General features: G+C 50.8%; 79 protein-coding genes and 1 non-coding gene across 80 annotated transcripts; 42 read left to right on the top strand and 38 right to left on the bottom strand.

Annotated features, from left to right (window-relative positions):
• Nucleotides 1-3,573: 3,573 nt before the first annotated feature.
• J4E92_010357 (uncharacterized protein) lies at nt 3,574-4,332 on the bottom strand (the record flags this gene model as incomplete). The annotated part of the gene is made up of 2 exons (XM_051501695.1): nt 3,574-3,828; nt 3,878-4,332. Coding segments are annotated over 2 exons (710 nt in total), but the record flags the coding sequence as incomplete, so codon positions are not given.
• Nucleotides 4,333-4,979: 647 nt separating this feature from the next.
• On the top strand, nt 4,980-6,046 carry J4E92_010356 (uncharacterized protein; the record flags this gene model as incomplete). Its single annotated transcript, XM_051501694.1, has 2 exons — nt 4,980-5,184; nt 5,241-6,046. 2 exons carry the CDS (start codon nt 4,980-4,982, stop codon nt 6,044-6,046), a joined length of 1,011 nt encoding a protein of 336 aa, XP_051348165.1.
• Nucleotides 6,047-6,199: 153 nt separating this feature from the next.
• On the bottom strand, nt 6,200-7,420 carry J4E92_010355 (uncharacterized protein; the record flags this gene model as incomplete). Its single annotated transcript, XM_051501693.1, has 1 exon — nt 6,200-7,420. The coding sequence occupies one exon, from the start codon at nt 7,418-7,420 to the stop codon at nt 6,200-6,202; it is 1,221 nt and encodes a 406-aa protein (XP_051348164.1).
• Nucleotides 7,421-9,009: 1,589 nt separating this feature from the next.
• Nucleotides 9,010-9,426, top strand: J4E92_010354 (uncharacterized protein; the record flags this gene model as incomplete). The annotated part of the gene is made up of 1 exon (XM_051501692.1): nt 9,010-9,426. One exon carries the CDS (start codon nt 9,010-9,012, stop codon nt 9,424-9,426), a length of 417 nt encoding a protein of 138 aa, XP_051348163.1.
• A 322-nt stretch (nt 9,427-9,748) lies between these two features.
• J4E92_010353 (uncharacterized protein) lies at nt 9,749-11,784 on the bottom strand (the record flags this gene model as incomplete). The annotated part of the gene is made up of 2 exons (XM_051501691.1): nt 9,749-10,437; nt 10,488-11,784. The coding sequence occupies 2 exons, from the start codon at nt 11,782-11,784 to the stop codon at nt 9,749-9,751; spliced, it is 1,986 nt and encodes a 661-aa protein (XP_051348162.1).
• Nucleotides 11,785-12,270: 486 nt separating this feature from the next.
• J4E92_010352 (uncharacterized protein) lies at nt 12,271-13,529 on the bottom strand (the record flags this gene model as incomplete). Its single annotated transcript, XM_051501690.1, has 2 exons — nt 12,271-12,417; nt 12,471-13,529. 2 exons carry the CDS (start codon nt 13,527-13,529, stop codon nt 12,271-12,273), a joined length of 1,206 nt encoding a protein of 401 aa, XP_051348161.1.
• Nucleotides 13,530-15,265: 1,736 nt separating this feature from the next.
• On the bottom strand, nt 15,266-17,490 carry J4E92_010351 (uncharacterized protein; the record flags this gene model as incomplete). The annotated part of the gene is made up of 3 exons (XM_051501689.1): nt 15,266-17,233; nt 17,345-17,401; nt 17,464-17,490. The coding sequence occupies 3 exons, from the start codon at nt 17,488-17,490 to the stop codon at nt 15,266-15,268; spliced, it is 2,052 nt and encodes a 683-aa protein (XP_051348160.1).
• A 321-nt stretch (nt 17,491-17,811) lies between these two features.
• Nucleotides 17,812-19,349, top strand: J4E92_010350 (uncharacterized protein; the record flags this gene model as incomplete). Its single annotated transcript, XM_051501688.1, has 4 exons — nt 17,812-18,069; nt 18,130-18,304; nt 18,353-19,200; nt 19,254-19,349. 4 exons carry the CDS (start codon nt 17,812-17,814, stop codon nt 19,347-19,349), a joined length of 1,377 nt encoding a protein of 458 aa, XP_051348159.1.
• A 399-nt stretch (nt 19,350-19,748) lies between these two features.
• J4E92_010349 (uncharacterized protein) lies at nt 19,749-20,232 on the top strand (the record flags this gene model as incomplete). Its single annotated transcript, XM_051501687.1, has 3 exons — nt 19,749-19,838; nt 19,892-19,923; nt 20,124-20,232. The coding sequence occupies 3 exons, from the start codon at nt 19,749-19,751 to the stop codon at nt 20,230-20,232; spliced, it is 231 nt and encodes a 76-aa protein (XP_051348158.1).
• A 487-nt stretch (nt 20,233-20,719) lies between these two features.
• On the bottom strand, nt 20,720-21,342 carry J4E92_010348 (uncharacterized protein; the record flags this gene model as incomplete). The annotated part of the gene is made up of 2 exons (XM_051501686.1): nt 20,720-21,100; nt 21,154-21,342. 2 exons carry the CDS (start codon nt 21,340-21,342, stop codon nt 20,720-20,722), a joined length of 570 nt encoding a protein of 189 aa, XP_051348157.1.
• A 406-nt stretch (nt 21,343-21,748) lies between these two features.
• J4E92_010347 (uncharacterized protein) lies at nt 21,749-22,418 on the bottom strand (the record flags this gene model as incomplete). Its single annotated transcript, XM_051501685.1, has 2 exons — nt 21,749-22,195; nt 22,248-22,418. The coding sequence occupies 2 exons, from the start codon at nt 22,416-22,418 to the stop codon at nt 21,749-21,751; spliced, it is 618 nt and encodes a 205-aa protein (XP_051348156.1).
• A 1,138-nt stretch (nt 22,419-23,556) lies between these two features.
• On the bottom strand, nt 23,557-26,598 carry J4E92_010346 (uncharacterized protein; the record flags this gene model as incomplete). The annotated part of the gene is made up of 1 exon (XM_051501684.1): nt 23,557-26,598. The coding sequence occupies one exon, from the start codon at nt 26,596-26,598 to the stop codon at nt 23,557-23,559; it is 3,042 nt and encodes a 1,013-aa protein (XP_051348155.1).
• A 500-nt stretch (nt 26,599-27,098) lies between these two features.
• On the top strand, nt 27,099-28,424 carry J4E92_010345 (uncharacterized protein; the record flags this gene model as incomplete). Its single annotated transcript, XM_051501683.1, has 1 exon — nt 27,099-28,424. One exon carries the CDS (start codon nt 27,099-27,101, stop codon nt 28,422-28,424), a length of 1,326 nt encoding a protein of 441 aa, XP_051348154.1.
• A 279-nt stretch (nt 28,425-28,703) lies between these two features.
• LOC1 (60S ribosomal subunit assembly/export protein) lies at nt 28,704-29,407 on the bottom strand (the record flags this gene model as incomplete). The annotated part of the gene is made up of 2 exons (XM_051501682.1): nt 28,704-28,982; nt 29,066-29,407. The coding sequence occupies 2 exons, from the start codon at nt 29,405-29,407 to the stop codon at nt 28,704-28,706; spliced, it is 621 nt and encodes a 206-aa protein (XP_051348153.1).
• A 272-nt stretch (nt 29,408-29,679) lies between these two features.
• Nucleotides 29,680-30,304, top strand: J4E92_010343 (uncharacterized protein; the record flags this gene model as incomplete). Its single annotated transcript, XM_051501681.1, has 3 exons — nt 29,680-29,775; nt 29,828-30,192; nt 30,241-30,304. The coding sequence occupies 3 exons, from the start codon at nt 29,680-29,682 to the stop codon at nt 30,302-30,304; spliced, it is 525 nt and encodes a 174-aa protein (XP_051348152.1).
• A 385-nt stretch (nt 30,305-30,689) lies between these two features.
• J4E92_010342 (uncharacterized protein) lies at nt 30,690-31,210 on the bottom strand (the record flags this gene model as incomplete). Its single annotated transcript, XM_051501680.1, has 3 exons — nt 30,690-30,823; nt 30,892-31,105; nt 31,175-31,210. 3 exons carry the CDS (start codon nt 31,208-31,210, stop codon nt 30,690-30,692), a joined length of 384 nt encoding a protein of 127 aa, XP_051348151.1.
• A 371-nt stretch (nt 31,211-31,581) lies between these two features.
• J4E92_010341 (uncharacterized protein) lies at nt 31,582-32,401 on the top strand (the record flags this gene model as incomplete). Its single annotated transcript, XM_051501679.1, has 2 exons — nt 31,582-31,731; nt 31,784-32,401. 2 exons carry the CDS (start codon nt 31,582-31,584, stop codon nt 32,399-32,401), a joined length of 768 nt encoding a protein of 255 aa, XP_051348150.1.
• Nucleotides 32,402-32,758: 357 nt separating this feature from the next.
• On the top strand, nt 32,759-33,113 carry J4E92_010340 (uncharacterized protein; the record flags this gene model as incomplete). The annotated part of the gene is made up of 3 exons (XM_051501678.1): nt 32,759-32,790; nt 32,857-32,971; nt 33,036-33,113. The coding sequence occupies 3 exons, from the start codon at nt 32,759-32,761 to the stop codon at nt 33,111-33,113; spliced, it is 225 nt and encodes a 74-aa protein (XP_051348149.1).
• A 298-nt stretch (nt 33,114-33,411) lies between these two features.
• Nucleotides 33,412-36,076, top strand: J4E92_010339 (uncharacterized protein; the record flags this gene model as incomplete). The annotated part of the gene is made up of 5 exons (XM_051501677.1): nt 33,412-33,487; nt 33,540-33,683; nt 33,793-33,860; nt 33,909-34,375; nt 34,426-36,076. 5 exons carry the CDS (start codon nt 33,412-33,414, stop codon nt 36,074-36,076), a joined length of 2,406 nt encoding a protein of 801 aa, XP_051348148.1.
• Nucleotides 36,077-60,156: 24,080 nt separating this feature from the next.
• Nucleotides 60,157-61,400, top strand: J4E92_010338 (uncharacterized protein; the record flags this gene model as incomplete). Its single annotated transcript, XM_051501676.1, has 3 exons — nt 60,157-60,450; nt 60,497-60,738; nt 60,794-61,400. 3 exons carry the CDS (start codon nt 60,157-60,159, stop codon nt 61,398-61,400), a joined length of 1,143 nt encoding a protein of 380 aa, XP_051348147.1.
• A 2,814-nt stretch (nt 61,401-64,214) lies between these two features.
• J4E92_010337 (uncharacterized protein) lies at nt 64,215-65,021 on the top strand (the record flags this gene model as incomplete). The annotated part of the gene is made up of 3 exons (XM_051501675.1): nt 64,215-64,352; nt 64,404-64,526; nt 64,575-65,021. The coding sequence occupies 3 exons, from the start codon at nt 64,215-64,217 to the stop codon at nt 65,019-65,021; spliced, it is 708 nt and encodes a 235-aa protein (XP_051348146.1).
• Nucleotides 65,022-65,564: 543 nt separating this feature from the next.
• On the top strand, nt 65,565-67,550 carry J4E92_010336 (uncharacterized protein; the record flags this gene model as incomplete). Its single annotated transcript, XM_051501674.1, has 1 exon — nt 65,565-67,550. The coding sequence occupies one exon, from the start codon at nt 65,565-65,567 to the stop codon at nt 67,548-67,550; it is 1,986 nt and encodes a 661-aa protein (XP_051348145.1).
• Nucleotides 67,551-67,751: 201 nt separating this feature from the next.
• On the bottom strand, nt 67,752-69,768 carry J4E92_010335 (uncharacterized protein; the record flags this gene model as incomplete). Its single annotated transcript, XM_051501673.1, has 3 exons — nt 67,752-68,314; nt 68,365-69,415; nt 69,763-69,768. 3 exons carry the CDS (start codon nt 69,766-69,768, stop codon nt 67,752-67,754), a joined length of 1,620 nt encoding a protein of 539 aa, XP_051348144.1.
• Nucleotides 69,769-69,915: 147 nt separating this feature from the next.
• Nucleotides 69,916-71,047, bottom strand: J4E92_010334 (uncharacterized protein; the record flags this gene model as incomplete). The annotated part of the gene is made up of 3 exons (XM_051501672.1): nt 69,916-70,153; nt 70,202-70,818; nt 70,868-71,047. The coding sequence occupies 3 exons, from the start codon at nt 71,045-71,047 to the stop codon at nt 69,916-69,918; spliced, it is 1,035 nt and encodes a 344-aa protein (XP_051348143.1).
• A 799-nt stretch (nt 71,048-71,846) lies between these two features.
• On the top strand, nt 71,847-73,862 carry J4E92_010333 (uncharacterized protein; the record flags this gene model as incomplete). Its single annotated transcript, XM_051501671.1, has 1 exon — nt 71,847-73,862. One exon carries the CDS (start codon nt 71,847-71,849, stop codon nt 73,860-73,862), a length of 2,016 nt encoding a protein of 671 aa, XP_051348142.1.
• Nucleotides 73,863-75,355: 1,493 nt separating this feature from the next.
• Nucleotides 75,356-77,054, top strand: J4E92_010332 (uncharacterized protein; the record flags this gene model as incomplete). Its single annotated transcript, XM_051501670.1, has 3 exons — nt 75,356-75,494; nt 75,545-75,938; nt 75,989-77,054. The coding sequence occupies 3 exons, from the start codon at nt 75,356-75,358 to the stop codon at nt 77,052-77,054; spliced, it is 1,599 nt and encodes a 532-aa protein (XP_051348141.1).
• A 355-nt stretch (nt 77,055-77,409) lies between these two features.
• On the top strand, nt 77,410-78,300 carry J4E92_010331 (uncharacterized protein; the record flags this gene model as incomplete). The annotated part of the gene is made up of 3 exons (XM_051501669.1): nt 77,410-77,889; nt 77,942-78,084; nt 78,138-78,300. 3 exons carry the CDS (start codon nt 77,410-77,412, stop codon nt 78,298-78,300), a joined length of 786 nt encoding a protein of 261 aa, XP_051348140.1.
• A 152-nt stretch (nt 78,301-78,452) lies between these two features.
• Nucleotides 78,453-79,775, bottom strand: J4E92_010330 (uncharacterized protein; the record flags this gene model as incomplete). The annotated part of the gene is made up of 3 exons (XM_051501668.1): nt 78,453-78,854; nt 78,920-79,161; nt 79,208-79,775. 3 exons carry the CDS (start codon nt 79,773-79,775, stop codon nt 78,453-78,455), a joined length of 1,212 nt encoding a protein of 403 aa, XP_051348139.1.
• Nucleotides 79,776-80,510: 735 nt separating this feature from the next.
• Nucleotides 80,511-82,378, top strand: J4E92_010329 (uncharacterized protein; the record flags this gene model as incomplete). Its single annotated transcript, XM_051501667.1, has 2 exons — nt 80,511-81,054; nt 81,276-82,378. 2 exons carry the CDS (start codon nt 80,511-80,513, stop codon nt 82,376-82,378), a joined length of 1,647 nt encoding a protein of 548 aa, XP_051348138.1.
• A 1,608-nt stretch (nt 82,379-83,986) lies between these two features.
• Nucleotides 83,987-85,388, top strand: J4E92_010328 (uncharacterized protein; the record flags this gene model as incomplete). The annotated part of the gene is made up of 3 exons (XM_051501666.1): nt 83,987-84,250; nt 84,308-84,690; nt 84,740-85,388. 3 exons carry the CDS (start codon nt 83,987-83,989, stop codon nt 85,386-85,388), a joined length of 1,296 nt encoding a protein of 431 aa, XP_051348137.1.
• A 287-nt stretch (nt 85,389-85,675) lies between these two features.
• Nucleotides 85,676-87,518, bottom strand: J4E92_010327 (uncharacterized protein; the record flags this gene model as incomplete). Its single annotated transcript, XM_051501665.1, has 2 exons — nt 85,676-85,774; nt 85,998-87,518. 2 exons carry the CDS (start codon nt 87,516-87,518, stop codon nt 85,676-85,678), a joined length of 1,620 nt encoding a protein of 539 aa, XP_051348136.1.
• A 602-nt stretch (nt 87,519-88,120) lies between these two features.
• Nucleotides 88,121-89,963, bottom strand: J4E92_010326 (uncharacterized protein; the record flags this gene model as incomplete). The annotated part of the gene is made up of 6 exons (XM_051501664.1): nt 88,121-88,239; nt 88,574-88,693; nt 88,744-88,883; nt 89,033-89,310; nt 89,361-89,440; nt 89,672-89,963. 6 exons carry the CDS (start codon nt 89,961-89,963, stop codon nt 88,121-88,123), a joined length of 1,029 nt encoding a protein of 342 aa, XP_051348135.1.
• Nucleotides 89,964-90,321: 358 nt separating this feature from the next.
• Nucleotides 90,322-93,164, bottom strand: J4E92_010325 (uncharacterized protein; the record flags this gene model as incomplete). Its single annotated transcript, XM_051501663.1, has 5 exons — nt 90,322-91,860; nt 91,914-91,939; nt 91,986-92,179; nt 92,227-93,087; nt 93,133-93,164. The coding sequence occupies 5 exons, from the start codon at nt 93,162-93,164 to the stop codon at nt 90,322-90,324; spliced, it is 2,652 nt and encodes an 883-aa protein (XP_051348134.1).
• A 794-nt stretch (nt 93,165-93,958) lies between these two features.
• On the bottom strand, nt 93,959-94,459 carry J4E92_010324 (uncharacterized protein; the record flags this gene model as incomplete). Its single annotated transcript, XM_051501662.1, has 2 exons — nt 93,959-94,346; nt 94,419-94,459. 2 exons carry the CDS (start codon nt 94,457-94,459, stop codon nt 93,959-93,961), a joined length of 429 nt encoding a protein of 142 aa, XP_051348133.1.
• Nucleotides 94,460-95,168: 709 nt separating this feature from the next.
• Nucleotides 95,169-96,035, bottom strand: J4E92_010323 (uncharacterized protein; the record flags this gene model as incomplete). The annotated part of the gene is made up of 5 exons (XM_051501661.1): nt 95,169-95,205; nt 95,260-95,516; nt 95,568-95,846; nt 95,901-95,959; nt 96,014-96,035. 5 exons carry the CDS (start codon nt 96,033-96,035, stop codon nt 95,169-95,171), a joined length of 654 nt encoding a protein of 217 aa, XP_051348132.1.
• A 256-nt stretch (nt 96,036-96,291) lies between these two features.
• J4E92_010322 (uncharacterized protein) lies at nt 96,292-98,471 on the top strand (the record flags this gene model as incomplete). Its single annotated transcript, XM_051501660.1, has 2 exons — nt 96,292-96,998; nt 97,052-98,471. 2 exons carry the CDS (start codon nt 96,292-96,294, stop codon nt 98,469-98,471), a joined length of 2,127 nt encoding a protein of 708 aa, XP_051348131.1.
• Nucleotides 98,472-98,754: 283 nt separating this feature from the next.
• On the top strand, nt 98,755-99,341 carry J4E92_010321 (uncharacterized protein; the record flags this gene model as incomplete). Its single annotated transcript, XM_051501659.1, has 2 exons — nt 98,755-99,226; nt 99,277-99,341. 2 exons carry the CDS (start codon nt 98,755-98,757, stop codon nt 99,339-99,341), a joined length of 537 nt encoding a protein of 178 aa, XP_051348130.1.
• A 300-nt stretch (nt 99,342-99,641) lies between these two features.
• J4E92_010320 (uncharacterized protein) lies at nt 99,642-101,075 on the top strand (the record flags this gene model as incomplete). Its single annotated transcript, XM_051501658.1, has 2 exons — nt 99,642-99,841; nt 99,893-101,075. 2 exons carry the CDS (start codon nt 99,642-99,644, stop codon nt 101,073-101,075), a joined length of 1,383 nt encoding a protein of 460 aa, XP_051348129.1.
• Nucleotides 101,076-102,410: 1,335 nt separating this feature from the next.
• Nucleotides 102,411-103,187, top strand: J4E92_010319 (uncharacterized protein; the record flags this gene model as incomplete). Its single annotated transcript, XM_051501657.1, has 2 exons — nt 102,411-102,615; nt 102,703-103,187. The coding sequence occupies 2 exons, from the start codon at nt 102,411-102,413 to the stop codon at nt 103,185-103,187; spliced, it is 690 nt and encodes a 229-aa protein (XP_051348128.1).
• Nucleotides 103,188-103,342: 155 nt separating this feature from the next.
• On the bottom strand, nt 103,343-104,693 carry J4E92_010318 (uncharacterized protein; the record flags this gene model as incomplete). Its single annotated transcript, XM_051501656.1, has 2 exons — nt 103,343-104,345; nt 104,404-104,693. The coding sequence occupies 2 exons, from the start codon at nt 104,691-104,693 to the stop codon at nt 103,343-103,345; spliced, it is 1,293 nt and encodes a 430-aa protein (XP_051348127.1).
• A 416-nt stretch (nt 104,694-105,109) lies between these two features.
• On the top strand, nt 105,110-108,901 carry J4E92_010317 (uncharacterized protein; the record flags this gene model as incomplete). Its single annotated transcript, XM_051501655.1, has 3 exons — nt 105,110-106,376; nt 107,065-107,133; nt 107,187-108,901. The coding sequence occupies 3 exons, from the start codon at nt 105,110-105,112 to the stop codon at nt 108,899-108,901; spliced, it is 3,051 nt and encodes a 1,016-aa protein (XP_051348126.1).
• Nucleotides 108,902-109,389: 488 nt separating this feature from the next.
• On the bottom strand, nt 109,390-110,886 carry J4E92_010316 (uncharacterized protein; the record flags this gene model as incomplete). Its single annotated transcript, XM_051501654.1, has 2 exons — nt 109,390-110,645; nt 110,694-110,886. 2 exons carry the CDS (start codon nt 110,884-110,886, stop codon nt 109,390-109,392), a joined length of 1,449 nt encoding a protein of 482 aa, XP_051348125.1.
• A 3,867-nt stretch (nt 110,887-114,753) lies between these two features.
• On the bottom strand, nt 114,754-119,229 carry J4E92_010315 (uncharacterized protein; the record flags this gene model as incomplete). Its single annotated transcript, XM_051501653.1, has 3 exons — nt 114,754-114,936; nt 114,988-119,155; nt 119,225-119,229. The coding sequence occupies 3 exons, from the start codon at nt 119,227-119,229 to the stop codon at nt 114,754-114,756; spliced, it is 4,356 nt and encodes a 1,451-aa protein (XP_051348124.1).
• Nucleotides 119,230-120,050: 821 nt separating this feature from the next.
• On the bottom strand, nt 120,051-122,147 carry J4E92_010314 (uncharacterized protein; the record flags this gene model as incomplete). The annotated part of the gene is made up of 4 exons (XM_051501652.1): nt 120,051-120,757; nt 120,810-121,338; nt 121,390-121,814; nt 121,862-122,147. The coding sequence occupies 4 exons, from the start codon at nt 122,145-122,147 to the stop codon at nt 120,051-120,053; spliced, it is 1,947 nt and encodes a 648-aa protein (XP_051348123.1).
• Nucleotides 122,148-126,083: 3,936 nt separating this feature from the next.
• Nucleotides 126,084-127,817, top strand: J4E92_010313 (uncharacterized protein; the record flags this gene model as incomplete). Its single annotated transcript, XM_051501651.1, has 4 exons — nt 126,084-126,260; nt 126,390-126,723; nt 126,969-127,228; nt 127,467-127,817. 4 exons carry the CDS (start codon nt 126,084-126,086, stop codon nt 127,815-127,817), a joined length of 1,122 nt encoding a protein of 373 aa, XP_051348122.1.
• An 837-nt stretch (nt 127,818-128,654) lies between these two features.
• On the top strand, nt 128,655-129,476 carry J4E92_010312 (uncharacterized protein; the record flags this gene model as incomplete). The annotated part of the gene is given in 3 exon segments (XM_051501650.1): nt 128,655-128,878; nt 128,897-128,993; nt 129,144-129,476. 3 exon segments carry the CDS (start codon nt 128,655-128,657, stop codon nt 129,474-129,476), a joined length of 654 nt encoding a protein of 217 aa, XP_051348121.1.
• Nucleotides 129,477-132,032: 2,556 nt separating this feature from the next.
• On the top strand, nt 132,033-132,104 carry J4E92_010311. The gene has a single exon. It is a non-coding gene; the product is annotated as a tRNA-Ala (tRNA).
• A 976-nt stretch (nt 132,105-133,080) lies between these two features.
• On the top strand, nt 133,081-133,894 carry J4E92_010310 (uncharacterized protein; the record flags this gene model as incomplete). The annotated part of the gene is made up of 3 exons (XM_051501649.1): nt 133,081-133,132; nt 133,314-133,736; nt 133,785-133,894. The coding sequence occupies 3 exons, from the start codon at nt 133,081-133,083 to the stop codon at nt 133,892-133,894; spliced, it is 585 nt and encodes a 194-aa protein (XP_051348120.1).
• A 916-nt stretch (nt 133,895-134,810) lies between these two features.
• J4E92_010309 (uncharacterized protein) lies at nt 134,811-137,934 on the top strand (the record flags this gene model as incomplete). The annotated part of the gene is made up of 4 exons (XM_051501648.1): nt 134,811-134,875; nt 134,931-136,795; nt 136,848-137,099; nt 137,843-137,934. The coding sequence occupies 4 exons, from the start codon at nt 134,811-134,813 to the stop codon at nt 137,932-137,934; spliced, it is 2,274 nt and encodes a 757-aa protein (XP_051348119.1).
• A 7,153-nt stretch (nt 137,935-145,087) lies between these two features.
• On the bottom strand, nt 145,088-146,466 carry J4E92_010308 (uncharacterized protein; the record flags this gene model as incomplete). The annotated part of the gene is made up of 2 exons (XM_051501647.1): nt 145,088-145,844; nt 146,015-146,466. The coding sequence occupies 2 exons, from the start codon at nt 146,464-146,466 to the stop codon at nt 145,088-145,090; spliced, it is 1,209 nt and encodes a 402-aa protein (XP_051348118.1).
• Nucleotides 146,467-149,654: 3,188 nt separating this feature from the next.
• Nucleotides 149,655-152,323, top strand: J4E92_010307 (uncharacterized protein; the record flags this gene model as incomplete). The annotated part of the gene is made up of 3 exons (XM_051501646.1): nt 149,655-149,906; nt 150,497-150,707; nt 152,049-152,323. The coding sequence occupies 3 exons, from the start codon at nt 149,655-149,657 to the stop codon at nt 152,321-152,323; spliced, it is 738 nt and encodes a 245-aa protein (XP_051348117.1).
• A 1,855-nt stretch (nt 152,324-154,178) lies between these two features.
• J4E92_010306 (uncharacterized protein) lies at nt 154,179-156,762 on the bottom strand (the record flags this gene model as incomplete). The annotated part of the gene is made up of 3 exons (XM_051501645.1): nt 154,179-156,535; nt 156,583-156,615; nt 156,663-156,762. 3 exons carry the CDS (start codon nt 156,760-156,762, stop codon nt 154,179-154,181), a joined length of 2,490 nt encoding a protein of 829 aa, XP_051348116.1.
• Nucleotides 156,763-156,993: 231 nt separating this feature from the next.
• J4E92_010305 (uncharacterized protein) lies at nt 156,994-158,689 on the top strand (the record flags this gene model as incomplete). Its single annotated transcript, XM_051501644.1, has 2 exons — nt 156,994-157,145; nt 157,195-158,689. The coding sequence occupies 2 exons, from the start codon at nt 156,994-156,996 to the stop codon at nt 158,687-158,689; spliced, it is 1,647 nt and encodes a 548-aa protein (XP_051348115.1).
• A 2,888-nt stretch (nt 158,690-161,577) lies between these two features.
• J4E92_010304 (uncharacterized protein) lies at nt 161,578-162,369 on the top strand (the record flags this gene model as incomplete). The annotated part of the gene is made up of 1 exon (XM_051501643.1): nt 161,578-162,369. The coding sequence occupies one exon, from the start codon at nt 161,578-161,580 to the stop codon at nt 162,367-162,369; it is 792 nt and encodes a 263-aa protein (XP_051348114.1).
• Nucleotides 162,370-168,073: 5,704 nt separating this feature from the next.
• J4E92_010303 (uncharacterized protein) lies at nt 168,074-169,978 on the top strand (the record flags this gene model as incomplete). Its single annotated transcript, XM_051501642.1, has 1 exon — nt 168,074-169,978. One exon carries the CDS (start codon nt 168,074-168,076, stop codon nt 169,976-169,978), a length of 1,905 nt encoding a protein of 634 aa, XP_051348113.1.
• Nucleotides 169,979-170,785: 807 nt separating this feature from the next.
• On the bottom strand, nt 170,786-172,940 carry J4E92_010302 (uncharacterized protein; the record flags this gene model as incomplete). The annotated part of the gene is made up of 2 exons (XM_051501641.1): nt 170,786-172,307; nt 172,354-172,940. The coding sequence occupies 2 exons, from the start codon at nt 172,938-172,940 to the stop codon at nt 170,786-170,788; spliced, it is 2,109 nt and encodes a 702-aa protein (XP_051348112.1).
• A 398-nt stretch (nt 172,941-173,338) lies between these two features.
• Nucleotides 173,339-175,213, bottom strand: J4E92_010301 (uncharacterized protein; the record flags this gene model as incomplete). The annotated part of the gene is made up of 2 exons (XM_051501640.1): nt 173,339-174,871; nt 174,992-175,213. The coding sequence occupies 2 exons, from the start codon at nt 175,211-175,213 to the stop codon at nt 173,339-173,341; spliced, it is 1,755 nt and encodes a 584-aa protein (XP_051348111.1).
• Nucleotides 175,214-176,866: 1,653 nt separating this feature from the next.
• On the bottom strand, nt 176,867-178,239 carry J4E92_010300 (uncharacterized protein; the record flags this gene model as incomplete). The annotated part of the gene is made up of 2 exons (XM_051501639.1): nt 176,867-177,473; nt 177,524-178,239. The coding sequence occupies 2 exons, from the start codon at nt 178,237-178,239 to the stop codon at nt 176,867-176,869; spliced, it is 1,323 nt and encodes a 440-aa protein (XP_051348110.1).
• A 907-nt stretch (nt 178,240-179,146) lies between these two features.
• J4E92_010299 (uncharacterized protein) lies at nt 179,147-179,910 on the top strand (the record flags this gene model as incomplete). Its single annotated transcript, XM_051501638.1, has 2 exons — nt 179,147-179,774; nt 179,828-179,910. The coding sequence occupies 2 exons, from the start codon at nt 179,147-179,149 to the stop codon at nt 179,908-179,910; spliced, it is 711 nt and encodes a 236-aa protein (XP_051348109.1).
• Nucleotides 179,911-180,203: 293 nt separating this feature from the next.
• Nucleotides 180,204-181,910, bottom strand: J4E92_010298 (uncharacterized protein; the record flags this gene model as incomplete). Its single annotated transcript, XM_051501637.1, has 1 exon — nt 180,204-181,910. The coding sequence occupies one exon, from the start codon at nt 181,908-181,910 to the stop codon at nt 180,204-180,206; it is 1,707 nt and encodes a 568-aa protein (XP_051348108.1).
• Nucleotides 181,911-184,354: 2,444 nt separating this feature from the next.
• J4E92_010297 (uncharacterized protein) lies at nt 184,355-185,824 on the top strand (the record flags this gene model as incomplete). Its single annotated transcript, XM_051501636.1, has 1 exon — nt 184,355-185,824. One exon carries the CDS (start codon nt 184,355-184,357, stop codon nt 185,822-185,824), a length of 1,470 nt encoding a protein of 489 aa, XP_051348107.1.
• Nucleotides 185,825-186,282: 458 nt separating this feature from the next.
• Nucleotides 186,283-187,364, bottom strand: J4E92_010296 (uncharacterized protein; the record flags this gene model as incomplete). Its single annotated transcript, XM_051501635.1, has 2 exons — nt 186,283-187,304; nt 187,358-187,364. The coding sequence occupies 2 exons, from the start codon at nt 187,362-187,364 to the stop codon at nt 186,283-186,285; spliced, it is 1,029 nt and encodes a 342-aa protein (XP_051348106.1).
• A 3,757-nt stretch (nt 187,365-191,121) lies between these two features.
• J4E92_010295 (uncharacterized protein) lies at nt 191,122-191,842 on the bottom strand (the record flags this gene model as incomplete). Its single annotated transcript, XM_051501634.1, has 2 exons — nt 191,122-191,559; nt 191,591-191,842. The coding sequence occupies 2 exons, from the start codon at nt 191,840-191,842 to the stop codon at nt 191,122-191,124; spliced, it is 690 nt and encodes a 229-aa protein (XP_051348105.1).
• A 373-nt stretch (nt 191,843-192,215) lies between these two features.
• J4E92_010294 (uncharacterized protein) lies at nt 192,216-193,445 on the bottom strand (the record flags this gene model as incomplete). Its single annotated transcript, XM_051501633.1, has 1 exon — nt 192,216-193,445. The coding sequence occupies one exon, from the start codon at nt 193,443-193,445 to the stop codon at nt 192,216-192,218; it is 1,230 nt and encodes a 409-aa protein (XP_051348104.1).
• Nucleotides 193,446-193,954: 509 nt separating this feature from the next.
• Nucleotides 193,955-196,204, top strand: J4E92_010293 (uncharacterized protein; the record flags this gene model as incomplete). The annotated part of the gene is made up of 1 exon (XM_051501632.1): nt 193,955-196,204. One exon carries the CDS (start codon nt 193,955-193,957, stop codon nt 196,202-196,204), a length of 2,250 nt encoding a protein of 749 aa, XP_051348103.1.
• Nucleotides 196,205-198,124: 1,920 nt separating this feature from the next.
• Nucleotides 198,125-198,750, bottom strand: J4E92_010292 (uncharacterized protein; the record flags this gene model as incomplete). Its single annotated transcript, XM_051501631.1, has 2 exons — nt 198,125-198,223; nt 198,277-198,750. The coding sequence occupies 2 exons, from the start codon at nt 198,748-198,750 to the stop codon at nt 198,125-198,127; spliced, it is 573 nt and encodes a 190-aa protein (XP_051348102.1).
• Nucleotides 198,751-200,720: 1,970 nt separating this feature from the next.
• On the top strand, nt 200,721-201,617 carry J4E92_010291 (uncharacterized protein; the record flags this gene model as incomplete). The annotated part of the gene is made up of 1 exon (XM_051501630.1): nt 200,721-201,617. One exon carries the CDS (start codon nt 200,721-200,723, stop codon nt 201,615-201,617), a length of 897 nt encoding a protein of 298 aa, XP_051348101.1.
• Nucleotides 201,618-202,513: 896 nt separating this feature from the next.
• Nucleotides 202,514-205,054, top strand: J4E92_010290 (uncharacterized protein; the record flags this gene model as incomplete). Its single annotated transcript, XM_051501629.1, has 3 exons — nt 202,514-202,712; nt 202,770-203,458; nt 204,074-205,054. The coding sequence occupies 3 exons, from the start codon at nt 202,514-202,516 to the stop codon at nt 205,052-205,054; spliced, it is 1,869 nt and encodes a 622-aa protein (XP_051348100.1).
• A 937-nt stretch (nt 205,055-205,991) lies between these two features.
• On the bottom strand, nt 205,992-206,723 carry J4E92_010289 (uncharacterized protein; the record flags this gene model as incomplete). Its single annotated transcript, XM_051501628.1, has 1 exon — nt 205,992-206,723. The coding sequence occupies one exon, from the start codon at nt 206,721-206,723 to the stop codon at nt 205,992-205,994; it is 732 nt and encodes a 243-aa protein (XP_051348099.1).
• Nucleotides 206,724-207,441: 718 nt separating this feature from the next.
• Nucleotides 207,442-208,563, bottom strand: J4E92_010288 (uncharacterized protein; the record flags this gene model as incomplete). Its single annotated transcript, XM_051501627.1, has 2 exons — nt 207,442-208,453; nt 208,505-208,563. 2 exons carry the CDS (start codon nt 208,561-208,563, stop codon nt 207,442-207,444), a joined length of 1,071 nt encoding a protein of 356 aa, XP_051348098.1.
• A 3,680-nt stretch (nt 208,564-212,243) lies between these two features.
• On the top strand, nt 212,244-214,015 carry J4E92_010287 (uncharacterized protein; the record flags this gene model as incomplete). Its single annotated transcript, XM_051501626.1, has 2 exons — nt 212,244-212,655; nt 212,703-214,015. 2 exons carry the CDS (start codon nt 212,244-212,246, stop codon nt 214,013-214,015), a joined length of 1,725 nt encoding a protein of 574 aa, XP_051348097.1.
• Nucleotides 214,016-215,674: 1,659 nt separating this feature from the next.
• On the top strand, nt 215,675-217,138 carry J4E92_010286 (uncharacterized protein; the record flags this gene model as incomplete). Its single annotated transcript, XM_051501625.1, has 1 exon — nt 215,675-217,138. One exon carries the CDS (start codon nt 215,675-215,677, stop codon nt 217,136-217,138), a length of 1,464 nt encoding a protein of 487 aa, XP_051348096.1.
• Nucleotides 217,139-218,836: 1,698 nt separating this feature from the next.
• On the top strand, nt 218,837-220,889 carry J4E92_010285 (uncharacterized protein; the record flags this gene model as incomplete). Its single annotated transcript, XM_051501624.1, has 2 exons — nt 218,837-219,041; nt 219,151-220,889. 2 exons carry the CDS (start codon nt 218,837-218,839, stop codon nt 220,887-220,889), a joined length of 1,944 nt encoding a protein of 647 aa, XP_051348095.1.
• Nucleotides 220,890-221,165: 276 nt separating this feature from the next.
• J4E92_010284 (uncharacterized protein) lies at nt 221,166-222,834 on the bottom strand (the record flags this gene model as incomplete). Its single annotated transcript, XM_051501623.1, has 3 exons — nt 221,166-222,099; nt 222,158-222,616; nt 222,830-222,834. The coding sequence occupies 3 exons, from the start codon at nt 222,832-222,834 to the stop codon at nt 221,166-221,168; spliced, it is 1,398 nt and encodes a 465-aa protein (XP_051348094.1).
• A 208-nt stretch (nt 222,835-223,042) lies between these two features.
• Nucleotides 223,043-224,410, bottom strand: J4E92_010283 (uncharacterized protein; the record flags this gene model as incomplete). The annotated part of the gene is made up of 1 exon (XM_051501622.1): nt 223,043-224,410. One exon carries the CDS (start codon nt 224,408-224,410, stop codon nt 223,043-223,045), a length of 1,368 nt encoding a protein of 455 aa, XP_051348093.1.
• A 181-nt stretch (nt 224,411-224,591) lies between these two features.
• On the bottom strand, nt 224,592-225,912 carry J4E92_010282 (uncharacterized protein; the record flags this gene model as incomplete). The annotated part of the gene is made up of 2 exons (XM_051501621.1): nt 224,592-225,803; nt 225,859-225,912. 2 exons carry the CDS (start codon nt 225,910-225,912, stop codon nt 224,592-224,594), a joined length of 1,266 nt encoding a protein of 421 aa, XP_051348092.1.
• A 1,640-nt stretch (nt 225,913-227,552) lies between these two features.
• On the top strand, nt 227,553-228,602 carry J4E92_010281 (uncharacterized protein; the record flags this gene model as incomplete). The annotated part of the gene is made up of 1 exon (XM_051501620.1): nt 227,553-228,602. The coding sequence occupies one exon, from the start codon at nt 227,553-227,555 to the stop codon at nt 228,600-228,602; it is 1,050 nt and encodes a 349-aa protein (XP_051348091.1).
• A 5,111-nt stretch (nt 228,603-233,713) lies between these two features.
• Nucleotides 233,714-235,561, bottom strand: J4E92_010280 (uncharacterized protein; the record flags this gene model as incomplete). Its single annotated transcript, XM_051501619.1, has 3 exons — nt 233,714-234,506; nt 234,558-235,084; nt 235,133-235,561. 3 exons carry the CDS (start codon nt 235,559-235,561, stop codon nt 233,714-233,716), a joined length of 1,749 nt encoding a protein of 582 aa, XP_051348090.1.
• Nucleotides 235,562-236,341: 780 nt separating this feature from the next.
• On the top strand, nt 236,342-239,122 carry J4E92_010279 (uncharacterized protein; the record flags this gene model as incomplete). Its single annotated transcript, XM_051501618.1, has 4 exons — nt 236,342-236,344; nt 236,431-237,907; nt 238,458-238,470; nt 238,819-239,122. The coding sequence occupies 4 exons, from the start codon at nt 236,342-236,344 to the stop codon at nt 239,120-239,122; spliced, it is 1,797 nt and encodes a 598-aa protein (XP_051348089.1).
• A 467-nt stretch (nt 239,123-239,589) lies between these two features.
• Nucleotides 239,590-241,173, top strand: J4E92_010278 (uncharacterized protein; the record flags this gene model as incomplete). Its single annotated transcript, XM_051501617.1, has 2 exons — nt 239,590-239,882; nt 239,931-241,173. 2 exons carry the CDS (start codon nt 239,590-239,592, stop codon nt 241,171-241,173), a joined length of 1,536 nt encoding a protein of 511 aa, XP_051348088.1.
• Nucleotides 241,174-241,994: the final 821 nt, after the last annotated feature.

The raw sequence follows: 241,994 nt of genomic DNA, 5'->3' as shown, positions 1-241,994 counted from the left end.
ACCCTAACCCTAACCCTAACCCTAACCCTAACCCTAACCCTAACCCTAACCCTAACCCTTACTCTACTAAATATAGTATTAGAAGACCTTAGCTAAGGTTTACTAGTTTTACTTCTATTCGCGATTTTAATTAAAAGTATCTAAAGATTCTTCTTTTTAGTATTATTATTATTAATAATATTATTAAAGTTCTTAGTAACACTATTATTATTATTAATATAAAGTATAGCTAGAAATAGAATCTTACTAGATAGAGTAATAGGCTTACTCTAATAGAGTACGTTCTAGTTATACTATATATATCTAGTCTTACTATACTTATAGTAAGTATTATAGTTTCTATACTTCTTTTTATTCTTAGCTATACGCGCGTCTTAAACCTTACGTTTAGTGTAGTAGTTTAACTACTACTTCTACTTAGAAAAGTAATTATCTAAAGCTTATTAATAAAGCTTTATAGTTATAGATAATATAGTAGCTACCTTACTAATATAAATATCTTAGAAAGCTTTATTAATACTTTATACGTAGTAAAGAAACTTATCTAGAGTTTTATTATTATTAGAAACTATTACTATTATATTTCTAAAGCGTATATTTATTAAACTACGTGCTTTCTTAATTAAGATCTACTATAAATAGGTATAAAGTATATTAGCTACCTCTAGAAAGCGCGCTTACTATATAGTAAATATTTTACCTTACTTCTATTATAAGCTATTATCTATTAAGATAGTCTTAGTCTTACTAAACTAGTTATAGGTAAGATAGATTCTATTAAGTATATTAAGATAGTTTATATATATAGTAGCCTTTATCTTCTTAATAATAAGCTAAGTATTACTTATAATATACTACTTTAGGTATATAATATAGAAGGCTTTATTAGATATAGTAGTATATTTATTAATAGTAGTCTTACGCTATTACTTATAGTTCTAGTTAGTATTACTATAGAACTTAGTAATATTAAGTATTTTATAAAAGATAGGCGCTATCTCTAGAGAATAGACGCTACCTAAAGAGCCTAAGGTAGCTATTATTAGTAGTAGAGAAAAGATATTAGAGCCTAGAGAAGTAGCTCTATATAGATTTAGTGCCTATAGTAGAAAGCTTAGTAGAAAGTACTATTAGCCTAAGTTCTAAAAGAATTAATTATAGTTTATATAGGTATTCTAAAAGTTATATAGTAAAGAGGTACTTTTATAAGTATATTAGTTAGTAGTATTATATCTATAATAGGTATTAGAACGCTCTTAGTTAGAGTTTAGTTACTCTAACTAATCTAACTAATTCTAATAAGAGTTAGGTTAGTAGCGTTTACACTATAAGAATAAATAGAGCTTATAACTAGGCTTATAATATTAGAGCTTAGTAAAATAGTTTTTATTCTTACGCTAGACGCTTTATAAGTTAAGTATTACTTAGTTAAGCTATTACTAGAGGTAGATAATATTCTAGTTCTTAGCCTTACGTAGCTTATTAAGTTTATTAAATATATTATTATACTCTTTAATCTTACTTTTATACTTATAGTACTAGACGTTAGTATTACTATCTACTTTTTTAAACTTCTTAGTTAGAGTATTAAATATAGTATAATTAACTATATCTTTAAGCTTATCTTTAAGCTTATTAACTTCTAAGAGTATAGTATTATACTTAGAGACTATTACTTTATAAATAGAATATCTAGTAAGCTTACTAGCTTTAATAGACTATAGTTATATTATAGCTTTCTAGAGGCGCTTAACTTCTTTATACTTAGCTTAGTAAGCGTTATAACTAACACTATTAATAGCGCTTTAGAATAGTTTAACTACTTCTAAGAGTTTCTAGATATATCTACTTTTATTCTTAATATTATAGGTAGTGTTATAAAAAGTAGTAAGAAGCGCTATAAAGTAGAAGTGCTAGTTAACTAGCTAGTCTATAGCTTACTTTCTAAAGTTCTATATATTAGTAATAGTTAAGATAATAACGCTATAGTACGTACTATTACTAGTAGAGTAGTCTTAACCTACTTAGATTATATATAATAGAATACTTACTCTATTATTAGAGCTATTATTATATTATTAGAGTTTAATCTAGTTATAAGAGTTACTATTAGAGTTATAGAATAGAATACGTATTTAGTAAGTATTATTCTATAAGCTCTTAATAGTAATATTACTAAATTTAAAGTAGATATAAAAGTTCTTAGTGTTATTATCTAGAATTATAGGTTCTTAGTAACTACTATCTAAATCTACTAGCTAGAAGAGTTATATATAAAACTAAAGAAATAAGCTCTTATATTACTAATTAGGTAGTAGTAGAGAGTATATATCTTAAGAGTTATCTATAATAGTCTAGAACTATATAAAGGTATTACTAAGAGTATTACTTCTAGAGAAGGTACTAGGCGCGTTAAAGCTACTAGTAAACGCTATAGTAATAATAGACGTATATAGAATATAGATATAGTAATATTATAGAGTTATATTATTAACGTTATATACTACGTCTACTTACTTAATATTTACTACCTTCTTTATTTACTAGTAGAATAAGCTAGTTCTCTACTAACTCTATAATCTAATATTATTTATATAACTAAGCCTAACACTTCTATAGTAATATTCTCTATTAATAAATACTAACTATTATAGTAGTAGGCTTCTAGTAGACTCTAATCTAGGCCTCTCTTATATCTTTATAGCCTTTATTACTTTAGTATACTTTTAGTAGTATCTAACTAACTAGCTTATAAGTTCTACTTTATAGTTAAATAGTAGAGCTCTATAAGCTTATTATTACTAGTACTATCTTATAGTGTTATTTCTAAAAGAGTATATATATCTAATTTATATACTAAGTGTAATAGTAATTACTATAGTGTTAGAGCTTCTTTAGCTTATATAAATTATACGTAGTTATTATTATAACTAATTATAATATAACTTAAAAGAGTAGAGTATAGAGTCTAGGTATAGGTAGTCTTAAATATAGTATAGTATAATAGATATATTATAAGTTAAAATTATATTATTAGTAAGATACTATATTATAGAAATAAAGAGCTGTATAGGTAGAGTTTTAAAGTTCCTCGCCTAATACTACACTCGGCCTAATTAGGTAGAGATTATAGGTTTAATCTATAATAGCTATACTTTTATCTAGTATAAGTTAAGTATATATAGCTTTATAAGTAGAGTAATAAAAAGCTATAGCTTTAGAAGCTATAATAAAGTAATAGAGTATTCTAGTATTGTACGTAATATTACCTTACACGTAATAGAGTTAACTCTAATAGAAGGTAGACTACCTTAGACGAGCCGTGCAGAGAACTAACTACTGTAGCTACGGCTGCTTACGCGCGCTGGCTATTAAGCAAAGTTACATGCCGAGCTTCGCCTTCTTAAGCTTGTTAGCTGTCGGCATTAATGCGTATACGTTGGGCGAAATGTTGTGAGCGGAACAGTCATAAATGTCGATGCATGGAATTATTTGCGCGGGGCTCGTGCGACGGGTAATGAATCTCTAGACTAACTTCACCACCCCGATATCTCCCCAGTATACACAACCAACTTGCCGCCGTGCTCCTTCTTCGTAGCCTTTGCAAACACGCGCATCATGCCTTCACAGGAATCCTTCACCGACACCGGCGCCTTCTTGCCTATACCCAAAGCCTGGGACGCGCCGTTGCCCATATCCGTCGCGACATGACCCGGGTCGAACGCGAAGCAGTTGAGCCAGTCCTCCTCGGCGTTGATACGAATCGTGTACCAATTGAGCGCTGTCTTGGTCGGCGCATACGCTGCGTTGGGAATGGGCAGGTGGTTGCTAGGGCATGGTCAAACGGGTGCGCGAGAGAAATGTCAAGTTTACTTACACCAACAAGCCTGCCGACGAGCCCATAGGCAGAAAGATTGGCTCGCGCGTCGACTTCTTCAGGAGTTGGCGCGTCGCTTGGTATAGCGCTATCACGCCATAGACGTTGGGTTCCATGTGCGCCCTGATGTCCGCAATCTTGACTTCTAACACAGTGGGTAAGATGTAGCTGATGCCGGCGTTCGCAATCACAATGTCGAGGTGATGGATTTGGTGCTCCTGCTGCAGCTCGGCAACGGCATCATGCGCGTCCTGCTCGACGCTTGCGTCGAGCTTCACAACGATGAGCTGGCTGTCGGAACCCTTGGGCAGGTCTTGTAGCGCATGCGCGGTCGCGTGCTCCGGGTTGCGCACTGCGGCAATGACGGTGTGCGAGGGCTTTGCCAGAAAGCGCTCGGTAAGGCCAAGACCGATGCCTCGGTTGGCGCCCGTGATGAGGACTATGGTGGAGGACATGTTGGTGGGACGGGGTTGCAGCTTGCGTTCTCGGGCGTTGCTGGCGAATTACAATTCAGGTAGAGTCGGTTCAAATGAATAGAGGTAGATCTCTGGCTCCACGATAGAATATCCATATCTTTCTCTGCGGGTGGGAAGATACTTGTAGCTTTGGGACCTTGGGCCAGATAGGCTATACGAACATCACGAACGTGCGAAAAGGATAAGGCGCCCAACGCGAGGATGACATATCGGCGTACGAACGGTTGTAAGCCATGTACGAACTTCGTACCTGCATGTGTAGGATTCATCGCCAACAGCCTTCCGATAGTTGTCGCATTTCTAAGCATGGCGCTACCCGCCAAGGTTGCGTAGCGAAGTCGAGCCGCAGATGCATTGACGCAAGGCTGTCACATTGTTCGATGATGGTAGCGGAAGCGTCGCGCTTGGGGCACGCGCTCGATGTCAGGGACGTAGGTATCGTCCTGCAGCACGATCTGATGTCGCGTGTGTGGGAGGTTGTGGTCGCAACGCTAAGGACGCGTAGGCGCGACTCGAGCTTCCAGCGCGCGGGATGGTAAGGCTGACGTCACCACCAACCCACCTCAAAACACAACAGGCACTATCGTCACAATGGCATGTTTAGATCCACGACCCCGCGCTCTCTTATGACAAAATCCACCATGAAGCTCGATCCGGCAGTCATCAGGCTCCTCGGCCTGAACCTTGACAAGACACACGTCTCTTCCGCAGGCGGAGGCGGCTCGAGCTCGGCGTCGACGTTGAAGATCACGTCACAACTCGACGATAGCACAGAGCAGACATTCTTCATGAAGACTGGGAGCGGGAAAGAGGCCGAGGTCATGTTCCAAGGTAAGCGCAACGTCTAGCACTTCCGGGCTGGCTAATCAACTGACAGCGCGATGAAGGCGAGTACGCATCCCTCCAAGCCCTCCACGACGCAGTACCATCTCTATGTCCTCAACCCCTCGGTCACGGACGGTTCGAATCGCAGCCATCCACATCCTTCCTCGTGACTGAATTCCTTCACCTCACGGGACGATCGAGTTCAAAGTCGAAAGCGCCATCGCTGGCAGCTAAGCTCGCAAAGCTACATACCACGCCCGCGCCTATACCAGAAGGCTGTGACAAGCCTGTGTTTGGGTTTCCGGTGACAACGTGTTGCGGAGATACACCACAAGATAATAGCTATAAGGGAAGCTGGGCAGACTTTTATGCGGAGAACCGTCTCAGATGCATCCTACGATGCGCGGAGCAGAACGGGAGAAGGGACAGCGACGTGAAGAAGCTGGTTGAGCAAACCGCGACCATGGTAGTACCCCGCTTGATTGGTGATGACCATCTCAATAACGGCAAGGGAGTTACACCTGTCGTTGTGCATGGCGACTTATGGAGCGGTAATGCAAGCGCAGGCGTCATTGGCAATAAGAAGGGCGAGGTTGAAGACGTGGTGTACGACTCATCGGCATGCTACGCGCACAGCGAGTTTGAATTAGGCGCCATGAAGATGTTTGGTGGCTTCGGTGGGAGTTTCCTGGAAGAGTACCATCAGCTGTGTCCAAAGACGGAGCCCGTGGAGGAATACGAAGACAGGGTGAAGCTATATGAGCTGTACCATCATCTCAACCATTATGCGATGTTCGGGGGAAGTTATCGGAGCGGCGCGGTCAGTATCATGAGAGATCTTATCAAGAAGTATAGTGGTGAAGGATAAGTCGAAGAATTGAAGGAATGACAACGAGTGGTCAAGTATCTACAGTTGAATATACCCCAGCTTCCTATCGCCCCATCCTCAACGATCGCACATGTCTCGTCTTGTAGCTCACACGGACCAGCAATGCGAGGTTACAAGACAACCTCGATCCGCCTAGGCAAGCCCAGCGGCCTGGATAGCGAAGGAAGCCGCTGCATCTGCACTGCTGCCGTAGCTGAGATGACTTCCAGTCGCACCGCCATCACCACCTCCACCGCAGATTTGATCAGCAGTACCGCAGAACTGCTTGATCTTGTCGGCAGAAAGACCGCTGATAGCCTGACGCTTCAATGGGTCTCCGAACATGACAGCACCGCTAACATCAGTGGCAGAAAGGCCCTTGCTGAACGCATTGTGAACGACCATGGCACCTTGAGAATAGCCTGATACGATGACCTTGGTGTCGGGACATTGAGACTTGGCCTGCTTAACCAGATCGGCCATCTTCTGACCACCGTCGCCACCGAGGTTGGCGTTACCAGCAGCAGAAGCAGCGTAGTCTACACCCTGGACGGTAACACGGTCGTTACCTAGCTTCTGGCGGATAGCCTTGAACATGGGTGGTCCGGACACGGATCCGACGTTGCCCATCTCTCCGGTACCACGTGCGAAGACGATGGTCATATCGGTGCAGCAGTTCTTGTCCACGATACCGTTTTCGCTTCCTCCGAAGGCGTTGGACGATCCAGATTGGGGCTTGCAATCTGTGCCAATCGTGCCGGCGCCACCAGTGTTGCCTCCGCTCGTTGCTGCAGGTGCTTCAGCGGCACCAGTCTTGGAAGGTACGGGAACAGCGGCGTCAGCTGTTGTCGTAGCACCACCAGCACCGCCTCCGAGGCCTCCAAGACCTCCGAGACCCCCCAGACCACTGAGACCCCCCAGACCTCCACTGGAACCTCCACTGGAGCCTCCGCCTAGGCCGCTGAGCCAGCTGCTCAATCCCGAGCCACCTGTACCGGTGCTGCCTCCACCTAGGCTGGGAAGGCTAGTCGGAAGTGAGAAACCTCCACCTCCGAGGGAGGGGATGCCGGTTGGCAAGCTGAATCCTGATCCTCCTCCAAGGCCACCAAGGCCACCAAGTCCCGAGCCTCCACCAAGTCCACCAAGTCCTGAGCCTCCACCTCCGAGAGAGGGGATGTTGGTTGGGAGGCTAATTCCTGATCCTCCACCAAGCCCACCCAGTCCCGAGCCTCCACCAAGTCCACCAAGGCCACCAAGACCAGAGCCTGATCCACCAGTCGGTAGCGAGAAGGATGGTAGGGAAGGAAGCTGAGGATGCGGGAAAGCAGTTGCAATGCTAGCAAGAGCGAAAGCTTGAGCGGCGTAGAACTTCATCTTGCGATGGTAATCAATGAGTCGTCTGTATCTGTATAGACCGCGTCGTTTGAAGAAAAGAATGTAGGTGCACAGCACAATGAAGAACAAGACAGGCGCGGAAAGCGAGTGTAGTAGAGATGGAAGCGAAAGTGCGGATCGAAGTCGATGCCCATCAAACTTCTGTCGAAGACGTCCATCTTATACGGAAACATCCACGGCTGCCTTCCTCGGAGGACCATCGCAGCGAGTTGGCGCCGTGGAGTTTCGAAACATTGCTTCTGCGGCGGAATGTGATGAAAGGAATGCCATGGCGTTGTCCATCAACGCGACCTCGGGACGTTATTGTGGAGTCGTGGCCCCGTTTCGCGGGAAGAGGCTGATGTGTACAGGGAAGCATAGCCACGATCCCAACGTCTCCATATCTGATTACTGAATCTGTCGGGTGATCTCTGCGTGTTTCGTGTTTCGCTGGCATGCGATTGGGGAGGGGAAAAGCGTCTGTTTCTGCGATCAAGGATGGATGTGGGTGCATGACTCTAGTAACGGTCTCGATCATCGAGCAGGATTCTCGTTGCGGTGGAGGCGGATGGGATGCTGGGGTAAGGGCTGTAGCAACCGCGACACGTGGTACATGTCATGAGTTTTGGATTTTGTGCGCAATATCCCCTTCGACATCCCGCATCGCGTCCAGATACCTATGCGACGGCACTTCGCCCACATGTTGGAAGCCGAATGTACAATCTGAGCTAGACACAGTCTTTCGGAGTGGTTCACGCAAAAGATTCCGCTGTCAAAAAATGTGCGCAAACTCTAACGCTGCTGCGGAACCTTTGCGTCGTTGTTTCTCAGCAAGCCATGTCGGCTCGGCCTTCTTCCCTTCCTCAATACCTTGCATGTTCTGGAACTCGCCAGCGATTGAAATGTGCAAGATGGCATCATCCGCTAAGAATTCCAAGCATCCTTCATTTACCAGCTATGATGTTCGCAACAGTGTAAACGGAAGGTAATTAATCAGAATCCCGTAGGACTGTCCCATCCATGTCGACGATGCGACGTGCGACCCGGGCCTCGGCAGCCACCATGTGGGCCGTTTCACGATGATGCTGGTGCAACATCAACCATGAATCGTCGACGGGTGGGTTTACTAACATTTACCTCTATCGACCCAATCAGATAACCGTCGTCTACCTTACATCCGAGGCTGGCTTGTATGCGTCTCAACGTCTGGTAAACCTTCTTTTTTAATTCGCTATCGCGCTATCACGTCGACTTTGCTCGCTGTAACGATTAGATGGCGAGGGCTAAGTGAAGAGGACGATAACATCACAACATGTTGGCTTCTGTCGACTGATCGTAAGTGCATGTGTCTGCAAGCGTGATCTATACATCTAGTCTGCGCGTGAAGACACGATGTTCGTTGTAGAACAAGCTATCGTCTCCAACGGCCCGCTAGCTCGGTCAATCACTCCCCGCCTCGCATGCCTGCACCAACCTCACCCCGCAGTTAGCATTCACCCCATCCCTCCGCGCCAAGTCTTGCACCACCCCATCACCATCACCAACTCCCCTCCCAAACAAAACCAGGGCGCATCCATTCCAAAGCCATTATGATAACCGGCATCCACCACATCAACCTCGTAGTCCCACCAAACACACTCCACCTAGCCACCGCCTTCTACGCCACAACCCTCGGCCTAACCCCACGCGCAGTACCACACCTGCAACGCGAGACGCTCGCGTGGTTCGACATTGGCAGCTCGGGTCAACAAGTGCACGTCGCGATCGGGAAGCCAGAAGACTTTGCCCATGCTTCGTCTCGGCATCCGTGTTTCCGGGTTGGTGGTGTAGAAGCGCTGAACGAGCTGAGAGCGAAGATTTGGGAGCATCATGAGCGGGGTGGAGAGGCCGCGCCACTGGAAGCAGATAGACCTGGTGCGAAGAATAGTGGGGCGGAGGGAGTGGAGTATCCGACGAGGTTTTTTGCGAGGGACTTTGCGGGGAATAGGTTGGAGTTCAGTGTATGAGAAAGCAATACTGAAATGGAATTCGACTTTCGCTTCAACGCCACAAGAACGCCGCCACGGGAATCATGACTACGTATCGAACTGCGTCATGGAGAACCAGTCGTCTCAGACCAACAACATTACAGCGACCAAACCAGCAAAAGTCGTAAAGTTGGGTAGATCGGATCTTTGCGAGGACTTTGCGGAGAATAGACTGGAGTTTAGTGTATAGGGGAGGGAAGGATGGATGGAATTTGACTTTCGCTTCAACGCCACAAGAACGTCTGTCGCCGGGAACCATAACTATACATCGAGCGAACTGCATGATAGACAACATGCCATCTCAGACCAACGCCATTACCGCGACCAACGCAGCAACACTCGCAATAGCAGGTAGACTTACACCCACCACCCCCGCCCCACCCTTCGCATTCAACTTAACAACAGCCCCAGGAAAACTACACGTCAACCGATCCGGATTCTCATCTCTAACCCCATACATGCCCATCCTTTGCACGCCATTCGGACACGCAAAGCCCATCTGCGCCGGGCAGCTCCTCACAATATCAAAGCACATGTCCTCACACGGCTTGAGCTCTTTATACGGACCCGGCTCAATCTCCTTGTCGATGTTCGGGTTTCGAGACTGGCTAAACGCAGCGCTGTCGTTAAACCCCGGTATCATATCCGGCACGCTCCCGTTGGCAAACGGCGTCTTAATATTCCGCGGTACGAGAGACGGGTCTGTAGCAGTCCAATCTTCGCAGCGAGGCATGAGGACCATGCAGAGCCAGTTTTTGTAGGTTTTTGCGCAGTCTTCGCAGGTTACGGCGAGGGAGTATTGGGCTTCGGAGACTGTGTCGCAGGCAACCTGCGCTAGGGATTTGTTGAAGTTGTCGTAATATTGACGGGCTTGGTTTTCGTAGATCTCGGCGAGGGCCGAGTCGTTGAGCTTGAATTTGGTGTTGGAGGGGACGGCGTAGGCGACCATGTCGCAGAATTCGAGGTCGAAGAGGACTTGGCAGGAGTCGTCTTTGCGTATTGTTAGCATGATTATGTGGACTGTAGTGTGGAATACTCACCAGCTTTGGTCGTCCAGTTGAAAGCCTGAAAGACTCTGCCTCCGCCTCTCGTCGTGCCCGTGCCAGGAATGGTGAGTGGCTGCTGGCTCCCTTCAATGACCACGAATCCGTTGTATGTCTTCGCACTCTGCAGGTTCCTGACATGAAATTGGCTCTTGGGCATGTTGTCGTCACCGCCGATCTTATTGAACTTGGTGGTGATGCTCGTGTCGATGGTGAAGTTCCTGGTCGCATTGACATTAAACTGCTCCTTAAGCGCACAGTAAGAGCGTTCCAGGCCCGTAACTGGAGTCCATTCGCCGTCCGGAAAGGCGTACATATGGAAGGGGTTCTGTGCCCTCCATCTATCAACCTCCACTGTGTCGTTCGAACTGCTCAAGTTTTGTGATATGAAGAGGGTGGACTCGCTGTCCGTGTCGATCATGTAGAGGAAGGGTGTAGCGTCGTCGTAGCTATGGTAAGGTCCGTCTGTGCTTGCGGCGAGTTCGAAGTGCCAGCTCCCAAACCAGTCTTCCTCGAGCTTGGGCGCCCCGATACCGATGTATACGTCCGAAGTGGTGTTGAGCTCGAAGCTGGCGTAGCCTCCATCGAAGAGCACGCCCGTAACATTGGTGAGAGTGTCTTGTGTCGCATCGGGGCCTGGTTGCTTATTGCGCGGCGATGTAGAGACGTACATGACCAGCTGCGGGTGGTTCTTCCTTGCCTCCTTCGCGTCTCCATTCGGCATAGGTTGGCGGCAGGTATTAGCCGTGAGCCAGACGCGACTGTTGCCAGCCTGTCGCTTTGCCAGCTCTCCCATCTCATCGTCACCAACATCGCCTTCCTTTCCAGGTGTCGCATCTTCCAAGCCAGCTTCGTCAGAGGCGTTGTCTGTTCCCCGTGCTTCCAGAGCATCCAAGGGACCATCGAGCACACTCCTCAGGCGCAATTGACCCTTCTCAAACACAAAGTGTAACGTCGTTTCGGGATCGATGTCCTTTTCCGTCTTCTCGTTATTCTTCAGCGGTTCCGGCGCATCTGTCTGCCGTCCAATCAGACTCCGGTCGAGATAGCTGAACTCCGGCTCGTAGCCATCGCTCTCTTCGCGGTCGAGTCCCCCATCTCCAATGTGTGGTATATCTCCGCTGGTAAAGGCGTGCAGCGCGAGGCTATCAAGGGCGTCATGATCAGGTGTCGCAAGAACTTCGGCGGCATGGACAAGAGGCAAGGAAGGCGTCCATAGCGCAATACAGGCGCCGGTAGCGACGAGGTATGCGAGCAGTCGCGACTGCAGAGGTGAAAGCTTGGGGCGTTGCATTGCCCTCTCCGCTGCCTTATCGATAGAACCGGGGCCGCATGGGTGAGTGGTGGGCGCAGAGGGTGCGCTGGGAGGGGAACGAGCGTCGGGTGGTCGCACGTGTAAAGAGAGCGATGCGCGCAAAGGATGATGTAGGTCGGGAGGTCTAAGGGCAAAGAAGGTTTGGCGGGGCGTGGTAGTACTCTGGCTGTCAGGAAAGTATGGCGCAAGGGTCTGGTCGCGCGCCCTGCCAAGACATGTAGCTTCCCGAGTCCAGCCCCCACGTGGGCGGCATCGCTCTCACGCCCGACACCATGTCACTATGTTAGACACGGAATCACCTGGGCACTCATTGGATACATGCACAATGGTCATGTACACGTTGATTGATATATACAGTTCTCATGAACGAGATGCGATCGCGGCTATATACAGTGCATCCTCTCGACAACCTCCCTTCTGACAAAAGCCTGGAAGAAAGAACTACGTGTCCTGCTCGTCAAACGCCTATGCAAGAGCGGGGCTAGCGTTCTGGAGCAACATCGCAAAGTAGTCCTGGAACCAAGTACCCGCCTCAGGCGCAGGCTTGAACGCAGAGTCCTTGCCGCAGAAGCCATCGTAGCGGGCAGCAGATTGGTCGGATGTACCGTCAGACTAAGTTCTCGTTAGCACTCGCTTTCTCAGTTGTTCACAAATATGTTACATACCTCGCCACCGGGCTTGACCCAGACAAAAGCATCGACAAGCGCGTTGTCGGTGTTGGTAGTAGGACGGATACCGAAGCCAGCACCCTTGACGTTGCACCAATCTCCCCAAGCCTGCTGGCCAGTAGGCTGCTTGCCGCTGCGGCCAGTGTCGACAATGAAGTGAGCTGGGAAGCCCTCGGCCTTGAGCAGGGGAGCAAAGGCGTTGATGTAGCGCTCCTCGTCGCAGTTCTTGCTGCCTTGGGTAATGGAAGGGCAGGTAGCAATGCGAAAGGCGTTGTAGTTGCTAACGTTGGTGACGATACCACGGACGGCACGGGGCGAGCCAGCCGCCTTGTAGACCTCGGCGTAGAGCTTTGCGGCTGGGCCAATGTTGGCGTCCCAGCCGAGCCAGCCAGCGTGGCCTCCGTCGAGGTACATGTCGACGTTGGCGAAGTTGAGGCTCTTGAGGGCGTAGGCGGTGAGTTCCTTGTAGTAGGGGGCAGCGCGCGAGCACTTTTGGACGCCCATGTTGGTGATCATGTTGGCCAGGGAGTCGGGCTCGATGGCAAGGTTGATCTTGACATCAGGGTACTTCTTGATGATGGCGGCAATCTTGTCGATGTACTGCGTCTTGTACTTCTCTACACCACCATCGTCGATCTTGAGCTCACCGTTGGAGGCAAGGGCGGCGCAGTCACGGTCGGGCAGATCGTAGACGACGAAGGTACCCATCAGCTTCGCACCGGCGGCGTTCTTGGCCTTGATGTCTGCCAGGTAGGTGTCCATAAGAGGAACCTTGGCCATCGTGTCCATCCACACGAACGAGCCGACCTTGGCCACGGCGGAAGCAGCGGGCTTCAGAGATGCGGCAAGAGATGGCATGGCCAGGGTGTAGACCTCGGAGGAGTAGTATGGGTTGGCGTAAAAGTCCTTCCCAGCGAAAGGGTTTCCAGTCGCTGCCGGAGCTGCCGTTGTCGTCGTGGCGCGAGTAGTAGTGGTAGCCCGCGAGGTGGTCGCCTGAGGCAGGGCCTGAGCCACGCCAGCTGCGAGCGCAGCAGTGAAGAGAAGGCTAGACAGCATCGTGGCTAGAGAAGAGAGTGTAATGAGGAGTGCGTGAAGAATGGAACCTCTGGCGGGCACGCATATTTGTATGCTGGAGCTCAACCCCGGTGCTGGCGATCATGAAGTCTTCATCAATATCCAAATTACTTCAGCCGGTGTGAATGTCCGTGATGCCGCCGCTGATAGGTTTCAAGTCTTCTCCAGACAACGCTCGGTCATTTGATATGTCCAAGTGGTACCTGCGCCCCCGGATCTTCTCGAAGCCCGCGAAGAACGTCCATGCTCATGACTCGGCCCGCCTCCACATTTGATGAAGGTGTATTGCTGCGGGGGTCCTACAACGGGTACTAGGCAATGCACTCCGGCTGCCGAGCAGGGTTCCAGGTCTGTCAACCGGTGGCTCGTGGGGTGGATGCTTAGAATGACTTGTCGTCTGCTGGAGCGAACGCAACTCTGAGGCTGACTAGAGACGTCTAGGTACTAGATCGCTCTTGACTTCATATCGGAACGTTGTCGCGTTCATGGCGGTCGGTCGTTGCAGCCACAACGGTACTTAGCGTGGCTGTAGACGTGAAGGGATTGGTGATGTGGTTGGGCACAGTCGAGCGAAGGCGGAGCTCGGCTGCTCTGGGCCACTAGCGCGCTTCCACACCAGACTTACGTTGCCTTACACCTAGACATCCTTCCTCGGACCCCATTGCGATGCAACGATATGCCTTCAAAGTTGCTCGACGTCGCGACGTCAAATACGCCCCAAAGAGGCGCCTACCTGCAACCCGGTTCAGTATATGAAGACAGGGCTCAGTGCTGCCTGGCGAGGTTTTGTTTCCCGGTTCACTTCGGCCACATTAATCTAATCTGCTGCGGCATGTATATTGCTCGCGCTGCCAACCAAGGGGTCATATGACGTCTCACGAGTAATCGCCTGCGATTCCGGAGACTTGGGGCGAGCAAGTTGTTAATCAACTCTGAGCATAATGTTCACTGTTCAGGATTTGGCAACGGGAGCATGCGTGGACTAGCAGCATACTGTGGCGACAGATAGGGAGAAATCAACGGAGTCCTACTTTGGGTACGTTTGGCCTTCTTCGCCACATCTCCACGCACAGGTCATGCGTGGATAGCATGTAACTTTGACCTGAAGGTTTGTGGGTGCGCGCCAATTTACATTTCTGATCACTGGAATACGCGTTGTGCCTACATGCGGTTGTACCTATGCTGAGCCAAAGATGAAGCATTACTGCTTACTCGGCTTTGACAGCATCTGCTTTCCCGTGCGCACGATCAAGATGTCCCAAAGCATACATTGACTTCCCTCATGAACTCGTGGACGTTATAAATGCTATGTCTACTTCTCGCACCGCTTGAGGTCAAATCACAAGAGAGTAGTCTCATCGTAGACTGAAGTACGTCTGACAAGTATTGTCAGGCGCGTTATGCTACGCTTGCATCAAATACTCTAGCCAACGAGTCAAAGATGCGATAATGTTTCCGATGTCATTGAAGTATATACTACAGATTGTGATCTACAGCAAAGATCACTTGTCAAAATCTTCCTTTCAGATCACGTAAGCTGGTACGAAAAGAATACCCAATTGCAATGCAAGAAATAAACGCCGCCCATATGCTTGAAAGGGTATCGTTTGTACCGAATGCTTTTGATGGCTGGACGGAACCAGACCTATGCATGCCCCCATGAAACGCCAAATCCATCGTTCTCCTTACGTAACGACGGGCCGTGATATTCCTCTTCTCTAAGCAGAGACCAGCGGCCCGTGGAAATCTCTCAGTGTAGCGACGAGGTCATCTTCGCGGGATAGCTGTAGCAACAACTTCTCTTGCACCTCTTTCCATTTGCGAAGGTCGTCCAACTCGCGTGGGCTCAACCACTTCTCTTCATTGCCGACTACGTCGGATCGCTCGGCTTTGGTAAGGGTAAACTCAATCTTCTCTCGTTCGTATTCTATACGTTGGAGGATGCGGACCATGCCCTTGTAGGTGTCGTGGAGTAGCTTTTCGCGGGCGCGCTGCCGATCGTACCAAACGAGATGTAGGGAGTGTTTCGCTTCGCGTCGGTCGACTTTGGGAATCTCCTGCGTCTGGACAAAGCCCTGGATGGTGAGGTCGTTGACTATGCCGCGAACGTCGGCGGCGGGCATCATCATGACGTTACACATGGCGCGCTCGTCGAGCTTGCCCTTCTTCTTCAACGCGCGAACCAGTTTCACGCCCAAGGATCCCTTCCTTGCAGAGATGGTGTTCTCGATCTCGGTCTGTATCATCTGCCGCGCGATCTCGTCGAACTCAATATGCCATTGCGAGAATCCGGCGCGAGAGTGCCAGGTGACAAAGTGGAAAGGGTCTTCAGCCAGCATCTGTATGTGCTTGTCCACGACCTTGGTCCTGTCTTCCATATTGAGGGTTGCGGGGTCAACTGGCTGTGTCCAGATAGTGGCTCGATTGATGTGCCCTTTGCGAGTCATTTGCGCCGCTGCGTTCGGATCGAGGCCTTCGAAGATGTCCAGATCGCGCTCACGGCTGAGCTTTGTGGCGACGTCGCGCGCGGTTACGAGGAAGCGGGGGTCGATGGAGTTCTCTCCAGCTTCGCCGGCAGGTAGCGGTGGGTCAGGCCACTCTTCCCAACAGCGGGGTGTCTTGGACTCGAGCATGCGCAACATGGTCTGGTAAACGCGCGCAGTGATAGAACCAAGACGTTGTTGTACCAGACTCACCAGCTGCTCCGTCCGCATGGCGACCGCGATCTTCTCCGGGTTAACGCGAATAACGAGGTCGTCGTCCGATGATGGTGCCGCCCATCCGTTTGTGCCGTTCGCACCGTTGATCTTCACACGCTTGTTGGAACCATTCGTCTGTCCGTTTCGGGCAAACTTTGGGACCGTCAGCCATTCGTCGCGCATTGCCCGTTTACGCTGCAAGGTCCCTCTGTGGACAATGTCCTTGTCTTTGGTGCCCGTGGGTGTGACGCCATTGTTGTCTTGCTCGATGGACTCCTGGTAGAGCATGTCGTGCATATCGCCGGGGGAGAGGTACTGTGTTTCGGTGACTGTCCTGATCCAGCCGCGCTCCATCAGCCGCTGAATGATTTCGTACAACTCCTCGAAGGAGCCGATGTCGCTGTCATCCTGTTCTTGTCCGGGCTCTTCTGGAGCGCTGTTGTGGGTCACGCTGTCCACCTTGGAGGGCTTTTGCACGCCGTTGGTCTTGCCGTGGCCGTTGGTGAGTTCGGTGGGGTCTGGTTTCGCGTCGTCCAACTCAGAGGGTGTGCCGTTCGTAACGCCATTCGTCTTCGCTGTTCCGTTGACGTGAGTGCCGTTGGTCCGTTTCCGCTTTGAGCCGGCTCCGTTGACCGCGCCGTCGTCTGAGTCATAGTCGCTTCCAGTTTCAGTCGGGAAGTAGGCTTCTTTCAAGTCGGCGATGCGTGTGTGGCCGAGCGCGAGCAGGTTGGACATGATGTTGGCGGCCTTTTTGCCGTCGCGGTCTTGGACGAGCTTGACGATCTTGCCGAAGCGGACGATTGCGTACGAGTTTTGCCAGTCGATCTCGTAGTAGGTCAAGGGCGCATCGTTGCCGGAGTGGAAGATGAGGTGCTGCTGGAGGAGAATGACGAGGCCGTACTTGATCTGGCGCGGATTCAGGTAGGAGACGCGTGCGATGGATGCGAGACTCTGGCGTCCGTGGCGCGCGAGGATCGAAAAGACCCGCTATGAGGAGTTAGAAGAGTGTTCTTGAATGCGCCCGTCGCATGCCTGGATGCAGAAGAGGACTGCGCCCGAGCGCGACGATGCGCAGGGACTTGGTTCGACAAGACATACTGCCGCGAGTTCGCCGTAGACATCGTTCACCAGGGAGGTGCAGAGTTCAGCAAGGACCTGCAGAGTGGTTGGTTATGATTCATGTGACATGGGCGAGGCGCATCGGCGGCGCGTCTTACCGGAGTCTCTCGCTGGTTGTAAGACATGATGGAGCCTAGATATTTGCCAGATATCTAGGGTGGGGTAATGCTACCGGGGAGACATTGGCGACGCACAGGGAGAACAAAGCTGGTATAAAGAGAGAGCGAGGGTTGAGCAGCGACAGTCTTAGCGACTAGAAAATGATATCGGGTGGGGTCCCAGGCCCAGTCGAGCTCCGACCAATGGAGCGGCGGTCGATGGCATTACGGGGCTTGGCGGCCTACGAACTTTGTGACGGGCATCTCGACATCCGCACCACCAGACGCATTCCATCCATTGCCGTCCCCCGCACACCACCCAGCCCTCCGCCCGGCGCCTACACCACGATGCTCTCCCGAACGACCGCCTGCCGGGGCGCGCAGCGTGCAGCCCGCCAGCAGCCCGTCGCCCGCTGCCAGCGCCGCGGCCTGGCTGCCCCAGCTTCAGGCTCCTTCAACTACCAATCTGGCGAGGCCAAGGGCGTCAAGTACGCCAGCAGAGACTTTGCCGGCCCCACGACGACGCTGGCCCTGGTCGCAAAGGCCGGCACGCGCTTCCAGCCGCTGCCCGGCCTGACCGAGGGCCTTGCCAACTTCGCTTTCCGGGTACGCTGAATTGAGACTGCCGATGCTATGGAGAGCGAGACTGACGCTCCGGACCTCTAGGGCACCGAAAGACGGTCGACGCTGCGCATTGTCCGCGAATCCGAGCTCCTGGGCGCCAGCCTCAACGCCCACCACTCGCGCGAGAACCTGGTGCTCGAGGCCAAGTTCCTCCGCGATGACCTGCCCTACTTCGTCGAGCTGCTCGGCGAGGTCGCCAGCTCCACCAAGTACCAGCGTAGGCTCCACCGATGATTGAGACGGATGAGGAATTGACACACTGCAGCCCACGTCTACGCCGAGGAGGTGCTCCCCATGATCCACTTCGCCCACAAGAAGTTCCTCGCCAGCGTCACCGACATGGCCACCCAGTCCGCCCACAGCCTCGCCTTCCACCGCGGCCTCGGCGTCCCCACCGCCTCCGCTGCACCCACGCCCTACACCAAGTACCTCGACGCCGAGACCATTGAGTGGTACTCCAAGATCGCCTACGCGAAGCCCAACTTCGCCGTCGTAGCCAACGGTGCCGACCACGGCGAGTTCTCCAAGTGGGTTGGCGAGTTCTTCGAGAACGTCCCCAGCGCCCCTCTCCAGGAGTCCAACACCGGTGCCGACCAGTCCAAGTACTACGGTGGTGAGGAGCGCATCGCCCACGACAGCGGCAACGCCATGGTCATTGCTTTCCCCGGCTCCAGCTCCTTCACCGGCAAGTTCTACAAGCCCGAGATTGCCGTCCTCAGCTCTCTGCTCGGAGGCGAGTCTGCCGTCAAGTGGTCGCAAGGCTTCACCAAGCTCGGCCAGGCCGCCGCTCAGGGTGCCAAGGTCAAGACCACCAGCGCCATCTACTCCGACGCCGGTCTCCTCTACACCACCATCACCGGATCCGCCAAGGCTGTTGCCCAAACCGCCCAGGCCGCTGTTGATGCCATCAAGAAGATTGCTTCCGGCGAGATCTCAAGCGAAGAGGTCTCCAAGGCAAAGGCCGCCGCCAAGTTCAAGGAGCTCGAGCACGGCCAGGACATCCGCGCTGGTCTCGAGCTTACTGGTAACGGTCTGATCCACAACACCCAACCGTACCAGATCGACGAGGTTGCCCAGAAGATTGACGGCGTAACAGAAGAGTCCGTCAAGAAGGTGAGTCTTTACACCATCATTGCCCACGTGCTATGTGCTAACATCTACGTCAGGCTGCTAAGGAACTACTTGAGAGCAATGCCTCAGTATCATCCGTCGGTGACCTTTTTGTACTCCCCTACGCTGCGGATCTCGGCCTGAAGGTGTAAATGCAGTGATTATGTAGCGCAGTAGATGTGGAATCTCGTTTGTGTAACATTATCTTGTGATAGTCCCTGATAGATGCATCTCGTATGAGAATTCTTTTGTTCAGACTCATTGTAATTGATCCGAAAATGTGAATTCTTGCTATGAGATAGTTATCAGGTTTTCAATCAATGAAGAGCCTCGACGGTCATGAGTGTGGCGTTCAGTATCAAGCGTCCCACGTGCCAGCGCGTCAAACGCACAGACCCACTCACAGGCATCGACGTCAACAGACACGTCTAACCACGCATCCATCCCCCGCTCCACCCAACGAGACCCCGCACATCGCACCCACTCCCAAACCTTCCTATACATTACTCCCCGAGCCATCTCATCGTTTTCGCAAACACCGAAAGCACGCCATGGCACCCACGCTCTACCCCCGCGGCACCGTCAAGAAGATCGTCAAGGCGCATTCCAACAGGCCATTGAGCAAGAATGTTGATATACTGGTACGTTGATGCGATGAGTAGGAGTGGAGATGGGAGACTGACGTGCGACGTAGATATATTTGAACTATGTGCTGTTTATGCAAGAGTACGTACCTAGATTGTCATACACTCCACGATACGATGCGATGCGATGCGCTTCCTTCGATTCCCATCACATTACGACACGGTGCGACGAAGGTCGGATATTTTCAACAGGCACATAGCTAGGGAACGCTTTCGTGCAGGTGATGGACGCATATGAAGCAGGAGATACAGGAAGAGGACTTGGGCTGACAATACCCGCAGACTCATCAACGAAGCGAGCATTAAGAGCAAACAACGCGGCGAGCGGGGACTATCTGCAAAGAGCGTGAAGAGGGTTAGCGAGGATGTGTTGAGGAAGTACAAGGGTTGAGTGTTGAGGGTTTGAGGGCGTGGGCGAGGCGCTTGCGGGTGGATGAGCTGACTGTGGACGATGGGACTGCGGCAGATGGCATGCTGTCGTCAGACTTGTCTTTGGTGGCTGGTTGGTCAACTTGAGAGGCGTTTTGGGGGCTTTGGTTTGGTGTTTGTGATACCCGAGTATGTATTCATGGCGTAATAGGAATGGTATCTCTTTTACTCGTTGCTCTCACACATCCTACGTCATGTTATCAAGGCGATTTTCGACTATCAGAACACGCTTCGCGACTACTTCACAGACAAAACAAAGGCATGGGATATTGGAAGATTTTGCTTGAGAATCAGCTACAACTCCTGAAGTTTCGTTGGACGTTCACATCGTGGTGTTGCAGATTCCCACTCTCTTCATAGTCGAGGACACGGTAAGCACTGCGAACCAGCCAAGCGTTTTCGCGTGGAGGTTGACACTGAACGACTGCACCTGTGACCAAACCAGTTGGCTAACCGTCCGTAGGTCTGTTGAGACTGTACAGGGAGCCCTTCGCATCGAAGTTCTTGAACTTGCCCGGCCAGGAACTGGTGTCTTCTCTAAGCCAGGGAGCGAGTAACTTAGCTAGGTTGGCAGCCTGGAAGTGGATTTCTTCCTGCGTCTCCTTGTGCAAGTGCGGGATCTCAGACCTGGTCCAGACGTTTATGGCTCGGTGGAAACCCGCTGCTTCGGCTAGCTGGAGATCGAAGTCGGTAAGTGGAGGAACTGCCAGCTGCTGCGCTGGGCCCTCGTCCGCTTCCTTGATCACCTTCATCTTAAGTAGTTCTGATGCAAGCTCGATGCCGAAGTAGTTGTTGAGCCAGGTACGCGGCAGTCCGTTCCAGAGGTTGTACTAACGCTGTGTCAGTCGCCATCACTACGACGAGGTAGGGTGAGAGAACTTACATCGAATTGATCAGGGCTCTTGGAGGCGATCGTCCTGCGCTCGACACTGAGCCCGGCTTGCTCGGGCACAGCTTCAGGTCGCACGTTGTACTCAACGATGGCTTCACGCGCAGCGACGTCGAACCTGCGTTGCATGTGTGCAACCTGACGGGGACTGAGAGGTAGGTCGATTTGATGGGGATCAGACATAGAGGGCGACTGAACTGGTGCGTGGATGTTGGAAGGTAGAGTTGGAATTTGATGTTGTGTGTGGGTTGAGGAGCAGAGGTGAGAGCGCGACAGATTGCTTAGCAGGCAGGCGCGTCTTAGCGTGGATATCGGACTCACGGTGAGTCTCAATTGGAAAGTCACGGTGACCGGGCGCGCGTCTTAGCATCGTTTCTGGGTTTACACATATGGGGCTGTAAGGGCTTAAAGGTATTATAATGCATACACCATCTTATCCACTGTTCACGCAGAAAACGACGTCTTTGTGACCTCCTAACAGTGACATGTTTGATCAAATAGCTACTCGGTTTTCGCAAGAGTTATACACCTCTTCCGGCGTAACGAAGTATTCACCTCTCTAACTAATAGAGGAATAAGACGAAACCAATTAGCTCCTGTTCAAGATGTTCAAGAACTCATCGTAGTAACTGATTTGCGGTACAAGATCCCTTGGTCCAGCTGTTTGAAGGCTAAGCCGGTTCGGACACCTGAGCCCACTCTGGAAACCGCTGAACTTGCCAGGCAGGGAACTGGGATCCTCTATGTTGTAAGGCGCGAGTAAGTCGGCTAGCTTGGCGGCCTGACGGCGCAGGTCGCTCTGGGCGTCGCTGAAGAATATACCCTGGCGAGGCAGATTGCTCCAGATGTTCATGGCTCGATGGAAGCCAGCTGCTTCCGCTATCTGAACATCCAAGTAGGGCGGCAGGGGGACTGGAGGCTGCTCCACTGGATGGAGCTCCACTTTGATCAACTTGATCTTAACAAGTCGTTTGCCGAGATCTTCTCCAAAGCACTCTTCGATCCAAGCGTTCGGTAGTCCGCTCCAGAGGCTGAACTAGAGATGTTTTAGTGATACGTTCACTGTGAGGCAGTGGGGCTGAACTTACGTTGAATTGACGAGGATTCTTAGCAATGATTGCCTTGTCGGTGCCGTTGAGCTTCGCCTCCACGGGCACAATCTGGACTCGCGCGTCGTATGCTTTCATCGCTTCGAGCGCCGCAGTGTCGAACCTCTTTTGCTTGTAGGTGGTGACTGCAGAATGAACAGACTGCGCCATCGTTTGGTCGAGGTCAGGTATTGAAGGCGACGACAGTGGTACGTGGATGTAGGAAGGTAAGATTGGATCGGAACAAGAAGCCTTGTTTGAGTCGAGGAGAAGAGGTGAGAGCGCGTCCTGTTTTTTGTAAACAGAAGCGTCTTAGCGTGGATTGCGAAGTCGCGGTGATCGCGCGCGCGTCTCGACATAGCATCTGGTTTTTCCGATCGCAATCTGTAGTGGCTTGAGCACTTGATCAGTCTCGAGCAGCGCAGATCGCACACTCTCGTTGGCTTTTTGCAACTCGTTTCGCTTGGAAGTGACCTTGTTAATTTGTATTGTGAAGCTGTCAATTTGGCGCTGCAACTCGTCTTGCTCGGAGGTAACCCTGTGCTCTTGATACTGCAAGGATAAAAATACAAAGTCAGTATATGTCTGGACAGCACTTCGTAAGGTCAGAGTTTTTATTCTCTCGAGCGGGAGTTAAATCACTTGACTTGCTCTTCCACTTCTTTTCGTGCTGATGTAGCATCCTCAACTTGTTTGCTTAGCATAGCGCACTTGAGACACGGCTAGTTGACTTGCAGCTGCAACTTGTCCCGTGTGAATGTGGTATCGTCAAGTTGCTGCTGTAGCGTAGCATACTCGAAGCACTGCTTGTCAATCTGTTGCCGCAACTTGTCAAGGGTCGTCTTGTGGACTTGAACTGGTTGATGGGCAGAACCCAGTTGGGATGAGTGGAACTAGTCGATGGCACAAGTGCGGTGAGATGACTAGAACTGCAGCTGAGTGGGCGTACATTTGGTGAGTGACGGAAGGAGGAAGGCTCAAGTATGAGGTAAGTGCGGCGAAGACTTGTCCGGGCGGAACTTGGAAGTGACGCATCATCGGGTGGCCGTCGGCAGTGTCAGAAGAGATGGGAAGGCGCAAGGTAGCAATGGCGGAACATCAAACAGTGTCCATTTTTCTTTATCTCGAGGGTGACACGAATGCATTGAACGCCGCGCATCATCGTCGCGCATAGACTGCACATGGTATCTCGAACCCTTACAGTACATGATGAAGCCCCGGCCATATTGCGCCAACAAATGCAAAAGACAATGCTTCGAAAAAGAAATGTGAAGGAAAGAAGCCTGCACAACCACATCCCTCCACCTAACTACCCCACAACATCGATATCGCCATCAGCATCGATATCCTCCTCACCCTCAGCATCAACATCACCATCCGCATCCACATCATCCGCACCCTTCAACGCAAGCGGCAACTGGCCCCTCACCTTCTCAAACTCCCTCGCCGCCATCTCCGCCTCCACCATGAGCCCATTCCGTCTATACGTGTTAATACACAAACCCGCGACGACAGCCGCCCACAGCGGTCTATGAACTTTAACCGCCTGCGACCTCGCCGCACGAATAGCCTGGATACTCTTCTCGCCGACGGTCTCAGCGAAGAAGCGCGCAACAAAGTAACACATCATCATGGCGACGAACTCGAAGTTCTGCGTTCGCTTTGAGATCTCTTGGGCCATGCCGACGGCGGACTGGACAGTCTTTTTCTGTTGGAGGATGGGCGCGTCTTCGCTGTGGTAGGCTTGTACTAGGCGGAAGGCCATGCGGATGTATTGGTTCGGGTGGTCGTCACAGAGGGGTTTGATTTGAGCTAGAAGGAGGGCTGCTTGGAAGTGTTGGGGATGTGAAGCATCGCGAAGAATGAGAAGACGATTCAGGGCTGCCATTATTGCAATGTCTGTTTTGGCGGGGGTTGTGTGACCCTTCTCTGGTATTGCGAGGACGTCCGAGGACAATGCTGCTAGTGTGGAGTTGTGGGATCCGTTAATCTGGTCGGTGATGGCGGAGAAGTAGGCGAGCGTACGAGCAAATGCTTCCTGGTTGTTGTATGGGGTCGTCGAGATTTTCTTCTTGAGGAAACCTAGCGCATCGTCGGCGGTTGCGCAATCGTTCCTAGTCCGCGCCATGAGGCCGATGGCGAACATGGAATACCAATCCAGTACCATGTTCCACTCAATGCGTGAAAACGCGATGGATATAGGTACGCCGTTGTAAACGCGTCGCTTCGCAGTCCCTCGGAAGCGCTGATGTGCTTCTTTCATGAAATTCAGGCCCTTCTCATGAACATGTTGGTCCAGAGCACAGATGTGGAAGCACAACGCTTGAAGATCCTCCTTCGGAAGCCATGCAAATACCAATTCGTCCTTTTGCTCCGCGTTCTTTCGGAAGATGCCAGCAGTGTCGAACGTGAGATGACCTCCAAAACTCCGCTCAATGAGAACAGTGAAGACGCCGCTTTGGGAGCCGCCCTGTTCGTTTTTGTCGCCTAGTATGGATTCCAGAAGCGCGGTAGACTTCTGTGGGTTGGGGCTGCCTTTTTGGATACCGCTAGCGATGTCAATAATATCGATGAGAGTGCCAAACGATCCTAGCTGCTTCGCTGACACTTGAAGCTGCAGGCTTCTGGCTGCTGCGATGGCGCGTTGGGCTTGTTCGAGTCGATCGCTTGCACCCGAGCGTAGATGGACCATGGCTTCGAGTACGTGACAAGCCACGTAAATGGCTCGATCGCCCCGCCGGTCCGCGTGATCTTGTATAGCATGGAGTTGCTGGAGAGCCAATGCCACCTCGACACGACCCGGTATCTGCAGTGCGAGCGTGACTTTGAGAAACCGCAGCGCATACACCCAGGCAATGTGTTGAAAGGTCTCGGCCTCCTTTATAGGCTGGTCGAGTGACTTGAGGCCGGCGCGGTGATTGGTCTTGAACTGATATCGTGCTTGGAGATGGAGGGCAGCAAACTTCAGGTCTTGCAGGCGATGGCGTCCACAGAGCGATATCTGTTTAGACAGAATCTCCTCGATCCGACTGGAGATGTCCGCGGCCTCGATGTCCGTCTCTTCAATCATCAAGCTGGCGTACCTCAACCGCAGCTTGGCTTCGTCCCTAGGCGGCATGTTGAAGTCCTTCAGCACAGTATCCATGCACCCCAGGGCAGTGGACATTAACTTGTAGTATTGTCTGACATCGGCCTCCCTCCTTTCCCTGATGAGCAGCGATCCCATGCCTCGAGCAATTGCGATGTATTCGTCCGCAGCCGTGAGCAGCAATTCGGAGAGCTCGGCAGGAAGGGCCTTCTGAGGAGGATGGGCACGCTTCGTAGGTGTAAGCTGATGCAAAGACGACGTTTTCGGTATGACGACTTGGGGATGCATGCGTGGTTTCGACGAAGGCGGCTGAGGGAACGGACTGCCATACTGGCTCGACGGCGTCCGAGACTGTGGGGGTACGCGCTGGTGTTGTGGAGTGGACTGAGAGGGTCGAGGTTGCTGAGGGGTAGACTGTGGGGGTCGCGGTTGTTGAGGAGTAGACTGCGAGGGAGGGCGTTGTTCTTGAAGCGTGGGTTGTGAGGGCATACGCTGCAGCTGGGGCGTCGACTGTGATTGTGAGGGTCGTTGTTGCTGGGATGTCGACTGTACAGGGCGCTGTTGTTGGGGTGTCGATTGCGGAGGTCGCTGCTGTTGAAGGGTGGATGGAGATGGCATGTACTGCTGCTGAGGTGTCGACTGCGAAGGTACACGCTGTTGCTGAGGCGCCGTCTGCGGCTGTAGAGGCGCTCGAGACTGGGCTTGACTGTGCGAAGGAGTGACGACGGGTCGCTGCTGTGGCCTGGGCCCGTTCTCTTGAAATGACGGCGACCGCTGCACTGGCTTGGAATTTGGCGTGTTGGGTGCCTGTTGTCCGCTATACCGCCGCTGTTGGTCACCCGAGCCGTCTGTTTGCGCGATGCCTGTGCTGCCTGTTCGCTGGACCGGCACCTGGACATGTCGGATCCTTGGGGGCTGCATCTGCGGCATGGGGGCATATTGCTGCGTCCTCGGCGGAATGACAACTTGAGGCTGCCGTTGATACTGGGGTTGCTGCTGTGGTGGCTGCATCTGGGGAGGCATTGGCGCATATTGCTGGCTCATGGGTCGGGGCATGCTGGGCTGTGGCGGCAGCTGGTACTGCTGTGGCTGTGACTGAGGATATCCTTGCGGCGCCTGCATCTGCATCGGAGGGTACTGAGGGTAGCCATGCTGCTGGTAGACATTTGGCTGCTGTTGTTGCGGTTGTTGCGGAGGCGGCGCATACGGATTGTACTGGCCGTTGGGATAGCCCGGTGGCTGCCAGCTATATCGCGGATCCATGGCGGAGGATGGTCAGGAGGCGGACGGTCACCGAGAGTCGAGGTACAGGCGGTGCATCGTGGGCGAAAGCGGGGTGTCGACGTGAGGACGTGTAATGGGCAGTCGCGAACTTGGGCAATCGCGAACGCGCCAGCGCCGTTGAGCGCCATTGGCCCACAGACGCGCGCTTGCTACACCAACACATGCAGCCTAGTCGTAGCCAGACCGAGGCCCAATTCTTTCAACCTTACGTACGTATGCAGTTCTAGATAAGACTTTCAACATCTCTTTCTCAAGATCAATTCACATGGAGGGTCATCCTAGACACTGAATTCACCGAGTACACCAACCATACCAGCAATTGATCGACTGAGTGGGGGTATCGTGAAAGAGCTAAGGACAGGACCGAAGGCGTGTAATAGTGCTGAGGTGTGATTCCAATCCGTGGTGTCTTCAGAACTCACACAAAATCGCATCGTCTTCTCGAATTCAAACCAGATACCAATCCCACCAAACCCATCATGTCTTGGCTCCTAGGTCACAGCAAAACAACCTACACCTCCCATGCCTCGCCAACACCCCTCCAAACCAAGACTGGCTCGAAAACAAACCTCAAAGAGATCGCCGAATCCTCAATCCCACCATGCCGTCTAAACCCCTTCCTCTTCAACGGCCACCTCCAGACAATGTACACAGCCGTTAAAGACCCCGGCCCAGAAATCTACTACAAGCGACAAATCTTCGACTCAGACCACTCCGTCTACCCCGGCACCTTCGCCGTAGACTTCGTAGTACCAAAAGAAGAAGGACTCGCCTCCGCTACGCGAATGACTGAAGAGAAGGACACAACCGAACTCCCCGAGCGAACCACAAACTTCACGTCTAAAGAATGGGACACAATAGGCAGTCCAGACAGCACGCCCATGCTAATAGCCCTCCACGGCCTAACCGGCGGCTCCCACGAAGTCTATTTACGAGAAACCCTCCAACCACTCCTCACATCGCGCACGCAACCATGGGCCGCATGTGTCGTAAACGGCCGGGGCTGCGCCTTATCCAAAATCTCAACGCCCCAACTCTTCAACTCACGCGCAACATGGGACCTACGTCAAACCATCAAAACGCTACACGCGCTCTTCCCCAACCGCCCCCTCTACGCCATAGGCTTCAGTCTCGGCGCCAACATCCTAACCAACTACTGCGGCGAAGAAGGCGCGCGCTGCACCCTCAAAGCCGCGGTCTCCTGTTCGAACCCGTGGAACCTAGAAGTCTGTAACACAACCCTCCAATCAACCTACCTAGGCCTCCACATCTACTCCCGTACCATGGGCAAGAACCTCATGAATCTTTTCCACCGGCACCGCTCGCAGATACTAAAGAACCCCGGTATCGACGAGACGGCGCTGTTGGCGAGTAAATATCTGCATGAGTTCGATCGACATGTCCAGTGTCCTACGTGGGGATATCCAACTGAAGGCGCGTATTACAGGGACTCGCAGTCTGTGGATGCGGTGTTGGCGATCCGGATTCCCTTTTTGGGGATTAATGCGGAGGACGATCCGATTAGCAATAAAGCGGGATTGCCGTATCAGGAGGTGTTGCAGAATCCGAATACGTTGTTGTGTACGACGGATTGGGGCGGTCATTTAGGGTCTTTCCAGTTGGGTGGGGGACGGTGGTTTGCGAGTGCTGCGGCGGCGTTTTTGGAGAAGATGTTTGCGGAAGTGGACCTTGATGCTACTAAAGGTGTTGACGAGGGGGCAGATGTGAATATGGGAGGGTTGGAGGGGAAGAAGTATCCCATCTTCGATCCGAATCATCGGAGGTTGATATTGCCTGAGGCTTAGAATATTGAGTTGGGATTTGGAGATTGGATTGGATTGTAAATTTGTTTGGGTATCATAGACTTTTAGATATCGTAGATCGCTTGTAGACCTGATGTGTTGCGTGACATATGACGCCCTTCTTCTCTGCCATGCTTTTATGCTCGCGTTTGCTGCATGCGCTGCCTACCGATACTGGCCTTCTCGATATCGTACACGATGTGTATCCGCCCCGTCGCAATGTCTGTCCATCTGCTTTGCACCTCCCCGTCAAAATCGAACTCACGCCCACAGATCACTCCTTCAACCAAAGCTGACCCTCTTCCTCTGCTTAAACTTGCGATCCTTCTCCTTGATTTTATCGCCCTCATCCTTATTCCCACCAGCACCAGGCTCACTATGCCTCTTCCTCTTCTTCTTGAGATCCTGTTTCCTCTCCTCGAAAGCCTGGTCCTTGTCTGATTTCCTCGCCTCGGCTTCTTTCCGCTTGGCCTCGCGTATCTCTTCCAGCTGGCGTGTTTTGGCGATCTTGGACTCGAGGTGGCCTTCCTTCTCGGCGTTGACGACGGACATGATGGCCATCTTGAAGACGTTAGTATAAAGCGAGAAGGTTGGGGAATTAGATGGTAGAGGGACGGGATACGGGACGAATGGGATTAACATACCATACTAGCCGGATCATCAACAAACTTCTTCCCCTTCTTCACACCCTTTGGTTTCGCAATACCAGCAGGTATAATGCCATTCAGCGCCGGGATATCCAGTTCCTTCTCTGTGTAAACCCGCTTCTTCTTCCTGCCGTCCCTGGAAACAACACTCTTGGTCTTTTGTTGGCCACCCGGTTTAGCCAAGGACATGGACTTTTGCTTGCGCTTCGATATGCCCTCGGGCGCGCTACCAGTCGGTTTCGCAGATTTCGCTTTCGGTTTGTTGGCGCCGGATTTCGCAGGGCCGGATTTGCCTTTTGAGGAGGTCTTGCCCTTGGTGGAGGGCTTGGAGAGACCCATTTTAGCGAAGAAGGTGGTGCGTGGGTGAAGTTGGCGCAAAAGTTGGTGTTGGTTGTAAAGAAGTCTGGAAGTCTGGAACTTTTCGTCGGCGGTTGGCGAGCTGCAGATGCCGACCGACCAGGCACGGAAGTGCCAAGGGCAGGCGCGACCGAGTGGACCGCAACCTCGACTGGCGCAACCGCAACTCCAGCAGCTAGCTAGCTCCTTGCATCACACCCACACCACCAACAAACCCACTCCCCACCGAGTCGCACACGCATACGCACGGCATGATGGAGGACTCGAATCGCCTCTTCCGCTTCCCCAAGCCCGCGTGGATGAACAGCGCCAACACGCGGACTGCCGGCGTCTACATCGCGGGAGCCTTGGTGCGCGCCTCTCGCATGCCACACATACACACCTACTGACCATGCCTCGCAGTTCGCCATGGGCTTCTACACCCTCATCGACATCTCAGTCTGGTCCAAGTCGGCCATGAACGGCTCCGAACCAACCGTCCACATCACCTTCGTCGACTGGATCCCCGGCATCTGCAGCGCCCTCGGCATGCTCGTCATCAACAGCATCGACAAGTCGCGTCTCTCTGCCGACAGCTTCTCCTACTCTGGAAACGGCGTCGCGTGGAAGGCGAGGCTGGTGTTGTTCCTGGGCTTTGCGCTGTTGGCTGGTGGGCTTGCGGGCAGTGTTGTGGTTATGGTTATGAAGTTTATTGTTGTCGGGCATACTTGGCCGACGCTCTGGCTGGGCGTTGGAAATGTCGTTGCTAATGCGCTTCTCATGCTGAGGTGAGTACCATATGCGAAGTGTGCGAGATGACTGCTAACGTTGCGTAGTTCCGCTGTGCTCTGGATTGCGCAGAACATGGAAGACGAATACACCTACAACCTGGCGTTGTAGGCTACTGGCGGATTAAAGGTCAGGACTGAGGACGGATATCGCGCGTTCTGTATCTGGGCGCGCGCATGGAATGGACATAATTATGTACGAGTATTTGAAGGGTCGGGACTGTTCGTCGTAGGCAGCTTGTTGTTTCATGCCAGTCATTCAGCGATTTCGAGTTATCATGTTCCAATACGGACAACCAAAGTCATCCTATGCATTATGTTCGATATACTTGTACAAAAACGCTCAGCAAACTATGGGTACAACATAAACATGGGGCAGCACCGATCCGAGTCTTCCGGCTGTCAGCATTTGCTTTCAACGCCCTCAACATTCCTCCATTGGTCGCGCTGGACCAGATTGTGTGTGCGGTTCCTCATTACTGAGTCCCGCCGGCGAGTCAGAAGTCTTCTTGCTCCTGGAAGAACAGGGTGAAGCTGATGATGGTCGCGTATATCAGAAGACCGCCGAAGATGGACATGGCCGCTGCGCCGCCTGCGATCTCTGCCGAATGCCATAGCAGTGTTGGGAGGGCTGTCAACGTGTTAGCAGTCTGCCAAGATACCCCCAGAATCGTCCCTGTGCCACCCGGGTGTACTCACCAATACCCATGACCACAAAGAAGCCCGTCAAGAACCGTCCAAAGTCGACGACACCGTTTCCGGTGCTTTCCATGAAATCATCGCGGTTTGCTGCGCGCCCGCAGAGCCAGTTGGGCAGGGGCGCGATTACGTAGGTTGCGACGACGAGAAGCGTGAGGTAGTTCTTGAAGAGCGCGGCGGAGAGGATGACAAGGAGGAAGCCGATCGCCAGGACCTAGTATGACGGTGTTAGCAAGTGCATGGTAGACTGGCAAGCGCGCGTGCATGCGACAGGCTGACGTACGAAGGACAACCCTATGATGGTCTTGATGCCGGCCATGGTGAATTCGTAGAGGGTTGCACGTGACGATAATGTGTTGCAGAAGTATGCGCCGACGTCGCCTTGGTTCGATCCTCGGTCCGGCGAAGATGCGAGGGTGCTGTGATGGGGGTCTGGCTGCTAGACGCCTGGTGGTGAGGTTGCGTCGCACGCGCTAAGGGCCTTGCCAAGCTTGGAGCTTCTGGAGCTCATCGTCGTCAACAGCGGGTGCCTCCAGCTGCAACACCACACTCTCTCGGTACTCGTCCCACGCCGCACACTACATCTACGGTTCTCGCTACCAGCCCACGGCGCGAATATATAAAACCCTGCGGCTCGACTTCCTCTTGTAACCTTCCACACCCACTTTACACCCCACTCCCGCCTTCAACATGTTCCGCAACAACTACGACAACGACTCGGTCACATTCTCACCACAAGGCCGCATCTTCCAGGTGGAATATGCACAGGAAGCGGTCAAGCAGGGTTCCGTCGTCGTCGGAATCGTCAGCAAGACCCATGCAGTACTTGCCGCAATCAAGGTAATTACCCACGCTCTCTCAATTATACCAACAATTACTAATAGACTACTAGCGAAACGCCGAAGAACTCTCTTCCTACCAGAAGAAGATCATCACCATCGATTCGCACTTCGGTGTCGCGCTCGCCGGTCTCGCCTCGGACGCCCGTGTGCTCTCCAACTTCATGAAGCAACAATCACTGGCGTCTCGCCTTACATACGACCGCGCGATCCCCCTCTCTGAGATCACCTCCCGAATCGCAGACCGTGCCCAGACCAACACCCAACAGTACGGACGGAGACCCTACGGTGTGGGACTGTTGATTGCCGGCGTCGACGCAAAGGGCCCGCATCTGTTCGAGTTCCAGCCCAGCGGTGTCACACAGGAGATGGTCGCATGCGGTATCGGTGCCAGGAGTCAAATGGCGAGGACATACCTTGAGAGGCATCTTGACGACTTCGAGGGCGCAAGCAGGGAGGAGTTGATCAAGCACGCACTGAGGGCGCTGAAGGAGTCGCTGTCACAAGACAAGGAGCTGACTGTCGACAACACCAGTGTCGGCATCAGCGGTATCGGCGAGGACTTTGTGCACCATGAAGGTCAGGACGTCGCGGAGTGGCTGGACGCTACTTTTGAGAACAGGGAAGGAGGCGACGATAACGCCGAGGGCGGAGAGGCCATGGAGTTGTAGGGACGCGTCCAGTCTGCAAGACTCAGTATGGCCGCTTGGCGAGAGAATGTAGATTCATGATGTAGCCGTCTGGCTATGAAAATATAATGAACACATTACGAATTGTTGCATGTCTTGGAGTGTTTCAGTGACAGCTTGGAGGTACTCAGTGTCTTTTATAGTCGCTTTCCACCAGGTAAAATATTACGTTTCCGCCAGGGTACAGTTTACCCAAAACGCTTCCCGTACCTGATATGTGCACGTGATCTGCAGCTCCGAGCCGCATGCGCGAAATCTCGCCGGAGCTCAGCAACTTCAACACCTGCACCCGCAACCCAAACCCCGTCCACACCCACGAACCCGCATCCTACCATCACAATGGCATTCGCGTGGAAAGCCGCCGGTCTCACGTACGCCCTCCCACCTCTGCCGTCGCTGCAGCCCCAGATTTGGACCCGCCATTGACTGTTGAACAGCTACAACCGCTACATTGCCGTCGCATCGCGCGTCGTGCGCCGCTCGCTCAAGGAGGACAAGCGCATCGCTGCCGAGCGAAGGGGCGAGAGCGAACTCCGCTTCGCCAAGTGGGAGGTGAGTGCAGGATGATGGGATGGGATGGCTTGAGGAAGTTGGGCTGGGCTAACGGAATGGGCAGAACGGCAAGCAGGGCGAGCTGAAGGAGCTCAACGCTGCGGCGCTCCAGGCACAGGCCGATGCCGCCAAGACCTCGTAAAGCAATTGAGAGGAAGGGACATGGCATAGACACGATGGAGTGGCATGGACAACGGAGGAGAGATGACGCTTGGGGACGATAGACGTATAAGCTGTACTATCAAGCTGGAGCGGAATCAAAGCCAATGCACACCAACAATTGAGCCGACATTCACTCTCCCCAGTAATCCCATGCGCTTGTGAGGTTGAAGTGAGATGACGGTCGTGACTACCAGTAATGTTGCCGCTTGCCTCGGACGCGCGCCTGTCCAACTCGGCTGTCACAAATCTTCCCGCATCGGCATCGACTCCACCACAACATGGCAGATGCGTCTAGCAGCCACAGCACAGCCCCCACCCCGGATCATGACACAGGTGTAGCCGTTGACGGGGCTGGTAATTATTTCTTTTACTTCTGCGTAGAGCAGTCGATGCTGATGATGCACAGGCCCCTCGCATGCGCAAGAGTCTGCGCCTACCATCTCGGCCTCTACTTCCGCTAATTTACCCTTGAGACAATCAAGACATCCGGTGGCGGGGACGCAGCCAAAGATTCATGATGTGACGGAGAAGTTCACGGGGGCTTGTAATGGTGAGTTGCGATCTCAGGTACATGGAGGGGCATGGCGGGGCTGCCTCTTCATGTCGTACTCTGATGGTAGCGACGATATGTTCAGGCAATAAAGACTAACGACATCCAGCTCTCGAAGTCGGTCAACTTGTCAAAGATGAATACTTCACGCTGTTTGAGTCGATCGGGGCCATCGAGGTACGCCTCTCGTTTCAGAAATCAGATTCTATTTCTTACATGCAACAGATCATGGACCCCAAAATGGACAGCGGCTTCCTTCAGCCCGGGGAAACCCTAGAAGACGACTACGACACTCTGGCTCCCCTTCTACCCGAGGAACTGATAGGCATCATGGACCAACTACTCTGCTACGAAATGGCCTGGCATACCGGCTATCCGTTATCCCAAACCCTCTTCACGTCTTTGCACATCGATAAGCTGCTCTGGCCCGAGACTAAGATCCTCGAGCAGGCGCAGTTCTACCGTGGAGAAATCCTGCATGAAAGACGACCTGGACCGTTGCTGGAAGTACTGAGAGCGTATTGCCTGGCGTTGATCAAGGGTTGCGACTTTGTGATTGCGAAGATTACGGGCAGGGATTACTTTGAAGAGGAGGACTTTTGTACGCATACGTATAATCGGGTGTTGTTTGTTAGTGTGCCGATGGATGTGTTTTTGAGAGAGTTGGATGCGACGAGGGAGACGATTGAGGAGTATGCTCCACCGCGGACTAGACAGTCGACGGCCTGCTGACACATTGTAGTCCCGACTTTGAGATCAACGATGCACTTCGGAAAGCCATTAGCTCCAGGCTAGAACTCCGGAAAGACTTCCTTCGCGCTCTCGACCTGGATCTCCCGCTCGATCAGATATCCTATTCATGGCCACCAATCCTTCAAGGTATCGACTCGTTGAAGAACACGCATCAGCTTGGGAAGACTGTGCCTGGTGCTTTCAGTCCGAAGATGCAACGTCGTCTCGCGTCCACAGTACCCCCGCGGCCAGTGGTAGAACTCGACTTCAAAGACGCGTTGGAGAAGCTACATCAGATAGCCACCGACTGCGCAGAAGCCACGCGCTTCCCCGCTCTGCCCCAGGACCCCCTCGAATACCAGTCCTTCTTATGGCACTTCTCCGCTCGCTCACCCCCGCCACTGACATACGCCCGCTCCTACCTAGCAACTCTACTCTTCCACCCCGACATCCTCAACGCCTCCGTCTCCCTCCCTCTCGTCGACGTAAAGACACTAGTCTTTCCGTCTTCACCCGTCATAGACCCCATCAACTGGACAATGTCACCACCACGCAATGCCCTGATCCCCAAACCCCCACGCCTCCAATACGCCATGCTCATCGACGAATTCGTAGACCGCGCCGGCCAAGCCTACCTCGATCTCTGGGTCGCCATGGGCCAGAACCGTTGTCGACTGAGACGTATGTTGACTCACGTCATCACGGGCTGGGACCTCCTGCAAGCCGACGCAAGTTCAATCGACATGGACATTTCCTCCGCGGCCGCCACTCTCGGTCAGAGTGCCCAAGTTATGGATTTCTCCCTCTCTACCTGGGTCTACCACAAGAAGCTCTGGATGATAGAAAAGGTCATCTTACTCGGTTTCGAACAGGATATCTACTTGCCGGATGAATACGCGGGCATGTACCTCTTCCTCTCGCTCATCGCTACACGACGGAAAGAGTTGCTGAAGAGAGTGGAAGCACACTACCTCAGTATCTCCACCGAGCTTCTCAAATCACGACGGTTCAGAGAGGTACAGGACGTGGAAGAAGCGTCACCTTTCCTCGACTCCCTGCTCGCTGAAACAGAAGGAACAGCGTCGTTAGCCTTGGCCCTCGCCCGCTTCTACGTCATCTGCGCCTACCTAGGTAAACTACCCATGCCTCGCCGCACTCCGTTTTCCACGGAGAAACTACGGTATGAACTCAGAATGAAACCTTTCCTCGCCTTGCAACCACCCGAAGCACCGCCCTTCGACGATTTCAAGGCGTATAGCCAGCCGTACGGACCGGTGCCTTCTGCTTCCGAACCACCACCTGAGGATTTTGTCAAGGATATTCAAGATAAGGATAGCCAGCTCTGGCAAGAAGTAGACGACCGCATCAAGGCGGCCAAAGCAGCATTTGCCGAATACAAGAGGTTGGGTGTTGCGACGGCGAAGGCGGAGGGTGTGAAGGCGAGTTGGGAGGATGAGGTGAAGAGGATGGTGGCGAGTTGTGTTAGTTTGGGGTTGGCGGTTAAGGAGATTAAGGATTTTGTGGTGGTTGGAGAGGGTGGTGAGAAGGAGGAGGAGGGGAGGGGTGATGTGGGTGGAGGATTCAAAGTGGAGATTCCGGAGGCGGGTATGGGGAAGAGGTATGCTGAGGGGTGGATTGTTGGGAAGGTGGTTAAGTTGTGAGGTGTTGGGGATGGGATTGAGGATGCTGAATGTATATGGAGGTTGGGATGGCGATGAGGGGTGGGTAGATGGATTAGTGTGGATGTCATGATAGACTGAAATAAGCCTAAGAGATATTCTTGATTGCACGTTGAGGTCCACCGGTTTGACCAATGTCTACATGTACACCACGAAAATCTCTTTGTATTTACTACGATTAACGTCGTCTCCTAGCCTACACGTACTCGTCCTGGTGTCAAACTATACGAAAGGACGGGTCCGGATTCACGATACCGTCCAGCGAGCGAGAAGCTCGTTCACGATGTCTTCTCCATTCTCCTCCGTAGACTGTGAAGGGGCTTCCACATCCCCGCGCCGGGGTGGTGCCACCAGAGTCGCTGTAGCCCAGGAAGAATCCGCCTTTTCATGATCGGCAAGAGTGAGTTGAGGCTCTTCATCTTTATGCACGGGCAAAATCGTGCCTTGACCATAACCAACCCTACGCGATGGCAGCCGTGCAGGTGATACATCAGCACGTATCCCGAAAGTCTCGGAGTCAGACAAATCCCCTAGATCCTGCGCCCTTCTTTCTCTCGCTTCTTGAAAATGACGCGTGATGTCTGATGACGAAGAGTCTACTGATGGAGTGTCATCAGGATTATATTCGGGCTCCGACTCGCTGTCTTCTGAGTAGTAAATCCTCTCATTGTTTGGGTCGTCGACTGCGCTGTATAGATGGCGGGGCAATGGTGGCCCACTGAGTGGATTTTTCCAGGTATTGGCGTTGCTGGGACGCAAGGGAGACGCTTGCACGGGGTGATGTACTTGTACGCCGACCGTTGACACGAAAGGGGTGTCGGACGTGATAATCCATTTCAACGTCTCAATGTTCAGCATGCCAAACACACTGGAAACAGTGATGTTGCGCTGCAAGCGGAGATATTCCACCTTCACGGTATGACGAGGAGGGAACGTTTCCTTTATCAGCGCTTGCTGCTCCAGAGTAAGCTCTGACATTGCGATGTGCACATCTTGGCCCTCATCAGTGTACGTTTTGATAAGTCTCTCGAGCGACTGATCAGGTAGATCCATTCGATCCAACAGGAGACACCTCCCCCACCCTGTTGCAAGCCCTTGGGCATGATTGCTGGTGTACCCAGCGTAGCAGCTGGGTTTTACCCGAGGGACAAAACGAGGGAGACGAGCCACAGGAGGCTGAGGAAGCACTGATGATGTTGGCGGAGGGCTAGGAGGACTAGGAGGAGGAGGATATTCGAGAGGGGGAGCGAAGATATGGGAGATAAGCCAGGGAGGAGAAAGGTTTCCAGGTGGTGGCGGCGGCGATGGGTGGCTCATCGATGCTGTACTCCTAAACAAGGTGTTCACCTTTGACGTGGAAACATTCCTGGCTAGACCTGAATCTCTTCGCTCGGCCGACGGTATATCTATATCTTCTGCCGTTGTGTGTGTACGCGCGCTCGATCGATCAGCTACCGTCTGTTCTTCCGATACACTGTCATCGATAGACTGCCCAGAAGCGTCTGCAAAGGTTGAGGTACCTTGGCTATCGGACAGCTTAAGTGTTCTATCAGCGTGAGCTGACACAGATAGAGCAACTGGCCCTGAGATGAGCGGAGTCGTGTTCGTCGAGTCCTCACTCCCGTATCGTGGCACGCTTCTCCTGGAAATGCTTCGACTTGGTCCTGACCCCATGATGTTACCTAATTCGATATCTGTATTTCCGATGGCCACATTTGATCGGTCTTGAAGCCCATCTCGAGAGGCCTGAGGAGTGTCACGATGATGCGATGGGATGGGACGTGCTTGTCGCAGTTGTACAATCGTAGACGTGAATTCCAGCCTCTCCGTCTCGTGGATTGGTCGTTGCCGACCGTCTCTTTGTGCAAGCGCAAGACTGGCCACAGCAATCATCAAGACAAGATTGCCTTTGGCGTCTCGAAGATCATTGCGCATTTCGTCGAATTGCGGCCGCAGAAACGGCCATTTTGCCTGTTCGTATCGTGATAGCTTGATTTTCGAAAGCAAAGCGGGGCGCTTTCCCACTTGCTCGAACGCGCGACGCAGAAGAGTCTCTATTTCTGTAAAGGAAGACCTGCAGCGGCGAAGAGCGTGCGAGATGTCGTTCAGGGCGACAGTGTTGAAGACCGACCTCAGCGTGCCGTGCGCATCGGGCTGGGGTATAATAAGCTCGCGCACTTGGTTGAGGATGGCGCAAGTGCTACTGATATCGTCCGCAATGCTGGTGACTCTTTCGCTAGCTGTTGCGACCTTTTCGGCGAGTGCGTATAGCTTGACTGAGGCTTGTATGCCGGCTGCAGTGATGCCCACCACGGATCCTGCGATGCTGAGAGGATCAGCCATTCTGTGCTTTCGAAGCAGTAAATGTTTTTCGTTAGGTAGTTAAAAGATCGGACATTTCAAGAAGAAGGTAGAAGCCAGAACTGTAAGCGCATGATCTGTAACTGCAAGAAGGCTGAGGTGTGCGTTTTGGGGGCGCAGCCGGCTTACTCGATATTTGCGTACGGCTCACCCTGTTCAACCAACACACGAGACACGCGCCATGCAGCCTACATTAGCATGGCAAGCGCATGTCAGCAGAGAAACAATGTAATGAAGACTCTCGCATTCTCGGCTGTGGTTGTATCCTCTAAGGGCAGGCGTTCGATATGTCCCCCGAATAGCGTGGGCTCATCATGCCGGCAGATGGCCGCATGGTGGTACCTAAGTAGTAACACAGCTCAGCTCTGCCTCATTGAAAAGAGATCTTCAATTCGCAAGGCTCAGGGTGCGGTCACCGCTCGTTCTTGTTGTTAAAGTCTAGTGCCCAGGGTGTTGGATGTCTCCAAGAGCCGGTGTAGACCCTGCCAATCTGCCCCGCCCCACTTCAGCTTCAGGCGACGCCAACCCATGTCTCTCAGAAGGATGCACCTCGATCCCTCAACGGAATAGCCACGCCACTGCTGACATGATCATGTTATCTTCCACTCCTTCGCTGCTGTCAGCGCACGATCTGCGAATTTCCATTGCGACCACCTCTGATGGCAATTTGATCAGCTTCCTTCCACTCTCTTTCCAACATGCACCTTCTACGGCGTGACGCCGACGGCGAGTTCAGCCTTGCTGACTATGACGACAGACAGCTGCCGCCCTACGCGATACTGTCACACACCTGGGGTTCCGATAACGATGAAGTGTCGTTCAAAGACATCGTGAAAGGCAGAGGCAAAGAAAAGCAAGGCTATGCTAAACTACACTTCTGTGCCGACCAAGCTGCGAATGATGGACTGGAATATTTCTGGGTAATCTGACGATGGTCTTGTTCCTTTGCGCATCGGCTAATACCCTTTAGGTGGATACGTGCTGCATTGATAAGAAAGATAGCGTGGAACTCTCGAAAGCGATAAACTCCATGTTCTCATGGTATCAAAATTCGACCAGATGCTACGTCTATCTCTCCGATGTGATAGCTCCGCCTCGGACGCCTTGGAAAGATGCGTTCCAGAAGAGCAAATGGTTCACTAGAGGCTGGACTCTACAGGAACTACTCGCCCCATCTTCTGTCGAGTTCTTCACCGTTGATGGTGAACGCCTAGGTGATAGGCAAACACTATCGCAGGCCATCCGTCAGGCTACATCTATCTCTTGGCGAGCTTTGAAGACTACTCCGCTGCATCTCTCAGACTTCAGTATAGAAGAGCGCATGTCCTGGGCAGCTGGGCGGGAAACCAAACGAGAAGAGGACGCAATTTACTCTCTACTGGGCCTCTTCGACGTACACATGCCACCTATCTACGGAGAGGGCAAAGCAAATGCATTTGATCGCCTCGAATTAGAGATTGAGCGAAAGCTGGTACTTGATAGTTCACGGAAAAGAAGCGCCTCGGAAGCTTTTGAAACGACGCTCACTGGCCCAGAAGGAAGTAACTCGAAGCTGAAACAATCTGCAAGCGACAGTGCTCAAGAGTATTCAGTGGTAATGCAGGACTGGTGGACTGAAGCAATCGCTAGGAAGATGGGAACGCCCAAAGGCTACGCAAAAGTTGCTGTGTTGCTGTTGAAATGGGCAGATGAATTGGATGAGCTGCAAACCAGCAACGAAGTGAGTGATTTTAAATCCAAGTCGAACTTTAGCGCCACCCAGAATCCTCGCGCAAGCGTTCTAATTTGATGACAGGTAGAAGAGCTCGGGAACATCTTCCAGGACCGATTCAATTTTGAGATTGAAGTTGTTGAACTCAACCACCGGAGCAAACCACAACGTCAGATGGATCGAGTTGTGACCACATTCGTCGAAACCCACGACCAACCTCACAACTTGTTAATCGTGTATTACACGGGGCATGCTATCCACTATAAGAATGCCGGTCGACTGGAATTCTTACCGTCCTCGGAACCACCAGCGGCCGGTGGCACTTCTACCAGTGGTCAAATAAACTGGTATAAGACAGAAGACTTCCTTTGTTCGGACGAAGTCGATGGCGACGTTCTTGCAATACTGGACACAGAGTATGCGAGTAATGGCGATGTACGTCATGTATCCAATGACGAAGGCCATTCGAGTTACAAGGACCAAGGAAATCCCAGGCAATTCCAGTTGATAAGCAGCCGTGACAATCCAGCTCCTGGCTACGAATCACTCACGCGCGCGTTGATCGACGGGTTAAAAGAGCTCCACGAACAGAACGGGCACTCCGCTTTTTCGACTCAGGACCTTCATCAGCGCATTGAGATGAACCCAATACGATCAGGCATAAGCTCTAAGATATGGTCTTTGTTACCGAACAAGCACCATATTCTTCTGACACCAATAGCGCGATCGGAACATCATGCGAGCGAATCCCAGCAGCATCGTAGGCGCCCTGGGCGAGGTTACTTGAAGCTTGGTCTCGAACTGGAGGATTCGTCTTTGAATCAATACCAGATAGATCGTCTTGCAAGTATTCTGTCGTCATCGTTGGATGACCAGGCTATAGGCCTACGCGGCATTGATTGGCTTGGGTTTGAGTGTCGTGAAAATGGTAACTCTCATTTTCAGACTCTCTCCCCTTGAAAGTGAGAGACATTGCACAACAGGACTATGGTGGCAAAGAGGAAAGCAGAAAGGGTATCTGTTGTTTATTAAGCTTTTCTGTCGTAGCATAGTCTGGATCCAGCGAATGTGAGTGTGTGGACAGCGTGAACTCAACACTAATTTGTTAATGTCCTTCTACACTATGCGGTTTTACCTTAGTGAGCAAGAAACTTCACACGCGTATAGTAATCACACACATGTATACTAATCATATTACTGTAGTTAGACTTTACGTGCAGCACACATGCACGCAGTCGATACGAACGTTCAGCGTTATTAAATGATCGTCCATCTCAGTGTACGCCAGCGGAGACTCATCCGACAAGCGAGATGCGCCCGCAGCTTGCTTATCCGAATTCCGAAGAACGATGGACTGGGTGCAAGGCGTGAAGCTAGCCAGCACACGAGAGCCTTGAGTTCCGGTAGCCGCCTATCAACGTTTGGATACCGAGCTAAGTGTTGATGGCATTCTCCTGGCCTTTGTAGACTGCCTTGCGTCCATGGCAAGTGTTGTTATTAATTCCCGGACGATCAACTATGACATTGACATCCAAGTGGGTATCATCCAGCGCCTACCGCGTCAGTTCGCGCTTCACATATCCTCTCAGCAGCGTGATTCGAGTGGCGCAGTCAATGTGTAGCAGACTCGTGCTTGCTCGCAGCGCTATCAAACGCGTTGTAGACCGAAATGGCGACATGCAGATGGCATCGAGAACATAAAGTTCTGGCAGACGTGAAGTGGTGTGTTGATGCGATGTGACATGTTGGTTCGAAGGTTTCTGACTCTCTAGGTAGTGACCAGTGACTGCAGATCAGGGGCCGACGATCGTTGGACTTGGACTGCAGCTTGGAGACTGCTCAGAAGACGTTGGCTGGTGCTTGGACTGTCCGTTCAGATCAGCCTAATGCGGGGTGCCTTACGCCGTTCTCGCTTACCTAGAGAATGTCAATCGCAAAGATGCCAATAATGCCATGTGTCGATCCAACGGTGAACCCATCTTCGTGCAGGATCTGGAAAGACCCTGGCTATAAATACTAGAGCTATTGAAACGTGAAGGTGCCAGAGGCGCGGTACTGTAGGATGAGAACAGCAATTGACGCAAGTGCCACAACGCGGTTCACGTTACAGCACATGTGCGCACGCTAATTCTGCATCGCTGAGGAGGTTCGAAGATCTGCGTGGCTAGTAAAAACACCACAGTCCATGCATGGCTGGTGTTCGAAGTCAGCTCCCACGAAATCATTGCTGCGGTCTCGAACTAGACTAGTGCGCCAAGGAAACGATTTGACGCCATCGACCCGTTCCGGCTGAGATCACGTTTCACGAGATGCTTCCGAGGTTCCGGTATCTTCTCCCTTCCCAGGCGTCCACTTGCTTGCACGCCCTCGACATGGCAAAATCATGACGCGCTTCTCCAAAACTTCTTTGATAATGCGCAACAGATCACAAATTAGCTGTTGTCACATGGGCTCTGCGTTCGTCTTGCTGCATCGTTGACGTAGCGCAAACCTTCTAACCGACCCTGTCCGGGCGCACCTCAGCTGTAGGATTCCTGTCGCACCCCGCGTTATGCCGCTACCAGCACATTATCTGCATGGGATTATCGTTCCTGAGGCAGTACTCGAGCTTGAAACGGATGTTACCTCACAAACGATCCGTTTGAGATCCTTTCCCACGCGGACGACACACTGCATTGCTTGGGATGTCAGAATGACATATTCGTTCGCAGTGCTGTGTGATGGCTGATCTGTCGCAAGACTCAGCAATGTTCCAAACAGGCATGTGCCAGGCGAGATGGCCTCGCACGGTGCTTGCGATGCACGAGAATGCGACCACAGATGCGAGGCCTTCAGCGCCTGTTGAGACGACTACGGACATGCCAGAGTCGTGGCGTGGCGCCTCTGTTATTATAACCGCAGTCTATCTAAATCGAGCCTTTACGAATGCAACAGAGCAACGGACAAAGGCGGCCTAGACTACTAGCATTATCCTATGTATGCTTCTAGTTAGTTATTTCTAGAGCTACTCTTAAACAGCAGACCTAAGCACAGCACTAGGTGTTTATTAGAGTTTTAAGTAGTAATGTTTAGTATATATTCTATAAAAAAGTAAAAGTAGCTAAACTATAAGTATAAATCTTATAATATTATAGTTACTTATTTTTAAAAGTAAAAATTTTATATAAGTACTTAACTTTTTTTTATTACTATAAATTTATACTAATATTATTATATCTACTATTTACTATAAATTAAATACTTTTTACTTTTTTACCTTATTTTAGCTATAATAAGTTTAGTAATATAGTTATAGTTAAAAATAATTTTAGCTTATATTACTAACTTATATTAAGTATAATTTTTTAGTTAAAAGCTTAGTATAGTTTATACTAATTAAGTATTAAAGTAATTACTAAGCTAGTACTTATATATACTATAAAAGATACTATTTTATATTTTTTAAGTAATATTATTTTATTTATAAATAAAAAAATAATTATAAGAGTTATATTAAGATTAGATAGTTAAGTTAATTTAAATTTAAAAGTTATTATAGTATAGAAGAGAAGATCTACTTTATAAAGACTATATATAAGTAAAGTAGATATATAAACTATCTAGCTAAGTATCTAAACTATAATATATTCTCTCTTTAAAATACTTAAAGTTCTAACTAAGCGTGTAAGATGTTTAGTAGCTATAAGTTTAATACTCTATAGCTTTAGATTCTTTTTAATAATAAAGTACCTAATAAAGTATATATAATAAAGAAAAGAAGTAACTTTCTTTATAAGAAGTTTTTAGTAAGTTAGTTATAATAGTAAGAGCTTCTTAATAGAAATACTTATTATAACCTTTTTAGGCTAAGTAGAGTACTATTAGAGAAATACTAACTATATAAAAGTAATAAGCTATAAAACCTAGAACTCTAGCTACTTATAGAAGTTAAAGTTAGATAGAAACGTACGTTAGAATTAGTAATCTAGTAGACTTAGATAGCTTTATAGCTAAAGTAATTATTAAATAACTAGCTAGTTCTTTCTAAGTATATAAAGTTTAATAAGTAGAGTAGAGTAACTATAAGCTCTTTATTATTATTATAATTATAGAAAATAATATAAGATTCTAGGTAGCTAGAGTTATAATTATAATAATTCTAGACTAACTCTTTACTACTACGTAAGTTATAATAAAGCTACTAGTTATTAGACTAGTTATTACCTACCTACTCTACTTTATACTAGAAGTACCTATATTATTTAGTATAAGAGTTAATTATATAGTAGATATAAAAGTTAAGTATCTATATAATAGTATACTTAGTATTACTATTATTATTAAAATAAACTTTAGGTAAGATAATATTACTAGCGTAAGGCTAACTAAGTAGTATATTATTCTTATAAGATTATAGTAACTATAGATAAAATATAGAAAAAAAGCTCTTAAAGCTAGTAGAAAGATCTAATTTATAAGCTATATTATTTATTATATAGATAATTTAATATAGCTTTATATTCTTATAATTAAAAGACTTTACTAGATACTTAGTCTTAATATACTTAGCGTTAAAAAGTATTTAGTTACTAATATTAAACTATAGAGCTAGATAGTAATTAGTATTAGTAAAGTTATATATCTTCTTATAAGACTAGATAAGTTTACTATATAGATATTTATATATTATATTAATATAAGTAATAAAAGAGTTAGTAAAGTATTATTATACTTATATTATAAGTAGCGTATTAGTAATATAGGTAGACTCTAAGCTACTATAGAGTAAATATTCTTTAGTAGTTTAGAATAGAGAAACTCTAGTTACTAAGCTTATAGCTAAGTTTACTTTAAATTTAGCTAAAGAAAGTAGTTACGTCTAGTTATTCTATAAGTAATTAATATAAAAGTGTAGGTACTATTTAAAGTTAGTATTAGTATTTTTAGTTTATTTATTAGTTTTAGAATAATAGAAAGTAGATAGCTTAGATTAAGTTTCTATATAGTTATAAAGGTAATACTAGAAGTAGAAAGTAAATTAGCGCTTATAGTTACTAATAAAAGTTCTAGAATATTTTTTCTCTCTCTATATATACTTAAGAAACTTATTAACTACTATTAAAATTTTTATATTTTCTATAGCTATAAACTTTTTCTTCTTAGATAACTAATTAATAATAATAATAATATACTTAAAGAAGCGTTTATACTATTTAGAAGAGAGTAAAAAAGTAATAAAGTTAATAAAGATATTCTTCTAATAGCGCGCTAGTATAGAAAGAGAGTATAATAGCTTATATTTAGCCTCTTAATTAGTTTTAGACTATTAATATATAGTATAGTAGTTTATAAAATAAGTAATAGTATTAGTTATACCTTACTAGTAGTACTACTTACTTACTTATTAGTAGGTTATAGTATAGCTACTATAACTACTTAGAAGTAAGTTATAGATATTCTTAATAATATAGGTATAGAGCTTCTTACTAAAGAGAACTATTAGATAGTTATTCTTTATAAATAGCTTACTATTATTACTAGCCTTAAAGTTTTCTAGTTCTAGTTATACTTTTTTAATAATAAGGTAGTAGAGTATACGCTAGTTTCTATTAAGTAGTACTTCTTATATAGTAGTAAGATAGGCGTTTATAAAGTATAGTAGATTAATAAGATTCTATATTAGCGTATTATCTATATTAAAGATATTATTATATAAGTTAAGCTTATTATAAAGTAATAGACGCGTAAGTTCTACTATTTTAGTTTATAGTAGTATTACTTTCTTACTACTTTTCTAGACTAAAGAAAGTAGTAATAAAATATTATAGTTAATATCTATAAGATAGAGCTTAGCTAAATAGATAGCTTTATAGCTACTACTATTCTATTAGTATTTTTCTAGTAGTATCTAGTACTAGTATTAGACTTAGTTATTAGAGATATACTTTAGAAAATTTCTAGTACGTCTTATAAAACTATTAGGCTTAGTACTTTACTTATCTAGATAGTACTTTACTTTAAAGTTAAATTTCTTAAGAAATTCTACTTAGTAAGTCTACTATTAGTTAAGGTATCTTTTAGACTTAAAGTACTCTAGTTTTCTATAATTAGTAAGAACTTTAACTAGATTAGATACTCTAGTAAGCTTAGAGTACTACTTCTTAAAAGCTCTAACTATAGTAAAAAGTTTTTTATTATAGATTTTATAATTATATTCTATAAGTATTATTTTTTTTAGAAAAGTATACTACTAGTTAGATAGTATTATTACTTTAGATCTAAGATAGTACTATAGTATATATATAGTCTAACGCGTTAGTCTCTAAAATACTCTTAAGATTAGAGTTAAAGTATACTAGTACTATATTACTATAAAAGATAACTTTTAAAGCTTTAAATACTTTTCTAGCTTTAGGTATTATTTAAAATATCTTTAGATTACTATAGATAAGATACATAAAAAGCTTTACTATATTAGAAAAACTATAGATAAACTAGTAGTAGAAGTTTATAAATTCTAAGAAAGCTTAGATATCTTTTAGCGTCTATAGTAGAGGCTAGTCTTATATAGTACTAACTTTCTCTAGATTTATTTTTATACTATTTACTATAATAATAAAGCTAAGAAACTTTACTTTTTAGGTTATAAACTTAGACTTTAGAATATCTATTAGTAGTCTAGTGTTTAATAATTATATAACTATATATAAAAGATAGTTCTTATATTCTTCTAGAGTTTTACTAAAGATAATAATATTATTAAGATAAGCTATATAGAACTTATCTAAGTATTTATAGAGAATATTATTAATATATACTTAGAAGGTTTCTAGGCTATTATATATACTAAATAGTATAACTATATACTAGTATAAACTATATAGTATAATAAATATAGAGAAATACTTATACTTATTCTTAATCTAAATCTTATTAAAGATAGTAATTATATTAATTTTAAAAAAGTACTTTACTTTAGAAAGCTTAGTAAGTATATCTTAAATAAAAAAAAGTATATTTTAGTTCTTAATAGTATATATAAGAGTTGTATAAAGATTAGATAATAATATTATATTAAATTATAATATTATTATAGTAAGGCTTAGAAAAAGTACTTAGAGGTTAAATATATATAGTGTAGGTTATTAGACTAACGTAGACCTAACGCCTAAGAAACTAAACTATTATATATTCTTTAGCTAAAATACTTAAAGTTCTAACTAAGTAGCTAAAATAGAAAAGAAATTTTACTATATAATAGCTAGAGAAGGTAGTAGTAGCAGCGTATATAAGATTTATATAGTAATATAAGTAGATAAAAAAAACGCTATCTAGAAAGGTAATAATAGCTATAGTAGAATAGAGTTAGAGCTAGTATCTAAGGTAGGCTAGAGTATCTATATAGAGAACGCTGTAATAGGTAGAGAACTATAGCGTAAAGTAAAGTAATAAGTTATCTTAGAGCTAGAAATACCTATAGATATCTTAGTTAGGTAAAGACGTATACTATAATTAGCTTAATAGGCTTTAGAAGTAATATAGTTAAGAGAGTCTATAGATAACTAGCTAGTTCTTTCTAAGCTCTTATCTAATAGATAGAGTAAGATAACTATAAGCTCTCTATAGTTATTATACGCGTAAAATATATTATAAAGTTCTAGCTTATCTAGATTATAGTTATAAAAGTTCTATACTAACTTCTTACTACTATATAAATTAAAGTAGAGCTACTATAGTAGAAACTAGTTATTATCTATCTATTTAACCTTATACTAAAGGTAGCTATAATAGCTAGTGTAGAGATTATTTATTATACGCTAAATATAAAAGTCTAGTACTTAAGTAATAGTATACTTAGTTTTACTATTATTATTAAGGTATATTTTAGGTAAAGTCTAGTTAGTAGCTTAAAGCTAGTCTAGAAGAGTATTATTCTTATATAGCTATAGTAGCTAAGAGTAAAATATAAAGAAGAGACTTTTAAAGCTATTAGGTAAATCTAATTTATAAGCTATATTATTAATTATATAAGTAACTTAGAAGAAGCTTATATTCTTATAATTAAAAGATTTTACTAGTTACTCTATGCGTATATACTTTATATTAAGTAGAATCTAGTTACTAACTTTAAACTATAGAGTAGAGTAGTAGTGTACGTTAGTAAACTTCTTTATTTTATTCTAGGTTTAGGTAATCTTATTATAAAAGTACTAGCGTATTATATTAATATAAGAAATAAGTATATTAGTGTTATATAATTATATAGATACTAGTGTATTATTAGTAATAGTGTAAAGTAGCTTAAAACCTAAGTAGAGTTAATATCTCTTTATAGTTTAGAATAGAGAAACTTTAGTTACTAAGCTAATAGCTAAATTAGTTTTAAATTTAGTAACTAGTAAAAGATATACTTAGTTATTCTAAAGATAGTTAATAAAGAATTATAAGTACTACTTAAGGTCTATATTTATATTTTCTATTTAACTATTAGTCTCTAGATAGTAAGTAGTGCTAAGCTTTAGTTAGATTTCTATATAATTATAAAGATAACGCTAGAAATAGAACATAAACTAGTGTTCTTTATTAAACACTAGAGTCTTTAGATAGCTCTTCTCTTACTAGATATACTCTAGAAACTTATTAATAATAGAGAGTACTTTTATATTCTTTATAGTAATTAACTTTTTTTTTTTAGATAAGTAGTCTACTACTACTATAATATAGTAGTATAACTAACTATACTATATAAAAAGTAGTAATAGAGTAATAAAGTTAATAGAGATATTCTTCTAATACTATTTAGAGATAAGTAAAGAATATAAAAGCTTATATTTTATATAGTAGTTAACTTTAGATTACTAATATATTATATAGTTATTAGTAAACTAAGTAATTATATTAGTTATACCTTACTAGTAGTACTACTAGCTAACTTACTAGTAGGTAGTAGTATAGCTACTATATCTACTAAAGAGTAAGTTATAGATATTCTTAATAATCTATATATAAAGCTTCTTACTAAAGAGAATAACTAAGTAGTTATTTTATATAAAGACTTTGCCTTTATTACTAGACTCTAGATTACTTAGCTCTAGGCGTATTCTTTCTATAATAAAATAGTATAGAATACGTTAGTTACTATAATTTAGAGCGTCTCTAATAGCTATAAGGTAACTATCTATAGAATAGAGCGCGTTAGTAACGTTCTAGGTTAATATTATATCTATACCTTTAAGATTATTATAGAGATTATATTATTTTTTAAGTAAAAACTATATAAAATCTATAGTAAAGTATTTTAGAATTAAGTCTACTTTATCTATTTTATATATAAGCGTAAGAAGTAAGAGAAGATTATACTTAGTAGTATCTAGATATAGACTAGTAAGTTAGATAGCTATATAGCTGCCTCTATTCTATTAGTAGTTTTCTAGAATTATCTAATACTAATATTAGATATAGTTATTACTAATATATTCTAGTAAATCTTCTATTTATTAGGTAAGACTATCTAGCTTAGTACTCTACTTACTAGAGTAGTACTTTATCTTAAAGTTAAACTTTTCTAGAAACTTAGCCTAATAAGCTTAATATCTATTAAGATAATACTTAGAATAGAAGTACTCTAAGCTATAGTAATCTATTAGAACTTTAATAGTATTTATAGTACTAGCTAGTTTAGAGCGCTATTTTTTAAAAGCTTTAATAATTACTAAGAGTTTCTTATTATAGATTTTATAATTATACTTTATTAGAGTTATCTTTTTAGATAAGTAAGCTATAAGTCTAATAGTATTATTATTCTAGATCTATAATAGTACTATAGTATAGACGTAGTCTAAGGCGTTTATTTCTAGAATATACTTAAGATTAGAGTTAAAGTAAGCTAGTATAATCTTACTATAGAAGGCTTATTTTAGCTTATTAAAAGTATAGAAAGCTTCTAGAGTTATATAGAAGAGAAATAGGTTCTCTTAAGTAAAATATATAAAAGGCTTTACTATATTAGAGAATTTATATATAAAGTAGTAATAGAAGTTAGTAAAACCTAGAAATACTTATATATTTTTTAATATCTTTAGAAGTAGCTAATTCTAAATTATAAATACCTTTTTAGAGTTTATCTTAATACCTTCTAAAGTTATAATAAGTTTTAGAAACTTTACTTTCTTTTATATAAATTCTAACTTAAGAATATCTATAGATAGCTCTATATTAGTAAGCTATATTACTATACGTAGAAGATAATTATTATAAGCTTTTTTAGTTTTACTAAAAATAATAATATTATCTAGATAGGCTATATAGAACTTATCTAGATACTTATATAATATATTATTAATATAAGTCTAGAAAGTCTCTAAACTATTATATATACTAAAAAGTATAACTATATACTAGTATAATCTATAGAAAGTAATAAAGATAGAGAGATATTTATACTTCTTATATATATATATCTTATTAAAGATAGTAATAATATTAATCTTAGAGAAGTAGTATATCTTTAATAGCTTAGTAAGTATATTATAGATAAGAAAAGAAGTATTATAGTTTTTAATAGTGTAAATATTAAGTCTATAATAGTTAATATATATATAGATACTATCTTTAGACTTCTTAACTACTAGTAGAGAAGTAGCCTATTCTAATATACTACGCTTAATATAGCCTTTACGTAATATATTATCTATATAAAGCTTAATAGTATAGGCTTTATCTCTTAATAAGAGCTATAATTATTAGAATAAAAGTTAGAGTAGACATCTAGTCTTAGAGTCTAGCTAAATCTTAATAGTATAATTAAGCTTATCTCTTTAAAGTAGAATCTTATTAGCTTTATATAGATTAAATCTATAATATAAAGAATAAAAAACTTTAAAGAGTTTAGTAAGAATTTTATTCTTAGTTATAGCTAGATACTCTATATAGTTTTAGAATTTCTTAAAGTTCTTAGATAGTACTTTTACACTAGCTATATATAGTTATTATATCTTAGCTTATTTCTAGTTAGATATATTATATAGTTTTTTAACCTTCTCTATAGTTATTATATATACTTTATCTCTATAGGTAACTAAGATAGTAGCTATATAACTTAAGATAATAGAGATATTAAAAGAAAGTAGCGCCTTTAGATAGCGCGCTTTCTTAAGTTTATATATAAAAGAAGTAGAACGCTTATAGTATTAACTACTAGTAATATAATAAAGCTTATAGTTATAAAGGCACTAATAAAGATAGTAATTAGAATTAAACTTTATAGATATTATATTCTAGTTTACTTATAGATTATATTATTAAAACTATAGTATATCTAGAATTATTTAGATACTACTAAGTTTTATAATATAGATAAGAACTTACTTATTATAATTACTAAAAGTAACGTTTATCTAGATTATATAAGTAACGTTAGTAATCTAAAAGCTATTTACTAGCTTAAGAATAGTAGAGTTTTATAGTATTATTAGTTTAAATTTATTTATATAAGTGTAAGATTTATTAATAAAGATAGAAGTATAACTAGAATTATCTATTAGTTTAACGTATAATAATAGTTATAAAGAGAGAGATATTATTTCTTTAAAGACTAGCTACTATCTAACTTAGAAAAGATATATAGCGCTACTAATAGTAGTAGCTATAATAGTAGAGACGTAAATCTATAGTATTATAAAGCTTTCTAAGTTCTTAATCTAGTCTAGAATAGCTTATAGTGTAGAGTTAGACTTATTATCTTTTTTATTATTATAGACTTTAATAAAAGAAAATAGTATAGATATAGATATAGATATTTTTAAAGTATCTTTATTATTATTCTTAGGCTTAGAAAGTTTCTAAAGGTAACTATTACTAGAGACTAGTAGTTTTCTATATATATATTAGTGTTAGCTACTAATAATAAAGAAGTAAAACTCTATATAGAGTTAACTTAGATAGAGGCTTAAGAAATAGAAATTTCTACTACTTTATAAGCCTTATTAAGAGTAGTAAGAATTTTAGAAAACTTAGCTATTAAAGTAACTTTCTTCTATCTCTTATAAGAAGTATCTAAGCTATTAGACTTATAACTAGTGTAAGTATAGTTAAAGTAGCGCTATAAGTTAGTAAGAATCTAAGTCTCTATTAGAGTATAGTTTTTATAAAGCTTATTAACTATAAATTAGATAGTGCTAGTACTACTAGCTATAGAGGTAGTGTTATAAGAATAGTTATAGTTACTACCTTCTCTACTATTATTACTACTACTACTACTACTACCTCTATTAGTAGACTAAGTCTTTAACTAAGAAGAATAAAGAAAGAAGTATAACTACTTAAAGTAGTAGAGCTTATTACTAAAGGTAGTAAAGTTATAGATATAATATTTATTATCTATAAAGTACTTAATATAGGTATACTAGTAAGTAGGTAGCTTATAATAAAGCTAGAGAATCTTTTTTTTATTACTTTACTTAAGAAAAGTAATACTAGTTTAGAAATAGGTAAGATATAAACTAATATTTTTAGTAAACTTTATACTATCTTTCTTATTATAGAACTTATAAGTATTATAAATAGTATTAAGACGTCTATAATAGGTATTTAAGATATTCTAGATCTACTATATATATATAAATTTCTATTCTAGAATATACTAACTAATAGAGATAGTATTCTATATAGTACTAGTAGTTCTTATATAGATATAGTCTATCTACTTATATTCTAACTAGAAGGTAGTAGTGTAAGTCTAAAACTAGCTTTATATATTAAGCTTCTATTTTATATATAAGTTAGAGAAAGTACCTAGTAGATTTTTAAACTTATTAGACTTAGGTTATTTAAAGTAGTAAGCTTAGAATATTAGAGCCTAAAGAGGTAGAAAGAAAGCTAGCTCTAGACTTTATAGTAGGCGTAGTAACTAATAATTATAAAAGCTAGGTTAAGAAGCGTTAGTAAAGCTATTAGAGTTATCTAAGTCTAAATTATCTAGCTTAGTAGATATAGTAGTAACTAGAGCTACTTATATAAAAACTTCTAGATAGAAGACTTTAGTATAGACTTTAGTGTACGCGCTATACTTCTCTTTATAAGCTTTCTTATAAGTATTCTTATACTTATAAACTTTTTTAAGCTTATATTTAGTAATAATATAATAGTTCTCTAAGTCTAATATAGTTATATAGGTATTAGCCTTTATTAGATATAACTACTCTATTAGACTTATAACTTTGCCTTCTAAGTCTAAAAGCTAGAAGTAGAAGTTATTAGTAGTCTTAATAGTCTCTATAGCCTTAATATAAAGGTTATAAGCTTTATTATACTTATTAGTAAGCTCTTTCTAGACGTTCTTAAAATAGCTATTAGTAATAATTAGATTATAGTAAAGAAAGTACGTAGTATTAAAGTAGAACTTATATTTCTTAAAGTTTTTCTTTATAGTAAGCGTATAGTCTTTCTTAAAGAAAGTCTTATCTATATTACTAATAAGCTTAGCTTTACTCTTAGTATTATACTTATATATAGTAAAAATAGAGTAACTACTTTCTAGAAGATTAGGCTTTAGAATAATAAAGCTAGTAATATTATAATAAGTAATAGAAGAAGCTAGATTATTATCTTAAACTAGAGATAGAGAAAGCTATTAAAGCTTATTCTCTATAGAAGCTAGAGTATTTACTCTAGTTAAAGCTTATTAATAGAGTAGAATACTCTAGTTAAACTAAAGTAAAGCGCTAGTAATATTACTAGTTATAGCTTAAGAAGCTAGAAGGTTAGAGTAGTAGGCGCTACTATAGGTAATATAACTAAGTAGTTAACTAAGTAAAAAGTAGCGTAGCTAGCTACTACTATAGGTTTTAGTAATATTACTTAAGCTATTAGTAAAGGTAATACCTTTTTAGAGCTTAACTAAGTTACTCTAAATATACTTATTATAATTAGTGTAATTACTAAAAGTATAGTAAATCTAAGTAAAGTTAATATTATTACCTTTCTTATTAGAGTTAATAATATAACTACTATCTATTAGGTTAACTTAAGAGTTATTCTAGAAAGCTTCTAAAAACTAAGAGAAGCTACTATTATAGAGATTAGAGCTACTACGTAAGTAGAGAAGAATATAAGAGTTCTAGAAGCTTTTATATATAGTTATACTAAATAATACCTAGGTACTACTAAAGGTAGTAAAGTAAAAAAACTAAAACTAGTTTACTACGCTACGCTAGCTATAGATAGTAGAAGCTATAGTTAGTTTAGTAAATAAAAGCGCGTTAAAGATAGTACTAGTAAATATTATAAGTAATAGAGTAACCTTAGCAACGCGTATAGAGCTTAGTAAGTAGAAGAAAGTATAAAAAGTATTTCTACTATCTTAAAAGATTAGTAATAATATAGTTATAATTAAAAAGTAGTTTAGTAGGTATATAAGACTACTTTTATAGGCGTAGAATATAACTATAATAATATATAAAAGTTATATAGAGATTAGATAATAATATTATATTAAATTATAATATTATTATAATAAGGCTTAAAAAAAGTACTTAGAGGTTAAATATATATAGTGTAGGTTATTAGACTAACGCAGGCCTAATATCTAAGAAACTAAACTATTATAGTATATACGTTTAGTTCTTTATAGTTAATATATATATAGATACTATCTCTAGACTTCTATACTATAAGTAGTAAAGCTACCTAGTTAGAAGTACTTTATTTAATATATTCTTTACGTAGTATATTATCTAGGTAGAGCTTTATAGCTTATACTTTATTATAGAAGAGTAAATATAGCTACTAAAAGAATAGCTTAGAAAGTCTTCTAGTATTAGAGTTAAGCTAAATCTTAATATAATAGTCTAGTTTATCTCTTTAAAATAGTAGCTTATCTACTTTCTATAAGTTAAACTCTAGATATAAAAAATAAAGTATATAGAGAAGTTTAGCTAGAATATTCTTTTTACTTATAGAGAGTTATTCTATCTAGTTATAGAACTTCTTAAAGTTCTTAGATAATACTTTAGCACTAGCTATACGTAAGACTTAAGTATTAGACTACTTCTAGTTACTTATATTATATAGATAATTAACCTCTTTTATAGTAGTAAAGTAAACTTTATTACTATAAGTTATAGAGATAGAAGTAATATAACTAAAGATAATAGAAATATCTACTAGAAGAAAAGTTTTAAAATAATAAGCTTTCTTAAGCTTATATAAAAAGAGTAGTAGATACTTATAATAGTAGCTACTTTAGATAGTATATAGCTTATAATTATAAATATACTACTAGAAATACTAATTAGAGTTAAATATAAAAGTTATAGTATTCTAGTTAACTTAAGAGTTATAAGTCTAAAACTAAAAAGTGCCTAGTATTATATAGACTCTACTTAGCTTTATAATATAAGCTAAGACTTACTCTTTATAGTTATTTATAAATATATTTACTTATATTATATAAATAACACTAGTAACTAAAGTACTATTAGCTAGTTCTAAGAAAGTAGAGTTATATAGTAGTATAAAATTATACTTATATATATATACGTAAGTCTTATTAATAAAAATAGAAGTATATTCTAAGTTACCTATAATTTTAATATATATAAATAAATATAATAAAGAGAAGATAATTTCTTTAAAGACTAACTATTAGCTAACTAAAAGTAAATATATATTACTATAAATAGTAGTAGCTACTATAAAAGATATATAAACTACTAGCTATAAAAGCTACTCTAAGACTTTAATTTAATTAAGAATAGTCTTTAAAGTAAAGTCTAGTTTAGTATTATCTTTATTATAGTTTTATATAGTAGAAAATAGAGTAGTAGAAGAAATTAAAAGTATACTAAAAGGCTTCTTTACTTTATATTAAGACTTAGGCTTCTATCTCTAGATGTAACTATTACTAGAAACTATAAGTTTTCTAAAAGATTAGTATTATTTATACTTACTAAAGAGATAGAACCTTATATTAAGTTTATATAAATAGTAGCTTTAGAAATATACTCTCTATTCTTTATATAAGCTTTATTTAAAGCTTATAAAACTTTTAAAAAGTATTCTATTAATATAAGCTCTAACTTACTTTTATAAGAAGCTTCTTTAGACTTAGAAGTATATCTTTTATAATAGTACTAGTAGTAATAGCTTATATTAGTTAGAACTTAGGTCTTAGTAAGTGTATATATTTTATAAGAGTTCTAGATAATATAATAAGTATATATATTTATACTAGTGTTAGTATTAGAAATAGTAACGCTAGTAGTGTTATAGTTACTATTACTATTACTATTACTATTATTACTTTAACTAGTATTAGCTATAGAGTAAAAAGTAAAGTAAAGCTATTCTATATAATAAAGCTTCTTAGCAAAAGCTTACTAGTTATTATTATAATAGTTATTATTAAGAAAAACTTCTATCTAACTTCTCTATATAGTAGGTAGCTTCTTAGTAAGCTAGAAAAGCTTTTTCTTATTACTTTATTTTAATAAAGCTACTCTAGCTTTAAAGTAAGTAAAGTAGATATTAATAAACTCTCTAGTTTTTATAAAGACCTTATTATTATAAAATATCTAGGTATTAATATAAGTATTTATACTACTATAGTACTTATTAAGAATATTCTATACTTATTAGAGAGAGGTAAACTCTTTACTAGAGATAACTTATCTATTACTAATATTATTCTAGGTAATATTAGTAACTTTATTATAGAGGTAGTCTAACTACTTTATATTATTATTCTTAAAGGTATATAAGTAAGCGTAAAACTAGTCTATAATATTTAGCTTCTATTTAGTATATTAGCTAAGCTTAGTACCTACTAGTTCTATAAAGAAAGTAGGCTTAGATTACTTTACGTATTAGTAGTTAGAGTTATAAGTAATAGAGGTAGTAAAGTTAGAAGTATTCTAATAGATAGAAGTAACTAGGCTTTAGTTATTATAAGTATAGTTATTATAATAATAGAAGCTCTTATAAAAAAAGTATAAAAGTTTATTAAAGTCTTTAGAGTTAGAGCTATTAGAATTTCTAAGCTAAGTAGTAGCTATCTATAGCGTAAGAATCTTTTTACATACTTTAGTATAAGTAGTATACTTCTATAAATATATCTTCTTATATTTATTCTTATAGATAGTAATCTTAGTAATCTTATAAGTAGTAAGAAAAGTATATTACTTATTATATTAGTAGTTACTATAAGCTTTACCTTAAAGAATATAGAGCTACTTTTATATATTAATAAAATAGAAGTCTAACTACTTAAAGTTATTTTTAGTAGTATCTAATTTATAGGTAAAGTTAATAGCTTCTATCTTATACTAGCTATAAGCTAACTTCTTATCTATAAGATTTTCTTTAAGCTTAGTAATATATATATTTAACTAGCTAATATTATTATAGAAAGTATAAATAGTATTAAACGTAAGATTAAGAAGATAAACTACTTCTTAGTTAGAGTAGTTCTCTAAAAGAGTCTTATTAAAGTTACTAATATAAGTTTTCTAACTATTAAGTCTATATTTATATACTAATAGAATTTATTAAGTAGACTCTATTTTTAAAATTATATAACTATTATATAAATATTAAATAAAGTTAGTATTACTTAAAGCTCTAGCTATTAGCTTTATAGTTAAAGAAAGTAAGTATAAAAACTACTAGGCTTATTCTAGACCTATATTACTATTATTAAAGTTCTTCTAAAAGAAAGTAAACTAGTTAATATTATAAGCTATACTACTATACTAAAGGTAAGTAAGTAAAGTAGAGAGAAAGAAGTAGTAAACGTCTAGCTTAGAGTCTTACTTAAAATATTATATAGTAACCTTAGAGTTAAAGAATATCTTCTTATAGTATATAATAGTATTACTTTTATAAAAGTTTTTATTAAAGTTTTTATTCTCTAAGAAGTTAATAGAAGAGTTACTCTAGGCTTAGAAGTTCTTTTAGTAGAGAAAGTTTAGTATATTACTAGAATTATTATTATTAAATAATCTAAAGACTAAAGAGTTACTAGCTTTACGTAGATTAGTGTTACTATATAAGTAGAGTAATAAAAGAAACTCTAGAACTAAGCTACTAAGAGTAGTTTCTATTACTTAGGTATTTTATATAGAAAATAGAAAGAACGCGTATAAGTTAAATAAGCTACTAAGAAAGCTAGTGCCTTTACTACTATCTAGAGCGTAAGTAGCTAAGAATATAGTAAATATAGTATATAAGAGAATAGTAGTTACGCTACTATTACCTATAACTAGTAGAAAGAATAGCGTAGCTATAGCTAGCCTAAAAGTAGACTTAGAAGTTATTTTCTAACTAGTTTTAGTAGTTTAGTTTAGTAGAGTATTCTAGAATACTATAGTGTTTAGTATAACTACTAATATATTAGATAAAGTATAAGTACTTAATTATTAATTATATATCTTTAAGAGTTACTAGAGATATTAATTTAGTCTATTACGCTAGAGTTACTAATATAATTTAAAGACTATAATAATATATAAAAGTTATATTAAGATTAAATAGTTAAGTTAATTTAAATTTAAAAGTTATTATAGTATAGAGAAAAAGATCTACTTTATAGAAACTATATATAGGTAGAGTAGGTATATAGACTACTTAGCTAGGTATCTAAACTATAATAATAATAGTACTTAAAATACTTTTTTAATATACTATTAAAGCTTTTAATACTAAAGCTATAACTTTTATTATTAGTTAATAACTACTATTACTAAATATTAATTATAATTTAAGCTACTAAAATTACTAAATACTTAACTTATAAGCTAAAAAAGTAGTAAAATAAATAAAAGAATTTATAAATAAATAGTTAAAATATATAAAAAAAAACTTAGTAGATTATACTATAAAGACTAAATAAATTAATTAGTATATTTTAATGCCTAATACCTCTAAGATAATACTAGACACTAAGGTAAGCATAGTAGGCTAGTAGGTAGTAGGGCAGCTAAAGATAATAGAGTTTGAAGTCCGATCCGCAGGGATGCTTCCGAACACGAAGGCTCTCTATAGACTGCTCTAGCGTCACACTAAGGCTACGGGCAGATTACACCACTCAAATTAGCCGGTATTTGGTGGCTCTCCTACATGACGCCACCATCTTCGAATGGTACCCTGGTCAGGTTCTCTCCCGCACTATCCTACCATCAGCATATGAACATATCATGTTGACGGAGGGCTCAGACGCTCGCCAAAGATACGACTAAGGAACGCTCAAGGGAGAGCAATCGCACCTAATAATACGAGAGCCAACTGCAGTATGTTCGCGCGAACAAGTTCCAAGCTCTCACCACACCATGACAGCGCTCCCGTCCGCACTTGGCCCGCCTGGTCATTCAGCAACGAAGGCCGTTCGTTCAACCCAAGCGATGTTTTGCGTAACACAGACTACGCCACGCGAAAAGCTCGTTCGTCAAAGCACCTGCATGATCTGCACCCGGTGAACCGAGGGACGACTTCGTGGTTTGGAAGACGCCCATTTAGCGGCAAAGATCGCCATCCACCATGGCAAACGCATAGACTGCATCATGCAAGTGAGTTCGTATGCATGGTGTGGTCTTGCTCACTGCGACGGTCCGCTACGGAGATGTACCCCTCGAATTTAGACTATTTACGTATGCAGGGAGAAGTGCATAGTCTCATTGGCTCAGCCAACTTCTTGCCGTCTGCTAAGTCTAGCTCTTCCGTTAGGCACACCATCCCCCCAGATCTTCCCTACATGCTACCAGGGTCTCGTTTATCCATCAGTTTTGAGTTTCGGATGCCTCCTCAAACGACATAGCCTCCCGGTTTTGTGTGAACTGTCACCCTAGTCCGTGCAGCTTGCAGTGCAGGTACCTCGGGGCGCAGTGCCTGACACATGTACTCTTCCACCCACGGGGAACTGCGAATACATATGTAAAGGAGTGCCTTGGTAACCTTACCACGCCCGTCCGACATATCGACAAGCTACGTGTAGCATCGTCTGTTTCTCTTCACAGCAGCCATGGAACCCTTAACACCCGAACAGTCGGCTGCCTTGGCCAAGGACGATCGGGGTCCACTCACCAAGTCTATCGTCGTTGCTTTCACATGCATAGCGGTGATATGCGTTGGCCTGCGTCTCTTCACTCGGCTTCGATACCTGGGACGAGCATTAGGATGGGAAGACTACACCATCGTAGTCTCCATGGCTCTCTCCATTGCCACCGGCATACTTCAGGTCATGCAGGCGAATGCTGGAAACGGCAAACACGCTGCCCTGATCGAGTTTCCAACCGGAGTTGAAATCATCTTAAAGGTGAGAACTTGTACAATGTATACAATCCTAAGCTAACGTATTCCAGTACCTCTTCTGGAGTATCATCTGCTACAACGCCAGCCTTATGTTCACCAAAGTGTCCATTCTCTTGCAATACGGCCGAATCTTTACTGTGCGCGAGATGCGCATTCCACTCCACATCGTCATGGCCGTGTGCGTTCTTTGGGGTGTGAGCACAATCATCACCTCTATCTTCACATGCGTCCCTGTCCACGCCTACTGGAAGATCCTGGAGCAGCCGACTTCGAAGTGTATCGACAACAAGACGTGAGTGTTACCAAAGTGCTCAGCCTCACGATGCGCAATGCTAATTGGATCATAGGATTTGGTATGTGAACGCCAGCATCAACATCGTAACCGATCTCCTTGTCGCCTTCCTTCCCGTTCGCGTCATCTGGACCTTGCAGATCGCCATGCGCCAGAAGATTGCTCTCTTGGCGATCCTAACCATCGGTTGGTTCGTCTGTGTCGTATCGATCCTCCGCCTCCACGCTCTCGTTGTCCTGGTCGCGCATCCCGACGACAACACTTACTACAGTGCACCGACGGCCTACTGGTCCGCGATCGAGATGAACCTCGCCATCGTCTGCGCATCGCTTCCCGCGCTCAAGCCACTGGTTGTCAAGATTATTCCCGGCTTCTCTTCATCACTCAATGCCAGCAGGGCATATGGGGGTGGGACCGGTACTGGAGCCAGCACGAAGCAAATTGGTGTCAGGAGCACAGCAAGACGCATCGACGATGACTTTGAACTGGGCCGGCCAGGTAGCACAACACCTTATCAGACGACTTCCGAGGAAGGCGGCATGTTTGGGAAAAACATTTACGTTTCGCGACATTTCGAGCAGCATTTCGAACAGAGTTCATGCAAGAGCGACAGTGAGAGCCAGAAGGATCTCGTCGCTGAGCCCAAGTCAGTACTTCATTGAACGATTGCTAGATAGAATTGAACATCTTCTCTCGAGAATTGCACACGCATGAACCACCTCATCTCCTCTCCTCCACATCCCGCGATCCGATGTTCGAGGCTCGGGACCGCGCACGGCGTCTCGCGACGTGCCGCCTTGCAGGGAACGCATCTCGGTTATCATCTACTCTTCACGCTGGCGCAGTGCGCAAAACGCCTCTTTTTTTGCGCACCACTCATTCATTCAGTCGAAGTCCGGCGTGCGCTGTATGGCTAATCGCAGTCTTGGCCTCCACTAACAGCCGTGATTATGTGTGCGGATGAGAGTGCAGCGCCACCCGTCGGAAGGCTTGAGTATGGACTTCCTCGAGCATTGTCCAAGGGGTTCTTGGATAGCGCATTGAGTTACATACAGTACAATGTATGAGCCCCGGGCTATGATTTGACGCCTGCCTATATTAGTAAGGCATGAGGCCTCAACACCAGCGCACGCGTGGAACCGATCAGCCGCCGTCATCTGCACGACAAGTGAGCCACGCGTCTGGCGGAGATGCTCCCTGTGGTTTCCAACGTCGACGATGGCGACGAGGCTGCCGATCACCCAGCGGCATCTCCAGAGCTATCGCCCGCTAACTGCATCAGGGCTGGCATCTCGGTAACGGCCCGATTACGCTTCGAACATGCCGGTCGCCTTCTTATACCCGTCGTCTCTCCTTCGCGAACGTGAGTCGCGGAAGCATCTCTACCGCGGCGGGCTGTATAGAGTTGTCGTAATCGGTCCGCGAACCGAATCGATGTTGTCTCCAATGCCTGTCGGGACCTGTTCCGTGGCATTGGTGCTCGGGTTCCCGTACGTCTTCGCGTAGCTGAGCACAGTAGCGAAACATCTTGTGTTAGACGAATCGCATCTCTGATATACATAGATCGGAAACCGGCAAAAGAAGGGCCGGTGATTTTGGGCTGCCAGATTGCCGGGTTCCATGCGGTTTTGAAAGACTGACGTGCCTTAGCTGGCAGAACTGGAAGCGCAGCAATGTTCGTTGTGCCCAAGGGGCAGCTTCTAGTGTTTCCAGGAGGATACTATCTTCAAGTGAGCCGACTCGGCCGAGTAGGTTCGTTGATGCGCTAATGTTCTGTGACGCTTCCCATCACGCTCGACGGTGACTGTCCACGAGATCATCGGCTTGAGATGTACAGTGTTTACTCATCAATGGGAATCTTGATTTTGCCATGTCAATTATCGTACGATCTTAAACCCGGCATGCAAATCTGATCGGAGTTCTGAACCGCGTCCTATGGCGAAACGGTTTGCGAGCATGTACCCATGGTCGTGGAAGAATCACGTGCATTCACTCCGTTCAGGGCTTCCTTGCAACGGCTCACAATTCCAAGTAGACCCAGAGCCCCGAGCCGTCCTCCTAGTCCGTCATTTGTTGCGAACTCAAACACAGCCTGATCGCAGATCTGACATGTCGTGGCACGGCGAAATAACCTGTAGCGTCTAGCGGGATGCGGAAAACGACGAAGCTTCTATTTAGATCGCGTATAATAAACCTTCGCGATATGTCTAAACTCTATTTCAGACATTACACATTCTGTGCCGTGGTGGTTCTGAGGTTGTCGCAACATTGCGATCGACAAGATGGCGTCTGGCATAACCACTAGAATCTATTCAGAACGCGCAGGGGAATAGGTGCACCACTCTCAAGCTTCTGGTCTTTGTTTCCTTGATGTCGAGACCAAGGAGACGGCAGGTTGGTACAAGGTCTGACTTCACCACGAACCCAAAGTACCCAGGTATCACGCTGGGGGACTTGCAATTGAGTAAGAGCTCGTGTTTCATCATGTGCTGGACCGCTCCCTGTGAGATGTGAATATGGTGGCTGGTCGAATATTCCGCTCTATCGTGGCGTTGAGTTTTGCATCATTCAGCAAGACTAGGTACCCAGGTACGGCTCGGGGCTATCATCCGACATGGCAGAATGCTTGTCTTGGGGTTGAAGAATACGATTAATACAATATCACTAATCTTTGCACAGTTGCTACCTTGTAGATACCTGGGCATGCAATGATAGTTCGCTGGAATCCTTTGCCGTTAGTGTCGATGACCGCCTGGGGCAGCGGGGGAGTGCGCGACCCGCTCCGGGCCTTGAGCGCCGCTGCATCGTCCCACCCGGCCTTCTACTTCCTTTCTTCGCATCGCTACACCCACTCTCAATAAACTTCAATATCGTCTGCGATAACACCATCGTCATCAGGAGTGCACTTGTCTCCCCCTGTCACGCCTCGTGACGTGAACATGTAGTTGTCATCCCATTTCGGCACGGAGCTCGGTGGGCCGCGCTGGTTGCATCGCATATAGCACCTGTTTATTCACCTCAACTTGGCCGCCGCACCTGCAAAGAGCTATGCATTCCAGTTGGAACGCGAGTACACCAGATGTGGAAGACCTTCTCTTCGATAGCTTCCATTGGTGGGTCTTCTCGTGCAAGATTGACCACCATACTGCGGGGTGTGTCATGTCTAGATGAACTGTGGATCTATGGAGCGACTTCCCAGGCCATTGTCCGTCGTTATTTGGCAGAGCGAGATCTGATTACTGGGGCTGAGGCCTCCGTGATCATCAGAAGGCTGTCATTACCGCCAGCTAGACACCATACCAAGACCTTCATCTGGGCCAGCCAGCTCATTCTTGGGATAAGAGGAGCTGAGCTCTTCACTGTACGTTTCGTGTTGACCTCGAAAGACACAAAGATTGCACTACATAGGCACTTGATTACAATCTAGAAGTTGCGCTCTACCCAACACCTTACGAAAAGTATACAATTCTGCCAACATGCGCGTCACCATCCCCTCGGCATCGCTGGCTATCGCAGCCTTGGCAGTAGCAGCATCAGCAACTCCAATCGAACTAACAAATCGCCAATCGACGGTGAAGATCATGGCTCTCGGCGATTCGATCACCGGTAGCCCAGTATGTGCCCGGTAATGATACTACCGCAATACGTACCTAACCACGGCATAGGGCTGCTGGCGAGCTTACCTCTGGCAAAACCTCCAAGAGGCCGGTATCAAGAACACCGACTTTGTAGGCAGTCTTGCTGGCCAGGGCTGTGGCTTTCCATACGACGGAGAGAACGAGGGACATGTAAGCTTGTTATCAAACACCCATTGCACGGCTGACCCGGAACATCAGGGCGGCTTTCTAGCAGTAAATATCGCGAACCAGAACCAGCTTCCCGGTTGGCTCTCATCCGCCAAACCCGACATCGTCATGATGCACCTCGGTACGAACGACGTGTGGAGCAACCGCTCGCCCCAAGAGATCACCACCGCATTCAGCAAGCTCGTAGACCAGATGCGCGCCTCGAAGCCCACGATGAAGATTCTCGCCGCGAAGATTATTCCCATGAACCCTTCGAACTGCGCTGAGTGTGGACAACGTGTCGTTGCCCTGAACACTGCGATTGAAACATGGGCGGCAACCAGGACGACTGCAAACAGCCCCATCACGGTCGTAGACTCGTGGACTGGGTTCGACACAAAGACTATGACTGGCGATGGCGTTCATCCGAACGATGCAGGCAATAAGAAGCTTGCTGGGACGTGGTTCCAGCCGTTAGCGGACGCCATCAGAGGCTGATATACCTGCACAGTGTGTGGAGTCTACTTATGGGAGACGGTGCTTGTTGTCTTTCATTGGCCGCAGACGTATTAATAGCGCTGATGCGTGAAACTTTGCGAAGCGTTCGATGTATGCAGGCTCTGCGCGCTGCTTTGTGCTGCGCCTTCGCTCTGCAAATAATACTTGTTGTACAACAATCGTACAAACAATCTCCCCTCCGGACTCCGAAGCACCGAAACCCCTCGCACGTATTTTCGTGCGATCTTTGATCATGTGGGGTATCGTCCCATGATGCTGTAGCTGAAGGCTCGGAAGTGCCAAGATGTCCGAACATGAGGCTGTCGGCGATACTTCGTAGCAATCAGCCACTCCAGAAACGCGTGTACTTTCCTGTCTAGGGAAGACATACAGCATCACATTCGGCCGGGCGTATGCGCCGAACGCATATGCTGCGCGCGTTACGGACGTAAAGAACACCGGTCTGATGAGTGGTTTCGTATATATGGTATCAAGACCGACCATGAACGTTCTCACCATCAAGTTCTACGTACCAGCTTCTCTATGTCTGCCTCCGGAACCACTATGCTCATGCGAATACTCACCACGGCAGCGCTGTATGCTGCAACGAACGCTATACCAGCACGAGCGCCATCCTTTGCGGACACCGTATTCCACAACGGCTCTATCTACACGCTGGACGCATATTCGTCAAAGGTCGAAGCGCTGGCAATCAAAGACGGCGTCATCACCTTCGTCGGATCGAACGAAGATGTCAAAGTACGCATTGGCAATACGACCCAGGTAGTCAACCTGCAAGGCCATGCTGCCATCCCAGGCTTGATCGACTCTCACATGCACATCCTCGGCGGCGGCATCTATCTCCTCAAATGCGACCTCAACTACCAGCCGCTTGACCTAGCTGGCGTTCTTCAGCACATTCAGCGCTGTATTGACGATGAATCCGACAAACCGGATGACGCTTGGATGGAGGCGGTGAACGTAGACTATTCGACTCTCACATCACGGAGTGGATCAGTCGACAAGACCAGCATCGATGCGCTCAAGACGAAGCGACCCGTAGTCGTCCGCTCGAGCGACTACCACACCATCCTGGTGAATTCGCGAGCGTTGGAGATATCCAACATCACCGCGGCGACTCCAAACCCATCCAATGGCCATATCGAACGACTACCTGGAAGCCAGGAACCTTCAGGCGTACTTGAAGACAATGCTTCTGACCTACTCGGCATACCCCTGCCTTCACCGGAAGAGGCTGTGAAGGCCGCTCTAGCTGCTATGCAGCTGCTACGGCAGTCCGGTATCACCACCTTCCAAGAGGCGATGGCTTTGAAGGAGTACGACCAGGTGTTTCAGGCTGTTCAGCAAGGAGGAGGCTTGAGCGCACGAGCGTTCTTTGACTACCGTATCGATGCTCCAAGCTCCGTCGCCGAAGTGCCTGATCTGGTGGCCAAGACTGTCCAGCTCATCCGCGGGTTCGACAACAACTCTACAATGCAGCCTGCTCCATCTCTCAAATGGCAGGCCGTGAAGGCCTTCTTGGATGGAGTCATTACTTATCCGGCAAGGACGGCAGCTCTCATTGAGCCATACTGGAGCTTGGTCAATGGGTCTAATACGACATGGGCACCCGACCCAAGCACGCTCAGGAAGACCTACTGGGAACCTGAGATCCTCGCACGTACTCTCTCGGGCTTCTTCCTCGCCGGCATAGACGCACAACTCCATGCTGACGGTGATCTTGCTGTCCGTGTTGGTCTTGACGCTGCCGAATACTTCCGTAAAGCGCATCCCGGACACGACTTCCGCCTTGGTCTAGCGCATGACGAGCTCTCTCACGAGGATGACTGGCGCCGTTTCAACGAGTTGGAAGTCGACGCCATCATGAGCTTCCAGTGGTCACAACTCGCCCCTTCATACCTCCCAAACACATTTCCATCGCTCGCCGAATACCGCCGCCAAAACCTGCAAGCCTATGCCGAGATCGAGAAAGCTGGTAGGCCCGTTACCTACGGAAGTGACTGGCCAGTCGACCCTCTCGACGAGTTCCTCGCTCTGAAGATAGCAGTCACGCGTTCAGGTGATCCTGGCAATCCACATTCCTCGGCATCCCAGGGCGCTCCTTACAATGGCACGTTTCCTGGTGAAGGCATCTCCCGCGAAGCTGCTCTTCGCGCCATCACTATCAACGGCGCCAAGTTCCTGAGGGCCGACAAGTATATTGGATCCCTGGAGGTTGGCAAATTCGCTGATCTGATCGTTTTGGAGAACGACTACTTCACTGTGCCGGAAGAGATGATTGGTCGCCAACGTGTCCAGCTCACGATGGTGGGAGGTGAGGTAGTGTACATCGCCAAAGAGGCTGATCAGAAATTTGGAATTATCACAGCCAAGTATCCTAACGATGACAAAGAGAGTGTCGCCCTTGATCGCAAGGCAATCGGAGGCTTGGACCGCAAGCAGGTGTCGATGAAAGGAGCAGTGAATGCAGCAAAACTGAGGAAGCGAAACGAGTGCGTGCACCATTGAAGTGGCGTAGCCACCTGGGGGAAGTAGTGCGGGACATATCTTTGTCAACTAGACCATGTAGCTTTTGAGGATTAGCATTGCAAATAGCGTGTTGTCATAAGCTGTTGATTAGGGTACCTCACGAGTGACATGATGTATGCCGGAATCGCGGTGCAGGTTGTGATTTAAGTCATCCTCAGACGGGACAGTGACCTCGTAAAACTACCGAAATTCGGCGTAAGCAAAATGCGCCGGAGTCAGTACAGGCTGCAGTTCACCATACGAATACAAGCCCATCATCATGCCAGTGAAAGGCGCTCCGATGTATGGGTTACGTGTCATGACCTGGGTATCAATCTCGCCCAGCCATGCCCATTCAGCGCTCTGCTGTGCCCCATCGTCGACTTCCCGATAGCCAAACCGATAGGACGTAGCCGTACTCTCGATGGTGAGTTTTATCTCACCCTTCTCTGAGATGGGCTGCTCCACAATCTCCATGTCAGGACGAGTAAGTCGAACGATTCGCTGAGGCTGGCCGTTGCGATCTGTGAAAGCAATGCCAATGCTAGAGTAGCAAGTGTGATTCCAGTACAATACAGTTCCAGCCTCGACGCGTGGGACGTTCGGTTGGAAATCCAGTTGAGTCTCCCACGTCACAGGCCAATGTCTTTGTTTTCGTAGGAATAGCGTCGGACATGCTGGCATCGATAGGGTGTATGGGCCGCCATATAGGGTAAGAGAATCATGTCGCGCTGTCATCGAGTAGTCCTTCTTCACGGGCGTATCTGCAGGTGTGTTAGGTTCGTACCGTATGTCGGCTTTCTGGGTTGCTTACTCTTCCTGTACCAGCCAAGGCCAAGTCTAACCCCGCTGAAATCGTCCCTCCAAGCCTTGTCGTCATCAAGAGTGGACTCTTTCGGCCCGTTCATTTGCAGTGTGACCGGTTTCCCTTCGTTGAAGATTGGCCAGTCGTTTTCCCAACGAACTGGGAGTAACATTGACTCGCGTCCGAAAACCGAAGTTCGCCATTCGTCACCTTCCTTTCTCGGTCGCACGCCTAAACACATCGCCCACCATTGGCCTTGGATGTCCTCAACAATATCGCAATGGCCAGTGTTCTGGATCTCGTCGTCTGTCGTGTTGCGCCAAAGCGGATTGTGTGGTGCTTCCTCCCAAGGTCCGAAGGGGCTCTCTCGACTCCGGCATACATATTCGCAGTGTCCAGACTCTGTGCCGCCCTCCGCCGTGAAGAGATAGTAGTAGCCGTTCAACTTGAAGAGATGAGAACCTTCTGCTATACCGGATTTCGACTCCCGAACCATCTTAGGTGTTGACTTCAACGTGCCAGACTCCAGATCAATGGTAGATATATGTATAGCAAAGTCTTTTAATTTACCTCCAGGCGTCCGATCGAGCTTCTTGTAGGTGGAAGACAAGTATACCTGACCATCGTCGTCCCAGAACAAGTCGAAGTCGAAGCCAATCTGGTCGAAGTACACAGGTTCGGACCACGTGCTGTCGTTCCAGATGTTGGTGGTTCTGACGTAGAAACCTCGGGGCCATACGCGATCGTCGTTTTGCGGTCTGTATCGGTCGAAAGAGTTGGTAATGATGTAGAATGTACCCTTGTGGTAACGAATGGTTGTTGCCCAGATACCGCCTCCCGGCTCAGGAGTCTTGATATCGAGTTGTGACTTGCGCGTCAGCGCATGGCCGATTAGCTTCCATTTGATAAGGTCTTTACTGTGATATATGGGCGCGCCAGGAAAGTATTCGAAGGACGAGGTGACACAGAAGTAGTCGCTACCCACGCGAATGACGGACGGGTCTGGGTTGAAGCCAGGGAGAACTGGGTTGGTAAAAGCAGTCATGGCGAAAGTCGCTGACTGAATTTTGATTTTGGGAGGTTCAGCGTGGGATGAGGCTCAAAGGCTTGAGTATATAGGCCAACTGCGCCGCGGCTGCCATCTTCCGCTGTGAGCCGCATGCCGCGTCTGCGGATGAGGCTGAGACCATTTTGACGGCCGACGAGTGGGAGCCCAATCGCGTAAAAGGTACGGTCGCGCGTTTTTCCTCGAATCACAATATGTGTGGATGTATCCCGTGATGTTCCAGGCCCTAAGAGGAGCTATCGTGAGAGAAACACGGGGGAGATGGAGGATTGAGGGGTAAGGCTTGGCGTGGTCAAGGCGTTCCTCACGGGCAAATCTCGGGCCTCTCAACAAAACAACACGCCCATTTCGCGACACACGCGGCAGCCGGCACTGCCTCTGCACTTGTTCACAGCAATACATCATGTTTGCACGGAAGCGAGTCTGCCGAATATGCGCTTTATGATCGCGATACAGTGGGTAGCGCTTACATTGCCATGCGCGCTCACATCTACTTAGGTATAGGTGACTGCCATACCGCCAGGAAGCTCCGTCAGCCAGTCGCCGCTCACTCCGACATCTTCAACCGCCTGTTGCGGTTTCTTGCATTTCATTGAGTCTTGCGCAGACTGAATCTTCAACACCTGACAGTTGGCATTGGCACACTTGCCGCTTGGCAAAGCATCCATGGCTTTCTGGAGCGAGTCGTCCTTCCAGCCAAAGAGATAGTCTCCATGCTGTCCGTAGCCCGTACTGTCTACAGTCAGTCATCATTAAAGAAGCAGAAAGAGGAGCGCTCACCCATCGCCAAAGCTGTACACGAACGGCTGCTTGTTGTTGCCGTACCATGCGTTGTTCTTGTACCGGCCGGTGTCCCACATGATCTCGTACATCACCTGCGGGATAGCTACCGGGTGCGTACTGGGACAGTTTGGGGTGCCTAGACCTCCGCCGTTGGAGTATGCGACGTGGCTCTTGTGATCTGGCGAATCAAGGTTCTTCCCATCCCAGCAAGACGGAAAGATGACAGTCGCTCTGATGCCACCAGGACAATACTTATTGGGCAGTTCTGCGGTGTCTTTCGCATCACAGGGTGCAAAGCCTTCTCCATTCTGCAAGCATCGATGGCAGATGCTTGCGCGATTAGGCTTCTTGGCCATGGGATCACCCGCAATCATGCGGAACCCAGGCTTGAAGGCCGTCATCTTGTTGTTCTTCGCGGAATACGGCATGTAGTACACCGTCATGCCACCGTCCTGCTGGAGCCCTACGTTGGCGAATTGTGGCACACGTTGGAATGTGCCGTTCTCGGGCGATTTGAAGTAGAGCGAGGCAGTCCAGTAGTTGCTGAAGTCCTCACTGTATGTGCAAGACGTACAAGTCGAACGTGTCGAAGGGTCAAAGACACCAGGCTCCATCTATGGTCTGTCAGTGGACGTATCGCTCATGGGCCGGGTGGAGTATTACGGTAAGGTTGAAGGAGTTTCCTCCGATAATCTGATGCGTGTGTGGCGAGGGTCGCTGGCCGGGGTTCACCAACGGATCGGCCCTCTCAACGGTGAGCTGCGAGCAGGCGAAGCGCAGCATGTTCTGCGCAGAGACGCATTGCGTCAAAAGCGCGCTGGCGAAGACAGTGGACCAAATCATGACGACAATGGTATGACTAGCTACTGGTGAGTTGCGAAAGCCATCCGGTCGAAGTTACGAGGCTTCTTAAGCCAAGGAGTTCTCATGACGTCCATGCAAGCTGGAGGCTTGCTATCAGTGAGTATATTACGGTGTGACGGCAGTAGTACTTCTCCTCCCATTCATGCCAATGACAGCGCGACGGGTTTCCCAGTCATACATCTTGTGACGTTCATTCCACAACGAAGCTGTGGTAATTGTTCGACTCGATCATTTGGATGAAGTCGTTAATTAACACAAGTTACCGGCAGTTGCAGCTACAATACCGAAGGCAAATCACAACAAGCTTTCGCTCCCGAGACTGCCGACAGGGATGTTGTTGTGCACAGTCGGTCATTGTACAGATCCGATATTGATTGCTGCAGCTATCGGCATGTGTGAAGCATGGGGGAACAAGTCCAGGGCAAGATAATCCGGTAGAGAATCTCGGGAGTTGGTAACGCGAGTGCAAGCCGTGCGGCAGCGGCCTCTATCTTCGCTCTCTCATCCTTCCAACTGGTGCCATGGACTTCAAGGTATGAAGAGAGATGAGGTTGTCAAAGTATCGTATTACTTTCGGCGGTTTTGCTGCAGTCCGGCTGCGACTGCCCCATTGGGCGGTTTGCGGGGGTGAACCGAGGATGTCTGCGACATCCGAGCGCCAATACATCTACACCATGAAGCTGGGCACCATGTGCGTCGGGGAAGTATCGTCTCTTCTCTGGAGATAGGCACTTTTATCCGTCTCTACTTCGATTGCGTAACTGCTTTGCATGCCAGCATGACGCAACAGCCGCCTCGGGCTTCCTCCTCAACATCAGGCTTCTTCCAAGCCCTTCCGGTACTTCCGCCACAATTTACCAGTCCGACTTCGCTACCAGATACTTTCCGTAGTTCGTATTCGAATGCGACACAAGCTTCCGATGACAAGGTTATCGCGCGAATATTGGATCTCTACCTGCCACAGGATGCAACGGAGGCTACCAAGCGTGTCCATCATCTAGCACGTCTGTCACTTAATCCATCTATTTTGAAGTACGCCACAGATGCGGAGACCAACCATCCGGTACTGCGTCCGCTTTCTACCTTCGGTACGGAAAACAAGAACGATCCCTTGTGGACGACAACAGGATGGCAGAAGCTAAAGGAGATTGGCTATCGTGAAGGTGTCGTCTCGGTAGCTTACGACAAGTCTTATCGCCGCTTCAACAGACGCGTGGGACAGTTTGTTGGGGGCCATGTATGGGGCCCGACTGGTACCATGACCGCATGCCCTCAAAGCATGACCGATGGCGCCGCGACGTTGTTAGACAAACACAAAGACGACAAAGATGGCGATCAGCCGGGTCGAGGCGAAGTGCTACGGGAAGCTTATCGGCGGGTGTGTAGTCGCGACCCTGACGTGGCTTGGACAAGCGGACAATGGATGACTGAGCGGTCTGGCGGAAGCGATGTATCTGGCACGGAGACACTTGCTCGACGTATGACACCGCAGGAGCTTGATGAAGATGCAAATCGAGGAAGAGATCGTGATGCAGTTGGTATGCAATTGGGCCCCTGGAAGATACATGGTTTCAAGTGGTTCAGCAGCGCAACGGACTCAGAGATGGCTGTACTCCTCGCGCGAACAGACAAAGGCGGCCTGTCTGCCTTCTACATGCCCATGCGACGACGCGTGGGAGGGCAATCCATGGAGAGTCATACGCTAAACGAAGAAGCCCCGCCTCTCACCGAGCTCAACGGCGTTCGCATCCAGCGCTTAAAGAACAAACTCGGAACAAAGTCACTACCAACTGCGGAGCTCGAGCTCAACGGCGCACGCGGCTGGCTCATTGGCAAAGAAGGCCAGGGTGTGAAGGAGATTTCCGCCATTCTCAACATCACGCGACTATACACCGCAGCTGGTAGTGTAGGGAGTTGGGCGCGTGGTCTGGCGATCTCCCGTGCATACAGCAAAGTACGCAAAGTGCGCGGCGGACTACTCCAAGACAACCCAGCGCATCTCGCATGGATGGCCGAAGAAACAGTCAAGTACTGGGCCAGTGCGCACTTCACCTATCTGGGTGTTGCTCTACAGGGCGCTTTGGAACAGGATTGGGACGAGATGGTCGCGAACACAAAGGCCGCACATTTGATCCCAAGCGACAAGACCACAGTAGCGGCGTTGTTGAGATTGCTACTGCCCGCGATGAAAGCTCAAGTCAGCGTCGCATCCGTTGATGGCCTGCGACAGTGCATGGAATGCCTTGGTGGTGTCGGGTACTGCGAGAACAACGAAGACGGCGGGCTGATGAACATCGCGAAGATCTATCGCGACAACCTCGTCAACCCGATATGGGAAGGCACTGTCAGCGTCATGGCAGAAGATGTCGTTCGGGTACTCACTGACAAGCGAGTGGGCGGCGGCGATATCATGAAGAACATCTTGACACCGTGGGTCAGGGACGTGCTCGGTCGATGTGCTTCCATCTTCCCAGATCAAGTCAAGATTGTCGAAGAGAGACTTCAGGCGCTCGACGACGTTGTTCATAGTGCACAGAAAGAAGAGCTGCTATACCGTGGACGAGAAATTCTACAGCATCTCGAGGTCATCGCCAGCAGCGTCGCGCTGATGTACGATGCGCAAGCACACCCAGACGCTGTTGCACAAGAGATCGCAGTACGATGGATCCACCTGAAAGCTCTATCGCCACAAACGCATCCGCGCTCTCAAAATTGGAAAGAACTGTCGACTATGGACAAGCGCATCTTCCTTGGAACGACGGAAGCAGCCGTCGGTGTTTCAGCGAAGCTCTGAGGCAAGCGTAGTTGCGAGGGATGCGATTGGTTGCGCAACAAAGCCCTGGAAACATCCATCTACTATTGGTAGGATACCAAAACAAAACCGCGCTTCAAGTTGACCGCGGAGTCAATTCATCCAATGCTTCATCATGTGAAACTATTGAAGCGTGGTTACTTTTGCTGTCAGCTATCGATGTACCAGATGTTGCGGCACAACTTGCCTGTGGGGTCGCACTTGAGGCGAGGTGAGCCCTCTATTATCGCGACTTCTTATCGGGATTGCAGCGTCGCATCTTACTGGCGCCAGCCATCTTCATCTTCTTCGCAGACATGCATTAAACACACCCCGAGAATCCGATCGTACCTTTTCCTCATGCGCCCTGCAGTCCCATAGATACCAGATACTCCGAATGCGACAGTGCGCTCGAAACGGCACATCCGCGACGCAGTCGGCACGACCCGCACTCTGCAAAACGAAACATTACCGCCAAGTCCTTCCGCAATAGTCCAGCTCCAAGGTTCAAACCAGACAGCTGTTGTTCGAGTAGCCCTAATAACTTTGACAAGATGTTTTGCCTAGTGGCGTCCCCCGTAGCGGGAGTCCGTCAGCGCGCATCCCCACATTCTCCGGTGGTGCCAGGATGCGACCTCCCGAATGGCGCGCCCGCCATCAGCATGATGGGTCTCCACTTCCAATGCCGAGAAGAGTAAAGCTTCGTGATTATTATACATGCTTGCAGGCGGTGTTGATGAGATACTTGGAAGTCGAAGATACTTTCAGCAATGCGCGGGAAGACCTACGAGGTCGAGTTGCACCTTTCTGGGTCGAAGAGAAGGAAATAACAAGCTAGAGCGAATGCAAAACAAATTGCGTCAGAGGAGAAGACTACTTTAAGTCATTGGAACAGTATGCTATGGTTCGGCTAAAGACAGGGTAAAATGCGCCATGCACAAGCTTATTGATAAGGTTTTTCGGACGTCAGCCTTGTACCTCGCATCATGCAGGTGGTGGAACAGGATTGGCGGGTTGCGCAACTGCACGACAAGCAACTTTCCCTTCCTCGCAGACCCAGCGCATGAACTTTCTAGCTCGAAAAGCATATGCAAACCCTACATCAGCCAGCCAGCGGCTCCCCCAATGATCGTGCAGCAAGGATACGTGAATGCACTACGGAAGTGCGAACAGGTCCAATAATCGTCTGGAAGGCACGAATGTCGCTGGTTTCACGACACCATCATTCGCTACTATAGCCAGATATTGCGTTAGCTGACACCCACTAGTTCAATACAGGGATCAACGGTGACTTGCTGATCGTCGCAGCAAAAGGTGTCTCACTACATGGGCACTGGAAGCCGAGTGATGCATCATCCGCGGGAAACTAGACATCCATGAACCGTGGAGCGCAACATTGCCGAGCATGGAGGGGGCGTATAAGTTGACAAGCTCGCCGCGCGTTCGTGCTGAAAGGATCAAGACACGAAAGATAGATCGCGACGAACGATTTCAAGATGGCGACTAACCACAGCGATGTTGAACTCATCCCTGGTACGGAGATTATCAACGAAGATAGCTCTGCACAGAAGACGCTTATACCCACGCCCTCTTCTGATCCTCGCGACCCTTTGAACTGGACCCGGAAATGGAAGCGTATGTTGACCCTTCACCAACGCCTGAGTCTTCGCTGACAGCTACCACAGTCATGGTGATGGCCTCGCAATGGCTCTTCACTTGGATCTCCGTCACCGGCGCACTATCCATTGCGCCGATGTTTCCTCTTCTGGGCGCCCAGTTCCATCTTAACAACAATCAGTTGGCTATGCTGACTGGCATCACCGTTATCGCACTCGGTTTCGCCAACTTCATCATCGTGCCGCTCTCCAACATCTTCGGTCGACGCGCTATCAGCTTGACCTTTTCCGTGTTCATTCTTTTGTCATGCGTATGGCAGGCGATGGCGACCAGTCATAGTAGTCTGCTGGCGGCGCGTGCGGTCAACGGTCTGGCCTGTGCGACGAGCGAGAGTATTCCTGTGCAGATGATTGCGGATGTCTTCTACCAGCATGAGAGGGGTCTCTGGACGGGTGTATACTTGTGAGTGATATCCCTTCCTGTGGTCGAGTTCCTTCTAACGTAATCTGCAGCACCGGCTACTTCATGGGAGCTTTCTTGGGACCGATCATGGCTGGTTCCATGGCAGCTCACTATGGCTGGCAGTCCTTTTTCTGGCTAGAAACCGCATTGTCTGGTGTTTCGGTCATTCTGATCGCACTCACCTTCCCTGAAACCAAGTACCATCGCGGCAACACAACGATCATCCGAACCGGCAGCAGCAATGCCAGCAATGAAGACCAGACTAAGCTCGAGAAACAAGCAACGGAGGCCGGTATTCAAGACTCAGAGCGGAGCTCACTCGAGCAGCCCATCACTGTGCAGGGACGCCCATCCCGTGCGCAGTTCATGCCGTTCATGAAGCCAGATGCGAGGTGGAAGATGTTTGTTGTACGCGACACCTGGACGCCCATCAAGGTCTTCTTCAACCCGATCATCCTGTGGGCGGGACTGATGCTTGCTGGCCCAGCCGATATCCTCCTCTTCTTCAATCTCACCGAGTCGCCTGTCCTCGCTGCACCTCCGTACCTGTTCAAGCCAGATCAAGTTGGATACACAAACTTCGCTTTCGCAATTGGCGCCTTGTTCGGGCTGGCAACAGCAGGTCCATACTCCGACTGGGTATCTGCCCGCGCATCGCGTAGAAATGGCGGCGTGCGCGAAGCGGAGATGCGCCTTCCAGCATTGTTCATCTACGTGGTCATCATGATGCTCTCGATCATCCTCGGCGGTGTTGCATACCAGCAGCAGTGGGCATGGGGTCATATCGTGGTTTGGGGCTACGGGCTAGCTGGTCTCAGCGTCACCACAGTACCCACTATTGCCATCGCCTACGCGATCGACTGCTACAAGCCCATCTCCGGAGAAATCATGGTCGTCGCTACAGTATGCAAGAACTTCATCGGTTTCTCGTACAGTTACTGGGTTTTCGACCTTGCGCACGTGAGCAAGAATGGGTGGATTACCCCCGCCATGGTCATTTTCGCTTGCGCAATGGGGCCTGCGCTGTTTGTGTTCCCGTTGTACTTCGGGTTGGGCAAGAGGATTAGGCTATGGACGAAGGACAGTGATGTTCACCGCATGGAAGAAGTGATCTAGATGGTCAGTGGCAGTGCGTTGACGCGTTGAGGCGTGGGGAGAAGCTCCGTTTGGATGGCTTTTGGAAGGCGTGGTCGTGTGCCATGTCTGTCGTAATAGGTCACAATATACCCATTTCTTTTGTCAATCCTGACTTCCTTTCCCTTTGCGGTCTGTTGTGCAATGAGATATCGATGATAGAGATGAGGTGGCGCCGAAGAGGACGCGTTCAAGAGGGCACCGCCAAAAGTGGGTCTCGTCTTCGCGCTAACCGTTGACGTCATCCCAAGTTTTCCACCAGCGGGCAACGCCAATAGCGTATGATTCATCAATCAATCCGCATTCATACATCAATTAATATCACCCGCAATCCAACATGTCCATTTCCACCCTCCAAGACAAAGTCGCAATAGTGACCGGCTGCAGCTCCGGTATCGGCCTAGCAACAACGCGTCTCTTCCTTGAGCGAGGCGCCTCGGTTTTCGGCATAGACATTGGCGCACAGCCGCAGAAGCTCGCGGAAGACTATTCGACATTCACATTCTACCAGACTGATCTCACCGAGTCCCAAGCTGCGGAACATGCAGTGGCGAAGTGCGTTGGCAAGCACAATCGCATTGATGTTTTGGTCAACTGTGCGGGCGTGAGCGATGGCTGGAGTAGTGCGGACACGATTCACGAGGAAGAGTGGGAGAGGGTGATGTCGATCAATCTGACAGTACCGATTCGCATGATGAAGGCGGTTCTGCCGGCGATGAAGGAGCAGAAAGGTGGTGCGATTGTCAATGTGGGTAGCAAAGCGGGGACTTCGGGGGCGAGTGCGGGAATCGCGTATACTGCGAGCAAACACGGTCTGGTAAGAAACGCTCCTTCTCAAGTGATGACCTGTCAATGCTGACGGTTGATAGGTCGGTGCGACGAAGAATGTGGCTTGGCGCTTCCACAAGGAAGGCATCCGGTGCAATGGTGTGCTGCCCGGCGGTGTTGCGACCAACATCGCTTCGTCGGTCCAGATGGAGCACTTCGATTCCGCTGGCTTCAACGCGTTCTTGTAAGTTCTGATGGGCTTCACCTGCACGTTTCGGCCTTTGCTTACCCAGACAGTCCCATCGTGCAAATGCACGTATCGAAAGACAGTGAGGGTACACCGGTTCCCTACATCGGAGTAGACAACATCGCCCGTGGCATTGCTTTCCTCGCTTCAGAAGAGTCGACTATGATCAACGGCGCAATGATACCGATCGATAATGCCTGGTCTACCATATAGCATAGCATTACTTCGGTAAAGAAATAGCAACATTAGAAGCGCATACATTACTTCGATGACGACTCGTGTACCCATGGCCACGGGCTGTCTATCGTGAAAAAGACGTGTTCAGATTCGTTTCTTACAGTGGTAGACATGGATAAGCCTGTTACTCAGGTTGCCTTCGGTACATCGCTGCCCCAAGGGTAAGCCTCAGGCATAGCCTTCCACGTCTTCAAATCGTCATAATTCCGCGTCGTGCTCTTATTCTGCAGTACCTTTTGCACAAAAGGCAAAATATCGGCGTACCCACTCATGTCGCAGTGTCCACCAGACGGTATACTCATACCCAGCTTCTCGCCCACGCCTAGCCAATTGTACACGACCTTGGCCGCAGGGAAGGTGACCTGAGCGGTCCCTTTGGAGTCCGTGAACTGATCGTTCACGTTCTGAGAGAGGATGACTGCGCGTGGGGCGATGGCTGCAACGATCGTGTGGGCGTCATAAGGGAGCTGGGAGGATTTGCCGACGAACTGCGAGATACCCGAGGAAGTCCACCATCCTGCTCCAGATTTCTGGGTAATCGTCAGTGCGTACATCTCAAAAGATTGAGAAGTCTTCGATGAGACCTAGTGCTTACAGCGTTCTCCAAATTCTCTCCCTGCCCACTCAAGCTGTATCGGTAGGGCCCCGCACCCTGAACGCCAGAGCACATTGGCATAGTGACGGCGATGCGCTTGTCGAATAGCCCAGCAGCAAGAGCAGCTTTGCCCAGACGAGAGCAACCAGTGACGCCAGATTTGGTTGCATCGATCTCTGGAACCTTGAGTTCAATGCCGTCAAGAACGCGATGAAAGCCCCATGCCCATGCAGTGAGTACTCCTGTTGGCTGTAAGTATGCATGAATCAAACGGTAAGATCTACTCACCAATGTCTTTACCACTATACAGCGTCCAGAACGAGCCAGTCTTACTGTTACTGTCTGCGGCGACTTTGGTATAATCGAATGTGACTACCGCTATCCCCGCGTTTACATAGCTCTTAGTATCCATCCCGCCGATCGAGATGACCACTGGGAACGGCTCACTCCCACTCGGCAAGTTCAACGAAGCTGCGATGCTAGCGGTCTTCCCTCCTGCGGTGACAGTCACAGTCAAGGTGTTGCCATTTCGAGTTGCGGTGACAGTCTCTTGCGAGTGGTCAGGGTAATACCCGTATTGGTATTCCTGGAGGAGCTTGAGGATCTCGGGTTGACGGCATTGGTTCCATTCGTCTTTGCTTTGAACACGTGTCTTGCCATCGAGGTACAGAAATGGGTCTGGCATCGTCTTTACGGAGGGAAATGCCGCCGCTTTAGGCATGGGGATCGGCGTTGCTGGACATGTCACATTGATCTGGCGAGGAAGGATTTCCCCAAGGCGCTCGGGGCTGTGTCCCAGCGGTGTGCCACCACTGGTGACAACCAAGGTAAAGATCGCAAATGAAATGGCGCGCATTGTATTGGCTGGTATCGAGACGATGAGATAGAATGATACAAATTGTCAACTGACAAGAAGGTTAACCTACCAAAGGAAGTTGGAACCGTTATGTATCCTCCCGGACGAAGGGCTACATGTCGAACTTGTGTTAGTCAGTATCATGTGGTCAACCTACTGCTCGTAAGTAATATAAAAAGTCAAGTCCTATTTCTGTGTTCTATTATCTTTGTGCGTGGTGAACAGGTCAGACGGCTTGATGCTAACAAGCTACTTGTGGGGCTGTCATATAGCTATATCGACGGGTAAAGGGTTGATCCACACATCGCAGCAGTGGGCGAAGCATTGCACATGCATTACACATGAGATAACGCGAGATCTGCGCTTTCGGAAGTATTCATCCCGAGGCGATGGAGATGACCGTGCTCGTTGAAGTAATTGCAAGTGTCGTAGCCGTGCTGTGCCCAGGTGCCATCCCTACGCACGTGACAGCGCGACAACGCGTCGACGCGCGCGCTTTCTGAGGGGCTGGCACAGACTGAGGTGCAGAGTAGTACTGCCGTTCAGCAGGGTTCCATGTATCCGACCCCTTCGACGGCCGTCAACGTTGGTCTGGAGAAAGTGAGTTGAGGTTGCATCGGCGATCATGATAAGCCGCGAGGTCCAAGCTCCCCTCAGTGCGGGGAGCGACATGTCGCACATCTAGGCATCCTCACGTCAAACTCTATCATGTAGTTCTCCCAGCTCAACGCCGAAATGGTGCCGCTGTCTTCTTTTCTGCTAGTTGCTTTGGCCAGTGCCAAATGCTTCGAACCTACCATCGCGCATCCGCCGCCTCGGTACAATGTTGGCGATCCTCTGCTTCAAGACGCGTTCGAGTCTATCAACACAGCGCTCACAGCGGCTGTCGCAGCACCGGAGTTCGACCGAACTTCCTTCTCTGTGGAGATAACCTCATCGAAAGACACGTTATGGTCACATCATCATACGGCGCGCGAACGTAATGCCTCGCGCCCAGATATCCCCGAAGTCAACGGCGACGCGCTGTACCGCATCGCTAGCATCACCAAGACCTTCACCGTACTCGGTATACTGTATCAGCATGCAGCAGGCAACTTGAGCTTGGATGCTACAGTAAACACATACCTCGAAGAATTAGGAGACAAGTCGAACGGTGGCATTCCATGGAAAGACATTACATTGCGCAGTCTGGCTAGCCAACTGAGCGGCCTTCCCCGCGAGTGTAAGATGCCTTCTGGAAAGAAACAGAATCTGTTCTCAGTGTGCCACACAGAAGAAGGTACGCGTGCTAATTTCTTTGATAGGGGCCCAAGGTGATCTGATCAATAACAACTACCCTGAGTTGGATCGAAGCTCCCTGGGTCTGCCTCCTGATGTGTCACGGGAAGGGTTGCCAAACTGTGATGAGTACTCACCAAATTATGAGACACCCTGCACAGCCAAAGGTTCGCTTCTCACTGATTGAGCTTGAGAGAAGGGTGCTAATCTGAGTGTGCTTAGATATGTTTCGACAGCTCAAGAAGTTCGCACCGTTATTCGCGCCAAACCAAGAATCGTCTTATTCCAATGTCGCGTTCGAACTGCTTGGACTCGTCCTCTCGCGGGTGACAAACCAGACCTACGAGACCTACATCGATGAAGCCATCTTCAAGCCCTTGAACATGTCTACCAGCACTCTCTCCAAGCCTGCCGATTCTGCTGGCGTCATTCCGGCTGGTCCACAATTCTGGGGTGTGGACGAAGGCATCCAAAATCCTACCGGCGGCATCTACAGTTCGTCGAGCGACCTGTCGAAGTACCTCCGCTATATCCTCACCCACTACAACGCCATCACCCACGCGATAAACTGGCTACATCCCGTCTCTTCGTCCCGCGGACTGAACTCATTCTATGGCATGCCGTGGGAGATCTACCAAACAGACCGTATACTTGAGCAGTCGAAACGTACAGTACGCTTTGTCACTAAGAGTGGAGGGCTGCCAGGCTATACCTCCATCATCATAACAGCGCCGGAGTACGATTTAGGTATCACCATTCTAGTCGCGGGCCCCAACGCAATCTTATCCAAGATCATGGACATTGTTACAGTAAAGATAGTGCAAACAGCCGAAAGGCTTGCCATACAGCAAATGCGTAATCGCTATGCGGGCACCTACAGCACTTCAGATCCAGAAGTGAACTCTACAGCCACACTGAAAGCTGATTACCGCGGTCTTGTTGTTACAACCTTTGTTTCTAACGGGACGGTTGTCTTCGAAGCCCCGATCACGAAAGACGTGACGACTTCGCCCCGTTATGCGCAGCTTAGCCCAACGCTTCTCTATCGCAACGAGGAAGAACAGCAAGGAGAGGAGTGGCGTGCATTGATCTTCGAGGAGCGCGCAGAAGGGCTGGGCTCTATCTGGGACGACTTCTGCGTGGAGGACTGGGAGATGTCTAGCTATGCCGGCATACCTTTGAACACAGCGGTGTTCTGGGATGAGCAAAAAGACGGTCATTTTGAAACGCTAGAGCTACCGGCTTTCCGCATGAATCTCACAAGAGTGGATCAGAAGAGGGAGTCGAATGGGAAGTATGGTCAACAAGAAACGATGGAGCTCTAAGGCCCCACATTGCAGACCGGCCGGGCGGCTTGCGGTCATCCTCTCCACCACGTGAATCATGGCCGAACGACGAATCTTTAAGTCGCTGCAGCTAGTACAGATCACGTGAGCATATGCCACATTCCCCTAGAATCGCTGCCGAACGAAAGATTCGCCAAAACTCGCCAATCTTTCTGTCCACAGCGCTTGCATCTGCCGTGTCCAAAGAACATTCGGTTTTATCACAGCGACCATGGGTGACTGACTAGCCTAGTGTTTCCGAGCTTTATTAAAGACCGTGCTAGACTGGATCTACATGCGGAGCTAAACTCTAAAACTCACATGCAGGGCCGAACCACGTTTTCGCAAAAGACGATTGCCATTACTTGGGAGCAGTGGAATACCGTTCTTCACCGGGTTCATGTACCTCCGATGATCGACGCTGCTGGTGTTGGAACTGTTCGAGGGCTTTTCCACTAGCGAAGCCTTATAACTGTATACACTAGGCAAGCCTTGTGGCAATTGGCAAAACGCCAGAATGATTGCCACGTCAAACGCCGATCAGGTTCGCATCATGTTCACCTCCTCGTGATGCCTGACAGGCCGACATTCAGTACTGCGAGAACATGGGTGCTCATACAGCTACCGACCCCGATAATCTCGCTTGAGCGCGTCATACATATCTTGGCACAATCTTCCTCACTCACAAACGTCATACCTCATACACAAAGTATGTGAGTTTCCGACACGTTCAGCGTGTGAAGCCAGCAAAGGTAAAGGCAAGACATCGGAGGGTTTGTCGCTCGTTGGGCTCAAGATCCACGTGGAATTCGCCGTAGCAGCGGCACAGCAACGAACTAAAGTCAGGGCACCGTCTAGCTCATAGACTGCCGATTGCGGCCGAGCACGTTTTGTGTGGCGCGCCTTATGGAAGACACTCCGTGACGAGGATGGCAGCTGCACTACGTGGTGCTTGTAACATACTAACGGTGCTTTGATGTTCGGGAGGCTAGGATTTTGACGTCCATTGCCGCCTCTAGGAAACCTGTACGTGCCGTGTATAAGCCCCTGTTCTTATCCTGGTTCCTATGGCTTTTGTGTTTTACCCTGTTTGATCCGCAATCCGTCGCTTAACATAATTCTCCTTCCTCTTTTGTTTTCTCGCGCAGGGCTTCTCGTACGGCGTTGTCTCGATACGTACTGTCGGAAACAATCTGGGGTACAGCCTCGTCACATGCGGGTTCCGACATGAAGTTCTTCTCCGCACTACTGTGCCTCGTCTTTGCGCCTTTGTCTTTTGCGCAAAGTCAGAGCGGGAACGATGTGCTCGCGTCTGCAGTCAAGAATCTGCCTCCATGCGCGGTATGTAAAACATGTCGATATAGAAGACTCCATACTAATTTCGGTCATATAGTTAGATTGCACCCTAACAATAATCTCGTCATCAACATGCCAGCTCACAGACATCGACTGCATCAAAGGCAACGAGAAGCTTATCGATGACTTGAGCAAATGTGTCTTGGCTAGCTGTAAGCCAAAAGAAGCTCTGAGTAGGTCCTCTCTCATGATCACTCGTTGAACTTTGTGCTAATTTCTTGTGCAGCGGCGAAGAGGTTTCTTACTGAGTTGATGGATGCGCCCATCCGCAACAAGACGGAACAAGGAACGGTTACTACAATCGTATTTGGAGTACTATCTCTGGGAGCCTACATCCTACGCGTAATCTCACGACTTCCCTGGTTCGGCGGCAATTGGGGAATTGACGATTGGGTTATGACTGCGGCCATCATACTCATCATCCCGCTCACGATATGCGCGTACCTCCTGAACCTTTTGGGGCTGGGAACGGATATGTGGATGGTGTCTTTCGAAAACATCACCAAGATTCTCGAGGTATGTGATGAGTTAGTCAAGCCATGATATCCTGCGCTGACCAATGTTTGATAATAGATCTTCTACTACACGGAGCTTCTGTACCTTGCGTCGATCGCATTGACCAAGATCGCAGTCCTGCTCTTCTACCTCCGCATCTTCCCTCACCAGGGACTCCGACGCATCATCCACGTTACTATCGTAATCTGCATTATGTACATCATCGCATTCGTTACAGCAACCGCGCTGCAATGCATTCCGATACGCATTGCGTGGGAACACTGGGACGGCGAACATCACGGTAAATGTATCAACCTCAACGCCGATGCCTGGGCTTCTGCCGCTGTCAACATCCTTCTCGATCTAGTCGTCATTGTCATACCTATGAGAGAGCTCAGCAAGCTTGCCATGACCCGTCGACGCAAGTTTGGCATCATGTGCATGTTCCTTGGTGGAGGCTTGTAAGTCCAGTTCCCACATCTCACCTTGCCTCAACTAACACCTCCTCAGTGTCACCATCGTCAGCATCCTCCGCCTCAAATACATGATCCAATTCGCGCAAACCACCAACGTGACCTGGGACTACCTACCCATCGGATACTGGTCCGCCATCGAAGCCCACGTCGGCGCAATCGTCGCCTGCGCACCCGCTATCCGCCAACTACAACGTTCCATTCGCGAACGCATCTGGCCCAAACAGAAGACACCAAGCCAATACTACTACGCCGAGAACTCTGGCAACAGCAGCAAGAAGAACAACGGCAGCAAAGACCTCAAATCTCGCATCTGGCTACCGAAGACCGATCGCTCTCAACTGAGCACTCTGGGCCGGAGTAAGATGGACAAAGACGACTTCGTCCGCCTAGACGAGTACGAGATGGGCGTTGGCATGAGCGGAAAAGACGGAGTCCTCACAGATAGGAATTCGCCGGAAAACTCCTCGGAAGGGTCGCTGGATCGGTCGTTCAAGTCGAATGAGGATGTGCAGCCGTTGGCCGATGTTGCGGCGCCGGCGCCGGTGGTTGGCTCCCCAATGGGAGGGATTATGGTGCAGTCGGAGTACAGTGTTGATCGGGGGAGCTCGCATCCGAGTTTGCAGGCTTTACCACCAATTCAGCACAAGAAGGAGAAGTCGTTGGATGCGAGGAGGTGGCTTTGAGATGCGATAGTATAACCATGCGGCTCTCGACGATCTATGAACTTTGGCAGATACCCCAGAATATATATTAATGCATCGAAGTACGACTTTCAACCCTCAATGTGCTATAGCCATCGTACAATGTTCTCGCGCTTTGCGCACCCCTCAAAAGGCGCTCTACCAACACACAAGCATCTTCAATCGGTCAACACACCAAGGAATCACGACCCACAAACCCGCAAACCCGCAAACCCGCAAACCCCCAAGCAGCCATCCGCACCTATCAAAAAGTTACAAATACCATACTCCTAGATCCGGAAGAAAGCCAAGCACGCCAACCTCACAACAACAGCCAACGATTCAAGCACCAGCGCAGCGGCCTGACGCGTGCCGGCACGCCTTGCCCACTTGCCGCACCAACAACAGCAGCCAGGAAAACAAGGCAGCTACGGCGGTTCTTGAATCGTGACATTGCGCCAGCGAAGGAAGTTAGAGTGGGGTGGGTCGTAAGACCCGCACCGGCTCGGTAGATCAGGCCCCACTGTGTGAGGCTAAGGGAGGTGCAGGGAGGGGGTTGGTGGCTCGGTGGAGGCTCGGGGTTGTGGTTGGCTTTTAGGGATTTGAGTTCACCGTGTCGGGCATTTCCATATCGTTTCCTGTAGATTGTGCTGTTGTAGCGCCGTCTTGGTTCTTCGTCGCACCCTCTTCCACCGATTTCAACTTGCCTTCATCTTTCTTCTTCTCTTGCCTGTTCCAGTACCAAAAACCGCCCAAGACCAGCGCGGTAATCGGCAATGCGACCAGAAAGAAGATCCAGACGTTTTTGCTCCCTTCGTCAAACGGGGGATAACCAGCTTTGCCACTGAAGAAGTTCATGCCAAAGAATGATGACACAAAGGTGGCGGGGAGGAACGCCATAGTGATCCACGCTACACCACTCATCAGGCGACTGTCTCGTAGGGTTGCTTCCGCAATCTTCAGGTTCTTTTGTAAAAGGTCCCATTCTTCTTTCGCTCGAGCATCTTGGCGTAGTTGAAGCTCCTCCTGTCTTTCCTGCTGCCCTTCCGCGATGGTATCATTAACAAGCTGGCGTACCTCCGCGATGGTTTCTCGCAAACGTTTTGGATGGTATGCCTGTATCCGTTGAACCATCGACGTCAAGTCCCAAAGTCTAAATTCGAAATCCAACGACCTCCGGACACGCTCTGCCCATTTCGCAGCATCGGCACAGAATTCAAATCTTGTCATTAAATTCGAAACCCTAATTTGGTGGTTTAGATCGTTGAGTTCGCGAAGCAATGTACTTGGTTTTGGACCAAATGTATTTGAAGGCGGTTTGGTGGCCCAGGTGTTTTCTACCTCTTGGATCGCTTCCGTGAACAGCATCGCCTCTCTTACCACAACTCGGATGTACTGCGCTACAAAGTCGTTGAGCATGTAAGCGAAAGCATTGAAGGGTGTTAATTCGCTAGTACCTGGGTCGAAATTGTCTGGATATTTGTACGTTTCAATGCGCCTTTTGCAATCTGCAATCTCGCCCTCTGCCCAGTCGGGCGCTTTGTCATAGGCTAGTACCGCCAACCAACTTCTTTGAGTGCCCCCAGTCCTGGCTCTATCGAGCGAGAGATGCAGAAAAGGCGTAGAGCCTGGGGGTGTCTGAAACGCTATTGTATGGCGGTCTGCCGAATAGAAAAGACTTCCAGTTGTCGAGGTTTGGTTCTCCCCAATAGACGATAATCGTGCCCAGTTTGGTCGGAGGAACATCAAAGCTCTATCCAGTGCAAATAGCAGATTATATTCAAGCTTTTCGAACTCAAACTCAAGAAAATTGATGCTGGTGATGTTCTCAACAGTCTGCGTCGGAAACGCCGGCATTTGCTCGCTGACTTCGGCAGCAGAGTCGGCTGCATGACCATGGAGCTGTGGCGCACGTTGGAGGAAAGACATGATCTCTGGGACGTTGTTGAAAGTAGCACTCCCGCATTCCGGTTGCCGAAAGCCTCTTAGACCTGCGTTGTAGACAAATACACTCCCGCGTGCAGGATTGACGAGTCTGGACCAGAGGTCTTCGTCGATCTCGAGTGTTTGGTCTATAGCACTGAACTCGTCAATAAACTTGTCAAACTCCACCTCCGGCACTAGTTTCGCCATGGTACCGAGGTTGGCATGTAACAATGGCCAAAGTCATGGAAAAGAAGAAGGTAGAGAGCCACGACCTAAGGCTGGGCTTCTTGCAAGCATATAACACTCCAGCTCAGCTGCCAAGAGCACCACACCCATGCGCGCCTCCTAGATCTGCATGACAACTTCATTCCGCCGATATCCAAAACCATACACTGCTATCGAAAAACGCCCAAGGCGCTAAACGATTGGCTGGGAGCGAGCATCAGAACTTCATGTAGGTAAGCAGCCACCACAAATCCATATCGCGGTAGATAGGGGCCAGCCTTGTCACCTACTCAGCAGAATCGATATGCTCATCGCATTATCGTCTTGATCGAGCCGCAGGTGACAGATTTCAGCCTTATGTTTGCCATCGCCATTGGACATCCGCGGAAATAAGGAAAGCTAAGCCGATTGCCTCAAAAAAAGGCATCGCTCGAAAGACCACAAATCAGCCTTACACTCACCAATCAGCGGCCAGCTGTGCGTGAATTAACCGGCAGAGCTCGACAGCCTCGCTTTCCTTTCTCAACCACGACCCCCGACCTTCACCCCAAATCCGGCGCCCTTCTCCCCATCACAATCCCCTCCTACAACCCCGCAACATCCAGCAGCAACCCCTCCGTATATCTCCCCCCAACAACCAGCAACCCAAACGGCCTACCATTCCAATCCAGATACCCAAGTGGCAGAGTCACCGAAGGATACCCTATCATTGTTATCTTAGTAAGAGACGCTCGTAAAGAGACAAGACAAGGCAGGGCAAGGCAAGGCAAAGAACTTACTAGCCAAAGCAACAACGTCAGGTAACCTGCTATCCGCTGGCCCTATAATCACGTCGACGTTGTGATAGTGGAGGGTTTTGTCGATTGCGTTGGCGGCGGAAGCGGTTGCTGTGGTGTCGAGGCGGGTGTATTCGGCGGGTGGGAGGGAGTTCGCGTGGTTTAGACTTTGGATGAGGAGATCTTGTCGCGGGGAATCTTGTGATGGTTAATTTTAGCGGTGAACAGGAGATAAGAACGCCATTGCTGGGCGGTTCTTACACTCTGGTAACTCGATCTCACGATGTTGTTCGTTGAACTCGATTAATTCCTTCAGGGTTTTGACTTTAGGTGACTCCAGGCCGTTTGCGTATGCTTCGAAGAGGCTTGAGAAATCGTTTTCTGGGATGTGTTAGTTTGTATCCTGTACCTTTGGCGTTTAATGAGCTCACTGATTGTGGTCAGGACTTCGTTCATGCTCTCATCCAATGCCTCATCGGTAATCAGGTCGACTGGTCCGACGACGCGCTTAGCGAGACTTGCGATCTCTCTGTAGGCCGCATTTGTCTCCCGTATCTTTTCCTCGAGTAAGCTATAGTCCTGTTCCTAAGAGGTACACTTACAATCTGATCCAACGCCCCCGGCCGCTTTTTCTGCACCCCTTCCTCCAAACACCAACGACTCGGATCCAAAGTCCCGAAAGAAACATCCCTCCACCCTCTCTCAACCCCAGTACCATACCCCCTCTCAGGCACCCCCGGGTGCCCAACATCCACAATAACATCAAGCAGCCCAACAAGATCCCCAACACTCTTCGCCATAGGCCCAACACTATCCCTGTTCTTCGAAAACGGGAAGCATCCGTGTTCCGATACTATACCAGGCGTAGGGCGGATAGTGTACAGCGCAGAACGAGTAGCTGGATTTGTGAGAGAACCGTTGAAGTCGGCGCCGATGGAGAGAGGGGCGAAGCCTGCGCTGACGGCTACGGCTGAGCCTGTTGATGAGCCGGATGGGTTCTGTGGGGTAGTGAGCAGTGAGATAGGTGTTATGTGCAGAGAGGCTTTACTGAATGGCCGTAGATACCATCGTCGACTACACCGCCGCGCACATATGCGGATTGCGTCTGACCGCCACGTGCAGACCAGCCTCCGCTCATTCCAGACGCCCTGGAGAGGTCAGCGAATAATGTTTCGCGTCTCCGTACTTTACTTACTTCCAGTTCCCGAATTGCTGTCCTCATTAGCTCAAACCCCCCAGACACCAACCCCAAACATACAGAAAGATTCGCCTTCCCCATCAAGATCATCCCAGCATCCACCGCCATCCTAACAACCCTCGCCGTCTCTCTCGGTCTCGACCCTACAAACGCCCACCCACCATTCGTTGATTCGAGCTGGAATTCGCTCGACGTATCCATGGCATCTTTGACAATAAACGGAACCCCACACATCCCACCCCTCACAACCCCTCTCCGTCTTTCCTCATCCAGCTTAGCCGCAATCTTCTCTAGATGAGGAAGCGGCGAGATGGATATCATAGCTTTGAGCCTATCGTTGTGTTTGAGGATTTGGTTGTGGTATTGGCGGACGAGATCGAGGCTGGTGATCTTACCGTCGCTAAGGAGGCGCTGTAGGTCACTCGCTGTGACGTTCAAGAGGTCAAGTTCCATGCTGGTTATGGTTCGGATGAAGTGGAGTGGGAAAAGGATCTTCTTGAGTTGGTAATGGAAGTCAGGCTAAGAAGGCGGACTGAGAAGCTTATCGGTGGAGGAGCGACTGCTGCGGTTCCAATCCAAAGGGCCACCCTTACTCTAACCCCACGCACGCGAGCTACTTTCATTTGGCTTAGCCAGTGCGCGATAACAGCAGCACAATAGAAAAGACTGACTAAGCAAATGGTCAAACTCAAAACGATCATGACTTATCAGTTGTAGTCTGAGTGCCTCAAGTGCTCACCAGGGTGATCTGTACTGCGCTTACTATGCAAACTCCATCATGTTTCTCATTCCATCACATCTTCCCACCCAGTCACGCATACCCGTTCGCCTTAAGCCACTCCCTAACAACCCCCGCATCCCTCTCCGCATAAGCCGCATAACTCCTAATAGTATCATCCACAACCTCGAGCCCCTTATTGTACCCCCTGGTATCCTTCGTCTTAAAGAACTCCTGGATCTCATCCGCCACCTTCGCATCCGTAAACTTATTTAGACCAAACCTGAGGAACCTCTCTAGGACAACAGGGTTACCAGCAAGCGCCGGGTGGACCTTGGAGTCCCAGTTATCGCGGATGTAGTGCCAGACCTCCGGGCGGACCTTGGAGTTGTTGGCGAGGGCAATGGTGGAGCTGTGCTTATCTTGCATGGCGACGGCGTCGGAGAAGACAAAGTCCATGACTTGCTTTGCGAGGTCGGGGGTTTGGACGCGGCCGAGGGAGCCGAGGCAGATTTCTTTGCCGTCGATGGATGTGGTATGGAGGTACTCGTTTTGGACGGCTTTGAGGGCTGGTTCGCCGCGGTTCTTGATGGCGGTGGCGAAGACGGCGCGGCGGAGGGAGGGGTGGATGGCCTTGTTGTCTCCATTGATGTAGGCGTCGAAGCGCTTGAGAGCCTCGTCGACGGTGGCTTTGTGGCCGACGATGCCGGCGGAGAGGATGAGGCTGGCGCGAAGTTGGCCGACGAGGTAGTTCTCGCCATCCTTGAACTCCCAGCCGACCTTCTCGACTGCTGGGGTGATGAGCTTGAGGTGGTACTTCCTCAGCCCCTCGCTGATATCTTCGCTGCCGGAGAAGACGCTGCGGACGTTGCCAATGTTGGTCAGAATCTGAGACCATACAAGGTAGTCAGACTCGTCCTGGAAGCGCTCTGCCAGTGCGAGGAGACCAGCGGTGGAGCCGTAACCTGCCACCGCGTTGGCGTAGGCGTCGCCAACGAGGCCAATCTTGTCTTGCACGGTGAGCTGATCGCGGTCCTCTCCGAGCTTCTTCAGGCGGTCCGCAGGGTAGTTGGTGCGATAGAAGCCAGTGAGGTCCTTGTTGAGCAGGTAGAAACTGTCGCTGACGTTGCGGATTGTGTCTTCCTTCTGTGTCATAGCAGTGGTCTCGTGGACAGACGCGCTGGAAGCTGACTCGCCAGAGTGGAGGCCAAGCGGAATCCACCAGGTAGTTTGATCCTCTTCGGGCTTGACATTACCCGCAAGGAGGAAGCGCTGTTGACGCAGTCCAATCTGACCAGGCTCTTCAGCTACGGTGACGACTGGGAAACCGATCCTGCGAACCCAGAGGTCCATGAAGGTGTTGACGTTTTGACCAGACGCCTTGCTCAGGGCAGACCACAGGTCGTTGGTAGTGGCGTTGGAGTACTGATGGGCCTTGAGATAGTCGGCAACACCCTGCAGGAAGACCTTCTCGCCAAGGTGAGCGCTCAGCATGCGAATGACTGAGGAACCCTTGAGGTAGGAGATGTGGTCAAAGATCTGGTCGACCTCGAGACCATCGTATACGGGTACTTCGATGGGATGCGATGTTCGGAGCGCGTCAAGGGCGAAAGCTTGTTGGACGGATTCAGTCTAGAGAAATAGTCAATAGGCTGGTAGTAGATACCTCGAGATTTGTGACGTACGACAAACTGTCCCCAGACGTTCCATTCTAGTGAGAGTTAGCAGAGTTCTGCAATAGTAGTGATTCGACGTACCTGGGTATAGATGATCAATGGCAAGCCATCCGACCCATGTCGCGAAACCCTCGTTGAGCCAAAGCTCGCTCCACCAGTCCATGGTGACCAGGTTACCGAACCACTGATGGGCAAGTTCGTGAGCAACAACGTAGGCGACCCTGTTGCGGTAGCTGTCGGCAGATGTGGCGGGATCGAAGAGTACGGCAGTAGTCCTAGTTACGTTAACATGAAGTCCAGCTTGTTCAAGGACTCGACGCACCTGTAGGTAATGAGACCCCAGTTCTCCATAGCTCCGTGCGAGAACTCGTGAACAGCCAGCAGATCGACCTTGGGAAGAGGGTAGTCGATCTGGAAGACCTCGGAGAAGTAGTCGACAATTTTGTGGCAGTTGTCCAGGGCGAAACGACCCTGCTCCTTCAGACCACGAGTGGTGTAGACCCTGACGGGAATGTTCTTTCCGTTGTACTTGCGCTCGGTGAAAGCCTCGACGTACTCAAAGTCACCAATCGCCCACGCCAGCAGGTATGTGGACATGATGGGCGATCGCTCGAAGACGACAGTGTGGAAGCCGTCCCGCTTGCTGGGCTTGATCTCCTTCTCGGGCATGTTGCTGAGGGCGACCTGGTCCTTGGGCACTTCGAGCTCGACATCGAAGGTGGCTTTCAGATTGGGCTCGTCGAAGCAGGGGAAGGCGCGGCGGGCGTCGCAGGCCTCGAACTGGGTGCTGAACATGTAGTGGAACTCGTCGTCCTTTGCGACGGAAGCGGGGACGTCGCCCTTGGGCTTGTACTTGGAGCGGTAGAAGCCGGCCATGATGTTGTTGACGAAGCCCTCGAACTTGATCTCCAGCTGAGCTTCGCCTGAGTAGCTGATCTTCTCGCCAAAGTCAATTGTGACCTGTTGCCTCTTCTCATCGTATGAGATGTCCTTTGCTGACAGTGTCTTGTCGCCAGCCTTCAGCTCGGCGGTTTGCAGCTTGAGCTGATGCGCGTTGAGGACGAGGGTGCTGAAGCCATCGTCCTTTGTGATTTTGGTGGTGATGTTGACGGTACCCTTGTAGCCAAACTTGCCGCCGAATTCGAGGTCGTGGAGGGAGAGGGCGTAGTGCGAGGGTTTGGCCCTGATATGTTAGCTTGGTCACGGTACTAGGGATGTATCAACTAACCATGCGGGGAGGACATCGCGATCTGAAGCCATGTTGACGAAACTGCTGGTGACTTCGCTCTGGCAGAACCTCTTTTGTGCTGCAAACGTGTTTGTGTTTGCTACGGCAAGCCTCGGTCTTAGGCGTAGTTGGGTACGTGGGGCAGAATCAAGCTCTCTAGCTGCAGAAGAGAAGCTTCTAGAGCGGGTGAAGTGGGTCGGGGAGAGTGAATGCGATAGAGCAGAATACAGACGCGTAGGATGGTTAGCTCTACACCTCAATTGTCGAGAGCAGAGTCTCGCGGAAACCAGTAGGTTAGCCAGAGTGAAGGTCCGCGGGGGAGGCGGCCAGGGAACGTGAACGGAACAGGCTTGAGCAAAAGAGGAAAGAGGGGTGTCAATGTTTCAATTGGACTGGCATGAGATGATGCGTGTAGGCTTAGAGGGGAAGGTGCGCGTGCGGCACGCCGAAGCGCCCCACCTAGGCTGAATCCCTGCGTTCGGCTTTAGCGCGGGGTCTTGGGTGCATTTATTAGATCCAGATGGGAGGATGCTTGGAAGTCGGAAATAGTTCTTATCCTGTTGTATTTGATGGACCGACGTGGTGGGGTGTAGCGCGTCTTCTCTGCAATGCCCTCTACCTTCTCCATATGCTTGTAGCACATCTATCACGCATGGATCGGTGGATATCAATCCTGAAAGTGGTATGCCATTGACGCCTGCAAATGCTTCAGTATACGCCCAGCCATGCGATAGTATCCTTTCCACCACGCCTACCAGCCACAAACGCCTCGCACTCCTCTACATTGCAGACCCGCACCCCCAGATCCCCAATCCACCCCCTCCATTCAAACCCTAATCAAAACATCCAAACATTGTATCCTCCACTCCTTCTTCCCCAACAACCCCTTAACCCACTCATAACTCTGCCCTCCAGCTTCACTCCCCTGCGCCAATCCAACCCTCCCCCTAACCCCCTCAACCGCCCCCCTCACCACCGCCTTGGCCGTATGATTCGCCGCCTGCGCCAACACACCCGCCGTCTCCGCAACCGTGCCATTCAGCGCCAGCTCCGCGCTATCGGACAGCGGCGCATCGAACCACGGGGTGTGGAAGTCGAAGAGGGCGACGACGAGGATGAAGAGGAGGAGCGAGCAGTACACGCACGGTCGGTTTAGGAAGTAGGTTGCTGAGATGAAGAGGACGAGGTAGACGGGCGAGGCGTGCGTTCGTACTCTGCGGGGGAGAGAGGTGTTAGGGAGGGATTGCGCGTGCAGTGGGAGGGAGATGGGGTGGGTGGGTGCTTACAGGAAGAATAGGACGGGGATCCAGCTGCGGAGGCAGAACATGGCGGGTTGGTGGGTTGTGCGTGTGACTGTGGTTGTGTGTAAGTAGGGAGCCTCGCGTGCGCACGCTGCAGCCCTAATGGCCCTGACGTATTCGTCGGTCGGTCGTGTCGTGTGAGGCGCGCACTTTACGGCGATAACTGAGGCGAATGCGATAATCGTCGACGGGCGGACGTGGATGCGCTGACTAATGCGATAAGTCGGCGAGGCGAATGGGCAACGTGAAAACAGCGAGCGGACGAAGAAATAGCAAATGGGTTTATTAGGATAACAAAGTATCAAAGGTAAGAGGGCTGACGGCTGCGAGATGCATGGATGGTGCGGAGTCCTGGCCGCCGAATTAGCGTCCGCTGATTGGCAGTGCGCCTCCAGGTAAGCATTCGGCTCCCCTTGATGCCTCGAGCCTGCAGTCGGTGGCGCACATGCATGCACTGCTTTTCTCCTGTCTCAGCCTTATCGCTTGCATATTCAATACACTCCTCTGACCATCTCGCGTCTATTCATTTCAAGGTATCTTCCTACATGCCCATTCACCCTTGTGTGATGTCGTCCAACTCGTCCAACGCCCAACCAGCCAACTATCAGAGGCTACCTCCTTCCATAAAAATGCCACAAAACGCCCACCTAACACAAATATGCCCAGATACGAAGCAGAGTAGGACCGAACTCGGCCGCCAACAGCAGAAGGAAGCAGCGTCCATGCGCGCGCGGTCTATACGGGCAGGTTGAACTTCTTGCCTTGGATAACCCTGGATGTTCAATTAGCATGTTTGATGCGCCTTCAATGGCGGTTGGAGACGTACTTGGTGTAGTAAATGTAGAAGAAATCAGAGTACAGGATCGTCTGGATGATGCCGGCAATCACGGCGATCGGGTCGTAGAACTTGGGCACCTCGAAGAAGTAGCGGTAGATCCAGTTGGGGATGTACAGCGCCCGGTACGCACCCAGCGCGAACAGGTAGTGTGTCGTGATCGTTTCCGCCTCGCCGGTTCTCTGCAGCATGAAGAGCTGGGGCAGAATGGCGACGGATTCCAGCCAGATGGAGAAAGCCCAGAGGATCTACTTCAGTCAGCACCTTCCTCTTCCATTGCAAGTCCTGCTGCTACCCACCTCAGAGAACGTGTATTTGTACGGAAACAGTATCGCCAACACCGCGCTCGCGCCTAGCAGATATTGCACCTTGAACGTATCCAGATTCGGGTCGTGCGTCGGCTTGTAGTCGTTGAGCATGAGGTAGACGGTGTAGGCGGATGTGCTGATGAAGATGATTTTGAAAATGGTATTGTAGAGCGACTTGGGTTCGTAGAAGGTCCACAGCAGGTCGACGTAACGCGTGAGATAGACCATCAGATAGAGGAATTGTGACTTGAACGAGATGCCGGACGCGCTCTATGCCGTGTCAGTATATGCGGCGCATTACGTGTGCAACTCAGATTGACGTACGCTCGACACCTTCATCTTATGCAGCAGAATCAGGATGGATAGCAGGTGGGATAAATCCCCTAGACGTGTTAGCCCATCATACTCGAAGCATCATTTGGTGTCGCGAGGCTTACCCAGCAGTCGGAAGAGATTCATCATGGCGGTGCGTGGGTCGCTGGTCGCGGCGAAAAGAGCGGCAGAGGTTTGGCGACGTGAGGCGTGGTGGTCGGTGGTGGTTGAGTGCCTGACATAAAAGACACGTTCCGCCAGCTGCTTCACGTAGGGATGGAGCTGTGGAGCCTTGCACGCCAAGACATGCCCCTGCCGCCAACGTCATCCCGATCGCCGCTACTTCCCGCAGCAGTTCGCACCACTGTCGCCATACACTCACCACTTTCACCACCAGTCAGACATGGCCAATCTTCTCGGGTGGAAAGACATCCTCCGGCCGATTCGTGATGGTTACCGCCATTTGTTTCCCACCCCGGACACGGGACCTACACCGGAAGAGAGACGCCATCAGCGCGCATTAGATCGACTAAAGGGCTTCGCCTACTTCGATACCTTTGAGCAATTGGAATCGTGGATCGAGGCTGACTCTGACCCTCTGCAAAGAGCCAATACACCGTTATTGCGAGCCACCGGTGGAGTCCAGACGGAAGACCACAGAACTGGTGTTCTGCTGATTCATGACTATTCTGGCAACTACCACGACTATGAAAGCGTACAGGCCGTCGGCGTAGACAAGGAACTCTACTCATGTGAATATCTCCAGTTTGTTGATACTTTTGTCTACTTCTCTCATAAGCTGGTCTGTGTGCCCCCACCAACGTGGACGAATACGCTTCACAGGAACGGTGTGGAAGCGCTGGGCACCTTCTTGATTGAACCGCAAACTGAAGGCTCGGAACGTGTGTTGAATCATACGACAGAAGAGTCTGGGGATTTGATCTTTCCCATGGCGAAGAAGTTGGCCTCCATTGCAACACACTTCGGCTTTGATGGCTGGCTCATAAACATCGAGAAGCCATTTCCAAGCCACGTGTGGGATCCAGAGGTCCTTGGAGCGTTTCTACGCCAGCTCAAGACTGAGCTAGGAGTCGATAAACGGCTCATATGGTAATAACCTCACATCCACTATCACGCATGACTGACGCATGACTCTAACCCAGGTACGATGCGCTCACCACTTCCAACAAAATATCATACCAGAACGCACTGACCAGCTCCAACCTCAAATTTGCTGACGCGTGCGAAAACCTACTCACCAATTATTGCTGGACGGATATCCATGTTTCTGAATCAATGAAGCTCGCACAGTACGCTGGCTTTCATGGCCCTTTCGCCAAAGGCAAGAAGAAGAGTATCTACTTTGGCGTGGACGTCTGGGCACAGAACAAGTCTAGTTTTACCCACCCTCGCGTCACATATCCTGAATATGGGGGCGGTGGTACAAACACTGGAGTCGCATTGGCCAGACTCTCGGATACGGGTCAATCGGTTGGCATCTTTGCACCAGCATGGTCGTTCGAGCACTTTCCAGGCCATGAGCGGGATGTCGAACGCACCGTCTGGGAAGGCACTCCACTACCAGAGGGCATCGAGTGCATCTGCGGAGATTGCTCATCGCGTCACCTACCAAACAAAGAGCGTCCAATCCTACATGCAGCCAAAGAGCGCGTGGCAGGCTCAGAACATTTCTTCTACACCGACTTCACCCGCGCATTCTCTCCACATGGTGAGGAGGCAAAACACCTATTCAACAACAGCAACACACACTCACAACTGGGTTCGCAATCCATCCTCCCACGTCCAGCCAGCCTCTCCCCCGAAAGCGAATGCGCCACACTCTCCCATCACATAGAACACTCTCACAACCGCAACATCCTAGTCATCTCCTTCACCCAAAACCTGCTACCCGGAGACTTTGACGTACAAGTCTGGCTCCCCCTCTACAAACTCGACATGCCAGCCGATGGATCGTTGCAACTCTCAATGGTACTAGACAGCTACGATAATCTTAGACCACCGGAAATGGAGGACATGACGATTTTTTTGTACTTCAAATCTGGTAAAACGATGCATTATCACACGTTGCATCTATCGCGGAAGCCGATTGTGTTGCTGGATGATATACCTGGAGCGAGGATACAAGAGCTGGGTATACAGGTTAAGGGTCCGTTGATGGGAAGTCTACGTGGGCCTGTGAGGTTAATTGGTTTCAAAGAGATTTGCATTTCGCCTACATTGAAAGTACCTCCAAGCTCCTCTTTCAGGATCAAAGAAGCACGGGTTGAAAAGCGCGGTGAAGGGGAGAACAAGCATGTTAGACTGTGCTGGAACTACGAGGATGATGCAGCGAAGTCCGAATCCAAAACTGCGGGTATGCCATGGAGTAATGTTACCGGTCCTTTTTCACACTTTGAAATTCGAAGTAAAGGGCTGCTGTTTGCTAAAGCGTATGCGTTGGAGCATGTTCTGAACGAGAGGTTCGTGGAGCGGTATGCGGGGCAAGAGGTTGGGGTTGAGGTCACAGGCATTGGCTTCGATGGGCGTATACTTGCAGAGGCGAAAGTCGTGTTGCAGCTGTAACATGGTTGAATCCACTTCCTACCACGGTACTGCGGTGACGCAGGACAGACCAGCCACTTACGACTTCTGAAATTCACATTACTACCCAAAATCGAAAATCCAGTTCAGACGCGCCGACCTAGCACGAAGGCTGAGGTAGCGCACTATAGCTATATAAACCTCTGTCTGCTACCATCTCCAATCAAAGCGACACTCTTTCATCATACGAATCCCACAGCAAGTCTCACCATCCCCTTCCAATTCGAGAATGGAAGCCCCTCAAGAACACCCCAGTCCTTTGACGATGAAGATAAACGCCCTTAAGTCCGAGTGCGAGATCTACCGTAACAGCTTCCCGGGGAGAAACACAGCGTTCAACGGCATTACACAAGACTTTCTTGACGGAAAGTATGACAACGATGAGAAGATCCTAAAGATGATCACCAAAATGGTTTCGTATCGCAACACTTTGACGAGAACAGCAACGGAATTGTTGACCCTCGCCAATATTCCCAAACCCAACGGATTAGACTGCGCACAATTCGACTTTCACGCGTTCCAAGACTCGCAGTCATACAGAAACAAGGAGGCCAAATACCACCATGCCTTCAGGCAGGTTGCTCGATTCGACAGATCTTTTTTTCCTCCTCCAGATGTCAAAAAAGAGGGTCGACCGTTCGTCAAACCTGTTCAGTATGTCGCTGCGGCTTTGACGCTGGATGATGGTACCGACTCGAGCGAGGAGATTGCAGCTGCGGTGCAACGAATTAAATTGTGTATGTACATAGCTTCGTTTTTTCAGGATATTACTAATGATAGCATGTAGGCTACGAGACGATGCTCGCTGACAAGACCACGAAGGAAGTCGATAACGCTCCTGAGATGAGCTAGGCGCGCAAAAGCATCCCAACACCAAAACGCGTGAACGCGTCTCGAAACTTTGGTGGTTGGGCGAGAACGGGACTAGTGTGTCGACTACGTCATCGATACCTTCGTACCTTCCACCCCGGTCAACGACCTTGCGTGTATTCGTTTCTCTCATTTCAGCCAGGATACCGCATATGTATAATGAGATCTCTTGTACATAGATTAGCGCAATTGCCAAAATCATCTTTACGAGGTCTATATCCGCCACGATCATCGCCATTATTCGCCCGGTTCATCCAAGCCCGGCAATTCCACGCGTCGACGATGATGTCGAGCCCAGCAAAACGTAAAGCCGAGAAAGATATATCGCCACCAAAACCGAAAAAGACAAAGACGACGACAAAGACGAAGACAGAGGTTCCTGCATATCATCTCACTCCATCAAGACAAGACGAGTCTGGAGAGAACGTCTGGCCGGCAAGGAAAGAGCAGATTGAACGTGCGCGAGAGATCATTCGAGAATGGTATGTCACTAAACACTCGATAGAAAATGTGTAGAAACTAACATGCCGCAGTGCTGAAGCGCAAAAACCAATCGTTATCCTACCCGATAAGGATGCAGACGGGCTTTCTTCTGGCGCCATACTGCATCATACCCTCACTGCACTAGGTTTATCACCTGATCTAATATCCGTCTACTTCCCACCAAAAGGCTCTAATGTGCATGATGAAACCACAAAGCAGGCCCTGACAGCCATCTCGCCATCCTACATCTTCATTCTAGATCAAGGCAGCCGGAAGACATCGCCTGTCATCGACTCACCCCACACATGCCTGGTAGTGGACCATCACTTTGCAGATGAAGGCGGCTTCCCAGAAGGCAGCGATTACGTGACAGCTCATGACTGCCCACCCGTGGCAACCAGCGCACTACTGACATACACAATCTGCCTCCCCCTTCACCCAGACTTACACGACAAGATAGCCTGGTTAGCAGCCCTAGGAACGCACGGCGACCTCGGAAGTAGCATAAAATGGGAACCCCCCTTCCCAGACATGGTCGCGACATTCAAGCAACATCCCAAAAAATCCATCAACGACGCCGTAGCCCTAGCCAACGCACCACGCAGATCAGCAGCCTACAACGTGCGCGACGCCTGGGACGCCGTCATCTCCGCCAGCAGTCCGGGCGACATCGCGAAAGCCGACAAGCTGAAAGACGCGAGCATGGAAGTACGACGAGAAACCGAACGCTGCACCCACACCGCCCCCAAGTTTTCCGCCGACGCCACAATCGCCGTTCTGACTATATCGAGCGCCGCGCAAATCCATCCTGTTATTGCAACACGCTGGTCCGGTACTCTCAAATCTACTAAACTCGAAATCGTCATGTGCGCAAATGAAGGCTACCTGCCCGATAAAGTCAATTTCTCGTGCCGCGTTGCGAAATGTGCGAGAGCGCGCGAAGGAGAAGAGAAAGTCGATATCATCAGGAAGTTGGAGAGTATCGTTGCGGGCGACGAGGCATTGCGGAAGAGGCTTGGGGAGAGCTTTGCGAGGGGGCATAAAGAGGCTAGTGGGGGGATTGTGGGGAACGGCGAGTGGGAGGAGTTTAAGAAGTTGATGGGGGTTGGGGAGGCGAAGAAGAAGGAGGGAGCTGGGAGTGCGAAGAAAGAGAAGGAGAAGCCGGCGCAGAAGAATACGCTGGCGAATTATTTTGGGAAGAAGGAGAAGAGTGTGAAGGTGGAAGGCGCTTAGAACTTGGACGGCGGTGGTAAAATTGGACGTCTTCTTTTCCTTCGAGAAGGACCAGGGGATCGGTATTTCGACTACGCACGGGAAAGGCGTCGAGGCAAGCCTGGTAAACTCTGCGTCGTGTGTGATGAGGAAACCACTGGCGTCGATTTCGATATGGTTGCGTCTCCGTAGGCTTCCTGCATTTCGAACTTCAAGCAACATCGATCACACCATCACGGAAGAGGCGTAAAGGAACCCGGGTCGAGACAGCCTCGCATGCACTACGCTATGCCGGGACTCAAATCGAATGGCCCCCAATCTATCGAAGATTCCATATCGAACACAATCGAAGCGGAGACATCGGTGGCGCTCAGGTGCACGTCCGCCCAGCCATCTTTGAACACTTTGCTTGCTGTCGGCCCTCGTTGTTCATCTATATGAATAAATGCAAGGCGAAAAGAAAGAACGCACCAGTGGGTATCGACAGACTCAAACCAATGGTAGACGTTCTAGCAATTCAGATCGTTTCGGATTGAACGTCGGCTAGCCTGCTGAGCGGCTCCAGGCCCAAATTGCCGACAGATCGGCATTCTCGAACAGGAACATGAGAGGATCATCACAACGACCTTTCAAGATGCAGCAGACGCGCAAATACCTCTGGCAAAACGAATGAACGGACGAACAACTTCACATCGGAGCCCGAAACTCAGCGAACCTTGAACAGCCCAGATGTCAACGCTTACATGACGGCCTCGCACCGCCCCAACGCAGCCATCCCACTGACCACAATGACGCATAGAATATACGACCTCCATATAGCCAAGCATCACCGTTGCAGTCCGAAACCCAAAACCCGCGCCCATTGCGCCATGTGACCTCGGTACCAAACCACCAATGCCGTGCCCAATGAGGTAAAAGGCTGAAACCTGGGGACATGCAAGTTCAAAATCTCTCCATTTACACTTCGCCTCCGCTTTCCCTATCCCGGCGAATGAGCGCGTGTCGTGCAAATTGAGTGCTGACGGCCTGACGGGGCACGCGCTACCCGACAGGCGCCAAGAAAGCTTGATGGCAGTGCCATTAATTTATCTAAGTGATCAAGGCGAAAGCGATGAAGATAGTGGTTGGAAGCCACGACTAGGTGCGGAGATGACGAGGGAGGAGTAGGTACAACGGCCCGGGTGGAGTCATGTCGTCGGTCTTAGATTACTCTAGTAAACAGTCCTAAGGCGCATGACACGGAGAACTGAAGGGGAATAAATACTGGGAGTGCCGGCTGGAGTTTGGTCGAGAAAGAGTCGATACACACCTTCATACCCTTCACTCATTTTGCATCCCATCCCATCAACATCCAGCATGAAGTACGCCACCGTTCTCCTCGCCACCGCGGCGACCGTCTCCGCCCACTCCACCTGGCAAGAACTCTGGGTCGGCAGTGAAGACAAGGCTGGCACTTGTGTGCGCACTGTCAAAGACAACAGCCCCATCACCAGTCTGACCTCTCCCGATATGTTCTGCGGACGCGGCCCAGCTTCTACATCTGGCGTCTGCGAAGTCGCTGGTACGTTCCCCATCTCCACTTCTCTCTTCTCCCATCCTCACGTAGGGCATATCGTACAGTATCAGACATACTAACAAACCCCCTCAGCCGGCAGTTCCCTAACCGTCGAAATGCACGCCCAACCCAACGCCCGCTCCTGCTCCCAACCCGCCATCGGCGGCAACCACTACGGCCCCGTCTTCGTCTACATGGCCAAAGTCGCCGACGCCAAAACCGCGACCTCTGGCTCCTTCTTCAAAGTCGCCGAAGACGGGTACACAGGCACAACAGCGTCGTGGGGCACTGAGATCCTCAACGCAAACTGCGGAAAGCGCGCCTTTACCGTGCCCAAGAACATTGCGAGCGGGGATTACCTCGTCAGGGCTGAGGCGATTGCGCTGCATGCTGGTGCGAATAACCCGCAGCCGTATGTTAGTTGCTTCCAGGTTAAGGTTACGGGGGGTGGCAGTGCGACGCCGAGTGGTGTTAGCTTTCCTGGGGGGTATAAGACTAGTGATCCGGTCTTCACGAAGGCGATCTATGATTCTAGCTTCAAGTATGTTAGTCCTGGGCCGGCTGTTTACTCTGGTTGAGAAGGGCGTATGAGACCTTGATGTGGGAAGGTTGAGCATTGTGGTGTAGACGGGTTATAGAGAGGGATTTTCTTGTAAATAGTTGACATTGATTTGTGTATTAGAATGGGTTGATGCGATACCATCACGAATCTTCGAGTGCCCACTGCATTACCTCAGCCCCCAAATTCCCCATCTCTAACTCTCTCATCATACCCCAGCACCGCATCAAGCAATACCTGCGCTCCTAACGCGCAATGCTCGGGACTCGTGTACTCCTCCGGATTATGACTTATTCCCCCTTTACTCGGCACAAAGATCATACTCGTCGGACACACTCTGCTCGTCCACGCACTATCATGTCCTGCTCTACTCTTCATCTGCATGACCTGATGTTCACCCACTAACCCAACTGCTGCCGTCCTCACAGCCTCGATACAATCTGGGTGGAACTTCGACTCTGGCAATCCCCACGTACGCTCCACGGAATACGTGGTCGCATTGTCTTCTTCCTTAATGACTTGTTCGAATGCGCGTAAGATGGATTCAGAAAGCTGATCGACGAGGTCATCAGTATCGCATCGAACATCCACCACAAATTCTACGCCAGCGGGTATAGTAGCCTGTGAACTCGTATCGCTGCTGATGACACCCACGGTGGCTACACCCAGGCCAGTCTGCACAGCGGTATCTCTTACGGCAGTGATGAGCCGTGCAGCTGTTACCAAAGCATCTGCTCTTCCTTCCATGGGCGTTGTGCCCGAATGGCCTTCTCGGCCCGTAACGCGAATGGCGAACCACTTCATCCCTTGCACACTCGTCACGATGCCTACCTCTTTGCCTTCGCGCTCGAGAATTGGGCCTTGCTCGATGTGTAGTTCGAAATGCGCGGACAGATTGTTCTCGCGGTAATCGCACGGAGTTAGACCAAGGTATCCTGTTTCTTGTAAAGCAGTTGCCATGGACATTTTGTCGGTATCGCGGAGAGCGTGGCATGCAGATAAATCGGTGCTACTGTGCGTGCTCCAGACACCGGATGCCATCATTGCGCCTGGAAACCGCGCGCCTTCTTCGTTGGTCCAGTTTATCAGGGCGATGGGATGATGGGTTTGGATATTATTCTCGTGCAGGGTGCGCAGGACTTCTAGGGCTGATTGAACGCCTAGGATGCCGTCGTATCTATGTTTCCATCAGGCTCTGATGATTATGATGATTGCTTGGGTGTCGGTGCGCCTACCTCCCGCCTGCTGGTTGCGTATCCATGTGACTACCCATGCCAATTGGCGCTTTATCTGTAGCGGTACCTGGGCGTATAGCGAAAATGTTTCCCATTTGATCAATTTTGATGTCGCATCCTAGACTCGTGCATTCGCTGACTAGCCAGTCTCGAGCTGCTTTGTCGGAGGGAGTTAAGGTTAGGCGGCACATGCCTGTTGATGGCGCTGGGAGAGCGCCGTAGGAGGTGCATGTTTCTTGCAGTGTGCTGTTTAGCCTCTCGCCGTTGATCTTGAGAGGTTTGGAAGGCATGGTGATATAAGTGTACGTTGGTGAGTCGAAGACTGGTGTAGAGGGCTACCTAGGTACGCATGAGATGAAAGCGTCAAAGTCGCGGTACCTAGGTAGTAACATCCGACGCGTCGGCGTGCGAAGAACGCGTTTTCATCATCTATGACCAATGTCTATGACTGTGCAGGATATCTGCATCATTCTCGAGCGCGTTTATACGCGAATAGGCGTCGTGGTTGATAAGAACGAGGACGGGAGGAAGGTGGGGCAGCGCGAAAGAGGGGTTGAGATACGCACCTCACAAACCTGGCCTAGCCTTCTTTCCACTACCACGATAACATTTGATCCGCTGAGATGTATCCTCTCGTGATCGTGTATGACTGGGAAGAACATTTCGTGTTATTGTTCTGCTCGGAAAAAGGTTGTAAAAAACTGCAATGGAGTACGATCTGATCATCATCAATGGGGTGGTAGTGTCTGAGAATGAAGTTCAAGAGCTGGATATTGCTATCAAAGACGAAAAGATCGCGAAGGTAGTTCCAAGGGGAGGACTGAAAGATGCACAAGCAACCAGAACGATAGACGCTGAAGGCGGCTATGTGATGCCAGGAGGTGTGGACGCTCACGTTCATCTCCAAGAGCCTCCATTGTTCGGCAACGGTTCAACGGCAGACAATTACGAGACTGGCAGTCGATCAGCAGTATGCGGTGGTACCACTACCATGGTGACCTTTGCGCCACAGAAGAAGACCGAGGATACTCTTCTCGATACTCTAGCGGCTACTCACGAAAGAGCAAAGGACAACTGCTACATCGACTACTCATTCCATATAATCGTCGGCAATCCTTCAGAAAGGGCGCTCTCAGAGTTCAAGACTCTGCGAGAAGAAGGCATATCCTCACTCAAGATCTACATGACCTACGAAGCCCTTCAACTACACGATGGTCAGATCCTAGACATCCTTCTCGAAGCCAGGAAGCAAGGCATAACGACCATGATCCACGCCGAGAACGGACAAGTAATCGACTGGATGACCGCGCAACTCGAGAAGAAGAAGCTGTTCGCGCCGAAATACCACGGCTCATCCCATCCGCCCATGGCAGAGACAGAAGCCACCTACCGTGCCATTAGCTTATCAGAGTTCATGGACACCCCCATCCTCATCGTCCACGTATCCACGCCCGCAGCAGCCGCACATATCAAAGCAGCGCAAGACCGCGGCCTACCCATCTACGCCGAAACCTGCCCACAATACCTCTTCCTCACGAAGCTAGATCTCGACCAGCCAGGGTTCGAAGGCGCGAAATGCGTATGCTCGCCCCCACCTCGCGAAAGCGAAGCAGACTGCGACGTGATCTGGGAGGGTCTCGCCAACGGCACCTTCACAATCCTCTCTTCAGACCATTGTCCCTTCCGCTATGACGACCCTGAGTCGGGTAAGAAATCCAGCATCAGCGCAGAATACCCGCTAGGCCACTTCAAATACATTCCCAACGGCTGCCCTGGTATCGAAACACGGCTTTCACTGACGCTCAGCGCGAACCGCCTCAAGCTCACCAAATTCGTCGAAGTCACATCTGCGAATCCCGCGAAGCTATACGGTCTCTACCCGAAGAAAGGCGCGCTGATAGAGGGCGAATCGGATGCTGATATCAATATTTGGTATCCAGATGGCAAGATGGAGGAGTTTGAGTTGACGAATAGTATGCTGCATCATGATGTTGACTATACGCCTTTTGAAGGGAGGAAGCTGAAGCAGTGGCCGAGGTGGACGTTGTTGAGGGGAAAAGTGGTTTGGGATAGGGACAATGGCGGATTGTTGGGTGTGAAGGGGTATGGCAGGTTTACGAAGAGGGATACGAGTAGTCTTGCGAAGCCGATGAGGGAGGGGGAGTGGGTGTTGCCGCTGTAGGTGTGGGTTGTGGTGATGCGCGTGCGCCGTGGAAGTGGAATCGGACTCGTGGATTCATCGTTGACGCATTGAACGTTCTTCATTCTATTGTGACAGGAAATGTCGCGTGCAACGCGTAGATTCTCGTTGGTGTCTCCATATTGTGTTCGATGTTGTAGCCTTGAGCGAAGGGCTGGGCTTGCAGCTTGATGTTTGCCGCGGCTTGATCCTTATCTTATCAGCCGCCTGTGCACCTCGCGTCCCACCCCATTCTTGCGTCCACCTTCCTTCGCGACAGCGCGTACATTGTGCATATCTCCATCATGTTACATCGAGCATGCATGACTAATGCCATGCTATCGTCTTATCAATGCGGCAGCTTCTGTTTGCCGTTCCCGATGTAGCTATCAGGCCCAGGAGGCTTTTAGCTGGCCAACATGGGCGTACATGGGCTTGAGGAAGCTTGTCATGCGCCCAAGCTGAGCATCTCCATTTTCTAGAGAAGATGACAACCTCGGATTTACCGGTAGAGCATGTAGATATACTTGTGGTAGGTGGAGGACCAGTAGGTACACGACCCCGTTTCCACTACACACATGATGATACTGACGCTCATGCCCAGGCCTCGTAACCGCCTACCAACTCGCGCGCAACCTCCCTCGCTCTACGCATCGCATCAAGATCATAGAACAACATCCCAAGTCGTCCCAAGACAACTATGGACGCGCCATCACCCTCTTTCCCAGAAGTTCTGAGATGTTAGATCAGCTCGGCCTAGCTGACGCCCTTGCACAACAGTGCTTTGCATGCCGTGAGACTGTCAACTACGATAAGCATGGCAACGAGGTCGAAGGTAGAGGTTGGGCGTTCATGGAGAATATGAAGGATACCAAGTGGGACTTTGCGCTGGTGTTGCGCCAGAAATACCAAGAAGAAGTGTTCAGGAAAGCACTGGCTAAGGAGGGGGTACAGCTTGATGCGCCGTATGCCCTGGTGGGCATCGAGATTATAGACGGGGTTGAGATGGGTGGATATCGCATACTGGCTACGATTGAACATGGCGAGACGAAGGTGAAGAGCGCAGTCAAATGTCGATATCTGGTCGGCGCAGACGGCGGGCGGTCTTCCGTACGACGAGAGATGAAGATCCCCTTCGATGGCTCGTCTAGCGAAGACAAGTGGGTACGCGTCGATGGCGTTATCGAGACCGACCTCCCCAAACCGCGAACGTACTGCGCCATCGAGTCGCCGACACACGGCAACGTCCTCTGGGCCGCGCTCGACAGAGGTGCAACACGTATAGGCTTTGCGTTCACAGCTGAGCGTCAGAAGGCATACAAGGTGTTTGACGAAGAAGCTGCTGTCAAGGAAGCCATCGCGTCCGTCAAGCCGTTCAACCTCAAGTTCAAGCAGGTAGACTGGTGGACAATCTACGTTGTGGGGCAGCGTATTGCGCGCTCGTTCTTCGTGCATGACTGCATCTTCCTCGCTGGCGACGCATGCCACACACATAGTTCAGGCGCAGCGCAAGGTATGAACACAGGTATGCATGATGCAGTAAACCTAGGCTGGAAGCTTTCCCTCGTGCTCCAAGGTCTCGCCAAACCGGATCTGCTACACTCGTACGAAGCAGAGCGACTGCCCAACGTCCAGAGATTGATCAACTACGACAAAGACATCTCGCGTCTCATGACAATGCAATTACCCGAGGGCTGGACAGGCGACCCGAACGCCGACCCGAACGAAGTGCTAGGCGTAGTCATGGCCGAAGCAGCGACGTTCAGTAGTGGATTGGGCATATACTACGAGCCAGACTCCTATCTCAACTTCACGCAGAGCTCGGGTGTATCGTCAGTACAGCCTGGTCAGCGCGCACCGGATGTTACGTTACAGAAACCAGCAACTTTTGAAACTACGCGATTACAGACCGAGACACCGAATACGGCGACGTTTTATATTGCGCTCTTCGCTGGTGAGGTAGCTCATACGAAACTCGCTTTATCGTCGTTCACAGCAGCAGTCTCTCGACTTGGTTGGCTTCACGATCCGGATATTCCGATATCATGTCTTTCTATTATCGCAGGTCCCGGTGGGCCATCGGCCTATGAGACGCTGGGCGGTATGCCGTTCGGTCGTGTATTCTACGACCAGGACCGTAGTGCACACATGCGCTATGGTGTTGCTACCGAGAACGGAGCCGTGGTGGTGTTGAGACCTGATGGGTGGGTAGGCACAGTCATTCAGTTGGATGGAGATGCGGCGCTGAAGCTGGAGAGGTACTTTGGACGGTTTTTGCTCGCTGCAGTGGGGGGTAGTAAGGCTGGGGCGAAGCTGTAGAGTTGTTGTGGATTATACACACAAGCAAACATGGAGTTGAATGTGAAGCAACACATTGCGCAGTTTTGTTAGGGCGATCACATTGGTACCTAAGTACCTTAGTTCTAACTAATAAAACTAGCAGACTTCATACACGGTACGTATACACGTTGGCCATCCTACGAGTACCTATATGTAAGAGCGCACTTTACCGCCACGTGCCCACGCTTCAGCGATGGTGTGGCTTAACCAGATTTTTCACGTCAATTTGGTTGTTGTAAGAGCAGTGTAGTATCGTAGCGTTTCCGCCTTCATAATCCATTGTTGTAGAAAAAAAACAGGGTGCGAGGTACTCCATCCAGCCTATCCGGTAGCCTGATACATGAGGGTATATATAAAAGATCCAAACGCTCAAACACCAAACACGCTTTTCCCCAAATGAAAAGGTTGAAGCAGAAGTACTGTTATACAAAAAGGTCGTCAAACATCACCAACTGCGCCGTCCCGTCCTATCCCCTGATGCTACCCTTCCTGTACTTGTCGTCCTTGAGCGGCACTGGCGGTGGTTCGTCGGCGTAAGACTGCGCTGGCATGACGGAGTCTTTCCGTGCGTGCCTTGGGTCGTAGGTCGCACTCGACAGTATTGGCTCTGGCTTGTAGGTAGCGTTCGAAAGCGTTGGCTCTGGGTTGTATGTTGCGCTGGAGAGTGTGGGTTCGGCAGTCGGCTTGGGGTCGTACGTAGTCGCGGGTAGCGTCTTGTATGTGGTTGCGGGTAAAGTGTACATGAATTCGTCAATCGCGTCGTCGATGTCGTCGAGAAGGTTTTGTTGGTCCGATTGCGACGTCTCGGATGTCGACTTGCGGTCAAAGGGATGCTTTGGGTCGAAGGGAAATGTGAAGGAAATGGGTCGCTCGTTAGGTGTGTATGAGACCCGAGGTGCGTATTCCGGTGTCCAGTCTTTGGGGGATTGGGTTGGGCTCAGTGGTGCTAAAGAGATCATGCGCTCTGAGTAGATGCGCTCAAGATCTTCGTCCGGGGCGTTACCAGGGAACAAAGATTGCGATCGCTCGCGCACTTGTGAAAAGCCGCCATCGTATGTTGTCGCTGGTAGTAGGAAGGAGCCTTGCTCGGGTGCAGAGGAAGCTACCTCCCTCTCTTCGCGTACGAAGGTGAAGGACATCGGGCGGTCTTTTGGGTTAGGCGAGTTGTCGTTGGAACCATTGAGCGTCGAGGAAGAAGAAAAGCCAGGAGAGAGTACCGGGTCGCTCTGACTTCGCGTATGTGATACGAAGCGAGGGGAGGGGACCTGCAGGTATCTGGGAGAAGGCTGGTAGTCGTAGTCTGGTGGTGGTGCGATGAAGATGTCACCGTGTCCCATTCGCTCGCCAGGCGCAACATTCCGAAGTGCTTGCAGTCTCTCGTTCGCAAAGTTTGACTCCAGGATGTGCGCTCTCTCGACCAGTTTGTCCACAAGCTTGCCGTGCGAGTCCTTGAATGTCCTCTTGACGAAGCTCAACAGTAGCGATGAACAGGTCATCTTGACATCTTCCCGGATATACAGTCCGTGTCTTGGAGTCTTTAGGCCAGGCTCGGCCGGAGGCTTTGGCTCGCCAGGCAGCCGTCCTCCTACGGTCCACTTTCCTTGAATATCGAGACCAAGTGGTGCGTACACGTGTGTGTTGAGACCTTCCGCTGTGTCGTTGAAGCAGGCGTGGTATGATACAGAGCCTGTCGCCAGGCCACCCGGTAGATATGAGACCTTATCTAGAAGATGTCAGCAAATGCATGGTGAATATGTAGAAGGATACTCACCTTTGATAGTGTACCACATCGACCAGTACTCGTCAGTCGGCGCATAGCTAGGTGGCCTGCACTTGAACCGTTCCACCACCAATGGATTCAAGTCGATCATAGCTAGATGATCGCGGTACATGTCGAGCACACTCTTTCTTGTGATGCCCGCCGGCAACGGCGTAATGGTAGTGAAGACAGCGGTCTTCGGCATGGTTGCTTTCTCTCGAGGTACGAGTCGTTCTTCTCCGGACTGATGTTTCAAGAAAACCGCTGCGGATACGATCAATGTTTACGCGCGCGTGAAGCTGGAGAAGTGGAAAGAAGAATGTTTGGACAGCGAAGCAGCGAGAGAAGATGTACTTGTTTCGCAGGCCATCAGATCCATCCAGCCATGGCCGCTGACACGCTTCGCACACGTATCAGGCGAGCGCTCGAGCGCAGCTTGAAAAAAGCCCCTGCATCCAGATTTGCGGAAGGTTTGGGAACTGACAGCTCCCCGCCAAGCTCCCCGCCAACAAGTCGAGAGCGGCATCATTGCCGTTTATGGCAATCATTGGAATTATGTTCCCTGCCATCTTTGCTATATTCAGTCGGATGGCATCTGGCCGCTTTGTTTCTATGCGGGCCCCGGTGGACAGAGCATGCTCTTACTGGCATCGTCGTGGAAAACGCGTTGCCGAGAACCGAGAAACGCGAGTAGAACGCTGTCAGATGGTGTCAGCCGAGATGCAGAAGTTCTTGTTCTGTGACGAATATCGGTGGCGTGGTGTTGCAGGTATCAGAATCCTGGAGCAGATCCGCCGCAGGTACGTTAGACGCTAGCGGCGGCGCTATGACCAATCAAGCAGTGCCGATGAACTACTGAGGGGTTGCTGACAGTTATCTTCGTGAACGCATCCACCAGCGCGCGCATCAATTATAACAGGCAGCATTTCGACGTATCGCATTCGTACAGCATGATGTTGTTCACAACTATCGAAGAAAGAAATGTCTTGTCGCCGTCCGCATCGAACGTCGCGGACGAGGCTGCCGTTCCAGGCGGTTTGCGTCTCTGTTACGTTTCAGCATGGCTTCATCAGGCATACAACGCATGTTATAAGGCATCCACAAAATCTCCTCCTCGGCACACTGCTACATACCAAGCGTTTCGAAACGAGGCTAGAATTCGCCATCGACCACGCGGGTCGGATGTCGACATCCTCAATTCCTCATAACCAAGGCATCGCATGCTTCTATGACAAATGCGCCGTTAATGCAGTCATGTAAAGTACTGATAATCTAGTGTCCATCAGAGTTATCTGGAATACTTACAAAGTGACAGATGGCGACACAGCTGCCGAGAGCTTTCCTGCTTTTATCGCTTAGATGTTAATATTGGCTTTCTCTGCACCGGTGACGAAGGCATGGTCGTGAGGCCCAACGAAGAAAAGAACGCATCTTTGACTCAGCACTGGGCCTTGGCTTGGTCCGCGCTGATCATCGAGGTTGTGACTAGATTGTATGCTTCGCAATGCAAAGACGATCTTTCTCATCGGATGATTGTGGCAACATCACAGCAAATATGTAAAGATGTCTACCGACGAGCGCGAGAACTATCCCATCGCGCTAACTAATCGCCGATGAACCACTTACAACTTCCCAAGTTCTTATTGTACTCATACAAAATTGTCATCTCAAATGATGAGTATCGCACATGGAAATCATCATTCAAAAACCGTTCATAGCACATCAAAACACGACATTATACTCCAAAAGAAGAATGCATTACGACTAAACCAATGCTCAAAGCAAAGCAGGATATCCAAAAAGCCACCAACGCGCCGCAATCATACCTGATGATCGCAAGTCCCAAGTCATATACACATCACCCCTGCCCCACCACCGAGACCCGCACTTCTATACACCCTGATGCATATCCACCTCCTTGCTCTTCGGCGCCTTGCCACCGAACGTCATACCCATACCACCACGCCGTCCCTTAACAACACCCACAACACCGAACACAAAAGTAACTGCCCAAGCAAGCCACGAAACGGCGCTGATAGCCGTACTCGCGCGGGCGACATCACAGACCTATTCATCCCACATATTAGCCCCCAAACACCCCATCTTGACGTGACGGCGCATAGAAAGGAAGATCAAACTCACCATACCAAAGCAAATCCGCCCACTCAAAAACACCGCAAGAGCCACAAACCCACTAAACCAAAACAACATCGTCAGTCCCTCCAGACCCAACAGAGCCCACTTCACACTGCCTTTCTCAGTCAAGTGAGAGAATTTAGGCAGGGAGGTGAGTAGGAGGGGAATGAGACTGAGGATGGTCCATGAGGGCGCGAAGATGAGGTAGTTTATTTCCAGCGGGGAGGATTGGCGCCAGTGTGTTGACCACCATGATGATACTGGGGGGTGTTAGTTTGATGGAGGAGATGGGAAAATGGTGGAGGGATGGGGAGATGGGGAGATGGGAAGATGGGGAGGAGACGTACCATAAGCCATCAAACCGAGTACAACAATGGAAAGTACAGCTTGAGCCGCGCGAACGGGTAGGATCCAGTTGATCGCCATTGTAACTGTGCCTCTTCTTGTTTTCTTTCCTTTTTCCCACTACACTCTTTCCTCTTTCCGCTTTCGTCCTGATCTCGATCTCCTCAAAGGAAGTGGCGGAGGCGTACGCGTATAGTATAGCGAACGTATCGGTATCGTGTCGTGCCACACCTAGTTCCCGTCTATAACGCTGCGGCGTAGTAGTTCGTCGAAAACCTCGTTCGTATAATTCGCTATTAAAAGAGTGTCAAGAAAGATAACAACAGTATGTACCTGGGTAAGGAAGAAGAGGGAACTGAGGACACGAGGTAAGAAAGAAGGAAAGGAAGCGAAAAACGGAGAAGGGAAACCAGTTCACAACACCAACAAGCCGAGTAAAACCAAGCCAGGCATCTCTCATCTATGGATTCCTCAGTCATAGCAGTATCAGTAAGCATCTGCTCGCCCATACCACGCGACACGCATACACCTATTTCTTGACACCCAAACCCACGTTGCGGCACAATGCAAAATGCGCTGTCTCCCGCCCGTCGCAATACCCTCACGCACTGCACGGAACAGCGAGTTCCCAGTCGCAACGCAGACGACACAAGGCTGTGACTGGCTTCAAGTGGTGTTTCAGTTGTGGTTAAAGTGGATGGGGGGTGGGTAATCTGCGACGATTCATGCGACGGACGCGGGGCTTCGTCTCATCGTGATCGCCCCCCCATTGTCTGCTCTGCCGAACACGCGAACACCCATGAGCACGCGAGCAGCGCGAGCGGGAAGGATGCGACGCGCGTAGATCAATGACTATTAATCGTTAATGTAGAAGTTCATCATGTGCAAGGTGTAGTTTACGCCACTCTCCGCCGCAACATCATCATCAAAAACACAATTTCCAGTAACCGGTGTATTACTCCAGCCATTACCCACGCCGTTACTATATCCATCCACCATCGCAAGAAAATATCGTACACATGCTTCACCCTCCCTAACGCTTGAGCTCAAAGGCCGACTACTCGTAAGAAAAGAGTCGTCAATCCGATAACTTTACTCATAGCATGCCAGATCGTGAGAAAGATCATAGACCGCCCACGCACCCCATCATCCCCAAATCCAACGCTTTCGTCGCGGGCACAAGTGCAGAAACAGTCAAATATGTGAGCATTCCAGCATCACTAGACTGTTTACTGACAAGACGCTCGGTGAGTGGATCGCTGGAAGGTAAAGACAGTGGGTATCTGAAAGGAAAGGAAAGGAAATGAATCTATGTGTACATTGGGAAGGAAAGAAAAGGAAGATCAAACTAAAAGGAGAGTGTAAAGTATCTGGTGTCGTAGGCCTGCCGCGGTATATGCGCGCTCCGTGTATGCCTGTGATCATGACGTCGAAGACAAGGCAACGAAGACTTGCAAAGAGGTAATGATCAAACGATACTGAAGGCGCAAGCAGAAGCCCAAACATCTTGAGCAATGATACATGTCAAGGCATTCTCAGCACATGACGCTCATTGCTGTACGAATAGATTGCTGCCCTATCACCTCGGTCTTCAACCACGGGGGCTGAAGGGCGCAGCGGCGCGAGTCATCTCGTTGCACTTGTTGACCAGCTGAGAGATGGCGCGAAGGAGCGGGCTACCAGGGGTGCTCTCGTTGAGCTGGATGTATGCGGCGGTCAAGCGCTGGATGACGACGTCCATGATCTTAGGAATGATGTCGCGAATTTCCTGGTCCTGTGATGTTTCGTTAGCAGGAGTATGATGGTTCTGCAGCGGTGAACTTACGTTGGGGTTGACGCTCTGGAATACAGCGTTGAGCCAGACAAGGCGCTCCGTCAGGTTGCGTCCCAGATGCTCAGATACGACCGCACCAGTCGACAGCGCGAGCAGCGGGCTCACCTGGCTGAGGTAGGCAGGATCATATCGGACGAAGACAGAGTCGAAGAGCGCGGCGCTGCGGGGCGACTGCAGCCACTGCATGGTGCCCATCTCATAGTTGCCTTCGGACATGAGACGGTGGATAGACTCGATCTCAAGCTCCTCCTGTGACTTCTTGGGAGGGGTACGTGGAGCAGCAGGCGAGTCTTGTACCTGTCGAGAAGCTGGAGCCTGGCGAGCCTCGAGGAGCTTTGCGACCTGGGATTGAAGTTCAATCTGGTTGGCAGCCATAGTCTGGATAGTCTCTAGGCATGTCTGTACAGTCTCGGTCAACGCGGAGATCTTGATAGCATCTTCACGGCGTTGAGCATGGGCTTGTCGGAGCTCACCACCGATCTGACGCTCGATCATGTTGGTCAAGTTCGACATGGCGGGGTTGACGACGGTAGCAACTGAGGCAGCGATCATAGGCTCGAAGTTACCAGCAATCTTCTTTGCGACCTGATCAGAGAGTGACTGGAACATCTGGGGCTGCTTCAAAGTTCGGGACACAGCATCAGGAACTTCCTTGGACAACTGCTGGGCCAGGATGGGCTTGAGGTTGGCGCTCAGACCCTGCTCAACGGTAGCAGTGGTCTTAGCCAACACCTCAGGAAGCACGACGTTGCGGATGTTGTCTCTGACCATCTTGCCAATGACGCCCTCGACATTCTCGTTGAGTGTGCTAGACACCTGGCGCAGGATGGCCTGCTGATGGGCACCGTTGGCTGCGTTCATGACACGCTTGTCCTCGTCGAAGCGCTTGTACATGATGTCCAGTTCGCGCGAGAAGCCCTTGGTGATCTCAGCCTGTACGACCTCCTCAAGCTTCTTGGCATCAACCTCTGCCGGATGAGCAGCGGTAGGTGTGGCACTTGGGCGTTGGAGGTGCTTGCTGATGAGCTGCTTGGCCCACTCCGGCGCTTCAGTGGTGTCAGCAGCCTTGGACTTGGCAGGCTCCTGCGCAACGGATGGCTCAGGTGGTGCCGGAGACTTGGACTGCGCAGTCGCTTGAGCAGCTTGCGCGTAAGACGGGGGCAGAGCCGCGGGTGCAGGTGCAGGCATACGAGCGGAAGGAGCAGTGGAAGCCACAGCTGAAGGCGCTGTAGAGACTTGGGAAGATGTCTCTGTGGCGGCCGCGCGCTTCTTCTTCTTCTTTTCTGACTTGTCACCACCGTTGATGATGGCTGCACGAGCTGCGTCTTGCTTGCTCTCGACCTTAGCGAGAGTAGATGCGCGCATCGCTGCTTCGGGGTTGATGGACTGCTTGGACGCGGTGCTGCTCTCCCTCTTCAATGGCTCACGCGCAGATCGGTCAGAGACAGACTTGGGCGCAGGAGTGTCACCAGCAGTAGATGACTCATCGGTGACAGGTTGAGGTGGCTTGAGCTGCGAGATGGTGATGACGCCTTCTTCCTCAGCTTCCTTGGGGTGAATGGGCTCGCCCTCCTTCTTCCAGCCAAGATCGCTTCGGCGGATGCGCAAGACGCAGACACCCTTGGAGTGCATGACGTACAGCTCAAAGAGAGCGGCGTTGTCAGGGTCGTCGACATCAGAAGGTCCAGCGGGCTCGTTGAGCATGTGCAGGCTCCTAATCTGTCCCTTGGAGGCGAAAGAGTACTCCGTGATGCTAGTCATGATGGCAGTAGCGTTGACTGGAGGCAGATTGTTCTGGCCCCTGTCGCCCTTGTTTGCCAGACGGGAGATGTAGGCAGCCTGGCTAAGAGCAGGAAGATTGTACCTCGGGCAGGAGACGTGGACGAAGAAGATCGAGTTCCTGGTAGGGTGGGCGACAGCCATGATGCCAGTGCGGGGATGGAACGATACGCTGCAGATGGCGTCGGATTCGTTCTCGTGAGGCAGGTGAATCTCCTGCACGGCCTTGTTGAGACCCAGGTCCCACAGCTGGAAGGCGTGGTTCTGCTTCATGCCGACCATGACATAACGCAGCGCAATACCCTTAGTATATGGCTTGTCTTTGTCAAAGAAGAAGACGGAAGTGGGCCACGACTTGGCATTGGGTGTGGTCGTGTGGAACTCAAGCAGAGTCTCGGAGACCTCGACCTGGCGGGGAGGGCTGTGAGGGTTGCCTAGGTCTGGCTCGGTGAGGGTACGGATGTCCCAGAAGCGCATGCGGCCGGCCTTGTCGAGTGAGACGATGATGGTGTCGTCCTCGCTGAAAGTGAAGTCCTTACCAGCCTTGCCAGTGAGGATCTTGAGGGAGCGCTCCTTGAGGTACTTTTCCGTGTGGCAGATGCGGCTCTTAGACCGAGCATACTCAGCGGCGACCTTGGGGAAGACGATGTGGATGGACTTGCCCCTACCAACAGCAAAGAACTCTGGGTGACGCGAAGATGGCTTCGCGCGAGTCTTGAGCTGGCCTCCAGATGTGTTATCATCTTGAGATGGCGACGGGGGAAGCATCAAACCCTGCGAATCGAGGTTCTCGCCGAACTGGTCCTCGCGAGCGGGGTCGAGAGAGGTCCAGAAGACAGTGCCGTTGACACCGATACCCAGGATGCTCTCGAGCGGTTGTTGTGAGTCGTCTGCAGAGGTGCAAAGGGCGATGTTGAAGATACGCTCTTGGTGGTTCTCGAAGACCTGGCGGTATTGGCCGTTCTCCTGGCGGATGATGCGGAAGCCGCCCTTCTTGACGAGTGCGTATACGATGAAGTTCTTGCTGGCGGATACCAGGGAGCGGTCGATCTGGTCAAAGTCCTTCTTCAAGCGAGCAATATCCATAAAGAGCTCGTTGGCGAAGTAGAGACGACGAGGCGGCATCTGGTTGACCTGGATGGAGGCAAAGGCGCGCATGGGGAACCTGTAGACTATTACCGTCTGGTCCTCACCCTTTGCGAGGCTCTCCTCGGCTTCCGCGGTCTCCCAGTCTTCGGCGACGTTGTCTTGCGCGATCTCGGTAGCGACTTCCTTCAAGGCAGCTGCGATGGGCTTGGGCAAGCTGGCCTCGATGTCCTTGGCTGTGCTTGGGTCGGCAAACTCGTCCTTGATTTCGGTCGCAATCTCAGCCATGACCTCCTGGACCTCTGCAAGCTCCTCAGGTTGGGGCAGAGCAGAAGCCTCGGCTTCAGCTTCAGCAAGCGCGTCCTCGATCTGCTGACCGACCTGCTCGCCGAGGTCGCTCACGGCCTCGGCCACAGTTTCGTGTGTATGGGCAGGAGCGTCGTCTTGGGGAGCGGGCGAGGAAGCATCGACTGCCCTCTTCTTGAGGATCTCCATCTTGGGGGCAGGAGGCTTGGAGCCCTGCTGGATCGGGGTGTTCTTGCGGGGGCTAGCAGCTTCGAGCTGGTCGAAGGGGTTGACGTAGGTGAACTTGGGGGCAAGCGAGGCGGCATCGGGCTGGAAGCGGGACGACTGCTCCTTGCTGTCGGAGCCGAACATCCTCATGGGGGAAGAGGCCCCCGGGGTGTGTACGGTGGGGTCAGACGAGACGTGTTCGAGCTCGGCGTCTGCGAGGTCCTGCGCGAGGTCGTCCACAACCGTTTCAGGCTTGTTGGACGCACGCGGAGAGAGCACGGAGGCAGCGCGAGACGAGCGGCCGCTGGTCTGGGCGGGCTTGGGGTGGTTCAGCAGGCGCAGGAGAAGGTCCTGGGGGTTCTGCTGGGCGGCGGCAGGCGACTGCGCGGGGGCGGCGGCGCTGTGAGAGGGCGTCCTACTGCCCATGACACTGGCCATGCTGGTCGCAATGTCGGGCGCCTGCGACTGCTGCGAGACGCGTCGAGACGGGCCGCCGCCCTGCGAGTTGAAGCGGAGGAGGTTGAGCAGGTTGGTCGACTGCTGCTGCGGCGTGGGCTGCGACACGGGCTCGGGCGCGGGCGTGTTGGCCATGGACGAGTTGGGCGACATGACGGCAGACTGGTGATGAGGCTGCGGGCCGCCGGGCTGGGGGGAGAAGAGAGGCGACGAGACAGACGGGTGCTGGTAGCCGTGTGGTTGTTGTTGGTTGCTAGATGCGCCACCGTTGAGACGGGCAAGCAGCTCCTGCAGGTCCGACATGGTGAAGGAGACTAGGGCAGATCTGGGCGACATTAATAAATGCGAGTGGATACGGGCGCGCTGTCACCGCCGCGATGGCCAGCACAGTGACGCCATGGACAAACCGACGTACTTTACTCAGGACCCAAAATTCGAGTGCGCGGCCGAAGCCCAGGTGAGGAAAGCGCGAAGCTGCCGGTGACAAACAGAGAAGGGACGAAGAGAACGCTGACGAGCAGACGGGGGAGAATGGTGACGGGCTGCGGTGATGCGCAGAGGTCAATTGGCGATGCAAGAGGAAGGGCGACAGCTCGACGTGATATCGCTGGCGCCGCAGACGAGCTAGGCTAGCGTATTGGGAACTTGTGGAGACGGCGCCACTCACTTGGCCTGCACTCACCACATCATCCAGAAATGACAGCTCATCGTCGAGTCACATCAATCGTCACATCTATTACCTGGCGGAGATGGATCACTCACGTCGATATCGCATGAGTTTCCGCACTGACTGCAATGCGTGCAGACTGGACTGGAAAGAGCCATGCAGGTCCAACGCGAATTGGCACATGCCAAACTTCACTTCTTTTACCACCAGTTGACATTTACTTTTGCCCTCTCATACCCTGCATATTGATCCATCGGTCTTAGTCCGCAATTTTGAACTATTAAATCAAGCCAATGTAGGAAAAAACTGAACACCCTAGAGCCTACGTTGCCGTCAGGTTATGCACTTTGCAGGCTGTTGTCTTAACGTAGTCTGCAGACCTGTTCAATGTTTTTCGTGTATGAGGTGATGAAACGTTTGTACACAAGACATTACATCCAACAATTGCATTCGAAAGACCATTTTCAGCTACTCACCACCCCATCTACCATCTAATCCCCAATCCCCAAAACTAGAATACATAAGAATTGAAACCAACATCCAGCAAGCACATCTACCGGCAGTCACCAAACCCAGGCTGGCATCCAAACATCTTCATGCAGGACAGCAGGCTGTTTCCGCAAATGCCAGCGGGGCTGCAGCAGTTACCCCAAGCAGAGCCCTTGCACGTCTGCTGGCTGCGCGCACCACACAAGCGGTTCTTGCTGACCTTGAGGCCCGCGGGGGAGGAAGTAGCGGCCGGGGCAGTGGAAGTGCGTGTGCTGGTGGTAGTCGCGCGAATGCTAGTGCTGGTGCTGGTGCTTGTGACGACGGGACGGGTAGATGTGGATACGGTAGTAGGTGCGGCGGTCGAAGGAGCCGCCGTGGAAGGAGCAGCGCTCGAAGGTGCTGGGGACCCAGAAGAACCAGCGCAGTTTCCGAAGAGCGGGTTGCAGCCCGTTCCACAGTAGTCAGTCGTCTTACCGCAGAACCCGTACTGCGAGCAGCACTCGCCGTCTGCGAAACCAACGCAGGTAAAGCCAGATGTACCTCCGCAGGAGCCATCAGTCGTAGTAACAAGACCGCTGGGAGCAGATGTAGGCGCAGACGCAGATGAAGAAGCACCAGTAGCGGCTGGCTGAGAAGCACTGCCACTTCCAGACGACGGGGCAGTGCCATTGTTACCGCATTTTCCGAAACCGGCCTGGCAGCCTACTCCGCAGTGACCGTCGGTGTTTCCACAGAAGCCGTAGCGGGAGCAGCATTCGCCTTGGGCGAATCCTGCGTGGATGTCAGTTGGGGGAGATTGCATGTCCAAATTAAGAAGTCGTACCAAGGCAGGTGAAGCCAGATGTGCCTCCGCAGGTGGCATCCGTGGAAACGCCCGTAGGAGTGGCAGCAGGTGCGGCGGAACTAACGCTTCCAGATGATGTAGGACCCGCAACAGGAGGGGTGAAGACAGACGTGGTGGCTACGCGACCGGAAGAAGCGTCTCGGTACCAGTTGGTCTGAGGCTCGCCCAAACACTCGCCGAGAGTCACCAGCTTGTATCCCTTTGCCTTCATGGTCTCGATCATGTAGCCAGTAAGATTCTTGGCGGTCTGCTCGTGGATGTCGTGTGCAATGGCCTGGAAAGCGTCCGTCTGGGGGTTGCTGGGGTCGATGGCCTTCTTGACGTTGTCCTTGGCGTTCTGGATCTTGTCCGGGGTCACGTTGTTGTAATCGTCCGTGTCGAGGTCGAAGTAGGAGACAACGTATCCTAGATCAGCGAGGTCCTTTTGGCATCCTGAGGCTGCGGTGCAAGAGGAGTATGGGGGACGCATGTATGTGGGGAATTTGCCCATGATGTTGGCGAAGGCCATCTACAGACTTGATTAGTACTTCTCATGGGCGGTCAAAACAGACTATCGTACCTCGTTCCTGACCATCTGGTCGTATCGTTGTTGACTTGTGATAGCGCTGAGGTCTTGATGCGACCATGTGTGGCTGGCAACCTGATGCCCCTCGGCGATCATGCGCTTGATGGTAGCAGCCCACGGCTTGCTTGTGTCGTCAATTGCGCCCTTGTTGATGTTGACACCGGTGACGAAGAAAGTGGCCTTTGCTCCGGCAGCTTTGAACTGATCCAACACACCCTCAGTGTAGATGTAAGGACCGTCATCGTATGTGATGGCAATCGTGTTTGGCTCAGTGCAGTCGTAGATGCCCTCTCCACCGTATGGCTGGTTGCCGAGCTTGGGACGAGCAATGTTGCGGGTGCTGCCTCCAGTAGGGAGTTTGTTGGCATCACAGGCAGGGCCGTACTGGAACTGACAGTCGGGTGCTTCACAGTAGTCACCTATTAAGATTAGCATTGGTCTTTCAAGTTGTACCCAAATACCTTACCTCCTTGGCCACAGTAGCCCTCCACAGAGCAACAATAGCCCTCGGCGCAGCTCGCACCGCCGTTGTTCGGTCCGCACCGACCATCAATTCCACCTTGACGTGCTGTCAAACGTAGATTGGGCCCTGCAACGTGCGCCGCATGTCCACCAAGAATGTTCCTGCTCCTGAGTTGACCAATCTCTCGGGGTCCAAGGCCAACAATTTTCGGTACAGGGAAGTCGCCGCCGCCATGAGCAGCCACGAGGGGTGCGACCAGAGCCGCTGCGTATAGTCCAGAGTAGCGCATTATGATAACGTGACTATGAGTCCAACCAAAATATAATCGAAGAATAAACGAGTGTGAGATCAGAAAGATCGACCGATATTAAGTCCGAACAAAAAGGTAAAGACGACACTGTAAAGAGTGAACAGACGCCTTTTGACCTTTTCACAAAGTGAGCAAGGAAAAAAATAGACCAAGAGAAGCAACAAAGGGATGTGGGAGCGAATTCCATATAAGAGGCGAACTGAACTACCGCATGCCCAGACATTAGAAAAAGATGCCCACGACGCCCGTGGAGCGTGTAGTGTGCTTGGCTATGGGACGGGTCAGCCGCCGCGCGTGTCAGATTTGGTCGAGGCTGACACTGAGACTGCGATACAGGAGGTAGCCCGCTAGCGGAGAGTTAATAATGTAAGTCTTGACAGGGAGTGTGCTGTGTAGGAAGATGAGTAAGATGAGGTCTTTGATCGAGCCTGCGGGGGATATTCAATCGCATACGGGCATCCACGGCTTCTGCCTTTCGCGGAATCCGGACATGATTCCAGCTCGCAACGCGCGTATGGCACAATGTCGCGAGGGAGCATGCAGGTGCTGTCTTCGCCTCGGAGGCTTTGTGGCGGTCATAAGCCAAGACATACCCCTGGGTCGTTGCCAAATCGGGCGTGTAGATCACGTTAGCGCCCGAGATTTCGCGTAGATAGATCCGTGGTCCTGGCCTTTGGGGACGGCCCAGATTCCGTCGCTCTACTCCAGACTCTTTAAATAACCCGGCGGGTTGCCTGACAAGAGACAGCTGGGTACGTGGATGGCCTTGATCGCACGTGTAGCTCTTCTGAAGTCTCTGGATGCAACGTGGTTCTCCGCCGAATTTCCTGAGCGGATTCAGATCGACGCCGTGATGCTGACATGTGCGGCCTCGGTGCGATAATTTTCTCTGGGCACATCTGCAGCGGTCAATACTTCGGCGCCGTTGTCTCGAAACACGGTGTTGGGTTCGGATGAACTGATGCAGAGTTCCCGCGGTTTACCCAGCACTACTGATCAGTAACTGAGTTGCCACAGCTCTCCAAGGCGTCTGGTGGAAAGGCAAAAGCTAAAAGAATAGGCGTGCAGCTTTAGGCGAGGGGCCAACGGTTCGTTTCCTGAAGTTTGTCGCGGAATGAACTCTGTCGTATTTACCGTGTTGCGCGGCGATAAAGGTGGTTACCTAGCGATGTTGCGCAAGGCAATCCATGGGCAGCTCTGATGTCATTACGCGATAACGAGATGATAGCCGAGAACGTCAGGCGCAGCTGAACCACACTCGCACTCTCATCTTGTGGAAATGATGTGACTTTCTTCCTTCGCTTCCGCATTGTCGACAAACGCCATTGTTTTCGTTAAGCTTCGGGGCTGCCGTGACACTGTCACTGTGCTCGACAGCACGGACGTTGACACAGATAGCCTCGCGTGTTCACGTTACCTACGCCTTCCTCCACGTTTCGGACCCGCCAACGTCGCACGGAGAGCGCGTTTTTCTGCTTCTTCAACGATTGGCTGGTACAGCACGTCGTCTGATGGTTTTATTGGAGCTTGGTTTCCTACAGACATGCTCCAGAACAATTCTCCAAAGACTACGTAATCTTACTTACTCTGGGCCTTCGACAGCTTATCGACAGACACGCAACACCATCTCGAAAACGAAACCCAGTTCGATACCCAAGTTCGATATCAAAATACACCATGAACGTAAATCGGACGATACCCCGCGACAGACTACCCCGCGAAGACTCACTTTCCCCGGATCCGCAGCAGTCTCGTCATGTCGTTCGAGCGGCTCGTTCGGTATCGATGAACAATAGTGATCAGGACGCGCCAACATGCCGACGCACCAAGACCACGGCGCAGTCTTACATTCTCAACAACACATGATTTGAAAAATCGACGCCTGGAAGGAATACTTGGCAAGCCCATTGACATCGGCCCAATGCGATCACTTCTACGACGGAGCAATCTCGACCGTCAACACTCCGCCAGCTGAGATCAGGGGTGACTGCAATTCGTATCACATTCTACCAAGCAATTCATCAAGGTTGAGCAGCCGCGCTGTTCTTTCGTAGCACTAGCGCAGCTTCCTAGTCCCGATTCTTAGCGGGTCCGCTGAGTACACAAGGAGTGTGACATGGAAGCATCAGACTTCGTGCCAGATAGGTTCAAGCATATAGTGGGGGGCGAGACCAGAAGTTGACAGGTATCCAAGACCCTGTTAAGCTAGTATCCCGAATTGTACATGTGCTAACCTGTCGCAATGAAGATGTGTTAGCGCGATATAGATACGTCCCTCTGATGAACAGCAGGCAACTATTCGTCTACAGCGCCAAAATTTATAGGAACGGCGCATGAATAGCAAGTGGAGACCTTGTTGGCGAACGACTGTGACTATGTATACAGCACTGGCAAGTCAACCCGCCGCGACAGAATGGATTGGCGCGGGATATACCGCAGGATGTCTCTTTGTACTACAGGAATCGGGTCAATGTAGTGGGGTCTGATTGTACCAGCGCCTTACGGTCCATATGTGGCGCGACAAGAGAGAGCGCAAAACCCCCTCCATCGACGATACAACACTGGCAAGGACCCCCGCCATTTCGTGATGCATCGGCGCGGTGCAGATCGAAGGAAGTCTCTTAACACTGCAGGCAACAAACTTCATAGGAAGGTGTCTCTGTACCAGCGTCGGGAAGTTTTTCAATGGCGCACCAGGATCAAACACGGGAACCCCGATTGGGTGTCAGCAATGCGAACCTGGATTTGCTACCAAGCTACTGTGAAGATGAGAGTGTTCATGTGATATCCTTCAAGAAAATGGTATGAAGCAGTTCCATTTGAGTATGAAGTCTTCGGTGCAAGCAATAAGCCGCGCCGGTTTAAGGGGGCGACAGCGTTACCTAGTAGATACCTGGGTAAGTGACTTAGTTTTCATCACCACATACACCATCGGGGGAACATGTAGAGATGTGAAGAACATGGTAAGACTAGAAGACCTCATATATGTACGTGGACGTGGTGGCTATCTTGCGAGTGCCCGCACGTGATAGCCCGTACTCCACCGCCACGTGCCGGGCTGCACCGCGATACCGGAGCTCTCTCACCTGCAACCTGCAACAGCATCAAGCAGCGCATACAAATACAATAGCTCTCGCACATCTCCTCCATCACTCTTTCAACCCACTACTTCCAACTTGTTCTTCTGCACCACCCGTGCATCATCTGCACAAGCTCTGACTAGTATTGCAAGGCCGCTGCCCAAGCGAAACCACTTCAGCAACCTACAACATCAGACAATTCCTATCGCAAGCGGTGACGATCTCTCCAGACGCCGCCATGGCCGGAAATGGCGCGCTGACTTGCGCACCAACTCCAACACCGACAACAAGCTCACCACATTCCATTGATGACCACGCGCCTTCCACACCCAGACATGAATGTCGGGAACGACACTATTTGTAGAGAGCTTTGAAGCTGTCTCACACGACATGCAATTCACGACAAAACAGGCCCTCCGCCTACCTGCGGCAGCGAGCGGCTTAGGCGATGGTCTCGCACACCCAAGCATGGCGCACATACGACATCTATTGATACCAGCCTCCCGTCCAACACTCCTGTTGAGCAGAGCATCGCGATTGAGCCCACAAAGCCTACCGCGCCTGCTCCCCTTGGAGTAGCGCAAGCGACAGCCCTTACACCATCCGCAACTTACCCCACACCTGTGAACGCGGACAGAAGAAACAAGCGACATGACGCAGAGGTAAGCTCTGGCGTCATATTCGTAAACATATACTGACTTCGCAGGCTCAAAGGGACTTCGTGACAGACGAGGGAGGAACAGTGACGGCAGAAATCGACGTTGATGGGCGCATCAAACAAAATGTTGCAACGCCAGTGCGAAAACACTCAATCGATATCAAGTACCCAGTCGCAATGCAGGCATACGACCCCCAGGACATGTTCTTTGCGAAATCTCACATCAAGTCCTGGACAAAAGAAGAGTCGGCGAAAGAATATAACAGGCCGGCAGGAGCGTATATGGCACTGAGACATGAACACATCTCCGTCCTTGTCGATCAAGACAGCAAGGAGAAGAACGCACGCCGCCAAGTAGTCGACTCGCGCCAATCCCTCGCCAATGGAGCGCAGATGCTATTGTGGAGTTCTGAAGCGGCGTTCGAAGCTTCGAAGGCGATCGCAGGAAGGATTTATCAACCATAGATCTGGACTGACCCGCAGACACAGACACAGTACACCGGGAAAGCACCAGGATCATTCACACCACAAGAGGCACAGCATATCCTCAATCTGCACAAGGACGACTGTATCAAAGACTTGAAAGGCGCCACACTGGCGGCTACCGGCGCGAACCTCGAAGAATTCGGCATCGACGAGACCATCGTTACGCAGGCGTGCGATCTACCTGGCGATAGATCGTGGTTTGAGAAGATCAGTGACAACTGGAAGAACGCTGCCAGAGATGTACTGGTGGACAGCAGCATGGATCTCAGCATTATCGAGGAAGCCCCACTCCAGCGCCAAGTGAGCTTCCCGCCGGCGCGTACGAAAGGCTGTATTACTCTGCCGACGTCGCTCTTATCTCCTCGGCCTGTCGACGTATAAAACCAACTTGTCTACGGCTCTATCTTCCTTCCTTCACACTCATCGTCTCAAAACAAGGATTTTCAAAAAAGAAGAAAAATTGAAAATATGTGGCGCGGTCTCCAGACCTTGGTCTTATATCGAAAGATCATGAAACCGAAACCATGTGCGCTCGTCTACCCTCACTCTGGGACGTCCCGGTATCAATTCCAAAAGACGCATCGGATGTCATGTTCGACCCACTCATGGCGCGCGAGAACGCTTTCGATGCGGCGCAATCTGGCTTCCCTTTGACCGGTCCGAAGCGCGAGTTTTTGACGGAACCGGCGCACGATCGGGTTACTAGGGCGCCTAAAGATGAGAAGAAAAAGAAGAAATTAGGCCCCGAAGTTGCCGAGCAAGAGCTGAAGAGAAGGATCGAAAGGGCCGACACGTATTGGGTATTGGACGTCACAACTGAGGATATCCAACGCACAGTGAGTAATCCCTAGCTAACTGAGTACACGAGCATGTATACTGACCTTGATCTTTTAGCTAAGCTTCGCTACCGGCCGCTCCCATTTCACACAATACAACATCATCTATCCGTCGGATGCGAAACCACTAGATGATGATCCCTCCGTCGCCGCCTGGATTTGTACAGCTGACCACGCTTGCCAATTTCGTCCCCTACATGGCTATGGCTACCCGACGTGCATTCTTTGCCGGAAAAAGACAAAAACGCTGGCCACGGATTGCTTTATCCCAAAATCGAGCGTCATCATGAACATGGCCGTGAACAGTACAGTCAAAGAGGAGGACGACGTCTACAAGCAGGACAAGAACAAAGAGGGCGAGTGGACAGATGGCGCCAAAGTTGGATTGAATGTCGCCAAATATACCAAGGAATTCATGGGCTTGACCTTAGCATGGATGCTAGGCGACGTCTACACGCGCGAATACCGGAAAATCCCCGCTCTGATCCCCAGGGTAGTCAAGACTGCAGATTTAATGAATATGCTGCTCGCGTATCCCAGGACAACACGGAACGACATCGATGAGAAAATGGTGAACTCCCGCACTTAGCGCTTTATTACGGTCTGAAATTCGCCGTGCAATGCCAAATGGGGATAGAGATGCAAGCCCCAGGCTGCTACATCGACGTTCCATCCAACAAGATTGTAGTTGTAAAGTCCTCCTGCTGGCTACATCAACCTCTGTCATCGACACTGCTACTGCCATATGGCACTGTGTTGAGTACATCTAGCGCTGACTTCGATAGGACTACTGTTGTAAGGTCAGCCTGCCAACTACACAGGTGTTGAGGGGAGAGTCGCGTTACTCCGACCACGACTGACGACCTCCTAGCCACCTCAGTAAGAAACTTCTAGCACCTGATAATGTTGCGAAGGTAGCAATGCTACTCAGGTATCTCACGCTGTAAGCGGCTTCTTCTGTTCTTCGCACGGACGATGCCTGGCTCAAGACTCATACCGTTCTTTTGAAGCAAGCAGCATTCCTTGCAGCTGACGGTCATGGTACCATCACGCCTGGAGAGCAAATGAATTCTGGTGCGCTGAATCCCCGCCTGCGCGAGGGGTGAGTTATTCCCAATTTACGAACCGCATTTGAGACAAACACTGACTTCGTACACCCACCTTTAGGTATATCGACGCGGGCTTGCCACAGCGCAATACCACGTACTGCTTTCGTCGAACACGTGTCATCGAAACCAAACATGAACACGGAGAGGCAGCTGCGCAGGCAATTGCAGCACATGCCGACGATTCGAACGCCCACGAATACTACGATACAGTCGGGGTCGGCGACATCGACATTCAGTCCTATATACTAGGCAGAGAGAGGGTGAGTCAAGGCTTTGCGCTTGAAAAGCATCTAGATATACTGACGTCAGATTTGCAGATGACTCGGCGAGAAGCAAGAAAGATATTTGAGCAGACAGCTCAGACAGGATACGTACAGCACGAGAACTACGAGATGACGCTTCGCGCTCAGGTCGAAGAGCGGTTGCGCGAACGCGAGCGAGAAGACTCCGAGTTGGCCGAGATGGTTCATTCCTTCAACACAACGATCGACAACATGCGCGAGTTCCTGATACGCAACAGCGCCGATGATACACCCAGACCGTGAGGCTACACCGGCAGTGTCCCTGACGCTTACAAGGTCATGTTGAGGGATGAAGACTCTGCAACTGAGTTTGTCCCCAAGGAGCTTGAGGATGTCTTCTACAAGCGAAACAAGGTACTGAACAGGATCCACAAAAGTATACGGAGCGCTATACTGGAAGAGATTGCCCAAGGGATGCGGTCTTGGCTGGAAACTTCCACCAACTCAACAATCACAGAACTAGCCGCCGGTAAAGGTGGCGCACCAATATCGATACGCAAATAGGCCGGAGATGCCCAAGCCGAGCTTGAGGGTCTCTACGGTGAGCGCATGAGCGCTATCGAGGCCTTGAAGCGGCGCAACGAACAGGACAAGTTAACTGAGCCGGATATTGATCAAGAAGAAGGTCTGGACATGGATTCGCTCAAGGAAAATGACGGCAAGCAACACCGACGGGGTGATCCGTTGCATTGGCAAGTTTTGCTAAGAGAGGACATCCAGGTGAACATTGCTGATGGGGTCGAGGAATGCGATGCGGCTATGAAAGAAGAACGTGTAGCATTCCTCAGTGCATTCGTCGCACATACAAATCAGGCCATCTCTGGGTTGAAGTGTTAGCTCTGCCAGTTCAATCAAACGATGTCACAGGACGCCAAAGACAAGATGTGGAACCGTGCGCAACTCGAGGAACAAATGGAAGGAAAGGTACACACGCGCCGCGAACAGATTACAAGAGCGTCCAACGAGTTGAAGATTGGTGGATGCACAGGGAGCGCTTCATGTCTCTTGTGCCCAGACCGGTCATTCAAGATCGTAGCGAAGTGGCTAGTTCAACTTGAGCGTCATCACCGAGAGGAGCCGTGGTTGAAGAAGGAGGCTGAGGAGGAGGAGGTAGAGAACGATGGCGACGAGGATTCTGATTATGAGAACTTTTGGGAGTGTCTAGTCAGTAGTATGTCAAATGGAGATCGTATGGCCATAAGATACAATATGGTGCTTGCGAATGCGACGGCCTTACTACTCGGTCATATCATCAGAACGAGCGCAGTGCATTTACGATATCGTTTACCATACTCTGCCATCTGCTGCTGGCTTCTTCCTCTTCATCTACATTGACACAGTTCTCATATTCCCGCGTTGAAGTCACTGCATTCGGCGACTCGAAATGTTTGCATATCAAGACTTCGTGCTGATCTGCGATTTCTTTCCATGCCCTGCCTGGCTGTTGCTAAACTTCGGGCTGGACTCATTCAGCTGGGCGCGTTGGTATACTCGCGCAGTAGGTGTATCTCTTAACATACCTATCTTGTCTGTTTGTAGATGTTTTGTGTATATTTTAGGTCTGCAGGTTATAGCGCTGGAAGAAAACAGCGTGGCACAGCTACGTACACAAATAAATCGATGTATCATTGCTATGCTCCTTGTTCTGGAGGTAGCAAGAAACACAGAATTCTACCTCGAAGCCAGGCCAACTCGGAATCTGCGTCATCAGCCTCTCAGGCTTGCTTGTTTTCGTTCTTCATACTTGTGCGCAAGTCTTTTCCGCGCTGGAACAATGAAGCACACCTAGCGCGCTTTCCATGTTGTGAAGATGGAGCGTAGAGACGTGTCTTTTAGTCAATCTTTTCATCAACGCGTAGTATACGTTCTCCGTGCGAAGGTAGAACAATGTGGTGCGTATGCTAATGCAAAGCAAGATCGCATGCTTAAGCATAGTAATACGTCCTGAAACATGTCTGGTAAGACATAGGCAACAGATCCTTTTCGCGCTGAAGCCTAGCGTCATGGTGCGCTAATTGATATGAAGAAACTTAGCACGGCCTCTTCTTTGCATGTCTTCATAATGATCAGGCATCGCGCTGGTTTTCTAAGTATCGGTGCTGTTATTGTACTACAAGACACTCGCTAGCTTTTCATACACTACCTTCCCTTCACACTCTTACTGTTAGACATGTTGTCGTATTATAACAACCTCGGGAGTTACCACAGATAACTGCAATAGTTCTGGCGCCGGTTGACGCTATAGTTTGCTTACAGACGTGAGCTCTACTTGCATTGCACGACTGTCTTCTCGAGTCTCTTGAGCGCGGCTTACTTCTATGCTATTACAGAAATACAAGCCTAGCAGAGAGAATGCTGCAGCTGACTCCTTCGCTACTTAAGAGTCTTCGAGCGCATAGCCCAACACTTCTTGGCAAAGGTGTTTAAGGCGGTCTTCCACTTCACATTGTTTTCAACTATCACGCATCTAGCGTCGGTAGTCAACGTTTTTGGCGCTGCTTACATCCCGCACAAGACATCTTTATACCACTTTTATACTCTCCAGGATCATACTGCCTAGAATTACTTTGCCTTTACCTGAACAGGATTCCGTATGACCTGCCGTAGAGGTATGCGCTGTATCTATCCTCGAGAAATCCGCACGATAGAAGACGATGTACACTTCAACACTCGTAGTACCATTCAACCCGTAAAAGTCTTACTAATATGCGTACTTTAACTCTGAACATGCTACTTAGTTTGTACAGGAGGCACGAGCTTGTATACGCCTGCATCCGCAATCCCATCACGGCCAAAAGTAACAAGGTTATTGTAGTCGTTAGATGCAAATTCTTACGATCTCTTCGATACTAGTAGAGGGATATGCCAGGCTTGGGCATCTTTTCGACGATACCCACTTGCTCAGATGTTCCATAGTTATCGCAACATCTTATCCATTACTCAAGACCTTGTCTCGATCTATTAAACGGCATTGCAGACTTCTAGATTGTTGAGAGGCACGAGGTCAAGCTCTTTCCTACAGAGGTGAACATGTCTACGTCGTTGGAAGTAGACCAAGAGACTGACAAATCCTAGACGCACAAGCAGAACGAACATGTAGACTTCTATCTTATCTACAGATACGCAATGACGCCTTTCTTGAGTCGGAATGGAGGGGCAATTACCTCGAAAGTGGGTCTTGTTCGTGAATACCCCTTCGCGATGTCTGACACTATTCCACAATCTTACTAGACCCCCTGACTTACCAAAACGAGCCTGATAACTTGCTCTACACGTCGATTGCCTTGGATTATCTACGAATCAATTTCAAAATCTTTCATCAATAAGCAGCTCTTCGAGTTGCAACATCGGCCGCTTCGGAGAAGTGGTTCCTTCCAAAGAAGGGGTCAAACCGGGCTTGTGGTTTAGTGGTATAATACTCCCTTAGCATGGGAGTGGTCCAGGGTTCGATTCCCTGCAAGTCCAGCTTTTTGCGCTCCCTGAGGTATAGGATGGGTCGTGGTTGTGGTGGTGAAGCTTTGGGAGGGGGGTGGTGGACATGGGATGAAAGCTTTTTTTTTGGCCGGATGTGGGGGCACCACGACACCACCCGACTTTTTGCACGGGTCTAGAACATCGAAATATCTTTCCGAGATTTCAGGGTCTACGTTAGGGACGCGAACATCACTTTGCGAACGCTGTTCACCGGTAGTGCTGCATGTGTGGATGTATTTGATGTGTACGCTGGTGGTTGGCATTGAAATCGGCAGAGAGCACTTCGCAACACCATTTGAACCGACTCTCACCCTAACATCTTCAACCGATACCAGATCTCCCGCTGACCACCTGTTCGTGCCTCGGCATCAATATTACATGCAGCCACGTGTGCGATCGTTCGGTTACTCAATCTTTCCACGCCAGGTTAGCTGCATATGCATCCCGAGATCTGCACGAGGCCTGTCAAGCGATGCTTCCCCTTCCAATGACGTCGAAGCCGACTTAGGTACCATGAACAGCAGTTCCAATCACGCGCGTATCTGCAATGTGCGTGAAATCAAAGCCCTATTGTTCCGGACCCTTACAGGAACACAAACCACAGCGACGCCGTCCCTGATTTCGCGCAAACACCAGACCCACCTTGAAGGCAAGAATGAACGGTGAAGCTAGACCGTATTTCGCTTAGACTAGCGGCAAGCACAACCCAGCCCGAACAGATATTTTCAGCAGTCGACTTTGTGCCCCTCGCTCTCTCTCTCCAACGATCCAACCCCTCAGCTTCCGATAATCAAACAATTGGTGGTGTGCGACTTTTGAACGACTATTTCAATACCTTTTTAGAAGACAATCATCTTCTAACGTCACTCCCTTACCCTTTCGATACTTCGGTAAGAACAAAGCCCGACATCACGGCATGGCGCGTGCGGACTACAGCTAACACTCACCAGTCTTCCAACTCTACAAAATGGATTACCAAGCACCTGCTCCCGCTGCCGGTGGCCGTGGCTGCTACAACTGTAAGTTGATTCCATACCCACGATGCGGTGACACGGTCCGAATGCGGCCCCGCTTTGTATATCAGATCGCGAGAGCGTCACGCCTCAGGGTCCAGCGACAGGTCCAGATCGGTATTCAAGCGCGGAGACCATCATGCCTGACTCGGAACTGCATCTTTGAACACGCGCTGACCATGTCCAGGCGGAGACTCCTCTCACCGCGCTGCCGAGTGCCCCACCAAGGGTACCCCAACCTGCTACAACTGCGGCGAGAAGGGCCACGTGAGCCGCGAGTGCACCTCTCCCCAGGCTGAGAAGACCTGCTACCGCTGCGGTGGTACCGGCCACATCTCGCGCGAGTGCACCAAGGACGGCGGTGCCCAGATGGGTGGCCGTGGCGCCCCTAGCCAAGAGTGCTACAAGTGCGGCCAGGTCGGTCACATTGCCCGCAACTGCTCCCAGGGCGGTGGCTACGGCGGTGCTGCTGGCGGCTACGGCGGCGGTCGTGGAGGCTACGGCGGTGGTGCCGGTGGCTACGGAGGTGCTCGCCAAACCACGTGTTATTCGTGCGGTGGTTTCGGTCACATGAGCCGTGACTGCACCCAGGGACAGAAGTGCTACAACTGTAAGTACACAGCGATGAACTTGGAAGAGCATGACTAACCTTTTGTAGGCGGCGAGGTTGGCCATCTGTCGCGCGACTGCCCCCAGGAGACTTCATCTGAGCGCGTGTGCTACCGCTGCAAGCAGCCCGGCCACGTCCAGAGCGCCTGCCCCCAGTAGGGTGTTCCAGATGCCGTCGATGTTTTGATCTGGAACGAGTTTCGAGCTTCCAAGTCGCTCTGATAGCATGAGCGACGTTGGAGATTGCGCCCACGATGTGACAAATCATCGACATGCTTACGATTTCTTTTCTTGTATATTTTCATTCAGCGGCTCGCTGCCGTTTTTCGACGCTTCACGAAAAGCACATCGTCGCCCGGGCATGATTGGACGGCCTTTTCCTGTTTTGGCTGTACGTCAAGAGAGTTGGTTATGGGAAAAAGTCTTGATCCAGGAAGAGCGTTTGGTGGGAGATACAATGTGGGTGGATGGGAGAGCGGATGCTTGATGCGAGCAATGAATGAAGCAGTGCGTGGTCTGCACGACGACTGTGGCTGTAGGAGAGCGAGGTGTTCTCTCGTTTTGGCGGATGACTGGTGTCTGGGATGCGAATTAGCAACTGAGAGCCGGCTGAGGTTGAATGAAGAAACCGGAAAAGTCCCCACGATTGGGTGGGCTCCTCAACTTATACTGCGCCGTTTTCATGCACCGTGATGGATGTGCGCTAAAATAGTTTGTCACGGTGGGTGGGATGCTGCCATGCATGTACTCTTGGGTGGCTCCGTGATGTCACACTTGGCAACTGAACTTCTGATGGTGACATGTCAGGGTCACAAGGAGCAGACTGCATTAGACTAAGAAGCGAGTATAGACGCTGTAAAACACCTCGTGATGGCCTGTGTGATGGCGATGGACGGGTTGGAGTTGGAGGGGAAGGCGCCAAGACCCTGTGCCTTCCCGCCCGTTAACGGTTAGTTTACATCCCGCCTAAACCCAAACAACTTATCGACAGCGCCCTCGCGATCCGACCGCGACACCACCGACGCGTCACCCGCACCAACACGCGCATTCATTCCTTGCGGACAAGACTCTGAAGATGGCGCCTACAAAGAAACGCGAAGCGCGCGAAAACAATTACTACAACGTTGGCGTGCAGGGAAGGTAGGCAGAGAGACGCTCCAATGCATGCGCGTAAACAATAACTAACATTGCGCAGGAAAACTGGCATCACACTCGCAGACAAAGGCGTGTACGACGAACATGGCCTCGAACCGATATCCGGCATCTTCTCGTCGCCAGAGAGGTCACCGCCCAAACAAGGGAACGATGCGACAGGATCAGGCTCGATGGAAATACAAGAGAGTGCGCAGATATCGACGCAATCGCGAGGGATGTCACTAACAGGCCCGACAGGTTCAATGCCAGAACTCACCACATCCCACCAGATCTTGCGCAACAACCGAACGCTCCTCCCTCCACCCCGATCGCGATCACCCAAGAAGACCAACCTCGGATCCTCGCCGCGACGGCAATCCTCCATGGCGCCGAGGGGAAGCTCTCCTCCCCCGTCCAGCCCCCTCCGCGACTCCGCACAGCCCATTGCGCGACGCCTCGACTTCGAACAGGACGAATCAAGCCTACAAGAGACGCCAGCCCTGAGCGGCTCAGGCGCGCGACGAGGAAAGCGATCAGACGTGTACGATATACCGGAAGAAGAATCGCCGGGCCCGGCAGAGAGCGCGATATTTGAAGAAAGCATTGTGCAGGAAGAAATCACAGCCAACGAATTGGGAATAACCGCTGAGGAGAGTTTTGTTGCGCAAATCGGAGGCGACGAGAGCATGGCCGATGACCAAGTTGTTGAGGACCTTGAGGAGCTGGATCGTGAGGAGGAGTCTGGAATTGTTCCAGAACCACCAAAAGAGAAGGCCAAGAGGGGTAGGAAGCGGAAGAGCGATGTGGTGGAGGTTTCAGAAGGGGAGCAGGAACCAGCAGAGAAGCCGCGCAAACGGGGCCGCCCTACCGCAGCGCAAGCTTCGGAGTCACAGAAGAGCAAGAAGACTGCGCCTGCTGAGCGCCGACGCTCACAACGTGTATCCGACGTCAGCGAACTGGACGCGCCCGTGGATGAGTCGATCGATCAATCTGAGCAGGTTGAGGAAGTACCCGTTGCGCCGAAACGACGAGGACGGCCACCCAAGGTGCAACCGGTTAGCGAGCAAGAGAACAGCATCGTTGAAGCGCCGGTCGACGACTCAGTAGATCAATCAGAACAGGTCGAGGAAGCGCCTGCACCGAAGAAGCGCGGCCGACCCGCGAAAGCGCAGCCAAATGGGGAACAGGACGACAGTATCGTTGGAGCGCCGGCCGACGACCCAGTAGATCAGTCGGAACAAGTCGAGGAAGCGCCTGCACAAAAGAAGCGCGGACGGCCAGCTAAAGCGCAGCCAAATGGCGACAAAGCAACATCTTCAGCATCGGCATCAGCATCAGCCAAACCAGCGAAGCCCAATGCAGAATTCACAAAGCCCGCGAAACCTGTAGGCAGACCGAAAGCAAACGCAGAGTCCAAAGCGAAATCGGCAAGTGCAGAGCCAAGGTCCAATGGAGTATCGAAATCCAAGACTCCACAGGCGGAGAGCGAGGAGGCCGGCAAGCTGGTAGATGCGTACGGAAACCCCCTCAGCAGAAAGGATATCGACCAAATATCTGCCACATCAGCCGGCTCACGCTTCGGACGGGGACGACATCTTTCAGTATTCCGCGAGATGGATCCCGACAATGTCGCTCGCATAGGACGGACAGGCAGACATCGTGTTGCGCCCATCGACTTCTGGAAGAACGACCACATCTCCTACGATCCCGACGGCAGCATGTCGTCGATTGTGAAGAGTCAAGCAGTGGAGGAAGAGAGGAGACCCAACAAGAAGTCCAGTTACAAGAGCAAAAAGAGAGCGCTCACTGTTGTCGAAGAAGAAGAAATCGAGCTCGACCCCTGGGAAGAACAAGGCACTCTTGTTGGCAACTTTAGAGGTTTCGACACTGTTGGTGAGGTTCCCTCCAACGACATCATCGAAGACAGTAAGTGGCCTCAAACCTCAAGAGCGATCAAATGTCACTAACCATATCACAGCCATCGCATGGAACGAAAGGGGTGTCGAGCCCGTAGCCGTCGGAGATGGCGGCTTCAAATACGCAAAGATTGGATCCATCGGCAACTTCTTCAACTGGGGTCTCATCGAACTCGGTCCGGATCAGATGAAGCGCACGAAGAACTCACGGTACATGCACATGATCTTCAACGTACAGTCTGGTACTGTGGAGGTACGTGTGCATGAGAACGAGTTCACAGTCCACAAGCAAGGTGTTTGGCAAGTCCCTCGAGGTACGTTCTTTCTCATCATTCTCATCATTATTCTCTGTCACTTCAGCACATTCTCCAAGATGCACGGCAGCCTGAAAAGACCTGTCGCCGTGCTCCTTCACCTCCCTCCAACCATGCACTCGCTACAACAACCCCCCATCCGCCTTCCCTTACTTCCCCCGTCTCTGTACGACAGCCGTTGCATTATGCTCGACGCCATCCGGGTGTTTGCATATCCCCATCTCACACCACACTTGCATGCCCGCGTTGTACGTTCCTGCTCTGCAACATGGCACGACATTGGGGGCCGGCCAGGGGCGCGTCCGACAAGCAACCAGGGCAAGCGAGCAAACTGGCGAAGCGAACCCGATTCTCGTCACCCGCATGGGCGTGGCGCTGACGGCAGCATGCTGTGTAACCATTGACGCTGAAGCCTCGCCCAACCGACGGTGCACAGCATTGTCGTTCGCTTGCTCTTGTGGCGGTTACCAAACTTGCTCTAAGCCATCAGGCAAAGAGAGAGAAGAGCGCGGTTACAGCGCGCCACAAACACAGAGCACAACAAACCCGCCTCTCCGATCCGCTTGCGCTCTCCAACCCCAGTCCTTTCTTTTCGTTTCGCAAATTCCCCCGCCCTCGAAGCTGTCAGCCAACCATCGCTTCGCGTGGCGCTCACTTTGCCGCTGTTTCCTTGCTCACACCCCTTTCTCGCGCTCTCATTGGTCCAAAAGCACACGCAGCTAACGGGTGGTCAATCACAATAGGCAATACTTACAGTATTAAGAACATCGGCACCGGGACGGCTCGTGTGTTCTTCGCTCAGGCGAGGGAACTGCATGTCGAAGAGGCGGAATGATGATGATGGATGGTGTCGAGTTACATGTTGCCTTTGACGACAGACAGACAGGCAGGAAATCATCTTTGCATACACATGTTTGAATTCAGTAGCGGTGTAGACACTGGAGATGCCCCGTGTAGCGGTCAACGTTCGTATGTGTGCAGCATCATGGGTTTCACGAAGCTTCTTTTTTGGTCTCTCACAAATGCGAAAAAGGACACCTTGATGGTCTATCGGTCTTCTGTGTTCTTCTTCCGATTTCCCTGCATTGTTCGCGCGCTTGTCGACGTGTTCGCGCTGAGGTGGAGATGGTGTGGGTGGGGCGCATGCTGCAGATGTTTTGGTCCGGCGATACTTGAGAAAGGTTAAGCGCCGGGGTTATTGCGTTGGAGGACGGTGTTTCCTCTTTCGCAGCTTTTAGTGAGGGTTTGGTAGGCGGGTGAAGCGCGGTTGCCTCTCTTTACTATGGACACGATAGTCTTGTAGGATATCGTGACTCGATTGGGGTAGGCTTGGTTGGAGGAATGGATACGGGTAGCGGAGAGATATAGTCAGGGATGTGGATGATGACATATGTCGATTTGTCTTTGCATGTCCACTCGGTGCATCAATGGATCTGATTATGCGTGTTTCTCGATCCGGAATTATTTGCTTCCGCGGAAGGGACTGCGGCTTCCCGCACTGCCAATCTATCGCTACAGATGAGAGAAGAGAACGCTGGTTCACCGCTCATTTACCGGGTTCTCGTGCTTTGTTTTTGGTGGTTTGGTGTGCTGCGAGCTGCCGTTGAGCGAGTAGGCACGGGCAGGGAGATCAGTAGGGGAAGGTGTCGGATGATGGGTAGATGCGAGTTGTGGTACAACGACGTGACAGTGACGCACTACATACTGAGTCTGCAAAAGATCTCGAGGGAACGGAATTTGGGCTTTCATAACTTGGAGTACATTAGATGGAGGCAAGCAAAGTACATGTCGTATGGCGAAGGAGAAGTGTCTTCATCGCCTGGCTCCTACGTCACCGGCCTCAGTCACTATCGTTTGGCAGACACCACGACCAATATCAGTGGAGTTGGAGTGACACTTCGGTATCTCGTCATCAATCTACGTCGACATTCCCCCAGTCACTCCAACATCCCAAGCCTCATTCTCATACACTCACAGTACCACTGTAATTCTTCCATCCTTACATCCACCGGGTCAATCCCGCACATCTTGCAGCTGCATCTATCACTGCATCTATGTCTGCATCGGCGTCTTGTATCACTCAGCCTGCGGCTTGTATGCCGAAGTCATGTCATCCAATCAGCCAGCTGTTACACAAGATTGACTGGCTGTCATCTTTCCCCGAGATGTACGTTGCCATGCATCTATGTGGGTTCCATTGCACTTCGTGTCACACTGTGAGCAAGTGATCAGCTTTCAGCCTCGTTTTGAGGTACTTACCTATCGCTGCATGTGAAATTAGCACACGAGAACGAGGAGAAAACCACTCCAGAGCTGATGATCCAGGAATGTAGTTCTTGGAGACATCATGATGAAGTAGAACATTACAATATTACGCGTAGTGAGACTACGCGGTACACCTATGCCAGTTTATCACGCGTTGTCATCACTGCCTCTACGGCCTAACGTCCTACATCCACAGTAACGCATAGAATCTCATCGAAGTACACATTCGCCACGTTCAAACCTAACTCCAACTGCGTGTGGAAGCGGTGTGCCAGCCATGTGTTGTACGCCCTCCACCTTGCCTATCTCCATTTCACTCTCCATCCGCCCTGGACACAGTGTAGTGTAGTCCACAAGCGAAACGTTCATGGGTAGTTCAGATGTATGCCTCCCCTACACCTCGTACATTACGGCTACCATGATAGAAGTACCGAGACCTGCATTCAAGATACAGTACCACTACCATTACCACTAACCACTGCCGCCACCTGCAGGTACTATTCTCCCTTCTACACAGCCTCTCCATGGCGATTTCAAGCGGTGAGAAGCGGTGTAAAAACATCCATCTGCCCATCTGCATCTCCAAAAATAAGATTTCGCAGCCTCCGAGATAATGTACATTGCCACAATCCGGTGGAGGATACATACCGGAAACCTACAGAAAGCCACTTATCCAACAACAGTTCTCGCCCTGGTATTAGTCGAGTTGTTGTTGTTGTAGCGGTGTGGAGCGGTGTAGAACACTGTAGTAGTAGTAGTAGTAGTCCCGACTAGACCCTTGCGCCGCCACCAGCCTTCATCCGAACTTCAAACTAAACGACTTTGTGACGTCCGGTGAAGATGGATACACACAACCACGGGTGTGGTACCTTGCACTACTTATCTCGCTTACAGTAGAGAGTATTTGCGTTCTGTTTCCTTCCCGCCGGAGGGAAATATCTCGGCCGGTAACGAAAGAAACCATGGAGTTTCATGGGATCTAGACGGTGGAGGAAGGATGCAAGGGCAACGATGTCAGTAGAGATGCAAGACTAGCTCGCCGTTACCTCGCCTCGAACCAGCAACGGCGACACCAGATGCAGAAATTGAAGGTGTGGAACAAATGTCCGTGACACCGCTCCTTTGCGCAATTCGCATTCAGCTGCAACACCTTGGCCAGACCAGCCTGAGGCCTCCATGGCATCTGTGTCGTGTTTGGCAGTTTGGCAGTATGGGTTGTAAGCCATCCTGCCATCTCTTTCCATCATCATCACCCCACCAACTACCTCATCATACTCCATCAACCCCACTAAGCTTTGGTCGTGGATCGTCGAAATGTTAACCACGAGACACCACGTTTCAAAACAATTTCCAAACGCGCAACCGACAACCAATCCGCATACCTAAAACAATCACAATCACATGATATTGTGTTCAGCCTCACATGCGCCTCGTCCGCTGTCGTGCCATAGGCCAGTTACACACAGATCGCAGCTGTCACTTGTCGCAGAAGTTCGGAGAGCCTTAATTCCCAGGACTCTGTTAATTAAGCGGGGTAAGGTATGGGCACAACCCAAAACAGCTGCACCAGATTTTTAAGGCATCCCATTCCTGCCAATCTGGAATCTACTCCAGATTTGATGAGTGGGTGAAATGATACGCTGATTCCTGGTCGTCTCATCATGTTTCCTCAGTGCTGCTCGTGACGAGGGATTAACCTAGTGCAAGTCGCGATTCTCTCACAAGAACGGTGTGGGACCGGCGAAAATCGACGCCAAATGTACCAAACTCGTGCGGTCGCGGTCGGCTTTGAATGCCGGAGCGAATTGCGCGATGGAGGACTGCCCGAGGTCGAAAGGACCAAGGTTTACTGTGACCTTGGTAAACCAGCAGACAGGTCGCGCGAAAGATCCAAAACATGAATCGTGTAGTCCCTTCGCCTGTCGCGTGCTTTGTCAAAAAAGCAGAAGACATTTCGGTCTTGTTTAGTCTTGGTGCTTCCATTAGCGGGCATGCGGTTCGTTCATTTTCCCCTTTGGGAGGATGGAGGGGCGGGCGAGCATGTCTGGGTGAACAGGGCGTGAACTATTCGATCGGCGCCACTAATCTCGCATTCGTCTGTCCTTTCCCTTTTCCCCTCGACTGGTCACTGCGGCTGACTCGACATCGCACCGAAATTCTGCGGTGTCGTCCCACTGGGCGCTATGTCTCAGGTTTGCGATCGTCACGAAATCGCGATTTCGGCGGTGCTATTTGATTGATGATTGACATTGCGGATGAGGAATGCGGTTGCGGGATACACCGTGGGAAAGCCGTTGGGCATCTGGTGTCGGATGCCGATGTGTGGGTTTCGGGTGCTGAACTATAGATCTACTACTGCATGTACAATACTATAGTGCAATACTTGCTTGTTGGGTTTGTATGGATTGGCGAGTGTTTGCACGTTTATTTGCATTGGGCTGCTTCTTTGACGCAGGAGGCGACGAGCGCTGGTGGTGGCTTGCTGTATGAGCTGATGTGAGCCGATTTTCCTTTTTACTTTTGGTCAAAGCCCCATGCAGCTTTGCGCGAACAGACGGACGCCTGTCTCAGCAGCCCGAGGTCTGTTCAGCTGCCTCGTCGAGGGATGATGACATTGAGCGAAAGGTTCCGATCCCCAAAATAACGACATGACCACATCGCAATGTCTTTGTGCGCATGGCGGGCGACGGAGAAGGCTCCGATCGGCCTAATCTCATCTGTTCGCGCGCTGCTCGCAAGCTCAAGCCAAAGGCCGAAATTAGATGGCACGTGGGAAGGGATGATGCAAAGAACATTCTTGAGACGTTCGATTTGGTCTTCCCGCCCGCACGGCTTAGCCTGCTTCAGGACCAGCCCCCATGTCGCATGACATGGAACGCGGAGCCAGTTCGCCGCCAAACGCGTGGGCAGCAAGAAGTAAGGGACAGCGCCCTCGACACTGTTTCCATGGAACAGCCCTGATGCAAGCGGCGGACGTGCCTGGCCCACACACATGTCACGGAACGGTTTTTTCTCTCGCTCCTGCGAGTGACCCATTCAATTGCCATGCTCGCCCTTGTCAGTTGTTTCGGCCTAAGGCAGCGATCCCGGACGATCAGAGAACCAGCATGCAGGAGGGTTGTAATCCTGCGACAACGATATGTGAACCAACATGTCATAATTGTCGTACGATGTGGCAAAGCCGATGAGAAGGTTCGCGCGGGTAAGGCGACGCCAGGCACTCCTAGCCGCACACTCCTGGTGTGCACTGAACGCAGAAAGGGATGGGTGGTGGCAGGCCCTGGGGTGGATCTGTGTATGTGTCAAGTGAAAGGGTGTCGTCATGTGCACAGTCGTGTGCGAGTGGTGGGCATGTCAGCGCCCATGATTCGCGTTTGGCGAACAGGTGGGAGATTTGGCCCTCGACTACCCATGCCCTCCATGCCGCATCGGGAAGGCTTCTCGAAGGGCTGCGATCGCCGGTCAGTGCCCGCGAGAATAACGACACTGTTCATGCATAACCTCTTTTGCGCCGTGATTTGTTTATGCAACGCAACACGAGCAGCGCCGAGGAGCGGCTCGGCCGTTTGACAATAGTTCACCCATCCGTTCCCCGATCATGCGAACACCTATTGCGTCGCATGGCCGAGCCCCGGGGAAAAAAGTAACGTAAGGAGCGGTGCCCATGGTCGCCGTCTTGGTTCGTCTGCCCATTACCGTTCCGTTTGTGTCATGTTGCATGGTTCGAGTTTGTCGTCCCATGCGCCAGGTCACGCTGCTTTGGCTTTAGTTCGGCATTGCGCCGTGTTTTGGTTTTTTATGCCGACTCGCCTGACGGCACGTAGATGAATGACACAATCTGCCTGAATGCGATGTCGTGGATATTGGCGCGAACGAACTGGCGGGTAGGTGGGTGGGCGTGACGGCGACGGCAAGGGGAATATGTCATGGGCATAGACTTTGGACTAGGCGTGGCCTTCTAGAAGCATCATGGAAGGTTTTTTTCTGCAAAGGCACGCACTGGGCAGGTTGGGTGGTGAGAGGGCGTGCCTTGGGCGGGTTGAACTAGGCTGTTTCAAAGCGGTTCGTGAGGGCTGGGGCACGTGCGAGCACCATCTCAGCCTTGTGCTCCGAGTGGGACGGGAGCGGAGAGCGCGCGCGCAGACAACAAAGTTTGGTTTACGCCCAAGGCACCAATTCGAGGCCGATTAGCTTTGGCAACTAACTGCAGGCAAAGGCGGCAACCATGGCAATGATGGGATTTGGCCAGGCTTATCGATTAGCAGCCACGCAGCCCTACGGCATCCTCAAACACGCCAGCCCGCCAATCACGTGCGCCGCCTGCTTTTTGCGGGGCGCAACACCCTCTTGCCTGCACAGCAGAACCGATGACACGACACCCAGCAGCCCAAGCCCTAAAATAGTTTGCATACACACTTACGCATTGCAGCGCCATGCAAGGACAGCGAACCGTTCTAAAGACAAGTTCATGCAAAGACGCCCTCGTGTTGCCCAATCGCGTGGCCCAAAAGTGAGGCTACGAGGCTGTGCTAGTGGAGACAGACGTGATGATCGTGAACAACGCACCTTTACCACACCCTCCTGGCGAACGTGTAGTAGACAGACACTGCGTGAGACAGCCACCACACTCCCCCACCCACCCAGGAGGCGAAAAATTTCCGACTGGAGCTAAGCTTTGCTGAACACACCCTGAAGCGGTGACAGCGCAGCGCTCCGCGCACGCTGAGTCGGCCACGTAGGTACCTGTTTGACCGACCTTTTGCTCAGGCATGAGCAAGTGTGGCACCCATGGCCGCTACGTCATCATACGATGATCCGGGGTAGACGAACGTTGTTTTCCCGGCGGTGGGAATTTCGTTTGCTGTTCACCGCCACGCCACACACCTCGTACGTGCAGGGTCATGCCGGACGGCCTGTTGCTATGTTGAGGGACACGGTAACTTTGGAGGGTCCGAAAGAAACGTAATTAGGGAGGGATGGAGGGATGGAGGGCGGGTTTTGCTTCTCGGAGATGAACGGAACCGTTTGGTTCATGTTGTATTATAATCTTGCTACTACTATGACAATGTGCTGGCCATGCTGGCTTGCAGGGTACAGGTGGCGAGCGCGAGAAAAAAGTCTTTCCAACGTAGTCTTTGATACACTTCGAGGCCGTAAACTAGCTGGTTGAACACGTAGTTCGACACGTAACATCTAAGAGGGGTGAAAACATCGGTGTAAAGGTATCCTCGCCACGCTATGCCGCTGAGTGTGCTTGTGTTGAGATGGATGATTGAATATAGAGAAATGCGAATGAACCACACTAAAACAGTGCTGTGACGAACGGGTTCAAAAAAACAAATGCGAGTCTAGAGAGAAACAAACGCTATGATGTTCAGCAAAATGCGAGAAAAACCAGAATGCCAAAGAAGATTGATATCCATGCGGAAAAAGATGTTGACAACCAACCCACGCTAAATGCCACAGTCGTGCGGAACAATGCCCCTGCGTTGATCTTCATCCCAGGCTCTGCAGCGCGGTGTTCCCTATTCTAAGCTTTCGTGGTATACCCCGTGTGACTCCTGAACCCTTCTCTCTTTGTTTGCGCCGAAACCCCTGGGTATACCCACGCTTCATTACGGTTCCTGCCCGAATGTTTGTGTATGCATGCATCCCGAAATATGTCTATATCCCATCTACTACAAGTAAAGAAATCGTTGAATAATGCGAGTGCGAAGACGTGTCTATGCGACTGCCGATGCTGGTCGCTCGTAAGGTGTCGACGGTTGGGGCGGGGATGGCCGGTCGCTTTCCTCGCGCTTCATGCTCTTGATGCTGCCGGTTCCGCTGCGCTGCGACATGCGGTCGGGACTCCTCATGCCCTCACTCCGTGTGTGGTGCTCTGCTCGTGACGGGCCTGCAGCCTCTTCTTCCCTTCTCCTCTGGTGGTACGCCTCCATGTAGCTGGGGATGCTGCCCTCTTGCTTGATAATCGACTGCATGCCTGGTACAGGTGCTGTCCTGGCTCCGCTGATCAGGTCTTCTTCCGACTGGGGTTGAATCTGGGGAAGAGGTTGGCCTAGTTGAGGGGGCACGCTGGACCGGTTGCGAGGGTCTGCGCGCCTGCGACTGAATGAGCTGTTCCTCCTCCTGCGTCCGCCTGCGCTGGAACCGCTGTCGGTCCGCTGGTGGTAGCCGTGCATCGGACCTTGAGGCATTGGCGGAGGCACCTGATGCAGCTGCGGCGGCATAGGCGGCGGGTTTGGCATTAACTGAGGGGCGTTGGCAGGCGTGAAGCCATGCGGGGCAGAGGCTGGTATAACGGGCACTTGCGATGGCGAGCTCATGCCTGTGCCGGTTGCAGATGGGTGGAGCTGAAACACCGGCGCATTCGCACGCGCGCTCATCTCCTGCTCACCCAGCTGCCAGTGCATCGATTCGGCGGACCGCCAGGGAATGCCCATCTCGGTAGCGACCTTCTGCCACATTTGGTCCTTGAATCTAAGAAGAGTCAGTATTGATTTTGAGTAGAGTGCGCGGAGATGCGTCGCATACGCGTGCCGCAGAGTGGGCTGGGGTAGATCTGAAACCAAAGAGGTGGGCTCAAAACGAAGGAACGGATGACCAAGATGGAGAAGTCTGGCCATCCGGATTTGTCGAGTGGTACATACCGAGCGTAGAGTCTTGCGAGCTTGTTTTTCTTCTCCTCGTCCCAAATGGCTCGCTTCTCGAGGTAGTTCTGGTATCGTAGTCGGCAGGAAATGGAGCTTCTTCCGGGGAGTCGTTTCGCAATGTCGTCCCACTTCATTCCCTGACCCCGCAGCTCGATGGTCAGGTTGTCCTCCTCTGGTGTCCATTTGGACTGTTTCTTGGCCGGGCTTTCGTCGGGTAGCGGGGTTTGAGATGCCTGTCGCTTGAGTGTTGAAGGGGGAGAGCCATTAGTATTTTGCGGGTGACGGGGTGGGGAAGGTCCATGTGGGCCGGAGTAAAGCGGGCGAAAGTGTGGGAGTGGTGCGGGTTCAGCGTGGCGGTGAAGTTCGGAGATGGCAGGTAGAACAGGTCCTCCTAGCATTGATCCGGGTCCCTGGGGTGCTGATGTCGGTGCCTGTTGGTATGCAGACATTGGCGCGTAGTGCGGGGGGCCTGGGTACGCGGGTGGTCCAGAGGCATACGCCGGCGACGCTCTTTGCGAAGGTGACTGTGTGTATGCTGAAGGTGCGGTTGTGTATCCTCGGGTCGCTCCTGTCGAGTGGGACACATTTGATATTGTGCTCTTCTTGCTCGCAGGTGACTCTGAGCCCCGAGCGCGAGGCTCGAGGAGGAGGTTGATATCCAGGATGACGGTGAGGGACTAGCTTCTAGCCAGCCCATAAAATGGAGAAGGTTGTCAAGAGACCTGCGTCCTTGGAAAGCTCAAGTTGCCGAAAGATGTACAGTCGGTCAGTCAGTGGCGGAGTTGGGGTAGGCGGCTGTAAGGTGTGGAGTACAGCAGATAGATGGCTATCTATAAGTTGGATGTGTACCGATCAGGTCGGGCGTTGTCGTAAGGTAGCCTCGCAGATGATTGACAGGAAACCGTCGTTTGATCAGCCCAGGTGTGGCGTTGGGCAAAGGCAAGGCAGAAACTGAGGTTGTATCCGAGTCGGGTGGGTGTTGATGTGCAGGTGAAGTTGGTAAACAACAACAGGGAGGCGAAACGTGTTATGGGTAGCTGTGTATGAGGATGAACAGGAGAGGACAGTGGTAAGGTGATGAGGTTCGGATAGACTAAATGTGCCGACGATGACCCAAGTAGCCAGTTGCGAGGTACTTTGGATGATTCACGCTCTAAGTGGTCGATCGACTCGAGCTATTTGGGCTATGGGCCGGGGCTTTCGGAGCAGGGGGTGAAACAGGCCAACCACTCGGTCTGATGAATGACGGGCGTGCTTAGCCACTGACTTTTCAGGTCGAGAAGGTAGAGGAGTAGCGTAGGGGAGTGGTGGATACAGACTGGTAGGAGCAAAGGTAGGGTCTGAGGGAGTGAGCATGGATGTGTCAGTAGAGAGAGTTAGCGTGCGACTGTAATACTAATAGCAGGCATCCCTTGAAGCCCTGGGCTGGCGCCGCCTCATCGTCCGCCGCGGTAGGGATCCGGGGGCTTGGGATCAGGATGTACCCTTTGCGTTTCTGACTTGACACCCACTACCTCTGCGCTTAACGCTTTGGCGACTCGTGCTGGCGGCGCGCCACATTAACGACCCACAGACCACTTGCGTACCACAGCTGATCCGATCTAAGGAAGCATGTCTGCCGGAGATTTTAGCGAGACCAAAAAGAAAAGGACAGGCCAAATTGGCAGCGTTAGCTTGACACAAAAAGCACGACACCCGTTCTTGCGTGGTGAGTACTGCGATGACGTGTCCCCCACTTGGGCAGGTCACGGAGGTCACGAAGGTGGTGGTAGCTATCAGCAACCTACTCGCAGTCTTTGACGTGGGAGACGACTCCGGTGCATTTGCATTACTGCGGTTTGATATTGGCTTCGCCGGCGTGGTGTACTGGGCGTCATTTGCTGCCCTCCTTTCCGTCAGGCCTCAATGCGCCCAAGACGGGGCTGCGGCGTTTGCAGGTAGCAGGGCCGCGTTCACGATCGTCGAGGAAGCGGCTGGAGCGTGTTTTCAGTGCTTGAGGCAACGAATCAAGGATTATGATGAGCGGTGAACAGTCTCAGGGATTCGCTGATGGTTCGGAAGAGCACAAGCGCGATGACATGGAAGATCTGCAGCATGCTCGCCCTGCTCCGGCTATCTGACGCCAGAAGCGTCGCTACCGAAGCCTTGCGAACGGCTGACTTCATTAAGGCGGTGCAGGTGGTGATGTGTTCACGCCAACGTCGACAACGTTCAAGACGGGCTCCACCTGTGCAATTCCTGCGTTCATGTGTCCGGTCAAGAACCCCACTGTGGGCGGCGATCTAGCAGCGTCGCAGCATGCGCAGGAGGAGCGGTGAACTGCGGTGAACTGCCGGCGGCCGTGGGCGTGACGTCTAGCGCGCGCCATGGCATCAACACGAATGGCACGATTAGCACGATGGACACGATGTTGGCCCGCTGGTGTTTATGCGACGATGTTGTGCGCGCACGTGAGGGGCGGTGCTGCTGTGTTGTCTTCGTGTTCGCGAGCCACGTTGTGTTTTGCTACGAGGAGGCGCCGCCCTGCCATGTCATCGGCGTGGCAGATTGCATCACGGGACCAGGGCCGCGATGATGCGCATGAGGCGGTGAGGAGAGGCCGAACAGGATGGATGTTTTGAATGAGGTTGGATATAGCAGGCCCTTGGGCCAGTGGGAGCCGACATGCAGGTGCATTAGCCATGAACCATCCCCGTGCGCTGGCCAGCGCTAGGGCAAAGGGCCTTTCCTCGGCGGCGCCCACGGCCTGCTGAGTGATTGAAGGATCAAAAGACTCCCCACAGACCAGACGAGCACACAATCTCACCGCGCCGACGGCATGCGAACTGCACTTCCGCAGCCCTGGTCAGTCTGGTCGAGTCTGCCTCTATCGCCTCTATCTGCCGCAGCGCCGCTTTGGGGGTGCTTTGTCTCTTGCAGCTGTCTTGCAGGTGCCACAGCCTCTGGGACACATGAATCTATAAGGCGCAGCACTCTATATTTACAGACGCGTGCATTGCATACATCGCATACAAGAGCGGTGAGGGACCCAGTTGGAGTTAGTTGGAGACATTGGAGGCATTGGAGGAAATGACTTGTCTCGTTGACGCTGGCTGCTACGATGGGGTGCTGGCAGGCGCCCGCAGACAGCCGTCGAGGACCGACATCTGAATCTGATTAAGTGCAATGCAATCACCACGTCTTGGCTGACGAGCGCATGGTTTTGCATTAGTTGGATGAGGCAGCTCGACCCGGAGCAGGCCTTCCCTCGACGAAGATCATCAGGAATAACCGCCCACGCGCGAACGATGCCAGCGCACGGCGTGGGAGTATCTAGATCCCACATAGTTGAGGCATGAGCGATGTGAGAGCGCGTGGGGGCGTGGGTGGTGGGCGTTCGTCGTTCGTCGCGGTTCGCCGTGTCCTGAGACATTCACTGTGGTTGACAACCACGGCCTTGGCATCGCTTAGGATACTCGATACGGCCCTGCGCAACCCTCTCCAATGCTTTTCTTCGGCCCTACACCACTCGTAACCATCCCGCATACGGAGCGGGTCACCTGTCAACCGTACACCATCACCACCACCAACAGCGCAGAGTCCTTCTATATACATACATTACCCCTCTAGTGCACCTCGGCTCTGCCCCTCGCTCGCCATGTCACTCCAGAGCGCGGCAGACGTGCCGCTTCTCATTAGCTCTCCCAATTCGTCCTCAGAGCGCCGTATATCGCCGTCGTGGTCTGTTGCGCAGCTCAAGGCCCGCCTGGAGCCCATCACCGGTGTGCCCGCCAGCAGTCAACAGCTGTCGCTGCGCGTGGGCTCTCAGGATGCCGTCGCCCTCACGGCCGCCGACGAGGAACAGACGCGTCTTGCTGCCTTTCCGCTGCAGCCGTATGCGGAGATAACCGTAAGTGCTTCTTCTGCTTTCTCATTGCACGCCCGCCGCAGCCCTGTCCTGGCTGTGTCGACGCTGCCGTCCTCTCGCGAGCTGCCACATCTCTGCCACCCCGGCTCGCCTCTCTACTTCCTTGTATCTACTCTACACCCACGCCTAGCAGTTTCATGCGTCGCTCTCCTCGACTGCCCCATTCGTTGCCAGGTCCGACGTTGAGGCTGCGCGCTCCAGTCAGGTCATGCCTGCATATTCGCATGCCCCGCACTGCCCCTCTCTTCCCAATTGCTGCGCCTTGGCACGCGATCCGCGCGGAAGCCATCCTTCGTTTCATCTGAGTTACCAGATCGTCTGCAAGCGTTGGGCACGCCGGGACGCTGCTGGCACTCGGCATTCAATACCGACAACATAAACTTTCGCAATACCGGATAGCCTTTCGCTGCTGTCTTGCCATTTCTTTTTCGGCGCTTCGGCCCTACTCCAATGCCTTACATGGCCTCATGAATCACCCCTTGTACCGGCCACCTTGCTAGAGCAATCTCAACTGACATCCCCGAGCAAATGAATGCTCGCAAACATGCTCCCGAGCTGACAGCCACGCCTAGGTCGTCGACACTCGTCCGCCGGGTGCGAGGACGGACTTCACCGACCTGTCGTCCGTTGAGAAGTATGAAATGCCCGCTGCTGAGTACGAGCATCGGACCGACAGTGTACTTGCATGGAAGAAGGCGCAAAAGCTGGGTCGTTTTGACCCCGATGCTGGCAGCATCGAGCAGCAAAAGATCCGCGCCTCAGAACGGGAGGTAGAGGAACGAGGTAAGCCGTATATCTCCCGCATGTTTCACCCACACCGTTGAGCCGTACGTTTGCGCGGCAGAGCGAACGCCGGAGCCCGGACATCAACCATCGCATTGCAGCCTTGTAGTCATCCATGTCGTTCCAACGTGCAAACCGGAGATGCTTCAAACTCTTCCCAAACCGGACTGCTGCATACCTCCAAGGTTGCCGCCTCATCATAACAGGATTCACTATGTCTCAGCCTGTCATTACCCTCCGACAAGGACATCTGAGCGACAGGCAAGGCAATCTCGCATACCGAGTATCTGACCAAACCCGTCATACACGACTACCCTTTCCGGCCCCCTGCATCCAACCCTTGGCCCAGACCTCCACAGCCGAGCGTATGGCGCTGGAAGCACATCCGTTAGGCAAAATGCCATAGTAAACCGATTAACACTCGGAAATCGCTTCGAGTGTTGCCGTCCTCCAACGACTGTCGTCGCTCCGCTAGGTTACCCGTTTCTGGCAGGGACCGGGCAGCGGCAAAGGGTGCAAGTCGCCGAAACCCTAAACTCAATTCTCAAAATAAGCGATCGACGCCTTCCTTGCCACCCAGCCTCATTATTCTCCCCATTCTCCAGCTTCATTCGTCGACCAAGTCTCTCGGTAATACACTTCGACTACGACATGGTCCATTTCCTGAAATCTCCCTCTTCCTGCTCGCCCGAGCGAGATCGTCAGGGTGGTTTAGGGCACCAGATCCTCGGATGGCGCGGCCCGCATTTTTCCTTGCTTTCCAAAACACATCAGCACGTTACGCATCGTTTACTCCGCTGAATGCCATTATCCCCGAAGGATGTGCTGGAGATTTGTGTTGATGGATCCAACGCCGCACCACGTCTCGATGTTCGCGCATCACTGCCTCGCTATAGCATTGCATTGGGCAGCGCCTGCATCTGTCTCGAACAATCAGGCCGCCTTCCCCGCTTGAGCCTCGCTGTCGCCACCACACCTCGAGTAAGATGTGATCGGTGTGCATGAGTGACCGATTAGGCGTGCAACGATCTTGGGTTTCCGCGCATACGCGATGCTAGTTGCCAAACTGCCCGCCCGGCCGTCGGGACGTTGTTGTCCACTTACCTGTTCCGTTCCGCCTGGGCATAGGTTTGCTTCTTTTGCTCGCTTTCGCGTATACCTCCTGTCTACGCCCAAACCATGGACGGATACGAGGGTTCGATAGGTTGGGCTCCACTGAACAGCGAACGGAGCTGATCTCGTACGATTATCCTGGCTGCATTCATACTTACACTTTGGTCTCCTTTACCGCATGTATACTTGCGAAGCGAATCGATTCAACTAACGCAAAACCCTTATTAGGCCTTTCTGTAAACGGTCGTGTTCGCCTCCTACCCGAGTCAGATGCGCGTCGGGGAACTATCTCCTATATCGGCCTTGTCCCTGAGATACCGGGTATAGGCGTCTGGATCGGCGTCACCCTCGACGAACCGACAGGCAAGAACGATGGCAGCGTCAAGGGCAAGCGATACTTTGAGTGCGGCAGCAATTACGGCGTCTTTGTGCGACCTGAACGCTGTGAGGCCGGCGATTTCCCCGCCCTCGACATGGGGGATGAGGATCTGGAGGAGCTGTGATCGGAACTCCGAAAAGGGGGATGACAGGACAAGTATGTCGGATAACCACGGTGATCGAGAGGGGGGATCAAGGTAAGCGGCCACGTGGCAGCCTGGGTGGTGGAATGGAATTGACTTCAACCTACACATGTAGCTTCAAGCTGACTCCGCCTCCGAATACAAAGACGAGACCAGCCTTGTATCGTAATCGTCTACCACTATCACAGTAGCTGCTTGTTATCATCATCTCTTCCTGAAACACCAGCTAGATAGTCAAAAGCTAGCAAAAATCAAATTATAGGCAGTCCACAGAACCGATATGATTCTGTTATGTCCCGCAAGTATCGTACTTTTCCACGTCTTTATGGTCTCAAGATCGTGCATGTAACGACTACAACAAGCTCGTTGTCTGTTGGTTCAATAAACATAGCAAAGGCTGGAGTATACAAATCGCACAGTTTTTGACGAACCACGTCATATCACAAAGGCTACAGACTACATAGTAGCGTTTGAATCACAAGTTGGAATATACAAAACGATGCTAGAGTATACACTGCCTTGATTAACCTCTAGACCCCATACAAAAATCACACTTTGCCTACTACTACTACTCTGATGTCTCACGCGGCGACGCCAACCCCAAAAGCAAACACAACCTCTCTCTACACCACTCAGCCTTCCACCCCCCCTCAAAATCCGGCACAAGCATCTCATCCTCCCAGCCCCCCGCCTCGTAAACCCGCTCAAGCATCTCCTCCAGCGCAATCTTCAACACGCCCTCCAACCTTCCCAGCATCTCCGCTGTCAGCCTACCCGAGAGATCTGTGCCCGTATGAGCCAAAACAGCTTCAACAAGAGAAGCCACCATAGTAGTTGTTGTGGGGAGGTGCCTGCTGAAACTGGCATGGTCCCAATGAGGAAGCGGCTTGTCGTCCCGCTTCGCTTGCTCGACCGCTTGTGTGACTGCGGTGCGGTATGTTGATGATAGGTTCCAGATTTTATGAAAGATTGTTTGGTGGAGGGCTGTTGTCTCCAAGGGGGTGGTTTGGAGGGGAAGGAGGGTGTTGCGGTAGAGGTAGGTTAGTGGGATGTCGCCAAGTCCATCTCCATCTTCGAATTCATCTTCCTCTTCGAATGGAAATTCATCGTCATCATCCTCCTCTTCCTCTTCTTCCTCATCCTCCCCTTCCTCCCCATCCCACACCCCTCCCCCCGCAAAATAATACTCAACGTCCCCATCATCCTCCTCCCCAAACGTCTCAAACTCCATATTCCCCTCATACTCCACCTCCCCCTCCCCGTCATCCAAAACAAAAAGTTCTTGTCTGCACAACGGGCAGGTATTTGTCCCCTTGGCGCTCAACCACGCAACGATGCAGGGTTCGCAGAAGATGTGGTTGCAGCTTGTGGTGTTGGAGAAGGAGACTGCGGGGTGGCCGGTGGTGGTGTTGTAGTTTTCTTTGCAGATTGCGCAGGAGGTGTCGTCGTCGGAGGAAGAGGGAGAGGGAGAGGGGGTGGTGGGTGTGATGTTGTGGGCGAGGAAGTGCGAGCGTGTTGGGAGGCTCATTGTGATGGATATGAGGCGCATTCCTAGGTTCCTCTTGGTGGGTGGTAGAGTTTTGAATATGGTGGAGTGTGGTGAGATGTGTGAAGGGCTTGATGAGTTGGTTTGGACTAGGAAGATAGTTCAGGGAAGGGATATGTTTTATACTCACAATGCTTGAAATCACTGCACTTTGCGACTGCTCCTACCCATGGATAATATTTCGTATAATACTATGGTGCTTGCAACACCTCTGGTTGTGCTGGTCCTCAACCACGGAACTCATAGCGCGGAACCCTCTCACATCCACTCACAACGCGTCTTACTAACGACCTACTCATCTCTAAAGATCCATTTCCCACCTCTCCTGTGTGCATCCAACCAGCGCTCTTGCACAATCGCCTTCTCTTGTTCCTTTGCACGTTCCCTGTCTTCCTGCTGTTCCTGTGTCGTCGGAAAGTCCACTCGCCAGAACCCTGGCGGTGTTCTTCGTCGCTCGTAGGCTTCGCGATGCTTCCCGGACTCTTTCGCCATCTTCTTCGTCCGAGCTTGCAAAACGAGCTCTTGCCGCTCTTCGGATGACATCTGCGTGAGCTGCATGTTGCTGTATGCATCGCCCAGATAGTCCTCGAGTAGAGCTTCTTCTTCCGAGGGGCTGAGAGGTCCTTGGGCCTCAGCAAAAGCTCGAAAAGTGGAGCCACAACATTGCGGGTTAGTGCAGCCTGGAAGACACATGCGATCTCCTCGCTTGCGCACAGTCTCGGAGAATGCGTAGCTGAAGCCTTGGTTGTATTCAGGGTTTGGCTTGAAGTCCTTGACGCTGAGCTCGCCGACCGGCTTATCTCGGAGGCGAACCTGATCTTTCAATGGTGATGCGCGACTTCTGCGAGCACTAGAGCGAGTCTCGGGAGCCCTCATGGTCCATATAGGACCGTCAGGCGTCGGGTCGTCGCGAGGGCTCGCGCGAGCCTTTGACTTTGAGCTACGCGCACCCTTACTGACGGAACGTGTCGCGGTAGTACGTGAGGAGCTTGTGGGAGGGGTAGGGTTTTGCTCGGTTTTGACCTTTACCGAACCTGACTTTGGGGTCTTCGGCGATGTCTTTCCTGGTGTCTGAGGACTCTTCAAAGCTTGCAATCTTTGGTTCATCTGCGCTCGAGCAAATTGGGGCGGCAACCTCGGCTTACGATTATTCGCAGGTAGTGCTTCGCCCGACTCTGCGAGGAAAGAATGCTTGTCCTGTTGATACTCTTGGATTTGCCGTGAACGCTTCGTGGGAGGCTCCTCAGACGCACTGCTCACCACATTGGGATCAAGGGATCTCAACACAGCGTCTCCTGCTTGCGTGGGTTCATTCGGCTCACTAAAAGCTCGTGCTTCGATGCTCGCGAATGCTTGAGGCTCGCGCATCTGATCATACATATCATGCAGATCAGTATCATCCAGGTTCTCGTTCTTAACGGCCTGTGTAAGTGGCGCGCTGTTACGCCTCTGCTGATGAGGCGGCTCAGCAGGATCTGTGTCATGTAAGATTCGTGTCCGGAGATGACGAGGAGTCTTGATCCCATAGGGCGCAGGATCGTCCAGATCCATCGTCTCGTTCCGAGTCATGTTGAAGGCAGGGAGCGGGGGACTACTGTGCGGCTCCTCCTTCACGCGATGGGGCTTTATTGGCGTGCCATCTGAAGAATGATCTGCGTATATCTCGAATCTGGATTTCGACGGCTGGCCTCGTTTTCGTTTTAGCGACCTCTCGGAAACGAATTCGGGGAAATCGTCATCATCTTCAGCTTCCGTAGTCTGTTCAAATATGCTCCTCGGTTCGACCTGCTCATCCACTGTTGTTTGACTGGAGCTTGGAATCGCTGATCGATGGCCTTCGTCCTCTGATATTATCCGCTGGACGTGTGAGGAGACACCGCCATTCTGTTCTTGATACTGTTGTAGCTGAACGTCTCCTGACCGAGTGCTGGCCTTTGGAGTGACGGTTGTGGTGGGGCTCCGAGGTTCCTCGCCGCTGACCGTAGTCGGAGATGCCAACCGACTGGTCACCCCTAGAACTGAACGAGGAAGCGGGGCTATCGGAGCGGGAGAGGAGCGGTCCGGGTTGGCGATGGATCCGGGAGTTCGCACAGTGGCCAATGAAACTGGACTGGAAGGTACATGAGGCCGTTCCTCGGGAAGAAGGTGAGCCGTTGCCATATGTGACTTGTCGGCCCCGTCTCTGGCCTCGCTCTTCGACTTTTGTTTCACTGCCTGCCGATCTGCGTACTCTTGCCATGCGCGCACGCTCTCTTTCATGTCCCTGTTCTTTTGCATGACGTTCGCGTTCTTCTTCTGGAGATACTTCACTTGCTGAGACATGTCCCGGTACTTCTTAGTCAAGTCGCTAAACCGGGCAGCAAGGTCGTGATACTCTTCTTCGGTAGCCTCGTTTGCAACACCGTGATCTGGTAATGGTGCAGCGGCCTCTTGTAGAGCCGCGAGTCGTTGCTTCAACTGCTCATTCTCGGTAGCGAGGTGGCGACATTCGTCGGACGCATTTGCTGCAACAACTTCAGAGACATGCTGGTCGGCTGGCCCCCTAGTTTCGAGGTGTTCCTTCAGGTGCTCGTTCTCCTTGGCAAGACGCGCTGATTTCAGAATCTCGTCATTCAGATGTTGGAACAGTATTTGTTGGTTCTCCTCCTCTGCAGCAGGTCAGTATGTAACTCAATGAACAAGACAAAACGCGTACTTTGATCTAGCTCCTTCTGATGTTTCTCTTCCCCTGATTCATTCTTAGCAGAAATTGACGCGTTAATTGACCATACGTACTCGTCCTCCATTCCTTCTCGAGGTCAGGCTTGATGACCTCATCGTATACGCGCGTCCAGAGCCCCTTGTTCTGCTCTACCCAGGCTGAAAACTCCGCCATATTGGACCAGTCCGACAAGGCATGAAAACGACAGGTGTGACAAGAGATGACTTGATGTTCGCGTGTGTCCTGAGTGGGTTGCAGCATTAGGCGGCAACGACGAAAGATGCGCGCTAGTGGAGCGCGCAGTCACGCGTACGCACAGACACTCTGCGATAGCGATAAGACATGGTGCTATTCCGACATCCCGAGGCGCATTCGCCGCCGACACGACAGCCATAGCCAGGTATTATGAAGCGCGCATACGATGGCGATGATGACGGCGAGCATCCAGCCAAAGTACAGCGGCTTTTACATCCCGACAAACTCTCTCGGTTGAGCGAGGAGTTGCTTGTGCGCATACTGTCTTTCGTGCCCGTACCCTCGCTATTAGTATGCCAAAGGTAGGTAACGTCATCTTCGTTGAATCGCGACATTCGCTAACTGCTACAGGGTGTCAAAGAAGTTCAGTCGCCTTTCGGTCGATTCGGAATTATGGAAAGCCGCTTACTACCGCACCTTCGTCCTCCCTCGAGCGTCGCGCATACCAGGCATCAGAGGCCCTGCCAACCCGAATCGGCTACACTACTCCTCGCGGCTATCGAAATGGCTAGAAGACGGCTACTTAGTCAAAGATGGAACGCAAACGAACTGGAAGCAGCAATACCGGTTACGGCATAACTGGACCCAGGGACAATGCGCCGTTAGTGAGATTGTGGTCGCTGAAAGGCCTCCAGACCCACCGCTGCTCGTCATGATGTCTAACAGCATCATCTATGCTGCGGACTCCATGTCAGGCCTGCGAGCGTGGAACTCGAAGAATGATAGGGAGCTACTGGCATCCACGGAACTATCTGGTGAAACAGATATGGCTCGGTTACCGATATCCATGGCAATAGATGCCTCGAATACGGACGATGGCACGGAGCGAGTTGTCATAGGCTTCGAAGACGGCTCGTTCTCCATTTACGCACTTAGGACGAATCGCAAGAAGTTCACGAATGTCTTCACCCATCCGCCATCAACAAACGGAATGCTGTCGGCTCTCGCATACTCATCGCCTTATCTCCTCACGATGACCGAAGACCACCTCCTCTCATTATACGCTTTTGAAGAGATACCTGGCACGTTCGGGCTGTTGGAGGCACCGAAGCTGCTATACTCCTTACGATCGAATACTGCATGGCCACCTGTCTCGTTATCGCTGCGCACAACAGCACATACCATGACCGCCGCGATCGCATACTCCCTGCCGACGTACTTATCCGGCTGGACTGTTGGTGTGCAGGAGCTCATACTCTCACACAAAGGCGACCTGATCGAGTCACGGTTGGCTACTGCGGCGGATGAACACTCATTTACGCTCTCTACGTACCGCGCGGCCTCTTCATCAGCACGCTCGTCGTCACCTTTACCAGATCGCGCCGGTGAAGCCCTAGCACCGAGCGGGCCGAGCAGATCGAAACCTACCTCCATGTCGTACTCCCATCCGTATCTCCTCGTCGCGCATCCCGATAACACACTATCGCTCTACCTCGTCCGATCGACATCACAAGCATTGTCCATCAGCTCTGGCAACCGCCTCTGGGGTCACACGTCTTCGATATCCGGCGCCCATGTCGGCATGCGCGGCAAGGCTGTGTCCGTGAGCAGACGAGGGGACGAGCTACGGGTATGGGATCTAGAGGGCGGCATGAACTCCTCCGCGAACCGCAAGCGCTCAAGAAACGGACAATTAAGCGTTCGCGTACAGCCATCCAAAGCCAGTGAAGAGTACACCCAGGACGACGACTCGGGGCAGCAAGTGGGCTTACGGTTTGCGCTTGACCAAGGCTTTGACGACTCTTCCGTCAGTCGTGGTTGGGTCGGCTTCGACGAACAGAACGTCATAGTGCTGAGAGAGAAGAGCGAGGGCAGTCAGGCGTTAGTTGTCTACGATTTTACATGACCTGGCAAAGGCTCCGAGGCGTCAGCATCTGTTAACAAATATACCCCCATAGAACGTTTTCCGCGGCCGCAAACATCATCTCGGCCCTCTCGAGACCACGGTGACTGAGCTGCCACGCGCGCAGCAACTTTTTTCCCTTTCTCATATTAGTCTGCCTCTCAAAATGTAGAGGACATCTCTTCGACCGCAGCTTCTCACGATCGCACAGTTCCAGTTGCTGGCGTTGAAGAGCTAACACGATCATATTGCCACTAACTAAAACAAAAACATCAGTCAATACAAAATGCAAAACCACCGGCGAGTCCCGAAGTTATGGCCCGATCATGATACCAGACTTTCACATCAATACCGACCAAGCGAATGCGGAACAGGGGTGTCAGCTCCAGCCCTCGGCAGCTCAGGAGATTGGACGGGCATATCTGGAAGGACCCCTATGCCCCCACCATCCCACGATCCCGCCTGCATGATCTCGAAACCAAGAGCTTTCGCGCTGGTTCCATGATGAAAAGTGGTCTGCTCAGCGTCGGACATCGGGAGTGGTTGTTGACGATAACCTCGCGCACGAGGATCAGTACGCTCCTCCTCCTTGCGCATCCGCTCCGCCCTCTCCCAACTACATCTTCCCAAGAACTGGTCATGATCCTCCAGTCTCCACATCCTCCTTTGCACCTCCTCCGTAACCCTTGCCTTCAACGTCTCATACTCGTCTTGCTCCAGCATCCACCGTATCTCCTCCGCGAGAGGATGCGACTTATCCTGCACTTCTGTTAATACAAACCAGACTATCACATCCCCGAAAACGGTGTCGCGAAGACTACCGTGATACCCATCCCAGATCAGCTCGACATGCTCGTCGGTCATATACCAAGCTTCGTTGCCTATCCACTCGTCGATCATCACATCTTCGATCCTGTCGGCATCAGCGTGCAAACCAAATACACGGCATGCGCGGATGGTCTCGATACCGGCGGCCAGACTGGGTGGTACGCGCAGCTCACCTGTGGGCCGTACGCTGGCTGCTTTGCACGCGCGACGCATGTATCGCATTACTCTTGCGACTCCGGATTTCTCGGCTTCGTCTACAGGTATCTTTAACAGGTCTGGGCGCCCGTCACGGTCGGGTATGAAGCGATCGAGGACGGAGGCGCCACAGAAATGCCATAGCATGCGAAGCGGAACGTTACGGACGTATAGGTTCTTGGTGTCGGCATTCACGATGTCGACTGTGAAACCGGACTTCAATGCGATTAGCGTTCTGTTGTCTGTATGCTGCATCGTGTCAAAGAGTCTTCCGGTGTGACCTTCGAGCGGCGCCAGCCTCTTCCAGTTCTTTCTGAGCTTTCGTCGGATCACTGGAGATGGCTTCTCAGTTTCTGGAAGAGTGGTCTCGTCCATGTTCGCAGCGCTCATCTCTGTGGATACTGGCTTGATCTCGTCGTATTCTGGACTGTCATGTAGTCATACCTCATGAGCGCTCCCAGAAGCATCAGATCGATCTTCTGGCGGCTGTGATGTCGTTTCGGCGTCGTCACGTCCCGCTGTGTTGTCGAGCGTGGGCTCTGTGCTGGGAGGATCGTTGTTGGCCACGTGCATGTCTAATGCCATGTTACAAACGGTTGCGACTTCTTGTAACATCTGTTCGAGCGCTCTATTGAGCGCCGGAACAGGATTCCATTCTTCGGTATAATCTTTCTGGGCTATTTCGGTGGGCGATAAAGCGATCGCGGAATTAGCTTCGACTGTGCGTTGATGGGGTCTCGGGTCGGGCACGTCGCCTGCAGGTGGATGATCGACCGTCTCTTTGTCTCCGTCGCAAAGTTCCTCGTCACTGCCACCGCGCAATTGTATCTCGGGCACCTTTTCGATATCCTGTTCTTCTTCTGGCTTAGGCGCGACATCGCGCTCGCTATACTGACTTTCTGGTCGACGTGCAGGCTCGCCCAGCGAGTGCTTGCTCGTGTGCACGTGACCATCGAACTGCGGAGCACCATCCCACTCGGCATCCTTGGCCAGACCCGGAGCAGCGCAGCTTGCACTCCCGGTATCACTTTTGATAGATCTGTCAGGGAGCCCGAAGTAATCGGTCGCGTCGACTTCAACGGCCGCAACGGAACAAAGTGGCAAGAAGCCATGCGGTTCGTACGGCGCAGGGTTAGGAGAAAGGATAGGATTGTGCTTCTGCTTTGGCACCGAGAAGTAATCTTTGGCTGGTGTAGGCTTCCCATCATTCCTGTTTTGACGCGATTCTTCGGGTGTGGAGGTATGCATGGCTATAAACCCATGCGAAGTGTTCGGTGTGTAAGCTTGCCATTCCGAGGGATCAACGGCGGTAGTCTCGCGTTGGAACATAGGGCGAGGGATCTCTAATCGAGGATTATCAAGGGGTTCTTTCTTGAGTGCATCTGGAGTTTTTGGTGAGTCTGACATATTGGCGTCGTGAGGTGTAGTCGTAGCGGTTAAAACACTTGGCAGGAAAAGACTTTGAGACTTATTTATCGGCCACTACCTGGGTATGAATGAGCGAGCGAACATAATTTATATGTCATAATCTGCCAGCAATTCAGGAATTCTGTGTATGTTAACTCAGGAATAGATGTTGTGACGCATCTGCCACGACATGCGGATAGCGGAATTGGGTGTATACGCTCCAGATATGTCTCTAGCTATGAGACATTCACCGCTCATCGCTCACATGCTGTCTTCATTTCGAGGCCACCGCTTCCTTCATGTGCGCTCTTCACACTTAGACGTTCGAGTTTAAGTTCCATCGAGTCTCATTCACTACACTTGCAACTGCACAGCGCAGTCCTGCAAGGCCCTAGCGCGGCTTCTTGTAGCTTTGTCTAAACGCATGAACCCCGTTTCATCGGCACCCAGCCATATCAACCATGGATGAAGCAGATCAGTCACCGCAAAAAGCGCAGCTAGTCATAGACCCCGATGTTCAGTCAAGAATGGGCGCGCTTTCCGCACAATCATCATTCATGGATCGCACAAACCACTCGGTCGACTTGATGACGGACAGAGACACTATCACGCCGTATTCCAATGCCGTGACTGCATCACCACTTGACGCCATGGAGGCTAAAGATAACGACCGCGCATCATCAAACAACACGGAAACGCTCGAGACTAGTGGAGATGCGGGCACAGATATCGATGAAGGCATTTGGCACGAACGCGCACCCTGGGCTGCATCACCGTCACCCAGCCCTAATCCCCTCGCTGGCCTTGCCGACCCACCTGAGGAAGCAGCGAAAAGCTCTTCCACGCCAACGTATGCGGAATCACTCCCGGCACCTCCGCGTCGTCTGTCTTCCCTCTTGAACAAGGCTATAACCTACTTCGGCAGCTGCATCGGCAACTACTTCACATCTGCGCCCGGCGTGATCGAGTATACTGGTGCGGATATCCTACGAAACACTCAAATTGGTATTGAGGCGGAGGAGATCACGTTCCCGAACAGACCTGCAGTGATCAAAATCGTAGCCATCGTCACAGATAGCTCTGGCGCAGACAGAGAGAAAGATGAGAAATACGAGGCAGTAGAAAGGCGTGTGGAGTTACGCGCAAAACCTAAGCGAGTGAAAGAAATTTTGAGAGGGGAGAGATGTTACATTGCCGAAGATTTTTATAGGAAGGAAATTCGGCTCGCGTTTAAAGCTTTAGGAAAGTTGTGAGTGGCTCGTTGCGTATGGGTGGCTCGCTTGGTAACCAAAGAATGAGAGACAGGAATTTCATAAATATGGTCTTCTCTCGCCGTTCCACACTCAGACACCAAAAGTCTTCCCACAACTACAAAGACTTCACCAAATCTCAAGCGAACAAGTTCAACACCTCCAAAAGCATACAAAGACTTCACCAAATTTAAACCGAATACGTTCAGCACCTCCAAGAGCATACAAAGGCCGCACATATCATCACACACACTACTACAAACCCTACGTAGCAGCTAGGTGTATTCGAACACCTCACCACACACGCAGCGCAACCCCTCTGTACTCCCCAACTCCCAAGATGCAGTCAGAAACCAGCTCCTCAACAACCTCCTCCGATAGTCAGCAAACCACCTCAACCCAACCCCTCGAACAAGCAAACAGCTTCCGCACGCTCGTCGCATACAAAACAATGGCCACTCGACCACGAATCGAAAAATGGCTTTCGAATGTATCCGACCAGACATGCCTTCCTCTAGGCGAATTCCCACTCAAAAGACCCAGTGCAACGTTCAAGAGAATATGGACATCCACGCAATTTGGGCCTGTTAATGGGAGATACCTCCTTGAGTTTAAGGAGGAAGGGGGGTACTATGTTGAGACAGAATCGGTTGGGATGCCGAGGATTCAGTCACATCCAGACCCGTCGGCGGTTAGTGAGCAGTGGGAGGAGAGTCGGGGGGATGGGGGCGATGCTGGTTGGTAGCGCGCTCGAGGTGTGAACAATAATGCGCTGGGGTATAACTTTATAGTAACACGTTAACCTAATAAAAACCCAAACACCCTAGAGCCTACGTTGACCTTAGGTCACCTACTTTGTAGGTGTTTGTTTTAATGTAGTCTGCAGACCTGTTTAGTTTTTTTCGTGTATAAGGTGGTAATAGTCGCGTAGGCTTAGGGATGCGCATAGACCATGTCCTTATCTCTTTCTATTTTTCGTCTTCCGTTCGTCGCAGCGCGCAGTTTGCCAGAGTGCCGTTTGACGCCGTCAGAGGACCAACGGAGATGCTTCGTCGACACGTCTACTTCAATATACGCAATCGAAAGATGCTAATGAGCCACGGCTCTTCCTTCGACTTTCTGGGTGAGTTCTCATATTCCACGCATACACCGTTCATGCCATGATCCGAAGCGCCTTGACTACCCACGGCTACGTCGCGAACTATTATATCAACGATCTCGACAATTTCAATGTCGAAGAGCAGTATCGCTTGCTTGACGACTTGCCAGATGGTCGCTTTGTCGCGCCACAGGTTAAGCGACGGATGTTCTACAAAGGCGAGACCGCATCGCAAGCTCTGGACCACGTGCGCCGGTTCATACCTTCGCCGTTCAGCCCCAATGCGTTGTCGCCTAGTTTGTACGATGCGCCAAGCTTGATCGATGAGGAGCGGTGGCACAAGGCTCGAGCGAAGTTGAGGAGAGAGGGTGCGTCAAACAAATCCTGAGGGAAGAAAGTTGAGAACCTGACGAAGATCTAGGCGCCATTCTGCCTTGCGATTATATGTTCGTTGATGAACGCAGGATGGTGGAGTCGTTCGACAGCAACGAGACGATCCGGCCAGCTGGTGTCGTCGCACGGCGTTGGGATCCGGCTGAGTCGAGAGCGGCGGATTCGCCTCTATTGGTAGCAGACCAGGATCGAATTACTGTTCAGAGCGATGGGGTCATTTTGTGGCAGTTGCTCATTGACTTTGGCAAGGCTGTGCGGAAGATCTTGGCTAAGTTATTGACGTCCCAATGCGCTTCTTAAAAGGATGTTGGTGATCCTGCAAGCTTCTCTCTTAATCCATTGAATTGACCGGCCCTCTGGTGTCGTCAGGCCACCAATGTCTTGTCCAGTGTGGGGCTGTGCACCTATTGCTCTATCATATCGCGGCGTGGTCCCGATGCGACCTCGGGAGCGAAGAGGTGACGTATTACCCGTGAACGCATGTAGTGTCCTGCATGGGACGGCTCACCGACAGGTCAGCCAGGGCTGATACAAGCCCATGCCCCAGCCTCACATAAAAGCGCGGATTCTTCTTCGGCGACAAATAGGCAGGTACCTAGGTACACAGGTATAGAGGCATCGTATGTGATTTATGCTGCGTGGCATCGTCGCTGCTCCCTGCGCTGAGCCAGACCCCGCTTTCTCTTGGCATTCTGGGTCAGCACACCACTCCAATGTCCATGGCTTCCATCACAACCCCGCCCAGCGAGAGTGACATCACGACCTCCCAGCTTAATGTCGCTTCACTCGCGGTCACAAACCACCAGTCTGGAAACAATGCTTGGCCAAATACCCTTCGCGCGACAACGAGAGCGGCCCGTCGCCGTGGAAAGCTCGATGGACCTTTTCAACTTCGCTTTCTTACCGCGACAGACCCTACTCAATTCAAGGATGAGGCGACAAGACGAAGCGTCCGTTCGCAGGCGATGAGATACCATAGGAGCAAAACAAACAACAGCAATGCAACACCTTGGGAACGGCCTGAAACAGTACAACCTCTTTACACTGAACCGATAGTCGCCGAGCAGGTCGGGCTCACGACGACTCAAACTCAACTACATCCCCCAGAAAGAACACCGAGAGCGCTTGTTCCTTATGAAAATGATCAGCAAACTCGTATTCATGTACCGACGACGAGGTCCCTAAAGGAAGCGAGCGGTGCTGAGGCTCATGATGCTGCGTTTGAACGCCGTCTGTCGACTCGCTCAGGCCGAAGGCCGAGTAGAAGCTTCCAAAAGGTTGTTGAATACGAGTACACCGAGAGCCAAGAAGAACGCAAGATTCGTCTATTCGCGACCACTTTCCCTCAGATCGGAGACGGGTTTGACCCTTTCAAGGTGTTGCCCCAATTCGAGAACCCTAGTTTGAACAGTGGTTTCATCCTACGTGCATGTAGGTGTACATAACTCTCCAGAACTTTTACGTCGTATGCTCTCGTTCAAGGGCTGACATAAACAGTCATGCGGGCGTTCGGGACGGAAGCATTAATCAAGGCATGGGCACCCGAAATGATGGTTCATCCCCATGTATTGCTCAGTGGTATCGGGTCCGTGACATGTACTTGGCTCGATATGCTCGCAAAAGTTCCAGGCGAAAGTATAAGGACTAGGCTTGTCAGGGATGAGACCCTGGTCATGCTCAGGCTTCGGCTTCAGTCGTTCACACGGGAGCACGCCGTGTCAACCCTCCTGGTGATGATACACTTGCTGGGAAGCGACATGTGGAGCTGTGATGAGCCCACGGTGCGGTGTCACGAGCGAGGCATCGAACAGATGATACACCTGTGCGGTGACCTGGACAAGACCGGTAGGGCGATAATCGCGCGATTTGCCACTTCGTAAGCTTCATGACCTCCTGATAAAGAGGGCAGACTAATAATGCTCCCAGGTGTTGTCTCCACTGCGACCTACTTTACGAAGCCCAACCCCTGCCGACCTTTGCGTTGTGGGAGCCTGCAAAGTATGAATCGGTCAACGACAACGCAGATGTCGCGATACCAGAATCCCCGTTGTTCTGCCCAGGGCCTGAATTCCGGAACCTTCTCAACGAAGAGCGTTGCTCATCTACCACATGTGGCCTACTTCGAGATATGCGCGACTTGACCGACCTACTCCTGGCGCAAAGCATAGCACTTAAGCCCGCTAGCGATGCTACAGACGTTCATGTAGCCTGTCCGCCCTCCAATGACGTCTATCGTAAGACAAGAGTGGCTGGAATTTGCGATCGATTAGCAAAACTACCTTCGGCTTACACTCCAGATCACCCAAACTCCTGCGATTGGGTCTATGAGGCGTGTCGTCTCACTGCCACGATCTACACGACTTCCATCGTACGCCGCTTGCCTTTCTCTGTTGCTGCAATGTCAAGTCGCTACCCATTTTGTGTCCAAACTGGAGCTCTGAACGAGCCACATGGCAGCCAGATCTCACTCACAACCCATATCTGCGAAGAGTTGTTGCAGACTCTAGAGCGTACCGACCTCGCAAATGTGTGGAATGGTATGGTTGGGGTGCTCTATTGGATATGTACCGTTGGCGCTGCTGCAGCTCGTTCGCCCCGCTTGTCCGGCCTGTCACAGCGACTCCCGTATAGCACGACGTGCAAATTCCGGGTTCGACAGTGTCTGACCATGTTTTCCGTCCGCGCACATGTCATCTTGATCTTCAACCATCCCATACCCATCCTGCTATCTCAGAAGAAACTCCTCAGGGTACAAGAGCTTATTGGAACATATCGCCAAGGTCGCAACACTAAGCGGTCACCTCGAACCACTCTGGATTCCACAAGCCTCTAAAGCGACGACATCTGCACCTACTGAGGCTTGAATGCAAGCCGAGCAATGCATCCATCTCTTGTGATGCGCATTCAAAGCAAAGCGACTCAAGACAGAGTCAGAAGCCGGCTGCTGACAAAAGATGCTTGCGCTCCCGTAAACACCGAAAGCCGTATGAATCAGAGGGGAAGCGCACTTGTCCACGCCGCCAACCCCAGTTAGTTCTCTCACCGTTCAGTTAGTCACTGCATATCCGGCTTTGAACGAACTGTCCAGGAAGTTCTTGGTGCGCGATGTGCGGTTGGCCGAATACTCTGGCTTTCCTCCTCCGCGCGCATCACGAGAGGCCGAGCTGAAGTTCCCGGGCGCCTCGGGTCGCGACCATCCGCAAGATCCGGTCGCGATGTGTTCTGCAATTCCAGAACAGACGATCGCAGTTGCGGACAAAAAATCTGTTCCTTGCACTGAATTTTATTGGTGGTGTTCGGAGATCTTCGCTGCGTACCGATGTGGGCCGGCGGAGCATTTTGCACCCTGGATCTGAGGGGTTGCAACTCACCTGCTAAGCTTCGCGGCTCCCATCTTATCCCGACCTCTTATGACGTCGCAACTATGCATGTCTCCTATTCCATCAGGCACGGTTGTTTACATCGCATTGACACCTGGGAAACGGTAATTCGCTTTGGCGATTTCGGCGCTTCTCCAACCCAAACCTCGTGGGGATGCCATCATAGAGGGCCCGTGCGTCGAGCCTCTTTTCGTCCCTTCCTTGTCCGACGCTCCGCTGGCCACGATGATCCTGTAGGGCAGAAACAGTTGCAACCGTGGAGCCAAACTCTGATTTGATGTGTGGGGTCGCGTGGATATCAGGATCTGCGTCGTTGGAAATCATGTTCTGATCTCACAGGTCTGGCTGCCGGACTGTTTGAGACAGCAGCCAGAAGCGCACGCTGTTTTGGATATGCAAACATCCAGACGTGGCTATTGCAGGCATTTCTAAAGCTTACAGTACCCGCGATACACGTGCTCGCTCTTGGACTTGACGGTCAGCGTGCTGTCTATGCAGAAAGAGGACCGCTTCGATGACTATCTGACAAATGAAGCGAACCACGGGACAGGACGATTCGCGCTGACGAATGATGGATGACTCCTGCCCGCCTTGCACCATCTTTACGAAGGAAGCGGCTGCCAGCATGTCCGAGACAGCGTCCCAGGGATTAGTGGCAGCTTCCCTGCATTCCGATTGGGCGACAAGGTTACCTCCTGTCAGACCTGCCAGGGTCTAACGGCCTACTAACAACAAGCGACATTTTGTATAAGAGACAACATCCGCCAAATCTAGAATGCACACGAAAGAAATAGTCGCAGCGAGCGTCGTACTTGGAATCTGTTTTGTCGCTGCCATGGCACTCGTTACACGCTTCCTCCTGCACAAGCAGCCCAAGACTACAACAACAGAAGACATGTTCACTACGGACGGCAAGACTGAACGACAAGTTCAGCTCACGCAAATTTCCAGCTCGTGGAAGAGATTCTTGACCCCAAAGCAATCCTCCAGCAAAGGGCATTGGGTGCCAACATTGTCGGGCATCATCAAGGCTGGCGATGAGGGGTTGTTTTCCTCCGCATTGTTTACCAACCTCCAAGGACATCCCGGACAGGTACCACTCGAAACCTTGTACGATGCGTTCGCGAACGAAGTTCGAAACAGACCAATCTCAGAGCGATCGTCATACCCCGGAGACATGACGAAGTTCCTTGCTCGAGCAAAGAAACCTGCGAGCGGCGTGGGGCGGTCAAAGTCGATGTCCAATGTTCGGCGAGCGGACCCTAGCCCAAAGAATGCGAGGAAGAGCTTGGATTTATCGGTGGTTGAGATGGGTTTGGCTAGAGGCTTATCCGTGAAGAAGCCGGCGTCTGCCTTGGTGTCGATGTACAATGGACTGCGAGACGATGACCAGAAGGCTATACAGCGGGCTTGGGTGAAAGATGGTCAGACTGCAAAGTATGAAGATGGAAGGTTGAGCATCAAGGTCTCAGCTGCCGAACTTGCAGCACTCTCAGTAATACTGGGAAGCCAGTTGATCAACGGCGCTGACCAACAAGACGCGTCATCGGAGAATGGTGCCTTCGGCATCTCGATGGCCCTTTCGGCAACGACAGACGCCAAACACCAAGTCACGCTTACACAACAAAAGCGCAGCAGATCGCAACGGCATGCCCAAGGCTCAGGCACTTCACCACTCTTCGCAAAGCACCTTGCAGCTGGTTCTCTCCCATACTCGCAAGATAAGATCGGCGTACACAGCATTCTCATTACAGATGAATCTTTCGAGGCGTTACAAGCAGGAGCTTCTCTTTACACACACCCATATGTCGCAAGAACGCCACAATCCAAGTTTCTCGCTTCGCTACCCAGTTCCCGCGAAGCACGATTCCACATCCTCGCCACATCGACCGAAGTCCATACCTCAAACACCCTACTAGACGCCATAGCATCACTGCCGTTCTCCGGCGGCCTTGCACCGCTAGCCTCTTCACCTCTAATCAAGACAGTCCAGTTCATCGCTTCCGCTGGCCTCCCACACGCCCGCCTACTCCAGCGCCTAGAGCAACTCGTCGACAAAGTTCACCGCCACACACCCCACCTCAACATCTTCGGTCCCCTGTACGAGCCCCAAAACGCCGGTCTCCTCTTCCGCGAGCGCGAACGCCTCGGTAGACTCGCCAGCGACCCAACAACACCCGACACTCTCGCCGACAAGACAGCCCGCATGTCACGCTACACAACCCTCCTCGAGCGCCTCATGGCCCTTGTGCCAGACTTAAAAGCGCAAGATGCCCTCGCTGCAGTCCAGGAAGCAACAAAACAGGAAATGCGACGTGCATACCAACAAGCCGTCGCGGCGCACACTTCCTCCACTCCTGCCAGCAAAAGCGCAGAGACAGTCTGTTCGCCGGTATCAGCATCGCCATCTGAACCACAACAGCAACAGCGCAAGCGCCAATCCACATCATCACGTCGTAGTACCCGTTACTCGAACCGCTCCAGCACCTTTTCATCTGATATCACGGAGGCGAGCCCAGCGCTCACAACATCGATGGATGAGAAAGAGAGGAGTCTAGCCAAGCAGATAGAACACGTTCTCAAATCGGAGCTGCCGCTGGACGTCAGCACGATTGCCTTTGTTGCGCGTATGGTGGTCGTGGCGTGGACCGTCAGTGTAGGCACTGTAGCTTGGGGTGAGGGTGAGTCGGGGTTCCGAGTACCTGATCTGGAGGCTTTGGGAAAGTTGGTTCTGGTTTAGACAGGTACCTCATAGCTACCAGTTGGGCGGGTTGTACGGATACGGGGAGCTTAGAGGCGTTTTTTCCTTTTCTTGTTTTAGACCAAGGGTTTGGGCATATGGCATGTTTAACGAGATACCATTCACGCTTTGATGATTTAGACTAGTAGAGATTACGAATATGATTCTTCTGCATAGTTTACAATAAGTCGTTCCCTGGCATCGTTTCTGCGCCTTTAGACGCAGCTAACATGTGTCATCAAATTTTTGAAACGAATGTCCGCAACATCCCGCATCCATCCCCATAATGCGCACACGTCACCCGCCATCGCAAAACCAACACAATCAAAAGATCACATATCCCATAAACCACAAGTACCATGACCAAAACGATATCAATCGTTACAGTCATGAGACAAAAGCAGTCTCGAGCTCGGTTCTCGGCTTCACCCGGCATCCGGCGATCTGCACGAACGACGTCGAAGCACCCAGCCGGCGGCATCCGTGGGTTCCTGCGGCGGTAAGACAGTTTTCCCGAGCGCTATTACGCACGAGATGCAGAATGTCGCCGCTTGGCTAACGAAGTACGGGCTGATGCCCCTCTTGGAAAGTGTTGTTGGGGTAGGCGTGAACTTTGGCAAGGAAGACGGATGTGTGCTGTTGAGACGATTTATCCAATTGTAGTAATTTCGAGGTTGAATCGTGGATCTATGTACCGTACACCGTATACCCTTCCTCATACCCCCGTTTCTATACAAGCAAGCACCTTCACAATCCTCGTCGTCATACCCAACAACAACCCCCTCCCTTCCCATCAAGAAGCCCCCCCTACTCCGGCCCCATAACCTCCAACCCCCTACAAACACCCACCCACCCATCCCTCATGCCCTCCCAAACAACTTCCATACTCTCCTCTTCCAGCCCATCCCTCTTCCTTTCTTTCCGCTCAACTTTATCTCCCGTCCCATCCGCCATCATAGCAGTAACGCGATCCCGTTTCTTGTCCTTATCCAATAACGAGCTATTTGTCTTGAGACCCTTGCCGTCTAGCTCGCCTTTTACTTCCCAGCCCTTGCGGACGGGGCCGTGGATGGTGGCGGGGGAGATGAGCGTGCTGTCGAGGAGTGCGTTCCAGCGCGAGAGGTACATGCCCGGGCCGTGCGTTGTGCCCTTTCCGTTTTGTGATGAGGAGGCGGGTTTCATGATGGATTCTAGACGGGTTTGCGATGTGGATTTCAGAGTGGTGAGATGCTTTTCGTGTTGATCGAGGAGTGTCTTTAGCTCTTCTTGTTTGTCTTTGCTGAGGGTTTCGAAGAGTGAGTGTAGGGGTGCTGTCATGTTGCCTGCGCCGCCTTCGCCTCTTTCTTCAGCTTCTTTGGCGCGCTCGTCGACACGGAATTCGGAAAATATGCGTTTGGCGTAAACGAGGTAGTCTTGGGCGAGATCGGGTGCGTTCTTCGTAACTTGATGTAGAAACTTGTGCATAGAAGGGGCGTGCTTTTTGAGTAGTTGGACGAAGTCTTCCACGGTAGGGGCGTCGCTTGCTTCTTGATCGAGGATGCTAGCTGGGTCAGGTGAGCTCGGTCTTGACTTAGAAGTTTCGCGGCTCCTTGTGCCCTTCTTCTTTGGCTTGGCAGTCTTGATTAGGTCGGTGATGAAGGCTTCCGCGTCGGTTATAGTGCCTGAGAGATCGACGGCGTTGTGTATGGCTCGGATGACGGGATCCATACCGGTGACCGCGTCGCGTATGGTGGAAGTCAAGACATCGGGGTTGGATTTGCAGAGGACCTTGGTGAGCTCTTCGCGATCGCGGATGGAAAGGTATGTGCTGAGATATTCCATGGCTACGCTATGTTGGTGTTCGCTCAGGGTCTCGGCATCGATCTTGTATGGGGGGTCGGATGTTTCGAGGATAACAGCTGCGATTGACTTCGACTCGGATATTGATTGGCTTCGCGCCGCCTCATGTTTCTCCCGTGAAGAGTAGACGTATGTCTTGAGTGCCTTGAAGACCTTCTTGTCGGGCGCGTTACGCGACGACTCTAGTTTCGTTGCCCGCTTTTGGAATTCGGATGTGTCCCATGCTAATACTGTCGACAGAATTTGCTGTAGGAGATTCATGCCGTCGTTGGTGTTGTTGGTAAGGCCTATCCAGTTGGTCATGGCCGTCACTGATAACTTCGCCAGTACTAATCTGACCATGCCGTTGATCATCGTCGCTGCGTTTCCGACGCGCAACGTCTGCTTGATGACGGTGTATGGGATGAGGCGGTGCAGGTTCTCGAGGAGGCGAACGAGGTATTGGCCGTCGGGCGACATGACGAAAACATGGTGGAGGAAAGACGCGGCACTGAGATTGTTAGTTTGCGAATAGAAAAGCCAGTTGGAAAACTCACTTTAATAGCATATACTCGTGCGCTGCCTGCAGACTGCTGGAATGGTCCTCCAGCCTTGGCGTCGCCTTGACCTTCTCATACAGATCATCCAAAGCATCCCCGTATATCGCATCCTTGACTAGTTCCTCAAAGCCTTGTATGACGTCTTCGGGCTTGCTTGTGTCGTATTCTTTCTTGCTCTCCTTCTTCTTCGTTGCTGAGTATCCACCCAGCATGCCTCTTGCAACGTACTCAGCGATGCTACTCGCCGCCGTCGCAAGGGCCTTCCGACTTCCAATAGCGCCTTTATCGTAACTCTCGCTCAGTTCCGCCTCGGCCATTCTCGCGACTAGTGTCTGGATTTTGTCCGACCACCAGCTCTCGCCGAAGTTTCTTATGGCGGGGTTGCATAGCGCAAACTTGTTGAGCATGTTCTGTAGCAAGGGGCTCGTCGACTGGACGCCGTCTGCCTTCCGGAAAGGGTAGCCATACTGATCGATGGTGTGGGGGTATTTGAAGGCTTCGATTTCGGAGTAGACTTGGTGGTGGATTAGGATATCGAAGAGGGCGTGCGTCTGCGCAGGCGTAAGCGGTTTGGCGGTCGACATGGTGGTGGAGAGTGAAGTATGGTAGGACCAGAATCTTGTAATGGCTCCATAGTTGGCTACGTGAGAGATGGTTGACGCGGCTGCGCCTGCGACGCGGGGTACGTCATCGCGCTTGCCGTCTTGGCAGATTAGCGACCTGATCACCCCCACATGGTCGCCAGAATCTCGGAAAGTACGGCCACCCGAGACGTCTACATCAACCCAGGATATCGTCAAGTTGAAGTTTGTATATGTAGTTACACCCTACAATGTTATCGCCAGCTTCCGAGAAGACGCGAACAAAACACCTAGATGCCTACAAACCTCTCTAGAACAGTTATATACAAAGCTTTTCCATCATGTAAGCCTCAACCCCCAAACCTCCAAACCGCCCACAACACCTGTGCCCAACGTATACCTCAAAAGTTGAACGTGAGACCCTGTGACAGGCCTTCACGGAGGAAGATATGCTCAGGGATGACGTCATCTTGTGCGATCAAGATGATGGTTTTGAGCTTGCACTCGATCTTGTACTCCACGCAAGCTTCGCGGAAGAAGTCGAAGAGACAGGTTGCCACAAGGTGGTGAAAGTCATCTCCCTCTTCATTTTTGAAGAGGGGTCCTGTGTTGTAGTAGACTTTCCACGTCTTCAGTTCTGGGAACTCGGCGGCGAGAGTTTCGGTGATATAAGGAGCTTCATCATCGAATTCGCTCCAATCTCCATCGTGAATCGGAGCACCGAGCACAACGTCGCGAGAGCCATAGACCTCAATCCCAGGGCAGAAGGACGCAAGGCTGTCCATGTCGCGAAGCGAAAGATCGTTGTCATTGCCGAGATCGACGTCGTAAACCCGCAGCCCGGAATGGTAACTCCAGATGTCGATCAATCTGGGGTATTCGGACCTGGGCGCACCCCAACTATTGCATACTTTCATCCTCACTGACTGTAGGCTATGAAAGCTGGTGATGAAGTTTGTAAACCATGAATCGTGGGTTTCCCAAAGGAAGGGCTCGTCCCAGCAGATTATCTGGATACACAGATCTTCAATGTTGATCTTCGATTCGGGATTTGATGTCATGAGGAGCCCGAAAAGGTCCGAGAGGAATAATGACTGGATGAGATGAAGTGAGCGCACACTGGATATGTCGATAGACAAACCAAAGACGCCCAAGGGAAAATGTCTGAAATTGACATCGTGAAAAACGAGCTTAGTGACAGCGAACGTCTGTTCTAATCCCAAGTCCCAGAAGGGATTGCGATATGTCCCGGCAACTCCGTCGGGGAAGCCGAAGGTAGCTCGCATGTAGAAGTAATCGATATGATCTCCTACACCGACGTACTCAAGTAGACGGCGAGCGACTCTCCTAAGAGTACCAGCCACGTTGTGATGAAGTGACCCCCTCCTACCCGCGGAAGCAAATTCAAAGAGCTTCCCAGGCTGCAGTAAGGTAGACACGAACTTGAAGACGAGCCGGCTGTCCATGACAGTTTCGTCGTTGTATTGACCGGGGCACTTGATTGGACTGCACATCTCCGGAAGGTCAATCTTTCTCAAGGATGCTCGGAGAGTCTTCCCACGGGCTGGGTGACACAGAAGGCTTTCCAGCATCAGCCAAGATAGCCCGTTCAATATGGATATGATCGGGTCTTGTTGTCCATGTGATAACCCTGGCTGTGTGAATACCAACGAAGTCAATGGGAGATGTTGTAGGCACCGCGCTAGTATCTGGAAATAGGCCTGCGCGTAAGGAGATGCTGTGATGTCGATTGTCAGATCTCGGGTAAAGCGATCGATGTACGTGAACGTCGGTCCGTGTCCCACGAGGCTGCTGGCTGAGGGGAAATTAGGGCCTAGGCGGAACCGAATGGCGCTCTTGTATAGGGCTTCGAGACCGATCGTCCAGAGGGCTTGACAACTGCGCATGAAGTTGGGCAGATCGTGTTGACCAACCTGAACAATGTTAGCTCCAGTTCTCATCGGTGCTCGCAGACTACGGAGCTATCTCAAGCTTGAATGAGCCAAGCTGTGGGTGATCCAGCCTCCAGGTCATGCTATAATCATTAAACTTACTGCTTGGGCGATCTGAAGGACCAAGGCGGTGTCGAGGTCAAGGAGCTGAGTTTTGTTCCTTCCCTTAGATTTCGGCGGTCGCTTCAGCCTCTTGGAATCAGGTGTCGATGTAGTGTCGCCCGCAGAGGTAGGCTTGCTCTCAATGAACTGCCATCGTCGCTTGCTCAGTGCGCCTTTGGTCGCGCCATCTCCGGGATCTGTGGAGGACTTTCGCGGCGCCATCGTCGCAAAGATTTGACAATAGAACTGCTCGCGTTGAGGAATGGACTCTGAGCCTGGCGAATATCCCTTGGTGGGATCTAGCCAGTCGCATGGTCTGTGCGCAGGTGAATGCAAACAGACGCGACAGCCAATGGAACGACAGGAGAAGGCCAAGCCCGGAGGCGGCAGCCTTGCGCGCCGTAGCTCCTCTGTCTATAAGAGTCTGCCCACCGTCTTCCAACTGCTCTCCTCACCACCCTCCACCTCACACCGTCTTCGGCTGTGGACTGGGAGAAGTCGAGAAGAGCTCAACCCGAGCTCAACGATATCGGAGAGTCCGACAAGGTAACGTCATCTTCACGAGAGCCCCTCGTTCACATTATCTGGAGCCGCAGGCGGGCTCCAGCCGTCCTCGCTAACAAGTCTTCTTCCACTCTTTTCACACAGCTTGTCCAATACTTCCTGATACCTCGGCTCACAAGCGTTAAGGACTGGGGTGGAGACGTTGACGGACGCTTACGACCCTGGTCTCACGAGGTGTCGTTGCGCTGACGAGCATTATGTGTCGGCACCTCAACGCACAAATTCGATCTGTGGTTTTTGCAGTGCTACCTACGATCGACGGAACGGCGACATCCATGCACCTTCTCCACACTCCGCCAAAGGGAAGCGCGACTTCGCGTCTACCCTTTGCCCGTTTGTGGTCTCGCCGGGAGGTGGTGAGCAACGATATCCTTCGGGATTGCTCATCTCACACGGCAGGAAGCAGGCGGAGCTCGTCTCCAGCAATGGACTCCGGTCCAGCTTCTGAGTGACAGGTACCTACGGGAAACCGGCTCGTCGAGTGGATAGTTGAAGATGCGGGAACGTGAGCCCGGTTACCACAACGAAGGTCTCGAGACCTAAGGTAGAGGCTTATTGGGGCCTTTACTGACGATCGAACGGCGGAACCAACACCCACCTTTTTTTCGTTGACATTGCTGCTTTATGCAGTCTGTTGAAGAAGATACATTCGTAAAACATCGAGTGAATGAAGCGGGATCGATGAACACGCTTTCCACTTCGACTGCTGTCGTAGCATATCATCGGAGTGTGAGAGTTGAGATGATGTCGGCAGCTCTTTCTCCAGCTGGGCCGCTACGTCACCCACTAACTTTATCGGGTATAGTTTGCGCGTCTCCCCAGCTCTGCACTGGAGGATACCGTGAGCATCAAGCACCTGATGCACGTACTCCACTCTCGGGTTTCTTATCACTTCTAAGTCTACAATGTCTGAAACCCGATATGGCGATCAACATATACGAAACCGAAAACCACGTACCCAGGACCAAGGCCCGCCCGTGCCGCCAAAGACTCTCAGCACATCCATCAAACGCGTCGCGGCACCTAGTCCCTTAAACCTACATACGCACACGAAACCACTCCCATCAGTACCTTCCTTACCATTAGTCGCTTCAGTCACGGAAGAGCAGCAATCAAAACCGCTGCCAGCACCGCCAATGGACTCCACATTACGATTGACCTTGCTCTGGGTGGCAGCCTTCTGTGTATGGTTTCTCTTAATCGTGTTGTTGCTACCTGTAATCACAGAGAAAGACGCAATGCCCGGTTTCAACAAATGGCTTCGTACGTTACTATGACTGAAGCTGCCTCTATATCCCCCACAAGAAAGGCCTACAACTTCGACTCCGCCTTGGTAGCATCCACCAAACTCTTCCTCCCACCAAACCCAAACAAATACGCAGCAACCTTCCGCATCTGAATCTCCTCACTCCCCTCAGTAATCCTATACCGGCGATGGTGTCTCCAGATATGCTCAAACGGATAATGTCGCGAATACCCATTCCCGCCATGGACCTGGATCGCGCGGTCCGCCGCCTGCGTACACAACCTATTCGCGTAGTAATTACACATGGACACCTTATCGCCAATCTTCTTCTCAATCTCATTGTGCGGCATGGAGTCCATCTCCAACGCCGTCTTCCGGATCAACTGTCGCAGCATCTCGCATTGGGTTGCGAGTTCGACGAGCGGGAACTGGATGCCTTGGTTGTGCGAGAGAGGGGTTCCAAAGGGCGCGCGTTCGTTGGCGTATTCGACGGATTGCTGGACGCAGTATACGGCGGCGCCGAGCGAGGAGGCGGCTTGGCGGATGCGGTTCTCGTGGACGAAGGCTTGGGCGACACCGAGGCCGTTGTGGATGGGGCCTAGTAAGGCGGTCTCGGGGACCCAGACGTCTTTGATTGAGACGGTGGCGTGGTCGGTGGGCATGTTCAGTGTCCTGGGCTTTGTTAGCATGGAAGCTCCAGCGCTGTGGGGCAAACGACGTACCACTCATACGACTCTGCCTTGAGACCTGGCGTCTCTACCGGTACGACGAAGCACGAGATGCCCTTGATCTCGCCATCCTTCCCTGATGTCCTCGCAAAGACCGAGCAGTGTGTCGCGTGATGCATACCAGTCTGCCACCGCTTGTATCCATTCAACAACCACCCCTTCACACCATCCCTCGTCTCCGGCCGCCCTTTTGTCGCCATGTGTGTCGCATCCGAACCGTGACCGGGCTCTGTCAAGCCGAACGTCATCCTGAACTTGCCCTGCAGCCGCAACGGTATGAACTCCTTCTTCTGCTGCTCGTTGCCAAAGTTCATGAGCATGATGACGTCGGGGAAGTTGCCGACCATCGAGTGCTCCGTCTGCAAGTCGTTGAACAGGCCCAGCCCTTTCGCGGCGAGATGCTCTCGGATGACGGCCATCCAGAGGTTGCTCCCTCGTCCATCGGCACTGTTCTGACCGCCGTATTGCTTCGGCAGCGACAGTCTGTAGAAGCCGGCTTCATCGGCCAGTCGCCTTGACTCTGCCAATAGATCCTCCCATTCCTTGCGCGGCAGGCCGCCGTTGTCCCAATCCGTTCGAGCGTGCTCGCGGCGGTGGTCGAAGAAGCGGTTGTTGTCGTCTTTGTGTTGGAGCGGAGTAATCTTCTCGTCGATGAACTTGTCGAGATCGGCGAGGTATTGCTTCAGATCATCGGGGATCGAGAAGTTCATCGTGTGCGACAGCGACATCGTGGGGCTCTTCAGAGAGGTGTGGTTCGTGGAGGATGGGATTGATGGCATCGACGCTCTATCAGCGTTCTGGATATTTCTCAATTGCGAACGTCAAGCTAGAAGCTCGCGGTATAAGGGCAAGCTTCGGGACGCGCATCTTGATGACTCGCTTGCTCTCAGTCGTGGAGTTGCTGTGCCTGAGAGCTGCTTTGCGGGGAAAGAAGCACAGGCCAGGCGGAGTTGACCTCGGCCTTCGCGGGCGCGCCTCAACCCATCAACCAGAACGCGAAAAACGCACGCGCGACATCCCCATTCATGAACACCATGTCTAGTCGCCAAGGTCGCGTCCGAGAGCAGACTTCTATCCCGCCCTAACGGCTTACGGGCTGCCAATAGACCATCTCCCAATCCGCAGCGACCTTGCAAGCCATGAGAGCCCTGAGACGAGAAGGGCGCTGATTGCGTCCGATCAGACACCGCAAGCTTTACAATACGCCACAGTCCTCGTGCGATGTACACCACTGTTAGCAAACCGAGAACCGGAAATTTGAGAAGTTGGGTCGTCGACATCTCGCATGGTCTGACAGCCATAGCTAAGTCGCTGCGGCGAATAAATCGGTTCATCTTGGACGGCATCCAGTAGTCATTCTACGCCCACCCGCATATAATTTCATTCGTACTGTATGTATCACAAACAAAAACGCATCAGATATCTTCGTGGTACATAGTATTGCTACCTTTTCAACCACGGTTCAGCACGGATTTCTTCCACTCATCCTGCTTTCGCTACCAACGTATGGGCTTCGGCAATAACCCGTACGCATATAAATCGGCTCGTACTAGATTTACTTCTTCTTTTATCAACTGCGCTGAGATCTAGCCTGCCATGAATTCTCGCCTTCCCGCTATGTCCGAACCACTGGATCCAGTTGTGACCCCCCAGTCACCAGTCGAGTCATCTATTGGAAATGCCGGCCTGGAACATGACGCCAAAGACACTGACACTGCGCAAAAATCTACCTCTCTTCGAGACCATCAAGGCACTATCGAGCTCAGGGCAAGCAGCATTGTGCGAGAGTGCGAGCTCTATATGAACGGCTTCCCGGGTAGAGACAGTATATCTGGCAATCACACATTTCATCCGGCTATCAGGGGATTTATCAGTGGAACGGTTGAGCCAACAGAAGAGAACCTTGACGCCATTCACGATATGATCAGCTATCGCAACAACTTAGCAAGGCTAGCAATGCACCTACTGGACGCCACCAACATTCCTCAGCCCAAAGGCTTGGACATATTCGACTTCGATAAAGACAACTTCGAGAAGCGCATGTCAGCGACGGCTCAGGTTAGGTGCATCGCTGCCTGGCAGGCTCTCCATACTGGATTGCTACCCCGCCCTGTTGAAGATGAGCAGCAACCACAAGGCCTCCCGTGGCACAAGCCAAACTGGTATATTGCTGCGGCCATTACGCTTGATAAGGCTATCAAGACTAACGCTGATATTGAAGATGCTGTGGAACGTATGAGGGTTTGTAAGTACCTATCGTTATGCTCCTCTAGGGTTTCCACTAACTTCGATACGCAGATTACAGAGACCATTGTCAGGAATTCAAGAAACTGCTTCACTACGATGGTGAGCTGACGTATAAGGAAGAACCTCAAGACTGAGGTCTCTGCATAGTAACAACATCGTGCCATCCGATGCCAGCGCAAAGAATTCGGGAGGTGGAATAGCAGCGGCGGATACCCAAGAGCGGATAAATGACATTGACTGGAGATACCGGCAAATGCAGTCTATCTACAACTCGGCGACAAGGAGCTCGCTCTAAATGTACTGACGGGATGTCACACCAGTAGGATAACAAGACACAACATAATGTATGGCTCCAGGCTCATATCTCAATTCAAACAACATCAACTTCATTGATCTCGTATACCCCTACTACCCCGCGCGTCAACACTCAAACCTTCCGAAAGCCCTTATACCACCGCCTCTTCACGCCATTCTGCTCCGACGCCAGCTCATCCTCCGCCCGAATCTGTTCGTAGTCGTCCGATGACACCGTCGCAAAAGACTCCGCCGATGAGTTCTCTTGCGACGTTCCCATACCCGCACTCCCCCTACCAGCGCCTTCAGCCGTCGCATTGAGTACCTGCAGAAGCTCCGCTTCTGCCTCAACTTGCGTCCTTCCACCTAGTTCCTCCGGCTTTGTCTTAGATCCAGCTCCATCCTTGATTCCCCCTTTCCCCTTCCCAATCTTCCCCACATCCAATCCAACTGGCACAGCGCTCTGCCGCTCGAACGCTTTCTTCTTCGGCGACGACGACGAAGGCGGTAGATTTTGAAACGGATGCAGACCTGCAATCGCCTTGGTCAACTTCTCAATCTCGTCTTCTTGAGCATTCTTCTCACTGCTATACATGCAGCCCCCCTTACCATCCCCCTCCTCCTCCCTCTTCCCAACATCCGGATCATCCATCACACAAACGCCCTCCTGCTCATCCAGTCCCGGCACTTTCATACCCGGAACGAACTCAGACGCATGCCGCTTCTCTTCCCTCGACGTGACTCTAGGAATACACCGACTTTCCTCGTCACTTATCCTCTTGACCAACTCGCGGGAAATATGTTGTTCGCTATCATCAACAACCTTGTCTTCTACAACATCGCCCTCGAGTTGCGCAAGCGCTTTCGCTTGTTCTTCTGCGCGGAGAGCGAGGACGCGGTCGAGCGTGGGTGTGCGGTCGACACTTTGTCGTTTATTTGATTTGCTCAGCGGAGACGGTGCCTCGTTGATCGCGGAAAGAGGGGTGGTGTATTGGGTTGGGGTTTCCGCACTCTTCCCAAACGAAGCAGTTCGAGACTTCGCATGCTTCGGCGATATTATTGGTTGGTTCTCGAAAGCGAATCTAGGTAGAATAGGGGGAAGAGGCGCGCTCTTCCTCTTTACTATTGTTGTCTTTGGCTCATGTTCAGGTAGCGAAGGTAATGCCTGGTCTGCCTTCATCTTTCCACGCTTCTCTGTTGCTAGTTTGATCGCATCGGTTGTGTCCTGGCGCAGCTTTTGATTCACGTCTTTCGTTCCGGGGAAGTTGTATTTATCTGGGCTTTTCAGATCGGTGTGGTTCCGTGGGTCTGCGGCGTCGAAGTAGGGTGTGAAATCCCTCCTGTCGCCCTTGTTGTCTTTGATAGCGGTCCTAGATGTGTTCTTCGGTGGCGTAGATGTAGATGTTGGATGGGTTGCTTGATCTTGCGCATATGGTCCACCGCCAACAATCTCGGCATACGGATTATGCCACTGATGTTGACCGTAAGTTTGAAGGCCCGCAACTTGATCCTGCTGTTGCTGTTGCTGGCCCTGCGTAGCTCCAGTCTCAACATCAAAGCCCTTCGCGTATGTTGCATCTAGATTCCGGGATGTCGCGTTGGAGATATCGTGGATTGCACCGCTTGCATCGTCCCAGTATGGCATTGTCTGCGTATCATATTGGAAAGGATCGCTGTTCCGCTGCTGCGGATTCCGAATCGACACAGTATGCTGACTTTGCGGTTGCGATATCTGCGGAGCGGGATTCGGATCACTTGATGCTTGAACGTGGCCTCGTCGGTGTGGGTAGCGGTTTCTGGGTCCGCGAGGCGGGTTCCAGTTTGGGTCTGGCTGTGTCATTTTTGGAGGTTGGAAGGATAGCTAGGGTGTGCGGGTTGAGCGGAGTCAAGTGCAGTGGTTTCACAATGTAAGGGTTAATTGGTGTTTTGACTTGCTTGCAGGAGGTGGTTCGTAGAGTGTAGAGTACGAAAGAGGAATGAGGTTCTGCGGCGAGGTAGACGGATGTGCACGCCGTATGTGAGTATTGTGTGAGTGAATGAATGGGGTTGTTGTGCGCTGTGCTGGCCGCCTGTTGCTCTGGTGATTTGGTCACTGATGAAAGATGGTGTTCGAGAATGTGCGCAGGTCTTGAAGCTAAGAGATGTCACGTCATAAGATTGGAAGTCAGTGCTGCAGAAGGCCATCAGTTGTAGCACCTAGCTATTCTTCTAGTGATCACTTCAGCAATCATCCTGTCATACCAGTCAATCAAATTTACAACAAGGTCTTTCCATCAACCCCCAATTAGTCAGAACAGCTTCTCTTCATGTTGCTAGTGTCAACGTGGCACCTTGCCATTGAAGGCCGTCGGGATGTCTCTGTCGACCTCTTCAAAGTCTTCAGTCAATTCGTCCTCATACTGTACCATCTCAAAGCTCTCACCTAAACCTCGTTCTTCATCTTGCTGAGCCTTCGGCCTTGTGCGCGACGCGTACGCCAACTTCGACTCGTCTGTGGTCCCGTTCTGCGTCTCATTGGCGTTCATAGCTTGTTCGTCAAATTGTGAGTAAGCAAATACCTGGCCAAATTTATCGATACCTTGAAGGGGCTTATGCGGCCTACGGACCTGGCCAACGTCGTTGCTCCTTGACGTCAGCGCAGTATCGAGGCCGAAAGTGATGTCTTCCATGTCCCCGATCTTAGATTGGCGTCTTCCTGATGCATCACGGATGGGTGTGTCGTGTGTACCAAACCGAACTCCAGATCTCCTTGATCGGCGTGCTATGTCTTCAGCAGTGGGCTGAGGATTTACGGGCACATTTGGCCGCAACTCTTGTGTGCCGTAGTATATCCTCGAACGCAGGCTATGCCGATCTATTGGTCCTTGCGCTACATCGGGCGCTAGAGCGCTTGGGTGAGGTACGGACGTCTCTAGTTCGGAAATGGATGGGAACATGGAGAGGCGAATGAGCTGCCTGTGGCGGGCGCGAGCCGTAGCAGAAAGCGAGTCTTGCGGACTGGGAGGTGAGTGATGTTGTGACATGTTGAGATGTCAGTAAAGCTACCGTATTGCTGAGTACAATGGAATGCGCGAGATTTTTGACTGAAGATGTAAGCTCTCAAATAGATGAGGCGCGGTGTTGCTGGCAGTCCTGCTCCAGCGATGTTTTGGCAAAGCTACGACACAGCCAACTCAGACAATGCGCTTGCGTAGCCATTCCATCAACACCGTCGTGCGTGACAATCGCAATCGATAGCGTGGCCCTTCTAGTGAATCTGTATTGATGCAAGTCTCACCGACGTTGAGTCTTTGCCATGATATCGCCATGCGCTGCTGAGATGTCGCGGTTCGTGAATGTTTCCTCCAACGTAGGGCGTCTGGGGGACAATTGTGTGCCACTCTGCGCAATGGCGGCCGATTTCCGCGCAGTATACCTCGGTGATTCTTGTGCGAAGGTAAGGGGCGAACATGATTACTATACAGGAAGAAGGCTCATCCCTCAGTCACCTCAGATGCGTGGAGGGGTGGAGACGTGTAAATTGCAGGAGGGGGTGTTGTGGCGCGCGCCACACACCCGGGCAAACTGCGCGGGTCAACTTTGTCCGCGCCATCGTAGTACATGTTTGCTACACTGCGCGACCCTCAGTAAGCTAATCTGAACTTGATCGCATAATTTATCTTACACATCGTGCTCATGCGTGTTTACCGGTTGCGTGGTAATGACCAGCCCTGGAGCTGGCCCGCGAAAATCACGTGGTGCGCTAGCTATGCGAGACCACCTAGCCCTATCTGATGTTTCATCCTTCCACATCTCCGCTGTTTCCACCAACGACTCATCGTTCGCGACCCAACGCATCCTTGCGCCATACCACAACGTCCTGCGAACGCTTGATCTGGCACTCAGAAGCGCGCTGATGGAAACAATGTCCGGCTTGGCGCACGCGTGTCAAGACAGTTGAAACAAAGCCGCTGCCAGACGGGCACTAGCATCGTGACGCCCTTGACACTGGTTCATGCCATCACGCATTTGGCAACATGGCCGTTATGGGAAGGATCGCAACCAATATGGATACGAAGCAGGTGTATGCGGTTACAGAGCGGTAGGTATATTAGGATTTGGGATGCTCGTGATGTGAACTGCTCTCATCCGCTACACTCATTCTCTCGATTACCTTTTGGATATCCTCTCATTTTCTCTCGTTGAATACCTTGAGCGGAATCTTCGGCTGGTCTGAGTGACGTTCTTTACCTTCTCGCCCATTCTACATTTGCCTCTTCCAAACCCCTTTAACAAGACTACAACATGCGTTTCGAGATTATCGCACTCCTGGCAGCAGCCGCCACCTCGTCTGCTCAATCGGTTGTCGGCACAGCTTATGGCTACGGTGCTGGCGCAACTGGTGGAGGAAAGGCTGCTGCTGTCACCCCAACGTCAAACGAGGAGCTGGAGAAGTACCTGTCTGACGACACCGAGCGCGTCATTCTTCTCACTCAGCAGTTTGACTTCACTGGCAAGACCACTTCTGGTCCTGGTTGCGACAAGACCACTTGCTCAGCTAAGAGCGGCGGCGGACAGTACTACTTGGGCGACCTCTCCTGCGGTGGCTCGGATATGACGCCCGTCAGCTCCATCACCTACGACGCAGGCGCCGAAACAGCCTTGAAGGTCGGATCGAACAAGTCCATTCTTGGTGTTGGCGGAAAGGGTGTGATCAAGGGCAGAGGTCTCTCCATCGCCAAGGATGCCAGCAATGTCATCATCCAGGGCGTTGAATTCACCACCATCAACCCTGGCGTCGTATGGGGTGGCGATGCTCTCGACATGCAGGGAGGAAACACCAAGATCTGGGTAGACCACTGCAAGTTCTCCCTCGTCGGCCGCATGTTCGTTGTCAGTCACTACGACGGCTCCGAGGCTACCCTTTCCAACAACGAATTCGATGGTGTCACTACCACATCTGCTACCTGCAACGACAACCACTACTGGACAATGATGATGATTGGAAAGACTGAGAAGTTTACACTTGACAAGAACTACTTCCACGACGTTTCCGGTCGCGCTCCCAAGCTTGGTCAGGATGGTGTCAACAGCTACTTCCACGCCGTCAACAACTACTTCGAGAACATGAAGGGCCATGCATTCGATGCTTATGATGGCGTCAGTGCGCTTGTTGAGGGTAACGCTTTTGTCGCTGTTGACCAGCCCAACACCGAGCACGCCGCCGGTGTCACCACCTTCGTTAGCAAGGGTGGCGATGCCTGCTCATCCGTCTTCGGCCGCGCGTGTCTCGAGAACAGCGTCGACTCTTCCAGCGGCGAGCTCTCCCCAGGCTCATCCTCTGGCTTCATCGCTAAGCTCGGAAAGATTGACGTTCCCGAGCCCATGGAAGCCAGCAAGGTCGCCGCCTACGTCAAGGCCAACGCTGGTCCCGCAAACCTCGGTGCTTCGTCTTCATCTGCCCCCGCCGCGGAAAAGGTCGTTGATGCTGATGCCCCAGCCAAGGTCGCCGAGCCTACCGTTCCCACTAGCAGCGCTACCAAGCCCAAGCCCGCGGCTACCACCACCGCGGCTGCTGCGCCAGCACCTGCTGCTCCTACCGGATCTGGCTCATCTGCCGGTGCTGCCAAACTCTACGCTCAGTGCGGTGGTCAGGGTTTCACTGGCCCTACTGGGTGCGAGGCTCCTGCTACATGTGTGAAGAGCAATGACTGGTACTCTCAGTGCATCAATAGCTCTTCCAAGTTCCGTCGCGCCCTTGGACGCTACTTTTAAGCGTTGAGTGCATCGAAGATGCAGCGGACGATCAAGCGATAATACTGCGAATGGGAGACGCTGTCAGGGTCTGAAAGAGACGATTCTTGTGTAAATACTTCTATTTCAATTCATTTGGCGTACACGCCGTATATTCTCCAATTTGACAAAGTGCCATAAATGCTGTATATTCTCGTCGCTGTGTCCTCCCAAGCTCTGCGCAGTTCGTTGGCGATCATCATCAAATGCGCACACCACAGGTCATCTCTGCCTTTCAAACGCCACGCTATGCAAGGTGTACAAAGAAAACCCCACTCCAGGACAGACCAATACGCCTCCGATCGCGCTCCGGTACTCAATACATAAGTTAATGACCTCGTCACTCTTAGCTTCGGCATCGTAGGAACTCAGCGGTTCCTAACACTTCATCGCCGTGCATGTGATGGTTATCGTCCTGCGACAGCCCTTTTTGTCTATCGTTAGGGCTTCTCAACCCTTCCAGCTGGCTCGTGACTGCTTTGCGCGTCGCTGGTCGTTGCTTTCGTAGCTTCCGCCACGATTCGCAAGACTGCAAACTTGCGTACCGTGCTTTCTGAATTGGCCGGTAGCTGTGGCTCCACAGCCGGTTCTGCTATTGGCTGGTATTCCTGTAAGCGCCTTGCAGCTGGCTTGAAGGACTTCTTCTTCGACTGCTTTCCACTTCCCTCCCGGCAATGGTCGTTCTTATCGCCTATTCGTTTCATCCAGTTGGTGTTAAAGACTGGGCGGTGTTGTTCATTCACCTCCGGATCGCGTATGCGCGCTTCAAGATTCGGATACTCCTTCAGCATAGCCATCATATCTTCATCGATTCCCGGTACCTCCTGACCTTTGCTATCGGCCTCAAACTCGCGGAGCCGCTGGCCAACAGTCTTGATCGCAGCGTAGGTGTACCGGCTATTCTTGCCGAGGCAGTTCCAGAGCGTCTCCAACTCTACAGCAAAGATTGGTCGAGCGAGATGGCACTCGGCGATGTAATGATCTACTCTTAATGCATCTTTGTGGAGATCGAAGAGCTCCATCGTGCGAGCCAATGAGCATGCGACAAACGTGTTCTTCGGGACGCGAATCTGCTTCATCGAGCTCATCGTCTGGTAGTTGCAAGCTCGCAGCATCCAAGCTATGAGGGCTTTCATAGCGGCCTTGCTAGCTACTCCCCGAGGTAAATCCATCTCTTGACATACTGGTGCGCCCTTCCAATTCACATCGTCCTCGCGGTGTGTTGTGCGGATGAACTTGTTGACCACCTTGCGACCCAGGAATAGCACAAGCATCTTCTTTGGCACCTGATAGGCCAGCGTGACTCCTGTATCCTGTTCTACAATGTCTAATACCGGTCCGTTGAGCGCGTTCATCTTCCGCTCAGGCTGGAGATAGGGCAGCAGACTTTGCAGGGTGTGTAGGTGGCGTATGTCTTCAGGATTCGGATACGGGCGCTCCATACCTGAATACGCCGCCCAACCTACCCACCCAAGTGTACTGAACGCCTCGACTGGAGAGGTATTATACCCTGACAATTCATCTCCATCGCTGGGCCGGTAGCTTTGGTTGGCCATTTGCCCATCTATACTGCCGTTGAAAGGTTTTACTAGCGGGTAAAGAGTAGGACTGCAACTCTGCTGTGCTTCTGAGGTGCCATGTGCGGGGTAGCCTTGGTCACGACGTGCAAGATAGGCTCCAACGACGTCTCCATTCCGCTCATACGCTTCCGCATCTGGGTGACCAGGCGTAAAGATCGCAGCTTTGGGATGCAACTTCGATGCAGTGACGGTACCGTCAGAGTCATAATGATAGTACGTCGTCATTTTGAGTGATGCTGCTCCCTTCTCGTTTCGCGATGTGGGTGATGGCTGACTGTCGAAACAGAGGGTAGAGGTGACGGAGTCGAAAGAACTTCTGCGGCTGGAAGCAAATTCAAATACTGAGTTTGCCACTGAACCAGTCGAACTGTCTTGATTGTGAGTGTGCTGGATGCGAGAGGCGGGTTGTGCGCCCGCTATGTAGTCTATAGCGAGAGAACACATAGCAGCGTGAAGCGACAGGGCTACTGTGAATTATTAATGATTATTGACAATGCGACGGCGTTGTTGCGAGACAGTGTTGTTGATGGAGAGAGGTGGAGTGAAAGGGTGAAGGATAGTCCATGCTGCAGGTCGCTTGCGCCAAGCCCGCGCCTATACCTGATTCGGCCACACTTACCGGAACTTAGGTGAAACACCGCGCCAAGACACTATCACGTGTGGTGTCCAGAGCTTACCTACCTAGGTAGACAGACGGATGGACACACAGTTAACGCTCATGCATACCATGGAGCATCTGCGATTCACATTCCGTGAATAACATGACGTCAATGCAACGAAGAAATGTCTCATTCAGTCGATATGCATCCAACATCGAACAATGACCCTTCGAACGCCTGTGGCTACAACATGGGTCCTCCAGAACCTCACAGCAGCATATTACTAGACTTCACAAGTATTCTTACGTGAGATGCATATCCGGGAGAGAATTTCATTGATCATTAGACCCTACCATCATGAGAAGCACGGCACACGTCTCCATGCGTCACGTTTCCGATTTCCTCTCTCCGGCGATGTGTCATCCCTGATGGATGTCACATACCTGCCGGCCAAGTACCCTTCGTCGCGATTCCCAAGCCCATATTGCTGGCCTGTTGACGAGAACAAGCCGCTCTTCTGCCAGTCCGCCCGTCCGCGACGCCGCGCAGCGAGCAAAGATCGGCGAGCTGGTCCTCCGAGCCACTGACCAGATGATTCGCGAGAAAAGGCCTCACCAGGCTCCCCGTTACCTCCAGCTAAAGCCGAGAGTGCGACGGATTGATGTTTATCGGGATTCGGTGGGAATGAATCATGCTCATCTAAGCGCAGCGCTGGTGGGGTGTTCGGAAGTGACTTCGCTCGTGGCCTAGGCGTGATGGGTGTAGAACGATCACGGGTAGCTTCTGGGCTGCGCATACTTTCTTGTTGAATGCGATCTTCCGGCCCAGTGTCGCAATCTAATTCTCCTATTGTCCATCCTGAATTAGACGACGCTAATGGGGTCTTCGATATGGGCACGATGCGCATGTGTCGCGGTGGAACGTCATCAGCACTGACCGCACGGAGGTGCCGATGAGAAGGCATCGCATGTCGAGCGATAGGTTCTTCATCATCCTTGTCTTCCGACCGACGTTCATGAATGTGATCTTTTGCAGTAGCAGCATCATGTTCGGCGAGAACCTGCTGCATATATGTCGTAGGCTCGTCCACGGTGGTGTCACGCCAGTTGGGCTGCTCCGGCCTTGCCTGAGCTGCGATTCGCCGACGGCGCTCTTCAGCTTCTTCCGATGTCTCAAAGCGGTACGCAGCGGTACGACTGCTCGATACATCTCGGCTAGAGCTCCGTTCGTTGTCTGAGGGCAGAGTGGTGATGTGTCTTGGAAGTGACACAGTTGATGATTCTTCGCAGGTTTTCGCACTTTCCCGGCGAGTACACTGAATGTTGGTTTTCGAATTCGACTCCTTGAGAGTCCACACGTCCACTTGATTGGAGTGCGACTTGTGCTCATCGTCGCTATACACAGACGACGAATCTGAGCCGACGGAAAAGACCGCGCTCTGCCTAGATGGATTCATCGCTGTCGATGCGAGAGATCGCGATCTCGAACAACAAGCCAGTTGCAGATGGAGCAGCGCAGCTGCGGCTGGCGTAGAATCGATTCCGTTTGCTTTGAGGTGGATTGGAAACGTGGCAGCAAACGATGTTGATTGTCGCACCGTTGTTTGTCGAGTGCCGAAAAGGATAACGATACGTTCAAGCGTGGCGAATTTGCATCGCGAGGTCTGAGAGTATTACCCAGGCTACCTCCGTGCCCTGATCTTTGTCAATGAAACAAGAGTATTTCTACTCCGACTCACGCGACATCGCAGTGAATATCTTTCCAATCTTTTTCCAGCCCACGGTATACCTGAGCAAGTGCAGGCCACCTAAACAACCCTTCACCTCGTCGTACATGACTGAAGCAACCAACAACTCCGCATGACACATCTTAGTGACTTGGTCTGCTGGTCTTCACATCCGGCATACACGATCCGAATCACTACCACTTCGAGTCACTCCGGCAGCTGGAAAGCATGTCATCGAAACACCCAAATACCACTCCAGCCACTTCATCAACAGCGCAGCAAGAGCAGAAGACCAACGATTCCAGCGTCAGAGATCTGAGCGAGCGACTCACAGACGTCAAGATCGACATCAGCAGGAATAGCGCCATGGAAAGTCTGACAAAGGATCTAGCTTCCAAATGGGAGCCGTACGGTGCTCTTTCTGCGCAGCCGAAAGATGATGGTCGTGCACAAGGCACTCCGTGACCAGGAGATGCGGCAGCGAAGTCTAATTACCTAGCAAAGAGGATGGAAACAGCTGCCGCGTTTTGATGGAGTGTCATGTCGACTTTGACTGAATACGGTCTTGCATGCTTGTATGGATGACGCGACGCATGACCTGGTACAAGTGGTCGAACGCGTACGAAAGCGCGCTCTGGGGCGCGGAGACGATGCCGTCGCGAAAGCCAGGGAGATCCGAATTGTGCACTGAAAACATATGTAGTAGACCCAATGACGCAATACTCAACAATGTGACAACGGTTTTGATGCTGGCACCCAAGTCGTGCTATGGTAGGTGGTCATGTCGCAGCTGGCAGAAAAGAGGGAGCGACGCTAGCAGCGCGCTAAGTCTTATGATTACGTCACGCGTGCCTCAACTCGCCGGCTTGAGATACGCGACCCAGAGCCTTCACTCTACCTCCACTACTAAGATTCTCTATCAAATTTTCATGCCATGCATCACGTCCAGAGCTATCGAGGACTTACTTACGCGTCATGACGGCAAGCAAGGCACACAACACGAGCCTGGCCAGACCGCGTTAGAAACGCCGGTCAGTATCTAGCATAGCGCATTTTGCTGTCTCAGTCGCGTTGTGCTGATGAACATGCATCCTCGAAAATGGAGCGACGCCATGTCGGAGTCCGTCATGCTCTATTTTGAGACAATACCGCGCTCCAAAAGTACATTACCCAGCTTTACTAATGTGTGCTACAAAGTCCACATGTGCATACGAAGGACGACAAAATCTGACGGCATTCCTGCTGGATGATTCATTACACGAGACTCCCCATACGATCTCCTCAAAACCTCCCTCTGTCAAGGGCCCGACTATGTTACATGGATACAACTCATTGCACCCCACTTCGGGCAAGGCGCTCATCGTCCCCGGGAGCTTACTTGCCGAACCAGCCCTGCAATAATCCCTTCGATCCACTGACGTCGCGTCCGACCTTTTCTTTCTCTTCTGGCTCCGGCGTCGAATGGCGAGATACGCGTTCCCAGTCATTCTCGTCGTCAGGATGCCGTGGGAAGTGGACGAAGCCGGTAGCACTCACCTCAACGGGTGCCATCCCATCGATACTGTGATAGAACCCTTCACTCTTCTCGCTTTGCAAGTTCCCGGATAATGGAGCCTTTCGATGAGACCTCGGCATTTTCGGCTTGTGGCCATGAGGAGGCTTGTTCAAAGTTTCAGCGGGCCGTCGGGCCTGCTCATCAAGCATATCCCGTTGCAGCTTTTTCTCGAAGTCGTGCACCCGTTTATCGATACGTTCGCGCGCGATCTCCCTGGCCAGCTCGGAGTCTGGGGGCAGAAAAGCTTCTTTGGCAAGCTAGAATTTGTTAGCGACGAAGCTTCTTCACCTTTGGTGTGAAGCCTACAATGTCTCGCCGAAAAGCCGCCACTCCAGATTTGAACTCCGCAGATTTGCAAACGTCGCTTGACGCCTTCTTCTCCTTTGCAAGAGCTTTGGTAGCATGTCTGGACATGGCTGCGTCAACCATCTGGACGGCGTCTGCAACCATACGCTCGGCTTGTCCAATGTCTTCCTTTGCCATTGATGGCCGAGACGGATCCCTGGGCTGACGGCTCGTATGTCTACGTTCTTGGTTCATCTTGGATGTCGACGCGATCGCTATACTGGAAGTGGCGGGCGACTTGAAGTAGAAGCAGGTTTCCTGGTTGATGTACACAATCACGGTCTTACTGGTGTGCTGGTGTAGATTTTTATATTCAATACCTCACATGGAAGCTCACAGTGAAGAAGCAACTGGGCCATTCGCGACTCGGAAGCAGACACACAATCATTGAGTTCACGAAGTCTGCATCACCATCCGGGCCGGCAACGCAAGCATTCGCATTCACTTCATCATCCGCAACACGGTTCACTCCAAGAAGGAACAGCAGGGGCCTAGATTACGAAGGAAGCGCACTGTCCTGCATCTACTCTCTACTGCACACGATAATGTTCTACTAGATCACCTCGGCCTACTTGCGACCGAATGCATGTCGGAGCCAACGGCGAACTTTTCCCCACTTCTTGGTCTTTCCATCATGTTTGCTCACTTCTCGGGCCCAAATCGGCTTTACGTTGGTGTTGTTGACGACATTCTCTTCTCTCGGGCTTGGCATGGGCTCCGCTCGAGTTATCGTGCGCCGGGTGTTCATGTGCTGCGAGGATGTTGGTAGATGAATTCGAGCAGTTTGAGAGGTCGTGCTACTCACTTGCAATGGCGATGGGTTGTATAGCATCAGAGGTTGGGGAGTTGGCGGTCGTGAAGCCGCTGCTTTGGAGACAAGTTGAACGTTGGTGGCCTCTTCGGCGTCGCGATTTACTGTCATCGAGACAGCCTGCGGTACGACCTGGGTTTCCTCCGCGTCAGCACGTTCGATGTTTCCCCATACTGGTACAGACTCCAGGTTGTCGCTGAACCTCCACCAGTCCTTCTTGTGGCGCGGTGACGTGGAATCGTCACTGAAACGCCAGCCAAGGGCTTGTGGAACGCCGCTGCTTCGGTGCCGCAGCATTCGAGGCCGGCCAGCTCTATCGCATGGCTGTTCGCCGTCTATAACGACGATTCTATCTTCATTCCGCTCCGCGTCTTCGCCAGATTCCGAATCTTCATCACCGGACGAATCCCCCAAAAGGGTGTACAGTTGTCTGTCACCGAGTGCTGGGAGGCTCGATCGCATCATTGTCAACCATTCAATCCGCAGTTCGTCATACGTACAGCAGAGTCTTCGAAGCTTCGTGCTGGAGTTACCAAACGAATAGCGTTGATGCTCGCGGCCGAACACGATGCCCTCATTTCGGAGAACTCTTTTTAGAGTACGTAGGTCACACCATAGTTGCCTGTCTGCACCTCCATGGTCGGGAGGCTCATAGTTATCGATGAAAAAACTGTTCCATTGCTCTTCGTACATGGGACCGAGACGTAGCATGGTCTGGAACTCCGTGGACGCGTATGGGTTGCCGTAAGTGAGAAGCTCTCCATTGTCGGCGAAAGTAGCACCCATGTGTTGTAACCGACCACGCAGATGTAGAATCTCCGCGAGTTCGTCCAGTATTGTTTTACGCTGGGTTGTCTGGCACGTCTCGTTTGCTAGCTCGCAGATCTCTTGTGCGCCGTATACACTCAAAAGATGCTCCATTCCCGTCTCGGTGGTCTTTGCTGGACTACCCGTGAGCAGAGCCAAGGCATCTTCGTGGGCTTGCATTTTGGGTTGTAAGGTTGCAAATTGTGGTCGTTGGCTCCTGAAGGGTTGCATTGGAAAGATTGCTACAGTTGCGGTGCGAGGTGGTTTGGTGTGCAAGAATCGTTTGCAACAAAGGAGATTTGATTGGGGCCAAATGAGAGCCTAACCGCGCAACCCTTCAGCATAAGGTTGATTCACCAGACGACATCGCCGCGGAATGACCGCCGAGATGGTGTGCTTGCGGATTGATTTCACTCCCCACTTGTCTATACACCTGCGCAAGGCGCACAGACACCTGAGCACGTGTGACTCCCACGCTTATACGATATAACAGCAGCTACTCGTCCTTTTGGCGCGGCTCACCCCTTCGCTGGCGGCGCCTGTCTACCAGGACTACAACGCCTTACGCATCTCAACAGATCTATTCCACCGATCTCGACTTCGCATATCGTGGGCCGGGTCTTGCTATTTAACATTATCTCAATTGAGGAATCGTCGGTCCATCTGACGACACCGCGTCACCGCCGAAAATGAAGGATGAGCCGGCTACCAGCTCACCTTCAAGCAATCCCACCAACACTAAGCTTATGACTATGTCTCCGCCCGACACACCGTTTGCCAGCACCAAGAACCAAATGCGTGGGAAAGCTGGCCCCGTATCACACTCACCGATTCTGCGACATCGTGCCCGATCACTATCGAGCGGTCTTCCCCCACGTGGTCTCGTCGCATCACGGGTCAATACCATCAACATGGTTAGCCCACTGACTGATGTAGTCGTTCCCGCACACAGTGACCGCGACACACTGCCATCTCAGGCAAAGCCCTCTTCACCGACGTCAACGCCTCAAAATCGCCCCGGTGCACGCTCGGCTCATAGCTCCCCGCTGAAGCGCAAATGCAAGATTGACGACTTCACTCTTCCGCCGCCCCCGCCGACCGTGTTCGCAAACGAAGCTGATCAGGACGCTATACTAGCTGCATTGAACCTCGCCCCGTCTAGTAACAAAGGCATTGTCAAGAGCGAGGCCTCTACCGATGAACCCTTCACAGAATCAGAGGACTCAACAGCGGGTAGTACACCATTCCGCCGTGGCCATCGACGAAACAAGACAAGCTTATCACAGGTAGTCTCACGCAGTGACCCGCTAAAGGGAGCTACATACGGTACGGAATCGTTTCGCGCGACAGCAGGACAGTATAGCCATTGGCCGACAGATCCACACCATACTTCCTCCCCAGACGACTACTCAGGTATGGACGTGTTCAGCTGCGACACGTCTTCTGAGGTGCGTACTACGAAACGAAAGTCGCTGTCAGGCTACAGCAGTACAACCTCCACTATGGAGTTAGGCAGGTTGGAAGAGCTCCACGGTTGCACTCTATCACCGAGCACGACAGCGGACGAAACCAAAGAGAATGAGCGCACACCGTCCATTCAATCATACACCCCTAGCTCCGCCGAATCTTCTCCGGGAGCTAGAGCAACATCCCCAGCGGCTGAGCCACATTTGCCGCTTCGTAGGGTCGAGAAGTTCAAGGACACCGAGAGCTTCAATACTCACACAAGCCCCTTCTCACAATATGAGTATGCACTCTCGCTCTCGGATATGGATACCGACGATGTTCGCGAACTCTACCCATTGGAAACTTTTATTCTAGCAAGCGCTAAAGATGGCTGCGCCGTTCATGACTGGGCATCCCCATGGCCATTGGAGCAGCCGGTAAAGAAACTCCTCCGATTTGCTTCCCGACCAGAATTTGCACCCTCCATGCATTATGAGTCAGAATCAGATGACTATCCTTCTCTGCAGAATCTCCTCGATTTGGACGAGCATGGTCCTGAGCCGCGGAAGAGTCCGCTGAGTGCTCCCAGTGTTCACCCTCAGGCACAGGATGATGGGTTTACGACACTTGCACCAGTTTCCTACTATCCTAACGTTGGATCGGAGATGACTATCCTTCTTCCGCGAACGTACAATGCAAATTCCCAGGATGATGCCATGGCTATCACTCCCCGCACATACGACGCGACCGCTAGTCATGAGCTTACGCGTCTCCTTCCGTTGACGTACGATGCGAATTCTGTGAACGCACTGGAGAACGCGTCGCCAATTAAGCGAAAGCCCATACTGCGAAAGGCCAAAGACGGGTCGCTTCGATCTTCTGCACCGTCTCCCAGCTCTTCGAACTGGGTGGTGCATGACGGATACGATAGCGAGGAGGATCTCTGGACAAATCCCTGCAGCGGCGTTCCGATGAATACGGAAGCCTCGGACCTTCACCACAGCAATAGTTTCAATGACCGCGACGCCGACATTGAGCTAATCCACATCGAGAAGAGGCATAAACGCAATGGCTTGAAGACCACACATGAGCAAACCGCGAACTCTGTCGGCAAGTTGATTGAGCCGTGCTCAAATGTAGATGTTATCAAAGAGCCCGCACCTTTTGGCTCGATCACCCGTCGTCCACTCCCGACCATCAGTCATGTTCTCAATCCTCCACTCCCAACCAACACTGGTGTACTGAACCTCGATTTCCAGTTTCCGGCTCGAAGTCCGCAGCAGCAGCGCGGTGTCAGCATGCCCGTCTTTCCTCCACCTTCTGCTGCAGGTACCCAGATGAAGAAACATGCGCGACGCAAATCTTTTGGGAAGTTGCTTGGTGCTTTCGGCAAGAAGGGCCCAGAGTTTGCGACGGTAGAGGCGAAAGAGAAGCCAAAGAAGTCGCTCGGTCGGCGCATTAGTAGGAGGTTCTCGTCGATGTGGACGAAGTAAACCTCAGACGCTTGAACGCGCATCGTGGAAGGATCGACTTGGAAGCATGGAGGTGCGACGCTTCTGGCACATTGGATACCGCTTCTGTCACGGTTGCTCGACGACACATCGTTGGTGAGATCACTAAGCTATGCCAAGGCGGCGGCCATGTGTTCACGTAGTAGATGCAGCGCATATGGTACATTATCAGAAGGAATACATTTGTATAAGTACGAGGGTCAATTATGATAAAATGTCTAATAGAAAATCAACGAAAGAATGCGAAGGAAACATCAATACCAGAGCCATTACACGTGAGTGAAGAGCAGCTCGTAACCCAGTTCCATCGCTGCTCAACACGCCTCGCCCACAATGAGTCCATAACATCTCTAATCCAACAAGGCAAGATACCATCATAGTTTACTGGCAAATAATGACTCCGTTATCAAGGTTCGTGTTACCAAACTCCGCATCAGCGCCACCGGGCCTATCATCGAATTAGCTCTTGACAGCATTCCAACATCATTACTAAGACCTGATCTAGAAACCGGGACAGGAGAAAAAAACTTACACAATAGTAGCAACCCTCCTCGTACCCTGCGCATCACTAAAGATGCTACAGCTCCCACTCCCACTCCCCACAATCAGCGCGCGGTTCGCGCGAATGGGTGACCCCAGATTAGCGAAATTGGCGCGGATGGAAATGCGCATGCCGTTTGCGGGGATATTGGCCTGGACGGCGGTGTCGGTGGCGTCGTTGGAGAGTTGGACGCGCAGGGTGCGGGTTTGGCGGGGGGAGAGGGTGGTGGAGGTGGGAGCTGCGAGAGCGGAGGCCGCGAGGAGAGGGGCGAGGAGGAGAGTGAGCTGCATTTTGGGGGGATGTTGGGTTGGTTGGAGGGGTTGGTGGGTGTGGTGTAGAGGATGTAGAGGGTGTAGAAGAGTGTGTTGAGGATACTGTAGGTGGGAAGGAGAGAACAACAAGTTATCATGTCGACTTTATATCTTCTGCTCATACCGCTACCGTACATCAGCACACGGTGATCTCTCGTTCCGTTCTTTTCTTAGACTTACTATCCGGCTGTCTCTGCTCAGCCTTCATGGATGCTAGCACTTCCGCTACCATTCTTACTCATCGTTCCAAGCTGTCCAAGCACCAACGACATCACCCGCATCAATTCGCGCAACGCGCAACCCTACGTTTTCGTAAGAAACATCTGCTGTTGAGACTTGGTTAATAACTTGGTACTACAGAGCTGACAATAGATGTGATGACAAGCATGTCAATGTAAGTGGATTTGGAACTCGGATATTAATTCAGTCATTGTCTGCACTATTCCGGGATGGAACGCGTTAGGCTGATGTCAGACTGCAAGTGGCAGATGTGGGGTACATGAAATGCGACATGTGACAGTTGGGAAGGCGCGAAGCTGAGCCTCGAAATGCGACAACTTCCCATCGTGGTGCTTAGTCGATAGATGTCTTGAGCGCGTAGTACATGGATAGCCTTGACGTATGGCGCCATTGTGTAAGGGCACGTTGCCAGGGTCTGCATAGCGATGCAGCGGCGGGGTATATGCGGCCGTTGTGCGTGGTGTGACGAAGGTGACCAACAAAGGATGTCAAACAGTGTTTTCAGCATCGGGCCGCGTCGCAGGCTTGGTGGCTGTATGTCAGGAACAGGTGCGAAATAGGACACTTCCTTTGTCAGCGTTAGCCAAGAACGTCTATTCTTGCACTGGTATACTGCTCACGGCAGACACCGTTGAAGCTCATCCTATTGTTCCATGCGCGTTGACAAAAGCGAAAAGATTGTAGCATGATGTGAAATTATTGTTTGTATTGATACATCGTAGGCAGATACTGGTTTGTCCACGTATACGGCCGTCGCAGTCTTAGCCAAGGTCGTCGCTATAGTCATGCTCGCGTCATGAAGTTATCCATCTACCTCCTGGGGAGAACGTCCTTCGCACCGTCCTTGACCCGTTGTGCGGCATCGGCGACGGCGTCCCTGGTGAGGTGGAAATGCTGACCGAGACGGTCCTGCGAGAGTGTTAGTATTGTGTCCAAGGCAGCGGATATAGCTAGTAGCTTACCTGCTCAGCGCCCATGCCGCTACCGGCCATCAGCTTCGCCCTCTGCTGGCCATCGTATCCAAGGCCAAAGTACTTGGCGTTCTTCTCTCCGTTGGCAGCCACGCTTCCCGCAGCTTGTATCGCCTTGGCGGCATCGATGCTGTGCAGCGCAGGGCTGAAGTGTGCGTTGTATCGGTCTTGCTCGGCGCCATCGCCCTTGTACTTGGCCGCTGACTTCATGGCGTTGTAGCCACGGTCGCCGATGCTCATGTGGTCGCCGTAGCGGTCCTGCTCAGCGCCATCGCCCTTGGCCAGGGCAGCTTGTTGCAGCTTGTTGAGGCCCTTGTCGACACCGCGGCGGATGGCGTCTGTGGAAGCGCCGAAGTGCTCGCCAAAGCGATCTTGCTCAGCGGCGGAGCCGTGCTTTGTGGTGACATCGACGTTGACGGGGTGAGTCGCGAGGGTGGACTTCTCGTCGGAGCTAAACCAACCCATTGTGATTGATTTGAGGTTGTTTGTGGTGGGTGAAGAGGGGTTGAAGTTGAGTTGAGAGTGTGGGAATTGAGTTTGCAATGGTTGTGTGATGGTGTCAAGGGCACGAAAAGATGTCGTGTTATGTTGCTGGGTTGCGGAGAATGATGACGTAGGGGCTAGCGAGCGCGCTAGAATCCTTGTCTTGTGCCTGATCGTCATGTGAAGACGTCGCCTCGGCCCACTAATCATCATTGCAATGTCAAGTTTGCCGTTCCTTCAAGCTCTTGTTTTGCTTTTGCCATGTCCGGCTCTCCGCGTTGTGCATTTCATCCAGAGGTCATTGTGCTATGCGCTTCTAGTGCCCCGACTTTGACGCATTGCACGGGAACAACATTTCAGCCAGCCCTTTACGCTTTGAGGAGTATGTACTTATGCGGAGCGGTTCAGACTGCATAAAAGCGACGTTTCTGCAGATTATGAGGTCGCGTACGAGAAAGACGCGGGCTTCGAGGGGTGGCTGCCCCACTCGGAGCTATGCAAAGCCTGATTGGCTAGTCAATTCCGCGCACCACAGACGTTCGTTCGTCATACTTCCATCTACCTTACCTCTATCTACGTCGCTCGCAACGTTCCTATGCTGTTCGCATGCGCAGTCGGTATTTGAATGTAATCTTAGTCACTCTATCGTTATTTCCGATTGCTGTCTTACCCTATACTTTTGTCACCTTTACCTGTAGCCATTTCGGACGCAGCAGTCTTGTCAAAAATCACTCGCTCTATTCCGTGTGCTTTGCGATCCACAGCGTCAACGGGTTTAATAGCTTACGTCGAAGGAAGAGCTGAGAGACACGATTGATAACTTCGCTGATCCTCCGCATCCATTGGAGAGCGGGAATCTACCAAACCCTTGCGCGCGGAATGCGCCAATACAAACACAAGACCAATACCACTTCCTGGGCTTCTGATACCTTGCGACACGCGATGACAGACGTCTCCCTCGTAATCCTTCATTCACGATCTTTGACGAATACTGTGCAACTTGTCCAGTCGTGTTGGATGCCCTCGCTATTAGGTCCGTCTGTAGGGGGCAAAGAACCTGCAGTACAGAAAGAGAAAATCATCAGCAAAAGTTAATCTCTAGATACTACCACCCATGAAAGAGGACTTAGTGTACAGTGCCACTACGCTGCATTGCAGTACTAATAACCTGCAGACACTCCTCTTCCTATCTTGCTTTGCAAACGCGCGCCCGCACCCAGCCGTGCGCATTACAACTTTTCACTTATCAAAAAGAATCAGCAAAAAGAACATCATATCCCTCCTCTCTCCAGCCTCGAACCATCAGCCTCAACCAGCAAAAAGATATCATGGAACCTTGTATTCTATCCAGGTACGAAACTTGCTTCTTTAATGGCAGTTTATCACGACTAGCTTTGATGTTTTTTCTGATTGGCTTCTTCTTCAATTCTTGTTTGTGGCCTTGAGCTTCCTCTGACTTCGGCTATAACCGGCTGGAGTGCTGAATGTTTTTTCTGTGTGCTAGCCGCCACCCTTTTGTTGGCAGGTAAAGGTGGTTTCGATGGTGGATCCGGGGATTAGGTGGGTTATAACTGCGGGGTATGTGGTTGGAGAGGTGAGAGTGGAGATTTTGGGAGCAGGTGAGAGAAGCGCGTTGTTGCGGTCGCGTGGCGGCTGTTGTGAGGTGAGAGAGCGGAAGTGAGAGCGCGTTAAGAGACCACCCAAGCGATAGCGCGCCCAAGTGAGAGCGCGAAGAAGAAGAGGAGGCCATGCCACGAAAGCGCTGTAAAGTGGCCATCGGCTTTCGTTCGCCATGCCCACGAGATGTGGCACTTATGACGATCGGAAGTTGTCATTGCATCAAGGAAACGCAGCGCCAACAGGCAACAAACGCGTCGCCAACACGCCGGGCTAGTATTTATGAGCCATATCGCGCTGAGAGACCGGTTTTAGATCGGATGAGCAGCAACATGATGGATTTACAACGTGCCAGCGTCCCGACGCGCAACCAATATGATCGTGTACGCCAAATACAGGTCGTGGGCAACTTCCACAAGGCAATTTGGCTGCTCAGGCATAAAACAACTGGCCAGCTTGCTGTGCGCAAAGAGTTCGATCCTAAAGATGTTGCGTCGGGCTTTGCTGCCCGCGAGATAAGTCATCTCATACGTCTATCCAACTGCTACAACATCTGCACCTACCGCGAGCATGAGCTGGACTTAGCAACGGGGACTGGCGCACTTGTCATGGATGTGTATGCATACGGTGATCTATGGGGTTTGCTCGAGAAGCATGTCAGCCAGCGCAAACCTTTCCCCGAGAGCTTCATCTGGCACGTCTTCAGATCCTTGGCCCGGGCTCTCCGACACATGCAGCGAGGCGATCCTCCAGTCCTGCACGATAACTACGATTGGATACTGCATCGAGACATCTACCCGCGCAATATCTTTCTCGGGCTCCCTGCCTCTCACGAACCCTCATGGCCCAAAGTCGTTCTCGGAGACTTTGGCTCAAGCATATCGCGCACCGACGACTGGCAAACCATTGAGCTGCGACAGCAACAAGACTTTAGCCCACCGCCATTCGAACCGCCGAACAATAAAAGGAGTGATGTATTTCAGGTAGGATTGGTTATCGTTGCGCTGTGTAGATTGACCACGATGCCGAGCCTTTACTTACAGTCGTTTCAAAGCAGCCCAGCTGGGGCAACTTACACGCCTATGCTCAACGATATCTTGAAGAGATGTCTAGAACTCTTGCCGGCCAATCGGGTATCTGCTGTTGAGCTACATCAGGTGCTGAATACTCGCCTTATTGGGGGTGGTAGTCTACATGAGTTGTCGCTTGGAGCGCCAATGTACCAGACTTAGGCGCTGAAGCCTGCTACACATAGATTGAAGTGGAATGCTAGATTCGAATTGACATGTCGACTCAAACATTGCGTTACTCATTATCTCCTCAAGAAACACAAGGTGTCTGCTCCGATTTCACGATCAGGCTCCGCGGGTGAGACAAGGGACTAGTGCGCATGTGGTCTAGCGCGCACCCTGTTATCGTCATCCTTCCGGATGTCGCGTCTTCTCTTCCAGCGCGTCTTCTTCATCGCAGCCATCATCGTCTACACTTGCCAGGCCGCTCGTATCGCCTTCTAGAATGACTGCATAACCATTGTAGTGCGATCTGCCGCATCAATACCCGTGGACGCTTCATTGGTCCAGTCGTCGCCTTCCTCTCTGCTCCTGCCTCCGACAGCCAGCCAGCACGGCACTTTTGACATGGCGCTCACACAGACCCCTGCAAGCTTCGATGAATCTAGCAACCTCGTCTTCGCATCTTTCGCCACTTTGCAACCTACCGAAGTCTTGTATCTGCTAGCATAGGGATAGTCTCGTTGTTTGTGTGAGTCGATGTTTGTTGCCTTCGTTATGATCACGCCTGCGGTCAGCTGCGTAGCGTTTCGACCCATGACGATAGGATGGAAGTATATCTAGCTAGGGAATGTCAGCCTTTTCTGGCTTCTCACATCATCTCTCAAAAAGTCTTTTGCAATTCTCTGCCCATGGCTTCTACATTCTGCTCTTATTGCCACGGGCCAGCAACACTAAGATGCGGCTGCAAACAACGCTACTACTGCAACCAGGATCACCAAAAGGCTGATTGGACAAATCACATGCACACCTGCCACGACATTCGGCTTGAAGCCTTTCTACCGCAAGTTGCCAACGTCATTCAGTCAGCTTCTCTTGCGCTCCTGGAAGCTACAAACATGATGCTGATTACGAAAATTGAACTGGACAATCAGAAGATCGTCGCCTACAAGGGTGTTAACTTTAGCAACAACCCGTTCCCGAAGCTCACTGACAATGTGTTCCCTGATACAGCCACCAAACACGCGGTGCTGTGCTGCAATGCGCGATTCTTACCCCTAGCATATATGCATCTGTTGCTCAAAAAGCTCATCAAGAGTAAGTGGCCCGGCATATGTCTGCGCGCGATTTAATGATAAGCTGACACTTGACCAGCCAAACATGTTGACATTCACGAAGTCATGGTAAAGATCAAGGCAGCATCACGCACCGTTCTTACCCTCGCAGATGACGGTACAGAGAGCGAGAATTGGCCTGAGCACAATATTGCACTGTTACGAATTACCGCCATTGGGAGCCGAAAGCAATGGTACATCAACCTATCCGGTGCTGAGCTCGGGCTCACGCAAGCATTCTTTACCGCTGCCGACTTCGAATCCAAGCACATGCAGGCGCTTTGTTCAGTCTTCGAGTTCGGTAAATCTAGAGAATACATCTGGACTTGCTCAACCATGCCAGGCTGGTTTGCGCACACAGAGCGCATCGGCCTTCAGGCCTCATCACGAATGGAAACAGCACTACTGACCTTCTTGCAGCAGCCTGGAAACGACTTGAGAAATCTTCGTAAGGGGAGCATCGCAGGGTCGACGAGCTGGACACAACCGTTGGTTGACGCTTTGTCTCAGGCTGTTCATGCGTACATCTCCAACTACAACGTCGGTGGACTCATGTCTCAGATCATGCATGAGCCCGCGAGTCTGACGCAAGAAATGACGAGGAGACATTTCCATCACGCTAGCATTCTTGGCGATGCTATGACGGACGAGGAGAAAGCGAACCGTCCTAACGTAGCTTTGGATCTGGCGAGGTTCGAGCAACAACACAAGGGCCCTGGCGTGGATATGGTGATAGGGAGTTTAAGTCTCTTTAGTTAGAGATGCTCACGGTGCATGGCCACGAGTAGCGAACAATTGATGTGAGTTACAAATTCATTTATTGATCAAGATCATACACTGGCTTTCGTCTCTCACATATAGCATTTCCAACGTCTGCTGCATACACAACATTATATTTTAGCAAGTGTACAGTCTTTGAGACAATGTATACTTCTAGCTAGAAAATTCCTCGATCTTTCTTAGAATGCGACGCGAATCGTTACCGCCTCTAGCGCATCTGGAAGCTTCCAAAGGCACGTAACTCACCTTCACCTCGCTATTAGCGTGCGACCGGAAGATATATAGGCCGGCTTCACCTGAAAATCTCGCTGCGCCCACAACAACACAATCACTCACCCACTCCACTCTCGAAGACAACAACGCAACCCAGCCTAGCGTAATCCATGGCGCCAGAAGCACAAGCAGCGGCGTGCGCCGTCTGCGGCGAGCCGGCCAACAGCAGATGCCCCGCCTGCAAGTCGGATACCTCAACGCGCCAGTACTGCGGCAAGGCCTGCCAGGTGAGATATCCCATGTACGAACCGCGTGTGAGATATACACTGACTTCGTACATCATCGATGTAGGTGAAAGATTGGCCCACTCACAAGAAGGCTTGCAAGGACGCTCAGAACGCTCATCTGGAGAAGAAGCTCGCGCGTGTAGCCGAGATCATTCAGCAAGCCTACTACGACTTCCGCGAGAACACCTGGGACACGTCTATCATCAAGATCGAAGATCGAGACGACGCCTTGGTAATATACGACGGCGACGCACTCAAGAAGAAAAGGTATTTCATCAATTTCCCGCACCACCTGATTGCCGATGATCGCACCAAGAAGGCAGTGCTTTGTGCTTTGGTGTGTAATGAGCCCACGGCCTGGATGCACGATATCCTCATCGGTCTTCTTCATGGTAATCCCTGCCCAAAATTAATTCTGTACCATTTTGCTCACGCAAATTTCACAGATCTGAACGTCAAGACCGAAGAAGTCTCCGTGAGCCTGGGCACTGTACCCCGAAAGATCACCGTTCACTACGATCGCGGTGGCGGTGACAACAACTGGCCCAACTACTACCACGACGTCATCCGCATTACATCGAGCAAGACTAAGAAAGAATGGATTATCGATATCAGCGGCGCGCAGTACGGAATCTGTCAAGCCTTCTCGGACTGGGACAAATACGCAAACAAGTACTTTGCAGAGGTGCAGAAGGTGCAGCCTGTTGGCACGAACAAAGCCCGGTTGAAGGAACTTGCAAAGATTCCCGGCAATCCATACCTGAGTTACGGCCTGGTGGGATTGGTAGCAGACCATCTCAACGAAGCGGCGCACAAGTGGCGAGTGGATAGCGGCCTGTCACTAGCGGGCCTTATCGACCTGGACGACGAGAAGTATGCGCAAGCCAGCTCGGAGCTACAACAAATCATGGATGTCGCAGTTCGCACCCACGTCCGGACTCAAGAGTACAAAGCGGAGTTCAAGGCTGCCCAGTCCTACGAGCGAAGGTTCCCTGGTCGAAGCACTGCTATCTGCACGAGCGTCACTCGGTCTTTCTACGCATGAGCTACCACCACTATGACTGGTTGATGCGCCAAATTTGTGGCTACAATCCATGTCAAACAGTCGCTGCTATGATCGCAGGATGGAGGCACAGTGACTCTACGTCCACTGGTATGCACCAGGTAGATGACCGTGGATTCTACATTGCACCAGGATTTTGTCAAGGTGATCTCTTGACGCCAATATAGACATCTTCTCAATCATATCCTCTTTGCCATTCCACTTCATCGTGACACATTGAACGTTATGTGAGGTGCCCCCCATCGGCGTTTCCTATTAGTTGAGAAGACCAAGACTTGATAAGTGACGGCGAAGCGCCATTGAGCCACGTTCTAAGTCGTGACCCTCTTGAGTTGCTGATATGATCACAGTGACACATCAGCGACATTGAGCTGGGATACGGCCTGGCAGCATAGACAGGGTGGAAAAGGCGAGCGCATATCGCTTTGGAAACGTGCTAATTGGCCGCTTGCTTGCACTGGTCAAAACGGTCTTCCCAACACACGCTTCTTCCGCTGTCCAATCTATCGTGACGCATAAAGTACTGGGGGTATTGGGATGACTACATAGGCACATAGGTATCATAAAAAGAGATTTTGAGTTTGATGTAGGCCTCTACCAGTATCCAAAAGCTCGTAAAACAAGAGTGGATGCGATATATCCTGGGCCGGGGAAGCTTTGCCCAACCTTGCCTCGCGGCTCGACATCACCTTGGGGGTATGACTCCCCGTCTCATTAGCCTACTACATGAGGATACTGACCTTGCAAAAGCTGGGTGAGCTGTTATCGACCCACCTCCTAGACTCGTTGATTGAGATCGTCCCAAAGCTCCGATCTAAACCGATAACCGAGTCTGTTGCGGGAAGGGCAGCAACGACATCAAGGACAATACGTGTCCCTGAGCGGGCTTTGAGCTTACGTTGGCGCCGCGCCTTAGTAGCTAGTGCTTGATCTGGTAAGCTTTGTCGTCCACAATATTGGAAAGCAGGAACGTGTTCAGGTCCTCGCCACCAATGCTAGGGCTACGTGCATCTATCGCGGCGTTGATCTCCTCGGTATCAAGATAGACGTCGTTGACTGTAGTCACCGCATATATGCAGGATGTTACGACGTGTCGCCAGTTCGCCGTGATGAATTTGAACGGGAAGAGACAGTGGTCCAGTACCAGACGCCATAACTTGAGCTGGAGCCGAGCAAGATATTTTGAATGCTTTTGATAGGCAGGGTATGTCTTTTCGAATGTTTGCATAAAGTCAGCAAGGGCAAACCTTGCGCTGGTATCGATGAGCAGTTTTGACACTGGTGGGAGTAGCTGCTTGATACCCTTCATCGATGCACCAAAGCACATCGATAGCTGGTTCAACATACCAGGCTGTTTGATACCCGCTTGTACGGCGCTCAGGTACAAGACTACAGCAGCGAACTGTTCATGTTTCGCATCCACCCAGATATGCTGATGGTCAACGCAGGTGGTCAATCCGTCCGTAATGCCGTTGATAGTGGTCCGAGAGAAACCCATATCTTTTGCGACATCAACAACATCCTCGAGAAGGCCTTCCAATCGCCTTTTATCGTTGACCCGGTACGCAGCAATATCTTCGGGCGTGCTAGGCACGAAGAAGTGCTTCGAGGACGTTACCACTGCGATGTCGCACTCACGAGCGCGCATCATCACCGGCACGTGGGATTGATGGAATGGCGGAAAGTTGGGCAAGATGAGCTCAGTCAGTTTTGAAGTACGATATTCGATCTGGCCAGATTGGATCATCTTTTGACGTTCGCATAGAGTACACGCGAAGGCGGTGAAGTTTGTGATGGGCGTCGTACAGTTCCTTCTGCATAATGATACCTGCTCAGTGTGAACGGTATGGCCACATACTAGGCGATGTAGGTGTGATGCGCCGCTATAGCAAGGCTCGGTGTAATCCTTGATGCTCATGCGGAGCGTCGTTAAGTGAAGACGTCGATGATCTTTCTCTAGCGTTTTCTCATGTTCTGCGACTGCGCGACGCAGTTCTTTACGAGACCCTGTATCTTCCATGGTGAAGAGCTGAAAGATACCCGAGGCAGATCTCGTGATTGGGGGAGGTGTGAAATGTGGATTTGCTTTAGGACTATTTATCACCACGCTTTCCCTCGGTACCTCAACAGCGTTAATATAGCATAGTGATGATTTACGCTAGGTCTCGTTGTGAAGGCTGGTTATCGCGCGTGCTGATAGCCCGTTATCAAATCGTAGCAGTAGCAACGACCTCCAGCATTGATGCAATAAGACTCCTTACGCACTTGGATGGAACGGTCATGTGATGCTCGTTTTGATGTAAATAGTCTTAATACATTGTATACATTACTCAATATCTACAAAGTCATACAGTCTTTCTCTTTTTCGTCTAGTAGTGACCCTTCTTGGCCTTGATGCCCTTGAGGAAGCCAGCGTAGGCAGGCTTCTTCATGTAGTTGTCGTCCCAGAGAAGAGCAGCACCCTCGTTCTCAAAGACACCAGGGATCCAAGAGTACTTGTCGGAAATACCCCAGACAGTCATACCAATGCATCGCTTGACGTTCATGCACGACTTGGCGACACGCTCAAAAGCATCGGCCTGGACCTGGAGTTTCTCGGGAGTGGCGGGTGTGAGCATGCGGAGATCGATTTCGGTGTAGACGACGTCAACGCCGAGGTCAGCAGTCGCGCGGAGGGCAGCCTCAAGTGTTGCTTGATCGGGAGCGGCACCAGGAGCGCTAGGGGTGGGCTCGCTGGCAAGATGGGCCTGGTAGCCAACGCCGTCGATGCGGACGCCGTACGACTTGATGAGCTTGACGATACGCTGAGCACCCTGGGTCTTCTCCGCGTTGTACTCGAGGTTGTAGTCGTTGTAGAAGAGGTCAGCCTTGCCGCGGTACTTGTTGGCGAAGCGGAAAGCGATGGGAAGGAAGGCATCGCCGATGGTGTCGTACCAGACGCTGGAGCGGTAGGTACCGTTCTCGTTCAAGGCCTCGTTGACTACGTCCCAGCGTGTGCAAACGCTCTTGTAGCGGGTCATGACGGTCTTGATGTGGTCCTCCATGATGCCAATGAGGGTCTTGTTGTCGAAGCCGCCCTCAGATACCCAAGCAGGCAGCTGAGAGTGCCAGACCAAAGTGTGGCAGTGGACCTCAAGCTTGTTCGCCTTGGCGTATGCCGCGTAACGGTCGGCATCCGCGAAGGTGTAGTTGCCCTGGTTTGGATGAACAGACTCAAACTTCATTGCGTTCTCGGGAGTGAAGGAGTTGAAGTCGGCCTTGATGATCTCGCCTTCGCGGGTCTCGTTGCGGAGGGTCAGGGCTGTGCCGATGAATTCCCTTCCTGCCTTCTTCATGGCCTTGTAGAGACTGTCCTCCTTGGGCTTGCCATGGCCGTATGTACTATCTCAATGTTAGCTGGCTACAATGGTGGCGGGAATGCGGATGACTTACGGGCTGGCAACAGCGGAGCTGGCAATCGCCAGACTGGCGACGATGCTGGAGAAACGCATGGTGATTGAGACTTGGAGTGTTGACTGATTCGAGGTTGTCTACCACGGATACCCTTAAAGACACGGCGAGCCTGTCATCCTATATATTCTTCGACGGTTATTCTAGAAGTCTAGCGTATGCATGCTCAATCAATCTACCCGCTCTCGCGGTTCATCTTCACCCCAGTCGTTTTGTTTAACCGGGCTCGTGGCTCATGTGCGAACTTGTCCTTCGCCGCTGTAAGTCCTTTGGCCTGGCTGCATGGCGCCACCTGCTTGCGGGTTGCGGAGTTTCTCCAGACTAATCCACAAATCAACCGGCTTGGACCTCGGGATCATCGGGGTCTGGTCCTACTTCTGGGGTAGACGTTCTGGGCGCCAGCGGCCATTGCCTAAGCGAAATGCACATCCGGGGTAGACAGGCACGTGAGATGCAGGTCCCACTCATGTCGACAACGCAGGTGCAGATACGGCTGCGTTGATGGAGACTGACCGGTTAATGTCAAGTAATCCTCAGCCTCAAGCGCTCACTCCATCCATCCGAGGGTCTGATGCACTTGTCGGCGGTGGTGGTGATGATGATGGTCGAAGAGATGGCAGAAATGAGGGGAAGATGCCTGGTTGCTGGGTTTGGCCGCTCAGGGTCCGCGCTCACGGTTGATTGACGACCCACAACACCGTAAACTGCGATCAACATGCACATCAATATATCGCGCATTCAATCGACGTCAATCCAACATTCTGTTTATTATTATCTTTCCTCCCTTACGTCGCATCAATCATTGCATTCTCTGTCCCCTAACCTTACACTCCAGTTCTCCGGCAGATCTCATTAAACTCGATGACGACAGGAGAAGCCGTGGAGATTTAGCCCACCCGTAAAGCCACGAACCACATGGGCATCGTTTCCTTTTTTAGCGCGAATGTTTACTTGTGCGTGTCCCGCCCCAATGACCAAGATCGCACTTTAGCCATTTTAACCGGCGCCGCATCAACTTCCTCAGAGCGCATTCTGGGCGTCTCTTCAGTAAAATGACACCGATGACATTGAGTTTGCCTCAATCAAGGGAACTTGGTCGAGTGCCAGGTGCGGAAGAGTCCGTAGAAGTGGCAACCGGAGTGATGGGGCCGAAATCAGTGCCATGACTCGACGCGCGTCGCCCCGTGACAATGCGGGCAGAACGCTCATCAACACCATCCATCTCATCACCTCTCAGTTCGTTTATATATGATTTCCAGCTAAGCATACCGCGTTGTACGATATCCAGAGAGCCTACGATCGAAGAGTGTCCTACCGGGATTAATCCAGCTGGTGTTTGTTCCACACATTGAATACCCACAACGCCTTCTCAGATACTCGTTATGAGAAGTGTTGGAATCCTCTGCGATCAGAATACGTCTGCTCTATGATCTGGATCACATCGCTGTTCACTTCCATGAAGCTTCAAAGATCCGGACACGACATGTATGTCGAATTCCAAGTATCAGCAGACGTGCTGTAACGCATAAATTGCTGGAGCCGCCCCAAAAACGACAGAAGGGAACAAATTGTTCGTGTTGACGGCTACCGACACGGACATGGATTTATAGCGGACTCTACACCAGTCACAGTACCGATGGGTGTTGAGGATGAAGGAAAATGGTACTCACGTTTACAGTACCGCTGCACACAGCCGGAGCAACTCGGCAGCGACTGTGAATGGCATGATCGGTCGCGTCGCTTTGTGGATCCTCATGTGGAGCATTTTACTTATTCAACTCCACAATCGTCCTTCATTTCTACTTGTATCTCGAGTTTGTTACTCCTGGCTAGTCTTCAATCGACGATTTGTCACCAAGCTTCTTGGCCGAGAAGAGACCCTTCAATGTCACGAATTGGTTAGTATCAGTATTGCCACAATGTTTCTTGGTCTTTCTCTTTTACGACGAAGAAATGATCTACAGAAATTAGCTACAGCGCAGCCTCAATAAGAACGGCACTGGGCGCCGCAGCCATTTACATCATGTAGGCACACCACCCGACACCTTCGCCTTCACGAACCAGTTATCTGTATCGGCAAAGCACTGAGTCATGCTATCGAAGCCCATCTTCGTTTCCATCTCCCCTGATCACCGAAATGCTCCACGCCGAACCGTGTCGGTGGAGGCAATGTGACACTCTCAAGAGTTTCGTCTCAACATGACTCTTCTCCGACTTACCATGTCCGGGCTGCGCATGCGGTCCCATGCCATCAACTTGGTGGACTGAAGATGCAGTTTACAAACAATACATCTGCATTAGACGTCCCGCGAGCAAAGTTGACAAAAAGAGCCGCGATAATACGGAAGGTTTTGGTACATCTTCTGAGTCAGGTACTTGGAGCCTGATCTCGAGCCTTGGTAGATCAAGGCCTGCGTTCTCATTTGGGCTAGATGACCAAATGGAAAGGCCACAGTCTTTCGGTGACAAGACTACGAACTACAGCACGCCGCATCCAATGCGACATAACGAGGAGGCCTCCGTTTGCTGATCGGCAATGCCGAGGTGTCACGGGTGAGTTGGAGGATGCAAAAAGGAGAGACGTGAAGTCAAGTGTCTTCACATCATGAGAAGATGCCCAAGATGCACTTCAGGACAATGAGGGCTGAGAGCTGAGGTCGAGTGGCGGTTTATGACACACATCAGTAATCATGTAGGGAACTGAACTTGCTAAAATCTCCATGCACCTACTCAAGGTCAGGCCTTCATGCGTGATGCGGACTCTCGTAACGCCAAAGGTCGGTGAACGTAGGTTACGAGCCCGTTGAGTATAACGCGACGCGACAGACCTCATCTTATCGGACTGGAAATTATTGCCTTCCAATCACAGTGCGTCGTCAAAAAATGATGCGCGACCACGGTACCCACCACCTCCGGTCTCATCGAAAATCCATCGAGGCTCGAACACGCAAAGACAGGGAGAGGCGAACTTGGGCATGTACCCCGACTATGAGGTTGGGCACACGATCGACGGAGTTATCAGAGAAGCGAGCGAGATTTGCATACGCGAAACATGTCCCCGAAAGACGCTAGTGAGTCGGCAAGTGCTGATTGGCTCGATGGACGGGACAGCGCGTGGCTGAACAACGTTCCGACGTCAACGGTCCGAATTAACATTTTCCTTCGCCGCAAAAGGCCCGTCCTGTCAGGAGAATTGCGACACGAACAGCAAGATTCCTTGAATCTAAGATGAGGGCGACTCGCGGATGTCAACAAACCAAGGCCTGCGCCTGCACCTACGCTGTGACGTCACCACTCTACGCAGAGCATCGGCGGTCGCCGGACTACTTTGAAGATGGAGACGAGTGTGTTCGTTGCGTACCGTGGAGTAACAGAACGAGATGAAGCTGTGGAGAAGCGCATGTGTCTCGTCGCCCAGGTACCGACCATTCTGAGACTCTAGGTAGTATGTACCCGAAGTACATCATGACGGACCAATCCAATAGGGTTCTTTTCCTTACCCGAGTTTTCAGGTCTGCAGGTGTCGTCAACGCCCGATCCCCATAGCCTAGGTGCCCATGCCCAAGCTTAGCAGATCATCCCCTTGTTAATGCGTCCCTGCAATCCATATCAGGGACAGTCATGGCTGACGCCAAAAATACCCGTGCGAGGTTGACGCTGTCACAAATACACAACACCAGATCTTACATTTTTGGAGGACATCCATCGTTACCAAGGGACGATGGCTTGCGCAAACGGCTCCAAGCCGTTGCTCCTGCCTTGGGCAAACAACACTGTCTCCGCTGACGGCACTGTCCTCACCAGAGGCATTTCTTTCGCTATCGGCACTCCTCCGCAACCCTTTTCCTTGACGCCATCAACGCTTTCCGACAATCTCTTCATTAATAATGCAGCGGAGTGCGTGGCAGCTACGAACACCAGCTGCATTGGCCAACTCGGTGGCATCTACGATAGTGCAACTTCGACTACGTTCAAAGAGGTAGACTACGCGACATGGACAGGCAGCAGAGAGTCTGTTGATCTAGCATACGCGAGCTCTTACATCTTCTTCGACGATGCTGCAGCTTTTGGTCTCAAGCCGGATGCGAACAAGTTCGCGACCTTTCCCATGTATACCAATGGCTCCACTGATAGTAAGTCCTTGAGAAAATTGGGTCGTTACAGCACTGACGCGTCGTAGCAAGCGCAGACGCGCTCATGAAGAACGAGCCAAGCTATCGAGCAACTCTGCCTCTGGGAATGGACTCGAGCTTCTTGAACTACCTCGTGGACGCCGGCCAAGCTTCTTCCCGAACGTATGGACTATGGGCCGGATCAGAATCTGAAGAAGCACCTCAAGATGGCTTGATAGTCGTTGGCGGCTACGACGAAAGCCGCCTGAAGAGTGCAGCCACTACCTTTCCTATGTTTTCCGACTGTCCAACATGCGCTATTCTTACGGCTATCACGTACGATGTTGGCGGTAAGAGCACCACGCTCTTCGCTGACGCAAAGGATACTCTTGTCGTACATCTAGACCCTTTCTCATCTGACATTAGACTGCCAGCTGCGATGTTGGACAACCTTGCAGCGGCGGAGACTACTGCCTTTTGGAACGAAACCTCGCGTCACTTCGAGCTTCCTACCGACCCAGCTCCTGCAGGCACCATCACCGTCACGCTGTCGGACATGGGCACCCCGGGCGGCGACGCATCCAAACCCTCAGTCGCAACTTACAAGTCAGTCATTCCTGCAGCTGAGCTCTACAGTCGGCCCCGAGCATACAATGCCGCTGGGCTGTACGAAGTGGATAATGCGACAGTCTTCAACATGGCCGTGACGAACCAAACCGGTCCTAGCACTATGACTATCGGAACCTTGGGCCTACCCTTCTTCACGCAAAACTACCTCATCGTCGATCCCGACGCGCAAAACTTCCAGCTCGCACCTGCAGTCGTCACAGCAGCCGACCCCAAAGGCGCCGATGCGAAGGTCAAGCAAGTGTGTCGCGTCTTGCCAGGCGCAAAGGCAAAGACTCAAATCGGCCCTATAGTTGGAGCAGCGATCGGGGGCATAGTTGGTGCACTTCTAATTGTCGCTCTGGTCTGGTGGTTGCGCAGACGCAAGAACAACGCAAACGGCCAACGGCATTCTCGTGGCGAAAGCGACGCACCGACCGCGACATCACAGAACCCAATCGTCCGACGCACGCAAGACCACGTTTCTCTGGACAGTAGCTCCCTCGACCTACCGCGCCAGATGCCTGCTGCACCTCCCTCCGCCATGGTGCTGAGCGACGGAACTACATTCCCATCCCCAATCTCCGGCCGTACAAAGAGCAAGCTCAGCGGCAAACACGAAGACCCTCGAAGGGGTTTGGTCCACGACAGCTTCAAAAAGGTCGACGAAGAGAACGATGGAAGGCTGTTGGATGAAAGACCCATGGGACTGAGCGAGACGATCCATTCACGAGGAACTCTACCGAGGTTGGCAGCGGAGCATACGGTCGAATGATGATAGCGTTCTTGTTATTGCGCATACCCACACCCACACCAGCCTGATTTCCTTTTTGTCCTTACGACATTGTAATACCCCACTGCAGAACAATGAATAGGAATACGGATATTTACAAACACCCTGCCTGTACAATACCTTCGCCGATGAAGCTGGCTTCAACATAATACAAACTACTGCGTCTTGCAAATGAGCTACTGCTGCTACGTTTCTGTATGTCAGCCCGAACGGTCTTGCCACTGTGCTAAACTTGCATGAGCCTTCAGCCCTCAGCCCAAGGCCACCTGTCTAGGTATGCACGCTGACTCTGAGCTTTGACTGTGGCGAGCTGTGGTCGAAATTATTATCAGTCACCTCGTAGATGCCCAATATGCACACCAAAGGTAGCTCGCGAAAAGACTTCAGCCTCGAGCGCGAAGCTCAGATATTTGGTGGATGCCGATGATGATGCACGGAAGCCTTTCCGCGACAAGCCTCACCCCTTTGGACACATGCGCTAGTTCAGAAACGCTTAGCGCAGCCCCGCAGAATCCGGAAGAGCCGCCTCCCAACCTCGTGGAAGGCGCAACATAGTTTGCTACACGATGCGTCCAGCCTCGGCTTCCCACCATCGAGAATCCGTCTTCGATGGATCTTGTGCGTTCAGCCCTAAGGAAGCTGTCCTCTTCGTGGCATCGTGCCCTCAGATCAACGACGCATTTACAGATCTTGTCAAACTCGGCAGCCCTCTCCAGCAGGTCGCAATGCACCGCCAACCCCTACTTTACTCATCACGACTACTCGCGAGGGTTCTACTACGTACGCAGATCTGTACCACTAGGTCATTACAGTAACAGTACGCAAGAGAAAGATTCTGGCCTTGCGATGACGTGTGCTACCGGGTTCACGTCGGCAGTGCATTCTAAAAAGAGCACGTTCGAAACTTTCCACGGGCAACTGCAGCATCGAGATATAGTTTCGCCCCCGAAGTCCTCACGCTAGCCCAGCCCCACTACCTCGTGGAAGCGCGTCATTCCGTTTGGTGATCGTGCACCTGCCGTCGGTACGTTCTGGTGAAAGCTGGCATGCCTTGTACAATGGCTTGTGATCGGCGCGGAGTCTGACTTTCACCAGGAAGCAAAGATCTAGAGCATGGATCACGAGATCGGAGGCGTAGCTACGGGACTGACGACCTGCGAAATTTCGGTCGCATATCCAACGAAGCCGCCAATAGCACGTAGAGCACCGAAGAGATGAGCTCAAGTGTTGGAACCGAGATGGCTTGCCATGCTCTTTGAACAGGCGGCACGGGAATTCAATGAGCACGAGTCCTTCCGCGCTCACCTGCGCAATAGGTGTGATGGAAAGATGCGACATAACCTCGCATGTATCTACAACAGTCCTATCCGTTGAATGACCGTTCGTGTGGCAGGCGACCATGTCCTCGCTCGACCGTCAGCAAAGCGTACCCGCATTCGCATGAAACCTACAATGAATGAATGTGTAGAATCATACGGGTGAAACTGCTTGTCGCAGTTGGCTCTCGGGCCATGGCTCTCCACGGTGGAGACTCGATGGAGCAATCAATATTCTTCACAGCACCCCTGAGAGGATAGAAGTACTGCCCACTACAGGATCTGGCAACCTCCACCGACTTTATCCAAGCACTGACCCGTAGTCATGAGCTCAACTGCTCCCTTGGAGGTGTACATCAAGCGAGCGTTAGGAGATCCTACTGCCACTATATTCAGGCCCAGCATTCACATGCCACCGCCATATTTGATCAAGGGGAGGTTCAATTACATCTTGACCTTCCGGGGCTGCTTCAATCCGCCTCATCAAGGACACAAGGAAACATTATGCCACGCCTTCTTTCGAGGTGGGGAGGGTATACACCTGATAGCCGCCATCATCTTCCCTTTGGACGACTATTCCGTAGCCTCGAAGTACAGACGCGGAAAACCGGGCTCAAAGGACCTAGTTCTTACCCTACAAGAGCGTCTTAACCTCATCAACAATAGTGGTCTCCATGGTGGCTGGCACTGGTGTCACCCACGTGGTGAGCCAGGCTCCGAAGCATTCAAGGACCGACTCATATCAGAGGCCGCAACAGATGGCTTCAACATACGGTTCATCACTTTAATTGGACCTGATCACGTTGATCAAGAATATGGGTCCCCCGGATACTGGGGGCCTACTATAGTCGTTGGTACTGGGGATCCAGAACGCACCAGCCTACGCATGGAGACGGAAACGGGACTACGCAAATTGACAGCTTACAACGACTGGCGCACCGAAACACTCGAAGAACTTTTTATCCAGCAGTTGGGAGCTGGCGGTAACTTGACGTGGCTGGAGCAGAAGTTATCAATGCTTTTTCCGCGCGCAATGGCGAACCTTCCGGGCGACCGTACGTACGATGCCATGTCTTGCACAACCACAGCTAATCTTGATCCAGGCGACGAGCGGCTCCAGATGATCAAGGATCGACTACGTACAGGTATCTGGCGCCTTGGACAGACGCGAATGTGTCACCGCTCTACAGGACCACCTACAGAATGGCTGCGTTATGTGCCCACACGCTTCTTCGGTATGACAGGCGGTGTCTGGTTTCTCGGCTACAAAGAGGAACCACTATCATCAACACGACTTCGCCGCGCTCTCGCAGCCTCCAATGATGGAGAACAGCTTAGCAAGTCCATCACGGACGTTGCACTCAGCCCATGGCTACTAGACCGATATGTAAAGTCGCACGCCGCTGATACGACCCCTAAACGCAAACGTCCCGCGGAAGAGGACAAAGGAGCCGAGGCGAAACGCTTGGAGCGAGAAGGACAACAACGCCAGTTCAAGAGGCTAAAGCAACACTTTGCGCGAAACGATAATGCGTACAAAGCCAACCAAAGGAGGGCCTGGCGGGGTCGAGAGATGAGCGATTTTCGTCATTGGAACCGATTGGAATGGCAGGATCGTAGGGATTTTTATAAAGCAGAGCGCGCCATGACTCAGGACTGGAAGACGCTCAAAGATCCAATCAGGAAGGAGAATATCTTGTTTGAGTATTTGGAGAAGATGCTTCAAGAGAGGAAAAAGATTGCGGATGCGCGTGCTAAGGTAGCGGCGCAAAAGCCTGACCATGCATAGATATCCTTCTCGTAAGGATGTAACATTGAATATCATGCTTCATAGTACCCAAATCTCTGTTCTACGGTTTGTAATTGGCACTCTCAGGTGCAATAATGGGATTCGGCATGCGCTACGACGCGATAGGTGTAGAATAAAAAGGCTGACATCGTGGGACTGCTTACATGGATGGCTACACGAAAGAGTGGATGTCGCATTGTGGACGACGGTGATACCTGTGATATAATAAGCCTCGCGGAATGCAACTCTGATTGGTATCGCGATCTACGTTCAGGTTGGTAGACGCAGCGCCGGTCAGATCATGTGGGGCCTGCTTACATAATTCACGTGGCTGGCTTGTGAGCTGGACGCGTCCGACGCGACACTCCTCTTCTCCCCCCATTTCCGCTTTCACCGTCCCCATGTACCTCGAGCATATGCGCATCAAAACCTCGCGACTTCTGTTCAGATCGAGCGTATCAGCTCTCCGTCATGCATCGGGGTTTATCTAAATCAAGGTCCTCATACTGCGATGAGCAGCGTCTCCCTGGGTATCCATGTATGCCTTCAGCGGGCGATACCTGGATGACACAGCCCCACCTCAACAAACCATGCCGTCATCTCCTTCATCAAGCACGATGGAATGACTACGAATCTACCTCATCGGCAAAGGAGGCTCCAGTTGCTACGACACTAGCCAGTAGCTAGGAGCACATGCCAAAATACGGGTTCAGCGGCACCTAAAACTCAACACGAACATCAGCTTTGGCAGATGACAGCGCGCAACGTGTTTGGTGATACCAAATAACCTTTTTCGTACGCGTAGGTCCTCCTGGGTGGCCAGATACTTTTGCATGTACCGAGCAAGTCCGTGTCGTCCTCCACCGGTCGTTTTCACGGTGGCTCAGCTTCCCCGCACTCCCGGAAAGCGCTCTTCGAGCCGTCGCATTGGCACCTATCATTGGCATTGTCAACAATGCGACATCACCTGTAAGCTCCGGCCCGACGCGCTGGGCGTGCTTACATTGGAGTACGTAGATCGACGCTGGACCGTGATCTCGCGTTGCCCCAGGCTCGGCAATGACGATTCTGCCTTGGCTAGACATAGCCTTCCGCTTTACGAGGATGCCCACGCGTTCTCATGCGGTGCCACACATCGCTTTCTTCTATCAAGCCTTGGTGGTACCAAGACTGTGGCAAAGTACATCGCCATACTACACGTGTTGTTCCGCCACCTCGTCGTCGTCTGCTCGCGTAAGCAAAGCAGCCTTGGTCCTACACTACCCACCGGATCTTATACCACTCTCGCAATGAACCAGGATCTAGGATTCACCGTAAACAGCTCCAAGCTTATCTAGAAACTCTGTAAGACACGAAAGGCGAGCATCACCGGTTTTCTCGGAGTCAGCCGGAAATCACGGCGTGGCTGACAGCAAGTCTTGGGCTACTATGACTTGTTCTTTCCAACATGAGACGGCTTTTACCAAGGCGCAGAAAGTGTATACCCAAGGTCTTGGCTTCCGCTGCCTTGGTTCAGCTTCCGGTGGCAGTACAATGGACATGATATAAAGAGATGTACTCGGTCTCGTCACATCCGTTGTACATTCTGCTCATCTCAGTACCGAGAATCCCGTTCTCTCTGTCCTGAGCTGAGCTTGCCTGAAAGCATTGCAAGTGTCTGTTGTGATCACACCGGAGAAAAGCAAGTAAGGCCTCAACATGCGGTACCTCGCAGCCGCCAAGGCATCTACATATGCCTTGCTTTCAGTCTTTTCCTTGATCAGCATCACTTCTGCCTGGCCAACGTACAATCTACACAACTCTCAGCTCGCGAAACGTCAAGGCCCAGGAGATCTTCCTTCACAGGGAGGTCAAACTGAAGAACCAGTCTTCAACGAAGAGTACGACTTCATCGTCGCAGGTGGTACGTTCAACTCTTTGTTCGCAGCGTGAGATCATCGGCAGACGAATCATGTTTGTGGATACTGTCCATAACGTCAGATCATCTCATAGACCTTGCTAACATTAACCAGGAGGAACGGCGGGTCTCGTCTTGGCTAACCGCCTTACTGAGTCTGGACACTTCTCTGTGCTAGTTCTCGAAGCTGGGCCCAGTCCCGAACAAGTTCTGGCATACGAATCGCCGGGAGGCAACCAATTCATCAAAGGCAGCGTAATCGACTGGGGTCTGCTTACCACCCCACAAGAGCATCTGAACAACCGCACCCTCCAGTATCTCCGCGGACGAACTCTCGGTGGCTCGAGCACGACGAACGGTCTTTACTATGCGCGGGGCTCAGCTAGTGTATACGATCATTGGGCCAGATTGGGTAACCCTGGATGGAGCTGGAACGATGTCTACCGCCTGTTCAAGAAGAGTACGAAGTTGAATGCGCCCACCTCGACGGCGGAGCTTTCGGCGTTCAGCCAAGAGTACAAGACGTTCAACGAAGATGCTTATAGCGACGGGCCGCTCCAGCTGGGTTTCCAGGGATACGTTCCACCATCTACCGAAGGATTCGTCGTTGCTTGCAGCGAGGCTGCCGATATCCCCATCGTCGAGGATCTCAACCTCGGAGACGGCGAAGGGGTCAAGCATGGAACGACGACGATGGACAGCATGCTGCGAAGGAGCTCCAGTTACGACAGCTTCTATCAGCAAGCTCGCAACCGAACGAACCTCAAGGTGCTGCATGACGCTCCTGTGACCGGTATCGTCATGAGCAAGCCATCATCGACGAACTCCACTAGCAAGCCGCGTGCCATTGGTGTCAGCTACATCAACCAAATCACTGGTTTCGTAAGCCAAGCCAGAGCGCGAAACGAAGTCATCGTCAGCATGGGTGCCTTCCACTCACCGCAGCTCCTCATGGTCTCAGGTATTGGTCCGGCCGATGAACTCGAGAAGGTTGGCATTACGCCTGTCGTCGTCAATGAGAATGTTGGCCATCATCTCAATGACCACTCAGTCTTCAGCATCATGGCGCGTGCCCAGGACAACGCTTCCACCACGGATATGTCTCGTACACCCCAAAATCTGCGCGCTGCTCAGGAAGCATTCTACCAAAACCTCACCGGCCAATATACTGCTCCTTCCGGTGTCACAAACGGCTTCCAAAAGCTCAGCGAGCAGCAACTACGCGACATCGGCGCTCAGGCTGTCATCGACGCTGGCCTGGCGAACCAGACTCACATCGAGTATCTCTTCGAGAGCGTATGGTACCCATGGATTCCAACACCATACTGGGCGCCGCTATCAAACGACTCCTACATCTCAGTCACCGCATCAAGCATGGTCCAGCTCTCCCGCGGCACAGTCAGCCTCCGCAGTGCCTCCATGTCCGACAGCCCCCTCATCAACAGCAACTACTACGCCGACCCCACCGACAGCGCCATCGGTATCGCTTCATTCAAGTACCTCCGCGCTATCCTTCGCCACCCGGCCTTGTCGCGCTTCACTATCGGTCCGAATTCTGGAGAGGTCAGCCCTGGTCCGGCTGTTGCTGATGACGACGACGAAGCTATCCTAGAGTACATCAAGGCGAATACCATTCCCAACTGGCATGCTACGGGTACGAATCAGATGCTGCCGCAGGAAGATGGTGGTGTTGTGGATAGTAGGCTGAGGGTGTATGGTGTTGATGGGCTGAGAGTTGTTGATTGCAGTATTGTACCGGTACTTCCGGATGCTAATATCTTGGCGAGTATCTATATGGTGGCTGAGAAGGGTAGTGAAATGATTAGGGAAGACTGGGGTGATGCGATGTACTAATGAGCATGGAAGTGAGAGAACATAACGAATGGACTGTAAAAGGAAGTATGCATTGTTTTCACCACTCATTGCTCCTCCTATGCGCATACCTCGTCAGCTGCGGTATTTGTTTCCATGTATGAACCCTTTTATCCACGGCTGAAGAGCCACTCCAATCCTCCAACAACCGTACGTTCAGTTTGCTCGGATCAAAACTATCGCCACTTCAAACTCTCGTAGCCGTCCAATCGAGCGTACAGTAAGCTACCACACGCTTCATAGACACCAAAAACTCTCTTAAATACCACGTGCCCATATCACGATTGCCTCCGCCTCCTTGCGGACGACAGGGTCGTTCGGTACAAGTGACATAGCTCCCCGGATGAGTTCCAGAGCAACGACAGCCTGCGATCTCTCGTTCCAAAGCCGAATGCACGAAGCATGACGGTACATGATCTTCGCCTTCAGCACCGGAGGGCATACCCATGTATAACCCTCTTTCCAATATCCTGGCTCATTACACTTAGCAGATGTTGATAGGCTGACCAGGGCGAGATTCCTGTGGGCTTTTCGAGCTTCCGGTGGCATGGCAACGTTCTTCGGGTCGGGACCCCAGAGCTTGATCATGGCCAGTGCTGAATTGAGTCCAAGTGAGCACTGCAGCGCAGCAATTTGGCCAATCCATGGCTCTCCGCCAACGTTGATGAGCTTTTCCCAGGTGATACCCTCGCGCAAGCGATCGATCTCATGCATGCTGCTTCCCCAAGTGGAGAAAGCCTCCATCAGCCGACCCTCACGATAATATTCGGCACCATAGTCTTTGATCTCCTTCAGGAAGTCGATGACACTGTGTGGATCATTCCATTTTCCCGACATCATCAAGTCTTTCAGTTCCGTTGCCATGTCGGGTGCGACAGGACCATGAATTTCGACGTTTTTGATGCCCCGCATGCTAGCCAGTGGCCCGAGCAAGTCCATTTGAATAGTCTCAGAAAAGAAGTCTGTCAGATCATCCTGGTACCATGGGCCTTCATGAGTGAGCATCGGAGCTATAGTTATGACGAAAGTCGCAGTGTTGGCGAGCTCTGGCATAATAGTTTTTGCCATCTCGAAGCTGTTGCAGAACTTTTCAAGATAACAGCCCAGGATGACTACACTTGCTGGTTGACTGCCATCTGCGTGCCCGTTGACATTCAGACCCGCGGAAGGTATATTGATATCGATAAGTTGCCTGTAATCGGGTGTTAGAAGCTTCAGTCAGTGAAACAGGCAGTCAAATTTAGACTCACTCGTTGAACTCCGCTGCAAGTTGTCCACTCGCAACAACCGGGATGTTTCTGCCAGCGATAACATTGTTGAGGGACAAGTTGTTGGGCGAACTGATCCGAACGAATCTGTTGGTTTTGACCATGACGTCGTAGGCTTCGCGATGAACTTGACTGTTTATACGAAGAATAGCAGAGTCGTTGCACTGCTGAGCGGAGACAAGTTCAGGCTCAAAGCTTCCCTGGGTAAGCAGGTCTTGGGGGATTTCCTGGATCGGATCTGGGGCAGGTCCAAACGAGCAGAGTAGCAAAGTATATACTTTGTTTCTGAGCTCTCCGGGAAGGTCCATGAAGCGAAAGGGCGCATCGGTATCGGCGGTAGCCATATTGGCGTTGGCTGTGGAAGCCGTTGTCGCGACAATTGTGTCGGGGTCGAGTGAGGATTCAGCGTGAGGAGGACGGAGGGTGAAGGCGGGAGACATTCTGTATCTTGGTTTCCCACGTGCGCTCAAGTTGGCTTAGCGCGTAGTAAACAAACTCGGAGTCCGAGCGTGGCGGTGACGCAGCGGGGACTGCCTAAACTGCACGGTGAAGGGAGGAAGACATTGAGTGAGTCGATACTACGTCACCATGTTAACAACGAATCGCATTGCATCAGCCATTGCAGGTGACTGCGGTTATGAAGATTCGAAGCACCGCATGCCCCGGTGCAGGATCGGCAGATGGACTAGACAGAGACGAGAGAATATCACATCAACTTGAAGCGAACACAGTGGCCAAGATTTGAATCCTACATATACGTGTCTACTTTAAGTGGCATACCGCCGTAGACGCGATATCACATACGCCAGTGCGTCTCATAAGCCAGAGCAGGAAATGCGATCGCAGCCCAAGCAGACAGTATACACGTTACATGTTGGTCATCATGTCGACTGTAATGTCGCCGCTGTCAGACATATGAATGCGAACTGAAGCCCGATCGGCATCGAAGTCGCAGCCAGAAGCGATCCATCGGAGTATGGTGCCACGTAATTCCAGGAAAGGTGTGTTGTTAGGCGAGCGTTCGAGGGCACATTCGACTATAGTGAGCGCTCCGTCCGCGTTTCCGATACTACCGTGTAGGAGATAGACCAGCGCTTGTCGGTAAAGAAGCTTCGAGTAACGAGCCCATGACGGGCTCCATGTGCGACCTTCCTGCCAAAAACTTGTCTCCATGCATTCTTGAGCGGCAGTAAAGGTACGCGATGACATGCTGCCAAAGGTGGTTCTAAGCCTTCCAACTTTACCATCCTCCATCGCAACGCTGAACATCGCTAGTATAGCATAGGCATGGTTCAGGCAGCATGAGAACCTTAGTTCAATCATCGCATCGACGAATGAATCTCCTCCCAACAAGACGAGGTTGCTCCAGGATGACGACGCGCGGATACGGCCGATCTCTGTCGAACACGCAGACCACACGCTTGATCCTTCCATGCGGGAGCCATCTTGCCACTTCGCATCTGCGTGTTTCTTAAGGCTTTGGAGTTGGTGAAGCAGTTCAGCAGGATCCGACCATTCATTCTTGCACATGTCCTCCGCCGTCGCAATCGCAAGCTGGGGCGACACGCGACCATGTACACGGACGTTCTTCAAGCCTCGGATGCGGGTCTTGAATGGAGCGAGTAGACTGAGTTGCACCTCTTCCGAGATAAAGGCGTCGAACGAGTCTCTGTAAAGTGAAGTGTGCTCGCCGAGCAGAGGTGCGACGTCCACATCGACTACGAGAGTGTTGTTAAGAGTGCATCGATTGATTTTCTCACAGAACGATGGCAGATCTCTGGCGAGGAGCATGACGCTCATGGGCGGCTCGTGCGAAGGCGCTGGCATCGACAATGTAACTGAGAGGATGTGGCCTTTGAACTGAGAGATATGCAGATCGTTGTGTGTGATGACCGTTACAACACTCTGACGGATGATGTCCATGACTGGTATAGGCGGGAATGCGCGGACAACGACGAAACGGTTCGCCTTCACCATGACGTCGTAGGCTTCAAGATAAACTTGACGACTGGTGAGAAGGATGGCTGTCTCTGCGCGGTGGCCAGCAGATGCAATAGGCACGCCGAGTTTTCTGACTGTCTGCTCGACAGGAGGTCCGAACGAACATAGCAACAGGGTGTAGACTTGATTGCGCAGTTCTCCGGGTAAGTCCATGAAGCGGAAGGGCTGAGTCGAATTGGATATCATGGCTTTTGCGCACCGCTTGAGACGGCGGGCGTGCTTGCGGAACTTCATGATATCAGTTCCGGCGGAGAAGCGAGGAGAGAACGGAAGAAAGAACGACAGGTAATTTCAATTTGGGGTCGTCTGTGGCAGGCTCCCGAGCACGAGCCAAGAGGTCCTAGCTTCCCCAGGCACCAGTATCGAAGATTGTGAAAGGCATTTCAGATCATTTCAGAGACTGCTAAATGCGGAATCAGAGCCGTTGTATCCACCCCAGTATGTTCTCACGCTCTCTCAGAAGTACACCGTCACCCGGCTGTGACACGAGAGCTTTATCGATGAAGCTCAAAGCGCGATTCGCATTCTGTGGGTTTTCTTCCAGCCTCATGAACATTGCGTACCGATACCGCAGCTTGGCGAACTGCTGAGGCGAAGGTCTGTACTTGTAATCCGGTTTCCAGAAGCCTGGCTTCAACGACCGAGTTGCAGAGTTCAGCGCGCCATCGGCCAATAGCTCGGCGCCAAACGCGTTCTTCTGCATATTGGCGATTTGAATGTGGGCGATATTGAGCTGCATCAGAAAGTATAGCGCAGCCATTTCCGCAACAAATGCATCACCTCCCTTGCGAACTACATTTGGCCAGGAATTGGACTCGCGTGACTGGTCCATATCGTAAACGGCGTCTTGCCAACCAATGACGGCCTCCTCAAATTGGCCGTCTTTGAACTGTTGTGACCCGCGATCTTTCGCGGCCGCAAATTCCGCGAGAACAGCCGCCGGATTGTAACATCTGTCTTGCCCGAGACTTTGACGAACGGTAGCTGCCAGAGCACTGTCGACATGGCCATTGATGTCGACGGCCCCGTATCCAAACAGATTGGCCATGAACGGCATGAACAGTGTTTCCTGTGTCTTCTTGGTGAAGAAACCGTTGAGGTCGGGTGATAGTGTATTACTTGATGCAACGTCTAAGACAGGCGCCATGGTGATTGAGATCTTGATCTTTTCGCTGAACCCCGGATCATGTAAGTCCCCATCGTTTAATGCCTTGCAAAACCGGTCCAGATCGCTGTAAAGGATCATCGCGGTGACAGGTTCCCGTAGGTTCTCGGAGTCAAGTGGGGAACGAGCGAATTGTGGTAGTTTGAAACCAATGTGCACACCAAGCACGTATCCCTTGAATCTATCAACAATGTCTCTGTCGATGGCGATCATCCGGACCGCTTGGCCTGCCATAGCAAGGCGCATGGGAAGCCCTCGCGACGATGTGACCTTTACGAACCGATTGGTTTTTATCATGACACTATAAGCCTCGCGGTATGTTTCCTTGGACACACGCAGTATCGCGGTCTCGACCTGATGTTCTGCAAGTGTCGCGGTGAGGAATGACGAGGGTTGTATCGTTATCGTGGTCGGTGGCGGGCTGAAGCTGCATAGTGCGATGCGATAGATTTTGTTGCGTATCTGAGGGGCATTAAAGTCAGCACGAAGCACGTTGAGGGAATCTGAAGGGGCCTACCTCTCCGGGGACGTCGCGGAAGCGGAACGGAGTCGACGACGTTGCACTAGCCATCATGGACGGGAAGTCGGAAAGTTGCCTGGCAAGTTGGAAGAGACGGAGGATCAATATATTGTCGTTTCGATGATAGCACCACGATCTGCTGCACCCTGGTTATCGGACTTGGAGCTGAATGCTGAGGTGTCAGTAAGAAGACGCGGGGAAGCTTACACGCTAATTTGAGGTTTCACGCTAAACGCGAAGGCATGTGACTTAGCGTAATAAGGTTCGTCAGTCATCTCTCCCTGGTGCGCATTCTCCTAAACCTAACCAGCACCTCCTCTTGAACGCAATCTAAAGTTCGGTTTCGATACCGTCGCAAATCGCAGCGCAATAGAATGTCACCGTATTTGTACGTTTAATGCCTGCGTCCAACACAACAACAAAAGCTACTCAGCGCGGCTTCTGTGCGGTCTACGAACCCCAGAGCGATAACGCTGCGGCTCACGTCGCTCCTCACGACCAAACGTACTGCGGCCTTGATACATCCAATCGCTATCCCCTATGGACGCTAGAAGATAGCTCTTCCTGTCTTGCAAAACGATCGATGCCGTTTAGTCCACATTATGCATGAGTAGACTACCTTCCACGAAAAACATTGTCTTTTTCACGTGCAGCACGTTCCGCATCCTCCCCTACACTGCTGTGCCCCGTTTCATATAGCATCAGCGCGGTAGGTACAGCCTTGAAGGTAGCACGGACAGTCGCCAGGTTCAAGACTTCGTTCTCCCCGCCCAAGTCCCTCTCTGCGCACACGAGCAGTACAGTGTTGTCTTCTGTTGATCTCTCGTCCATGATGGCAAAGATATCCGTGAAAATTTCCGACTCTGTATCCTCGCGAAGCTTCAAGAGTAGTTGATGACATTCCTGGGGCGTCTTTCCAATGAATGGAGAGTTTGAGTCGCTTCCGTCTTCTCCTGGTACCCCTGATGTCTCGTCGTAATAGTCGTCAATGCTGTCCACAAAAACAATATTCCACATTTCCTCCTCGTCGCGTGTTTCCTTGATGAAAAGATCTATAGTCTGCAACCCTCGCTTGAAGTCAGTGCTGAGGCGAAGCTAGGGAGAGGATACATCCCACTGACCTCTTCGGGTAGCCGAGCGGCGCAAACTACAGGATACATTAAACCCATTTTCCGAAGTTTAGGTGAGTGGGTGATCAGAAAGATCAGGTAACGGCCAAGACGGAAGAGTACAACAAGTTCTCACGGTAGGACAGTGGTATGAACACTCGGCATGATGGAGGGAAGACTTGTGTAAGACAGCATGTGGGAGTTTAGCAATGTGAGGTAAGTGCCTTCTTAGGTTTCTAACGTTCCCTAATCAAGAATCATTCCGCGTGCGGGGCACGCTACGATATCTCCCCGCTAGCTTCCGGCTATCACGGCCGTTTGCTTTGGCAACAAAGCTCGCAATATCTTCCGCCTATTTACGAAGCTTTGTAGAAGCCTGATTGCATTCTCATTTAGCGCTGATGATGCGTGACGCTACAGACCGCAACACGGCAAGAAGCACATCCTTGCAAGGTTGCATTTCGCTTAACAGGCAGCAGTCTTCATCTACAAGTATCGCGCGTTGTATCTCACACGGTCTTCAGACTCGAAATCCAATATCAATCTCAACGGCATTCTCGTTGTATTGCAATCGAGTGAAACATGGCCAGCACCTGCCTGCCCCACCTGCCGGACGAGTTGTTCATCCAAGTCCTCCAAAGCGTAGACGACCCATTCGTGCTCTGGGTAAAATGCCGTCAAGTATCGCAAGCCTGGAGAAAAGAGGCCGAGCGCGCATTCCGAGCGACCTTTCTTCCCATCCTTCACATCGAGTGGACCCACATTCAATTTGGTCGGATAGAGAAAAATCTCATCGCTACCACAGACGAACATTCCATCGACCCAAAATCTTCAACGCTTTCTCTCCTTCTGCGTCCAGGCCAGCCGCGTCCGGAGGAACGGTCTACCCTGTGGCAAGATACTGCCTCATGTGGGAGGTTAGAGCACGATGCCACGTGGATCAAAGCGTACGGTGACGTAGCTATGTGGACAGCTGGCTATGGCTTTGAAGAACTTGTACAGGCCATCTGGTTTGATGCGCCGGATGGACGGTATACTTTCGTCGGTAGTGCGGAGACGCGTGCTTTCGACCTTAAGTTCCCTGCACAAGAGCAAAACGGGCGTTTCAGCTGCCGAGTCACATGCGACTGGAAAGCGTTGATGGATGCGCTGTTCATGGAGGAGAGATATGTGCGGCATCATCGTTCAGGTCCCTCTCTCTACGAGCTTGCGGAGACAGGCATACACGCGACTTTGGTCAAGGCTGAGCATGGCGTCCTCACCAGGACTGCTATATCGGACCCAGATGCGTGGGAAAAGGCTATCGCGTGTGAGAAGGAGCGATACGAAGTGGAACTCAGGAGGCTTTTGGGGACACATTGCCACCACAACGAAGATTACAAAACCCTCTATGCTGCAGCCTTCCAGCAGAGGTTACGCCTTGCGTTCAGCAGGGAGGGTAAAGACCTTTACAATGATGTCTTTGATCACGGGTGCGACGCCGATACGCCACTGAGTTTCAACCTCGAGAAGACTGGATGTCGGTGGATGATGCAATGTAGGCTTGATAGACTTTACGCCTTCGCCAAAGGGATTTGGGAGAGGAAAATCGGAAAGTTGGCAGCGTCGATTTACGAAATCGCGGCGGGTTAAGTGTGATCCTCGTTACAGTTTGTTGTAGTCTACCAAATCAAACCAAGACAGATCGTCAGTCTTGTCACACGCTCTATCTCGATATATGGTGTGGCCTGGGGAGTACAAGTCGGCAAGGAGAGTTTTCATCAAGTCGTGTAATTGGTCATCCGCAAATTCACGCCATATAGCGGCTAGCCTGTCGTCGTGCAAGCGGCTCATGATGGATGCGTCCAATCGTTCGGGTAACACGCGAAGCAGTTGTCGAGAGGTGTTATGCAAATCTTCGCATTGCGGTAACCTATCATCGCGATCTGGATATCCCAGTACTGCGCTTTGCGTGCCGACATCCAATCACGGTTAGTAGGCCAATACAATAATTAAGTGACATAAAACTCACAAGCTCTTCTCAGCTCCTTCTCATCAGCGTCTACGAATATGAGCCGGTAGATCTCACGCCATCGCTCCTCTTCCGACTTCCCCGCTGCACCTTTCTTGGACCGCATCGCTTCGAATGTCGCATGGCTTAGAGTCGAGATCTCTGGGCTTGGATTTTCCACAAGCTGACATAGCTGGATATTGCGCTGATGCATGGCTAGGTCTTGTTTCCCTGTCGTGTTTCCCTGGAATTTGGCCCCGCATCGCTCACATGTATAGTATAGGTGCACACGTTCCAGATGTTGTTTGAGTCTGTGAATACCGAGGAAGCCAGGCCCGACGCAAGAGTCGTTTTCACAGCGTTGTGGGTTGCGTACGTAGAAAGGGCAAGCGAGACCGGGGTTGGTGGTATCGCAACGACGGCGTCGGGGCTTTTTGCGGGACGGTGGGTTCGTATCGTTGGTAATGGTGTCTAATTTGGGCGGTGTCTGGCAGTCGGCTTCGTTTGCGCGTTTGCATGATGCTTTGTCTACGCTAGGAGTCTTACTTTGAGAGCCGTAGCCGCTGTCGAGGTCTTGCTGTGTCACGGTGGTGAGTGTGGATGACGTCAAACTCGTCTTCGTTAGGCCCGGGGTTATTGATGATGACGCGCCGCATGAACTGGCCGTTTCAATCTCGGCATCGTTGCGGGAATCTGCGGTGAAAAGCTCGTCAACACCATATGTTACCGGCAAGTTGATATGACGTCCATGAGCCAGGTCCGCTCTATCAACCCCGAGGCCAGGCACTTTCTCACCATCGATCGACATCAGCGTTCTCGTGTCATCGTGACTGTCAAACACCTCCACAGCTTCCACCTCCTGGCAGCCATCATAGAATGATGCAAATGACGACAAGTTCTGCTGAACCGTAGAGACCAAATCATCAGCTGTATGCAGTTCTAGAGAACTTCCCATCTTTGGCACATGTACACGTGTCATTCCTGAAGCCTCGTAGGTCACGATATCGTTCATTGCGCCGTCCGTTGTAATTTCCAGGACGGAAGGGTAGTGACAGGCGTAGTTGTCAAGAAAGCTGGTAGCGTCGCACATGGAGCATGCAGCCCATAGTGAAACACGGTTCTCAGCGAAGCCGCATTGACAACATGTCCACATGCGCAAGTGTTCGACGTGCCCGTTCGCAAGCGAGTAGAGTACGCTCTCTGCGCAGTGCGCGCATCGCCAGTGTGTGCCTCCGGAACGGAAGAGGGTCGAATTTGAGGGTGTGGTCTTCAGATAATCGGAGGCCGGAGGGGCGATCGCGTCGGTAGAGCTGCGCGGGAAGTCAAATGTATCAAATAAGGTTTCCATGATGACGATATGTTGGAGTCGCGGATATCCTAGGCCCTAAAGTCGACGAGAAGGCTACAATTGTATTGATCAGGCGAGCATTACTTCCAGAGATGTGCCGAGACGTCCAAGCACCTACTTTGAACGCGCAAAGCTGCGCAGACTCTCAGCCATGGGGCTTTGCGCGCAAAATGCTTGGTCATTGACACGTTCAGCTTCCCGCATGATGCATATAAGCAGAGACGTGTACCAATCAGGAGCGGTGGTACGAACTTGCAACGGTGACACGCAGCAGTCAACCTGGTGTTCGAGGATACCAGCTGGACGATCGTTGTAGGTTCCCCTGTTCTCGGTGGAATGCGAGGGTGCTCCTAACCCTTGGAGCGGCGTGGAGAGCTCGGAAGCAGTGGTGGGCGGCGCACGTTGAAGGACATCGAATGAGAGGAGAGCGATGTTGTAGGCTATCAAAACAGCGGATCCGATGCTGGAGCTTTCGAGTGTGAAGGCAACCTTGGAAGGGTTCGGTCGTTGAGGGAAGTGTGTCGTTGATACGGAGTTCAGCTGGACCCCGTCTATAGTGCCGGTGGAGTTCTTGTAGCAAGTGCAGCTGTCGGTCGCATGTGTCTCCTGCTAGGGTTGTATTGGGTGCGTGTGCACTTTAGACGCACCCGTCTCTCTTGTCCAAAAACACCGTGCCATAATCGCCGCTGTGCCTGGCCGGCAGAACGTCGGTGCAGGGTCCATGGTCACCCACCTTCACAGGCCAAAGCGCAGCTTGCAGCGCTAGCAAGCGATCATGTGACCGTTAGCGCGCCAAGCCCTCAGCGCCCATATCAACCTCGCGCAGCCCGTCCCCTTCTTCCCTCCTTAGCTCTCTTTGCCTTTTGGCTTAGGTACGTCCCCCTTCTACAAACACCTTCGAGACACCTGCTGACTCACCCCTCCAGATCAAGTGTAGTATCTGTTCTTTTCAGTTTAATCTCTGAAACGTAAGCCTTCTCTCACCTCTTACCCTTTTCGGCATCGCGCTAACATCTCCCAGGTCACTACGGTGACTTCAAGATTATTCTTATTTTTGTACTCGGGTCTTGGGTCCCTGGGCTTGCTCATACTCCGGACCACAGTGTCGCCAGTATCGCACTATCTCTGGCTGACGCGACCACTTTTTCATTAAGTCTTCTGGCTTGCCAGTCGCTTGAGGAAGAAGCTTGCTTTCTAACTCCACACATCACTATTCAGCTTGTCATAATGATTGATCGTGCATTCGACTGGCTCCGCGTGAGAGCGTGATCATTTGTGATGCTGTACTGACCGCTCTGAGATCTCTGCCAACATGCACAAAAGCTCTTCCTGTCCTTGTTGACAGCAAGCTGGCTCAACGCCAACCACTGAGACCTTCTCGTGTCACCGTCGTGCCCTTCTCGTGTTACCGTCGTGCAGACGCTCGTCCGTGAATGCTAACTTCTCGCCGCCATCCGTGGATGTGTCGCTAGTCGGCCGATGAGCAAAGTCGCACCGACTGCTAGAGCCAGATCGTGGCTACACGCAGCATCTCGACAAACTGTCTAAACTCACCTGCTCGAGTGGCTACATGTTAGTGACCCCAGCTAGTCTCCAACTGCGTTCACTAGTCCTCCCATATATAGAGCCGGTGCTGGTAACTTGCGTTAAGATAGTTGGCCCACCTGACTGCGACATCTGCGCGAAAAGAAAGTTGCGGAAGAACGAAGAGTTTGTACAAAATTTGTTATTAAGACCCTTCCCAAGCTGTGTCGATGTGACTAGCTTGGATTAGAAAAACCAAAAGAATTTCCCACTTTTGTACTCGAACCACCAACGATCATACCTTCGCACAAGATTTGCTTTCTCGAGACCTACAGCGAGCACTATTTCGTGTCTATGGCACTTAAGACGATCTTCCAGTAGTGGGTCTAGGCGTTTCAGCAAGAGCTCTTCAATCCCCATTTGCAAACCCAAGCCATAAACGTAGCCGCACACCAAGGTCGGCGAAGATGATGAGACCGTCATTTCATTGACGACAACATTGATAAAATCTAGGAATACTCCCAGTACGGTCTTGTTGTAATCAACCGCAATCCTATCTTCTACCCTTACGACACCCATGAAACCGTAAACTTTGTCTCTGAGGTCTTGACACTCGCTGTCTCTGAAGTTTTGGATGCATTCCATCAACGGCATGGATTGATACTGACCACTACGGTGATAACCATGACTGATCTTAAGAAGATATTTGGCCGCGGGTTCAACGTAGAGGTCCCATATCGGGGATGCTGGTAAGCCCTTGAGGTGTAAACAGTTCCATGTGACGCAACGATTCCCATTGATACGGATCTTAATTCGTCTGGCAACCAGTATTTCCTGCACTATCCACAGTCGCGTGAAGTATATGTTCTCCAACAACGATACAACATCCTCACTACGCAGGTCTTTATCGTTGAAACGATCAACCTCTTCTGGGCTCGCTATAGGTATGTCGCCTAGCCAAATGATGACAGAGGTTGCGTTGCTGTATATACGCGACATCATTCCGACCTGGTGGTTTCGTTCCGTGGTATCTGCCTGAGCGATGCAGATTTGATCGATCCATAGCCACGCATCCAGATCTTCTCGCAGCTCCAACAAACATGCGTGCAGAATGTCTCGAATCTTTAGTCCCTGCTCTCCGATGAAGATGTCATGCGATGGCGATGGCGGGCCCCACCGGTAGGACAAAGCGATGTATTCTGGGGCCTGCTCGAGCGGAAAGACTTCGATTTCGCAGTTTATGAGGCCTTGTTCCTCTTTGCGAAGCTTGAGCAGGCGTATCTCGTCTAGAGAACGACTAAGTGGCTGGTGCTTGTATGTTGCGGGCTTCGTTGGCGGCTCAAGGCATGCCTCGTGAGGCTCTCCGATGATTGTCGCATCCCGTTCGCACATCGCGCATTGTCTTTGGCTGTTAAAGTTTCGGGTGCTTCGTTGTCGAGATGAGTTCCGTGTTAAGGCGAGGATGCATTCTAGGCAGACGAGATATTGGTATCGTCCATGGCAGCTGAGGCAATGCGGGGCTGTGCAGCAACCGCGCGTCGTGGCCTTTTTAGCCTTGTGAGCTGACAGCATGGCCATATAGAAAGTGCATGAACGCAAAGCTGGGGAAACAGGCCTCGGCAAAAAATTCTTGTTCTACATAATTCTACAAGATAGGTGAGGTGGTGCCGACATGATGGTGTTGAGTTCCATCTTCCGCCGCCGGAATCTAGCGTTGAGCACAGACCCCGATCTCGCACCACCTGAGCCACCGAAACACTAACAACAATACCGAAACACAACGAGAGCGACAGAACTACTGTACAAATACCCAAGAACGCCTTCCAATCTCGCATGTGCAGAAAAGTTTAGAGATGCCAAAAAACGTCATGTACTGCGCAACTACCAAGGGCAGACGAATACAGGCTGTCGCGTGTAATCGCCGCACTGGTACTCGCCCTTCTCCGCATTCACATCGTTGGGATCCTTGTCGGCCGGATCGTTCACGCAGCCAATGACCCTCTCGCCACACCAGAGCGCTCCCGGGTCGTCGCCGTCGTTGCGGTACTCGCACACCTCTCCGTCAATCTCGAGATCGAGCTCCTTGGTGCCGCCAGGGTACGTTGTGCCAGACTCATCCCACGGTACAGTCTCAAAGGGCCGGAGGAAGTCTTCGCGGCACTCGACGCCCTGCTCATAGTCGGCTTCGAGGAAGAGCCAGTCCATCGTGGGGGCGCCTGGAACATAGGCACCGAGCACTGCGAGCTGCTTGGTTGGGCCAGTCGGCTCTGGCTCCGGCTCCGGCTCGAAATCATCGCAGACGCCACGCCTGGCCTTCTTTGTAGGTGATTCTCGAAACTTATTGTGGAGGTCTTGGATGGCCTGGTCTACATCGCCCATGAATTTCTCCATTCCTTCAGTCTGGAGGGTATTGAGATCGCGGAATTCGAAGAGAGGCACAGAGCGCTCAGAATTGAACATCTTTTCTTGGGTTTTGCCTAGTCTTCCAATGGACCCGTCGATTTCCTTGTCGAACTCGGTGAGCTTATCGTTTTCATCCGATTCTGGGTCTAGACCATGGATCCAGTCACGGATGTTGCATTTGGTATCGCCTTGAGCAAAAGTGTAATCGCCAAATTTGTTGTCGGTAGGCTCGGGACTTTCGGGGGTACCTCCACATACGTCTGTATCAATTCTACGTTTGGTTAGACTGGTCAAACCATCTATAAGTCAAGCCATAACTTACTCGGTTCCGCCACTCTGGTAGCACGCAAGGATGTTGAACAAATCCCAAAGTTTGTCCCCCTTTGATGCCAACTTAGAGCTGACATGCGACAGCATCACGTTAAAATTCGTTCGAGGCGTGAACGATGTGAAGATCTTGGGACTTGAACCCGGTTGGAGAGGATCCTTTGCGTTTTTGGCGTACGATAAGACCAGGGTGCAAAAGGCCAGCACGTCATCCGTGGCCGCTTCCGGACCGATGCCGCCTGGGCTGGACTGGAAGTGATTCTTCGTTACGAAATCAAGCTTCTTGTTTTGAAAACGATCGAGCCCATTGAGGATATTTGGATCGCTCTCATCGAATTGTTCCTTCATCAGGCTGTACAGTGCCTCTAATGGCATCGGCGTGGTGATTTGGGGCTGGTAAGATATCTTCTCTGGTTTCCTATCTTGGCGGGTGATGATCGTCCACTTATTGCATTTGTTTTCGGCTACGTTGACCTTTCGTGAATCTGCGTCCAGTTTTCCGTTCCATGGGTACCAGTCAATCTGAAGGGGTTAGCAAGATTCATCACGGGTCTGCTGGGTGGCACCTACGAGATCCTGGGCCATAGCTGCCGCGACCTTCGCGCCGTTGGTCGCATCATCTGTGCTGCCTACTTTGACCTTGACACCATCAATGATGTACTCAGCCTGGAGTGCTCCAGGTTCGTTGACAGAGTCTGCAGTGAGCTCCCAGTTCGTGCCTGTTCGTTCGGCAATGACCTTTCTCTTTGCGGCGTTTGTATCGTCTGCGCTACATCCCGACTTTGTAAGGCGGAAGTCCGGACTCTCAAACTCGGCACCAATCCCGGCCGTCCCGTCCGTATTGACTCTGTCGGGATCGTCGGCCATTCCATCTTGGATGTCTAGCTGGCATTCCTCTAGGCGCCGTTGCAGAGGCGTACGGATCACAGCTGCAGACGCTGTAAGGACAACTGAGGAACATAGTAGGAACCGCATCGCAGAGGCTCGCTTGGCGCGCATGGCGAAGAGTAGGGAAATTGATAACGGATAAAGGAAGTAGGAGTTAACGATAATAGAGGTGATGATGAAGCAGTGAGAAACTGGCTGTGATGACTTGTGTTGAAAAGAGAGCCAAAACATGTCCTCTTTATAGCCCTGAAATGGAGATAAGTACCAATGCTGACGATCGCATTGAGCCCCCTCATGCTGAGATTGAATGCTGGAAATAGCATCTCCGAGAATGACTTCCTCATGGCTCGCATGGTGCGGGCAGACGGCCGCCCCATCTTGTTGCAATGGAGGCTTTTGCTTAGAAGAAGCTGATGATCAAAATACGAATACGAAGGAGACATGACGAAGACAGTGGAGAGTTGTGTATTTCGGGGGCGAAGATGAAGCGATGGTGGAGAAGAGGAATCGGTTGAGGGAGAGACAAGGCCCCAGTCTGAATCACTGTAAGTCGCAAAGCAGGATTGTGAACGCCCCGTCTGAGTCAAAGGCGCTTTTTCTTGTCTGTTGAGTTGGTTTGGGGAGGAGTAGGAGTCGGTTCAGAATAAACCTGAAGCGTAGGGCGAGGCCGGCTTGGCGAGGTAGTAAGCCTGGGCAGGGCCGTCCAATGGCCTCCCTTCCTTAGTCGCTAAAGGCTTCAGCAGGGTCTGTCCCAGGGGCATGACGTCAGCCCGAGACAACGTCTGCTATACATATCGCGGACCCCAAATCTCTCGCCTGATACTGTGCGCCTAACTAGACTTACCCCAAGGCTATTGTTTTCATACTGCGTCCCTCGAGAGTACACCTTCAATGGTCAGTCAGGGCCAAAATCAGACCCCAAGCTGAGTCAAAATCGCATTCTCCTCGTAACTAGACGTTGCATATACCATTGTTTTCAGGGTTCCTCTTCTCACGAAGTCGTCTACAACGTCGCTATGGCTTTATTGGAATTAGCCGACGAACTCCTCGCGCTCATCGTCGACCATACGACTCCAGAGGGTTTCGAGAGCCTATGTCTGTCCTGCCGCAAGTTCCATACGCTTTGCAAGCCCTTGCTCAAGCATCACAACGAACTCCGCTCGCACTTTCGCAACTTCGATTATCTTCTCAAGGACAAATACCCTTCCCTCACCATCAGGACGCCTTTTGAACTCATAGCCCGAATCGCTGAAGAGCCAGTCGTTGCGCGCTACATCGAGCATGCAGATTTCAAGGCGGACCTCCGGCTACCTGTTGGCGGACGCCTCTGGATCATGGAAAGGGATGGCTATCGTCCTGAGACCGTTCGCGACTTATTTGCCAGTTCGAAGTACTTGTCAGGCACCGAATCGCAGGACTACTTCGAAAAGTATGAACGAGGTCTGGAAGACAACCAATATACTCAGGCTGCCTCGTCGTTTCTTCTAACACTGCTGCCCAATGTCAAGACCGTGGTTCTTCCATTTCGCTGGACCCACGACAAAGAAACCGATAAGCTTTTTGAGGCCATCGTCCACCACGCGCGTCAACCAAACGCCACTTCGACAAATGCCAGTCTCGCATTGGTGACCACCCTGAAGACTGGGTTCTCATATGCAATGCGGCAAGGTCTTGTCCTGAACAAGATTACTCCGCTCCTGGCCCTTCCAAACATCCATACTTTCCACGGCCCCACCTCTATATCCGACATCGAAGCTCGCGAGCCCTCTTCTCCACGTCAACCAATCCCGCCCCCTGTGGGCGGAACACTGGAGATAGCCTATCTGCGCGGCTGCAACCTCGATGGTCCAACTATGCAACACTTCCTGCGCTACACGCCGCGCCTGAAAACGCTCGTTTACTCTCACTTTGACAAGCAACTCAGTCGAGTTTGGGATATCTGCGACCTCGTTACGACTATCGGCAAGGAGGCTGGCAGCCATCTCGAAGAGCTGTCTATAACAAAGCGCGAATTTAGCGGCAAGATCGCGCTTGGAACGGCGACCATGCGCGACTTCCCGCGTCTGCACAAGTTAGAGATCCCTCTTGACCTTGCGACATGCGTCATGAGATCCGCTGCCCACCTCGGAACGGATCCCGCAGATCAGTCTCATGTCAATCTTCTGATGTGTGGCCTAGTCCCTGCTTCGGTCACTCGGTTGTTCCTAACATCAGAAGAGTGGAAAAGCCATGACGATGACACCAACTCCACGGCCTTGTCAGAGACAATCGACGGGGTTCAAGTATTTGAGGGGAGACCGCAACAGCACAAGCAAACCCTCGAAGCCATGTTTCACGGCTTTGCTGAGAAAAAGGACGCGCAGTTACCTTGCCTCAAAGAAATACGCATGTCTTGCCATTGGTCTGCCGACGAGGCTTTGAAAGCCCGATGCGAGAGCTTGCGCACCGAGCTGGAAGGTGTGGGCGTGGAAGCTCACATTCATGCTAATCGGTGGACGCAAGCGATGGATTATGCGGGGAGATCGCCGTAGACATCGTAATGCAAATTTCTTCATCCATAGCTCTCCATAACGTTCGGTGCCTTGCGTGTATCTCTTTGCTGACTGCCCTGCGTTCCTGTCAGCAATTACGCCCTGCAGCTATGGAACGCCGCGCCGAAGTAGCAATGAGTTCAGCAACTCTCTGAACTGGAACGAAAGTATATGAGAGATGTGTAACCAGGCATGGAGTCTGAAGGCCCAAGGCATGTCAACCAGCCATCCTTCGTAATAGCTGTTTCAAAGTGAATCGCGCGGGGGAAGAACAGTAAGACGACGAGGCGTCCATTTTCGGACACCAGGCGCGAAACATCGTTTCTTGCGAATGGCCCGAAAGTTGCCTTGAACGATACTTGATGTGACTACAGTAACAGGCCTATTCCATGTCTCCATAGCCAAGACGTAAGATGGTGGCACGGACATAAAATCTTCTCGAAGAGGTAAAAGATTTGTAATGCTGTGCCTCTCAGCTGACGTCCACGGGTAGGTCTTGTCGCGAAGGATTGCGGCGCTTACACCTAGGTCTATACGCGTACCTACAGGCCGTGATCTTCGCCCCGTAACGTCATGCCCAGATGATCAGGGATGAAGAGACATTCAGTTTCAGCATCAGCACATACGAACATACCCGCCCGCGGGCGGCCTCTTCGCTCAGCCTTATCCGCCTCGCTACCTAGATGAGGTTGTTTTCGGAAGTGCCCGCCAACGCCTGACGCAATTAGGGTCCAAGCAGATCTCATCTACTTCAGCGGTACCTAGCCGCCGAGTCAGAAGAACGATCTAGGTAGCTCCGACATCGAGTCCACATGTAAAGAACACCATAGTCTGTAGATACGTCGTGCCAGAGCCTGCTACCGCGTCTTCGGATGTGAATATCAGCGAGGCTGACTTTGTGAAGCTCAAAGGCGGTTTCGAGCCTGAAGACCAGGACGATGAGTGGCGCATGCGGAATGCGGAGGAGAGCGGTGACGACTTCCTGTTCCAATATGGGCAGGCCGGAACGGGAAGTGAACTGTATATTGTTCATGTGAAGTCAAAGAACGGTGACTGCAACACCGGAGCGCTTCCGGAATATGACTTGAACGATGTCTGGGTTCATGGCGCAGCCGCACTTCCTTTGGATGAGCAAGGATAGCGAGACTCGGACGCGTACCTCGAACATCTCAAGAAGGGATTCGATGTGACTAACGTGGAAGATGGACCTGGCGTGCATGGCGTCTGCAGCGTGTAGCGGATCACATTGCCAGATTGGAGTTGGTTTAGACAAGCTCGAAAGTGGGTCAAGCTTTGGAGGGGCTCGCTTGGACGAGCTTTTGCGGGGATAGCAACGGGTTAGGGCCGGTTGACCATGGAGCTCTATCAGCGATATCACGGCATAGATAAACGGATTGAACTTGCTATAAGTTGCGATATCGCTCTTACTCATCGGTGATATCTTCGTCTTTTACTGTTTTCTTTTCCTCTTCGATATACGCCGTATTTGCGTGTGGTGAGGCTGAGCTCACATTTACGCGTCGCGTCCCCCCGCATTAGCTCCCCGCAGTGTCAACACAGCTATACGCCGTCTTTCTACCGACAACAACTGTCCTGACGACGACCACGATGGCGTCTCTCGCTCGCACTGCTGGGCGTCTTCGAGCCCCAGCTTTTCGCACAAATGCTCGCGTAGCTTCCAGGGCACCAATTGCATCACAGAAAAGACATGCCTCTGCAGCAGCAGCCGCAGTTGCAGAGAGCGGCGAGCATTCCTTCTTCCCAGATGAGCCTCGCCAGCCTACTGTGAAGACTCCAATACCCGGCCCGGAGAGCAAGAAGGCTATCGAGAGACTAAGCAAGGTCTTCGACACCAGGAGCTTGAACATGATGGCCGATTACTCGCAAAGCTATGGCAACTAGTACGTCCTCCATACATCCAGGAGAGAATACCAACTGACATCTTCCAGCATCGCAGACCTCGACGGCAACGTGCTCCTCGACGTATACGCCCAAATCGCCTCCATCCCCGTAGGCTACAACAACCCATCCCTCCTCCTCGCCGCCACCTCCCCCGACATGGCCTCCGCCATCATCAACCGGCCGGCACTAGGAAACTTCCCGCAGCACGACTGGGCCGACATCCTAGAAACGGGCATCCTATCCGTCGCGCCCAAAGGCCTCAACCAAGTCTTCACCGCGCAAGCCGGCTCCGACGCCAACGAGCTCGCCTACAAAGCCGCCTTCATGTGGAAACGCCAACAACAACGCGGCGGCATCGACGCCGACTTCTCCGCCGAAGACATATCCTCGTCCATGAACAATAAAGCGCCCGGCGCACCCGACATGTCGATCCTCTCCTTCAAAACCGGGTTCCACGGCCGCCTCTTCGGCAGTCTCTCAACCACGCGCTCCAAACCCATCCACAAGCTCGACATCCCCGCCTTCGACTGGCCGCAAGCCCCGTTCCCAGTGCTAAAATACCCCTTACATGAACACGAAGCCGAAAACGCAGCAGAAGAACAGCGCTGCCTCGACGAAACCGAATCCATCCTCCTAAACTACCACTCCCCACCCGCAGCCGTGGTAATCGAGCCCATCCAATCCGAAGGCGGCGACAATCACGCCACGCCCTTTTTCTTCCGCGGCTTGCGCGCCCTCACCAAGAAACACAACGTCCTCCTCATCGTCGACGAAGTGCAAACGGGCGTCGGCGCGACCGGCAAGTTCTGGGCACATGAGCACTGGGGGTTGGATGCGCCGCCTGATATGGTTACTTTCAGCAAGAAGGCGCAGACGGCGGGGTATTACTTTGGGGATAATGCGCTTAGGCCGAATAAACCGTATCGCCAGTTTAATACTTGGATGGGTGATCCGGCGAGGGCGATTCTGTTCAGGTCTATTATCCAGGAAATCAACAGGATGGATCTTGTGAATAGTACGGCGGTGACGGGGGATTATCTCTTTGCGGGCTTGCAGAGGTTGAGCGAGAGGTTTCCGCAGGAGATTCAGAATCTGAGGGGTAAAGGACAGGGAACGTTTATTGCGTTTGATAGTGTGAGGAGGGATGAGGTGCTGAGGAAGGCCAAGGGCGAGGGCGTCAATATTGGGGGGTCAGGAGAGAGGGCAGTTAGGTTGAGGCCCATGCTCATTTTCCAGAAGCACCACGCGGATCTTTTGCTGGAGAGATTGGAGAAGGTTTTCCACTCTTGAGACGGTACACAAGTCATGGGTTTATCAACCCGCGATGACGATTTGATGGATGATTATTAGCTTGAGTAGGACAAAGCGGAGTTAGACGGCGTTTATAGTTATGTTTGGTCTTTTGATAGAACTTAATAACGATGATGCTCAACTTCTATCGAGTTGTTTTTTTGTAAAGACTCTCTTCCAGTCTGGAGGGTATGTAACATGTCAGACTTCGAGCATGTCAGGCTTCGGACATGCTCACAGTCTGAAACCCATCAATCTTCATCAAAACACACCTTCCCAAACAGCATACCAACTTCTCTCTTACCAACTGTCTCGGAATCTTCAGACACGCGAGGACCGGAGGTAAGAGAATCGCGCTAGTTAACCCCGCCAAAAGTTTCGCGTCAAGATACCTCGGGAGCTCCAACACTGCGTCACGAAAACCTAAGACGCGCACACGCTCACCGACCCTCATTATGGCACCGACGTCTACTCAAACGGCCCCCACACCTTCCGTGACCGCCGAACCAAGCACCTCAACATCCACAACCGCGCCCGCTCCCAACGACGCAGACACGAGCATACACTCCGCACCTCCCACCCCAAACACCCCAACCACCAAAAAGCGCAAACGCAAAGACAAGCCCACAGAAAAACAAACACATATCCTTCACCAGACCACGTTCCGCAAAACCAGCTGGAGTTACTTCCACCTCATCCTCCTCACACCAGGAACCGCTTCCTTACCTCCCACAACCTCCACCACCACCACCACCACCACCCCATCCAACCCATCCCCTCCCACTCCCACACCCTCCCCCTCCCTCTCCCCCCTCCTAACC

This window comes from Alternaria infectoria (genome assembly GCF_024043175.1).
Source record: "Alternaria infectoria strain BMP 0036 chromosome Unknown scaffold_34, whole genome shotgun sequence".
Classification (NCBI taxonomy): domain Eukaryota; kingdom Fungi; phylum Ascomycota; class Dothideomycetes; order Pleosporales; family Pleosporaceae; genus Alternaria; species Alternaria infectoria.
The sequence above is the reverse complement of the archived record's forward strand: the minus strand, read 5'-3'. Positions and strand labels throughout refer to the sequence as shown.